At 43.4% G+C, this 288358-nt stretch overlaps 1 long non-coding RNA gene across 1 annotated transcript; it reads right to left on the bottom strand.

Annotated features, from left to right (window-relative positions):
* Positions 1 to 12117: 12117 nt before the first annotated feature.
* On the bottom strand, positions 12118 to 131693 carry LOC137517789 (uncharacterized). Its single transcript, XR_011020667.1, has 3 exons — positions 131622 to 131693; positions 130367 to 130417; positions 12118 to 12138 (listed from the first exon to the last, which is right to left on the bottom strand). It is a non-coding gene; the product is annotated as an uncharacterized lncRNA (long non-coding RNA).
* Positions 131694 to 288358: the final 156665 nt, after the last annotated feature.

Raw genomic sequence — 288358 nt, forward strand, 5'->3', positions numbered from 1 at the left:
ACCATTACAACTCATTCACTGCAAGTCTAAGCGATATATATATATATATATATATATACTGTGTGTCAGTATATATACAATGTGCCATCATTGTCCCCCATGCAGAGTACACACACATACACACACACACACACACACACATACACACACACACACACACACACACACACACACACACACTTTTTTCCTGTAACTTTTATATGGATCTGACTGTAGAAGCCGTGACAAATAGTAGCAGGCTCATCTTGTTTCTTTGATGTCTCGCCAACAATTGATTTTTTGACCTTGGTACCGAGGATCTCAGATGGGTGGCACAGTGGTGTAGTGGATAGCACTTTCACCTTGTAGAGCTAGGGTCCTTGGATCAAATAACACCAGGACACTATCTACATGGAGTTTGTATGTTCCTATATGTTTGTGTGGGTTTTCTCTCACATCCCAAAAACATACAGAAAAAATCAATTGGTTGGTTCCCCTGAAATTGTCCTTAGTATATGAAAGGGACATTAAGCTATGATTATGGTACAGATTAGATAGTGAGCTCTTCTAAGGGACAGTTATTTGTATTCTGTAAAGCACTATGGAAGCTATAAGTGATGTATAAACCCAATACAACAAATACCCAATAATATGTATAACAACCTCCTTGATAACTTATCCTCACACAGGGATTTCCACAACAAAGTTCTTAAGGCGAAGACTGAAATTCTAGATTTTGGTGCCTCCCCTGACCTATTCCTTCACCTAAAACTATACTTAACCTTAACCACTCCCTCTCTACACTTAATTCCTTCCTTAGCACTGCATTATGGTCTTCCAATAGCCTTAAATTGACCAATTCCCTTGACCTCAAACATCTCCTCCCAATTTTCTATAACCTAATTTAACAAACATTTCACTTAAGACCTAGCTAAAAACATACTAATAATAGTGACAGCCTTACTTGATATTTTGTCCTTGCAACAGCCATTCAATCTATCCTTACCAAACCTCACCCTAAACTGACCTAATACCTCCTATCTCCCATATGGCATGACATACTCACAATGAGCTTGTTTCCTGCAGTTTACGTGTCTTATCAAACCCTACTGTTTGCCTGTTTGTTGCAACACCATCAGGGGTGTAACTAGAAATCATCACTGGGTCCCCCTGCAGAACTTTGGATGCCCCCTCCCCCCTGCTTTCTGCACAGGTAAACTGAGAACCAATGTTATTCAATTGGCTAGTGCACACTTGAATGTGTTTTCGCCATGCAGATAAAAACACACAGCAGTGAAGCACTGCATGCATTTTTCTATCAATTACATTAGCTTCTATAATAAAATGTCCATGTTTTCACACATACAGACACACATGGTGTGCAGAAAATGCACAGAAAATTGACAGAGAAGTCTGATCTCTGTCTCTGCTTCTTATTACACTCACTCTGTCCACCTTTGATGGAGCAGAACTGGCTCCTGCAGACTTCTCCAGCATTATTTCAGTACACAGCACTTGGGTAAGAGTAGAGAGATTGAGGGCTAGACGTTGTACACGAGAGAGCCTGCTACACACTGAATAGGGACTGTCTACAAATCTTTGTCTACAAAACTTTGAATGATACTTTATCAGTTCCTGAGCAGATGCCGTCATTGGAACAATTGTACAGAGAGCAGAAAGATTTTCTCTCCATGTCCTTAGTTGTCAGTCTCACGGGACAGGGAAAATACACTTCTCCCCCATGGGGCCCCCTGTGGTGTCCGGGCCCCCCCTGTGGTTGCATCCCTTGCAGGGTCTATTGTTACACCAGCTTGTGCACCTGTCTTTCTATCCTCCCTTATTATAGACACACATATTGTGTGTTCCACTCATACCTTATTCACCTGTCTTAGCAGTCGCCTCTGTGTGCTCCACTTCCCCCTCATCTATCTGTCCCAGTGATGCTCGGATACCACCATTCCCGGATTCAACCTATGCGGCCATTTTTTTTAAAAAATCCGGAAATTCTATGATCAATTTCCGGATTTGAAACAGACTAATGAATTCGACCCGGATAATTCCTGTGAATGAGGCAATCACAGAAAATCACGGCCGTGATTTAGCTAAAATCGTTTTAGCTAATAGCAAGGCCCTCATATATGCTGGATTATAAAGGTGATAAAGGGCTACAACTTAAACAAAAAAAAATACAAAAAGAACTTTTAGTTTTTGAGAAAATCGATTTTAAAGTTAATTCAACAGTTTAAATGCGGCTATTAATTTGTAATAATTGGTTTTAAACAGGGAAATACACTTTAAGCAATCGCAAAGGTGATAGTGAGTCCCAATGGCACCTGGCGGTGATGGTACCACTGGAGGAAGATGAGTGGCCGACAGCACAAAAACACCCAGAGAGGTTTCTGTATTTTTTTCTCCCTGCAGCGATAGCAATGACATGGCAGCAAAGTTGTTCGTGGACCCTGGCGGTGGGAACGCAGACTTAAGTAGTGAAATAGAACATCAGCTGCAGCAGGAGGAGGACTAAGCGGTCAGTGCAGCAGCACAGAACGACCATGGCACCTCACTGGTGGTACCACAGCATGGTAATGCTGCCCAAAAAATTACATGCATCTGTGGCCCCTGGAGGTGAAACTCAGTGGCAGCAGGATGAGGACTAAAGCAGTCAGTGCGGCAGCACAGAAAGACCATGGCACCTCACTGGTGGTACGCCAGCAAAAAATTACATGCATCCCTGGACCCTGGCAGAAGGAATGCAGACTTTAGTAGTAAAATAGAACCTAAGCAGCAGCAGGAGGAGGAAGACTAAGCAGCAGTCAGTATGGCAGCACAAAACGTGGACCCTGGCGGTGGGAACGCAGTCCTAGTAGGGAAATGCCACAGCAGGAGCAGCAGGGTGTGTCAGCAGCCATCAAGACATGCCCAGAACCTGGACTGAGGGACAGAACGTTGTTGTCCAGGGAGGGTTGACCACTGGCTGCTGGGGTGGATGTCACAGCATCTGCAGCTCTTCCATCATCATGTCCATCAATTCCTGTGAGTGACTCTCCTGAATGACCACACGGCGACCCAAGGTGCTGAAAATGGTTGCCACTGGCGTCGGCTGACTCGGCCCAGGCTGTGCTGCTGATATACACCTCTCTGCTGCACCCCCTACAGCTGAGCGCACCCTCTCTGGCAGTCCCAGAAGTGGAGGAGGCAATGGCACTTTCTCTCTTGCCACACCCACGACCCCTGCCAAACATGCACAAAATTTCAAGGCGGAGAAAGTGTGCCGATTTTTACAGTCAATACATTTGTGTGGGCCTGGGGACAGATGGACGGAATATAACAGGGGCTTCTATTGATTTTTTAGAAAAGAAAAGAAAAAAATACTAAATACAGTAATAGAACACAAAAATCATTGGACAGTGCCGTGGTCTGCCTGCACTATGTGCACAGCAAACTAACCAGTTGCACACTAGTAGCAAAGTACAAGGTCACTGACTAAACTTAGTGACCAGTGGCAAAGACCGCAACTAACTGAAGTCGATCAGTGGCTGGCTGGCTTAGCTAGCTAACAAGTATATTGTACAGTAATAGAGTAGTAGAATCAGTGTGGAGTTGAACCTGCCTGCACTAAGCACAGCAAATCAGTACACTGTCACTGACTACTACACTGACTACAGCTAACTTAATTGAATCACTCACTGGCTAGCTAAATACAAGTATACAGTCAGTAATAGAGCAGTAGAATCAGTGAACCTGCCTGCACTAAGCACAGCAATCAGTACACTCTCTCCCACTGACAACGACTCTGACTACAACTAAATTAAGTAATCACTCATTGGCTAGCTAGCTGAACACAAGTATCAGATACAGTATAAGGGAAATGTAATGAGTTCAAACGCTCTTGCTTATGCACCATATGGCCTGGAGATGATCCTCTCAATACCACAGAGTCTAGCAAGGACGGAGCTCTGGAAATGGCCCCCACTTTATATACAGGAGGGGAGGGCAGAACCTCCACTCCTATGATTGATTGCTAGGGCCTGGCTGGGGGCCTCTGATTGGCCAAGGGATGTCAATTCTGCCCATTTCCGCCCATTTCTGCCCAATCACGGATTTCCAGCACGGTCACGACCGTGATCGATTTCCAAATTTTTGCAATCACGGAATTTCCATGGTCGATTTCCGTGATCCAGAATCGTTCACAGATTCGGAAGTCGAATAGTGAAAAAGTGCTCATGAATCACGAGTATTACGTGATCACGGAAATTATCTGCCCAACACTGGGGAAGAGTTTGTGTGCATGGATAGGGAACTGGCTAATGGAGAGAAAACAAAGAGTTGAGGTCAATGGATCGTACTCAAAATGGGAGACTGTTAGCAGTGGGGTCCCACAGGGGTCTGTACTGGGTCCAGTGCTCTTCAATTTATTTATTAATGACCTAGTAGATGCAGTAGTGAGCAATGTTGCTATTTTTGCAGATGATAGAAAATTGTGCAGAATCATCAACTCTCAGGAAGATAGTGTCATATTGCAACAGGATCTGGATAGGATGGCTGTATGGGCACATACATGGCAGATGAAATTCAATGTTGACAAATGTAAAGTCATGCATTTTGGTCGTACCAATAGTCTAGCACCATACAAAATAAATGGGATACAGTTGGGGACATCAAACTTGGAGAAGGACTTAGGAGCACTCATCGACAACAAGTTAAATAATCGTACTCAATGCCAAGCCGCTGCAGCTAAAGCGAACAAAATTTTGGGATGCATTAAAAGGGAAATAAAAACTCGAGATGCTAGCATAATATTGCCCCTGTTTAACTCTCTAGTAAGGCCACATCTGGAATATGGAATTCAGTTCTGGACACCACATTACAAAAAAGATTTTGCAGTTTTAGAGCAGGTGCAGAGACTAGCTACAAAATTGATATGTGGGATGGAAGGTTTCGCTTACCAAGAAAGGTTAGATAAACTGGGTTTATTTAGTCTAGAGAAAAGACGCCTTAGAGGAGATCTAATTAACATGTATAAATACATCAGAGGGCAATATAATAGCTTGGCGGATGAGCTTTTTGTCCCTAGGCCTTCTCAAAGGACTAGAGGACATGATCTGCGCATGGAGGAAAAACGTTTTAGCCATTTATTTAGGAAAGGGTTCTTTACAGTAAGAGTGATTAAGATGTGGTATGCATTGCCACAGGAAGTCGTTGTGGCAAACTCTATACCTGCATTTAAAGGGGGATTAGATGCTTTTCTTGCGTTAAAAGACATCCATGGGTACAATTACTAGGTTATGCCTAATGATGTTGATCCAGGGATTTTATCTGATTGCCATCTGGAGTCGGGAAGGTATTTTTCCCTTTTGGGGTTAATTGGACCATGTCGTGTGGGTTTTTTTTTCGCCTTCCTCTGGATCAACAGGGATATGTGAGGGATCAGGCTGGAGTTGTACTTTGTACTGGTTGAACTCGATGGACGTATGTCTTATTTTAACCAAAATAACTATGTAACTATGTAACACTGATCTGTCCTGCCTACATCAATGCATAATTTTCTCTTTACTTTCTTTCATCTCTCCCACTTTTTCCACTTTTTTTTTCCAATCCACTGGATTTCACTGTTTGGTCCATATCATGCTCCAACTTATGTGTTTGTGCATGTACATCAGCAGCATTTTAGAGTATATATTAGTTATGGATCAGAGTGGTTGGTGGTGACAAATAGGAAATCAGAAGCAGCGTGGGACTGTTTACATCGGAAGCAATGTGACCTAAGGACAGCTCTCAGTTTACCTTTCATTTGGTATTTTACACAAGACTAAACACCCACTCAAGTTGTGTTAAGAAGTTGACCGCCAAAAAAATGTCATTGAAAACAAAGAAGAGGGACGTCCAGCAGGTGCATGTCTACCTACTTTTTTTTATTATTATTTTTTTTAATGGACTAGCCATTTTCTTGTTTATCTAAATAAGCAATACCTGAAATACTTTCTGCAGAATACTTGTATGGTAGGAAAATATTACTCTACTAAATCTTCTGCTTAAGGTATCTATACACAAGAAAAAATGTGCGTGCAATCCAAATTATTTAAGCACTGTCATTCAACTGTCAATGACTGTTGAAACACTTCTGCAGCTGAAAAGTTCAATAGGTCATTGTTTTCTGAGTAGGAGCCGAATAAACAGCAGTGAAAGGTTCAACACGGTTGAAACATCACATCTAGGCTTTATCCCTTAAAACAAAAATAAGAATATGGGGCTCCAGGAAATGCCTACATAGTATTAGTTCTACAGACACAATTAGTTATCATATATAGTATCATTTTGTGAATATATTTACATTTCATTTTTATTATGATGTTTTTGTTTTGTTTTATGGTAAATAAACATATAAAAATAAATAAATAAATTGTTTAACTCATACATAAGCCTTCTTATGAATTTAAAGTCTGCTTTTTATATTGTTGATATATAATGTCTGCTATCAGTAGCCACTTTATTTGTGAATAAATATCCTGTAACTTCACTTGGAAATTTTCTTTTTTATAACTATGGATAATTGCTTCATCGCTGTGAATGTCAGACAAAGCTGTTTCCAACCCATAAATCCATCCTTAAGATACATCTTTATTTATTGTTGTTTTATGCATAGGACAACCTTCTTTAATATTAATCCAAATTACATCTTCCCGAGCCTTTGATTTGTAGCAGATTTTTTTCCCCCTCTGAGATATAATTCACCTGTGAATATAAATGCAAATATAACATTTCATAATTCATTAGAATGTTTAAAATGTACAATATTTAACCCTAATTATTTTACTTTTTTCCGGTTTAATGAAAGAAAAATAAATTGTCCCCGTTACCATAAATAAAATCCCTCCCTCGTGTCAGAATGGCGGGTCGTGGACAGTAAATGATACAGAGATTCCATTTTCTTGGAACAGAATAGCAGGAGAAAATGAAGAAAGATGCTACTGACAGGGTGAGGATGATTTGAGCAGGCTAGCATTATGAATGATATGTTAAGTGATTGCTTCAGATGGAATCCTTGGATTGCTGCATTCTGCAGATGCTGATTTTCATCTATATTGTTTGTCTTTTTCTCAAGAGAGGCCAAGCCATGTGTGGGAGCTTGCATATGTATGAATTTAGGAATCCCTATATGTGTGCTTAACATATAAAATATATATGTTTATATATGCATTATATATAAAATACACTATTACACATGCCTTACAGTTATACATATCCATGTATGTCTGTCTGTATGTATAAGTATATTGCTTCAGTACAGAAATATACATATATATATATATATATATAGAGAGAGAGAGAGAGAGAGAGAGAGAGAGAGAGAGAGAGAGAGAGAGAGAGAGAGAGAGAGAGAGAGAGAGAGAGAGAGAGAGAGTAAATAAGCATATTCCGGGTCTCTCGGTTATGCTTTACTGCAGAGAGGACCTGGGTGCATCATACACACTGTATTTGCATAAAAAAAAAAAATATATATATTTTGTGATTTATTGCGAGTTTAGTTATTATTATTATTTATTATATTATAAACCGTCAACATATTACACAGCGCTGGACAATATGTAGGGATACATTCAATGTAAACAAGTGGTGATGGACACAGAGATAGCAAACGGTTATACAACATAGCACAAGGTTATACATGCAAACAAGGTATAAGATGCATGATCATGTGATTTTACAGAGACCCAGCAATTCAAGTCTGAGTTAGTCAGTGGGAGGAGTGTCATAGCGGGGGTTGCAAGATAAAGAAGGGCAAGCTAAGAGAGGGGAGACCCTGCCAAAGGCTTACAATCTAAAGGGCTTTCACACTTATGGATTGTTATTTTGTCCTACACCAATGTACTAAATGCTGCACTTTGTGTGCTTTGAAATTCCAATATTGTCAACAAAAGCACATAAATTGTGCACTGAGATGTGTACAAACAAACAAACCCTTGCACTGACCAGCATTCTTCCCCTTACAAATCCAAACTCATAACTCCATGAATGCGAATATTCCCTATTTATGATATATATATATATATATATATATATATATACATACATATATATATATACATATATATATATATATATATATATATATATATATATATATATATATATATATATATACAGTATATATACAGTATATATATATATATATATATATATATATATATATGTGTATATAAATAAAAAGACAAGATAATTGCTTAGTATAAAGCCCAATTATTAGAGTTTTATGCACACCATGTCCCTAATGGCAAAATAAAGGCATCTGTATTTGTGGAATCAGCATTTAGGCAATGTGTGCCTATAACTAGAGATGGCCTGAACCTCCGCTTTTCGGTTCGCGAACTGGGTTCGCGAACCTTCCGCGAAACGGTTCACGTGAACTTTCGCGAACCGCAATAGACTTCAATTGGGAGGCGAACTTTGAATACTAGAAAAGTTTATGCTGGCCACAAAAGTGATGGAAAAGATGTTTCAAGGGGTCTAACACCTGGAGGGGGGCATGGCGGAGTGGGATACATGCCAAAAGTCCCGGGGAAAAATCCGGATTGGACGCAAAGCAGCATTTTAAGGGCAGAAATCACATTGAATGCTAAATTGCAGGCCTAAAGTGCTATAAAACATCTTGCATGTGTATACATCAATCAGGGAGTGTAATTAGAGTATTGCTTCAGACTGACAAAGTACAAAGTACAAAGTGCCACCTACAAAGTGCAAAGTGCCACGTGCAAAGTGCCACGTGCAAAGTGCCATGTGCAAAGTGCAAAGTGCCGTGTGCCAAGTGCAAAGTGCCACGTGCAAAGTGCCACATGCCACTGCCAAGTGCCATGTCCGGCATGCTCCTGGCAGACGTTACACCGGCTGCTGCTGCATTGCCCTGCTCCTGCTGCCTGTGCTGCTCACACCGCCATGGTGCCACAGGCCACTGCTGCTGTGCTTATACCACCTATATTTAACCCAAAACACAATTGCTGCGTAATTTATTGGAGGTGTCTGGGCTGAAAACAGTCATGTCCCAGATGTGCGGTTGGACTTTGGGCACAATGTGGGCTGCACGATCGTTGTCTGGAACCTAGTCCTTATGTTAATTGACAGCCATTTTATTTTTTGGGAGGGGGGATTTTAAGTCCCCACATCATCAATTTGTGTTTCCCTTTAAAAAAACATGATGCTACACGCCTCATTTACTCTAAAAACGTTTTGAAAGCAATTTAAAGGCCACTTCCAGTTTCCCTATCCAGATATCCGAATCCGCCCGGATATCCCGGATACTGGGGTCGGATATCCGATTCTATTCGGATACACAAAAGTTCGGATCCAGATATCCGATCCGTATCCGGATATGTGGGTATCCGGATCTGGATCAATTCGGATTTTGAAAAGGGGTATCCAAGCACCCCTGCTGACTTAGTCTTCGCGCAGGCCTGAGCGTGCTTTGCAGACCAGGCATCCGAGGTCAGATGGACCCTTAACCCAATGCTGTGTGCCAGAGATGTCACCACTTGCCTTTCAACATCACGGTACAGTTTAGGTATCGCCTTTTTTGAGAAAAAATTGCGGCCTGATATCTTCCACTGCGGTGTGTGGCTTTGGTTTTGTGTGCTGCTTTTCCTCAGGTGGTCATCCCATTGCAGTTTGTGCTTTGTAATCATGTGCCTTCGTAAGGTAGTCCCTACGCGGGTCTTGGTCTTTCCACGGCTCAATTTTCGGTGGCAGAGAGTACAGATAGCATTGCTCTCATCTGAGGCAGACACACAAAAACATTTCTACACCACTGAGCCCTGGGGTGATGGCACTTTGGTGGTGGCGGCCCACTGAGTGTTAAGTGGGGTGCCAGAATCAGAGCAGGAGGAAGAAGATATGTCACGCTTCTGTGCGGAAACTGAGAAAGATGAGGTGTTCTGTGTTAAATAGTCAACTACGTCCTGACAATATTGGGGGTTGATCGCACGTGCCTTCTTCTGAACACTGTACTTTGGTCGAGGGCCGCATGACACCACAACAGCGCGACCTCGAACAGACCTGCCTTTTGTTTTGTCCATATTGGGGGGGAGGGGGATATGGAGTGAAAGGTATGCACTGACTTGACTAATACAATGTGCAGTCACATAGGTGCAGTTAAAAGGTATGCAAAGAGTGGTATATCACACTGCGTGCACTCACATAGGTAGGTGGGTGCACTGAACACAACAGGTAGGTATATGCAGTAATGAGGTGGGTGCACTGAACACAACAGGTAGGTAGGTATATGCAGTAATGGGTATTACAATGTGCACCTGTCAAAGACAGACAGGTAGCGGACAGGCACAGTGACACTGCGTGCGCTCAGCTCACATAGGTAGGTGGGTGCACTGTGAATAACAGGTAGGTAATTATACGCAGTAATGGGTATTACAATGTGCGCCTGTCACACACACAGGTAGTCACTGAAAGTGCTGGGCCTGGCAGTGGCACACACAGTATGAATTATCAAGGCTGTCTATGCAACACAAGTGTCAGTGGGACACACACAAAAAAAAATAGATCACAAGAATAAGATTAGCTCTCAAAACAGCTGTTGTGGGGTGCTATGTTAGTAATAAGAATCAGCAAGGAGTAAGCTAACAAGCCTACAAGAGCCTAACTAATCTTTCCCTATGAGTCTGCAGCAGCTTTCCCTTCTCTATTTACTGCAGGCACACGAGTGAGTAAAATGGCCAGCGCTGCCTGCTTTTGATAAGGAGGTGTGGGGCTCCAGGAGGGAGTGTAGCCTGATTGACTACAATGTGCCTGCTGACTGTGATGTAGAGGGCCAAAGTTGACCCCAATGGTGCATTATGGGGGCAAACCAAACTTCCGGAAAAGTTCTCCGCGAACGTGAACCACGGAAGTTCACCGGGAACCGTTCACCGGCGAACCGTTCGGGCCATCTCTACCTATAACAATGAAGTTCCTAATGTTCATCAAATACAAAAAAAACTCAAGAGGCCCGGGCACTTATTCAGTTCACTTTTTCTCCTAAGTTTTCTCCTAGGTGATATTTTCACATCTTATCAATAAACAGCATTTTAAGCCACGAACAAGCATGGACGTACGTAGAATCATGCCGATAGTACTTTTTCACCTACTTCTTAGTACTTTTTAAATTGCACAGTGCTAAAAAAAGATTTCAAACGTAAGATGAAAAGTCTCCTAGGAGAAAACTTAGAAGAAAAAGTAAATTGATTGGGGCTCTGGACTTCTTCCTCCTCCACCACCAGGGCCACCTCATGTACTCAACTGCCTGTGATCATTAAAGTGTACCAGAGCTGAACAAAGTAAAAAGATTGATACATGCCTGGGGCTTCCTCCAGCCCCATCCGCTCCGATCGCTTCCACGGCACCATCTTCCTCTGCCCACAGCTTTGGGAACCGGGTCCCGTCACTTGCGTCAGTCAGAGCCAGTCTATTCAGGAGAAGTGCGTTCTTTGCATATCTTTCCAACAGCCGCTGGAAAGATACGTAGAGGGCACACTTCTCTTGTGTAGACTGGACCACACTAATGGAAGTGAGGGGAACCGGTTCCCGCAGCTGTGGGCAGCAGAGGATGGTGGCGTGGTAATGATCCAAGCGGATGGGGCTGGAGGAAGGTATGTATAAATCTTTTTACTTCAGCTCTAAATCCCTGTAAGACCCACAGAGCAACGCTGCAGCAGTGAAGGCCTGGGCTTCCACCATTCCTCCGACACTCCCATTGCAGCCACTAGGTGTCCTCTGGCTTTTGCCTACCACTTGGTTTCAGCTTCTCTACATGTCATGTAAAGTCAGGCAACATGCTGAAGATGGAGAGAAGGGCCGAGGTTACTTAGTGGCTGCACCAGGGAGACAGTAGAAGAGCTAAATACCAACTGTCATTGTTGTCCTGCTGAGCTGTGGGTATGAATGGACACAGCCAGGGGGGCACGGGAGGGGGACCTCCTCCCCACTGGGCCCTGCTACCTCAGTTTTATAGATATATATATAGAGAGAGAGAGAGAGAGAGAGAGAGAGAGAGAGAGAGAGAGAGAGAGAGAGAGTTGTTAGCAATTGCTCTTGTGGTGTGGATTCTGACTGAATTTCCAAACATTTAAAATGATAGTAATAATATGTTTTACCTTTGGCTGTTGATGCTGTATTTTCCTGTAAGTGAAAAAAATACAATGTATGAACTGCAAAAAAAAAAAAAAATCTGTGCCAAGTGAAAAAAAAAAAAAAAAAAGATTAACATATTTTTTACGGTCCAAGCAGCCGCAAGCAGAAAAAAAAGAGAGAGAAAAGACTTTGGTGTTCACCCGTCTCATGGTGTCCCTAGGAGATTGATATGTAGGCCCCAAAGAATCAAACAAACACATTGAAGGCACACTGAGGGTTGTTCAGCAATATTTACAGAATGAATTACTATTAATTTTTTTGTTGAATTCCTTATCATGCAATTTTGCCAATAGTACATCTTATAGAGAAGATCGCTGCAAGCATATTTGCTGATTCCAGTACCTTCTGCTTTCTCTGCATTATTAATGTGAACTCTGACAAATCCTAATGTGGAACCTGACTACATTTGGGAGCTTTCATTTTTTTATATTACATTTTGTAGGGAATTTTTCATAAAGCACACAGGTAACGTAACCATAGCAGCCTGTCTTTAGTTGGAATAAAATGAAATCAAAACTGAAAAAAATAATTGCATGTTAACACCGATCTAAGTCCCGAGAAAACAAAACAGAATACATTTGCTAAAAACATACAGATTTGAATAAAGAAAAAAAAAGTTTAACATTAACATAAATGTTGTTTTCAGCAAAAATTATGCAGTTTAAAGTACCAGCACATAAAATAATTACAAACAATACGGAAACATGTAATATACAATTATTAAAATATTTATCTAGGATATGAAAGCAAAATATATTTATGAAATAATATATACAGTATATATATATATATATATATATATATATATATATATATATATATATATATATATATATAATCATGAATGTGCAATGCAACTTATCTGTATATACTACTGCTTACATCTTTTTGTACATATATTTATTTAACTATTTAACTACAGTACATATATTTCGGAGATGGAATAGAGCCTTTTCCCCACAGCTTGTCCTTTGTGTAGAATGTTTGGTGACAAAGTTATATATTATTGTAAGGGTTTATGAATCACATCCAAGCACTGTCCCATTAATGAGTGATGATGGCTACCACCCTTAGTGAATACCCTAATGTGCTACCGAGGCACTTACAGTGCTTTGTATGGTTTGTGATTTGGAAATTGTCAGCTGGATGAGATAAATAAAGCATTGCTTGATAATGGGTTGTAGCAAGACTTGCATCTTTTTTATATATTTTATAGTGCTGAAAATGCTTTTCCATGTCAAGAGATAAAAAAGGGAAAAATAAAAAAATAAATGTTTTAATGGATCTTCCATTTTCTTTGACATGGAAAAGGATCTCCACTGAATATTGGATGCAGGTTGGGACATAATTGAGTTTTGTTTCCTTAGATGTCAGAAACCAAGCTGGATATGGAAAATATATTTTTTTTCTGTCCTCTAGAATGGTCGGGAGATCTGGTGACACATTTCAAAACACTTTGTAATGGCATGCAGTTTAACTGTTTCATTTTTTTATATTTTTAAGTCCAATGTCAGAAAAAAATGTCAGTTTTATAATTAAAAAGCTTAATGTTATCTGTTGATTTAGAAATTTCATTTTAGCATTGGTGCTTTTCTGTACCAAGAAGATCCTAGGCTGAAATCCATCCAAGGTTATGCTTGGTGTTTGTTTTCCATTTTGGTTTTAGCGAAGGTGTTCTCTAGACTACATACAGTCCAACCCAACTCCTTTTTTTTCTCCTAGGTTTTCTCTTACGTGAAATTTTCACATTATAGATAAAATGCAAGGCAATACTCACATTACTTATGACTGTACTTTTTCACCTACTTCTTGGTACTTTGGAACTTGGTACTAAGGAGATAACTTGGGAGAAAAAGTAAATTGGATCAAGCCCATAGTCTTCTGAGACTACTTTGTTTTCTGGGGCTATAAATTATGAATATTAGTGCCTAATATTGTTTATACGAGAATATAAAATATTAATATGTTAGTACAAATATTCCCCTATTTAATGAATGAGATAGGGACTGTAAATGAGTTCTCATTCCTAATCTGTCCATAAGTAAAAACACTGTGTCATCTCTGTCCCCCGTATGCTCCCATTGGGCCTCCAGTGTCCTCCTCTGTGTCCACTCTGTTCCCCCATACTTTCAGTGCCCCCCTCTGTACCACATCTGCCTTGCTACTGTGTCACCTCTTTCCCACTGTGCTTTCAGTGTACTGCAGCATTTGTTGTTAAGTCAAGTGTTCACATTTCATGTTGTCTTAAGGTTCCAGCACTGTGAGAAAGCATACTCCTCATTTCAGTAATACAGAAAAAAAATGTCATGTTTTAAATCCTTGAGAAGAGAGACTTTAATTTTTCCAAAAAACACTGATTCTGTTTGCACAGTCATAGATGGAGATGTCACTTAGAGATGCTTATTTTGAATAGCCAGTTGTGAAAGGTGCACTCTGGTCCACGCTCTAAACTATTGGCCAATTAAAGTGTGACCCCAAGCAAGCGCCAGCTTTCATATCCAGAGGCACTGTGAACCTACATAAGGATCTTTAGACCCGTGCAGAGGTACTATTTCACAGCAGTATTTTGTTTCTGCAAGTATACTCAAGTACCAAATGTGATCAAAAGGAATATTTTTTTTCTTTCATACTTGCCAAATAACCAGTATCCCTCTTTTTTAAATGCCCTGTGCCCCTTAGGCAATAGTAAAAAAAAAACAAAAACATAAACTAGTGAGTATCCACAGTCACAAGCCTAGCACATTTGCCTTTCAGCACTAGGTTTCAAAGTCCAAACCTCACTGTCTGTATAGAATGTGTATGCTTACATGGCATGGGTTTCCTTACATAGCTCGAACGGTTCGACTGCAAACTTATTCGCGCGAACATCGCTGATTCGCATTCGCGGCGAAACGCGAACTTTATGGCGAGTTTGACCCGCCCCTATACTACATCGTTAGGCTCAACTTTGACCCTCTACATCACAGTCAGCAGACACATGGTAGCCAATCAGGCTACACTCCCTCCTGGAGTCCCTTCCCCCCTTATATAAGGCAGCTGCATCAGCCATTATCCTCACTCGGTGTGGCTGCAGTAATTAGAGAAGGGAGAGTTTGCTGCAGAGACATAGGGAAAGCTTAGTTAGGCTAAAGTTAGGCTTGTTAGCTTGCTCCTTGCTGATAATTATTAGAGATGGCCCGAACCTCGATTTTAGGTTCACGAACCAGGTTCGCGAACCTTTGCCAAACGTTCAATTCGCGTGAAATTTGCGAACTGCAATAGACTTCAATGGGCAGGCAAACTTTGATAACTAGAAACATTTATGCTGGCCACAAAAGTGATGTAAAAGATGTTTCAAGGGGTCTAACACCTGGAGGGGGGCATGGCGGATTGGGATAAATGCCAAAAGTCCCGGGGAAAAATCTGGATTTGACGCAAAGCAGAAATCACATTGAATGCTAAATTGCAGGCCTAAAGTGCTTTAAAACATCTTGCATCTGTATACATCAATAAGGGAGTGTAATTAGAGTACTGCTTCCCATTGACACACCAAACTCACTGTATAACACACCGTCCGCTGTTTGCGTAGTGACGGCCGTGCTGGACTGGTGCGCACCATGGCGAGATTGCTCTTCCTTACTCAGTGATGTAAGGTAATGTCTGACTGCCTTATCAACTTTCAATGGTTCTTTCTCTACCATTGTTAAAGCTTACATCTATTTTTTAAATACTTGTTCTGCTTGCTGTTCAGTACATGCAACTAGAATCTTTTATGGAGGGCAAGTCTGCCATTGTGAGTGACCACGGGTAATGGCCGGGGAATCAAGGTTCGCTTCGGGTCCGGAGTGGAAGCCTGAGAACTGGCTACCACCACCGCACATCCAAGTAAGGATCCATTTGCTGTATAAGTAATGTACCTGCCCTGACCGTGCTTTGCAGACCAGGCATCTGTGGTCAGATGGACCCTTGACCCAGTGCAAGACGAACCAAATTGAAAGCATTTGCCAAGAATGTGTTATGGAGGGCAAGTCTGCCATTCATTCAACTGTGTGAAACTTTCTATCATACTTTCTCAGTAGCATGGGGACCATGGGTAATGGCCGGGGAATCCTGGTTCGATTCTGGCCCGGAGTGGTAGCCTAAGAAACTGCTACCACCACCACACATCCAAGGAAGGAGGCAGGCACACTGTGGGCAAAGTAGCAGGAACGGCTATCACACATCCAAGGAAGACAGTGGGCATGGCATGCATGTCCCGAGGTAGTAGTGACCAAAAGGAGGACTTTAGAGGCCCTGCTGTATATAACACTGATAAACTGTACTACCTGTAACGAGAATCTGTTATGGAAGGCAAGTCTGCCATCCATTCAAGTTAAAGGTATGCACTGAATGCCAGGTATAATACAATGTGTAGTCAAAGATGCAGTGAAAGGTATGCAGTGACTGCAAACAGCTGTTTGTGTAGTGACGGCCGTGCTGGACTGGTGCGCACCATGATGAGAGTGCAGGTGATGGCGGCTTTCCAGCCTATATGGTCGCCGGGCTGAGGTAGCTGACAGGTGACTGTCCAGCTGATCAAATTTGATCTGTCCAACATGAGGCAATGACCTTATTATCTTTGGTGTGCCACCCCCTGAGACACTTATATAGCCGGCGGTCATTGCTTCATTGTGACACGCAAGCCCCTTCACCCCAGCAAGGTAATGATCACGAAGGGGAATGGGCACATGTACATGCCTTTTGTTTTGTTGTTGCAGCTGCAGTGCAGCCAGAAAAATTAGGCAGGCATGTACACGCACCAGAAAAATTATTATAGCGGCCTTTAAAATTCAGGAATCCGCCTGGAGTCCTGGACCCTGTTGGTGGTGGCGGAGAAGGCAGTCAAGCGGCCTGCTGGCAGAGGTGCTGTGTGGGGAGCGACTTAGTCTTCAGACAGGCAGCCAGTCACACAGCGTTCAGACAGAGGTGCTGTGTGTGGGGACTGATTTAGTCTTCGGGCGGGCAGTAGCCCTCCGGGATCCATGCCTCACTCATTTTAATAAAGGTGAGGTACTGAACACTTGTGTGACTTAAGCGAGTGGCGACTTCTCTTCTGAGTGACAATGCTTCCAGCTGCACTGAAGGTCCTTTCTGACAGGATGCTTGAGGCAGGGCAAGAAAGAAGTTGGATGGCAAATTGGGACAGCTCTGGCCACAGGTCAATGCAGGTCAACCCAGTAGTCCAAGTATTCATCGCTGCTCACAGTGTCTACATCCACACTTAAGGCCAGGTAGTCAGCTACCTGCCTGTCCAGGCATTGGTGGAGGTTGGATCCGGAAGCGCTAAGGCGAGGCGTTGGACTAAAGAATGTCCACACATCTGACATCACCATGAGATCGCTGGAGCGTCCTGTCCTTGCCTGCGTTGACATGGTAGAAGGAGTATTGGCAGTGGTACCTTTATTACATTGTGCTGTAACATCACCCTTAAACGCATTGTAAAGCATAGTTGTCAGCTTGTTCTGCATGTGCTGCATCCTTTCTCCCTTCAGGTGAGTTGGTAACATGTCTGCCACTTTGTGCCTATACCGAGGGTCTAGTAGCGTGGCCACCCACTACAGCGCATTCCTCTTGAGTTTTTTTATACGGAGGTCCCTCAACAGGCTGGACAGCATGAAAGACTCCATCTGCACAAAGTTGGATCCATACGTATTATCCATCTCCTCTTGCTCTTCCTCAGTGACGTGAGGTAAGTCCTCCTCCTCCCCCCAGCCACGAACAATACCACGGGAACGTCGAGCAGCACAAGCTCCCTGTGACGCCTTCTGCGGTTGTTCTTCTGCCGCCACCTCCTCCTCCTCCTGTTTCAAAGAAACACCTTCCTCATCATCCGAGTCTGACTCCTCTTCACCACACGACTCTTCCTCCTCCTCCCCCCTCTGTGCTGCCGTAGGTGTTGAGGAAACATCTGGTTCTGATGAAAATTGCTCCCACAACTGTTCCTCCCGTAACTGTTCCTCATCACGCTCCTCCACAGCTTGATCTACCACTCTACGCACGCCACGCTCCAGGTAGTAAGGGTAGGGGATCAATTTGCTGATGGTGCCTTCACTGTGACTCACCAGGTTGGTCACCTCCTCAAATGGCTGCATGAGCCTGCATGCATTTCGCATCAGTGTCCAGTTGTTGGGCCAGAACATCCCCATCTCCCCAGATTGTGTCCTTTTACTGTAATTGTACAGGTACTGGGTGACGGCTTTCTCCTGTTCTAGCAGGCGAGAGAACATGACCAGGGTTGAATTCCAGCGAGTAGGCCATCACATATCAAGCATCTCACCGGCAAGTTGTTTCTTCGCTGAATGTCCGCAAAGCGCGCCATGGCAGTGTAAGACCGCCTGAAATGCCCACACAACTTCCTGGCCTGCTTCAGGATGTCCTCTAAGCCTGGGTACTTTGACACAAATTTTTGAATGACTAGATTCAGCATATGTGCCATACAGGGTACATGTGTCAGTTGGCTGATGGTGTAATGGTTAAGGGCTCTGCCTCTGACACAGGAGACCAGGGTTCGAATCTCAGCTCTGTCTGTTCAGTAAGCCAGCACTAGTTCAATAGGAGACCTTTGGCAAGTCTCCCTTACACTGCTACTGCCAATAGAGCGCGCCCTAGTGGCTGCTGCTCTGCCCTGGCGCTTTGAGTCCGCAAGGAGAAAAGCGCAATATAAATGTTATTTGTCTTGTCTTGTCTTGTCTTTCCCAAATTCAAAGCGGAAAGGAGATTGCTGCCATTGTCACACACCATGTTGCTGATCTCCAGCTGGTGCGGGGTCAGCCACTGATCCACCTGTTTGTTAAGAGCAGCCAGAAGAGCTGGTCCTGTGTGACTCTCTTCTTTGAGGCAAGACAGGTCTAAGATGGCATGACACCGTCGTACCTAGCATGCAGCATAGGCCATGGGGAGATGGGGCTGTGTAGCTGGAGAAGAGATCGCAGCAACAGTAGAGATGAACTGCCATTCAGCCAAGGAGGAGGAGGAGGACGATAGCGAAGAGGATGTAGCAGGAGGAGAAGGAGAGTAGGTGGCAGGAGGACTGTCTGCAAACCGTGGAGGTGTCTCAAGTTGGTCTGCAGCACAGCCACGTACTCCCTGCTTGTCAGCGGTCACCAGGGTGACCCAATAGGCTGTGTAAGTTATGTACCTGCCCTGACCATGCTTGGCAAACCAGGCATCCGTGGTCATGTGGACCCTTGACCCAAGGCTGTGTGCCAGAGATGACACCACTTGCCTCTCAACTTCACGGTACAGTTTGGGTATCGCCTTTTTAGAGAAATAATTGCGGCCTGGTATCTTCCACTGCGGTGTCCCAATGGCCACAATTTTACGGAAGGCCTCAGAGTCCACCAGCTGGTGAGCTAACAGTTCCGCCAAGCCAGCTGTCAGACGGCGGGCAAGGGGATGACTGGCAGAAATTGGCTTCTTCCGCTCAAAGATTTCCTTCACGGACACCTGGCTGCTGTGGGCAGAGGAGCAGGAACCGCTCAAGGGCAGAGGCGGATTGGAGGAGGGTGGCTGTGAAGGTGCAAGGGAGAAAGCGGCTGAAGATGCTGCACCTGAAGGAGGAAGAGGAGAAGGAGGGTGGCTTTGCTTTTGTGTGCTGCTTTTGCTCAGGTGCTCTTCCCATTGCAGTTTGTGCCTTTTCTGCAGGTGCCTCCATAAGGCAGTTGTCCCTAATTGGGTGTTGGCCTTTCAATGGCTCAATTTTTGGAAGCAGAGAGAACAGATGGCATTGCTCTGATCTAGGGACGACACACTAAAACTTTTCCAAACCGCTGAGCCCCCTTGAAGTGACGGCACTATGGTGGCATCAGCAGCTGACGTTGAAGATGCCCTTCAACGTCAGCTGCTGATGCCACCATAGTGCCATCACCCCAGGGGGGCTCAGCGGTTTGGAAAATTTTTAGTGTGTTGGCTGGCGCCGGACACTGCCACCAGCTGTTTCTGACGATGAGCTCTCCCTTCTTCTTTCAGCAACTCGTCTCCTCCTACTCCTCTCTGGCTCCATCTCTGAACTGTCCCCTTGGTCATCTTGTCTCTTAGGATCCCACATGGTATCCGTATCATCGTCATCATCATAATCATCCTGCCCAGCTTCGCTTGCCTCAGACACCTCCAAAACTGCACCAACAGCAGGTACTTCATCATCCTCATCCTCACACGTTACGTCCATAGTGTTGCCGCCTAACTCAGACATATGAGGTGGTGTAACTTGCTTAGCGCCTTCATCTGGTTGTAACAATAATGGCTGTGAATCAGTTAATTCCCCACCAATTAACTCCTGCGAAGTGTCAAATGCAGTGGATGTGGTGCTTGTCATAGCGCTGGTGGCTGTGGAAGATGAGGTGTTCTGTGTTAAATAGTCAACCACGTCCTGACAATCTTGGGAGTTGATGGGACGTGTCTTCTTCTGAGCACTGTACTTTGGGCCAGGGCCACACAAAATCACATGAACACGACCTCTCACAGACCTGCCGGGTGGCCTTCTTCTTGGTCTGCCTCTACCTCTTCCTCTACCTGTTTTGTCCGTTTTGTCCATATCGGGGGGATGAAGTGAAAGGTATGCACTGACTTGACTAATACAATGTACAGTTACACAGGTGCAGTTAACAGGTATGCACGGAATAGTATATCACACTGCGTGCACTCATGTAGGTAGGTGGGTGCACTGTGAACAACAGGTAGGTATATGCAGTGATGGGTATTACAATGTGCACCTGTCACACACAGACAGGTACCGAGAGGCATAGTGACACTATGGGCTCGATTCACCAAGCGGTGCAAAGTGTTAGCACCGTGGTGAAAAGGCCCTTATCACGCCTAAAGTCACTTTAGGCATGATAAGAAGAAACTCGCGCGAAGTTACCGCGCGCAAAGTTTTGCGCGTGCAACCGCGCACGCGCGCGCGCGCAGCGGCCCCCGCTTCGCGCGAAGCTCCCATTAAGCCCTATGGGACTTTGCGTACGCGCGGTAACTTTGCGCGAAGAGCAGGAAAAATCGGTGATAACTCAGTGGTGAAAAGGTTATCACGCCTAAAGTCTTTTAGGCATGATAACTGGGTTATCACCGCTTTGTGAATCGAGCCCAATGTGAGCTCAGCTCACGTAGGTAGGTGGGTGCACTGTGAACAACAGGTAGGCATATGCAATAATGGGTATTACAATGTGCACCTATCACACACAGACAGGTACCGGACAGGCACAGTGACACTGCATGCGCTCATGTAGGTAGGTAGGTGCACTGAAGTGAACAACAGGTAGGTATATGCAGTAATGGGTATTACAATGTGCACCTGTCAGTCACACACAGACAGGTAGCACACAGGCACAGTGACACTGCGTGCGCTCAGCTCACGTGGGTAGGTGGGTGCACTGTGAACAACAGGTAGGTATATACAGTGATGGGTATTACAATGTGCACCTGTCACACACAGACAGGTAGTCACTAAATGTGCTGGGCCTGGCAGTGGCACACAGAGTATGAATTATCAAGGCTGTCTATGCAGCACAAGTGTCAGTGGGACAAAAAAAAAAATAGATCACAAGAATAAGATTAGCTCTCAAAAGAGCTGTTGTTGGGTGCTATTTTAGCAATAAGAATCAGCAAGGAGCAAGCTAAGAAGCCTACAAGAGCCTAACTAATATTTCCCTATGAGAGTCTGCAGCAGCTGTCCTTTCTCTAATTACTGCAGGCACACGAGTGAGTAAAATGGCCCGTGCTGCCTGCCTTTTATAAGGGGGGAGTGGCTCCAGGAGGGAGTGTAGCCTGATAAGCTACAATGTGCCTGCTGACTGTGATGTAGAGGGTCAAAGTTGACCCTAATGGTGCACTATGGGGGCAAATCGAACTTCTGGTAAAGTTTGCGGTTCTCTGCGATCGCGAACCCCGGAAGTTCGCTGGGAACCATTTGCCGGCGAACCGTTCGGGCCATCTCTAATACTTATTGCTAAAAAAAAAACCCACAAGAGCTCTGTTGAGAGCTAATGTTGTTCTTGTGATCTGTTTGTTTGTTTTTTTGTGTGGCCCACTGACACTTGCATATACAGCCCTGTCGGTCAGTCGCAGCTGGCCCTTGCTAATTTCTATACTGCACAAGGCCCAGCACATTCAGTGACTACCTTTTCACTGGACGTGTGTGACAGCTGCACATTTGTAATACCAGTCCGACCGTGTATACCTGTTCACGGTACCTGTGCGCGTGACAGACAGCTGCACATTGTATTGATACCAGTCACTGCATACCTGTTCAGTGCACCTGCGTGACAGCACGCAGTGTTATATTATATAGCAGTCACTGCATACGTGTTCACGGTACCTGTGTGTGACACCTGCACATTCAAGTGGTGTCATCCTCTGGCACACAGCATTGGGTCAAGGGTCCATCTGACCGCAGATGCCTGGTCTGCAAAGCACGATCAGGACAGGTACATTACTTATACAGCACATTTGGGTCCGTCCTTGGATGTGTGGTGGTAGCCATTTCTCAGGCTCCCACTCCGGAGCAGAATCGAACCCTGATTCCCCGGTCATTACCCGTGGTCACCATGGTACTGAGAAAGTAATATGGAAAGTTTATCACACAGTTGACTTGCCCTCCATAACAGATTCTCATTGAAGGTAATGAACTGCCAGCAGAAAAAGTAATTTAAAACAATAGATGTAAGCTTTAACAATGGTAGAGAAAGAACCATCGAAAGTTGATAAGGCAGTCAGACATTACCTGACATCACTGAGGAAGAGCAATCTCGCCATGGTGCTCACCAGTCCAGAACGGCCATCACTACACAAGCAGCTGTTTGCGGTGCGTTACACAGTGATTTTGGTATGTCAGTGTGAAGCAGTACTCTAATTACACTCCCTGATTGATGTATACACATGCAAGATGTTTTAAAGCACTTTAGGCCTCCAATTTAGCATGCAGTGTGATTTCTGCCCTTAAATCGCTGCTGTGCATCAAAACCGGATTTTTCCTAGGGACTTTTGGCATGTATCCCACTCCGCCATGCAAAACTCCAGGCGTTAGACCCCTTGAAACATCTTTTCCATCACTTTTGTGGCCAGCATAAATTTTCAAAGTTCGCCTCCCCATTGAAGTCTATTGCGGTTCGAAAGTTTGCGCGAACTCAAACTTTTTTTTTTTGCATGTTCACGTTCGAGGTTTGCGAACCTAAAATCAGAGGTTCGAGCCATCTCTATTCCTCTACACTCTAATTTAGTCCAACATTCCAAAAATTCCAAAAATATACTAATAAGTACATTGCTTCTCTCCAAAATTGACTTAAGACTATGGCAGTACACTGTGAGCCTTACTGAGGGATGGTTTGTTACAATTGTTAAATGTACCCTATAGCATTGCTAAAATGTCAGTGTGATATTAATGCTAAATAATAATAGAATACGAGCAGAAAAAATCCTAAATTGGTTACACTAACATTTTGTACTGTGAGGCCTGCCGGAATCCCTGCCTTATTTTAGTTCCTATACCCAAATACCTCTTCCACATTCTTCACCTTGTGTAACACATGTCCCTGGTCCACCAAGGGATGACTAGTGGAAAGCAACACAGTCCAGGTTGGCAACGGGTGATTAGAGATGTAACGAATGGTTCGCCGGCGAACGGTTCCAGGCGAACTTTGGGGGTTCGCGTTTGCCTGGACCAAGCGAACTTTTGCGGAAGTTCGATTCGCCCCATAATGCACTATGAGGGGCAACTTTGACCCTCCTCATCACAGTCAGCAGGCACATTGTAGCCATTTAGGCTACACTAAGCCTTGGAGCCCCCCCCCCCCCCCTTATATAAGGCAAGTTTGCCGGCCATCACACCCACTCGTGTGCCTGCTAGAGACAGACTAGGGACAGCTGCTGCAGACTTGTTCTACTAGGGAAAGATTAGTTAGGCTCTTGGCTTGCTCCTGGCTGATTGTTATTGCTAAAATAGCACCCCTCAACAGCTCTTTTGAGAGCTCTAATGTTTTCCTGATGTGTTTTTTTTGTGTGTGTTGCTCACTGAATTATACAGCCCTATCTGTTGCAGCTGGACCTTGGTAATTGTTATTACTGTGCCAGCCAGGCCCTTCCTAACTATCTATACTGGGACACCTATCTATGCCTACCTAACTACCGGGGCACCTACTTACCTATACGGGGACACCTACCTATACTAGGGGACCTACCTATGCCTACCTACCTATACTGGGTCTCCTAACTATGCCTAGCTAAGTACTGGGTCTCCTACCTATGTCTAGCTAACTACTGAGGCACCTACCTATGCCTACCTACCTATACTGGGACTTCTACCTATGCCTACCTACCCATACTCTGTCTCCTACCTATGCCTAGCTAACTACTGGGACACCTACCTATGCCTACCTACCTATACTGGGTCTCCTGCCTAGCTAACTACTGGGACACCTACCTATGCCTACCTACCTATACTGGGACTCCTACCTATGCCTAGCTAACTACTGGGACACCTACCTATGCCTACCTACCTATACTGGGTCTCCTACCTATGCCTAGCTAACTACTGGGACATCTACCTATGCCTACCTACCTATACTGGGTCTCCTACCTATGCCTAGCTAACTACTGGGGCACCTACCTATGCCTACCTACCTATACTGGGACTCCTACCTATGCCGAGCTAACTACTGGGACACCTACCTATGCCTACCTACCTATAGTGGGTCTCCTACCTATGCCAAGCTAACTACTGGGACACCTACCTATGCCTACCTACCTATACTGGGTCTCCTACCTATGCCTAGCTAACTACTGGGACACCTACCTATGCCTACCTACCTATACTGGGACTCCTACCTATGCCTAGCTAACTACTGGGACACCTACCTATGCCTACCTACCTATACTGGGTCTCCTACCTATACCTAGCTAACTACTGGGACACCTACCTATGCCTACCTACCTATACTGGGACTCCTACCTATGCCTAGCTAACTACTGGGACACCTACCTATGCCTACCTACCTATACTGGGTCTCCTACCTATGCCTAGCTAACTACTGGGACACCTACCTATGCCTACCTACCTATACTGGGTCTCCTACCTATGCCTAGCTAACTACTGGGACTCCTACCTATGCCTACCTACATACAAGAAGATAATAAGGTCGTTGCTTCATTGTGGACAGACCAAATTTGATCAGCTGGACAATCACTGTTGTTCTATCATTGAGCTACCACAGCCCGGAGACCATATCGGCTTGAAAACCGCCACGGCCTACACTCTCGTCATGGTGCGCACCAGTCCAGCATGGCCGTCACTACGCAACCGGCTGTTTGCGGTGCGTTACACAGTTAGTTTGGTGCGTCAGTGTGAAGCAGTACTCTAATTACACTCCCTGATTGATGTATACACATGCAAGATGTTTTTAAGCACATTAGGCCTGCAATTTAGCATTCAATGTCATTTCTGCCCTTAAAACGCTGCTTTGCGTCACATCCAGATTTTTCCCCGGGACTTTGGGCATGTATCCCACTCCGCCATGCCCCCCCTCCAGGTGTTAGATCCCTTGAAACATCTTTTCCATCACTTTTGTGGCCAGCATAATTTTTTCTATTTTTCAAAGCTCACATCCCCATTGAAGTCTATTGCGGTTCATGAACTTTTCGGCGAACCGAACCTTCCGCAAAGGTTCGCGAACGGGGTTCGCGAAACGAAAATCGGAGGTTTGCGACATCTCTACGGGTGATCATAGTAACACGGTACAGAATCTCAAAGACAAAGAAATCCACTAACATTCCAGTGGTCATACACGGCAGATCAGAATATATATGGCACTAAGGAATGAGGCAAAATCAGGTCAATACCAGTTCCAAGGTCAGTCCAGGCAGCAATCCAATGAGAGGTCAACAGAACAGGCAAGGTCAGTACACAGTAGGCCAATATGAAAATAGCACATCCAGCATTACCCATAGGTAACAAACGCTATAATGGGTAGTGAATAAATGCCAGAGAACTCCATTTAAATTCAAATGCTCCAATCAATGGCTAGCCAGTGCATACTCCAACATCCAATCACACCTCAGCCCCATTGGAATGACAGCTGCCGGCATTAGACTTGCTGGCGTCTGAGAGAATAAGACAGGCGCATGATCACGTGCGCCTGTCCTCTGCACGAACCAGACTGTGCACGTGTGGCCCCGCTAGGCCAAGCACTGGAGTCACCGCACTCCTGCACAGCCAGCGCAGACCTGGAAGTGCCAGAAACCAGCCCAGTGCCAGTGGAGACAGCCGCACTGCTTGATCAAAGAGGTGAGTTCCTGACATACATTCTTTATTTGTTTCCAATATTTGCTAATAGTTCTTGTCACCAACCATTTATTGTTGGCTTTTTGTCAACCTAGAAATACTGAGAATTTTTTACATGTATGACTTGGGAGAGCCAGCGTTGCTTTCAGACCAGACTTCATGCACATCACCTGAGGGAAATTAAAGGTGAACTTAATGAAGTGTCTTTGGAATGGAAATCCCATAGGAATAACATGTGTGATTCACATCTTTAGAAATATTTTTGTCCTTTCCCCGCTTTGGGACAGTGTGTAGTTAAAACTACGCCACTTGTGGCTGCCTAAGCATGATGTGGTCTAGTTTTAGCACCATCCAATCCCAAGCACGGGATGAATTAACTGTTTTCGTTGGCTCGAGCCAATCATAGTGATCAGGAAGTGTAAAAAAAATAAAGTAAATAAAAAGCGGCTCCTGACTGAGTTATAGAGCTCCGCTGTGTTTAGACAGCAGATATTTGTGCCGACGGGGAATCGGGGACATGCTATTGCATGCCAGCGGGGTATCGTGTAGTGTTAAAACTAAGCTGCATCAGGCTTAGACACCCACAAGTGTGGCGTAGTTTTAACTAGAAGTGGTCCCGAACTGGTTTTAATAAAGCTGTTAATATTATTCTAGTCTGTGGATGGGAATCTGGATGGATCCCCTGATGGTGCGATCAGGCAACCTGATTAGGCAGCTCTTGGAATCTACTGTATAAAAATATAGAAAAAGAAGAGAACTCTAAGATCAATATGTGTAGTAAATGATTGCCCTGTCCAGGACGGGTCTCACCTGAGTTCAAAAGGCTGTCAGGGAGATACAGCCTGTATGCGCTTGTGTCCCTTTAAAATCCAGGGACCAGGCTCTGGGGATGTCCACACGGTGAGTGTCTTTGGGAGGTGCAGTCAGATTCGATGTCTGGATGGCTTCCTCGCATCCTAGATGGTGGATGGGTGACAACCAGTGGCGTAGCAAAAGGGGGTGCAGAGGTTGCAACTGTATCGGGGCCCTTGGACCATCCTAGGTGCCAACTCTCCCCAGCCAGGGCAGCAACAAGAGAGCGAGTCCACGTGACAAGGTGCTGCCCCCCGCTGAGTGCAGAGAAACAGCATCAGCTGGGCAATGCTGCAGCGTCTGTAAAGAGGTGGCAAGATACGTGGGTGGTATAAGGGTATTAATTGGGCTAAAAGACAATGCATTTCCCGGAGGTCCATGCTCTGTTTCTTCAGGCCGGCGGCATCTTATCACGCGGATTCCACTCTCGTGTTGCTGCCCTGGCTGGGGAGAGTTGGCAGTCCTGCTGTGGAGCAAGTGCTGTTGTCACACATCCACCACCTAGGACATGAGAACGCCATCCGGACATTGAATATTATTCTAAGCTTTTTAGAATGTCTGATATGTTAAATAACTATATGCAAAGGCAAAAAAAGAATATATGGCAATTGCTTGCATAATGGCAGTCTCTGGCCAGTTTATGAACTGAACTGAAATAAAAGTTACCTATCTGTAAGGAAAAGGTTGAATCCAGTTGCACTTAGTTTGTAGCCTACAATAACTGTATTATGGCTCAGAGTGAAGCAGATGCGTGTAAAAGATTCCTGCTGAGATCTCTGATGGATACACTTTTTCACACACTGGGTCCCTCAGTGGGCATCCACTAGATCTTGTGTGAAAAAGCCAAACTATACTAAACAGATAGTGGACAAGAAGTTACATTCAAAGCAATACTGTTGAAATGAATGCAGAGGTAATGTGAAATGAAGAAAGTAGCCTAGCATTCATCAATGTCATAGTAGTAAAACATTTTGTATTATTATTTGAAAGTTCTGTCTTTTAAAATAAAAGTTCCATTGGTAGATATGTTTGAAAACTTGCCTATTGGTAGGACAGACAGGCGCTAAATACAATACAATACAATCAGAGCTGTGACAAGGTCCTCCAGCACCCAAGGCTGAGACACCAAAGTGTGCCCCTTCATCCATCCTACCCCCAGCCATCACACACTGATTGCTATTAGACTAAGAGCCGCCACAGGGCCCACAACCATTCCAGCACCTTAATATCTAGTTATCTGGCTTGCAGTCACTGCCATGTATCCCCTTTTCTTATTTCTTTTTGCTTCAAACACAATTAGGAGTGACAGCTGAATGAATTCTGCGCCCCACCTACACTGCGCCCTGAGGCTGGAGCCTCTCCAGCCTATGCCTCGGCCCTGAATACAATACAATACAGGCGCTACTCCAACACAAATAGAAATCCACCAGCAGCTTAGGCTACCACATCCATAGCAGGTATCATCTATAGTAAGTCACAAGGGCCTGTGATATATCATTGTTAACACCAAGCGTTGAGGAATTGTTGATCTACGATGACAATCTCTGTTTATAATCCTGTAATGTAGTCACTCGCTGTTGGTCAGTCAAATATTATATGCTGGCTTTGATTTGGTTAACATTTCTCGCAAGGGGTCATATTCACAAAAGAACAGTAAAGTTGCCATGTGCAGGGATTGCATGACAATTTTACTGTAAATTACAATGACAAAGTAGCGCATGTACAAATTTAGCACGACCCGTATTACCTTCGTAACATAAGAGTATGAGCATGCTAATGTACGTGGATACTCGCCACCTGTCATTTTGGCACAGGGTAAGCCAAATGACAGCTCACCCTGCTGCTGCTGCACAAATGCCGGTTGGCCTTAATTACTATTCCCCCTCAGAGTCATAGCAATTTGGAGGGAGAACTAATTTGGGGTCCGACCGCCAAATCGCCTGGCGCCCAAATTACAAAGCCGCGCGGCCATATACATAATTGCACTAGGTCAGGTGCAGAGCGGGGAAGAGCGCATGCCGAAATTACCAGCTTCAAATGCGCTATGCTAATTGCGCAATGTGTGCTACCTTGTCACTGTAAGTTATGGTAAAATTGCCATGTACTCCCTGCACCTGGCAACTTTACTGTGCTTTTGTGAATATGAGACAAGGGGAGATGATTCACCACAGTTATGTCATCATTTATAATTCCTTATCAGTTTTAACAAGGCATTTATCTCTCCTTTTCTGCCTTAACTTATAATACATCTCTCCTTATTTGTTTATCTCATGAGTTATATCAGAGCCGGAACAAGGTCCTCCATCACTCAAGGGTGAGACACCAAAGTGTGCCCCTCCATCCCTCCCACCCAAGCCGTCACACACTGATTGCTATTAGACTAAGAGGCGCCCCAGGGACCCCAACACCCCCTCCCCCCCAACACTCCCCCCAACACACGCTCTAGTTATCTGACTGGCAGTCACTGCTATGTATCCCCCCTTTTCTTTGTTTCTCTTTGCTTCAAAGACAATAGGGAAATGATAGCTGAGTTGTGCGCCCCCTCCTACACTGCACCCTGAGGTTGGAGCCTCTCTCACCTCTGCCTTGGCGCAGCCCTGATTTCTATCTCCTTATCTGTCTTATCTGTTTATCTCAGAATTACCTCTCTTTATGGTTAAGAGAAAAAAAAGTTTGGCAAGATAGATACATTTCTGAACCAACTTTTAGTTTACTTATATTGTTCTCTCTTTACCCTTATGATAACATTTTACCACCCAGCAAGAAAAAAAACGTGGTGAAAACCAGGTAATACAAATATTAGGCGCAGGGATGGTCGTAGTCAGCCAACTTCGCTACGCTGGAACTACGTGTAGTTATACGCAATTACGCTTCGCCAAACTATGGCTTCGAAATCAAATATTTGCTTCGTATGCATTTCGTAGACTACGCTTTAAAGTAGCACTTTTGCCTTGCAGCGCTGGTCCCTGGTTTGAATCCCAGCCAGGCCACTATCTGCACGGCGTTTGTATGTTCTACCCATATCTGCACGGGTTTCCTCTGGGCACTCAGGTTTCCTCCCACATCCCCAAAACACTGGCTTCCCCTTAAATTAGCCCCTCTGTGCTGTTTCTGCCACTCCCTGTAATTGCCAGTTTTAGGAAGTGTTTACAAACAGAAGACATGGCTGCTAACAGCATGTGATAGGCTGAGAGTAGCTCAGTGTGTGAGTCATACAGAGCTTGGAGGGGGCCTGGAGAGGGTGTTTATAGCTTCTATCCTATCACAAGCAGACCTGCACATTCCAGCCTGAGTGCCTGAGCCCAACAGAGCTGACAGAGGAAAGAAGATTAGATTATATAACAGAGATAACACAGTCACTGTGCAACTAGGAAAGGCTGCAGTGAGCCAGAGCACATAAGAACATGTATGGGAACTTATAGGATAGAAGAAATAAGGCTGAAAATTTTGTTACAGAGTCTCTTTAACTACTTGCAATTTGCAACATACATTTACCAGCATTTTGTGAATCAACTCCTGAGTGTGTCCCTGTTTAGATTTCCTATGCTTTCCTCTACAGTCATGTTATGGAGTGACTACTTCAGTGGCACATCTAAGGAGGTTTACATGGGGCCCCAATCAATGTATTGATGTGGAGCCCCAAAATCTACTAAGGACAGCTGCAGTGCTGGAGAGATGTAATCACAGCAAGGAAGCGGATTGTTAAGGATTACCACTATTCAATGTACATATAAAAGTGTTCATTACCAGCATATCACCAATTAAAGCGGACCTGAATTCTGTAACATCCTCTCTGCTCTAAAAGATACACAACAGCATAATAACCTTTAAACAAAAAACATGTATTTGTTACACCTGATACAAATCCTAAAATAAAAGTGCCCATAGATCTAACAATGTATGGGCAGATTTGACAAAGAGACACATTTATCTCTAATCGAACCTGATTAGAGATAAATGTGTCTTTTTGTTGATTCTGCCCATACACTACAGGCCGATTCCCATCCGATTTCAGCATGAAGTCTACAAGGAATCGGCACCACCGCTACCCCATTGTAAAAATGTTCCCCCCAGTGTGTGCATTTATAATTTACCTGTCCTGCGCGCGGTGTCCGTAACCTCCGGGCGACTCTGTACATGCTACTTGCGCATAGCGTCTGACATCGGCGCATAGCATCTGACGTCAGACATTAAGTGCCAGTAGCGAGTACGGATAGCCGCCCGGAGGTTAGGGGACATCGTGTGGAGGCTGCAACAGGACAGGTTACATATACATGCACACTCGGGGGGCACATTTATACATTGCAGTGGCAGCGGCGGGGTTTCGGTGTCTCGTCACTCAGCCGCACACCCGACCAACCAACTTCGGCTGGACATTTTGCGGCATGCGCGATCGACCATGCGACCAATTTCCATCCCAAAATTGGTCCCTTTGTTGATCAGGCATGCACTTGACAGCACCAATTTTCATCCAATTTGATTATAATAATCGAATTGCAAGTTCGACTGGCTGCCAAGTCGCCTGATGTATGGCCACCTCAAATCTGCACTGTTTCTACTTCCTGATTCATGGAAGCAGACATATTGTTAACATCAAGTGCTTTCAAATGGCCTTATCTGCCATCTCTGCCATAGGCAGTCATGTGACACAGAAGAGATCAGATTACAATTTGTGATTAGTCACAAATGAGAGGGAATTAAACAGGCTAAACTCTCTAAATACATGCAGGGTGCATTTCTCTATGTATTTCTTCAGTCCTGTGCAAGACTTCAGGTCCACTTTAAAGAGAACCTGTAACAAAAAAAAAGTTCCCCTGGGGGTACTCGCCTCGGGAGGGGGAAGCCTCAGGGTTCCAATGAGGCTTCCCCCACTCCTGTAGCTGCAGGCTGTCCAGCGCTGGCTCCCCCGAAGTGTCCCGGAATCCTTCCTTGACAAGCCTAAAAAGCGCTGATAAGCGCTGATTTATTTACCTCTCCTGGCTCCAGCTGGGGCACTGTTGCGGCTCTCCGCACGGAGATAGGTGAAAATAACCAATCTCCGTCGGGTCCACTCTACTGCGCAGGCACAGGAGACTTGTGCCTGCGCAGTAGAGTGGCCTGACGGAGATAGGCTATTTTCGCTTATCTCCTTGCAGAGAGCCGATACTGCACATGCGCTGGAGCCGGGGAGGTAAATATTTACATCGACGCCGTTCCGGGAGGAACGTTCGCCACTGCCGTGGGACCAAGGAGGACGGGGGAAGCCTCAATATGATCCGGAGGCTTCCCCCACTCGAGGTGAGTACCCCCCAGGGAAGATTTTTAAAGTTACAGGTTTTCTTTAAGAGCTAATAAGATGGATGAAGAAGGAGGGCCCCTAGTGGACTCCTCTGGTCCAAGGGCCCCGATGCGGGCGAAACCTCTGCATCCCTTATTGCTACACCACTGGCTACATTCATGTGTCACAGCAAAACAATCTACATGTATACAACATTCATATCATCATGATCTGCTAGGGAATAATCCGTGGAGACTTAAGGTAGCAACATTTGTAACAACGATTTGTTGATGTGCCATCGGCCCTTTCAAGGCTTTCTATATACCTTTCCCCTCGGGGCTACAGTTATGGTACTTCTTTAAACTAATCTTTATATGTTCATAAACAATTTTTACAGCATGACCAGTAAACAATGAATACCTTATAAAAAATGAAAACTAATGAGCACATATGATATTAAAGTCATAATGATAGTTCTGTTAGAGGTATGTAGTAAATCACATAAAGAACATATGTTTAGTACAACTATTTCATGTTTTTGCAATGCTTGTAAAAATTATGAATGTAATTAAATAATACAGAATATTAATACACCATATACATATGCCTAGTATGCCTTGACTTTTATAAAATGGGGAAGGTGAAGCAGGACAGAGTGGCCCATTTGCAATGCAAGTTTTCTCCTAGGTGATATTTTTACAACTTGTCATAAAATGCCTTTGAAGTCACCAGCAAGCAAGAAAATAGTTAAAATAAAATGCTTTTTGATAGTACGTTTTCACCAACTTTTGGGTACATGCAGAAAATTTAGTTTACAGAGAAGATGCAAATTATCTCCTATCAGATAACTCAGGTGAAAAAATTAATTGCATCAGGCCCAGTATCTTACAGGAAAGGAATAGCATAGTGCAACAGTCATGTCAGGTGCTGTATCATGTCTGTATGCCTGTATAGGCTGTGACAATTTATAGTGCCATATACTTAAAGGGGAACTTCAGCCTAAACAAACATACTGTCATCAAGTTACATTAGTTATGTTAATTAGAATACATAGGTAATATAATCTCTTACCCACCCTGTTTTAAAAGAACAGGCAAATGTTTGTGATTAATGGGGGCTGTCATTTTTGTCATGAGGGCAGCCATCTTTTTGGTTGAAAGGAGGTGACAAGGAGCAGGAGACACAGTTCCAACTGTCCTGTGTCCTGATTACCCCTCCCAGCTGCACACGCTAGGCTTCAAATGTCAAATTCAAAATGTAAAAAAAAAATAAAAAATTGCACCAAAACAGCAGAACGAGAACAACAAAATCAGAAATCCCATCATGCTTTGCACAGCATCAAGGGAAAAAAAGCCTGGGCAGTTTTCTTCTGTACAGCTAAAAATGAGGCTTGTATAAGAGAAACAAAGTTCTGATGCTGTGAAACTGTTAAAGAAACACAAAGCCTTTTCAGTGCTGCTGAGTCGATTTTTAGTCCGGAGGATCACTTTAACAGGTGTTCATCATTTTTGTAGCATTTCTACATCTAGCTGCCATTGACGACAGTCACTCCTAAAATATGCAAGTCTGTTGCTATCTACATGTAGTAATCTCTAAAGACTGCCAATTTTTTGAGGAACGAGTGGTCATTTCCCGGATCTAGCAACGTGGGTACAAGCACATGATCACGCAAGCGTCGCTTAGCGTAGTGCAGCGATAACAACCGTCATGGCGGATCAGATCTTTAAGATTCCCGACAACGCCGCACAAAATACCGTGATTGATTGACTTCCCATTCGCACGTTGCGAGCAGAAAGCGTTGTCGTTTAACAGCTGTCATCAAGGAGACTTCCCTGGATCTGTAGGGTGGTGAGTATGTAGTTTTAGAAGCTGCCACAATAGGCAACATCTACTAGCCGATCGCTTTCTGCATTTGCATATATTACCTGCAAGGAGTGTGTATGTTCTCCCTGTGTCTGCGTAGGTTTCCTCTGCGCACTCAGGTTTCCTCCCACACCCCAAACACCTACAGATAAGTTAATTGGCTTCCCCCTAAATTGGCCATAGACTATGTTACATACACTTCACTATACAGACATATGACTATGGTAGGGATTAGATAATGAGCCCCTCTGAGGGACAGTTAAGTGATCAGTCAAGGTACTCTATACAGCGATGCGTAAGATGTCGACGCTATAAAAAATACTAAGTAATAATAATGTTATACCAAATAGGCTACTGTTAATCCGTACTTTTATGGCCTTGGACCTCACAAAAACAAGTGAGTTACAAAGCAAAAAAAAGTGAAGGCATCATTGTTGGAGTGTTTTGCTACTCTCAGTTTTCTTGTCACGTTATTGCCCACAGATGGTTAGCTTTACTTAAAAGTTGAAATTGTAGCTAACAGGAACTATAATAGGTCATGGTTTACATAACCACAATTTATCATTCTTCGCCATACTTCACAGATTGCTGTCGGGGGAAAAAATGTAATTATTTTAGACAATAAATATTGTTAATTAAACTAATGAACTAATTTTTGTTCAGGGCATAAATGAGAAAATGAGCAACGTTCTCATTATTTACATCTATATATACACAGAGACACGTAGGCTCACTCCTATATTTCCCCCTATTACATATTTACTTTGCAAAATGAGCATTGGTAGACCAAGGTAATTAGCATGCCTCCTAAATTGATGATATAGTTATGGACTTGTTAGTATTAAAGATTCCACAAATTTTCATTTACCACAGTTGAGCCCAGCAGGCATCTTCTGCTAAAAGGGGGTGGATTCAAATTCCCAGCCTAGCACTCAGATCCCCCCTAAGGGGAAAAGCGAGTCGCATTCAAATCAAACATTTTCTTATCAAACTCCGTGTTAATGATTTTCCTATGAGACCTAAGCTTGTCATTCACTTGCTGCCTCCTTAGTCACTTCTAAAAACGAACTAGTTGCTGGTTTATTTTCTATCAAACTACTCAGTTTCATCGCTCAAACTGAATTCCTATCTACATTTGGGGGTATCAATATTTTTTTGCTTAACAGTCACAAAGAAAATGGTAAGCAATTCTGTTTTTATGCAGAACTAGCAGTAGTCACAGTCTGCAGGAAAAAAAATGTAAAGACAGAATTTCATGATAAGAGAAATAGAGAATGGCAGATTGCATGACAGCATCTTAAGACCACCTGGTTAGACTGCTCTTAATCTATTAAAAAATTCCTACCTTTGTGGAGAAAAAAAATCAGTTTTGCATTATGTGACTGACGTGTCTTATAAAATAAGGGTTGTACTTCTATAAGGTCATATTTATTATTCCCTTCAAATTTTTTACAGCAAAAATTGCTGCTAAACTTAATGCAAAAAATGCAGCTTGGTTTCTCATATCTACAAAGCATACATTTGGCACATCATATTGAATTGAAAGTAACCATGGTAGCCCCACAGTAACACAATGTGCTTCCCCCCTCCCCCCTTCCTCAAAGTGGGTCATTTTTTCATATATGTTATAGCTGAAGTCATAAACATAGCTGAATACAGTACTATTAACATTTTCTGGTTGGGCGTGCTTTGTTTGGGTGATGGGAGAGCCTAAAGGTGTGTACACACCTTTACTGGATGTCACCCGTCTTTTAGACAACATCACTGGGACATCGGGGGAGCAGCATGAATAATGGGATTGGCGGGGGATTGGCATCACTGGTGGAGAGTACATCCGCCTGACTGGTCACCCGTGGGTTGGGGTCGGGGACCTCCAGCTGCCATACACATGCCTGATTATCGGTTGAGGCGGTCATTATTGGCTGCCTCAGCCAAATTAAGTCAGGCATGTGTACAAGACTTAAGCCTCCACCCATAAGATATATTAACCACTGATGCTTGGTTTCATTGTCAAGGGTTGACAGCAGAAGAAAATTAGTAGGACTATACTGATGAGAATGGTTATGAGATAAGGTAGGGGGGATTAGATGTAGCTATAAGGGTTATAAAGATAAAGTTAGCTATCTAGGAAAGGTTAAAGTTGAGGGATAAGGGTTAGTATAGAAAAGGGTTAACCTTCAGTGTTACGGTTAGATATTAGGATGGTACTAATGTAAAAGTTTAGAGTTAGGCATTAGATAGGGATTAAGAATAGGGTTTTAGGCTATGGTTAGACATCAAGGTGGAGTTGACCTTGCCCTCATCCTCTCACCAGGACATTCTATTTGACTTGTTTTTTATGTGTCAAATAAATATTGTTCCTCTTAATTTGTGGATAGAGGCGCTCTTCCCTCATCTGTTCATCACTGGGATGCTCTATTTGATCTGAAGAAGCAGGTTTGACCCATGAAACAGCACATCAGCACCGCTAACACTCCCGCGATTGACCCGCAGTTGACATTCAGTGGTCGGGTCTGGCAGTTCTTTAGCCAAAGTGACACATGATATCAATTGAAATGTCTGTTGCATCAAGTAAAAAAAAACATATTTCCCTTTATTTGTGATTGACAGACGCACTTTGCTCTTATCTGTTTATTGCTGGGACACTCTCTTTGATCTGGAGAAGCAGTCTTTTCACATGAAAAGCGGTTGTTGCGTGCAAAAAATTCGCATTTAGAGCAAATTTTCACACGTTAACGTTCGTGTTCGCACAATAACGCAATTTTTTGCACGTTAACGTTTGCTTTCGCACAATAATGCAAATGTATCGTGCAAACGCGGAACGTTAATGTGCTACATTTCGCGCGAAGCACTTTTCACAGCGTGATAACAGTTATCACTGCTTTGTGAATCAAGCCCATTGTCTGTTATATGTCTAAAAAAAAATTTTGCCCTTTATTTGTGAGTTGTGATATTCCTTGATGAGAAGGTAAGTGACCACTCCTTCTCATTTTTAACTGTTTTTAATAGTTTTATAACTCGGTTAGTGCTTCCTTACCAACAGGATCGTCTAATTGTGAGTTTTCTACTGAACTGTCTGACTGAAAAGTGGTGATGCAAATTTTGTACATTCAAACTAACAGACACACCTTTCACTGCTGTAGACTTCATATTCATTGCCTTGATCACATGTAATTTTTTTTTTTTAATTCCTACTCTTTGATGCATTTTTATGAAGCTGTTTTCCCATTGCCAGCTTTTCTGCTTTAAGGACACATGAAAATTCTGACTGGCGAGACAGGTGAGTCTGAAGCGAGAGCACTGACAGATTTTTGCGGTTTTCTGATTGTGCAGGCCACATGCAACTTAAAGGATACCCGAGGTGACATGTGACATGATGAGATAAAGATATATACAGTATGTACATTGTACAGTGCCTAGCTCAAAAATACCTATGCTGTGTTCCTTTTTTTCTTTCTCTGCCTGAAAGAGTTAAACATCAGGTATGTAAGTGGCAGTTCCTGTCTGAGTCAGGACTGGGTCAGACTACAGTGTGACCCTCACTGATAAGAAATTACAACTATAAAACACTTTCCTGTCAGTAAATGGCTTCCTGGAGCAGGAAAGAGATAACAATGGTCAATAGTTCATATATTTTAGCTGTGGCTTACTTCAATGTATGTGTCATTGAGCAAAAACAATAAAATATTAAACACTTAAAAAGTAGATTTAAATATAAAATAAAACTGTGGAATATGTTAAAAAGTCCTTCTTAGGAGACGGAGGATAGATACAATTGTTTATTTCATTAGTTTATTTTTTACCTTGGGTGTCCTTTAAAGCAGGCCTCCGGTGTACATTACATATTTAATGGGTCCTCTATGCCTTTTCTCCTATGAAGCTATAATTACCTGCAATGTCTTCTTGCAAATCAGTCCTGGAGCCCCATGTCTGCCAGCTTTTGGTGTGCAGCCCCACCCCCTGCTGAAAAACACCATAATGCTTTCTCTACTCAAGATAAAGAGAAAATCATAGTATTTTTCATCGGGGGTGGGGATTCTTACCGGATGCCATCGGACATGGGTCTCCAGGACTGATTCGCAAGACCCAGCTGGTAATTACAACTTTAAATGAAAAAATGAACCATCGAATATGTGATGCACACTGGAGGTCTGCTTTAAAGAAAAAAAAGACTTAAAGGAAACCTAAAATGAAATATCTATCTATCTATCTATCTATCTATCTATATATAGATAGATATATATAGATATATATATTGATACATGCCTGGGGCTTCCTTCAGCTCCCTTCAGGCCATTCACTTGCTTGCCATGCTCCCAGCCTGTCTCTCAATCCTCCTCTAACCATCCAGGTATATCTGTCAGTCGCTGTGTATGGCCTGGCTGCATGCGCACATCCCCATCGCGCTCCTGTCTCCGGGAGCATTTTGCGCCTGTGCAGTACTACTGCACAGTCCCAGAATGCTCCCAGTGACTGAAGTAGGATGGGGAAGCATGGGCCAGGCCGCGTATATACAGTATGCACCGGCTGACAGCGACTGACAGATTTACCAGGACAGACAGCGGAGGATCGAGTCAGTCCGGGAGGATGGTGAGGGTGCAAATGGCTTGAAGGGGGCTGGAGGAAAACTAAGGAATGTATTAATACTTAGTTTTGACTCAGGTACACTTAAAGGAAACCTGAAAAGGGAGGGAAATGGAGGCTGACATATTAATTTCCGTTTAAACAATACCAGTTGCCTGGAAGCCCTGCTGATCTTTCTGGCATCAGTAGTGTCTGAATCTTACACCTGAAACAAGCATGTGGATAATGTAGTTAACCTTCACTCAGGAGCACCTGATCTGGACACTTGATGTCTATAGCTAATAGTAAAAAAAGTATGCTGACCTCTCTATCCCTCTCACTTCAAGATAACTCTAAAATGAAGAGCTGATCTATATTGCATTATATTTGCATTGCATGTGCACCCCTTTTTAGATAAGGGGATGGGGGATTAGAATCTCAACCCCAGTAAACATTGTTTAAGATGTTATTCTATTTGAAATGGTGATACCATATTTAAACACTGTCTAATGTCTTGTTGAGCTATTTCTGCACTGGGAACAGAAGTAGTAGATAACTTGTATGTTGGAAAAAAAGCAAAATTTGTAGAGCTGTATCCATATTTTATGTTATTTGATGCACACTTGTTTATACAGTATATGCATTACCAATTTAATTTCAGTTTGAACCTGCTCTTCTCCAGATCGTGCTATAGTTGTTCCTAATATTACATCATCAGCACCATTTTTCATGCCCATATTTAGGAGGCACTTCTTGCCACCAGAAAATATCAGAGCAATCAAGAAGACTTGTTTGTGTTAAGGTAAAGCTAATGCTAGGGATAAAAAATGCTAGCCATAGGTTAATGGTTAGATTTAAAGGTTTAGTGAAGGGTTAGTGTAAGGGATCTGGAAATCTAAGCATTCGTGTTTGGCTTTATTTTTAAGGTTAGGTTTAGATAAATTACTTTCACTTCTAATAAATTTCAAAAGGGCATTTATGGCAATAATTCAAATGCATCATGCAGGTGGTCGTTTTACATTAACTGGAGAGTTTCCTACATTTAACATTGTTCAAGTGGAATTTGTGATGTCAAGGGACCTTACACAGGCACACTGCAGACATTTAATATTTACAAACACAGAAATTAGGTTTTTAAAACTAGAATTGTTGACATTCACCCCTCCATCTACCAAAAAGTGCAAACAATAAATAAAATCCCTCCAGGGGGATCCCTCCAAGACAACAATAACTGTTTTAATAGAAGGAGTCATTTGAAGGATAATTAAAATAGCGTTTCCTGAAACAGACATCTTCTAGAACAAAATTTACATTTCTGTGTGTCCATTGTCCCAAAGGAGCATATCCTGAAAACTGTGTTAGGATGATAATATACATACTGTATATAAATAAAGCAGTTGATATTGAAAAGAGCTTCTGTCTTTCATCTTCGGTTATTTCTGTGTTTTATGTCTGTAGTTCAACTTTAAATAAGGAGTACATGGATGGAGGGTGGAAGAAAACTTGCCCAGAGTTAGGCATATTTATTTACTTACAGATTTATTTCTTCATGTATATGAATACTACATGCTAGGCAGTGCATAGATATGTCACTATATCTCGGTAGATTTGAAATGGACCTATAATCAGATGTTCAGCTAAGGATATATCAACAAAAGCCAATCGCAGAAACTGTTACTGAGCTGTTATTGCACTTATGCCTCAGTGACTGTGTTATACTCATACTTGCTGTGTGTAATAGGACTTTAGGCATAGGTCTGCTTTATAGTCAACTAAACTAGAGAACCCGATGTGAAAGGAGGATGACATCTTATAAATCCCTTGTATACAATTCCAGTTGCCTGGCTGTTACGGATGCTCATTTGGATTTCGCAGAATTGAAATTTTCACATTTCTGATCGGAAATCTGTATTTCCAGTTGGAACTCAGAAATCGATAATGTTAGCTATTCACAGAACTCGGAAGTAAATGGACCAATCAGAGGATGCAGAGTCACCTTTGAAGTATTTGGCCAATCAGAGAATGCAAAAAAATGACAAAAAAAAACTTCTCAGAGATTGGAACTCGGAAATCAGAAAATGAAAATTGGAAATTTTCGGAATCAGGAACTTGGCATTGGTGAAAATTGGAATTTCCAAGGAATCGGAAATAGGCATTTCTGAGCATCCCTACTGGCTGTCATGCTGAGCTTAAAGGTCCGTACACACGCCGGACTGAAGGCAACGACGGGTCCGTCGTCACCTCCCGCTGGGTGGGAGTTCCAGTGACAGTACTTCGTGTGTACAGTCTGTCTGCAGACTGATACGGCAGTTTCTGAGCAATCCACCCGGTGGATCGCTCAGAGACAGCCGTATCAGTCCGCCGACAGACTGTACACACGCCGGACTGTCTGCTGAAAACCCGCCCAGCGGGAGGTGACGACAGACCCGTCGTTGCCTGCAGTCTGGCGTGTGTACGGACCTTTAGGCTTCAGCTGTTTTTTGAGTCACACCTCTGCAACCAGCATTCAGTCAGTGGAGTCAGACCAGAGTCAAAGCATCTGATCTGCATGCCTATTATGGACCAGTGTCAAAAAGCCTGAGCTTCTGTTTACTTTTCAGCAACACATTGATGTCACAGAATCTGAAAAGTGGACAGAAGCAGATACGAACCTGTTAGTGTGCTTTGGTGGTACTTAGAGTATTAGAGGCAGAGCATCAGCACAGAAGTCAGGCAACTGGTACTGTTTTATTTAAGCAGCCTCCATATTCCTCTCACTTAAAGCTCCCTTTAAGAAAAGAATGAAGGCTACATTAGGAGGGATCAGTAGTGTAGCAATATAGAATGCAGAGATTGCAATCGCACTAGAGCCTAAAACCTGAGTGACTTTATCAGCCACCATATTAGCTCTTTATTGGTGCAATAATGGCAATGATCACTTGTAAATGTGCATCGATAATCATTAACAAACCATTCCCTTTCATCTGCTTACACCTCTCTCATAAAGTGGCTGTCTTTGGAAAGTGGGTTTTATGCAAATATTATGCATAAAGTGCTGGGGGGAGGTTTTAAAGGATTTAATATCTGTACTAGGTCCATGGCTTTGTAGGTGTGGCAGCATGAGAGGCATTACGTATCCATTGGGGCTGAATTCAAAAATGCATTTTCATTGAGTGCTGATGCAGTAGGATTTATAGGTATGATAACCCTGCTCCACCCCATTTCATTCCTCCCCTCTTCATTCAACTGCACACTAGCCTCTGCATTTGCGAAGCAGACATGGGAGGGTGAAATCAGTAAGGGATACTTCTCACTTCTCAGAAGTGCTGGCAGAAGTAGTGGACTTGCTGAGTGTCAATTAGGGTGATATCGAAAGCAGCTTCAGTAAAGGGATAGTTAACACTGCTGCTACTGTAGCCTAATGCTAAGTTTCCACTAAGGATGCTGTTAATTCAGATTTCATGGAATCCAAATTTTGGTATTCCCGATCGGAACTGGCAAATCAGAATACCGAACTCAAAAATTTAATTTCTGTGAAAATACTGCATTCCCGCAACTCCGTCATTTTAGCCCAGTCACAAAACTTGGAAGCATTGGACCAATCAGAGAATGCAGAGTCAACTCGGGAGTATGTGGCCAATCAGGGAATGAAAAAATGAAAAAAAAAGATTCGGAAAACAGAAATCAGAAAGCGAAAATCGGAAATACATGCAATCGAAATCCAGAATTGGTGGAAATCAAACGTTCTGCAGAATCAGTAATTGGCATTTCTGACTATCCCTAGTTCCAACACACACAATTGCTCACTACCAGTTCAGGTAATTTCCTACCTCTATCTGGCCAGCAGGCGCCAGTCAGCCAATCAGGTGTACGGTCATACACCCTTTGCCTGCCATACCGATCTAGCAGGATCTGAATAAATTAGCATTCAGGTGGGAGGCTTGGTTGGACGTAATCGTTGATTACATCTTTTACAGGGACCGCCGTGTGTAGGCATCTCCCACACAGTCCCCTCCCTAACCACTCACCTGTCAACCGCATCCTGGAAGCTGCAAAACAAAAATTTAAAATCACAAACACTGGTTCACATGACAGCCGGAGGCCCCAGCCTCTCTCATATGCTGGGGCCCCCAAACCACCATGCGATACCCAGAGGGAAATGTGGGCGAGCCCTGGCTCTGTCACCTCCAGGGACTTCATTAGAGGTGATGGGGGTGAAGTCCCTGGAGGTGAGAGAGCCAGGGCTCGCCCACATTTCCCTCTGGGTATCGCATGGTGGTTTGGGAGCCCCAGCAAATGAGAGAGGCTGGGGCACCCGGCTGTCGTGCGAACCAGTGTTTGTGATTTTATCCCTATTTCCACTATTCTTTTTGCTGCACGCAAATTCGGATGCAATATTACACCCTATTGAAATGATTAGGTTGCATCTGTACACACGTACAGGGAAAAAGGATATATATATATATATATATATTATGGATACTTACCCGTAGCTCCTGACGAAGTGGTCATGCGGACCACACCACACGTGGAGTATTCCTGTGCCTCCCTCTGCCCGGATGGATCGCTGCCCTACTCCATCCTACTTGTGTAACGTTGGGTCAGTGTAGTATGTGTGCCACTAACTACTTACCCACTTAGTTTTCATCTTTATGCCTGACTTACCCAATTTGCTCACTTACTGACTTAGTCATTTAGGTATTGGCTATGAGCATAGTTATTCCTTGCATCACTCCATGCTTTATACCTCACTACTCATATGCTTTACCTATTGAGCACTAACACCTTTGCATTGGCACCAGGCATCAGTCACTTTATTTACAATCAGACCCGAGTCTCCACAACCCATTTGGGGTTCTTTTATGAACCCTAAGTGGGGTGACACTGCAGTTTAGGGAAACATTTATTACTCAGAGGTGAAGCACTATTGTTAATCACTTGACATTATCATGTGTCCAATAAGGTTTTTCTATTGGTTTATATACACTTTTTAATTGGTTTTATGTTGATTCTGTTCAATAAAGTTCACAATTTGTATATCAATTAGGTGGTGCAGCTCATATGCACAGGGTCCTTTTTTGCTTGTTTGTTACATGATTTATTTGTCCTGTACTTTGCACACCACATACATTAGGGCTGACAGATGTTCTTCATTCCTTATAAAAGGCTGCATCTGTACACATGTGCAGGGAAAAAAAAACCTGTGTGCCTGCTGCATATTTTGGCTGCATAGCATGGCTAGCGGAAATGAGAAGCAAATTCACAACAGCACAGATGCCGCATCCAATTCAGATACAAATTGCAAATCTTAGTGGAAACATAGCTTTACTGTTTACTCCATTTTTATGTAATACTAGCGGAAGACCCGGCCGCCATCGTATTTGGTTGTTGTTGGGTCCACCCATTTTTTTTAACCTTGACACACAGAAACTCAATGACCAAGTTTGTAAGCTTTGGGGTCCTTGGCATAAATAACATGAGAAATGAAGCGGTTTAAATTTTCCCATTGAAATCAAGCAAACAAATCGATTAGCTGCTTGTGGCTCTGTCCCCTTGTCTGAATTTGAACTGCATTCACCCAATAATGATTGTAGCAGGTTTGGGGCTCTGACATTAACAGTGTAAGGCCTCTTGCACACTGCAAGTGATTCTGATTCAGATTCCGCTTTTTAATTGGTTTTTACATCCGATTCAGATTCAGATTTGCAGTTTTCTCCCTGCACACTGCAAATCGAAATCTGAATCGGATGTAAAATCTGATTAAAAAGCGGAATCTGAATCGGAATCGCTTGCAGTGTGCAAGAGGCCAAAGAATGACAGCAATTTAAATATTCACCTTGAAAATCAATAGGTGAATTTTGATTGGTTGTTGTAGGCTCTACCCACTGAATATAAATCCCACCCACCCAGTGACCAACTGTGCCAAGTTTGAGATCCCTGCGATTAAGAGTCTAAGAATGGCTGCAGTTTACATTTTCCCATTTGGTTGTTGTTTGCTCTGCCCACTTTTTGTAACTTTGACACACAGTCACTCAATGACCAAGTTTGGGGTCCTTGGCATCGATAATGTGAGAATGGAAGCAGTTTATCAATGAAATGATTGGCTGTTTGTGGCTTTGCCCCTTTTAGGAATTCAAACCCCAGTCGCTTAATGACTGATTGTACCAGGTTTGAGTCCTCTGCCATTAACAGTGTAAGAATGGCAGCAATTTAAATATTGCCCTTGAAAACCAATAGGTGAATTTTTATTGGCTGTTGTAGGCTCCCCGACTTTCCTGAATATTAATCCCAATCACCCCGTGACCAACTGTGCCAAGATTGAGAACCTTGCCATTAATAGTGTAAAAATGGCTACAGTTTACCTTTTCCCATGTAAAATGAATGACTGTAATTTCATTGGCGTTTTTATATTCCACACACTTTCCCTGAGTTTTTAACCTTGGACACCAGGTGACCAGCTGTGCCAAATTTGATTACTGAAAAAATTGCAGCCTTTTCAATTTCTCTCATTGATATGAATGGCAGGGGCGTTGCTAGGATCCTAAGAGATCTGGGGCATTTTTGGGCACTCCAGCTGAAATATGAGTGTGGCTAAGCACCAGAATGTGGGTGTGGTCATGGGTGAAACAAAATTATGTGAACTTAACAGTAGTCTAAGTAGGCCTGCACAGCAAGATGTTGGCTAAATTAATACAAAACAAACCATTAATACAAAACAAATGCAGCATATCACATAAATAGACAGTGAGAATCAGATGCTAGGAGCTCTAGCGTCAGATTCATTCTCAGACACTAGGCACAGAAGCCCAGAAAAGAAGATGTCTGCAGAATCTGGAGACCAAGGGGCCAAAGGTGAGTTCTGCCACTCGCTGCCTGACTCTGCCTGGGGGACATGCGGGTCACCCCAGAATAGATCAGTAGCACGTGCCACTGATCTTTGGGGCTATCAATACTCCTGGTGAATGGGTGAAATCTGACTGTTCATGGCTCTGCCAGAGTGTGAAGGGTAGGTAAGGCTTTTTTGAGTGATCGCGACACACATAGAAACACACACACACACACACCTATATATATATATATATGGGCAGCACGGTGGCGTAGTGGTTAGCTCTCTCGCCTTGCAGCGCTGGGTCCCTGGTTCGAATCCCAGCCAGGGCACTATCTGCAAAGAGTTTGTATGTTCTCTCTGTGTCTGCGTGGGTTTCCTCCGGGCACTCCGGTTTCCTCCCACATTCCAAAAACATACAGATAAGTTAATTGGCTCCCCCTCAAAATTGGCCCTAAAACTACAGTACTTACACTACATAATATAGACATATGGCAATGGTAGGGATTAGATTGTGAGCTCCTTTGAGGGACAGTTAGTGACAAGACAATATATATATATATATACACTGTACAGCGCTGCGTAATATGTCGGCGCTATATAAATACTAAATAATAATAATAATATATATATATATATATATATATATATATATATATATATATATATATATGTTAGACTCTCTTTAAAGAGAATCTGTACTCTAAAATTCTTACAATAAAAAGCATACCATTCTATTCATTATGTTCTCCTGGGCCCCTCTGTGCTGTTTCTGCCACCCCCTGCTGTGATCCTGGCTTGTAATTGCCAGTTTTAGGCAGTGTGATAGCTCAGTCTGTGACTCACACAGAGCCTGCAGGGGGCGTGGAGAGGGTGTGTATAGCTTCTATCTATCACAAGCAGAGCAGCACATTCCTGCCTGAGTGCCTGAGTCCAACAAAGCCGTCAGAGGAAAGAAGATTTGATTATATAACAGATATAATACAGGCACTGTGCAACTAGGAAGGGCTGCAGTAAGACAGACCACATTAGAAGTGGTATAGGAACTTATAGGATAGAAGAAATAAAGCTGAAAATGTTGTTACAGAGTCTCTTTAAGAAAGAGAGATCATACTGTACTTCAAACTCCACTAAATAGTAAAGCACCTCATATGACCAGAACGGATATACACACAACTGGGGGGATGACCATTTTGGATCAGTCACGTGTAGAATATAAAATAGTAGTAGCGTTCAGCAAAGCCTACCATGCAAGGTGGAATAAAAGCATATTATATTTCCAGCCATGTCAGCTTTTTAGCAGCTCAAGCTCATTGTAATGATATTAACGGCAGCGTGTCTTTCACTGATCCGGCTTATTTATTCCTTTTTTTATATATATATATCTATTTAGACATCTTGAAAATGACCTTCCTGGAGCTATGTTATGTTTATCATTTGTCATTTGCTATTTAAAAATGCTATTTTTACTTCACTTTAGTAAAAAGCCTCAATGTTGCTTTTACCTTTTTGGTTGCCACTAAATATGGTTATTAAATATTCCATAAAACAAGAACTGTTATGTTTGATATGCACTTCAAAAGCCTAAAAGGCCAAAGAAAGCCCCTTCCTTAATTATTGAAGAAGTGTCTGTAAAGGAAACACGAGCAAATAGCCTTCATGCTTTCATCCTGAGTAACCTTTTATTGTCCTTTTTCTTCAAATGGCCAAGTCAGTATATTTAATAAAAGCAGCAGCAGCCTTCAAAGGAGGCAGGGGTCTAATAAATGGTCCTGATTAAAGGCCTTGACAGGGTATGAACTTTGCATAAATTTCCTTGTGGTGTCAGAGTAGGATACTGATTGAGACCTATTAACATAATCACACATTTAGGGGAGAAAAAAAATGCTCTAATGTATCAGAAACATTTCTCTTAGCCTAATCATTTTAAGGGCATTAGAATGCAAATGGCATTTAGGGACATGCTTTCCTAATGTCCCACCACTTGATTATTCAAATATTTAGTACAAAACATGGGATCTGTAAAGGTTAATTTCCATTAGAATTATCAACAATAAAATGATCAAACGTCCTTTTTTGAATGGTAATGGCGAGCAAAGAGAGGCTGGTGAACAAAAAACATGGATGCACTGTTATTAGTATGTTACTATATTATTATTTTTATTATATTGTACAGCGCCACAGAATATGTTGATGCTCAATAAATAAATAATAATAGTATATATATATATATATATATATATAGAGAGAGAGAGAGAGAGAGAGAGAGAGAGAGAGAGAGAGAGAGAGAGAGAGAGAGAGAGAGAGAGAGAGAGAAACACTTTTTTTTATTTTACAATATTTCTGCCAAATCAGGAGGTGTTTCACATAAGCTATGGTTATTAATTTATTTAAGGGGAAAATGAAGGTGCCCGTTAACAGTACCATAAGTGAGCGATTATATTTTTGATAAGATCATTAAGATTGAAATCCTTATGATCATATCTATGAAAAAATCCTCTAAGCAGAACGATCATTTATTTTAGGGTAGGTTATTTTAGGGTGATCTCCGAAGAAGCACCTAGGAGGGTGCGATATATGTGAGGTCCACACTGCCACTTGGACCAGGGGGTAACAGCGCTACAGTTGGTAAGGCGGCTCTTTTTCCTTTTAGATCTATATATTCATTGTTGCAGTCTTTTGTCCATCACTTTATCCCACAGGTAGATTGCTATTTGTGATATTGACTAGAATCAGGAGACTAATTTTGTGCAAACTAACTGTGATAATGTTATTGTGGCATGGATAATTGTAGCTGGAGCATACTTACCTGCCTGAGCCTATAATATTATTATATGTATACATATTTATGTATTGTGAATCCCTTCAACCCTGTACCAATCTGGCAGTACATTTGTTTTTATAATTTTGGGATACGTCCTTGAATAAATTATCATTTTATCTCATTGGTGTTCAATTGTCATGATATGTAGATCATGGATAAACTTTTTTGTTGATTAGTGCATTTATTTTAGGGTGTCCATTAACAGTACAAGTTTTAGTGATCGGTCATGTTTTTGAAAAGGTTATTTAGATCGTATTGCATGAAAACAGAGAAGCTGATGGGCCAATCGATCTAGAACGATTGCATTATCAATTGTTTTCTTAAAGAAATTATATAATAATTATAATCATTTTCATAGATACATTTATAGTTGGTGGAAATAGGATCGCAAAATTGATTCTTTAGTGGTGATGATCAATACAGTATTTCTTTCCATGTGAATTATCTCATTAAAAACATGATCATTTGCTAAAAATTGTAATGTTAATGTTCACCTTAAAGTGTTCCTGAAAAGTTGTACATCAGCATTTATACTGACCTGGGGCTTCTTCCAGCCCCTTGTACTCACCGCAGATAGTACTTTGCAGGCACAGAGCACTCCAGGAGACTGGAGCATGATGGGTACTCATAGTACCGTGCATGCACAGTGCAGAGGCAGAGCCGGGACAAGGTCCTCCAGCACCTGAGGCTGAGACACCAAAGTGTGCCCCTCCATCCCTGCCTCCCCAGCTGTTACACACTGATTGCTATTAGACTAAGAGGCGCCACAGGGCCCACAACCTCCCCAACACCTTTATATCTAGTTATCTGGCTTGCAGTTACTGCCATGTATCCCCTTTTCTTATTTCTTTCTGCTTCAAACACAATTAGGAATGACAGCTGTATGAATTCTGTGCCCCCTCCTACACTGCGCCCTGAGGCTGGAGCCTCTCCAGCCTTTGCCTCGGCCCGGCCCTGTGCAGAGGGACTGATGTGACTGGACCCTACTACCGGGGAAGATTGTAGTCTAGAATTGCTGTTCGGGAGCATGGCGATGGAGCCCATTTAGTACATGGGGCTGGAGGAAGCCCCAGGTAAGTACAACTTCTCAGGTTTCCTAGGAAACAATCAATAATGTGATTGTTTGGGATCAATTGGGATGATTGAGCTCCTCTGGTTTCATGTAATATTATTTGGTTAATCTTATAGAAAATATGATTGTTCACAAAAAATTGTATAATTATTGGGACCAGTCAGGTGCTCCAATCAATAAGATGATAATCATGTGTGAGTGTGGGGGTCCTGCTTTCATTGAAAAACAAGAAATTGGAATTTTCAATTTCCAAGTCTGATTTTCACAGAAAGTAAATTTCTAAAACGCTCCAAACGATGGAAATTGATGCTCATCAGGCTGTAAAGAGTCATCGAGGCACCATCGTTCCCAGGAATGGTCAACCAATACAGATGACATTAGGAACAAGATATGTAGCACTCCAGTTGATTTGTGTTCATGAGTCTAATTTCAGCATAAGGGGAGCACCGATCCAAAATGGTTTGCATGGCATTGTGACAAGGAGAAAGCATTTACTATCCAAAAATTGCATTACTGGCCCTCTACAGTTTACTATAGACTACAATTATAAGCCATAAAGCTGTTTGATGAATGTGCGCTAGCTAGATAGATGAGACAAATATAGAACTTTTGGAGCTGAATAAAAAGAGTTATGTTTGGCTAAAGGCAGAGGTTATATTTAATCAGTATAAGAAACATGTCCCGTCTGTGAAACATGGTGGTGGCAGTATTACAGTGGGAGCCTGTTTTGCATGTACATTCATTGTCGTTGCTTCTTCCTTTTGGCACAGGATATTCCCAATTTGGTTAGCAATGACTTTCTCTTATTTCCTCTCTTATTCTTACACTAACACTAACCTCCTGTCTCTACTCCTAACACTAACCTTCCCCTCTCCATTTGCAATACTTACCTCTCCTCCCCTCTCCTAACACTAACCTCCCCTTTGCTGTTGCCAAACTCAATATGAATCCTAGCCCTGTCCTGTCCATTTCCCCACTGATCCAACTGCTCGACTACGTCATAGCTGAGCGGGTGTGCCAAACTGATAATTGACTACATGATAGCCAAGTGCTTAGCCAAGTCTCTTATCTGAACACTCTGTGTTCCAAATTGCAGTACCCCATTGCTATGGAGTAGCCAAAAAATGGCCTGCTTTATGTTGTTCTGCCTCTGGACATGAACAGCTTACAAGAAAATACAAGGGTATTCACTCTTTCATATAATACCAGAGAAAATTGATCATGTAACTAAACTGACTAATAGTTATTGTAAGATTAATTTGTAGTGATTTGTATTGTACCTGGTGGAAAGGTGGGGGGGGGGAGGGTATGTCTAAAAGAAATGGTTCACATATTTTGTCACACAGAGATATGTAACCATGAGCCATTTAAAGCACCACTGTATATTGTATTTTCTGTATGAGTACCTCATTGTCTGTAAATTGCATTTACATGCATGTTAGTTCCATTCAATTCTGGGTCTGGTGCTCATCTTAGGAATCAGCCAGGCAAAGGGTGTAGCGAACACCTAAATACAATCCTGATCTCACCTGCAGGGCTGGATTTCTGGAAAGGCCAAAAATGTCCAGGCCTTGGGCGGCTGCAGGCCAAGGGGCACCTGGACATATAGGAGGGGCTGCTACATAGGAAAGAGGAGGGTGAAAATGGGGCACAACACATGGAAAAGGAAACTGATGCTCTAGGGAGTTGTTTATGAAAGAAAGTGGCTGCAGTACATGGAAGATAAACATGAAAAAGGGGGCAGCACATGGAACGGAGGGGCAGTTAGACAGGAGGGAAGGAAGGAAGGAAGGGGAGTCCCAAAATACTTGACCTAGGGGCACAAAAAGTATAAATCCAGCCTTGCTCACCTGCAAAGACACAAAGTCCTAAACAATGAAAGTGCGTTTCACAGACTTGCTTTTAGAAGCTACATAAAAATGTGTGTATTTTAACTACTTTCGGACCGCCATAATTGAAATCTACGCCCTGTTTTGATGGCTATCTGGCTGCCAGGGCGTAGATTTCAATTAACCGCCGCTGCGCGCATTCGCCATTTTCGTCGGTCCCGCCGATCTCGCCACTGCTCACTCACTCTGCCTGTCTCTATGATTGCAGAGCCCTGTGAGCGGGTCAGGAACTGATTTCATTGGCTCCTGACCCTGTCTTTCAATGTAAGCAACTCCCATTGGCTTACATTGAAAGACAGGGCCAGGAGCCAATGAAAACGGCTCCTGGCCAGCTCACAGGAACTCTGCCATCGTAGAGACAGCAGAGTGGGCGGCTCAGGTTCCCGACGTGCGTCAGTGACGGCAGTTGCAGTGGGTATGTGCGGCGATTCGTCAGGGTTCTGTTGTTTCTGTACCAGGGTTTATGGTCCATAAAGGGGCAGAGACCACTGGTACTTAAGTGGTTAAGGCTTGTATAAGAATTTAGGTTAGTGCAAGAATTAGGCTTGGTATAAAATGTGCACATACACTTATTGATTTTTCCTGTTGACTCCCAGCAGATTTGATCACTGAGATTGATGCCCTAACATGTCCCCACTGTGACACCCCATTTTCTTCACACCCATAATGGGTGTGGCCACAAAAATATCTGAAGTATAGTTCCCTGTATTGGAAGCAGGGCAGGTTAGTAGCTGGGACACCCCCAGATCTCTGGGCTGCTCCCCTCTAGTTACACCCCTGACCTCTCTGATCAGTATCATATCAAAAAGGGATTTATCTTCTGGGCACTAACTATCTACTTATCTATCTATTCTATCCTATCCACCTATCCATCTCTCCTCTATCTATCTATCTATCTATCTATCTATCCAGTAGTGTAGCAATAGGGGGTGCAGAAGTTGCAAACACACCGGGGCCCTTGGATGAGAGGAGCCCTCCCTGAACCGCAGTATTAGCTCTCTATTGGTCCTGTGCTAGTAATGATCACTTCTATAGAAGCTTTGAATAGTAGTAATCATTAACAAACTGTTCCCCATCCCCTTTTTGCACCTCAGACATTGTGGCTGTCCTTGGCAGGTTTTGATGTGCAGTATCAATTGTTATGTATAGAGCACTTGGGGGGGACCCAATGTAAAACTTGCACCAGGGCCCATAGCTCCTTAGCTATGCCACTCTATCTATCTATCTATCTATCTATCTATCTATCTATCTATCTATCTATCTATCTATCCATCTATCTATTCTATCCTATCCTATCTGTCTATCTATCTATCTGTCTATACCTATCTGTCTATCTATCTATCTATCTATCTATCTATCTATCTATCTATCTATCTATTTATCTATCTGTCCTCTGTCTGTCCATCCATCTAATATTACTAAGGCTGTACACCAATGTTATTTATAGCAGCTGCATGTTGTAGCATTATGTAAGAGTACTGAGCTAGGTGCTGTACAAAACGCTATTGCTCTATAATAATAACTGATATATACTAAACACAAATCTACTCACGCACTATGTAAAAGTTGATAATATACAATGCCTCTCCGCTGTAAGAAAATGACTGGTTAAAAAAATAAAATAAAGATGCACTAAGAACGGCTTCCGATCTTCAGAAATAGCAATCATGGATCTCAAATTGGCATCTTTGTTCTGCTTTATATGGTTTGCTTTTTTTTTTTTTTTTTTTTTTTTCTTTTTTCTTTTTTAACTCAGCACACAGACCCAAATTCATGAGTAATCAGTTACATGGGGCATTAGCAATTTCTTTTCTTGCCATACCCCTAAACTGAGATGTGTGATCATCATCGTTTATTCATCGTAGATTGGTAAGAGCTAAATAAGCATAACTTTAACTTTCTTCACCATAAAACTCTTTTTCCTCACAATTACATGAGTGTTGCTGAGACAGTTATCTATTTATCCTTCTCATATCACAATCCTATACATTTGCCCCGTCAACATCTTGTATATACTCCTCTCATCTCTCCATCCTCTCTTTTGAAGGGTATCTGTACCCTGTAAATCATCCAACAAACATAGACGTCCCAGACGTATCACTCACGGTCCCCCCATCATCCACTCCTTCCCAGAGGCCCATCATCACACTCTAATGCCGACCATCACCGCCCCCTTCCAGCCCCAACTGCGTTCGCCAGCGATTCCTAATTTTTAACTCAATCCCTCCCCGAATAAATCTAACTGAGGTTAGCTATAAGGCTTCTCCATGTTTCTTCTACTTTATTCGTAGTTCCCAGATCCTTGTTCTTACACAGTTCATCCATCCTAGCAAACCATTCTCCTATATCTAACCTAGACGGATTTTTCCAGTTATTAGCGATCATGCTTTTGGCAACTATCGTGCCATATTCTTTAATCAGAGAGCATCCAAGGTTTTCTTTTTTAGCTGTATAACTAAGGATTGCTTCTTTCGGTGTAAGTTCAAATTTTTCTTTTAGCAATCTCTCGGCCAAGAGGGTGATATCATCCCAAAATTTTCTAACTATCGGGCACTGCCACCACATATGTAAAGTACCACCGTCCCCCTGTCCACACCTCCAACACCTCACCTTGCGGTTCGCAAACTTACCAACACGGGATGGTGTCAAGTACCATCTACCAATTGTTTTAAATTGAGTCAACTGTAACCTTGGATCTTGGATTTTGAAAGTATTTACCCATATTTGTGGCCATAACCCTTCCAGGCTGGACCCCAGGTCAATTTCCCATTTCCTGCAATATGCAGGAAAGTCCTGGTCACAATCTGCTGCGCAGACATCTGAATACAAACTCGAAATAGACCTATTCATTTTTTTTCCCAGATAGAAATGTTTCTCAAAATTATTCAGATCCCTCCTCTGAACCACCCTCGAGGCAAATTTATAAAAGAAACTATGCATCTGGGAGAAACCCCATGAACCAATCTGGTCACTACACTCAAGAATCGGTCTAATTCCCAGCGTGGGGTTTCCCCCAATATTAACAATACGTGTTTCGCGACTTATATTATGTTTACCAAACCAAGCTGGATCAAGACCTGGGGGAAAGTCTGGATTGTCTCGTAGGGTTATCAAGGGGGAAAACCCTGTTTTTTTTGCCATTTTTCAATTATCCAGAGCAGTGATTTCAGGGTTGGTTTAATCAATGGATGGGACGATAAATTATATACTTTATTGATATTTTTAATGATCCAAGTAAAGACAAGATCAAAGTCTGATTCTTCCTCCTCTAGCCGCGGCCATATCCTATTTTCTGCAACAGTGGTGGTCTCTATTTTCCATTCCAGAATTCTTGTCAGATGTACACTTTTGTAATAATTATATAAGTTTGGAGCGGCAAGTCCGCCCTGATCTTTTCTTTTCATAACTAGTTTATAATTTATTCTGTGCTTAACATTGTTCCAGATAAAATTCTGGAATATCTTGTGCCAGTTCTGGAACCATATATTAGGGATGGTTATTGGTAGGCTCTGCAACAGAAAAATAAGTTTAGGGAGGATCAACATTTTAATAATGTTAATCCTACCAATTAGATTGAAGCACGGACGGTCCCAGGATCTCAACTTTTTTTTACATTCACCGACTATTTTTAAAAAGTTATTTTTAAAGAGAGAATCAAGATTGCTGGTAAGGTTAATACCTAAGTATTTAATTGCATGATTATTACACTTAAACTCACTGCTCTGTTTTATCTCTTCCATGAGTTCTACCGAACAGCCTATATTTAAGATCTCAGTTTTTTCTTTGTTCAATTTAAAATTAGAATATGTTGCAAAAAGATTAAGTTTATCTCGACATTTTATAGTTGAATTAAGTGGGTCCGTCAGAATTAGGAGTAAATCGTCGGCATAGGCCAAGATCTTCATTTCGCCTTGCCTAGTTTTTATACCTCTGATTTCATCATCTTGTTGAATAGCTTGAATAATTGTTTCAATGCCAAGATTAAATAGGATGGGGGACAAGGGACATCCTTGCCTAACCCCATTTGAGATAGAAAAAGTATCATCAAGCTGATTGTTTACCTTGACGCCTGCACTTTGGTTTTTATAAAGTTTCTTCAAGTTCCCAATAAATATTGGGCCTAGTCCAAATTCTGCCAGCACTGCAAAGATAAAGCTTCTTGATATACGGTCAAATGCTTTTTCAGCGTCCACTGCAATCATCACTGCAACCTCCCCTCTTTTTCTGCACCTGTGGATCAGATCAATTGCGGTGTATATATTATCCTTAGTTTGTTTATTTTTAATAAAACCTGATTGTTGACTCCCCAAAAGATGACTAATTATTTTATTTAATCTATTTGCTAATATTTTGGCGTAAATTTTTACGTCACAATTTATAAGGGATATAGGTCGAAATTGAGAGCAACTTGGATTTGGTTTATCCCCTTTTGGAATTAAAGTTATGGTAGCTCGGTTTGATTCATTAGAGAAAATTATGGAGTTTTCGTCATTATTCACAAGCTTACAAAAGAGGGGTGCTAAGATGTTCGTAAATGATTGATAGAACTCGGCATTAAAACCGTCAGGACCTGGGCATTTTTTTTTGGGTAATTCCCTTACAGTGCTGAAGAATTCGGCCAGGGATATCGGAGATTCCAGATCTGCTTTATCATTCAAGCTTACCTTTGGGAGGTTTATTTTGTCTAAGAAATTTTTTGGGTTTAGCAGGTTTGATTCATCCATATTATAAAGTTCCTTGTAGAAGTTAGAAAATTCACTTGAGATCTGTTTAGTATCATGGATTATTTTACCTTTTTTATCAGTTATATGGTGAATAAATTTGGATCTTCCTTTATCTTTCAAAAGGGTAGCTAAAACTTTCCCTGATTTGTTTTTCCCCAATGTATATCGTTTTTTTAATTTTTTATGTTCTGATGAACATTTGTTATTCAGGAGATCATTAAGTTCTGTTCTAATTTCAGTCACAATTGATAAAGATGTTATAGTTGAGCATTTTTTATGTTCACTTTCTGCTTGTTGTAAAGATTTTAGTAAGTTATTAATTTTATTATTCCTTTCTTTGTTCACTTTACTTTTAATGCTAATTAGAGTTCCTCTAATAACGCATTTTAAGGTGTCCCACAGGATACCACATGAACTGACAGAGTTTTCATTCAGATCTATAAAATCTTTAATCGCACTTGCAATTTGTTGCCTATAATCAGTGTTGTCCAACAATGAAGCATCCAGTTTCCATTGTTTACCTTCAATGGATTTTTTCCCTAGTAAAATAGATATTATCACCGGTGCGTGGTCGGAGAAGGTAATTTGTCCTATTTTTACATCTGTCACTGACAAAATAGTATCCTGCTGGACTAAAAAATAATCGATTCTTGAATAATTATGATGGACATGTGAGAAGTATGTAAAATCTCTTTCATTAAGATTTTTAATTCTCCAAATATCGACCAATCTATTGTTACCAATTGTTTTTTGAACTTCTGATATTTCATTTTCAGACAGATATGACCTGCCCTTAGAGGTATCTTGTTCAGGATTTAAAGGTAGATTAAAATCACCTCCCAAAACTATCGTCCCTTTAGCTTTAATTTTAACTTTATTAATAAAATTGATCACAGCGGCGGATTGGCCTCTATTCGGGGCATATATATTAGCAAGTGTTACTGGGTCTCCATTTACCCTCCCCAATACAATAAGTTCCCTGGCATCATCATCCTTGTATATTCTATCCACCGAAAAATCGAGACCAGTTCTTATAATAATTGAGACACCACAAGTTTTCTTAACGCGGTTAGGATTATTGATCCACTCTTTATATCTTTTATCAAAGATTATTGGGGTCTTCCCTAATTGGAAGTGTGTCTCTTGAATAAAAGCAATATCAATTTTATTTTTTAACAACAAATCAGTAATTCTTCCTCTCTTGCAGCCTGAATTGGCTCCTTTTACATTCATAGAAAGGATTTTTAATTCACACATCTTTATTTATTTTTTTAAAAGCAATAGGCAAAAGAGATGGTTCGCGGCTAGGGGAGAATAGGGCAGGAGGACGCATGGAAGGAGATGTAGGCTGGGGGAGGGGCTCCAGGGCAAGAAACACACGACCAACCCACCACACTCTCACTTCAATCATACCTAAAATGAGCATCGCACACAATCAAACAACAAACTCTCTCTTTTCTTTTCCTTTCTTTCTTTTTTCTTCCCTCCTCCCCCTCCCGACCTAGTCCGCTCTGTCAACCTTGTTGACTTTTTTTGTCGGACTCTTCTAAACCTGTCAATTAACAAAAATAACAGGAGTAGAGCCCCTGCTGCCCAATCTGACGCATACTCTCCCTCCCCCTCCATCAGTGATCATACTAGAGAAACAGGAGGAAAAAAAAAAAAAAACACTATCCCTACACATCTGCTATGAATCAGGCCTCAGTATCTTCCCAGCCTGGGATATGTATTGTGGGCAGTTTTAGAGCCTTTTGGATATTTATCAGTGGTTCTCCATCTGTCAAATTATATGTTTTCCCATCTATAGTTACTCTTAAAGAGAAGGGGAAGCCCCAGCTATATTGTCCTCCTTTTTTTTTGATCGCCTCCAGTAACGGTTTTAATTGTCTTCTTCGATCGATAGTTCGTTTTGAAAGGTCAGGAAAAAGTTCAATTTTCCAACCCTTAAACTCGATATTGCCCAGGGATCGCGCTTTACCTAGAATTCCTTCCTTTTCATGAAAGAAGTGAATCCTACACAGGATATCGGTACTTTTCCCCTCTTTTTGTGATCTTACTCTACCAATCCTGTGGATTCTGTCAATCACAATTTTATTTTCAGAATCTTTATATAGCAAATCTTTAAAAAGTTCTTGTGCTAGTGATGGGAGTTCTTTGGCCGGAATGTTGGAGGGGACACCCCTAATTTTTATATTATTTCTTCGACTTCGGTTTTCAAGGTCATCTATTTTTAGTGTAATTTCTTTTATCATCTTATTATGTATTGCTAAATCGTTTGATTGCTTATTAGTGGTTTTGACCACTTCCTCCACATTTTTTTCCAGCCTGTCAACTTTGTCCATGAGCTGATGTAGCTCTTCTTTGATAATTTTGAATTCATTACTCACTGCTTCTTTAATAGTAGCTTGCACTGTTTCAACCATAGTTATTTTTATTTTGGCAGAGAATTCTTCCATTAATTCCTTTATGTTTATATCGGCTGTAGGGCCCTTTGGGCAACTGTTCTCACAAAATTCTTGGTCAGCCTCATTCTCCGCTGCCAGTGTGGTTAAATGTTGTAATTCTTGGGGAGTAGCTTGTTGTACCTCTTTAGCATTTTTTTCCCCCCGCCCTTGAGTTTCTTTAACTGATTTTTGGACCACATCACAGAATTCTGAAATTTTTTTGATGTGTTTATTAATATCTTGTGGCGTTACCGATCCGTGGGGGGAAAACATACCCTCTGCTTTTCTATTTGGCGTTGAGGGTTTACTTAAAGGGTCTTCCCCTTGACCTGCTCCCCCTGTACCAAAGCCAAAGTTATGTAGGCCCTTTTCGGGTTGAATTCCCTTATTTTTCCTTGTACCTGTAGCCATTGTAGGAGTTCAATCATACAGTCTTAGTCAACACTATACCGCAGACAGTGCACAGTAGACACACAATACAAAGCCTTTTGTTAAGAGAGGTTGTACTTAACTCTCCTAAAGTCTCCTTGCCGGGTCTTCTGCTATGATAGAAATGTACTTAAATTAGCTGAAACAGGCGTAATAGTTGCATTGCATAGTGTACGGCTTGACAGCTTGACATCTTGATAGGGCACAGGGCACAGGGCACAGCTTAACAGGGCACAGGGCACAGGTAACCTAGAAAACACCTAGGAACAACAATCATAGAACATAGAAGACAACTTAGGACATCCAAGGGCATCCCGGGGTACAGCTGCTCAACTGGCCAACTGCTCTGAGGCTGCGAGGCTACAGAGACAAGCCAAACCGAAGCTGCAACTGCAGACAACACCAGCCATAGGCAGCACCGAGCACCAGAATGCTTAACGGGCCGTCACATACGCAAAAATACTTCCTCTCCCTTCTCCCTTCCCCTACCCTATCACTCCAGCTACAACTATACAACTGTACCTGGCCCGCTGCAAGCACGGACAGCGGGCAGTTATGGATGAGCCTCCACAATGGGGAGCAGGTGCAGGAGCAGGAACTCCGTAGCAGAGTAAACAAGATCCGGGTGACAGGAGTCAGGCATCAGAGGTCAGGCATCAGAGGTCTGCAGCGATGACAGGGAGGGCGAAGGCGACCAAGGCGACCAAGAAGGTGGAGAACGGATGGGGAGACAGTCCATAGGCTAGATACCGCTGGATCCTCCGAGCGCTGTAACATCCGTGGGCGCCAAACAACCTAACAGCTGAGCTGAGCAGCGAAGCCGGGCCGGGCCGAGCAGGCTGGTACGATCCGTGGTGCTACGATGCCTACCAGCTGTATCTGGATCAGCAGCGGGCAGCGGGCAGGCGGGGGATTGCTCAGTAGAGCTGCCTAAACATGCCACCTAAACAGCGCAGGCCGCGCGGCAGGCCATGGAGCCAGGGCTTGAGCTACCCGTAAGGGCGGAAGCAGAGAGGGCGGAAGCGCGTCACAATCAGGAAGCCGGGCAAACAGGTCCTCACATCCTCACGTCCCGGTCACATCCTCACGTCCCGTCACATCCTCACGTCCCGCTTCACATCCCCACATCTCCCTGAACCGCAGTATTAGCTCTCTATTGGTCCTGTGCTAGTAATGATCACTTCTATAGAAGCTTTGAATAGTAGTAATCATTAACAAACTGTTCCCCATCCCCTTTTTGCACCTCAGACATTGTGGCTGTCCTTGGCAGGTTTTGATGTGCAGTATCAATTGTTATGTATAGAGCACTTGGGGGGGACCCAATGTAAAACTTGCACCAGGGCCCATAGCTCCTTAGCTATGCCACTCTATCTATCTATCTATCTATCTATCTATCTATCTATCTATCTATCTATCTATCTATCTATCTATCTATCTATCTATCCATCTATCTATTCTATCCTATCTGTCTATCTATCTATCTGTCTATACCTATCTGTCTATCTATCTATCTATCTATCTATCTATCTATCTATCTATCTATCTATCTATTTATCTATCTGTCCTCTGTCTGTCCATCCATCTAATATTACTAAGGCTGTACACCAATGTTATTTATAGCAGCTGCATGTTGTAGCATTATGTAAGAGTACTGAGCTAGGTGCTGTACAAAACGCTATTGCTCTATAATAATAACTGATATATACTAAACACAAATCTACTCACGCACTATGTAAAAGTTGATAATATACAATGCCTCTCCGCTGTAAGAAAATGACTGGTTAAAAAAATAAAATAAAGATGCACTAAGAACGGCTTCCGATCTTCAGAAATAGCAATCATGGATCTCAAATTGGCATCTTTGTTCTGCTTTATATGGTTTGCTTTTTATTTAAATGCTTCATTTCTTTTTTTGTCTTCTTTTTTTTTTTAAAATCTGCTGCTGGTCTCAGATGCCGACCGATTCTAGTCTTTAATGCAGGTTTCAAACAATAAAAGAAACATTCCCCTTCCCCCCATCACAAATGACCATAATTATGTAAAGAATGACTGCAGCAGACTGATGACTTTCAATATGCTGGAGTCTAGCATACTGGCATAAGAGGCCAGAAAGGTCAACAGTAATTCATAACTGCTATAAAATGGTGTAGCATCCCAGGGTTTCTGCAGAATGCTTACATTATCATGTTCCTTCTGCTGGTTCTGTATATGTAAATGTGTGATAGGAAGTGCCCTGCTTTTGCCATATCACATGCAGAGCATCAATCAGGCAATGGAACACATCAGAGTATTTTCATTATGCCTAGTTATTTACTGCATCACAAGAAATTACCCTGGCAAGTCAAGCAGGCTTCTTGGGTTTGCTGTGATATCAGCCTCCCCGGTCTCAGCTCAGGAGTCTTATTGTAAACATTACAGGATTAATCTCACAATCACAATCATCAATCTTCCCCCAGTGCTGCCAGGGTGGAACGCTGGAAATTGGTAAAGAAGGCGATGTAGATTTTACTTTTTATTTTCAACATCAAGATCCGTTAAGAGCATCTGCTTATCAGATCTGTATACAACCATGTTGTAAGACAATGCATTTTTCATTAAAATTGTTTCCCCCCTGATATGATGGAAACACACTGGGCTGGATATTGAAAACACTGGCTGTCTTTATTATTGTCAATAGTTTAAAGGATGGAAGGGGAATATGTAAATAGTGCGCACTTTGGGATATCGTCTGATGTTAAAGAAAAAAAAAAGGATCTAATCGCTAGCTAAAGCACACAAAGATTAAAAGTTCATATGTAATTGAGTTTACTGCAGTTCATCTAATAAATTGCTCCAAGCTCATTCAATGAGAGTTATTTTCTTTCAGCGACTCTATAGGATGGCTCTATAAAGAATGTCTTTAAAGTACACCAGAGATCACAGCCTTAAAGGACAACTGAAGCCAGAGGGATAGATATGTAGGCTGCCATATTTATTTCCTTTTAAGCAATACTAGTTGCCTGGCAGACCTGCTGATCCTTTGCATCTAATACTTTTATCCATAGACCCTCCCGCGCATGCGCAGAAGATCCAGACTGATGCGACTGAGCCAGGAGAAGGAAAGCGAGGGACTCACGCATGCTTATGGGGCTGGAGAAAACCCTGGGTAAGTATCGCTTCTTTTAAAGGATAACTGTAGTGAGAGGGATATGAAGGCTGTCATATTTATTTCCTTTTAAACGATCCCAGTTTCTTGGCTATTCTGCTGATCTATTTGGCTGCAGTAGTGCCTGAATAACACCAGAAACAAGCATGCAGCTATTCCTGTCAGATCTGACAATAATGTCAGAAACACCTGATCTGCTGCATGTTTGTTCAGGGGCTATGACTAAAAGAATTAGAGGCAGAGGATCAGCAGGACAGCCAGACAACATGCATTGCTTAAAAGGAAATAAACATGTCAGCCTTCATATCGCTCTCACTTCCGGCGTCCTTTAACCACTTGAGGACTGCATTGTTAACCCCCCCTAGTGACCAGGCCATTTATACTTAATTGGCCCACTACAGGTTTAAGGCAAAGCTGCACGGCCGCACAACACAGCACACAAGTGATTCCCCTCATTTTCCCCCCACAAACAGAGCTGTCTGTTGGTGGGGTCTGATCGCCCCCACATTGTTTATTTCTTTTTTTATCAATATTTATATAAACGATTTTTAAATAAATTTAATTTTTTTTATGTCCCCCATTCCCCTCCCTCCCTCCCCCAGTCAGTCAATCACGCGATCGCCTCTCATAGGCTTCAGGCTATGAGAGCCGATCGCTTCCCTGTGTCCCAGGGGGACAGCCGTGTCACACAGCTGTCCCCAGTACAGCGCTGCTGCAGATCGCAGCGCTGTACAAAGTAATTAGACGGCGAAACCGCCATCTAACAGTCTCCGAAGCGGCGATTGCTGCTCGGAGACTGAAGGCGAGGCGGAGCTCCGCCCCCCAAGTAGGAGATGCGCACGCATCCTGCGCGCGATCTCCTGCTAACCCCATAGAAGACCGTTCAAGCCAATGCGCGTGGAGCGGTCCTAGGGCTGCCGCACTGCTCACGCCAATTGGCGTGGAGCAGTCGGCAACAGGTTAAGGCTTTAATCTCTGGTACACTTGAAGCATCGATTTTAAAAAGGACATCCAGACACATCATAAACTTATTTCATGGCTACGTTCACAGAGGTGTGTTGCAGTGTGTCAAAACTGCAGCATTGTAACATGGTCTGCTATGCACCTCTGCGGTCTGCATTGCACCACCTATGCGACATTCACAGTGTCGGCAAGTGTGTTGAGGTATAACGGCATGTGACATGTTAACACACTGCGTGCTTTCATTAGCTGTTTGCACTTCTGCATGCAACACAGCATGCAGATAACGTGTGGTGCTGCTTTCCCAATCCATTGTGTTGCGTTCATACTGTTAAAGAAACTCTGTACTGGAAAAAAACATCCCCTCGGTAGTACTTACCTTGGGAGGGGAAGCATTAGGGTCCCAATGAGGCTTCCCCCTCTCCTGTAGCTGCAGACAATCCAGCGCTGGCTCCCCCGAAGTCTCCCGCCATCCTGGCTCGACTAACCTGACAAGATAGATTTATTTGCCTTCTGTGGCTCCAGCAGGTGGCGCTGTTGCATCTCTCAGCACGGAAATAGCCGATCTCTGTCGGGTCCGCTCTACTACGCAGGCGCAGGAGACATCCCAAGAGACATGCAAAAATGTAATCATTTTTCTATGGGCCCACTGCGTTTTCAAACGACATCTGTGATTCTGCATAGCCTTCCAAAAAGATACAACTTGCACACTACTTGTTGCACAACTCATGTGAAAAAAAAAAGCAAAAAAAGCATGCAATGAAATGCACAAAAAACACACATACCGTGCAGCAAAATGCTGATGGTAAATTGTCTGTAGTTCCTGTAAACACAAATATGATCCCTCTCTTGCTGATAATAATTAAAGGTTATAAAACACTATGTGGCTGAGAAAGGCATATCTGTATGCAGGGAAAAGATAAAAAGTAAAAACATTCAAGATTTTTTCTGTATGGGAGCTGACTAACATTCAAAATATTACACCAATGTATTTGAGACAGGATAACAATACATAACTAAAAATAATGATAATTGATCATATTGCTGCTCATCTTAATGATTCATGTACATTTTAAGAACAGTTTTTTTTTATATATATGTATTAGAAGTAGTAGACAGTCAACACATGGATTCCTGATACATTTAAGGAGAGAATTCACCCAATATGCAAATCTTAATTGACATTGAAGTGGAAGCTGCAATGGGCAAATCAAAGCCACTGACCAAAGGTAAATTAGTCACCAGCTGTTAAAACTCATAATTTGCCAGAACAGCCACTATTGCATTTGATTTGCCTATGGACTCTTTGCCATGGACTTTTCCATGTAAGCTGCTCAGTGGTAGTTTCTGGTTGTACTAGGCCAAGAGAGAGGTTTGACTGGATTCTGAAAGTACAAAGATACCCATAAACCTGTCGTAACAATACTTCAAACTCACTCATTTTATCTGGACTCCAAACACTACAGACCATGTGATCCTGAGAAAAATAACAACTGGACATACAGGTCCTTCTCAAAAAATTAGCATATTGTGATAAAGTTCATTATTTTCTGTAATGTACAGATAAACATTAGACTTTCATATATTTTAGATTCATTACACACAACTGAAGTAGTTCAAGCCTTTTATTGTTTTAATATTGATGATTTTGGCATACAGCTCATGAAAACCCCAAATTCTATCTAAAAAAATTATATCATGAAAAGGTTCTCTAAACGAGCTATGAACCTAATCATCTGAATCAACTAATTAACTCTAAACACCTGCAAAAGATTCCTGAGGCTTTTAAAAACTCCCAGCCTGGTTCATTACTCAAAACCGCAATCATGGGTAAGACTGCTGACCTGACTGCTGTCCAGAAGGCCATCATTGACACCCTCAAGCAAGAGGGTGAGACACAGAAATAAATTTCTGAACGAATAGGCTGTTACCAGAGTGCTGTATCAAGGCACCTCAGTTGGAAGTCTGTGGGAAGGAAAAATGGTGGCAGAAAACGCTGCACAACGAGAAGAAGTGACCGGACCCTGAGGAAGATTGTGGAGAAGGACCGATTCCAGACTTTGGGGGACCTGTGGAAGCAGTGGACTGAGTCTGGAGTAGAAGCCATCATGTACAGGCGTGTGCAGGAAATGGGCTACAGGTGCCGCATTCCCCAGGTCAAGCCACTTTTGAACCAGAAACAAACTTTTGAGATAGAAATTTTGGGTTTTCATGAGCTGTATGCCAAAATCATCAATATTAAAACAATAAAAGGCTTGAACTACTTCAGTTGTGTGTAATGAATCTAAAATATATGAAAGTCTAATGTTTATCAGTACATTAGAGAAAATAATGAACTTCATCACAATATGCTAATTTTTTTTAGAAGGACCTGTATTGTACAACCTCCTTTAGTAACAAATGTTTCCTCCAAAATAATGTTACGTCACAGGGTTCCTCTGTGGCACACATACCCACAGACATAACCAAGAATAGTTGACTCAATTTTACACTGGAAGCTTTGTCTAGAACAAGTACCAAGATGGGCAACTAAATTGAGTCCTATGGGAGAAAAGCGCTATAGAAATGTTATTGTATTGTATAAATTAAACAGAGGGATTGAAGGTCTCGCTTATCAAGAAAAGTTGGACAAATTGATCATATTTAGCTTGAAAAGATGAGAGAAGATCTGATTAACATGTATAAATACATCAAAAGGCAATACAAAAGCTTGGCAGATGAACAATTTTTCCCCACGCTTGTACAAAGGACAAAAGAACATGATCTACACATGTTGGAAAAAATTCTTGAAATCGACCACTAAAATAACTAGGTAAATCCTAGCAGTGTTGATCCAGGGACTTTATCTGACTGACATCTACAGTTGGGAAGGGATTTTTGAATTGTTTTCCCTTTTAAAGGGGAACTGAAGAGAGAGGTATATGGAGGCTGTCATGTTTATTTCCTTTTAATCAATACCAGCTGCCTGGCAGCCCTGCTGGTCTATTTCTCTGCAGTAGTATCTGATTAAAACCAGAAACAAGCATGCAGCTAGTCTTGTCAGATCAGACTTATAAGTCTGAACCACTGAAACACCTGATCTGCTGCATGCTTGTTCAGGGGCTATGGCTAATAGTATTAGAGGCAGAGGATCAGCAGGGCTGCCAGGCAACTGGTATTGTCTAAAAGGAAATAAACATGACAGCCTCCATATACCTCTCTCTTCAGTTCCCCTTTAAGGCTAATTGGTCCAAGCCCTGTAAGAGTTGTTCACTTTTCTTTGGATCAGTTGGGATATGCGCGGTGCAGTTTTGTACCATAGGTTAAATAGGCTGCAGAGTAGAAAAAAAGCCAAAATAATAATTACTTTTCCAAAGCTATCTAGGGCTTCCAGTCCTTTTCACCTGTTGCTGCTGTTGGCCTGTTTATTGATACTAATCTTCTCACTTTCCCCTCGGCTGCTGGAGGTCATTGGTGTGAGATAGTAGACATGCTTACATCAAATCTGAAATACCAGTTTGACCAACAAACTCCAAATTACAACCTTTCAACAACTGACGTTCTGGGCCATACGTGTCAAAATGGTGTGGGGAAATTTGCCCCCCCCTTGGCAAAGCCGAGTGACAGTGCTCATGCTCTAACTGTTCCCCTACCAAAAGTGTTAACTATCTCCTATTGTAAAACCTATTTCCTGTAATATGTAGGCCCTTTCTTTCCATAAGTTGGGCTCCAGCTATTGCTGCAACCCGAATCACACCATTATTATCATAACTCAGGCAAATGCTGAATGGTCTTGTAAAAGTCACCTTGAGCCAACGACCACTATTGTACATTTGCTTATTCCTACAAGATTTTTTTTCAGTAAAGTATAGCAATAAAATGCCATATATTGCATAAATAAATCTCTTAATCTTCTAAAACCAATATTTTTTTTCAAGCGTATGCAGTACTTAAAAGCTCTTTCTAAGCATTCTTCTCCTTTTAAATATTGTGACTCTTAGACTGCTGAGCAGACTGATCACACGTCCGTTCCCCCACTCTTTAGAGAGATTTTCAAAACTGACATAAACATAGCTTTGAGTTGACGTTGGAATAAACCATTTGGAAAACAGAGCACCTATTATATGCACTTCAGTTTTAATGTGGGATACAGCATTACGCAAGGCAAGCATTCTCCACTCATAGCCTTTCCCTGATATATGAAGGTAAGGCAATTTATACCATTCTACCCATTCCTAATTAGTTTGTATTTTGAAGCCCAACTATTCTGCTAAATATATTCCTATTTGTGTCACATAGAAAAGGAGAAGAAAATAAAAATAATGACTGCCTGGGGGAAGTACATTTCTCTACTATATGCGTTTTAAAAAAAAAGACTCATCTCAGCTTAATCTCTTCACCAAACAAACTCTAATGCTCATTTATAAAGCTTCTTACCAGTTAATGATATAGAAATTATATTGTAAAATCTACAGCAAAAAAAGAGAAAAAAAGAATAACAACCGAACATTAATACCTGATCACCAAACATGATATTAAATAGATATGATGCCACGTGACGGTATAGTAATAAATTATTCATATTTTCACTCCCGATGACCCGATTAGCTCTACACTGGATAATGCCAAAGAAAATACAGATTGAAAAATTAATAAAAGGTCAGCTATAATAAGGTGAAAAAGTAAAAATAGATATTCAATTGCTATTGTAACCCACACAGCTAATAGACATAAAAATAAAATATGTTGAAAATGTTTCATTATTTTAGAATTGAAGAGTAATTCACTAAAACAGAGGCAAGTGACCCTGAAAGTAGACTTCTACTTTTAGATCGCCAAAGATTGTAAAGATTCCCCTTATTAATAAGGGTGATGTGTTTTTAGACGTGATTGAGAAAGCAGTATTATTTTTAGTTTTTTTCTTTTGGGAAAGCTCCTTTTTGACAAAAAGGGCAGAAAAAGGCAATCCTTAACAGTACAATCCACTTCACCCTAGTAGAACACTCAGTAACTTAGCAAGGATTATATCTTACTTATCAAAACACATCAGAAATCACATCCCCATGAGATCAATACTACAACAGGTTTTGACTTGGAGTAGTAAAAATGCTTTTCTTGGCTTGGGGTTTTCTTGGCTTTCTTGGCTTTTTCTAGGAAAAGTATCTTTTTCATTACTCCAAGCCCTAATTTGTTTTAGTATGAAGATGTGTTTTCTGATGTGTTTTGACCACACTTGTGACCTTCATGAAGAATTGAAGATTAACCGATTGGGTTGTCTTAATGGTTGTCGACAAGAAATATTTTTTGTATTTTGTGCAAATAAAGATTTGGACTCTTTTTTGAACTGAACGTTGTGGTGTCTTGAAGTTATATATTATCCTTGCTAAATTACTGGATGATAAAGAAAGCAGGCAGAGGTTGTTATTAGTGTTACTGTTTAAGATCAGGTGAATGTAAAACTCTCCTTGAATGTTGTACATCCACATCCAGTTCAAGTTATCTGGAAACAAAAATTGTTTTGATTGTCGATGAGTGACCCCATTTTTCCTAGGTCTCTGCAGAAAAGGATTAAGATGAAATGGAGCCTCAGGCAAGATAGCAGTTTTTGCCCACTGTTGATGATCATCTGGCTTTTTAAGTAAAATTTGGTGGGGGCTAGCATTCACCACGCCCCTAGACTCTCTCAAGGCCTTGTGTATGATTCATCTCTGGGTCTTTGTAACAGCCAGTCAGTAGACAAGGCCAAAGATGAGCAGGGACAGAGAGTCCTATGTAATGAGAAACAGGTCTCTGTACCTGGAATCCAGACACCATATTTGTGGTGACAGACATCCTGTGGAGGCATGTGATCAAATGGTATGTGGCTTGTGTTTTACTAGTCGTTTTCAAGCCACCAGCCCCTGCTGCCTGGTAGTCTCACTGATTAGATCAGGCTCACCTGCATACTCATACAGGGTGAAAAAAAATGTTAAACGATGCAAGTGGATTATCTGAGATGCAGTGCAATATCTGGCAATGAGTAGTAAAATACTGTATGCACAAGGGTGCATAAAAACTGCGTGCATGAAAAAAGGTCAAAGTGAAAAAAGGGCTTGGCTGGATAACGAAATGGCGCGGGTGGATAACGAAATCTCATAATGATAAACATTGTTGTCAAACTTGGTTAACGATAAATACCATTGTAATAACAGATGGGAAATCATAACAAAAAGATATTAACGTTAAAAATCAGTACGTAATTCAACAATACAGCTTAACCCGATCCTACTCTCACACAGAACCCTCCCCTGGTGGTGCCTAAAACTAACCACAACCCCTGGTGGCGCCAAACGCTAAACCCTAATTACCCCACCCCGGTGGTGACTAACCCTAATTACACCCCTGGTGGCACCTAACTCTAAGTAACCCCCCCCCCCCCAGTGGTGTCTAACCCGAAGAGCCTGTTTCCACTACATGCAAATTGGATGCAGAATGGATGCAGAAAAACTGACTCCAATGAATGTGTATGGGCCTGTTTTCACTAAACGCAATTTTTCTAATGCTGATTTTCCCATAGGCATTCATTGGAGTCAGTTTTTCTGCATCCATTCTGCATACAATCTGCGTGTGGTGGAAACAGGCCCTAACCCCCCCCCCCCTTCCCCGGTGATGCCTAACCCTAACCAGCCCCTGGTGGTGCCTAACCCTAACCACCCCCCTGGTGCTGCCTAAAACTAACCGCTGCCCGGGTGGTGGTGCCTAACCCTAAGCACTCTCTCTGAAGAAACACCCTTTTACACATAGAAATGATAATATAAAATCTGTACATAGAAACAAAATAATATGACAAAAACTATAATGTTGCAAGCTTCTAAAACGATAACCACTTCAAAAGCTATAATGTTCTAATTTTGTTAACAATATTTTTCACGGCACCCTTTTTTCTGCTTTTTTCGCCGTATTAACGATAATTGCATTAAAGTCTATGGCGGTGCCCTTTTTTCCTGCTACCTAAAAACCTACTAATTTCAATGAAGAGACAGTTGCAGCTCCTGATGAACAGAGAGGATAGTCTTGAAATGTCGACATTCTCACATCAAAATGTCATTTTCAAGATGTTTGCATAAATATATTTGAAAAATGACAACTTTCATGAATATGTGTTTTCTCATGCCCAATAACTTCATTGCATTTGACGAAATGTGTTCTTCCTGCCCAAATATGTTTGTGCACATGCTAATCTTTTTTTGAAAAAGTTATGGCAAAATTAAAATTAATTTAATTATTTATATATAGAGATGGCCCGAACAGTTCACCGGCGAGCAGTATTCTGCGAACATTGGCTGTTCGCATTCGTGGCGAACTGCAAACATTTGGCGTGTTTGATTCGCCTCCTATACATTATTATTGAGCTAAAACTTTGACCCCTTACCTCACAGTCAGCAGACACATGGCAGCCAATCAGCTAGCACCCCTTTCTGGACCCCCCACCCCCTATCAAAAAGCAGTTACGGTGGCCATATTGGATCAATTCTCTGCTGGCTGCTGACTGTTAGTGAGGGCAGGACCAGAGTTACTGCTGATAGGTAGGGGAAGCATTAGCTAGGCCTGTGTTCTTGTTCCTTTCTTGCTATGAAAGCACTCCAAACAGCCTTTTGAGGGCTAGCACATGGGTCTCTGTGTTTTTTTTGTGTGTGTGCGACACTCCACAACCCACTGACACCCAGAGCGGTGTGTACACACTACTGCTGTTGCCTCATTAAAGGGGAACTGAAGAGAGAGCTATATGGAGGCTGTCATGTTTATTTCCTTTTAATCAATACCAGTTGCCTGGCAGCCCTGCTGGTCTATTTCTCTGCAGTAGTATCTGAATAAAACCAGAAACAAGCTTGCAGCTAGTCTTGTCAGATCTGACTTTAAAGTCTGAACCACTGAAACACCTGATCTGCTGAATGCTTGTTCAGGGGCTACGGTTAATAGTATTAGAGGCAGAGGATCAGCAGGACTGCCAGGCAACTAGTATTGCTTAAAAGGAAATAAACATGACAGCCTCCATATACCTCACTCTTCAGTTCCCCTTTAAGTTACAGGCACAGAACCACTCCAATGCATCATTATGTCCCTGTATTCTGATAGTACTATTGCATTTCTCTGTGTGAGACACTCCACAGCCCACTAACACCCAGAGCTGAAAATAATGTGACTTCTTCCCATTAGGGTTTAAAACCCGACTTTGCATCACCTCAGTAATTTTTGGTGGGACTTTTGGCATGGATTCCCCTCTGGCATGCCACAGTCCATGGTGTTAGACCACTTGAAACAACTTTTTCATCACTTTTGTGGCCAGAAACAGTCTTTGTAGGTTTTAAAATTTGCCTGCCCATTGAAGTTTGTGGTGGTTCGCCAGATTCGCCTGTTCGCAAACATTTTGCGGAAGTTCACATTTGCTGTTTGCGAATGGAAAATTCTATGTTCGTGACATCTCTATAAAGCACTTGCATCTTCCACATTGCTTTACAGAGTACTTAGTCCTATCACTAACTGCCCCATGTAGGGGCTCACAATCTAGTCCCTACCATAGTTAAATGTATATCATAGTTTGGGGACAATTTTAGAGACAAAGCCAATTAACTTCTCTGTGTGTTTTTGGAATGCAGGAGAAAACCCACACAGACATGGGGGTGACATACAAACTCCATGCAGATAGTGCCCTGGCTGGGATTTGAATTGGGGACGCAGCAAGGAGAGAGTGCTATTCACTACACCACTGTGCCACCCAATGGCCACATTCTCTTATCACTAGTTAGCTCACTAGTCTCTGTACATCGCAGTGGCATTATGGGCCAGATCTGCTATGTGATTGCATTCGGATTTTTTGCCTCAAAATTCTTTTTTTGTGATCTACAGGCTTAATAAAATAGAGCCTCATTACCCTCAATTCTACTTGACTCCTACAGTAACTCTTGTTCTTGTTTCCTCTCCATTTCATCAAAGCCAAATAGATTACGCTATCTATTTGATTTAGCGTATTTGGGAGATGCTTTCTATCCCAAAATAGCTTCCCCACAGGTTTTATTTATATGCACCCATAATTTCCGTTTGTCACACTAATCACATTCTGCTCCCCTCTCTCTGTACCATTTCCCTGGATTTAAATAAAAAAAAAGTACCTGGTGGCCACTGAATGTAGGACACAAAAAAAGAGGTTAGGAAACGAATAAGATTTTGGTTGATACTCCCTGACTTTGGGCCTCATAGCAACTGCTAAAGCTGCTATGGCTATACTTACACTCTTGATTGCACAGTCAGCAACTACCTAACCTATCCATTTGTAGTCATTACTAAATTAACCACTAAAGGACCACAGGCTTAAACCCCCCTATAGACTATGCCATTTTTCACAAAATAGGCCACTGCAGGCCTCGTTGCAGGTCCGTGCAACTCAGCACACAAGTGATTCCCCCCCCCCCTTTTCTGCCCATCAACAGAGCTCTCTGTTAGTGGGCAAGAATCGCTCCCAGGATGTTTATTTATTTATTTTTTGTTAAATATTTATGTCATTATTTTTATAATAAAAGTGGCTATTTATTTAATTTTTTTAATCCCCGCCCTCCCTCCCCCCACCAGCCAATCACAGTGATCGGCTGTCATAGGCATTATCACTTCTGAGCCTCTGAAGGGGACAGCCGTGTCACGCCATAGATCGCAGCACTGTACTGTGTTAAAAGACGGCGGTTTCACTGTCTAACAGTCTTCGAGCGGTGATTGCTGTTGGGAGACTGAATGTAGAGCGGAGCTCCATCATCCAAGCGGGGATGCGCACCCATCCTGCAAAACACACCCCAAGGACTTTACATCGATCGGAGTTAGGCAGTCCTGGGGCTGGCGCCGCAACCACGTCCATCGGCGTGACGGGGTCACCTAGAGGTTAAAGGATATCCAAGGTGGGAGGAATTACATATACTTACTTGGGGCTTCTTCCATCCCATAACAGTTTATTAAGTCCCTCACTGTTGTTCTGCTGCCCTCCCTGAAAGACCCCCAACCACAGCTGTGGTCCTGGACTACCGCGCTTGCGTGGGTGGGTCTGCGTGCCTCTCTCAATTACCTTCAGAGCTGGGAGCATTATGTGCTTGCACAGTTTGCAAAGACTTAAACTGTATAAGTACAGAATGCTCCCAGTCATGGCAACACAACTGAGAAAGGCATGTGGACTCGCATGTGCAATAGCCTATAACCACAGCTGTGAATTTTTCAAAGGGGATAGCAGCACCCTGGAGGGCAGCGGAACTACAGTGAGGGACCTGATAGACTGCTGGTGGCTGAAAGAACCCCCAGGTAAGTAAATCTCCATCCCCCACCTTGGATATTCTTTGAGGTTAATTGCACACCAAGGGGTTGATTCACTAACAATAATTGCACGAGTAACTTCCTGCTACCCGTACTATTTAATCAGGCTGCATGATACACATGCTGCTGGCACCGTAGCTTACGTAGTTAACATCAGTGACATGAGCGCATGCTATGCTACTGTAGTGCAGCATAGCGAGCGCAAGTAACTTTACATTGGCTATATGCTAATAGCGGGCTCGCCTTGTCCCACCCTGAGCCCCTTCGGGTCCAGTCACTTTAAAGGACGTGATCCTCGTACTTTGTTTAGCCCAATAGGCTGCCTGTCACTTAGCAAATAATGGGCGTAAAGGTACTAGCACTCGCTATGCATAACGTGTGCTCATGTCACTGATGTTGTTTACGCGCGCTACGATGCCAGTAGCATGCGTGTCATGCAGACTGATTAAATACTGTGAGTAACAGGAGGTTACTCGCTCTATTATTGTTAGTGAATAAACTCCTTGGTGTGGCGCGACTGCCCTGCAACAGGAAAGCCCATTGCAGGACAATCACACTGCACCATTTTGTATTTTAAACACCCTGTGGCAGAGTACGCCAACAGGGTAATGTGCTTAGCTCAGTGACGTGTTTCCCGGCTGGACAGGAAGTACATCACTGGATTTTGTACGATCAGCGTATGTGCCCCACACTGCTGCCACAACAACAGATAAAGATTGTTACAGTACCATTGACTCCAATGCAATCATGCATTGAGCGGTAACACTTCTACCGCTTGACCACGCACTGCAGAGTCTGTAGTCCGAAGCACTTTCATTGCATTGCATCACAATGGGGGTACTGTGGCCAGTCTTATAAAGACTAATCCACAGAGGCGTTTAGCATAGTACCAGACCTTTTTTTGTATACTGTATGATCCATTTTATTGCCTGAGGAAGCGGGTCACTCCCGCGAAACACGTGTTTTAATGGAGTATGGAAAAAAATTGTTTTGCTGAAAATTGATCGACATTTTCTTGTGTCTGCCCGGAGGAGGTAAGTCCACCACTACCTCCTCATTTTAAAAAGTTTTAGGTCTTTTTATCCTTCTGGCGCCTCTGTATCCATACTACGTCATAAAAACTAATGCCCACTGTGGTGGGGGGGCAGCAAGGGAGCGGTAAGGGAGAGGGACATAACACCACAGTGCGAAAGGGGCCTAAAGGTTCCCTTTATAACAATAGAGAATATGTTGCAAAGTGTCAATAGTACCAGTTATATGCATGTTTGAATTATACCATGCTTGTTTTATGTATAAATAAACACTTGAATGAAGCAGTCTGTTTCAATAGTAGCAGATGAATATACCAGCACTGTAAATGATATAGCTGAAATTGTGTCAATCTGGGAATCATGCTATCATTCATTGTTAATAAGAAGGATTCATTTATGTGCTGCACTCATTACAGCATTCACATGATCATCCTGTACAGACATGTCTTACTGTAAATGTAAGTCACCAAAATAAACCTCAGAGGGATTTATCTTCATTTTCCCTGGGCTAGATCTGCTGGTGGTTTTTCATCTCTGAGAAGCAGCTCTCGTGGTGACCAGTTACCGCCGCATAATGTTGATTTTTAATTGACAGGAGTGACAGTGCTTTTGTTTTCCTATTTCTCTCAGTGGCTGGAGAGATTTGTAATGCGACGTTAGCTGATGCCGACGTACATAGGAAATACACATCGAGATTCAATTTAATTTTTAGAATGGATTAGTATAACTCATTAAAAAGAGCTGCACAGCTGAAGAAAACACTTAGGAAGTTGGTGAATTGTTTGCGTGTGCAGCTCAAAGGCTGTCAAGAGAACATAATATACAGTAACGCAAGCGGCTTTACCGCTAAATACAGAAGCTCTTGAAAATAACAATCTTTACCTTGCCGTGTTAAAGCAGAACTCTGGGATGTGTTATATAGAAAGTTCACTTATCTATGGTATGCAGGCTATCTATCTAGGTATGCAGGTGATATCGCAAGCGACAAATACAGACTACAAAGAAAGAATCATTGGTACACCCCTGCCACCATTGGACCTCCTCCACGCATCCAGGCTGAGAACCAGGGCCAATAGGATTGCTCACGACCCCTCTCAACCTGGCAGTCGCTTCTTCCACCGTCTGCCTTAAGGCCGTCGCTACAGAAGTATTCCCACCAAAACCTCCAGGCACAGGAACTCCTTTTTCCCCCAAGCAGTACTCCTTCTAAACCCAAGCCCCTCACACAGCAAAACATCCTAGCATGGTAATGCCCTTGCATTACTGTTACATAGGCCACTATATCCGCATGTTTTTATTCTATGTCTTTCTTTTCTTTTCTATTTCTGGCAATGTATTTTTGCACTATGTCTGTTTTTCACTGTATGTAAATCTGCACTATGCCTTCTGCCGATGTGTACCACAAACAATGCTGGGTGTGGCAACTGCCACATTAGGCAAAATAAATCTGATTCTGATTCTAGCAATGGGCCTCATTCATGAAGCGCCATGTACATTTTACCACTGTTTATGCAAACAACATATTGAGCATTGCACAAATGGTACAACCAGGGCCGGACCTACCATGAAGTCAAGTGAATCACATGATTCAGGGCAGCAGCTGTAGGGGACAGCATCATCTCTACACTGAGCCTATTTGTTTCACTCTCTCCCTCTGCCAGGTCCTGATTTACCTCACAGGAGGCTATAATCACAGATGTCCTGGCATCTTAGACTTTGCGCTCCATGAAGCTAGAAACCCCGCCAAACCACACCTCAAGTGTGCTGACTGTTCCAGCTGTGCTTTCTCCCTTTTTTCCCTTGCCCATCATGCAGGTGACCCTTAGTATTAGGTAGCCAGAAGTACCCTCAATATTAAGTAGCTAGAGGTGCCTGTGACTGAAAGGAGATCTCGTCAGTGGAATGCAAAGAGTTGGGTGAGTAACCTCTCCCTTACACTCTCATCAGGACTCTGCATAGGGAAGGAGGGAGGGAGGCCCACAGGGAGGGGAGTGAGCCGCCTTTCCATCATCAGATGCCTATAGGCATGTGCCTACAGTGCCTTGTGGTAAATCCAGCCATTCCCTCTGCTCTTCTGCTCCTGCCTGGAGCTGGAGCATAGAACTTGTTTGCTGCTAGTATGTGTATGCTGGTGCTGCCCTTTAATTAATATGCACTGCTATGTGCTGGCCCCGCCCCCTCTCCATATGCACTACTGTTTTGACTGCCACTTTGGTTGTCCTGCTGTGGAGGTAAGATGCTGTGTATTACTGTATGTTGTGTGTGCATGCTTGTTTGTACTGTGTCAGTGTTTGCTGTATGGTGTATGTTTGCCTGTTTGTGCAGTGTATGTGTTCGCACTCAGACGTACATTTATCAGCACCCATGCACTTGCCTATCAGTATCCAGATACCCACCTACACATCCACATTCAGCCATACACCCATCAGCACCCCTTTACTCACCCTTCACTGCACATCCGCACTCACCTGTGCACCTATCAGAACGGCTGTGATGCATAGAAGAGGAGAACAGCAGCAGGTAAATATTATATGGTAGGGAGAGGTTTGGATCCCAGGGAACCCCATGACAATATTGCATGGGGGCCTTATGGGCTGTTGTTACGCCCCGGATCTAGAACCTGCCCTGTGTAGGGATGGTCGGAAATGTTGATTTCTGATACCGCAGAAATTCCAATTTCCGCCAATGCTGATCACCGAATCCATGGATTTCCAATCGGTCTCCAATTTCCGAGTTTGGATTCCCGATATTCAAGTAGTGTTTTTTGGGGTCATTTTTTTGCATTCTCTAATTGGCCAAATACTTCCGAGTTCACTCTGCATTCTCTGATTTGTCCACTGATTCCGAGTTCTGTGATTGGGCTAAAATTAGTTGTGGTAATGCAGTATTTCTACAGAAATCCGATTTCCGAGTTTGGATTTCCGAGTAGTGTTTTTTTGTCATTTTTTGCATTCTCTGATTGGCCAAATACTTCCGAGTTGTTTCTGCATTCTCTGATTGGTCCACTGATTTCGAGTTCTGTGATTGGGCTAAAATTACCAAATTGAAGTAATGCAGTATTGCAGAAATCCGATTTCCTAGTTCTGTTTTCCGATTTCTGAGTTCCGATCGGAAATTTTAATTTTGCGAAATCCGAATGAGCATCGCTGCCCCGTGTACAACTAGCATTATGTACACAACACATACACTGCTAGTGTAAAATGCAAATAATGTGATGCGTGTTATACAAAGAAAGCAGGTGGTGTGTACAAAATACAAGTCGGCTAATTGAGAAACACCAGCTAGGCTGCTACATAGATTAAGTAAAAACTGATAACATTTTTGTGATTATTTTTTGAATATTGTTTTACCTTGCCTATAATTTTTGTGTGTGATTATTTATGAATATTGCTTTACCTTGCCTATAAAACATTTTTGTGATAATTTTTTGAATATTGCTTTACCTTGCCTATAATATGCTTTAAACAATAGCCAAAAATAAACTTTTCTGTTTTCAAATGGAGTGTGTGCCACCACAAGATGAGATATGAAGATATGAGTTGCGTAAAAAAAGCTTTATTACCAATATTTTTACCTAACAAGTCAATGTAAAAGCTTAAACTCCCTGGCGGTATGCTCGACAAAGTGTCGGGCAAGCTGCCGCAGGGGATCGCATGGTCCCGGGAGGATTTTTTTAAAATAAAATGTGTTCCATAGTCTTCAGCTAGCACTTAGCTAGCTACCTATGCCCCCTAAGTGCCTCCGCCCTCCCCCAATCGCCCGATCCACGCCGCAGGGATCCCGCGATGGCGCAGCCTCCCGATCAGCTCCAGGCTTCGCTATGGGGAGGATCGGGACTGCGCATGACAACATGACGTCATGTCCGATCGTCGCCACAGTGACGACTGAAGCTAATTGGGAAGCTTCGGCTCTCGCGGGATCGTGGACGGGTGAGTGTTGCCGGCGGCGATCGGGGGGAGAAGATAGGTGCCGGGGGACTTGGGGGCCACAGGTAGCTAGCCTAGTGCTAGCTACGAAGCTTAAAACAAAATGTATTCAAAAAATCCCTCCCGCGGACGCAGCCTCATAAACTGCGTACCGCCAGGGAGGTTAAAACTTTAGTTCCCCGGGATGTGGGGAAACAAAACTTGCAGATCAAAACTTACTTACCAGCCCTTCATCTCATAATTTAACTCTAAAAGCATCCATAAACAAAAAAGTGTTTCCTTAATTAGCATCAAATAATGCATATAGATTAACTTAACCTAACCTTACTTACTGTAAATAAACTTAACCTTAACATTAGTTGCCATAGCAGCTGGTAACTAGAGATAAGGGGGGCATCCATGCTTATAAGATCTCTCTTTGCTTTCCATGCTTGTTACCAGCTCCAATAGCTGAAAGGAGGGGCTAGTATGGCTCTGGGAGGGACATACATGCTGTTTTTCTCCACTTGACCTCCACAGCACTGAACTTATTTAGTACCATGGTAAGTGCAGTAACTGATTCAGAATACTAAAAGTGATTCTGATTCAATTGGCAAAGTGGTCGACTTTATAAAGCCATCAAATTCAGTATGGTTGATCAAAAGTCGATCGACTAGTGGCCCACACACTACAAATGATATCCTATGTGATTCAGGAGGATCCCCATTGGTCTGTTAATAGACCAATGGGAGAGAGACTTGGAGCCAAAATTCTATAATAGAGTATAGCTAGAGCTGTGCTGTGCGTCGGGGAGTGGCAGTGTGAAGTGTCGGGTGCGCGTGTTTGATCTTTTTGGCACAATCAAGCTCACAAGATGAGAGGGTATAAGCGTGGGACATTTCCAAGGATATTGGCATGGGGAAATTTTCTTTAAGGTACAGGTATTTATGGTAACTAAGAAAATAAAGGACTTTTTTGTGGTTGTGTTTTTATTTCATTTAACCATTTGTGGAAATGGGTAAGGGCGGGGTACTTTGTACCCCTATACTCATTTCTCCTGGGAGGGGGCCGGTATCTGGGGGTCCCCTTCTTAAAGGGGAATCCCAGATGCCACCATGAAACCCCCCTCAGGCAGTTGTCACCCCCACATCCTCCTAGGGCACCGGAGGAGGGGAAGAGCACATTCTCCATGGATTTTCCTCTTGTAGCCACTGTCCCCCTCCACATACCCTGAAAATGTGGTGTTTCTAACACGAAAGCGAATATATCGTTTACATGATTGAATGCCCATGTGGCCTAAAATATATCGGCAAAACGACGAGGATGCTTAAAAAAACGCATCTAGGAACACGTTGGTAGCATAAAGGATGGATATGAAATGAGCCCATTACGACTGCATTTTAAATTATTTCATGCGATGAATCCTGATTGCATGAGGTTTAATGGATTAATCAAAATGCAGATTCCTTCAAGAAGTGGAGACTTTAACAGAAAACTCTGCCACATTGAATCAAGCTGGATTTTCAGACTAGGGGCTGTAATTTAAAAGGGATTAATTTCTGATCTTCCATTATCAACCTTTCTACCTACATAGTGAGTGTGTGGTATGTGTATGTCGTTAGAGAAGTGGTTGATATGTCTGTATGCTTCAAATTTTTCATTGGAGTCATAGTATGATCGACTTATGTTGTTGTCAATTGATGATAGCAAATTCCATGCAATATGATCTATATGTATACATGTATACCCTTTAGTCATTTTGATAATAATTAACAATTCCTACCTGTTGAAATCAAGATAGTCCATGGATTGAATCTGGACATTATATGAACAGCTCTAGCTACGCATTGTAATATGTACATGTGGTTCAGTATGACCTTTGAGGTGAATATGTATATATATTGTTTGAAATATATGAAGGAACATACTGTATTTTGAAAGCACAATAGATGACATATAAGAACTACTCGAGAAGTCCACAGCACCACGTCAGTAATGTATAGCTCTTTTATTAAAAGAAATACAAAGAGATAGCCATAACAGCGACAGACGCTGTTTCGGACAAAGTCCTTCCTCAAGCTGTATCAGGCTCTCTCACGAGAGAGCCTGATACAGCTTGAGGAAGGACTTTGTCCGAAACAGCGTCTGTCGCTGTTATGGCTATCTCTTTGTATTTCTTTTAATAAAAGAGCTATACATTACTGACGTGGTGCTGTGGACTTCTCGTGTTGGACTTTGCTGACCCTCTGAGGGCTATTGGGTCTTTCCACTCTAGCACACGTCTGTCCCCATTCGGGTGCTGGTCTATCCAGTTTCTATATAAGAACTACTAACAGGAACACTAATAATAAATATATAAATGAAAAACTGTTTATGAGGAGGAAGGGATTGGATGTGATAGATATCCTACGAGGAATACCCAATGACATGATGTTTTCTGCAAGGCGTGAATATCGGAACTCAGTGGCCAATGATAATCAAGTTGGGCGGTGATATGTAAAAATGGTGTGTGTCACAGGACTTTTTAAAGATGGAGACTGCACTACTCACGTGACCGTCTGAGGAAGCCCGGTGGGCGGCCGATACTAGTAACGGAGCTTGAGCTACGAGGTGACGTCACCCACCACACAGGAGACTGATCTGGATGCTTAGGTGACTTGCGGGGCTAAAGTGCACTAGCGCGCTGAGTAGGAGGAAGCAGTCATTCGCTGCGGAGGCAATGCTGATGAGAAGGGAACTTTGAAGTGTGAACAACGGCATGCTGGAGGAGGTGAGAGCCCTCTGAGGCAAATACACTTGAAACCTTATGTAGCTTGCCTGATCCTCCCCACTGTTTTCCGGCGCAATTGTGCCCCAGTTTGAACTGTATCTGTTATGCTCGAGTGGCATTTAGAGCCGAATAAAACAATGTTGGACAGTGTGTGTACAAGTCAATAGTGTCTGTGTGTGGCATGGGTGACATAGCCAGCTATGGTTGCATAGGCTGTAATACACCTAATGTGGCTCATTTTTTGTGGGTTATGGGAAGTTTGTTCAGCAGTTACAATAAAGACATATGTGTTTTATGAGACTAGTGTGGAATTGAGTATTGCTAGAAGTTTGTCTTAGGCAGCAAAAAGTTTTTAGGACCAGCCCTGTAGATATGTACAGCTAAAGGGATAGAGAAAAGCCTTTTTAAATGTCTCCTTCTCCTGCTTTGCTGCCCAGAAGTCCTGCCTTCCAGAGTATTGGATCAAATGGGGTGAGAAGCAGGGCTGTGTAAGCCGATTGGAGGAAGCATACGGTGGCGGGAAGGGACGCAGGTGGGGAGAGGCGATATGTAGGATGCGTGAGAGCAGTGGGTGAATGGTAGCGCAAAGGTAAACAGCTAGCTAGCGACAAGCTGCATGTCACTAGCGTGCCGGTTTTTATATTGGGGGACAGCAGAGCGCAGGGGGGGGGGGGGGGGGGACTGGGGGCGCACTATACGGAGGCTGGTGATTGTAAGCAGAACCAGCCTCTGTGTCCTAATTTCATGTCAGAAATCCACCCCGGGTTCTCTTTAATTTTGATGAGTTACGATAGCCATAGATGTGTTTGACCGTGTGTACATGTATTTGTGCATGTGTTGGCTGCATGCATGAATGTGTATATATATGTGTGTGTGTGTGTGTGTGTGTGTGTGTGTGTGTGTGTGTGTGTGTGTGTGTGTGTGTGTGTGTGTGTGTCAGAGTGTACATGTTTTATGGGGTCTGCATTCCATATAATAGAACATTGCAGGGATTGCAGTGACAGACAATAATGATCACCAAAGCTGTCATTTATAAAAATCAGTACACTGATCCCATTGTTAATGTGATTGATATAACAGTACATGATAAAATATTGTATGATGTACCGTAAATTATTATGGACAGGTTATTAGCTAGTAACAGCGTACAGAGCACACCGACCAAAATAACAGGTTCCGAGAGCCTGTCCCCTGAGCTCTAACATTCCAGAAGGTTTGAGGTCAGAGGTGACCAAATATGTGGGGGGTGATGGGGAATTTGATGAGTTTGCCAGTTAGCTAGTCCCTTTGGTTTCTTATTAGGTTTAATGAGGAGGTGTAAAGTGGAGCAGCTGATATGATAGATGAGGCATTTGTGTTAATGTACTGTAGGCTGCACTCCTTCCCTGACCACCATTTAGCCGATTCCTGCTAATGCCTATGTAGCACTTACATGATCTGCCACATTGTTTGGACATAGCTTTCTAATATAACGTTAATTATAAGTCTAGAGAGTTGTGCATATTAAAGAGACTCCGTAACAAAAATTGCATCCTGTTTTTTATCATCCTACAAGTTCCAAAAGCTATTCTAATGTGTTCTGGCTAACTGCAGCACTTACTGCTATCACTGTCTCTGTAATAAATCAACTTATCTCTCTCTTGTCAGACTTGTCAGCCTGTGTCTGGAAGGCTGCCAAGTTCTTCAGTGTTGTGGTTCTGTGATGCATCTCCCCCTTCCAGGCCCCTCTCTGCACACTGCTGTGTGTAATTTAGATTAGTGCAGCTTCTCTCTGCTCTATTATCTTTTACAAGCTGGATAAATCCTCCTCTGAGCTGGCTGGGCTTTCACATACTGAGGAATTACATACAGGCAGAGCTGTCTGCACTCTGCAGGAAGAAACAGCCTGACACTTCAGTGCATGAGAGATGCAGGGGGAAAGAAACACACAAATGATCTCTTGAGATTCAAAAGGAAGGCTGTATACAGCCTGCTTGTGTATGGATGTATTTTCTATGTGTGGACATACTGTACATCAACCTACTTCCTGTTTTGGTGGCCATTTTGTTTGTTTATAAACAAACTTTTTAAAACTGTTTTTAACCACTTTTAATGCGGCGAGGAGCGGCGAAATTGTGACAGAGGGTAATAGGAGATGTCCCCTAACGCACTGGTATGTTTACTTTTGTGCGATTTTAACAATACAGATTCTCTTTAAGATCAATTTTGATGCATTACACAAGTGAATGCCTACAGTAGTGTTAGGGATATGGAGGCCAATACAGCTCTATTATAGTTGTGAAAAGTAATGCCCAGACTGAAACATTGATCATTTTAATGCAGTGAATGAGGCATATTGACTAGGAAAGACGTAATAGCTGGTCACAAGGATTATGAAGCAGAATAAGACTAGCTGTCCATGCTAACAGACGTTAATTATGGAGGCTGCATATACCTGCCGTTTGCAGGTCGATGCATAGGGGAAAAAAAATCTTTACATATTGTATGTCGGATAACCAAACACAGCTGATGTCCTAAAGAGACTGACTCTTCTTCATTCTATGAAATTATATTACAAAAGAGCAAAGAGCTTGAATTAGAGAGCTAAAGTGTGTAGCTCAGTGTGCCTGATTCTTCTGTTGTTGGTCAGTTCGTACTATAGGACTGTGAACTGAAATCTGATTCATAGCTATGAATAAATGCACATCACTGCTCTTCACACAGCGACATTAGAAGTTATAGGCTCGTCGTTACATGCCTGCTGTGCTGAAAAGGCTCTGGCTCAGTGGTGCTCAGCAGAGCTCGAATATTCGAGTAGCTCGAATATTCAAGCTCTTTTTCAGCTATTCGAGCTCGGTATTCGAGCTCCGAATAGCTGCAGCTATTCGAATGGGCTATTCGAGTAAACGCGAATAGCCCATTCACTATTCGAGCTATTCGAGCAAACGGCGCTATTCGAGCTCGGGTACCGAGCTCGAATAGCGTCATAGCCCAGATTGATGTCCTTAGAGCCAATCAGAGGGCTCCCAGGCCCTCTGACGGCAGCTAATCACAGAGGGGGACCCTGGCCAGCCCCTACCCTATAAATAGCGGCCGCCATGTTAGGTTTCTCCGTCCTTGCCTGAGACTTGCATAGAGAGAGAGTTGCTCCTTTGTGCTTTGGCTTAGCAAGAGCTCTATTGTGGTCATTTACCTAGCGTTTTTGCTCACATACACCTCCTATACACACCTATATTGTTGTTAGTTAGATAGACATTGTATTTTAGTAAGTAGCTTTTGTGTTACATAGACAGAGACAGCTGCTGCAGGCAAGCTTACAGCTTTAGGCCTCAGGGCCTGCCTGTGTGGGCAGCTGTTCTCTCCTGTCCTCTGTTAGTATATTTCTCTCATCTATACCAGTATTTCTGCTGTCCTTTACTACTGATTGATTCTGTATTTAGTATTGTAGTTATACTGTACTAGGACACTCACTGTCACTGTTCATAGGCTAAGGCTAAGGCTACTAGCTCCTGCGTGTGTGCACTCACTGTCTTGTACACACACACTCTATTTCCTTCTGATTACTGATTGATTATTGTAATTAGTTGTACTTACTGTTACTACTTACTCTTACTGTACTAGGAGTCTAGGACACTCAGTCACTGTTCATAGGCTACTAGCTCCTGCGTGTGTGCACTCACTCACTGTCTGTGTACTGTAGTGTACACACACACTCTATTTCCTGATTACTGATTGATTATTGTAATTAGTTGTACTTACTGTTACTACTTACTCTTACTGTACTAGGAGTCTAGGACACTCAGTCACTGTTCATAGGCTACTAGCTCCTGCGTGTGTGCACTCACTCACTGTCTGTGTACTGTAGTGTACACACACACTCTATTTCCTTCTGATTACCGATTGATTATTGTAATTAGTTGTACTTACTGTTACTACTTACTCTTACTGTACTATAGGAGTCTAGGACACTCAGTCACTGTTCATAGGCTACTAGCTCCTGCGTGTGTGCACTCACTCACTGTCTGTGTACTGTAGTGTACACACACACTCTATTTCCTTCTGATTACTGATTGATTATTGTAATTAGTTGTACTTACTGTTACTACTTACTCTTACTGTACTATAGGAGTCTAGGACACTCAGTCACTGTTCATAGGCTACTAGCTCCTGCGTGTGTGCACTCACTGTCTGTGTACTGTACACACACACTCTATTTCCTTCTGATTACTGATTGATTATTGTAATTAGTTGTACTTACTGTTACTACTTACTCTTACTGTACTATAGGAGTCTAGGACACTCAGTCACTGTTCATAGGCTACTAGCTCCTGCGTGTGTGCACTCACTGTCTGTGTACTGTACACACACACTCTATTTCCTTCTGATTACTGATTGATTATTGTAATTAGTTGTACTTACTGTTACTACTTACTCTTACTGTACTATAGGGGTCTAGGACACTCAGTCACTGTTCATAGGCTACTAGCTCCTGCGTGTGTGCACTCACTGTCTGTGTACAACACACTCTATTTCCTTCTGAAGTTCTGATTACTGATTGATTATTGTAATTAGTTGTACTTACTGTTACTACTTACTCTTACTGTTCTAGGACACTCAGTCACTGTTCATAGGCTAGCTCCTGCGTGTGTGTGTGCACTCACTGTCTGTAGTGTACACACACTAAATTTCCTTGTGATTACTACTGATTATTGTAACTTCTAGTTGTACTTCCTGACTGTTACTACTTACTTACTGTACTAGGGACACTCACTCAGTCACCTCACCCACCAACCCACTCCATTAAAGTACCCCACTTTTAACCCGCCCTTTTAAAAAACTTTTGTCTTTACGCCCAAAACATCGAAGATGTCCGGAAGTGGCAGCCAGCGCGGTTTGGGCAAGGGGAAGGGCAGCAAGGGAATCAGGAGGAGAGGGAGCAGCATTGTGGCAGGCCGCGGCCGCGCCACCATGCACAGTTCCGCAGCAGCAGCAGCAGCAGCAGCGTCAGTGGCTAACATTCCTCCCATAGCCACTGGCCGTGGACGCCTTGGGCGCCGCCCAGCAGGAGCATCTGCAACTCACGCTGCAGAGACACAGCAGCAGCAGCGTGTAGCACCTGCTCCGATTTTCCTCCAGCCGGGTCGGAAACGTCCCATTGAGGAAAAGCATGCAGACACTGTGGTGCAACTCATGACGGAGGATGAGCAGCCCGCCATCAGCTCTGCATCCGAGGCCTCCACCCTCACCGCCACCACCACCACCCCTGTTCGCAGCAGCCGCCCAGCAGGGTCTGGGGAGGAGGCCAGTTCACCGTCACAAGTTGGCGACCTGTCACTCAGCAGTATTTTTACCCCAGGCACCATCAGGGTATTGTCTGCTGTTGTTGGCGATTTGGAGGAGGAGATGCTGATGGGCACTTTGGGGGATGAGGGATTGGACAGCAAGACTGTGGCGACAGTCAAGCAGCCCATCCATGCATCAGGAGAGGAGTTTGGGGGGTCATCATCCCAGCAGGACATGTTTCAGGAGGGGGAGGATGATGATGACCCGGTGACAGACAGAGACTGGGTGCCACCACCTCCAGGGGATGTCGTCCTCAGCAGCTCTGAGGAGGAGGAGGAGGATGCGCTTGTGGGCCTTGCAAGGAGGCGCATCATTGCAAGCATTGGCAGCAGTAGGCAGGTCCCACAGCCTGCTGGTGTCTCAGGCTCAGCAGCAGCAGCAGCAGCATCTGCCAGTACCACCACCAGCCACACCCAAGCCCCCCCCCCAACCACCACAGGGAGACAGGCGGCAGCAGCGCTTCCATGCCGTAGGGGGATGTTTCTGTCACCAATCTGGCGATTTTTCACCATGCCCACTGTGTACAGCAAGTACGCCACTTGCAACCACTGTCAGCGGAAGTTGAGCAGAGGTGCAGACCCCTTAAAGTTCAGCACCAGCTCACTCATCAACCACCTTGCTGCGAAACATTTCCACCAGCATGAGGAGTTCCAGAGGCTGAAGGCATCTGGTGCTGGCAGTGACACCACACCCATCACTGCACAGCCTTCAGCTGCAGCAGCAGCAGCAACAGCAGCCACCCGCCCTCCTGCTCCTCCAGCAGCACCAGCAGGAGTGCGGAAACGCACTGCTCCTCCCCCCTCTGCAACTCCTGCCGCCGACACTGAGGCCTGTTCTGGCAGCCAGTCCTCAGTGGCCTCCTCCGCTGTGTCTGCTGATTCCCGTGCCAGCAAAAGGCCACGCCAGAGCCTTTTGAGCGAGTCCCTCCAGGGGGTGGTTAGGGCTCTGCCTCCCAGCAGCCGTCGCGTGCGGCAGCTGAACGGCTTGCTGGCACGGGCCATGTGCTCCCAACTCCTGCCGTACACGCTCGTGCAGGAGGGGAGCGACATTCGTGCGCTGCTTGCTTGCGCAGCCCCAGACTGGCAGCTCCCCAGCAGACACTTCTTTGCCCACAAGGCCATTCCTGCACTGCACCGCTTTGTGATGGCCAATGTGGAGCGAGGGCTGGAGCACGCGGTTGGTGAAAGGGTCCTCGTCACCATGGACTCCTGAAGCAGCCGCTTCGGGACAGGCCGCTACCTGTCCTTCACTGTCCACTGGGTCAGCTTGGTGGAAGGGGGTGAGGATGGGAGAGCAGCAGCGGGCACAGCAGCAGCAGCAACACAGTGGGTGGTGCCACCCCGCAGGGTCAGGGGAACTGCAGCAGGTTCCTCCGATCCTCTGCCATCCTCCGGCACACCTGGCCAAACCCCCCGCCTCAGCAGCAGCGTAAAGGCCCGCCACTGCCAAGCGCTGCTGCACTTGGTCAGCCTTGGGAAGACCAAGCTGACGGCAACCCATGTGTTGGCCAAACTCCAGGAGCAGGAGATTATTTGGCTGACCCCCAGAGGCCTCAGAGTCGGAGAGGTGGTGGCCGACAATGGGGCCAATCTGGTTGCCGCAATAGACAGGGGAAACCTGACCCACATCCCCTGTCTTGCCCATGTGCTGAACCTGGTGGTGCAGAAGTTCTTGCGCACCTACCAGGGGATGGGCGAACTGCTGGAAACGGCAAGGAACGTTGTGCGTCACTTCCGGCGCTCGGCTGCAGCCTGTGCGAGCCTGGAAGACGTGCAAAAGGAGCTGGATCTGCCACGCCATCGGCTGATCCTTGACGTTCCGACTCGCTGGAACTCCACCCTGGCGATGTTGGAGCGTCTGGTTGAACAGAAGCACGCTGTCAACCAGTACCTTGCCCTGGCCACTGTTTCCGCCGCTCAGAGAAGGGACAAGACCAGCAACATCCCGTCCATCGTCCCCGATGATGACTGGAGGCACATGCAGCAGGTGTGCTTAGTGCTGGCTCCCTTTCTGCAGGCCACTAACATGGTGAGCAGGGACCATGCTATGGTCTGCGAGTGGGTGCCCCTGGTTTGTCTGCTGAACAGGGCCCTCGATGCTTTGCTGGAACAGGGAGCGGCAGCCTTGGACCAGCAGGAGCGGCAAGCAGCTGCACAGTCCACCTCTGAGGGGGAGGAGGAGGAGGACTTGGTGGAGGTCCCTGACCTTGCTGCTGATGAGGGGGAGCAGCACAGTGCAGCTGAGTTGGTGCGGGGGTGGAGAGAGGATGAGGCTGACGAGGCAGAGGAGGAGGATGAGGACAGCAGCACTGCCGTCGATGTGCCAGCAGACGTGGCCCGCCTCTTCCCAATGGCAGCGCACATGCTGACGTGCCTGCGCAGGGACCCCAGGGTGATCCAGATGAAGCAGAGGGAGGACATCTGGATCAGCATGATGTTGGACCCACGCCTCAAGGGGAAGTTGAGCCAGTTCCTGCCGCCTGCAGGAGGAGACCCAGCGCAACAAATAAGGAGCTTGCAGCAGGCCCTTGTTGAGCGCTTGGAGGAAGCCTTCCCCCAGCCTTCCACCCCCACTGTCCAGCAGCCAGCACAGAGGCAGCAGCAGGTGCCTGCATCCAGCAGCAAGCGCCCCACAGATCTGCTGTCTCTCAGCCACGAGCTCTACAGGACTGTAGAGGCTCCGGCAGCAGTGACTAGAGAGGAGGTGCATGCAGCAGCATCCTCCTCCGGTCACAGCCAGCGCCTGACCCGCATGGTGGCTGACTACATGGGGTCCTACAGCGGGCTTGACAGCGATGCCCCTGTTGATCCCATGGAGTATTGGGTCAAGCGCCTGGAGATCTGGAGCGAGCTGGCGCAGTACGCCCTGGAAGTGCTGTCCTGCCCCCCTTCCAGCGTGCTGTCCGAGCGCTGCTTCAGTGCAGCTGGTGGTGTGGTCACCGAGAAACGCTCACGTCTGTCTCACAAGTCTGTGGACAGACTGACATTTCTCAAGATGAACCAGGCGTGGGTGGAAGGCGAGTTCCTGGCCCCTGTTGTCGGCGAGAGGGGGACATGAACTGGCTAAGAACCATCGTTAATGTGCCTTACCACCCTTTACCACCTCCTGGCTCCTGCTCACTAAGCCAGCCTGGTTCACTTTGACTATTACGTCGCCTGCAGCCACACATTTTACACCTACAGTGGGCTGCTGTGTACTGCCCTTCTGCTGTCTGTCTGTGTTTCCCACTGCCAGGGTACACAGATTTACCTTCTGCTGCCACTCTGCCACCAGTTATTACGTCAAACAATAGCAATATATCTGTGTAATTTGTTTTACAAACAAAACCAAAAAACCATAAAAAAAAGGTTTAATTTTTCTGAGGTGCCCGGGTTGAAAACTGTGTTGTCCCAGTTGTGTATTGGACACGATGTGGGCTGCACGACCGCTGTCTGGGACCTCCTGTTGTGTTCATTTACGACCTGGTATCACCGCTAGGTACCAGGGCTATTATGTCACGCTGCCTGCCTGCTGCCACACTCACACTACTCCTCCATTCCTCCTGCTGCTGCTGTCTGTCTGTGTTTCCCACTGCCAGGGTACACAGAATTGCCTTCTGCTGCCACACTGCCACCAGCTATTACATCAAACAATAGCTGCTCACATTACTCCTCCATTCCTCCTGCTGCTGCTGCTGTCGGTCTGTGTTTCCCACTGCCAGGGTACACAGAATTACATTCTGCTGCCACTCTGCCACCAGCTATTACGTCAAAAAATAGCTATATCTGTGTAATTGGTTGTAAAACCAAAACTACAAAACCATTACAAAAAAAAAGGTTTAATTTTTCTGAGGTGCCCGGGTTGAAAACTGTGTTGTCCCAGTTGTGTATTGGACACGATGTGGGCTGCACGACCGCTGTCTGGGACCTCCTGTTGTGTTTATTTACGGCCTGGTATCACCGCTAGGTACCAGGGCTATTATGTCACGCTGCCTGCCTGCTGCCACACTCACACTACTCCTCCATTCCTCCTGCTGCTGCTGTCTATCTGTGTTTCCCACTGCCAGGGTACACAGAATTACCTTCTGCTGCCAGTCTGCCACCAGCTATTACGTCAAACAATAGCTGCACACATAATTACTCCTCCATTCCTCCTGCTGCTGCTGCTGTCTGTCTGTGTTTCCCAACGCCAGGGTACACAGATTTACCTTCTGCTGCCACTCTGCCACCAGCTATTACGTCAAAAAATAGCTATATCTGTGTAATTGGTTGTAAAACCAAAACTACAAAACCATTACAAAAAAAAGGGTTTAATTTTTCTGAGGTGCCCGGGTTGAAAACTGTGTTGTCCCAGTTGTGTATTGGACACGATGTGGGCTGCACGACCGCTGTCTGGGACCTCCTGTTGTGTTTATTTACGGCCTGGTATGACCGCTAGGTACCAGGGCTATTATGTCACGCTGCCTACCTGCTGCCACACTCACACTACTCCTCCATTCCTCCTGCTGATGCTGCTGTCTGTCTGTGTTTCCCACTGCCAGGGTACACAGAATTAGCTTCTGCTGCCACTCTGCCACCAGCTATTACGTCAAACAATAGCTGCTCACATAATTACTCCTCCATTCCTCCTGCTGCTGCTGTCTGTCTGTGTTTCCCAACGCCAGGGTACACAGATTTACCTTCTGCTGCCACTCTGCCACCAGCTATTACGTCAAAAAATAGCTATATCTGTGTAATTGGTTGTAAAACCAAAACTACAAAACCATTACAAAAAAAAAGGTTTAATTTTTCTGAGGTGCCCGGGTTGAAAACTGTGTTGTCCCAGTTGTGTATTGGACACGATGTGGGCTGCACGACCGCTGTCTGGGACCTCCTGTTGTGTTTATTTACGGCCTGGTATCACCGCTAGGTACCAGGGCTATTATGTCACGCTGCCTACCTGCTGCCACACTCACACTACTTCTCCATTCCTCCTGCTGATGCTGCTGTCTGTCTGTGTTTCCCACTGCCAGGGTACACAGAATTAGCTTCTGCTGCCACTCTGCCACCAGCTTTTACGTCAAACAATAGCTGCTCACATAATTACCCCTCCATTCCTCCTGCTGCTGCTGTCTGTCTGTGTTTCCCAACGCCAGGGTACACAGATTTACCTTCTGCTGCCACTCTGCCACCAGCTATTACGTCAAAAAATAGCTATATCTGTGTAATTGGTTGTAAAACCAAAACTACAAAACCATTACAAAAAAAAAGGTTTAATTTTTCTGAGGTGCCCGGGTTGAAAACTGTGTTGTCCCAGTTGTGTATTGGACACAATGTGGGCTGCACGACCGCTGTCTGGGACCTCCTGTTGTGTTTATTTATGGCCTGGTATCACCGCTAGGTACCAGGGCTATTATGTCACGCTGCCTACCTGCTGCCACACTCACACTACTCCTCCATTCCTCCTGCTGATGCTGCTGTCTGTCTGTGTTTCCCACTGCCAGGGTACACAGAATTACCTTCTGCTGCCAGTCTGCCACCAGCTATTACGTCAAACAATAGCTGCTCACATTACTCCTCCATTCCTCCTGCTGCTGCTGCTGTCGGTCTGTGTTTCCCACTGCCAGGGTACACAGAATTACATTCTGCTGCCACTCTGCCACCAGCTATTACGTCAAACAATAGCTATATATCTGTGTAATTTGTTTTACAAACAAAACCAAAAAACCATTAAAAAAAAGGTTTAATTTTTCTGAGGTGCCCGGGTTGAAAACTGTGTTGTCCCAGTTGTGTATTGGACACGATGTGGGCTGCAGGACCGCTGTCTGGGACCTCCTGCCTGCTGTGTTTATTTACAGCCCTGGTATCACCGCTAGGTACCAGGGCTATTATGTCACGCTGCCTGCCTCATTGACTGCCTGCTGCCACACACTCATCCTCCTCCTCCTGCTGCTGAATTTACCTCCTGCTGTCTGTGTGTTTCCACTGCCAGGGAGCACATACAATGGCGCTTCCAACATGCGTGCGCCACCAGCTATTTGTTACGCTCAAAAATAGCTGCATTTCTTTAAAAAAAAAATTGAAAAGAGAAATAAGTGAAGAAGAAGACGATATAGAAGAAGATGAAGAAGATGAAGAAGAAGAAGATGAAGAAGAAGAAGAAGAAGAAGGAGAAGAAGAAGAAGATGAAGATGAAGAAGAAGAAGATGAAGAAGATGAAGGAGATGAAGAAGAAGATGAAGAAGATGAAGAAGATGAAGAAGAAGATGAAGAAGATGAAGAAGAAGATGAAGAAGATGAAGAAGAAGAAGATGAAGAAGAAGAAGATGAAGAAGGAGAAGAAGAAGAAGATGAAGAAGAAGAAGAAGAAGAAGAAGAAGAAGAAGAAGAAGAAGAAGAAGAAGAAGAAGAAGAAGAAGAAGAAGAAGAAGAAGAAGAAGAAGAAGAAGAAGAAAAAGATGAAGAAGAAGATGAAGAAGAAGATGAAGAAGATGAAGAAGAAGAAGATGAAGAAGAAGAAGATGAAGAAGATGAAGATGAAGAAGAAGAAGATGAAGAAGATGAAGAAAAAGAAGATGAAGAAGAAGAAGATGATGATGAAGAAGATGAAGAAGATGAAGAAGAAGAAGAAGACAATATAAAAGAAGAAGAAGAAGATATAGAAGAAGATATAGAAGAAGAAGATATAGAAGAAGAAGATATAGAAGAAGAAGAAGAAGATATAGAAGATAAAGAAGAAGAAGAAGAAGTATATACAGTACTGAACAAAATTCTGGACACAACTTCTCTTTTCACCTTTTTTTTTTAAAGGAACATCCCCACATAATCACTTACTGTTGTTACTTGGAAAAAAAGATGTTTCTTGCATCATTCACCCTCAAAACAAGTGTAGGAAACTATTTAAGGCCAATTCGAATAGTCAGCTCGAATAATGAGCTCGAATACCGACTCGAATAGTGAGCTCGAAGTCCGAGGTCGAATCGAATAGTAAAATTTATTCGACTCGAATATTCGACTGACCTCGAATAATTTACTATTCGAATTCGACCAAACTCGAATTTTGAAAAGGGGTATTTGAGCACCACTGCTCTGGCTACAATATTACAGCTAAACTTTATCATACGGTATAGTGATGATAGCTGTACTTGGTGATGACCTCATGCCTATGAGTGCAACAGATGAGCTCCGGGTGATGGTCATTCTGTCGGGTGTGAAAATCATTTCACATTGCTCTTCTTCTCTGTTGAGATAAGCAATGCAGTCTGTACCCACTGAATGCCTACTTCTCGCATAAGCACAAATACTTAACCAAGCACTGACTTGTGTTTATAGTTGTGCCATCAAGAGCAACCGCCCTGACATCTATAGCCTCGTACATTGGTATGAGGACTTTTGCCCACAGGGATCAGGACTCAATCCCTCCAGCAACAGTGATGCGCTCTGTTGCCTTGGAGGGCTTTGGAAAGAGAACAGTGAGATGCTCAATAGGGGAGGAGAGATAAGAAGTAGAACAATGGCCCCGCCCTGCACTTGGACAAGATGATCCAGCAGTCCAGATCACTAGCCAAAGCACTGGAGGTACCAGACACTTATGTCATGATATGACATAAGGACTGTCCATAAACCCTGAGCAGACATGGAATCCAATGACAAACACTTTATTCCGATTCATACATCAGAGAACTTCCATCGATACAGGAGCATACAGCTTTCACCTAGCTGTCTCACACAAAATTGACTCTCTCTCTTACTCTACAAGACAGTATATCAAGCTTAACAAACAGACATCAAATATTAGCAGATGATAAAAGCAAGGCCAGTCTGCTAACAGACAATAGAACAATGGCAAATGCCCCACCTGACTCCAGTAACTTACAATCAATGCAGAGATGTAGCCTAATCACAGCAAACAAACAATGCAGGAATAAAATACAATTAGTAAAACTACAGTCATTACATATACCATATATCACAACTTACTCGATTTTCAGTAGAGGCAGCCCCAACTGGCCACCACATCTGAGAACCATCTAGCATGTGTATGAAGCTTAAGGCCACCTCAGAATCTATCTGCAGTCACATTGGGCAGTGGGATGTCATAGTGGTTAGCCCTCTAGTATTGCATCGCTGGGTCCCCTGCTTGAAACCCAGCCAAGGCACTATCTGAACGGAGTTTGTATGTTCTCCCTGTGTCTTTGTGGGTTTCCCCTGAACATTCCAGATTCCTCCCACATCCCAAAAACTTACAGATAAGTGCATTGGCTTCCCCCTAAAAAAAAATTGGCCCTAGTCACATACACTACACGATATAGACATATGTCTATGGCAGGGATTAGATTGTGAGCCTGTTTGAGGGACAGTTAAGTGACAAGACAATATACTCTGTACAGCGCTGGGGAAGATGTTTGCACTATATAAATACAAATAATAACATTTTTAACCCTTAGACTGCTGCAGACAACTATAGATGTTTGTGACTTTCATAAGCAATGAACATCTAGGCATCTACTTTTGGCTGCCATGTCTTGATGATGTCTGTAGGAGTTTTGTGTCCCCATACTCCTTTGCCATGGACATCTATAGTCATTTAGTACAAGGTTTTGGCACTGCATCAACTTTTAACTTGACTTGAAATATGCAAATAGATCTAACTTGAGACAAAATTATTCAAATGTTGAAAATGGGCCATTCAAATGTTTTCACTGCAAGATTTGATTACTCTATTTACAGTTTAGATTTTCATAATAATTATCATAATTGTTAACTAGTAATGAATAAAAAAAGTTTTACAAAATAGTTACTCTTTTAAAAATGTAGATCCGCATCTCCACCTTAGCAACACAAACCCCCTTCCCCCTGCATCCTTTGAGGTTTCAGCTGACCGAGCAATCACTCTGAAGAGCGGGCAGCTGTGGGTTCCTGAGGAAGAAGTATGGATATGTGAATGATGCAGCAGGTATGTTTATTTACTTTAAAAAAACTTGAAGGGTAGATGGGAGGGGGAGTACACTCCAATTAATCATATTAGAATTAATTTTATGTAAAAATATAAACTTTATTAATATCATATATACATTAAAAGTGTTGACCAATAAGGCTGCCCACCAACCTCCCACACCATGCCGGCCCAGCACTCACACCTACATCCATGCAGGGACAGAGCTCTTTCATATAGGTGATCACCAAAAAACTAATGAAAATCAAATGTCCATGTATATTGAATGCACTCCGAAAAATAGTGAATCTATGTATAATGCATAGTTCCTTTTGGGTAGTAAGATGCAGAGTAAAGATGTTAGTAGGTAAGGGCACATAACTGAAACTCTTGGCTGGCAAGGCGTACACAGTAGAGCAAAGCAAGATTCATCATCAGCAAACTTTTGCATATATAGCATGAAGCAGCATCAAGCACGTGACTGATAGAAAGAGTAGCAAACAGGTAGTGTGAAGCATATCACATGTAAGCACGTGTGAAGCTATATACTCTACCGATTCCACAGCATCACCATGTATCCAGGTCCCAGATGTCCCATGAAGCAAAATCCATAGATGTCACGAATAGTCCCAGGGCCATGCAGACATTTGTAATCCAAAGTGCGCAGCAAGGTAAAGGCACTGAAGGAACTCCGTGTTTATTTATTTACTTAAAAATCTTTTGCAAAATCAACATTTTTTTTCAATATTTTTTATTCACAGATTACTTGCAGTATTTTCTACAATATGTAGATTCAAAACAAACAAAAACAAACTGTATAAATGGTATCTGAACTGAGGATTTAACATAACATTTTACAGGTACACTGAGTTTAGAAGCCGTTTTTGCTCCCGCACACATTTTTTGTTTACTTTTTTTAAGGTTGGCTTTAGGGTATTTTTTGTATTTGGTAGCTTCTAAATTTTTCCTATACTTGTTTTTTAGATGTAGATTCCAGTGTAATTCATGGCCCCTTATGTCCCTTATACTGTAAACCGGTAGGCATGGCTATAAATGAAGATAAAACTGACTTCTAGAAAATCATCCCTTTCTACATTCAACTTATTTAATTTCCCTCCCTGGACATTTACAATCCTTAAACTGGTCTTGCCAAATACTGAATAATGTATGACGTTGACCTTGGGAGCAATCTCAATATTATCAGTCTAAACAAAGCAAATTATGGCCAAAAAGTGTAAAAGGCTAATTTTCGGGAGAAAGGCAGACTATGCTTACCAATCGTTTACTGCAGATGCCGAGAATTAAAGCAAGGGGTGAAAATAAAGCACTTTTTAAATCAGGACATCTATGAAAAATATATACCTGGGGCCTGAATTATTTGAAATTCATGAATTATTTATGATCACACAGCAATAAAGGAACGGCTTCCTGTATACCTTATGAAAAGGTCTCATGTGGAGAAGAACATTTGAAAATCAAAATGTTCTTCCATGTAAGAAGGACAGTTGTCTCTTTTGAATGGAGATATGTTTATGGAATGCTCTCTAGAAACTAGACTTTTATGAGATGGGCAGCCTTACTCGGCATCACATTACTCAGATGACCAAACCTTCATGTTTGGATGGATTTTTTCCTTTTTTTAATCATACTCTGTATGAATGCTGCGGGTTGTTTTGATTGTTTTTTGAAGCATGCACACTACAGTATATGCCTTCTGTAGCTCTGCTTAAAGAGATACTCATTCTTCCTTTGCAGGACACAGAGTAGATCACAAACGGGCTGGAAGAGGTATGTGATAAAGAAATAAAGTGGTGGAAACAAGGTCAGATTTGCGCACGGTAGCACATGCCTACAGGAAGCTGAGGATAAAAAAGCATCAAAGTATGGCCAGCCCTGGCCCCCTTCTACAGTCTGCTGCCCTCTGGCTTTTAATTCACTCCCAAATTTAGAATTTTCACATTGAAGCACACTGCATTGTACACATTTACTTGCAGTAGGAGGCACATAAATTATCATTTGTGTGGTAGTGTTACCTTGTTTTCTTAAAGAGACTCTGCAACACAATTTTCAGCCTTATGTCTTCTATCCTATAAGTTCCTATACCTGTTATAATGTGGTCTGTCTTACTGCAGCCTTTTCTAGTTGCACAGTGGCTGTATTATCTCTGATAAACAGTATAATGTAATCTTCTTTCCTTTGTCAGCTTTGTCAGCTCAGGCAGGAATGTGCTGCTCTGCTGTGATAGGTAGAAGTTATACACACCCTCTCGATGCCCCCTCCAGGCTCTGTATGAGTCACAGACTGAGCTTCTCTCAGCCTATCACATGCTGGTTAGCAGCCATGTTTTTTGTTTGTTAACACTGCCTAAAACTGGCAATTACAAGCCAGGATTGCAGCACGGAGTGGCAAAAACACCACAGAGGGGCCCAGGAGAACATAATGAATAGAATGGTATGCTTTTTATTGTAAGAATTTTAGAGTACAGATTCTCTTTAAGTTTATTTATTTCTGCATAATTTCTGTCTTTATCGGCATAAAGGAGGCATGGCCTAGGAGGGTGTCTAATCTGATCAGGGGAGGTGTTTTCGTGTCACGTCTTCTGTGCCAATAGGCTTTTGTGATATAAATACCGCCCTGAACGTAAGAGTCAAGTTTATCCAGTGTAGGCAACCAGCGCACAACACAAAAGTAGCCAAAGGACCACTAAAGCAAAAGGATTAACATTCTACTATTATCCCTAAAGTCAATCATTCAATAGTAGAAGAAGAAAATTCTGAATACACTTCATCTTATCATAGGGATCACCCTACTTCCCTTTTGCTAGGTACACACTATGAGATTTTCTGGCAGATTTACTGTCAAATCGATTATTTCCAACATGTCCGATCTGATTTCCGATAGCTTTCCGAGCATTTACCGATCTATTTCTGACTTTTTCCATTCACTTTTATCGGAAATCGATCGGAAAAAGCTCGGAAATCGATCATAAATAAGATCGAACATGTTTGAAATAATTGATCTGACAGAAAATCTGACAGAAAATCTCATAGTGTGTATCTAGCATTAGGCCCTGTTTACACTTAATCAGTTGCTCTCAGTTATAACTGAAAGAAAACTGATTTTCAAAGTAATGCCCATGTTTTCCTATGGCACCTTTCACACTTAACGGGTTTTAACTGAAATCTTTTTCACAATAAACTGCTATGGAAAAAGCGTATACCAACCCCTACTAATGCATACTAACGCACACCAACTGATTAAGTATATATGGGCCCTTAGCCTCTTCTAAATGCTCGTTTCTACCATAGCGAATCCGCATGCGGCGACGAGATGCGGATTCGCTTGGTACATTGAAGTGGCCGGGGCTGTTTCCACCTGTGCGGCGTGCGGGAGCGATTTGGCGGCGGGCCAAATCTGCACGGCGGGACGCACAGAATTCGCCTGCGTCGGGAATCCGTGCGAATCGCCGCTAATGTATTTAATAGTAAAAACGCATGCGTTTGTTACATGCGTTTTTACCCGCGATTTTGTGTGCGATTTCGCACCCTTTTCAATGTTATTTTGCCCTGGCAGTGTCATGGTTAATTTCGCATGGTACCCTGCCATGCGAAATCGCACGCGAAATCGCGGGTAAAAACGCATGCGGAAACGCATCCGCATGCGTTTTTACAAGCGTCGGAATGCGGCCGAAATCGCGTCGCAACAGTGGAAACGAGCCCAAGTGTTCACCAAAGTAATATCTGTTAGAAATCTGGTCAGTCTGAACCGAGGGGTGCGCTGGCCCAGGGAAGTACATCTGCACAAAGGGTTTTCAATTTTTAAAAGTTCAGCTCCAACAATAATGACTGCAACCAGACCCCAGATACTGAGGACCCTTGTGGGGCCATACATCAGCCACTGCTTTGCCTTTTTATTGGTGATAAAGTGGTACCACTAGGTATCCTTTGCAAAGTGATAATCATTCATAAACTGTACTTTACCCCATGCTCAGGCAACTCACACTGAAGCTGTCTCAACAGTGGGTTGAAACTCAGCATTTCGTCTTTGCTGCAAAAGATTATTTACAGCCTTAAACCTGCTACCACAAAAACATTATTGTAAGAGAACAGAGGCGCCAGCAGGATAAAAGGTAATAAAAGTTTTAAAATTTGCTGGGAGGCAGTGGTGGCCTTACCTCCATTAAAGCAGACTCAAAATACTGTCTGAATGAAACAATTACATCTTTTGGGGTACCAATAATAAATTTATATGTTTAATTCAGACCATATTTTGAGTCTGTTTTCCGGAGGTAAGTCCACCACTGCCTCCCAGCAAATTTTAAAACTTTTATTACCCTTTTATCCTGCTGGCGCCTCTGTTCTCTTACAATAATACTGTGTCCACCCCTGGTGGAGGGGTGACCTACTACTACTTTTCTGATCTACAGAGAGCGACATCTTAATCCTGAGTGAGGACAGATCTAGTCTCCTCACCTGCATCTACAGTGGTTGCCTAAGAGGTAGCCCATGTTTGTGAGTATATTCATCTCACACTTACATTTATCCACGGTTTCCAATACATACTACACTATATTGGGCTCTCGGTGTTTCCTATTTACCACAAAAACATGTAGCAGAACAACATTCACAGTTAAACACAGCACTTTGTTTTTCAGTGAAAAGCTCTTTGCTTCAGTGGAAAGCTTCTGCTTGCATCCGAAGAGGTGATAACATTATCTTTTGTTTACATTCCTTTGTCTGCTACATTCCTACCTGTGCTGAAAATGAGCTCTCTCTGCTGAAGAAGCAGAGAGCTGAGAAGTGATCACTAGATTTTAATTTATACAGTCAAGTCCATAAATATTGGGACATCAACACAATTCTAACATTTTTGGCTCTCTACACAACCACAATGGTTTTTAAATGAAACAAACATGCTGTGCTTTAACTGTAGACTGTCAGCTTTAATCTGAGGGTATTTACAGCCAAATCTTTTTTCACTTTTTAATACTTGGTTGCAAAATAGTAGCTATGCAAGAAAATGCAAAGGCAGATTTCAGAGCAGATAAACTGTACTTTGGGAACTTGTAATTTGTAAACAGACAATAATACTTGTGTACAAAAGCAAATATGGAAACGGTATGCTTAATGAAAAGTAGGAAAACACATTTTTATTGAATGTTATGTTATATTCCACTTAAATAAATCGATATTAACCTGCTGGGCGGTCTGGACGAGCTCAGCTCGTCCAGTACCGCCGGAGCCTGCCGCTCAGGCCCTGCTGGGCCGATTTGGCTCAAGTAAAAAGCAGCACACGCAGCCGGCACTTTGCCAGCCGCGTGTGCTGCCTGATCGCCGCCGCTCTGCGGCGATCCGCCGCGAGCAGCGGCGAAAGAGGGTCCCCCCAGCCTCCTGAGCCCAGCGTAGCCGGAACAAAAAGTTCCGGCCAGCGCTAAGGGCTGGATCGGAGGCGGCTGACGTCAGGACGTCGGCTGACGTCCATGACGTCACTCCGCTCGTCGCTATGGCGACGAGGGAAGCAAAACAAGGAAGGCCGCTCATTGCGGCCTTCCTTGTTTATTCTGGGCGCCGGAGGCGATCGGAAGAATGCCTCTGGAGCGCCCTCTAGTGGGCTTTCATGCAGCCAACTTTCAGTTGGCTGCATGAAATAGTTTTTTTTTTATTAAAAAAAACCCCTCCCGCAGCCTCCCTGGCGATCTTAATAGAACGCCAGGCAGGTTAAGGAGTAGGAACTACAATGGAGGAAACCACAAACACACACCAGTGGCATCAGTAGCTTACACTTATTCACGTTGACTATACAGGTTGTCTACAGTAGATTATGTTCACCCCCAAAGAGCTGTAATATTAGCTTATGTGCAGTAAGTAAACCCACTGTTACAACAGAAACCAATAATGTAGGCAAATACTTTACCATAGCTAACTGCAGGGCCTTTTCTGGCCATTTTAGTGCCTCAAGCAAGGCGATTTTTTTTTTTAAAGGGACTCCGAGCAGTGCAGAAACTATGGAAATATGCATACCATTTTGAAGCTCTCTTTCTCCTCTTTCCAACGACACATAAACCGCCACCCTACACTTTTTAATTTTCGTCATTTGCACGATCGAAAACGCATTTGCCGCGATTTCGATCGCGAAAATAGTGAAAACTAAAAGGCGTAGGGCGGCGGATTATATATTGTTGGAAAGAGGAGAAAGAGCGCTTTAAAATGGTATGCATTTTTCCATAGTTTCTGCACTGCTCGGAGTCCCTTTAAATGAAATGTTTATATTCTACATTAATTAGCTTTGCATGCACCAATAACAGATTGATATGTTATATACAAACACAGTGCTGTTTCTCCAAGTCTATAAAAGGTACCCACATTATTATTACCAGGCACGCTATCCCTCACTGGCCCAAACACACTGACCTCACATGATAAACTTTTCCTGTAATTGTTATGGGGAGTGTGCAGCCTCTTTATAACAAAATACATTGTTAATGTACAGCCTGTTTCTCTACAGGTGTGATCATTGTCTTGGACATACAGGAGAGTTGCAACAATCAATACAGACCAAATCTATCACAGCTTAATTAGCACATTCAAATCAACTGTCATATAATTGTTATGCTATTCAAGGCTCATTTGAAATGCTTATTTAGCAGTGCCTATGTAAATGTTAAAACTACCATACATACCTTTCTTAACCCTTAAGCAGGCAATTTATTTAGAGACTTGCAAGTGTTCCAGGCCAATTTATTTTAGCATTTTTTTTTATTTCTTATTTGTTACATTTCCTTGCTATTAATGAATACTGCTGTAAATAAAGCATGTATTCATGGCCACTTGTCACTAGAGGCCGTGTGAGACAATAACAGAGGATTTCTGATTTCAGTTTCTGTATCCTCTGCTAGAAGAGAGACATCAAAGCATTCCAAGAATTTACAGCACAAGTTCTTCCATTTCAAAAGCAGTGCACTTATCTCAAACAAGATGTTTCCTTTGAAGCTGCTTATGGGTTAATGGAACTAGCGGTTGTGTACAAGAATTCCGTAAAGCTCAGTATGGTAAAAACAGGTTTCTGGTGCCTACTCCTGCAAGTGCTATTTCAGGCCTCTGCAAAGTTTGCCTATGCCTAAAACCAGCCCTGGTTCACTGTCATTGGGGCAGCAGTAGCGGGTTAGCGGCCAGCAGCGTGTTTTTTGGGCCACAGCTGTACAAAGTAACTAACACTTTTTTTCCTGATTTATTTTTGTAAAAATCAAGTTAAAAAGCAAATTTTAACTAATTGGCTCACTACTAGCAGTAAGCACAGCAAATTATATTTTTAGTGGCATTTCATATGTTACTAATAGGTTCTAAAATATATAACTATGTTTTAGAAACCAAAGAATGAAAATCACAAATACCGATAATTGCAAGCAAGTACGAACTGGAAAGAGAATCAGCATAGGCTATATGTAGACAAGTTAAATGAAGATAGGTGGAGCCTTTAAGCCATTTAAAAAGGACATTAAAAAGTGTAATTGCAAAATGAAGGCGCCTGAAGCAATCAACAGTTGCAGTGATAAAAAGTGACCTTCTATGGGATAAGTTTGAACATGTATTGCCAAACAAATTAACTCAGAAGGAGGAAAATGTGATGAACAGTTTAGCTTTGCAAGTAGTATCAATGGGAAACAATGTAAATCTATAAGACTCACAGCCTCTTTATGGAAAGCTTAAACAAAGTGAGTGATTTAGTTTCAGAGAAGTTCTAAATTCTATGACATAAATTCCCAAATGATGAGCGCAGGTGAAAAAGAAAAATACACTTAAAAAGACTTAAAAGCGTCCAAATAAAAATTACAATTGTTGTAAACATATTTATATAGTTAGCATAAATAACGCACTGAATTGTATAAGCATACTGTTTATAGCTTTTTGATGTGTTAAATATTATGATGAAAGGAATCTGCTCAAACCAGAACATGAAAGAGTTCAATCTTTATTTAGACAGTCACGGACAAGACATTATTCTCATGCGTATCGGAGCAAACCGTCCTTAGTCATAGCTAACAACGTCCATACAAGAGCAGCAATTTAAAGGTACAGGTTAACGCCCACATGGGCAGTACAAACAATAAAAAATGCGTATGCTAATGCTTAACGGTACAGAGTATCATAAAGGTTCATATGTGATCCTGTTGTGGCTGAAACCTTTTTCTGTTCCTGGACCATATTGGCGGGGTGATGAGCAGTGTTACTCTCTCATTGTTTGTGTTACATATGAAGATATGTTTAACAGTTGTTCCTCCAATATCGTGGGCATTTCTTTTTTTATTTGTAAGTTGCTCTGAAACTGCATTTTCATTCGCACTTGCCGCACGCAATTTTTTATTCTCATTTGCAATTTTTTTTGTTTTGTAGAAAATCACAATAGAATTAGGATCACGTGTGATATGTGGAAAGAAGCAGAAATCTATTCTTTACAGCGGAGAAAACTGCAGGAATGAATTCTAAATAAGTTTGTGCCCTACCTCAAATTAGCCAAAATATAGTAGGAACCCAAACCAAAGTTGCCATCCACTAGCCAAAAATAGGTAAGTACAGTATAGGGACTAATTAAAGACAATGCTCCCAAATTGAAGCTTAGTACAGTGTACATTAAGCAAACCATTAAAAGCTTCACTTCAAATTAATTCGAAAAATTATGATTTTTACTGATTGCTACAAAAGGTCATTTTATCCTCAATTGTTAACCTATTCCATTGACTTGAAACATTCATGCTACGTTTGCACTTATGCAGTTCCAATTCAATATCCTGCATACAAATTCAGATACAATTTTTTAGCCTATTGGATTCAATAGGCTGCATCCAAATTTGCTTGTGGGGAAATAAAAGATGGTCTGAAGTGTAATATTGTGTCACGCATTCGGCATGACTATAGGGATTTGGATGTGATCTTTCATCACTGCAAGTGGTGGCTTCGCACCTCTCAGATGCATGCCGGGTAAGCTGAAAGACAGCTCACCCTGCTGCCGCTTAAATCCTCGGTTGAGTTAAATAATATTCCCCCTCCGAGTCGTAGATACTCAGGGGAGAAGTAATGTGGGGTTCATCGATGGCCGGAACTCCGAATTCCCGTTACGCACCCAGCGCAACATAAAGTTACTGTTATGGCGGCACCTACTGTTGGCGCTCTTCGCCGAGTGCTGTGTGCCAAAAGCCTACGTCATTTATTTTCAACTTGTGTTTCCTATAAGAACACACCCATGCTAACTTTTATCCCATTTTTATCAGATTTTATACATAAAGATTTTATACAGACCTCCAGTCCAACAATGTCCGGGAGGTCTGGAAAGGCCTAAGGGCAGCCACCAACTTCAAGCCCCCCTCTCAACACATACTTCCGAGCACTGCACTAGCTGATGATCTCAACAAATTCTATTGCAGGTTCGAGGCCCAACCCACTCAAATGACCACACCCTCACCCATGCATCCACCCCCCCCTCCCCTCCACACGCTGGTCAAACCCCCCCAACTCAGGTAACAGTCCAGGAGACCGATGTGCTACGGCACCTCCGGAAGCTAAACACTAGGAAGGCCTCAGGTCCGGATGGTATATCCCCATCCTGTCTAAAAACATGTGCGGGCCAGTTAGCCCCGGTCCTATCTTCCATCTTTAACAGATCCCTGGAGCTGGGCAAAGTTCCCTCCTGCTTCAAAAAAGCCGTCATCATCCCGGTCCCCAAGAAGCCAGGAGTCACGGACCTTAACAACTTCAGACCAGTCGCCCTAACCCCGATTATCATGAAGACCTTCGAGAGACTGGTTCTCTCCTACCTGAAGCTTCACACTGCCACCCTATTGGATCCGCTACAATTTGCGGATAGGGCAAACCGGTCTGTGGAAGACGCCATTAATATCTGCCTCGCACATATCACTGAACACCTGGATAAACCGAAGACCTACGCTAGGATCCTCCTCCTAGACTTCAGTTCCGCGTTCAACACCATCTGCCCAAACATCCTGCACGACGACCTGGAACGGCTCGGTGTTGACACAACTCTTTGCACCTGGATCAAGGACTTCCTTACGAACAGGACACAGCTAGTGAGACTCGGAGACTGCTCCTCCAGTGTAAGAACCACAAACACAGGCGCCCCGCAAGGGTGTGTACTGTCACCGATGCTTTTCTCCCTGTATACAAACAGCTGCACCTCCTTCGCGGACACCGTCAAGGTCATCAAGTTTGCGGATGATACCACCATCGTAGGACTCATTGGTGATAAAGCGGAGCTGGAATATCACAGCGAGATCGAGCGGATTCTCAGATGGTGCTCTGACAACAAACTTGTACTAAACACAGCAAAAACGGTGGAACTGATAGTGGACTTCAGAAGGAACGCCCCACCACCCAGCCCGGTCATCATTGACGGTACCGAAGTCACCAGGGTACATAGCGCACGGCTCCTAGGCACCACCATCAAGGAGAACTTGAGATGGGACGGAAATACCTCTACAACCCAAAAGAAGGCCCAGCAGAGACTGTTCTTCCTGAGGCAACTGAGGAAGTTTGGAATGCCCAGGGAGCTACTGACCAGTTTTTATACGGCGACCATTGAATCTGTCCTTTGCTCCTCCATCATTGTCTGGTACTCGGGGGCAAATGCAAAAGACAAGCTCAAACTCCAGAGAGTCATCAATGTGGCTGAGAAGATCATTGGGTCGCCCCTGCCACCCTTGGACCTTCTACACACATCCAGAATGAGGTCCAGAGCAAATAGAATCACACTCGACCCCTCCCACCCTGGCAATCACTTCTTCAGTCCCCTCCGCTCGGGACGCCGCTATAGGTCCATCTACACCAAAACCACCAGGCGTAGGAACACATTCTTCCCGCAAGTGATCACTCTCCTTAACTCAGACCCTCTCCCCAATGTCATCTCCTAAGCCCCTTCAGCACCTCGGGGCACTAGAGTACGAACGCGCGCCCATGGGCCGACATGTTCATCTTTGCATAATATGGGACAACCGCTCTATGTGTCTTTTACTCTGTCTTATAAATTTATAAATTGTACTATGTGTAGTGTTACTCGCACTGTTTGTCACTTGCCAATATGCCTTGTGTCCACAAATAATTCCGGGTGCGGCGCCTGTCGCACTTGGCGAATAAAGTCATTCTGATTCTGATTCTGATTCTGATAAAGACCAACGTCCTGTTATGCAGTACAGACTACAGCCTGACTGTTAGATTTTAAGAGACGTAGAATAAAAAATAACTGTTGGAAGTGCCTAACACCAGTTCCAGTTATAACAGTAACACAACAGACAAAAATCATCTTGATACACTGACAAGAAGCTGACTCAGAATACAAATGGCGTGTGATTTACATTTCTTAAGCAACGCTCCAAATGTGTTCTCGTCCCAGCACTTGCTACATATTCCTCAGGAGTATGCCTGAGCAGCACCGTGGTATTATTTTTATATCCCCTTTTATTGACATGAAAAAATAAAATGATATCTTGCTGCCAAAGGACTAGTAAGAAGCACATTAACAGCGAAAGGAATTCTGTACTTGTAAAGATCCACACAACGGAAGGAGATTGCCAAACGGCCAGTGAATAAATGAACAGCCTGTTAACAAATTAACATTAAACAGTGCAATATTATGTCTGACTGTCAGTTCTCAAAAATAAACAGAGGAGGATATATTGGAGTGGTGCTAGCTTTATGGTCCATTACAACCCTGAGTTGCTAAATACAGAAGACATGAAAGACCTGAAATAGTTCATCTTTTCAAGGGAATGATTGCTAGTTGGACTCTTTGTTCTGCCTGGATGTTAAAAATAATAAATAATAAAACAGTGAAATAGCCAAACTGTGTTTCAGTGTAATGGTGTAAGTAGATAGCTAATGTCCCTGGATATTGTCTTCATTCAGGGTGCATGTTCCTTCTATGTGTCTGTTGGTTTCCTCAAGCACTCCAGTTTCCTCCAATTTCAAAAACTTCTGGCTTATCCCCAGAAAACTGAGCTTGAGGCGTGAGCCCCACTGAGGTACAGTTAGTCATGCGACCTGTCTTTGAGGTTCTTTTTGCAAAGGGCTAGGCACAAAGCACTACGTAAATGTGCAAGATACAAAAGCAGATTTGTCGCAATTGCTACTATAAAAGGCTGGCAACTGGAGTATGATACATACCTCCCAATATTTTGGGATAAGAAACAGGGACGCTTCAAGACAAGCCCCTGCCATACCTCTAACTGTGACCCCCACCACACCCCTTGTCATGCATATCACAATTCAGAAGCAAAAGTTGTTGTTTAAGGCTTTATACTTAAGGTGGCCACACACCATACAATTTTTTAAATATCTGTTCAATTTAAGAATTGCAATCAATTTTTCTGACTGATTGTAACATTTCAAAAAATATGAGCAATGTACCACACACCTATGTTAAATTTCTCCCCAATTATTATTATTATTATTATTATTAGTAGTAGTAGTAGTAGTAGTATTATGATAAAACATGATTGGAAACTCTGAGAAAATTGCTTGGGTGTGTATATTAATACATTGACAATCTAACACACACCATACAATCTTTAGAGAAATTGAAGAAAAATACCTGGCATTCCGGATAGATAAAAATCGAAAAAAACGGGAAATCCGATCGGATTTTTCGAATGAAAAAAAAAGCTTTCATTTTTTTTCGGGAGATCCAATCGTTTTTATCGAATTGCCGTAAAATTGGATGATTTTATTGTATCGTGTGTGGCCACCTTTAGATGCATTGTGTTGAGTTGTGTTGAATTGCGTCACGTTGTGTTGCATCCCATTGAAAAAAGTATGTTGCAACACAACGTAACTCAACACAATGCATCTAAGTGAGAACCCAGCCTTATCATTCAAACCACACTGATTTGTTCTATCATCATTAGCAGTGGCGTAGCAATAGGGGGTGAAGAGGTAGCAACCGCATCGGGGCCCTTGGGGCCCACCCCTCAAACACAGTATTAGCTCTTTATTGGTCCTGTGCTGATAATATTCACTTCTATAGTTGATTTGAATAGCATTGATCATTAACACACAGTTTCCCATCCCCTTCTTGCACCTCTGACACTGTGGTTGTCCTTGATTGGTTTTGGTGTGTTGTATCAATTATTATCTATAGCATACTTGGGGGGCCCCAATGCTAAACTTGCACTGGGGCCCACAGCTTCTTACGCCACTGATCATGTGCTTTCCTTCATTTTAACAGTTGAAAATAAGAGATATATCAATTGAAATGAGAATAACATTTAGAGTCAGTTAAACACATACAGTATCTCAGTAGAAAAATACATATATTTACTTACATCTATACATCAGTATTGAAAGTGAGACTAAAAAAGGAAGAACGAGGGACAGAGGGATTTAGTTCCCAAAGAGGGACTGTCCCTCCTTTCACTATATTTGAGTATTGAGATTTGTCACTGTGCAAAGATCTGGTTCCCAAATAGGAACTAAAAATATGTTTTTGGGGTTGACTTACTGATGGAGAAGAGCAGTAACAGCTGTTAACACTGGGAATCACATAATGAAAAAAGCAGCGGGATCGAATGATTGAATGCATGTTATCTCTTTTGCACCATGTGATTTCTGGTGGTTTTTGTGTGCATGACTGTATGTGTTTGTATTTCTTGTGCATCCAGCTGTGTTTTGCAAATTGATTTGATTGGCTGTTGTAGAATAAAATCACACTGCAAAATGTCATTGCAAAGAATTTGCATGCAATGTCTTTTTTTGTGTGTGCATCCACTGACTTTAAGGCAGGCAACACACTTTTTAGAATTGTGGGCATTTGTTTACTCTCATACAGAAAACTTGCACCATCACACATATAATAAAAGTCAATGGGCCAGTCGAAAATCAGGTTTTTTTTGTGCCTTTATACGCGATCCATGTTTAAGTTTCTCTGCAGTAAAAATTGTACAGCTTTCTACTTTTTTTCCACATATTTTACAAGTTTGTAATTCGATTGTGCTTTGCAGCAAGATAAAGAATCACAAATGAAAGATGAAAAATTGTTTAACCACTTGAGGACCCACCCTTTAAGGACCAGCGCTGTTTTAGCTGATCTGTGCTGGGTGGGCTGTGCAGTCCCCAGCACAGATCAGGGTGCAGGCAGAGCGACCAGATCGCCCCCCTTTTTTCCCCGTCTAGGGGGATGATGTGCTGGGGGGGTCTGATCGCTCCTGCCTGCCTGGGTGTTGCGGGGGGGGGCACCTCAAAGCCCCCCTCCACGGCGAAATTCCCCCCTCCCTCTCATTCCTGTCCCCCCTGGCAAATCTGGGCTGCACAGGACGCTATCCGTCCTGTGCAGCCAGTGACAGGCTGTCCCCTGTCACATGGCGGCGTTCCCCGGCCGCTGATTGGCCGGGGATCGCCGATCTGCCTTACGACGCTGCTGCGCAGCAGCACTGTACAATGTAAACAAAGTGGATTATTTCCGCTTGTGTTTACATTTAGCCTGCGAGCCGCGATCGGCGGTTCGCAGGCTATTCACGGAGCCCCCCGCCGTGAATTGACAGGAAGCAGCCGCTCGCGCGAGCGGCTGCTTCCTGATTAATTAGCCTGCAGCCGGCGACGCAGAACTGCGTCGCTGGTCCTGCAGCTGCCACTTTGCCGACGCGCGGTATGAGTGCGCAGTCGGCAAGTGGTTAAAACATGATCACGGAGCACCAGAAAAAAAAAAAAAACACCCGCAATATCGCAGGGACAAGTGGGAGCCCTGCCATAAGTGTAATCACATCAAAAAGCAACATATACAGTAGACCCATGTGCCATTTACTTTTTCTCCTGAGTTTTCTAAATAGTGATGTTTTCAAACATGCCTCTTCAAGAAGCGAGAGTTGCCGTGTAGTGCACCAAGGCTGTGGCAGTTTGGTGATCCTTGGTCCTACCTTATTCCTCCATTTGCACATTGCACGTAAGCACTTTTCTCTATTGCACTTTATTTTCTAGTGTTCTTGCACTTCTCTATGGACCCTTTATACTGTCTATTGCTTTCCATTAGCGTTCTATATAGATCTTAGGTAATACTTTCTACATATACCTATATTAGTAATTGTACTCAGTGTATTTCTCTATATTATTTATTCACTGTGGATAAACAATTTATGATCAGTACTGTAACCTAATATTAGACTACTGATTTTGGATTGGGAGGATCTTATATGCTTGATAATTATTTTCTATATCATGCTCTTGTGGCCATCATTCCTATCACTGGCTGGTGATTTTATATTGTTTTTAACATTGTGTACTATTTATTTCAATAAAATTCGTATATATTTAGTACTGGATTGTTGCTGTTGTGGGTGCTTTCTCTTGTTCCTATTTATATTTTCAAACTTTTCAATAAAATGCCTTTAAAGCCACTAGCTGTGCAAGAAAATACTTAACGTCATTGGGAACAGCTTGGTACAAAAAGAAACCAGATACTTACCTAAAGAGAGGGAAGGCTCTGGGTCCTAATGAGCCTTCCCTCTCCTCTCCCGGTGCCCGCGGTGCTGCGCTGTCCCCAGGAGCAGTATTTGCCTAAATTGGTCAAACACTGCTCCTTCCGCCGGCGAAGGTGGCTTCGGAAAGTCTTTGGGAGCCTGAGTACTCCCGCAATCGCGCATGCACAGTATGGAGCCGCCTGTCTTTGGGAGGATTCGGCTCCCGAAGAAGACTTCTGAAGTTCCCAGCGGTGGGGGATTTGAATGGGGGAGCCACATTAGGACCCAGCATCTTCCCTCTCCTTAAGTATCTGGTTTCTTTTTTTATTACGCGGATCCCAATGACTTTAAAATAGTTTTGATATTACCCTTTCATGTACTTTTTGGTGCTTTTTTAAGTGCTGAAAAGTTATTCTAAATAGAAGATGAAAAATTATCTCCTAGGAGAAAACTCAAGTAAAAAAGTTAATTTCATATTGGCCCCAGTGTGTTAGCATGTTAGAAAGATTCACATTGCACAAGTGGGAACAGCATACTGATAGTAACATTATAAATAGAATGAGCTTGGGGTTCACAAGTCACATACGTTGTGTTCATTTAAACAACTGATGGCATGTAGTGAAGTTTCTATTTGTTCTAAATCACCTTCACATATTGGATGCTTGAAGCAAGTTAGGTGTGGTTCCATGTTAATCTTAGACTGGATCAGGAAACTGACTTTTTGCCAAGACGACTTAGTTCCAGAAAGCAAACAATAAATCTCCCTCTGTATGTAGACATTGAACTACATTATTAATAGTACATTTTGTTATTTTGACAAAAATTATGTTCTCAGAAGAGTGAAGGTAACACAGTTTTAACTCACTGTCTGCCACCACCCATCTCCTCCAGTAAATCAAATAATTGAGAATTCTGACTTGGAACTTTGTGTAAATATATCCGGTTACACCAATCCACTGAAAGCATCTTTTCTGATCTCTTGTCAGTAACGTCTGCTACGTACACAGGCATGACTAGAGACCGATAACGGCCAACCTCAGCTGATGATCAGGCATGTATACAGTAGCCCCCAAACCCTGACTGCCGTCCTGCAAGTGATCACAGCTGGCCAACTTCATAGTGCATGCTGCTCCCCCTCCCGCCACGTGATGCCATGTACTCCATGCTCCATGCTCCATCGCCCCTCCACCCCACATGGCAACAGAGTGCGTTTCAGCTGCCTTCACATCTGTACAGCCTGGCCAAGTGATGTCTTCCAATGGAATCGGATTCCAATCCCTGGTATGCGACATCAGGTATGTACAAGGTGAAATTGTAGCTTGTAGTCAGATATGTGAGTCCCTCTTCATTTTTGCTCACTAAACTTTGCAATGGAGTCAAGGTGTGTACAAACGCACTATAAATGTTACCCGTAAGAATGAGACTTGATCCCTATGGCAATAGTTCTGGCCACTAGCTAATACAGATGAGTCTCTAAGCTACAGTTGAGTGATGCGTACTGCTGCTAAGGGAAGGTGAGAAGGGAAGACAGCACAGCACATGGCAGAGCAGCATCCATGAGGTGGGGTAAGGAGGGTAACAATGTGCTTAGTCGTCGCTCTTGCATACCAGATGTTTGAGCAACCTTGTAGGACACCAGTACACATGCTAGATTGTCAGCTGAGGTAGCCCCAAATGGCCTAGCATGTGTATGTTTAAGAATACAGAATACTTTATTTTGCCAAGCATGACTGGGTCATGCCCAGAATTTGGTTTGGCACAATTACATAGCTCAAGTAGAAGACAGGTACATAATAAATAGATCAGTACACATACACAAGACATAAGGCATACGCGCAATTATGATTCTGTGGCAGGTTGGCTGACTATCCGAGAGAAACAACCCAGAGCTCAGCTTAGGGTGGTGAGGGGGGGGGGGGAGTATATGTAGAGAGTTGAAGAGGCTGACAGCTGAGGGGAAAAAATAGTTTTTGTGTCTGACAGTCCTGGTTGGTATGGCCCGGAGCCTCCGGCCTAGCGGGAGCAGGCTAAAGAATCAATGGCCTGGATGGGAGGGGTCATTGGCAATCCGCAGCGCTCTAGTGCGCAGTCTGTTGTTGTATAGGTTAGCAAGTGAGGGGAAGGGACTCCCAATGATGCTCTCCGCCGACCTGATTACCCTCTGTAGTTGGTTCCTGTCACTGGCACTGGCGCCAGCATACCAGACCAAAATAGAGGTGTAGAGGATTGATTCAATGGTGGCGGAGTAAAAACTTGTCAGTATCTCGCAGGCCATGCCAAACTTCCTTAGTTGACGCAGGAAGAAAAGCCTCTGCTGGGCTTTCCGCTGGGTGGCAGTGATGTTGGGTTTCCATCTAAGGTTGCTGGAGTTGGTGGGGCCTAGGAGACGGGAATCATTGTTTACCAGTTACTTATCAATACAGATGATCAATGAGATGCAAATAACTTCAGCTTGCATTCAAATATATTACAAACTACATGCTAATTAGTATTGACACAATTGAATGCACTTTCTGCTATATTTAACAACCACGCTGTGTAATCAGGGGGGAACATATAGTCATCACAGCGTATGTATGCTCTATAGTTGAAAAGGGCATACCCTAATTCCCTTCAGTACAGCACATTGAGGCTGCCTTTCCTCACTTTTCTTACACTTCCTTGTTTGGCCTCTTTTTATTTCCAAGTTTATCCACATATCACTTGTGAATGAATAAATCATTTAACCATGAGTTGCACCAACCAACTGAATGACCAACTAATTTGAATACTGAGCATGCAAGTGGAATAATGGACTGCACGTTATGGCCACATTCAAAACAAGTACAAGTCATTTAACTGCACGATATCAGTCCAACAGTCGTGTCATTTGATCCGCTGGATCTGGAAGAACCGCTTCTAATCAGTCGCTTCTCTAGTCACTTTGTCTCTATTGTGCAAATTACAGTATATTTAGACCAGAAGCCTAATTATGTATAATGTTGATGTGCTGACTGTGCAAACTTTGTCATTATGCTTTGTTTTCTTTTCTAAAATATTTTATATATATATATATATATATATATATATATATATATATATATATATATATATATATATATATATATAGTATATATATAGTATATATATATATATATATATATATATATATATATATAGTATATATATATATATATATATATATATATATATATATATATAAATAGCTAGCATTATTTACATTCAGTTATAACTATAATAGTAACTTACCTAATATCATGTTTCTTGCCAGCTCTATAAGTTCATCCCACCACAATGGTTACTGGTTGAGTATGGCAGTGAGGCATTGGAGGTAAAAGTAATATATTACAGACTTTGCTTCTTCTTTTTCATATGGAAGTATAATTGGTAAATATGCTTTTGAACTTCTTTTAGCCCACTGCAAAAAAATCACTTACATGTAAAAATAGGCATCTGATAATTTGAGTGCCGGATGAAACTGATAGTAGAATATCTGTAATGTTGTTGATATTCTACTATAAACTTTATTAATCTATAGCTACCACTATCAATTTCTAACTCTAACCCCCCCCCCCCACCTACACCTGACACTGACCTCCCCCGTACAGTGCAGCTGAGCACCCGGCCCGTTGTAGTCAAAACATCCATGCTAAAGTAGCCCACGGGCCCTCAGCTATACTAGTCGTACCACTGCCCGCTATAGCTGAACTCCCGGTGCTCATCTTTACTGTAGCCTAGTGGACATTGTTACTAACAAACCACTGGAGCCAAATGGTGCTTGGTTATACTATAGCCGAGCACCCACTACCGAACACAATGGAGGAAAGAGGCAACAGTGGCAACTTGGTTTACAGGCTTTGGCCAACTTCCTCAAGCCAATAATCATGCCAAAGTAATAACAAAGCAGAGCTCTTAGCACCACTTTCCCCCACTTTGTTACTCACCCTCATTGGTCACAGCTCCATTCTGATTTCTGCTCATTCTGATTCTGTGATTTCCATTTTTCTGATTTCTGAGAAGTCTTTTTTTTGTAATTTTTTTGTATTCTCTGATTGGCTAAATAGTCCTGAGTTGACTCTGAAGTATTGGACCAATCAGAGAATGCAGAATGTTACCACGGTAATCGGAATACCACTGAAATTTTAGACCAATCTCAAGGCTCGGGAATACTCGGTAGTATCTGAGTCTTATGATTAGTCTAAAATCACTGCAGAGATCTGACTTTTGTTGAAAAATTCCCCATTCCCTGATTGGTCCAAGGCTTTCGAGTTCTGTGATTTGGCTAAAATTACCGAGTTGCGGTAACTCGGATTTCCTTGTATTGCGTACTGTTGTCCGATTTCCGATAAGGAAAATAAAATTTAATTCCACCTAATTTGAATAAGCATCCCTACTAAGGATCACAGTAATGGGTTTATAATCTCCACCTGCCATACTGGTTGGTTGCTCCCATTAGTAACCTCATATTGTGAGTACTCTTCCTTCTCTTCCTGCAACCTTTGGTTTTTACTGTACCATTTGGGCTTCTGTTGTCTCTTTGTCTCTTTTTGTTTTTTTAGGTGCTGTGTCATCTTGTTCTACCCTGCCCAATACCAAAGCACAGAGGGTACATGTTAGCCTCAGTTTACCCAAATTACCAGGTGCCCCTTGTGTCCATTTTACCTGCTTCAAAAAATCCTATGTAACATAGAAGGAAGCACTCTATAGGCTTGACTTGCCGTTTAAATATTGAACCGCAGGTCAAGCCTATAGAGTGCCTTCTTCTATGTCACATAGTTCACAGTGTGGTGACAGGAGTGGAGTATCTGTCTGGAGGAGTGCATCAGCACTAACGCTCCTTACAGTGAACCTCCGGACTAAAAGTCTACTCAGCAGAACTGAAAAGGCTTGGTGTTTCTTTAACAGTTTCACAGCATCAGAACTTTGTTTTTCTTACTAAAGCCTCATTTTTAGCTGCATTTTTAGCTAAACTCCACCCATCAAAGAAAACTGCACGGGCTTTTTTTCCCTGATGCTGTGCAAAGCATGATGGGATTTGCTCAGGGATGAGCAGAAACTACGCCAGTGCGAATTTACGCATTGTAGTTCGCATCTACGCATCGTAGTTCGTAGGTGAAGTTTAAAAACTACACTTACGAATTTACGCGTAGCGGTGTAGCTTATGCCCACTATGCGTAGTTAACATGTGTATTGCGTAGTGAACTACGAATGCTTTACTTGCGTCTAGTTTTCCGCGTGGGATTGTATGCTTACGAATTTACGCATTGGAAAGGGTAATGTACGCATAGAAGAGTTCCCAATACAAGCCTTTAAAGTGGAATTCATGCGTAACGGGCATAAGCATCCGCATACTCTACGCTTCGCATAATGCGTAATTGCGTATTTTAACGCGTGGTCTACGAAATGCATACGAAGTGAATATTTGATTTCAAAGCCGTAGTTTGGCGAAGCGTAATTGCGTAAAACTACACGTAGTTCCAGCGTAGCAAATTTGGCTGACTATGACCATCCCTGGTTTCCTATGTTGTTATTCACGTTGCCTAGCAACTGGGAGGGGTGATCAGCACACAGGACAGTTGGAACTGTGTTTCATGCTCCATGTCACCTCCTTTCAACCAAAAAGATGGCTGCCCTCATGAAATCAAACATTTGCCTGTTCTTTTAAAACAGGGTGGGTAAGAGATTATATTACCTTTCTATTTTGATTAACATAACTAATGTAACTTAATGACAGTATGTTTGTTTAGGCTGAAGTTCCTCTTTAACTTGATGGTGTGATCCAGTCCTGCTTGCTCTAAATTATTTCTATCACGGTTACTGTTTTACTTTATGCAAAACACAGACCCATGCCAATACTTTTGTTCTTTCATCAACTGTAAGGCAAACTATGAATTCCTGCTCTTTCAGGCCATGCCTTATAACAATAATATTCCCATCTGTACAATATTGTTATGTAAGCCTGCATGTTTCTCCAAAATATTCTGTATTTTAACCCTCCCGTTAACTCCTAAAGCTCTTCAGACCTCCACAGGAACCCTCCAACACATTCACCAGCAGCAGAGGTTAAAAGAGAAGTTTACAATAAAATCTACTGTTTTAAATAATAATCCATAAAAACTAATATTTTTTTCATTTCCTGCAGGAAATGAAGTCAAATGCCAATACACTATTAACAAGAGCTAACTTGTTTTTCAGCCAGAAATATAAAACACTTTTTTTTTTTTACAGCAAGAAACCGAGATTTTTTTTCCCTACTTGCTGTTGCTGTTACGGCTAGTTTTTCATTACCGCTAACTGAACGCGGCGCAGCTTAAAAATCCCGACACAACACATCCTGCATTTTAAACACAAACTTACATTCAGCAGCGCGAATGAATAACGTGTATATTTTTCTTCACCATAAATACTTATGAGATGTTAGAATAATATAAATGAAATAATTGCTGCTATCTATGGATCTTTTTTCATATTTTTTTTTCTAGGCATCTCTAACAGCTGGTGCAGCTGCTCAGCTTAATTTGTTTTTATTCTTCACATCCAGTGGGTTTCCTGTAGTTCGGGATTTAGTTAAAAAACTATGACACATTCCACCAGGATGAAATTATACCCGCGTGTAATATGAGTTCTTCCTAAAGATCTCATCAAGCCGGCCGCGTAGAAACTGGCAGCCATTCCATCATCCATCCGTATCTGAGATTAACTGTATAACCATATCTAATCACTGCCCATATTTATCAAGAAGCTAGAGAATATATAGATGAACACACACATAGGCTGCGGACATAAAGCTAGGCATAAAGATAGGCTGCGACCATAAAGGTAGGCTGCAGTCAGAAATTGAACATTTTGGGGTTAATTTGCTAAAGTTGGCCACTAGCAATGCAGTTTACGAACAATCTTTTGCAAATGATTCTTCATATGAATGATTGGAAATTATCATTTTGGACCACTAATAAACAAAAAGCTCCTAACCAATCTGATCCGTTTGATGGGATTGATCCAAAAATCGGATTGATTTTATTAATCTGATCAGGTTGGTTAGATTTTTTTTCCACTAGTGGTCACAAGGGATCATTTCTGATCATTCATATGAAGAACCGTTTGTAAAAGATTGTTCAGTAAATTGTATTGTCAGTGACCGCCTTAAGATTTTAAAAGATTGAAGAACATTATAGATCCTTCAAACCTGGCTTAGATTTACTTCTTCTTACTGGGGGCCAAAAGGGGAATTACTTGAACAATCCTGAAAGGCCAAGCCAGATCATTCACAATGCATTTCTAGGCATTTGCCTAGGGGCTGGAGAGAGTCTAGGAGCCCAGTGGATGCTAGCCCCCACCAAATCTAATTAAAACAGGCAAGTGACCATCAGCACTGGGCAAAAAGTGCTATCTTGCCTAGGGCCCCCTTCATCTTAAAGGGTAACTGAAGCAAGACGTATACTTATGGCTAGCTGCATCCATGTGCTTCAATTTGCATTCAAATTATAGATTAGGACTAGTACATGATTTGCATCTGATTTGCATTCAAGGCATGTATTTAGCCCCTGTGGGTCTCTGAATTCCTTTGTTGGTCTACAATTCAGTTGCAGCCTATGAGAGCGCTGTCATTTGTTTGATGTCTGTTTGAGAGAAATGTGTATAACATATTATGACTAGCAGCATTGGGAAAAAATCGTGTTTTTATCGTTGGACTGGCGGTAGGTCTTCCCCGAGAGGACCCGTCATCGCCGTGCGGAAGTCTAGTAGGGAATGATTTGTGCACATGTTATTTATACTGAGGCTAACGTCCTCCTTTGCTGTACCTGTTTTGAATGCAAGTTGTGTACTTTAGTCCACATAGTGGAGCTCTGCACATCTATTGCAGGTAGTCAATTCGGGAGCAGCCTGTTTGGAAGCGCTGCCAATGTCTCCTGCTGTACAAAACTCGTGTGTAATATGAGTTCTTCCTAAAGATCTCATCAAGCCGGCCGCGTAGAAACTGGCAGCCATTCCATCATCCATCCGTATCTGAGATTAACTGTATAAACATATTTAATCACTGTCCATATTTATCAAGACGCTAGAGAATATATAGATGAACACACACACAGGCTGTGAACATAAAGGTAGGCTGCGGTCAGAACATGAACATTTTGGGGTTCATTTGCTAAAGTTGGCCACCTGCAATGCAGTTTACCGAACAATCTTTTGCAAATGATTCTTAATATGAATGATTGGAAATTATCATTTGTGACCACTAATAGACAAAAAGCTCCCAACCAATCCGATCCGTTTGATGGGATTAATCCAAAAATCGAATTGATTTTATTAATCTGATCAGGTTGGTTAGACTTTTTTTCCATTAGTGGTCACAAGGGATCATTTCTGATCATTCATATGAAGAACCGTTTTTAAAAGATTGTTCAGCAAATTGTATTGTCAGTGACCACCTTAAGATTTTCAAAGATTGGAGAACATTATAGATCCTTCAAACCTGGCTTAGATTTACTTCTTCTTACTGGGGGCTAAAAGGGGAATTACTTGAACAATCCTGAAAGGCCAAGCCAGATCATTCACAATGCAATTCTAGGCATTTGCCTAGGGGCTGGAGTGAGTCTAGGAGCCCAGTGGATGCTAGCCCCCACCAAATCTAGGCTATCTTGCCTAGGGCCCCTTTCATCTTAAAGGGCAATTGAAGCAAGAGGGATATGGAGGTTGCCATATTTATTTCATTTTAATCAATACCAGTTGCCTGGATATTTTGCTAATCCTTCCTCTGCCTCTAATACTTTTAGCTATAAACCATGAACAAGCATGCAGCAGATCAGGTGTTCCTGACATTATTGTCAGATCTGAAAGATTAGTTTCATGCTTGTTTCTGGCATTATTCAGACACTACTGCATTCTAATAGAACAGCAGGACTGCCAGGCAACTGGTATTGTATAAAAGGAAATAAATCTGGCAGCCCCCATGAATTTCTCACTTCAGTTGTTCTTTAATCCTTTTCTGCTGAAAGGACTGCTACACATACGTAGAAGACGTAAATTGGTCTCAGTAAGACATGCACTGTGAATGACTATTTTCCAATGTATCTTTCACTAAGGGTCAGTTCACACTTGTTCTAAAACCGTATCTGTGGCTCTGGTTTTTTGTGCCCTGGAAAAACATGGAGCCACAGATACCAATTAAATATAGCGACCATCTTTACACACTTCAAAAAAAACGGATCCGTGGGCTCCGTTTTAGAAAACTGAGCAGAGAGTCCAGATTTGCCACATTTTAACTGAGCCTGGATACCCAAGGAGGCAACGAAAGGCAACACAAAAACAGATCTCCCTCTACACAGAGAACTTTTGAACACAAAACAGACGCCAAAGCAGATTGCCTACTGCCTGCTCCTCCCCTCAGCGTCATCTTTGCGGACCTTTTTATCCAATAGAAACACACAGGAAGGAAGGGCACATTTTTGACATATGTTTAAAGGACTTCCGAGGCCAAAAATCAAAATTTTGATCAGTACCTGTCTCTTTTTCAAATCCATGGGCAAGTTCCTCCTCGCCCTCCTATCTGTTCCGCCGCAAATGTATTCTTTTCTTTGCCCCCAGGTCGGGGCCCGACCCCACTGCACGGGTCGTCTCGTACTCCACTCACAAGATGGCCGCCGATCAGAGCCGTGGCTGCGCAGTACATATGGAGGCAAGTGCGGCTGCGCAGCTCTCCACTCGCAAGATGGCCACCGATCAGAGCCGCGGCTGTACAGTACATATGGAGGCAAGTGCGGCTGCGCAGCTCTCCACTCGCAAGATGGCCACCGATCAGAGCCGCGGCTGTACAGTACATATGGAGGCAAGTGCGGCTGCGCAGCTCTCCGCCCCCCGTCCAGCCGCGGAGAGCTGCGCAGCTGCCCTTGCCTCCATATGTACTGCACAGCCGCGGCTCTGATCGGCGGCCATCTTGCGAGTGGAGTACGAGACGACCCGTGCAGTTGGGTCGGGCCCCGACCTGGGGGCAAAGAGAAGAATACATTTGCGGCGGAACAGAGCGGAGGGCGAGGAGGAACTTGCCCATGGATTTGAAAAAGAGACAGGTACTGATCAAAATTTTGATTTTTGGCCTCGGAAGTCCTTTAAACGGTCTGAAAACGTATGTTGCAAAAGCACCACATTTTGAAAAACTGATCCGTTTAAAACAAATTCCGATCTGCAACCTGACAAGTGTACATTGCCCCTTACAGAAGGTAGTGTTAACCTGACATCCCTGAACCTTTTTGCAAATAGTTTTATTTTTTCATAAAAAAGGAAAATGTGTCTATAGAAGGTATTTAACTTTCCATGGGCAGGGTTGTAAAATTCCTCTTACAGGGGAAAGCTATAAAACCATTACTTCTTCATAGCAAGCCTTGTTCCTCCATTTAATGAATCCCCACACATTCTTTGATTCTACAACACAGGGTAAAAAATAGCTAGTCAGAAAACAGGACGGTCATAAACTGATAACTGTCAACTAGACATTCCCGATGACCTCTCAGGGGGAGCAGGAATCAAATGTCCTCTAATTAACCTAGAAATAATTAATAGTCATTTTTACATATTTCTATCCTCTCATATCAAAATTAGCTAGATGGTCACTGGACACAACCTGAATGTGTCCAAGCAAGAAGCATTCGTCTACCACTTTCTGTTTTCTCTGACATGCAACATAATAATTAATGAATGTTTGATATCAGTGAACAGCAGAGAGCCTGAGGAACCCACAGGTCTCACCCTCTGAGGGATTTGATGTCAAGGTCCCTCTATGCCAGCACTGGGCAAACTAAGGCCCACGGGCTGGATCCAGCCTGCGTGTGCTGTTACTCCGGCCCGCCGACAGGCGACTGAATTCCTGCAGAGTTGTGTGTGGGGGTTTTGAAACACACCTCAATCACAGAATCCATGGCAACAGGACGTCACAGGAAGTCGGGACGTGCCAGAGTATTACATGCTGGCAGCCAGTGTGTAATACGCTGGCATGTTCCAACATCATGTCATGTGATGTTCTGTCGCCATGGAGACGGGACATGGGAATCAGTGATCGAGGTGAGTTTCAAATCTCCCACCGCCCGCTCACAACTCTGCAGGGAGGGAGGGGGTAGGGGGGTTGGAATATAAGGAATGCGGCCCACAGCATGAGGTCTGGGCCATTTAAAATTTGCCCTGCTCTATGCCAATCCATACCATCAAGTATTTGGCAGCCCAATGGGAAATGGACTTTTATTTTTGGACTATTACCCACAGAACTTTCCATCTTCTGTTTGGACTTACAATTCTATAGACTGCTCAGACTGTATCCAGTTACCATTTTCATTTTTTATCTCTATTTTACTATAGCAATCTGTTCATTGTTAGATACTTTTTGACATGTTTCTGTATTCATTTTTATGCATTTATTTTATTATAAAATATAACAATTAAAAATTGGTTATCTAAGTGCTTGTCCTGAATATCTTCTGTAAACACTCCTGCCTTTTCAAAGGAAATGTTACCATCACTGTTTTATTGATATATATTGTCATAACTAGAGAGGTTGTTGAAATAACCCTTTTTCCTACAGGACTATTCATTTCAGGACAATTGATACGGCGCTCCTAATGGAATCTACAGTGTCAGAGGTGCAGGAAGGGAATGCGGAGAAGTTTGTTAATGACTACTATTCAAAGCATCTATAGAAGTGATTATTATGAGCACAGGACCAATAGAGAGCTAATACTGTGGTTGAGGGAGAGCCCTCCGGGGCCCCTCTGGCCCAAGAGCCCTGATGCAGTCGCAACCTCTGCAACCCCTATTGCTACGCCCCGGGCCAGAGTTAGTATTGTGTATTCGCATGCTAATGCTAATTGGTGGCAGCTTACTCGATCTCTATACAAGATTGCAGATTTTATTGATTGTACATACAATAAAACTTGTATTGTGTGTGGATTTACCAACCAATCCAAAATTCCCTCAGCACCTGAAAACGGAATGGTAATCTGCGGCAAAAGGAACAGGAATCGGAGAGTGACGTCACAGGGAGTGCTTTAGCAAGTATAAAGGGAAGTCTGAAAATCCCTTTTAAGAGATGTGTAGTAGTGGGAAAAATATTGCTGGTAAAAGGTATAGATCTGTGATATAAATAACTCCAGCTCTAAGTGATTGTCAGATAGGAAAATAATAATTACAGCTCATTTTACTTTGGAACAAATATACAACTCATATGTATTTAACATTTGTGATGTTCCTTGCAGTGCTGGGCCGAAATTACGCATTAGCGTAATTACGCATCGTAATTCAATGTAAATTTACGCGTAACTTACGGTCTTACGCGTAATTATTTACACGTAAGCAGTAAAGTGGTATTGTAATTACACTGTCTACCGTAATTGCTAGGTATGCGTAATTTTACGAACACTTACGTGTAATTTTACGCGTAATTACTAACGTAAAAACTCCCCTTTTCTAAGAGTAGCCAATCAGTCAACATCCTAAGCAACCAGTAGTATTTTCTCCCGCCCTTCAGTATAAGCGTACGTTTTGACGCATATGAATGATATGTACGCAATAACTGTCACATTGATGGCTATTGCGTACATATCGTCCGTATGCGTCAAAAAATATGCATTAATGGGTATTACAGCACTACGCGTAACATCGTAGTGTAAGCACCTACATTACGGTATCCTTACGCGTAACTGCTTAAGTTTACGCGTAATTACAGTGATGTACCGTAGATAATTTACTACGCCGTAACCGTAATTGCGTAATGCGTAATAGTAAAATTACGCGTAATGATCCGTAAGCGTAGATTTTTCCATTACGACCAGCACTGGTTCCTTGATGTTCACAGAGTGTCCCCCCCAACCATCCAGTGCAGAAGTAAGAAAGTAGAATGGCTCAGTTTAAATTTCAGCATTTACAGGGCAGTGTTAGTTGTGCAAAAATGGCACACTTTCCTAGACAGTGCATGAAACAATGGGCACAACAATAGGTATAGGTATGGCAGCCATAGCAGCTGCTATGGGACCCGGGAAACAGAGGTTCCTTAACTGATCTAACCTGTTTATGGCCTATTTTAATTGTTGTTTCATCCTGTGACCACCAAACACTTGTGCAAAATCAAGTGTGGGTGGTGGGTGTGAAGATGAATTCATATATGGCAATGTAACTGCACTTTGGGCTTGTTTCACTAAGACAAATAGCTTGCCTTATCAGAGTTAACATGTCTTATCAGAGTCAACGCGCCTTATCAGAGTTAATATGCCTTATCAGCGTAGGATAGCGAGCGCTACGAACGTATGCTAATTGGCAATGACGAGAGCTCCACTCGTACTGCCCTGAGCCGCTGCGGGTCCAATCACTTTAAAGGACATTATCCCAGCACTTTGATTGGCCCAATAGGCTACCTGTCACTTGAAAGGAAACTTGACAGGCAGCCTATTGGGCCAATCAAATACGGGGATAATGGGCCATATGCAATTCATTTTTTCACCCGAGTTTTCTCCTGGGTGATATTTTCAAGCTTGTCAATAAAATGCCTACTAAGCCACCAGAAAGCAAGAAAATACTCAACATAATTTTGATAGTACCTTTTCACCTACTTTTTGGTACTTTTTTTGTTGAAAAGTGATGAAAAGTTATTTTAATTGGAAGATGAAAAATTATCTTCTGGGAGAAAAGTCAGGTGAAAAAGTGAATTGCATATGGGCCAATGTCCTTTAAAGTGATTGGACCCACAGGGGCTCAGGACAGGATGAGTGGAGCTCTTGTCATTGGCAAATAGCAGGCATACGCTCGTTATGCTACTCTGATAAGGTATGTGAACTCTGTTAAGGTGTGTCAACTCTCATAAGGCATGTTAACTCTGATAAGGCATGCTATTTGTCTTAGTGAATTAACCCCAAAATGTCTTATGCATCTTTAGTCGCCATGCTCACTCACATCAATGCTCATGGAGAGAGGGAGGACCTCATTGCTCTATCATGGCTATCGCCAGAGGTCCCACCACAGTATTTTCTGTAGTACTTTTGTAGCTATACATCCAAGTATAATGTTCAGGAAGAAGCAATCAATGGCTGATATTGCCTCCTATTCTTCACAAATCCCCACTCCCACTTTTTTCCTACACATCCCTCAACTCTCCTCCAAATAGGCAGCTGGAGCAAATACCCTTCCTGAATTGCTAAAACTACTGTTAGGTGGCAAAGTTTTGCAATCAGGGATGGTCGCAGTCAGCCAACTTCGCTACGCTGGAAATATGCATAGTTTTACGCAATTACGCTTCGCCAAACTACGGCTTTGAAATCAAATATTCGCTTCATATGCATTTAGTAGACTACGCGTTAAAGTATGCAATTACACGTAGTGTGAAGCGTAGTGTATGTGGATGCTTATGCCCGCATGCAGAAAATGTTACGCATTAATTCCTTTGTAAAATGCTTATACAGGGAACTCTTCTATGCGTACATTCCCCTTTCCAAAGCATGAATTTGTATGCATACAATAGCATGCGGAAAATTAGACGCTACACATGTTAACTACACATAGTGGGCGTAAGGCCCCGTTCACACTTGCGTTTTGGCAAGTAAACGGACCAGATCCTGATCGGATCCTGATCGGATCCTGATCGGATCCTGACCTGATCCTGATCAGAACCATACAGTTCCGATCCGGATCCGGTCTGTTTGTATCAGGCATGCATCAGGCTGCCATCCGGATCCGTGGGCAAAAAATAGTTAAATATAAATAAAAAAATGTTCGGGTCAGCAGAAGGTGCACCTGGTGCACATGTACAATCAGGTTCCTCCGCTGTAGGCCTCACCTCCACCTCCGACATTCTGCCAAACAGCTCCAGCACGTCTGTCACTGCTGCTTCACTCCAGACATGCTTGGACCATGTGTCCCCATCCGAAATGGCCGCTTGGATACGCATAGGAAGTGGGGTAGAACGTCAGGTTTTTGTAGGCAGTGTGTTCTGTGCCTTCCGTTTCCCATTGGATTCTGTGTTCTGGATGGTGCTGTCAGGCTCAGGTCAGGCTCCGGTCCGGGTGCGTGGGCCGGAGATCCGGACCCAAAAAATAGCGCATGTTGGAAAAGAGTCCGGAGTCCGGATCTGGTCCGGCTCTGTACTGTACGGAACGTACGTATGTGAACGTCCGCATAGCCTTTGCATTGCTATGCGGAACGTACGTTCCGTTTGTACAGTATGCGGTCCGGATCAGATCCGGAAAATCCGGATAGCGAACGCTAATGTGAACCGGGCCTTAGCTACGCATAGCGGTACTTCGCTACGCGTAAATTCGTAAGCATAGTTTTGAAACTTCACCTATGAACTACAATGTGTAGATGCGAACTACGATGCGTAAATTCTCACTGGCATAGTTTCTACTCATCCCTGTTTGCAATCCTCCTGGTTCCTATCAAACCATGGTAAGTTAGGAACTGCATAATTGCAGTGGCATGAACAAATTATATTTTTATAACAACATTTTTTTTTTAAATATATTTCTATAAAGTAGAACAGCCTTAATTTATTAAAATGCAATGAGATTTTTTGTTATTGTTGTTCTGTGAACAAAACACATGAAAACAGACTCCAGAAGTCAGAGGAGGCCTTCATTTTAGGAGTGGCCTGGCAGCCCTACTATTTTCTGCCGTGGTTATCTGCAATGCACATCTTGCTATTAAGGACCCTAGAAACGGTTTTGGTTGGGAGGATTCTTGTGTAATGCACTAAAATCTGTCCCTGTAAGTGTGAATTTGAATTACAGTTCATAATAGAAGATTGTAGAGGACAGAATTGCGGGATAGTCTGGGGTGTAACTACAAATCATGGGGCCCCCCAGCAACACATTGATGTGGCCCTCCAATGTTTACATCTGCTCCCCTTGCCTTCCCTTGGTTACTCTCAAAATCTGGGGGCCCATCTTACAGGGATCATAAAACAAGTGTGCCCATCATAATCTTCACACCCGTAACACATGTAGCCAGGACTGGTTTTACATAAGGCACTGTAGGCACAAGCCTACAGGCGCCTGATGGAAAAGCGGCTCACTCCCCTCCTTGAGTGCCACCCTCCCTCCTTCCCCATGCAGAGTCCTGATGAGCATGTAAATGAGAGGTTACTCACCCTGCATTTTGCATTCCACTGATAATATCTCCCTTCAGTCAGGGGCACCAGTAGCTACTTAACCCATTCGCGTTCCGTTGTTTTCACTTGAGAAATGTTCACCTCCCATTTATTACTTATTAGCCTATAACTTATCACAATGAACTGATCTATATCTTGTTTTTTCCGCCACCAATTAGGCTTTCTTTGGGGGGGTACATTTTGCTAAGAGCCACTTTACTGTAAATGCATTTTAACAGGAAGAATACGAAAAAAACTGAAAAAATTCATTATTTCTCAGTTTTCAGCCATTATAGTTTTAAAATAATACATGCCTCTATAATTAAAACTCACGTATTGTATTTGCCCATATGTCCCGGTTATTACACCATTAAAATTATGTCCCTATCACAATGTATGGTGACAATATTTTATTTGGAAATAAAGGTGCATTTTTTCCGTTTTGCATCTATCACTATTTACAAGTTTAAAATAAAAAATATATAAATATTTCATCTTTACATTGATATTTAAAAAGTTTAGACCCTTAGGTAAATATTTACATTTTTTTTTATTATTGTAATGTTTTTTTTTTGTTTTTATATTAAACATTTTATTTGGGTATTTTTGGGAGGGTGGGATGTAAACAATAGTTTTATAATGTAAATGTGTCTTGAGTTTTATTTTTTTTACTTTTAGTTGTAGTTTTACTTTTTGGCCACAAGTTTGTTTACATGACGTCACTCTAAGCGTAACATACACTTAGAGAGACGCATGGGGGAGGTAACAGCCAGAAAAAGCTAAGCTTCTGAGAGAAGCTGTCGCTTTTTCAGCGGGGGAGAGGAATTAGTGATCGGGCACTATAGCCCGATTCACTGATTGCCTGGCTAACGAACCGCGGGCCGGGAGCGCGCATGCAGATCAGCCGTGGGAGTGCGCATGGTTCCTGGACGTAGTTTCTACGTCCAGGAACTAAAACATGTTAAGATTGAGGGTACTTCTAGTTACAATGGGGCACCTGTAGCTATCTATGACGGGCAAGGGGAGTAAGGGAGAAGTGAAAGCTGGGACAGTCAGTACACTTGTAGGTTCATGAAGGGTGAAGTCTAAGGTGCAGGGACATCTGTGCCTATAGGCTCCTGTGAGGTAAATCTGGGCCTGCGCATAGTCACAAAAAAAACCTGATCTTGAGTATCACACGGAGGGAAGGTTAGTAGGTGGAGGCCCCCAATGCCACTCGGCCCTCCTGCTGTCGCAGGGACTGCTCCCCTGTACTGGTGATAGGAGACAGTACTTTCCAGAAGCACTATGAAATGAGTGCTGATTTTTTTTTTTTTTTTTTTTATAAATAGACTATGAAAATTGCATGCTGCAGGAACCTTAGTGCAATTCAGACGGGCTGGCCATTGTAGATTTAGGCAGCGTTTCCTCGCGTTTCCTCGCTCCTCTCATATGCAGCTCTAGCGGAAACAGGCCCTAAGTGTTATGCGTATATAGGTGGGGTTGGTGTTAGGCATAGGTAGAAGGAATTAGTTTTAGGTTTACCACTCTTCACCTACTTTCCATCTCTGCCACTAAAGCCTTTGGGGCTGCATCATATGGGTGCAAGTATATATACAGGTCCTTCTAAAAAAAATTAGCATATTGTGATAAAGTTGATTATTTTCTGTAATGTACTGATAAACATTAGACGTTCATATATTTTAGATTCATTACACACAACTGAAGTAGTTCAAGCCTTTTATTGTTTTAATATTGATGATTTTGGCATACAGCTCATGAAAACCCAAAATTCCTATCTCAAAAAATTAGCATATTTCATCCGGCCAATAAAAGAAAAGTGTTTTTAAAACAAAAAAAGTCAACCTTCAAATAATTATGTTCAGTTATGCACTCAATACTTGGTTGGGAATCCTTTTGCAGAAATGACTGCTTCAATGCGGCGTGGCATGGAGGCAATCAGCCTGTGGCACTGCTCAGGTATTATGGAGGCCCAGGATGCTTCGATAGTGGCCTTAAGCTCATCCAGAGTGTTGGGTCTTGCGTCTCTCAACTTTCTCTTCACAATATCCCACACATTCTCTATGGGGTTCAGGTCAGGAGAGTTGGCAGGCCAATTGAGCTCAGTAATACCATGGTCAGTAAATCATTTACCAGTGGTTTTGGTTTGTGTGTAATGAATCTAAAATATATGAAAGTCTAATGTTTAACATTACATTACAGAAAATAATGAACTTTATCACAATATATATATATAAATACAGAGGGTGCTGCAGCACACAACAGGAAAACAGTGACAGGGGCTCTTGGTTACGCTTTAACGCGTTTAAGCTCACCAACTGCGCCAAAGTGTCCCTGATCTGGTGAGTCCTACTCTAACCAGGCAAAAATGCTAGTTTTTATCAGCGTTCTAGTGGGAACCATGCCAAAAGCCTAGGGGCCAGCTAAATGGGAGAAATGAAATTAAAAACACCTCACCTTCTACTAGCTACTAACTGAACTATGAGCACCGCTCATTTATATGCTTAACTGTGCTAGAGATGGGTGTGGTTATGCACGCTCACAGGGGAAAATAATATATGTCAGGGGATGAGCAGCACAAACCAAATTTTATGCAAAACTATACTTTGGCGCAGTTGGTGAGCTTAAACGCGTTAAAGCGTAACCAAGAGCCCCTGTCACTGTTTTCCTGTTGTGTGCTGCAGCACCCTCTGTATTTCTTATGGAGTCTGGGGACCTCCAGTGCTGCGTGCATGGTAGTTGCATGCTTTGCATAGTATTGCATAAAATTCGGTTTGTGCTGCTCATCCCTTGGCTTATATATATATATATATATATATATATATATATATATATACATATATATACATATATATATATATGTATATATATATATATATATGTATATATATATATATATATATATATATATATATATATATATAGCCTATGGATATACTGTACAGGGGCAACAAGAGAGGTTGGTTAACATCTCATTTGGTGTTTTGCTTTTTTTTCTTGAAGATTTCACTTCTCAGTGGACTGAGCATATACATTTTTCCCGAACAATTTTCAATATTCACCATCATTTGACGGGAGGAAGACTTGTGCAAATGTTAAATATGTACCATAAAGCGCCACAGATTACGTAAGAGCAATGTAAATAGAGGTAATAAAATCATTCCCTGTTTACACAATAGCAATAAAAGAACTCAAGTGTTCAGACTTAAAAACACGCAGCAATAATTTATGTGCACAGTAAAGATATGTAAAACGGTACGCACATCCCTCCGTGACCCTGCAAATGTAACCCGTATTAGCTAAACTTACCCATTGATATTCTTTACCTCAATGTCAGCCAGATCCTAACCTCGTCAGCAGCTGCCAACGTAAAAAAGAAAATAAAACATTTATCTTTTGCAATAATTCACAGAATACCTAAAAGAGTTAATTACAGACTGCTTTCCCTGGCTTGTCAGCTTGATTAAATTTGGAGTTCCAAGATGAATTGGCCCAAATTCATTAGTGTTCCTGGGTGCATACATTGGTCAAGGTCAAGTGAAGCACATTGACTGTGTAGTATTGGGGGAAGGGGCCAAAAAAAAAAAAAAAAAGAGGAGAAGGTGGACTCTGAGATTTCTAGAAACTTTGATAGTTTTTAACTTAATAAATCTTGACAGCCTAATCATGGCTAAGCCTTTGCTGTGATACTTGCTATAGATGGAGATGCTAGACATATTTAAAGAGATCTCAGCATCCAGAAGCAGCGGAGGGCTCAATCCAAACGCACTATTGGGCTGTAGGAGAAAGTGTACAAAGGGAGGGATAAAAAGCTACACAGCATTTCCATCTCTTGACATCTCCAACAGCCTAAGATACAAAATATGATAAGGCTCCCGCTGAGCTAATAAGCCTAACAAATGTCTGTGTCCATGAAGTAGATGAAGTGGAATCAAGAAGTGGGGGCTGTTGTATGAACATAAGACAGCACCCAGGGTATAATGACTCTGCACAAAGCTGCTAGGATGGACCCCTCAAGGTAAAAAGAAAAAAAAAGAGAGAGGCAGAGAGAATAAAAGAGGTTTTCTGTTCCTTACTAGTATGAAAGAAAAAAATAAACCTTGACACAAACTATCACACACCGAAAATAAAATAAAGTTATCTAGAAACAGATTTTGAAGAAAAGTCAGCAGAAGACAATATTTCATATGATTTGCAGAGCTATGACTTTATTAACAGGTTTTTTATGACTATAACATATTTTGGTGCTGGTTAAGTTATGATAAATTGATAAATCTGAAAGTCCCTCATATAAACAGTCGGTAGTGTCTGTCATCTATTATTACCATGGAAAGTGCACAGATATTGTTAGGCAATGCATAATATATACACTATAAGGGGCATGTGATTATATATATATATATATATATATATATATATATATATATATATATAATTTTTTTAACATTCCTGCGTATTTAAAGACATTCCGTGTGATGACAGTGATTCATGGCTGACCTTCATTGCACATCTCTTTTACTCTTTTAGTAAATCACTTCCATGAAGTCGTAATAATAATAATTACTTTTCTATTTTTCAGCATAGCACACAGTAAGACCAGCAGCACCTCTCCCCTTCTTCCTCCTTGTAATGGGTAACATTACTGGTTGCTAGGTGACCAGTCCTGCCACATCAGTCGGAGATCGGTGCTGCTCAGTCTTTATAGCCCATGTCCAGGCACAGCTCTAAAAATACCATTTTATTATTAGGCATTTATATAGCACTGAGACATACACAGGGGTGTGGATCAGGAACCATAGTGTGGCCTCTGGTCTGGAGTAGCCAGCACCTGGTAGAGGACAGTAGGGTAGCACAGATGCTCAGAAGCAGCCTTCATATCAGAACAGCGTTTTTCCTTTATCGTGTTACATTTAGTTTAAAGTGACCCAGGATGAACCTCGGGTTAAAAAGACATACTTACCTAAGAAGAGGGAAGCCTATGAATCCCATGGAGGCTTTTTACACCATTTTCACACCATTTTCCCAACGGCTCACAATGTGATCCCATACATAGGCTGATGCCTATGCATGGGTAGTGTAGTGTATGTATCGCAGTCTAGGGCTACTTTAGCGGGGGAGGGGGGGAATAAAAGAAATATGCTTTTATTTATTTTTTAATCATCTTTTAAATTAATAAAAAAAAATTGCAGCAGCAATCAAATACAACCAAAAGAATGCTCTATTAGTGGGAAGAAAAGGAGGTAAAATTCATTTGGGTGCTAAGTTGTGTGACCGAGCAATAAATGGAATTGTAAAAAAAATCGCCTGGTCACTGGGGGGTGTACACTTGTGGTCCTCAAGTAGTTAAAAAGCTAATATTTGGTTATTATGATTAATAAGATGGAATATATTGCACTTAGTTTTTCACCTTGGTTGGACTATAAAGACTTTGCTGTGTTCACTGCAGTACTGTATAGTACTGTACAGTATTGTATTATACATGCCATACTTTTGTATCAGAACATTCTTCTGAAATTCAAGTCTCCGGCCCTTAACCAACAGCCCATTGCATTATTATTTGTTATCACATATTTCATGAATGTTCAGATTTGTAAATGTTTGTAATTCTGTGAAAGTAATCACAACTTATAGTTTTATTTAATATAAAAAGTATGAAATATTTTTTAAAGCGGACCTAAACTCAGAATTTCCTCTCTGCTCTAAAAAATAAACAGCATAATAACTTTTAAGGAAAAAACATTTCTTTGTTTCAACTTATAGAACTCCAACAAATGTCCTACAGTGTTAACGTCTTGGTTTCCTGGGAGCACAGAAAAGGTTAACCTCCTGTGTTTTCATATTAACCCAGAACAAGGGCACACCTCAGCACAGTGCAGACAGCTGACAGCCTTGATTTACAATTCCTGATTACTTGCAGATAAGGGAGAATTAGACAGGCTGTCCTTGTCTGCTGTGCAAGAGTTTAGGTCCACTTTAAAGCATAACTCTATGAAATATTCCTGAATAGGGCATGCAATGGGAATAGCGTTTGTAATTTAGACTTTTGAAATGTTTTTGTTCTTCAACAATCAGCCAGAGAAATTCTAAGCACTTTTTCTATCATCTGGTCAACTCACCTCTTTGAATGAGTCTGTAGCTAGGCAGAAAAACTGCTTATTTCTATAACAGCTTCAAGAACAAAAGTGGTATCTTTAAAAAAAAAAAATTCTGAGAACAACAGCTTGTTAAAAAACTATTTATTTCACTCTTTGATATCAAGCATTAGAAAATTCAGTCTTTGATCTACAGCACAAAATCTTTAAATACATATTGTAAGCAAATTAAAACACTGTGTAAATATTAATTGCAATGATTGATGTTTTTTTACAAAATCAACCACCTTGAAGACACCTGTTTCAGCCTGTTTTGCCTTTCACCCTTGTTTCACCCTTGTTTGACTCTGAAAATTTGGCAGCTTGCTATTGTTAGTCTCAGCATCCAAATGGTCAGTGCATTCAAGTGAACTTTGTCACTTTAGTAAACATCAACAAATATCTCACCCCTATTATTTTAAATACATTTTCATAATTGCATAAGAAAAGAGGATGAAGTAGAGCTATCACAGTTTATTCTTCACTAGGCCCTCTGTGATGCTCAGTGTAAAGACAGTGACCTCTAGTGGATGGAGGAAGCAGGAGCAAATGAGTATCAGCAGAGTTCTACCTAGATGGTAAGCCATGGGACTGGAGTAGAGCAAAGTCGCATGCATGTGCTGGGGCAATAATACCTACAGGAAGAAAAGGTGGATTGCCAAGTACTATGGTTGACTAAGTCTATCAGTACTGCACTTGCTTTGTCTACTTACATGGTCACTTTAAATAAAACACTGTGACATGCTACTTATTACCATCTGGCACTAGTTATTTTACAACTCCGTGTATTTTAACTTTACAAATTATAATTGACAACATTCATTGTGAAAGTCTTTTATTCAAGACTTCAGTGTTCTAGCCATTGTTTTACTATTTTATTAGTAAAGACTTCTAATTCAGGTTGCGCAAAGTACTCAAAGGCTGGAATTCCTGAAAGAATGAACATAGAAATACGTTAATTAGCTCAAGGTTTAACCAACATAGACAGGAAAAAGTAAATGGAACGAAGGTCTGTAAACATTCTTTGTCTCTGAGCATGGCAGAAAAATAAGAATATGTGGAACGCAAAAAACACACCTCCTCATCTTACATAACTTTAATGTATACATTGGAAAGCCATGGTATAAACAAGCGAATATCTTTTCATTTCTGTGTAAGTCAAGAGAGTTCATTAATATGAACTGTTTATGGAATTGTCCAACAGCTGTATATCAAAGACGTAGAAAATGGAATACACACGAGTTTCAGTCACAACACTTGAGAGTTTGAAGTACAAATATTCTTTTGCAAGTGAATAAAAAAAAAAGTGAATTTTCACCAGAGTCATTTTCACTATGAAAATGCTATTTTCGATTTCGAGAAAATATTTGTGAAAATAAATTGTATTATCGCAATATTGTAAAGTAAACACATTTTTCTTTCTGATGCAGAAATTTGAGAAAAACATGAAAATTATTTTTTCTACGGTGATAATTTGCAAAAAGCATGAAAAAGTGAGCAAGGCGGCAGATCCCGCAGCGTTGCCCGCAGAGACGAAGGCCAATTGGGAAGCAGCTTCCTGTTGACGTCACGTCAGGTGACGCCCCAATGTGGAGCGGGGCGCACTCTCCTGTCAGGTCCGCTCCACATTGGGGCGTCACCTAATGTGACGTCAACAGGAAACTGCCTCCCAATTGGCCGGCGTCTCTGCGGGCAACACTGCGGGATCCGTCCCTTGCAGCGTGTGGTTAGCCGCTCCTACTGCTCACCGATTGGAGCAGCAGCTCTTTGCATAGTAAGTAGTAGTTCCCCATTAGGTCCGCGCGGTGGATGGAAGGGGATTGGTCGCTATAATGCGACTCTGCAGAGCTGATTGGCTATGGTGCAATGAATGTCCTATATAAGCAGTATAACGCTGAGTATGTTTGTAGATACTGACTGAACTTGACAAAGGAGGTTAGTCCTCCGAAACATTGTTGTATAACATGTCAGTTATTCTTCAATAAAGTAAAAGAGCATAACACTGGATGGTGCTGGACTGATCTTCATTTATTTATCACGATCATTCGTGAAAAATTCAGCAAAATACAAACTTATTACCTATAGAAGGAAATCACACTTGGAACACTGCGCTCATATAAGGGACTACTCAATCTTTAAGGAATTTATGCTGTGAATCAACTTAAATTTTCATGCAAAAGTCCATGTACAAGCACCCAATAACCAATAGTGTGCTGCTGTATTCAATATACACAATATAGAATGAAATCACACTTGGAAAACTGCACTCATATAGAGGACTCCTCAATCCTCAAGGAAATTGTACTGTGAGTCAGTTAAGATTTTGTGCAAAAGGACATGTACAAGCACCACATACACACTACAGAGTCCTGTATCATGTAACAGGTGTGGAGCGCTGCTATTCAGTGTGTGTACCACTCATAGACATAAATAGAAGATAATAGCTGTGCTTCTGTTTGTGCTTGTATTTCTTCCGATATAAAACAATCAACGGGTAATACAACACCAACCTTCAGTTGGGGACTCACTGGATGGTGCGGCCTTCAGGGCCCGATGTCGCGTTTGGGGTATTGGCCACCCCACAGCCTCTGTGGCACCTCCCGTCCGGTCCTTCAGGGACTCAAGTTCATCACCAGCTGTTCGTAATAAAAATGGAGACTCCTCATCGCGTAAAAGTCTAATTGTGGCTTTATTTGTTTTAAAATATGTATATATATGCAAGAATGATCAGCAAAAACGTAAACAAGTTCCAGTAATAAGTGTTCCCAACATGGAATAATAACAACTCAATATGAGCAATTAGGGATCACTTAAAGCAAAGTAATGCACTTAGATGGGGTGGGTAGAGCACCCAGGGACCACCTAACAGCCAGCCCGGTGTCCACTGATGTCAATCCCGCTATCAGTGCTAATACTGCTCACTGGAAGGAACAAAAACAGCTCCTACACGAATACCACCAGTCGTGTCCGACCAGACATTCGCGCTTACGCCACGCCGCGACTCCGCTCAACGTTTCATTGCTACGGCAACTCATCGGGGGCTACGGAGCCCTGGCGCGTGATGCCTTAAATAGAGAAACAGCCTATGCGACTGCGCCCAGCTTGTAAGCCTGGGCTGCAGGACCTCTGCAAGATGCATAAGGCTGCTAAGGTCCTCAAGCTGTATTGTAAGGCGAAAAGGCATTATGCTGCCACCGTGGGGCTAAAAGTAAATATCACAGCCTCATGCATAATGCCTAAAGTATTCCCTTTACAGGCATAACATCCCATGGACCAAATAATAGCAATCAAGAGTATGCATATTACACAATCCAAAAACGGGTAACTTAAACTAACTTATACTCAGAGCCACATTAGCAAGTTACTCTGCCAAATCTCATTAACAAACACCTCTAAAACATCCCCAACCACAGCGCATCAAATGGCAGTAAGGAAATAGGCACAAATGTGTGGCCCCCCCACACACGCAGCACCCCATCCCCCCCCCCCCCGAAGGGGCCACACAATGGGGGACCCCAGATGGGTGAACCCCATTCCTCCCACCCAGCACTATTATGAAGTGATCTAACTATTATTAATGAAACAATTCAGGTCAATGTTATGCCCGGCCAGCATAACGTCGACATGTTTCACACTACTGTTATGTTGCTCCACCGTTTCTTTACTGCCATTTGATGCGCTGTGGTTGGGGATGTTTTAGAGGTGTTTGTTAATGAGATTTATCAGAATATTGCAACAGTATTGCCATGCATAGACAGCGCATGGCAATATTACCCTTACTTCCAGCAACAGTACCATGAGTTATGCTATTAGCGCAGCTCACAGTACTCGAGTAGCGTAATGGCTGCTACGGTAATGTGTGTTGCTAACGTTACCATACCATAGCAACGGCTGTGCTAGTCAAGTAACTTGCGTAACTCACAGTACTGCTGGCGAAAGAAGGATAATATTGCCGTGCACCCTCTGTCAATGGCAATATGATGGCTGGCATGTACATAAATCCCCAGGTCCCATATTTAAAGTGAAAGAAATGGAAAGTAAAGAGCGGACATTTTAGAAGCACAGATTTCAAACATCACCACACAATGCAGTTAGCAATCAGCATAGGCTAACAGCTTTTACTTTACATACTAGTAGTAAAAGTATAGTAAAACATAAAATGCACAAAATTGCAGTAATACTGCTGCGTTCAGACAGCGCACTGCAATTTTAGCACTACTTTCGGCAGCAGGTACTGTGAGTTACACTATCAGCGTGACCCGTGGTACTCAAATAGTGCAACCCTTGCTACGGTAATGTGCATTACTATTGAATGTTAACGTTAGTAACGCTTGTTACTGTTTAGCAATGGTCACACTACTTGAGTTCTGTGGTTTGTGCTACATTGGAAAAAGTCATTTACTGTGCATTTTATTCTAGGACAAACTGGGTATGTCTGGGTACATACACAGTATATTTTCAATGCTTTTCATCATAGTGGTCTTTTAAGGGCAACATCCAATATGTTATCAGATGGGGCTCCTTCTAGGCTAAAGGATTTACGTATCACTAATTGGTTATTTACCTGGATACGGCTGTGCACACCCAATATTATATCAGATGTCAGCAGTAGAGATGGTCAATGTGTTGATGCAAATTGTATATAAATGTACACAGCTTGGAATTAAACCAATCAAAATCATCAGCTCTTTCACATGAGTGGTCCAACTAGGCCCATATGCAATTAACTATTTCTCCTAAGATTTCTCCTAGGTGACATTTTTATCCTTGTCAATAAAATGCCTTTTATTTTCCCTGGCTTAGGTAGGTTAAGTAGGGGCAGGTGTCCCCCAGGATAAGCTAGTTAGGTGTAGGTGCTCCCTGGGATAGGCTAGGTAGGTGCAGATGTCCCCCGGTAAAGGCTAGGTAGATGCAGGTGTCCCCCAGGATAGAATAGATAGGTGCAGCTGTCCCCCAGGATAGGCTTGGTAGGTGCAGGTGTCCCCCAGGATAGGCTAGGTAGGTGCAAGTGTCCCACGGGATAGGCTAGGTAGGTGCAGGCGTCCCCTGGGAAAGGCTAGGTAAGTGCAGGTGTCCCCCGGGAAAGGCTAGGTAGGTGCGGGTATCCCCCAGTATAGGCTAGATAGGTGCAGGTATCCCCCAGGATAGGCTGGTTAGGTGCAGGTGTCCCCCAGGATAGGCTAGGTAGGTGCAGGTATCCCTCAGGATAGGCCGGTTAGGTGTCCCCCCAGGATAGGCTGGGTAGGCATCCCCCAAGGATAGGCTAGGTAGGTGTCCCCCAGGATAGGCTAGGTAGGAGCCCCCCAGGATAGGCTGGTTAGGTGCCCCCAGTATAGGCTAGGTAGGTGCCCCCCAGTATAAGCTAGCTAGGCACATGAGCCCCACAGTATAAGTTAGTTAGGTGCAGGGGCTCCTGTACATTATAGGCAGCATCAGTAGTGTTAGGAATATTGACCTCCACCCCGACCCCCCTAATCCCCCCCTAATAGATACATACCGAGCTGCATTCCAGCGAGCGCTCCAGCCTCTCTACACAGCTCCACATATCTTGCGCTATGCGGAGGATCGGGACTAGTGTCATGTGACGTCAGATGTATTGTAGAGTGCTGTGTAATTTGATGGAGCTTGTACATCAAGCTAATAATAAGCTTATAATAACAATAACCTTCCTACTAGCAAGACAATGTAACAATAAGGACCAGTAGTCATATGTGGTAAAATTAATTCTTTAACCACTTCACCCCAAAGGCGTTTTTACCCTAACGGACAAGAGCGATTTTAACCTTTCAGTGCTCATCATCACAATTAAATGATATCTGTATTCAGTAATTACTTTATTTTCTATGCATTTTAGAGGGAAAAACAAGGAAAAAATGAAAAAAATACACTATTTCTCCAATTTCATCCCCTATAGTTTGAATATAAACACTGCTACTGTGCATAAAACCCACACATTTTATCTGCCTATTTGTTCTGGTTATCACAAGATTTTAATTATGTCCCTAGTACAAAGTATGGTGACAATATAATACTTGGAAAAAAAGGTTTTTTTTTCACTATTTTGACATGCAAGTGCACGCGTGCGGGAGCGTGCATGCGCGCACGTGCATGCATGCACGTGCACGCGCACAGTGGCAGCAGCACTGTCTGACTTATAAAAACGTGCTGGAGCCATGAAGAGGCTCTAGTAGGATGTTTTTATAAGTCAGGTTGTCATTAAGTGGTTAAGAAATACTATAAAGCTGATCTAAAGAGGACAAATATATAGGGATGTAGTAGAGTAGTGTTTTTGTCAACTATAAAGGTGTTTCACTTTAAAAAAAAATGTTTTATGTTTTTAAGCTTCCAAAAGATCTCTAAAATTTAAGCAAATAGTTTTTCTTCAAGGCAAATCAAACATATGTGGTAAAAGACTATTTATATAAATGTCCGCGTATATTGTACTTATTGGATCTATTTAAAAACTGTTTACATCAAATGAATAATGAAATGACTTTTCTCCAATATCAGGAGTCTGCTGGCCATAGCTCAGGCTGTTGAGCTGAAAAAATTAGCAAGACTGTGTTGATACTGTATATCTCAGCAGGTCATTTTATGAATGATACTAGCACAGGAGGCAAACAAATTAGGGTTGTCATGGAAACCTGAGTCTGTATAAGAGGAGAAAAAGAAAATGTTGCACCCTGGAAGATTCGCAGCTAAGACAGATTCTTTATTCTTAGGCCTTTGAAATATGGAATGGCTTGAAAGTACAAAGCCAATACATTTACGCACCAAGTGTATTATTGGGCCCTGACACTAGAATCATGCGCCCCGTGTTTATAGTAAGGTTCTTGGGTCTCTAGCTCTTTGACACCATTTTGGTAAGTTTAGGCATGGGGATGCAGTCAATTGACATTTCATTAATAGCCAGGATATAACCAACTCTAGCCTCCACATCTTAGACAGGAAGTCATATGCACATAGAGGTCATGTAAACGCTCAACAGTTCAGAAAGTAGCATCACTTCCTAAAAAAACAAACAAACAAAAACAACCACTCAGAGTCTCTACACAACTGCTGTTTGTGTAAAGCTGAATACTTACCTAAAGATCGATCACATAACCTCATAGCAATGCCTACCGATGAACAAGGTTTCTCAACCCATCTTCCTACCCATGAGAACACACAACAGCACACGATGGGTGCAAACGGGAGGTCAAACAATCACTGTACTTTGCGCGTGAGTCATCTGGGATCTTAAAGATTCCATCCGTTATGATCGTCATTATTGCGATATGTCATCAAATGTCATACTTGTAAAATAGCACCTGAACCCACATCACGAGATTGTGGAAACAATAGCTTGTTGCCCAAAAAAATCACCTTTCTGCATAAAAATCGTCGTAAAAAATTGCTTAGTGGTTACGGGCCACAACACTTAAATTGCATTTACAGGTGTCCACCAACATCGAATAAAATCTGGTATGTTAGGGAGAGCAATGCCGGACCAATGCTTGAGCCCTTTGTTTCCCTCCTCACCCTTCCTGCTGGAAGCTGCCCCATCATGGGTTGTGCCATCATCCCTTCTCACCCTTCATAGCAACATTGTCTGTATAATACTGAGCACAGCATAGCTCAAAGTCCAGTTTTTTTAATGAGCAACTCATGCTATGCAAGTAATGCTATCAAATGTTTTCATTCACCTTCCATGGGAACAACATTTGGCTTAGCATCAAAGATACTTAGAATCCTGCTTTCTGTCACATAGGTCTGCACAGGGCAGGAAGTAATCATTATTGCTTCATTTGCACCCCTAGAGTTTCACTGTATTTACTGCAATTACGCATGCACTCCAGTGATGTTATATTCTGGATCGTTCTATTGATATCTGCATGTAAATCGATTGATCAATTACAAGTGGCCACGCTGATTATTTTTCATTTTTCATTGGCCAGAGAAGAGTAGAATTGTTTGCTGTGCAGTGCTATCATTGTCATATCTGTGCCAAGAAGCACTCAGTGGGCTGAAAAACTAAAAGAAAGTGGTAAAATAGTTTTCTTGTTATTATCATCTCTGGATTGTCGAGTCTTCAGTGAGTTCCTTTGATTATCTGGGATACCTTGTTAATCAATAGACAATCGATTTTTCAGATGAAATGTATACAGTTGGTGGAAGGGAAATTTGTCTGTCAATCTTATAACTTCCCGGCATATAACTACAACATTATAAAACCATAGTGGGAAGGGGAGCGTTGGGAAAGAAACAGGGGAAACTAGCAAAAAAAAAAAGGGGGGGGGGGGGCTTTGTATTGTCTACGTATGTTGCCAATCCAAGTCCTATCATAAAACGTTGCTATAACCCCCCCCCCCCCCTCCCCCCCCTCCCACCACACACACATACGCACGCACCTTCCCTTGTTTCCCTTACCTCCCCCTTCCTCCTTCCTCCCCCTTCCCCCCTTTCCCCCTTTTGTATTTTTCATACTAGCATGAATATGGGATTTATGTTTTATTGATATCTAGATACCTGCCTTTTATTATATTGTAATAAATTCTATGTTTTATGGATACTTGATAGACTCTTTAACTTGCCTGAAAAACCTCAATTTTTGGTTTCATACTGAGTAATATATTTGTATATAGGGGCGGGCCTCATCACTTATTTAGACTTTCATTATATAACTTCCCTGTTTACTGAACATTTTGATTGGCTATTAGGTTTTCATCCAGCATGCATTGAGATCTCTCATTTCTGCCTCTAAACTAGTCAAAAAATATTTACTTTATAAAGTGCCTGGGTGCAAAAGGCTAGGTTCAGCTTGTGATCTATAGCTGGTGGTTGGCAGTGAATTGCTACAAAGAAGAACATAGACGATACCTTTTATTTAAAAAAAATGTAGGTAAAATTTCAGATGGTGCCAGCCAAGCCTTAATGTTCTGTTGTAGCATCTGAGTGAGTTGCCACCCTTGAACTACTGCATATGATGATTTCCAACTGTGAAGCTGCTGAATGCTGAAAACCTGCCAAGCTTGACCAACAATGTATGTGATCTCACCTGGTTACACAAGCATATCGGCAGGTGGCGGCTATTTAGCCAACCACCGCTAACCAACCACCTGGTTCAATAGTCTGTGTAAATTATAACTAACTCCAGAGGCTGAATGCTGGCTTGAAGTGTGTGATCGAAAACTTGTTGAAGCTAATTGATCATCATGAAAGTCAGGCAAGCGCCATTTTTAACAGAGCGTGATAATGTTGTGTTTTTTTTTTTTAGTTTTTATATAGTGCCGACATCTTCCTCAGCGATTTACAGAGTATATATATTCTTTTTCATTAACTGTCCCTCGTAGGCGCTCACAATCAAATCCGTACTATATTCCTATGTCAATATATGTATCGTATAGTGTATGTATCATATATATTGTAGTCTAGGGCCACGTTTAGTGGGAAGCTAATTAACTTTTCTGCATTTTTTTGGGCTGTGGAAGCAAACTTGAGTGCCTGGAGGAAACCCACGCAGGCACTGGGAGAAAATACAAACTCCTTGCAAATGTTGAACTGGCTGGGATTCGAACCAGGGACCCATCACTGCAAGACAAGAGTGCTGACCACTAAACCACCATGCTGTCAGTCTTCAAAAATACCACTCTTGTCAAGTTCTCTTTCAATGTTCACGACGTGCACAAAAATAATGAAATCTTTTAAGCTGGCCTTAGCCTTTGAAAGAGTGGGCGGAGGTAGTCTTTAAATATATAAATCCCATTATTAATAGAGATTTTCTGGGGTATATTATATTTATCGTAAGGCTAAGGAAAAAGGTGCATGAAAATATGGTGAAGAATAAGGCTCACAGTTTTGTTCAGAGATTATTAACACCCAAGAGATCTTGATAAATCGAAACCTATTCATAACATTTTAGATGGACTGCAAATGTTTAGCAGTCTTGCTTCTCATTCTATTGTTTTATTGAAGCTGTGAGATCGGGGCCATGCGTGTTTAAACCCCGCATGATAAAAATCTTACCCTGGCTGCCTCTCCTTTATTACTTCTGATTTATTAAAATGCTAACATTCGGAAGAAATGAAATATAGATTAAGGGTTATTTAACAAGGTGAATGCTGTGCAAATTTGGACTGGAGAATTATACATATCAATGAACTATATAGAGAATTGACAGTGTTATTTATGGAATTAGTGAATTTCTTATAGAAATGAAATGCATACATTATGTATGAGCAATCTTCCCATATAGGCTCAGAGGGAAATGGTCCATGGAATAGAAGATATACACTCATGTAATTGCTAATCCGTAAAAGTAAATGCTAACATACACTCGTGTGTAACAAGCGCATAATGCCAGCACTTTCGGTAAAGTTTTCTCCAAGATATTGTCCACACACATAATAGACTATAGGAAATCTCTTAGAATGGAAATATATAAAAAATGTATACATTATTTTTAATGGAACTCTGATAAGTCTTTTGGCTTGTGCCATAAAGCAGAATTTGCAGAGTAACCATGGTTTCCATAGACTTTAGTAAACAGAGACATACCAAGGATTTTTGGCACTTGGGGTGAGCCAGGCAAAATATGTCCCTTAGTAACTAGCTATATGCTCGGTCTGCTGGCAAATCAAAGTGCAATCAAAGCGGCATGCAATGGCAGATGGATCAATCTGGTCAGATGGCATAGTCCCTTCCATGACCGGAAGTGCACTGCTAGGGATAGTCAGAATGCCAATTTCGAATTCTGTGAAAATTCCGACTGCTGATTATTGAATCAGAAAATTCAAAATTCCGGAATACCTATTTCTGAAGAGTCTATTATTTTTTTTTTACCATTTTTGCTTTCCCTGATTAGGCCAATACTTCCGAATCTGAGGAATCGCAACAATTACTTAACATTTATTAAAATTAATGAGGCATGGATCTCAGAGGGTTACAGCACAGACATGTAATATGAATGTTACGCATTATTGCCCTGGCGCATGCCAGTTACTCCAGAACTCATGTCAGCCCTTACCACGGGCACAGCTCTCCTGTACCACCCCAGTACAACACCCAGTATCTCAATTGGTTCTACTTCAATTGGTTGTACCCAAAGAAAAAATTATATTATTACCCTGGCACATGCCAGTTACTCCAGGTCTCATGTCCACCGTGACCACAGGCACATCTATCCGGGACCACTACCAGCACGAAACCTAGTCCCTTTTTTTCCCCCGGTATTGTCAGGCTTGCGAAGCTTACCTCCGCCACGGCGATCAACAGCGCATATGCGACTTCCGGGTTGCCTGGCCGCGCTGTCATCGATGACGTCAGCGGCTCGTCAGCTGACCTTCTCACGCAGGGACAGATAGAGGGTGGACGCACACACTGTTTGTGTCGCACCTCTTATGCCCTTAGGAAGCGTGTCAGCTGACAGCCGGTCAACTGACACGCAGGGCTCCAGCTTCTGATTGCTGGGTGTTTGGGGGCATGGCTTCCCTGCTGTCTCGGGCTTCTTAAGCCCTGTGTTGCCAGTCTCACATTGTCTGTTGTAGCTAACACTAAGGGTTAAGCTTGGTGTTGAGCACGCATAAATCTTCTTGTAGTAGCTAACACTTCACAGTGAAGGCTTCAGACCTTAGTCAGATCCGTGTGTGCTTGAACCGGCAGGACCCTGGGGATTCGACTTAGCTCAGGAATTGGCGCTTTGAGTCCCCCAGGAGAAAAGCGCGATATAAATGTTCTGTGTTTGTTTGTTTGTTGTTTAAATAAATATATTATTATTATTGTGATTGTATTATTTGACCTTTGCCGTGCCTCTTACTACTCTTTTGCCTAACGATTCTGTTCCTTTGCTTATCTGATCTGTTGCCGAACTCTGCCTGAATATTCACTACTCTTTTGCCTAATGATTCTGTACCTTTGCCTATCTGATCTGTTGCCGACCTCTGTCTGAATACTCACTCTGATTTTGCCTTACGACTTTGTACCTTATCTGTCAGATCTGTTATCGACCCGATTTGTTGACCAATCAATTATTACAGAGACAGTACTGTCTTCTGCTGTCTGCAGGCTATTCCCTTTTGGGAACCTCTGATACCTGTCTGTCTGTCTGCTAGTGCTCTCACTTACACTAGCAGATCATTACAGGTATATGCCAGTTACTCCAGGCTATCCACTTCAAGATGAGAGCAATTTTCACATATCAGCGCTGCTCCCATTGATTCACCAATAACTCTATTACTACTTATCACAGCTAAATGATCTATGTATTGTTTTTTTCAGGAAGAACATATTAATCCGCACAACCTTCAAGGATATATCTTAATTTATTAGGTAAAAAACATACAAAGTTAAAATGAACTGTTAGGCAAGACAGTCCACTGTTTCGGGCTCCTGCCCATTGTACGTTGCCCAGTTCGTGATGATGGGAGGGAGCCCGAAACAGTGGACTGTCTACCTTTTTAACTTTGTATGTTTTTTACCTAATAAATGAAGATATATCCTTGAAGGTGGTGCGGGTTAATAAGTTCTTTCAGAATCAAATATCCTGTGGTGTCCGGTAGAGATGTCGCGAACGGTTCGCCTGCGAACGGTTCCAGGCGAACTTTGGGGGTTCGCGTTCGCCTGCATCAGGCGAACTTTTGCGGAAGTTCGATTCGCCCCATAATGCTCTATTGAGCAAAACTTTGACCCTCCATATCACTGTCAGCAGACATATTATTGCCAAACACACTTCTCTCACTGCTGGAGACCCGCCCACCCTCCCTCCTCTAAGCAAGGTCCTTATATCATTTGACTCAGTTGTCTGCCTACACTAATTAGTTATGGGACAGCTGCTACACACTCTGCTAGGGAGATTTTAATTAGCATCTTGTGGGTCCCCCTCCTCCCACCTCCCCTTCTATCTATTCCCTCCTCCCTCCTACCGGAGGGAGGAGGGTCTCTTCTGCCAGGGAATTATACTATTTTAAAAACCAGTATACATCATACCATGGCTGGGAATCGAACCCAGCTCTCACTGTGTGGTGGGCAAGTCACCCTAACCACTGTACCACTACAGTAGTAAGTGAAGCTGGCCTAAAAATTACCATTTATGCTCAATGCAATAAAAACAGGTTGCTTACAGGGAACCTTAACTGAGAGTGATATGGATGTTTCCTGTAAACAATACCAGTTGCCTGGCAGTCCAGCTGATCTTTGTGACTGCAATAGTGGCTGAATCACACCCTGAAACAAGCATGCAGCTAATCCAGGCTGACTTCGGTCAGAGCACCTGATCTGCATGCTTGTTCAGGGGCTGTGGCTAAAAGTATTAGAGACACAGGATCAGCAGGCGATTCAGGCAACTGGTATTATTTTAAAAGGAAAAATCCATATTCTTCTCCGTTTAGGTTAAGGATTTGTAGCATAAAAGCCAACTCACATTGGCTGGGATTTGAACCTAGGTCTCACTGTGTGGTGGGCATGCACCCTAACCACTGTACCAACCAAAGCTTGCCTAAAAATTACCATTTATGCTCAATACAATAGAAACAGGTTGCTTACAGGGAACCTTAACTGAGAGTGATATGGATATTTCCTGTAAACAATACCAGTTGCGTGGCAGTCCAGCTGATCTTTGTGACTGCAATAGTGGCTGAATCACACCCTGAAACAAGCATGCAGCTAATCCACCACTGTACCAACTGAAGCTGGCCTAAAAATTACCATTTATGCTCAATACAAGAGAAAAAGTAGACAAGACAAACAACATTTATATCACACTTTTCTCCTGGTGGACTCAAAGCGCCAGAGCTGCAGCCACTAGGGCATGCTCTATAGGCAGTAGCAGTGTTAGGAAGACTTGCCTAAGGTCTCCTACTGGTGCTGGCTTACTGAACAGACAGAGCTGAGATTTGAACTCTGGTCTCCTGTGTCAGAGGCAGAGCCCTTAACCATTACACCATGCAGCCACTGCTTACAGATATGTAGCCAGACATGGCCTTCTCTTTTGTGTTCAACAATTGTCCAAAGAGAACCCCAGATAGCCAGGTAGATTCATCTCTCTCTCTCTTCCTAACACTGCTACTGCCTATAGAGCATGCCCTAGTGGCTGCAGCTCTGGTGCTTTGAGTCCGCCAGGAGAAAAGTGTGATATGGATTCTTCCTTTTAAAATAATACCAGTTGCCTGAATCGCCTGCTGATCCTGTGTCTCTAATACTTTTAGCCACAGCCCCTGAACAAGCATGCAGATCAGGTGCTCTGACTGAAGTCAGCCTGGATTAGCTGCATGCTTGTTTCAGGGTGTGATTCAGCCACTATTGCAGTCACAAAGATCAGCTGGACTGCCAGGCAACTGGTATTGTTTACAGGAAACATCCATATCACTCTCAGTTAAGGTTCCCTGTAAGCAACCTGTTTCTATTGCATTGAGCATAAATGGTAATTTTTAGGCCAGCTTCACTTACTACTGTAGTGGTACAGTGGTTAGGGTGACTTGCCCACCACACAGTGAGAGCTGGGTTTGATTCCCAGCCATGGTATGATGTATACTGGTTTTTAAAATAGTGTAATTCCCTGGCAGAAGAGACCCTCCGGTAGGAGGGAGGAGGGAGGAGGGAATAGGTAGAAGGGTAGAAGGGAGGAGGGAGGTGACCGGTGACCCACAAGAGGCTAATTAAAATCTCCCTAGCAGAGTGTGTAGCAGCTGTCCCATAACTAATTAGTGTAGGCAGACAACTGAGTCAAATGATATAAGGACCTTGCTTGGAGGAGGGAGGGTCCTCCAGCAGTGATGTGTATTTCACTCAATCAGGTGTGCCTCCTCCAGGTATTAGAGCTCTTGAAACATGTTTTCTATCATTTTTCTAGCCAGGAGAATTTTTTAAAATTTTCAAAGTTCGCCTCCCCATTGAAGTCTATTGCAGTTCGCAAACTTTTTTGCGAACCGAACATTTCGCGGAGGTTTGCGAACCAAAAATCGGAGGTTCGCGACATCTCTAGTGTCCGGGATACTTTTTCTGCACACCTTATCATCCAGTGTGGATGAATAGCCAGTGAGTGCGACTTCAACCAAAGAGCAAATACTGAAGATTGTTTTTTTCAGGACAAATTAGGCTTTTAGCATGTGATAATATTGTTTAGTAATTACCTTATTTTATATGCATTTTAGAGGGAAAATAAGGGAAAAAATTGAAAAAAACACTATTTCTCCATTTACATTCAGTATAGCTTTACAATAAACAGTGCTAACTATAAATGAAACCCACAAATTGTATTTGCTTATTAATCCTGGTTATTAAAACATTTAGATTTTGTTTCTAGCACAATGTATGGTGACATTATTGTATTTGAAAAGAAAGGTGTCTTTTTCTGTGTTTTTTTTTTCTTTCTCATTATACACTATCGATGATTATAAGACCTTATTTGCAAAAATAATATTAATATACCCTTATGGCATACATATTTAAAAAGCCATGTTCCCACGGTAACAATATATTTGTTTTCTTTTATATTCTGTAACTTTGTTATCATTTTACAAGTCTTTTATTTTGGTACAGAATATGCTTTTATTTCTTTTGATTCAGTTTGTGACTAAAAAGAATACACATGGGCCTCAAGCCTAAAACTTTCTAAACTGTATTCTACTACATTTAACCACGGTTAAAATGTTACCACATATGTCTCTTGTAGTTTTCTTACAACTTTCCCAAGTTTGATCATAATTTTGAAAACGAATTTTTATGTTTTGAGTTTGACCTTACCTATTTTTATGTGACGGGTCCAAGCTGTAAGACACACCAAAATGTATTCTACAACTCGTCATGGTTAAAACGATACCACATGTGCCACATTTAGTAACAAACTGGTGGTGCATTGGCCACAAATACAATGAAGGTATATATACGTCCTTTGTCATGTAGTGGCTAGGGATGGTTGCAAATGCTGGTTTCTGATACCGTGGAAATTCTAATACGCCAATTACCAATTCCAATTCCAATTTCTGAAATCCGAGGAGTCTTTTTTTTCATTCTCTGTTTGGCCAAATATTTCCGAGTTGACTCGGAAGTATTGGATCAATCAGAGAATGCAGAATTTTACTACGGTTATTGGATTACCATGAAAATTGTAGGACAATCACAAGACTCAGGAACAGCCTCAAGACTTTAGACCAGCCACAAGACTAGTATCCAAGTCTTGTGGCTGGTCTAAAATTACTGTGGTAATCTAATTTTTTGCAGAATAGTTCTGCATTCTCTGATTGGTCGAATGTTTCCGAGTTCTGTGATTTGGCTAAAATCACTGAGTTGCGATAATACAGTATTTTTGCAGAAATACTATTTCTGTTTTCTGACATACATTATCATCCTTTGCACTCTCCTGCAGTAAAACCTTACCTCAAGCTGCCTCTCACTGTTTCTCAGCTGTTAAGGCTCTTAAGAAAACAGGACTGAGTTTGACCAAGTTCGTCAGAAAGCTCAAAGAAGCTCTTTTACATAGATAACAACTCAAGTGTTTTAGCTCTTCCTGTACTGAAAAATAATAGGAAACTCTTTTCTTTGTTACTAATGTTCTATTTATTAATCATACTACACATACAATTCATTGTATCATAAGTTTGTTTTTGCTTTAGATTTGCTCTAAAACAAAATAAATATGTCAGCCCCCACATCCTCTCAGGAGTACCTGAATCTGCACAGTGACTTGGATAGTACTATTTGTTCCTAAATAGTTTTCTGCTTAAGTTAATTCCCTGCAGGTATTGTTTTTATTTTTTTCTTCCAATGTTAACAAAACATAATTTTATACGAAAAGTCTCAACAGCTATTCACAACAGTATGCAGAACTCCACTCAGGCAATGGTTTAGAACAGTGTTAAAGCAGAGTAAAGTTCTCCTATGCTTTCTTGACGGCTTCCAGCCATCATCCCAAAGGCTTACAAGTGACCTTAAATCTGCCTTCGGGAAGATCGATATGGCAGCTATTCCTTTTTGTCTGTAGTTTCAGCTATACTTAGGAAGCGAGCTGCAAACTCTGTCGTAAAGACAAAGAACTCCATGGCTTTATAAATATGCCCCAAAGTCAGGAATTTGAAGTTCCGTAGGGGTAAAAACTTTTCACCCATATCGTATATAGGAAAACTGTTAGAATGACTTATGTTTATTTTCTGTTATAATGCTGCACTATTTTTAGTTTACAGATGCCTGCATTAGCATCTGTAAAACCTGCCATGTGTATTTGGCTATACGATTGCTAAGGCCAAGAGACCAAGATTTGCGGACAGGTGTTTGTCTGGATAGCTGTGATTGATATATGGGTTCCTTTTTAATGGAAGATCATCATTAATCAGTGATTTCCAGAGGGCTAATGATGCAGAAGCAGGGTTTCATCATTCACAGTTCCCTTTCTTTCTTATTTTTTTTTCTTTTCCTTTGAGAAATTAGTTTTAACATTCAGCATTCTATGTGTAGCTGGAGAATAAGTCATACCACATACACACACGTAACCTCAGTAACCTCTGACACTTGCCTATCTTTCGTAATGTATAAATAAAAAATAGCTATCATGAATAACTAGAATGACCAAGTTAAATATAGTACTGAAGTACTGGGAAATTATATATGATGAAGAATGCACTGAAAAGGTAGACTAGACACAAAAAGGGTGAATGTCGAATTTTAGTTTATTTTGTTTAAATGTAAAATGGTGAAAGGGGCATTTGGATAGAGACAGGTAATTATGGTGAACATTTGCACTTGGTAATCTTGGCACCAAATACAGGACAATTACATGGCAGCGCCAGCTGTAAAGTTATGGCACTTTGCGTCAAATGTGGTGGAATTTATTGGCATACCAAATTAGCAGTTTAAATTAATGACACTTGTGAGGGTTAGTGTTAGGCATTGGTAGTGGAAGTTAGTGTTTAGTGTAGGTAGGGGAGGGTTAACGTGATAGTTAGGTTAACATAGGCGATAGTATAATATCGGTAACTTTACCGATATTTAACCACATCCAGTGCACAAAATTGAAATTCTGCTTTACTATGGACCAACATTTCCAAATGTGAAACATGTACACATTTAGATACATCCTAATTTATTAAAATCTCAGTACAGTCTAATACAATTTAAAGCAAATCTGTGAGTTTACTTGGGGGGGGGGGGGGGGGGATGAAGAGCCTTGCCAAAATATTCACCCCATTGGAATTTTTCATGTTCTTTTGTTGGCTCACAACCATGGGCGTAACTAGAAGGTTCGCTGGGCCGCTGCCTCCATACACGCAGTTCTGTGCACTAGCCGCACACGTGCGCCAGGGGTAGTGCACAGAACTGCACGGCCCAGCGAACCCTGGCAGTGTTTATGAAGATGGCCCAGCGGACCCCGGCGGCTCTGCACAGCGGTAGGGTGGCCAGTGTCCCTGCCTACTGCTGCCACTGAAGAGGAATGCGCTGCGGGACCCAGGAGGAAAGGAGGATGCTGAAGAGGATCGCTTACAGCCAGGGGGAGGATCGTGGCTGCAGGATCAGGTAATGTATACTGGCGGTTCAGCTTCCCTGCGCACTCTGCATTGATTTTTCTGTATCTTTCGAATATAAGACGCACCCACTTTTCTCCCCAAAATTTGGGGGACAAAAAGTGCGTCTTATATTACGAAAAATACGGTACTTTTGCGCAAGAAAAAATATTTTAAAATACACTTAGAGGGAAGCTAAGTACATTTTCCAGAGAAATCCAAGTGTTAGTCTTTTTCTCTATGGATAGAGTAATTAGAGAACTGTTAAATTGTCCTTCAGAGTAGACTTGCTGGCTCAGCTGATTAGGCATCTATAGTGGATATCAGTGATGAGTAAAATTGCAAGATTTCCCTTGCTACCTATGTGGGGAAAAAAAGTCACCTCTTTTGGTGCACCATAGTCACTCCTCGGGCCATTGGCTCAAAAATTGTGACTCTGCGTACCAAATGCTGAGTACAACTCTAGCAGGAGCTGATCATTGAGTATAAAAGTTTTGTTTATCTATATATAGATTTGGGCAGATAAACACTGATTTCAGCACTATATAATACAAGTAAAGGCTACAAAAAATAGATTTCGATAATCAGAGCAGCACCATTCCAGTCAAGGTTACAATCTATATATTTTGCATGATCTGAGCAAAATAGGTAGACATACAGTATAATAGAACTAATTTTATACTGTAGATTACAAATGTGTTTAAAGCTATTCCAATGCCACACCATCCATGGAATACATGCTAATGGAGTTGCTAAAAGACTAAACAGTACCATAGCTTTGCAACAGAACATTTAGTGAAATAGCATAAGGTCCACACAGCCTGATTTATTTACCAAGAGGATTTTAAAAAAACTTTCAGGCTCCAACACACTGTCGGCACTTTTCTGAGTGCTTTTTACCCATCAGTGCTTTCTAAGAGCATTTTTTAAAAAACGCTCCCATTGACTTATATTAAAATCGCGGTAAAATTGCGTTAAAATTATGATTGCAATTTCACCGTGGTTTTAATGTAAGTCAAGGAGAGAGTTTGTCTGAGCCCTAAGGCCTAGGGCACACCAAGCGGTTTTGGTAGCGTTTTTAAAAACGCTTGGGTAATGTATTTCAATGGGCTGGTGCACACCAGAGCGGTAGGCGTTTTGCAGAAGCGCATACTCCCGGGCTGCAGCATTTTTTGGATTTCGGAGGCGTTTCTGCCTCCAATGTTAAGTATAGGAAAAATGCAAAACGCTTGATAAAACGCCAGATCAGAGCAGTTTTCCAGGCGTTTTTGTTACAGTAGCTGTTCAGTAACAGCTTTACAGTAACATTATCTGTAATCTGCTACACAAAAAAATGCTACACAAAACCGCAAAACGCTAGCAAAACGCTTCATAATAATAAGAAAAAACCCTTCAAAAACCGCTAGCGTTTTGCGGATCTGCTAGCAGTTTTTGGTGTGCACTGGGGCTAACTGTAATCAGGTGCTTTTTTTCTGCAGGATATATATATATATATATATATATATATATATATATATATATATATATATATATATATATATATATCATATGGACTAGTCATCATAACCAGAGGACATATAGTTAATATTATGTTTCTCTCGAGCTATAGTTAATATTATGCTGCACACTTTTCTTACATAGTTCAACTTTGTTATTTGCTTATCAGTGTAAGTAGAAAGTATACAAAAAGACAATTGCTTATCTAATTTTGTAAGCTAACCAGAAGCCAGGATATAATCTCTCATCCCTATTACGCGGGTCCAAAGTGTAAGTGTGACATTGTTCTGACAGGACAGCTGTCAGCTTGCTGCACGATGATTAGTCCCAAAAGATGGGCACTCACGTCAGAGGCAGAGCTACAATTAAATAAAGAATAGCAGGATCACAAAATCAAAGCAGTAACACTATTTAATTAATAAAAGTGGTCACCCACAATTCTGTTTTCTCATTTTTTTTTTTAAATCTATTTCATATAAATAAATGTTTCAACCATGCCATATTAGACATACATCCAATAGTCCTATCGAATTGAAATGTATCAATTAAAATAAACGTTTGATTAGATTTGTTTAATACAATTAACCACTTTTTTTTTCTAACAAACCTAAAAATTAAATATTATCTTTAAACTTCAGCCTACAGATGTTTTTTTTGGCTTGTCCCCGGAATCCATGGTAATAGTGTACGGATTGGTGAAAATAAATACCCTGAATTGTGCATAAAGCAGAATATCACAAATACACCTCAACAGTTTTCTGCAATTAAACATTCATTCCAAAGGGAGAAGTAACCCTATACGACTAGGGTCCATATGCAATTCACTTTTTCTCCTGAGTTTTCTCCTAGGAGATAATTATTCATCTTCTGTTTAAAATGACTTTTTAGCACATTGCAATTGAAAAAGTACTAAAAAGTAGGTGAAAAAGTACAGTCAAGAGTATTTTCTTGCATGTTGGTGGGTTAAGAAGCATTTCATTGATAAGATTTGAAAATATCGCCTAAGGGGAAAAAGTGAATTGCTTATGGCCCTAGATATATGAATGCAGCAGTCGGCAGTTATCACTCCCATCTCATCAGCAGCTAAAAGCAAAAGCAAGGCAGTATTCATAATGAAACATGTAGAGCTTCAGAGTGATGGCCTGAGAAAATACCACAGTCAGGGCTGGTGCACACCGAGCGGCTTTTTCAGCATTTCTGCAGCCGCTTGCGGCTGCGGATCCGCTTGGTCAATGTATCTCAATGGGGTGGTGCACACCAGAGCAGGAGGCGTTTTGCAGAAACGAAAAATGCCGGTGTGAGGCATTTTTTGGATTGCGGGTGCGTTTCTGCCTCAATGTTAAGTATAGGAAAAACGCAAACCGCTCTGAAAAACGCCTGTTCAGAGCGATTTTGCCGGCGTTTTTGTTACAGAAGCTGTTCAGTAACAGCTTTACTGTAACAATATATGAAATCTCCTATACTGAAATCCGCTGCAGCAATCCGCAAAACGCTAGCAAAACGCCATAGAAAAATAACAAAAAGCGTTTCAAAATCTGCTAGCATTTTGCGGATCTGCTAGCGGTTTTTGGTGTGCACCAGGCCTAAGCAAGGATGTCTGAGTAATATAGCTTGTGGTGCTTGAAATATATAGAAGTCATTTGATAATTATTTTTTAATGCCAAAAGTGTATATAAAGCTTACATTTTGACCCTGGCTACTCTATATTTATGAAAGAATTAAAGTAATTATTCAGGAAAGAGCTAGTCCTGTACATGAGATAATATCAAATGAGCATTGCCTGGTACAGAAGCTTTAGTCAGATTAGCTACACTGTTATGTATCCAAGCAGCAGGTGCAGCAGTTAAAGTGTTCTATGGAGGAAAGATCAATAAATCAGAAACAAACGTTCCATTTGCTATTGTACTTCCCATTTTGAAGCATTATTGTATTTATGCACATGCATTCTACCTAGGATGTCTATATCAAATGATCTGGCCACCTGTGTTTCTCCTGCCCTCTCTGATCAGTGTAAGCAATCCCAATGGCATCTACAAAATGCTAGGTCAAGGAGTGAGACTTGAGGTCATGGTAGATGGGGTTCTATAAAAGCTGTGATGCTAGAAGTCATGCCTGGACAAGAAGAAGCACCATCCTTGGCTGTCAGAACTGCCTCCATTTTTATCCAAGCATTTTGTGCAGACAGGTGAGGACCAGTGTTGCTCACAAATTTTCGCCGAAATCAATTTTGCATATTTTATTTTTAGCGCAAAAAATTGTGAAAAATGCAAAAGATCACAAAAATGATTGTTGATGGCATTTTCATTTGAGAGTTGAATTTAACATTATATTCGCAAAAATGAATGCAAAAAGAATACCAGCATTTTTGCTCAGCACTGGTGATGACGCCTCTATTATTTACAGCTGCCAACTCCAAGCATAGTTCTATATAGAATACGATAGCTCAATAAACAGGGTGCTCAAAAGTTACTTTTATTTCTTTCAGTTCTAAAAATGTGATCACATAACCTGAAGTATTCCAATAGAAAGAGTTAACAGCAGGTTCTGAGGTTGGGGCTGCTTCTGTTTAGTCCTGCATCATTTTTGCAGGATAAGTGAATGGGGTTCCACCTGAGTAACCATGGTCATATACAGATCATTTTTGGATCCAAATAATGCTGATAACATTAACCTGCATGAAAAGTACATGGATCTAAGTTACAATCTGTGGGCACTGCATTAATAAAGCACATATTTTATACTTGTACTGTATATGACTGAGCCACAAGCAATTATCACTGTTCCTCATGGTTTACAGAGAAAAATACATGGAGATGAACCTAGAGAGTAATCAAGCCCTAACTGTGGTGGAGCTGCATGGGCACTAGAGGACATGGGGCCCCTGTACGGCTGAATGGCCTGCACGAGCCTATGTCCGCCTCTGACTTGGGAGTCGGGACTACAAGAGGTGTGACACAGACGGAGGTCTCTGAAAAGACTGCAGCTTTAGTTCTAGAAGTCTGTTCTAAATAGAAAAATAAAGATGACCAGCACGTGCCAATTTTCAAAAAGCAGGGTACTTATTCACAAAAAAAGAGTTAATAAAAGTAACCATGACATCCGGACTTCCAGATTGTAACTACAGCATGATGCTTTCCCTTGACAAAGAGCAGTTTATCCGTTTGAAATGGCGACAGTCCGCTGTGACTAGAATCGGGCTGCAATGGAGGCGTAACCTATTCTGGAGGAAGTCCTCCTTTATTTTTATATTTCTATATTTATTATCAAGAGCTATAATTACATTCTGGAAGTCCGGATGTCATGGCTACTTTCATTCACTCTTTTTTGTGAATAAATACCCTGCTTTTTAAGAATTGGCAAGTGCTGGTCATCTTTATTTTTCTATTTACATCAAGTCTGTGTTAGCCACATGGGCTAGACCTGGCACAACCATTGAAGCAAGACAGGTGTGCTGTCCAAGAAGTACGAAACATGGAAGTCTGTTCTAAAGGAATTTTTTTCTGATTCAATGCACAACAGACAATGAAGGGGTTTATCCAGAGGAAAAATAAGAAATGGTTGGTTGCCTAAACTATAACGAGGTAAAAGTATGTGTCAAGAGTCAGGTGTTTCTGATTTTAAAAAAGGTAAAAGTTAGATACCACAGTATAGAGGAGCCTCTGGATCCTCCACTTATCTGATCCTTCTTGTGTCTGCCGTTGGTCGACAGGACCCTCTTCTTCTTTGCACGATGCTCCCATCCATAAACAAGCACACTGATTGCTGACGCCTGTGCAGTAGCACAGAGCCACTTGCGCATGGAGGAAAGAACCATGCATGAGTGGCTCCATGCTACTGTGCAGTATTGGGCCATCTTGCACCTGCACAGAGCGGCAACGCTCATACACAGATGGGAGTACAATAACACAAATATATTAAGCAAGCTCATGCGAAAAGGTTCAGAGGATCCCAGCGCTGGAACCCCGAGCTTGAAGGGGGTGGGAAAAGCCTCTTGATTATCCAAAGACTTCCCTCTGAATATCAAACTTTTGTGCTTTTTTTGCCTTTAGGTACATGTTGAGCTCTGAAAGTGAAGAAAGGACTTAGTTCTAAATTTGGGTTTTTATTGCTGTTCTGTATTTATATCTGGGGATATTATTCTCAACTTGACAGAATATGGATAAATCTCTGCAAAACAACAATAGAAATCTTTCATTTTTGTACAGAGGTTTAGCATCCTTCTTTTCTTGAGCCCTGACCTCCAGGACCCCTCTTCTGACATGATAGGTCTATGTAGGCAAAGAAGCAAAAAAGGGCACAGGAGCCCTTTCGGAAAAAAGCGGTGCAGCAATTGGTACCTATAATAAAAGACACATTTTGCAGCATGAAAGGGAAATTGGCCACACGGCCATCGAATTTTTTTTCTTTGCCGCAAATCACAGTATTTAGAATAGCCGCTATGTATGTGGCTATGAAGGTAAATATTGGCCCTGGAGGCGCCCGATTAGTGGCAAGAGGGGGCAATTTCAGCAGACAGACTTGCAAAAAATAAAATTTGCTTGCAGATGACAAAATTGCTCCACGCTCGCTTTGCAATGCCATAATTTTGTTATCCGCAAGCCAATTTTGTTTTCCGCAAGCCTGTTCTCCGGGCGCCGAAATTTACCTTCATAGCCGCATATTGCAACTTTGCAGAAAAGGGGGGTTAACTTTAGGTGGGGGATTTAGGGTTAGGTGCCACAAAGGGGGGTTTAGGGTTAGGCACCGCCAGGGGGGATTTTGGGTTAGGCACCACCAGGGATGGGGTCTTAAGATTAGGCACCATTGGGGGGGGTCTTAGGGTTAGGCACCACTAGGGAGGGTCTTAGGGTTAGGCACCACCAGGGAAGGTTCTGTGTGAGAGTAGGGTTAGGTTTAGCCATAGTAAAATATCGGTAAATATTACTGATATTATACTATCAAAATCCAGTAGGAGAATATTGCTAACTGTAGCGATATTTTACTAGTGGCAATCCCCTGAGCCCCTTTTTCCACACGTCTTTTTTCATGTATGCCTGTGGAAGTACCAGGGACAGGAAGTGAGCGGTTATCACCCCAATGGGGAAAGAGCTGGCAGCAGTAAAAGCTGTTTTGTATAATAGACACTGGATGGATATGTGGGGGGAGGAATACCCCAGGCTCGGGTGAGTGAAGTCCTGGCTTGTGGTGTAAGTTGCAACTAAAAATTATTGTCGGCAATGTTACGAAAAATGATTGTTAGTTGTGTAGTGTAATAGCATTGTCTGATATACTGTATCTCAAGGCAAAAAAGAAAGTAAAACAAATTATGTACAAAGAGCGACAAAATATTTCAGCAGAGTACTGCATCCTGAAGTCATGAGACATTTACAGGCCTTTAATTTGATCGACATGCTGTGAAATATCTGTCATGCCACCTTTCGGGACAAGCTTAGGTGGTAAACTATTTTATTAGGGAAGTGAAGACTGTAGGATACAGATTAGCAGTGGACGGAAGATCTAAGAGGTTTCTTTTTTTATTCTAGATCCAAAGGGACACCAGCATTTAGAAATGCCAGAAAATATAAGCTTATGTCCAGTCTGCAATAGAGAGATAATAAGGCCAATCTTCACATAAATAGCAATATTGTTGGAAGACAGGATGGGCTTTGTTGCCGAGTTCAGAAGAGGTTCGGTTGTCTTCAGAACCGTGTCATTTGATGAGAGATGACACTAAATTCTGCTGTGTTGATTATTTAAAAGATTGCAAAACTCTGTGTTTGCATGAGATAAAGGACATCTACAGTCAGTCTTCACAAGATATTCACATAAATAGATGGGTATGTAGTCAGACGCATGTCACTCTGTATTAGCAGCTTGTAAAATGTTAAAACGCCAGCTACTAGGGATTTTAATACTTTAATTAGGGGTGGGAGTCGTGTTCAGATCCTTGTAACTAGTGTACTATTGATTCCAACTATACATTTACTTTGTCTCTTTTGTCTTTTCTACAACGACGAAAGGCAAATGGCTCATAATTGACACGTTTTTTAGCACTGTCACATATGCTTGAATTCAGACAAATAAGAAAAAATACAAAAGCCGTTTTAACGGCTTGCTAATGTTGCTAATGGTTTGTGAGTGGCAGCTATAAGACATAGCCTATTTCACCGATATATTTCACAATGTTTTACGGAAGGCATAGGACAAATCAGTTGAATAACAATCCCTAAAGCCCTGTACACACTTACAATTATGATTGGCCAATAACTGACCGATTTTACCACCTGCATGCAGTATGAGGGTTTACCTGCACAATCTATTCATAGTATTCTATATCTGTTGACCTTCGTACTACATGGAGGTGGTACAATTGTTCGGTGATTGGCCAAAAACTATCAATTAAAATTGGCCAATCACTTACCAATTTTACCACCGCCATGTAGTATAAGAGAAACTGGCCAACCCTAGTTGAAATTGAATACCATGCTTAACAATCTAATATCCCTACCCTAAATCCTGGTGCACACTTTCAATTATGATTGGCCAATCACCAATTTTTACCATCCCCATTTGGTATGAAAGCTTACTACACAATCTGCTCATAGTATTTAATATCTGTGGACCCTCATATCACGTGGAGGAGGTAAAAATGTCCAGTAATTGGCCACTCAAAATTGGAAGTGTGTACCAGCCTAATACACACATCCAATTTTGATTGGCCAATAAGTGGGCAATTTTATCAACCACCTCCATATAGTATTAGGGTCAACATATTTTAAAAACTATGAAGATATTGTGAAAGTAAGCCCTCATACCAGAGGTACTAGAATTAGCCAATCATTGGCCAATCAACACAGGATGTGTGTACAAGGCTTTAGATTAATTTGAGAGGAAGACAATTTACCATTCTGCTTGTTGGAGAAAACCCGCACAAACACAGGAACATAGCTATGTCCAGCTGATTTGTTCTCAATAAAGATCGTACTTTTTATTATGCCAGTGCAGCAGATCTTTTCTACTTTCTGCAATATGAAGATGGCATCCTTAGGGCAGTATCACTGGGAATGGGCCGGTGGGTGGAGTCTTTTGTGAAGGAGGAAGTTGCTGGAGTTGCAGTATTCCCGGCGGTGTTTTTGACATTACAAATGTTTAGAGTAGTGGTCCTCAAACTAAGGCCGGTGGGCCGAATGTGGCCCGCCGATGCCTTTTCACTGGCCCCCCAAACACAAAATGCATAACTTATAGATGCAGCCCATTGCATCTTTAAATATCGGCGGCCCACATATAGAATAGTAGTGCTGGCACCACCCATCCACATACTGTAGAAGCCAGAAAGCAGTTATGATCTGGCTTCTAATCCAATTCTGCATCAGGTGACACTGCTGTCCAACTGGACGGCAGGTTGTTACCTGGATATGCTTCACTGTCTGGTGCACAAAGACTTTCATTCAGGCACCTCACGACTGAATGGCTGCTGCTGGGAGTGCTCCTCCAGGCATGACTGGGGGAAGGCAATTAATACCTAGATTCAATGTAATGTTTTTCAACATAATTTTATGTATACTGCGGCCCCCCAGCAGTCTGAAGTATGATGTTCTGGCCCTTGACCGAAAAAGTTTTGGGAACCCTGGTTTAGAGCATGCTCACCTTCCCACGTATTCCAAGAAAAGTGGAAAACGGAGGCAATTGATGAAATGACCGCATGAGCCAGTGTTTAGGCGTGTGAGGAAGTGTAAAAGAAAAGTATAAGTATCCAGCCCATCTGTGCAGACAAGAAGGACATTAATTGGTTAATGTTTGTTGGCATTGACACTGTAATGTGTTAATGTTTTGGGGACATCACTAGTTGCTGGGTAGCATCACAGGCATTGGGCTATGCTATGTCACCTGACACAGGCTGGTACTTCCTGTCTGTAAAAGTTTGTAGACACCCCCACAGCAGACTGATGACTTTCTCAGACTCTTGTTAGCACTAGCAGCCAAGAAAAAGAGTACAATGTAAAAAGTAAGGTCTTCCAAACGCTTTACAGATAGATATAAATGATATATTTGCAGTTGTGAATTTCATGCTTTAAGTATACACACCCTTAAAGTTTATGGACAGCTTCCCAGATTTTTACTGCTGATGTTGTTTTCTTCCTCCCCAACCATCCACCCAACACTAGTTACATCTGTATGGGGTACATAGAATATATTTCAGATTTAAAAAAACGAAACAGATGTAGCTACTTTTTATTCTCATTCAAAAAAGCATTCATGATCTCACAGAAGCTCAGTGTAACTCAGCTTCACTGGAACTGGAACTGCCAGAGCTCTCTTCAGTTTCCCACAACAACTTTATTATGCTTAAGGACTTATTAGACACAGGTCATGGTGAGTTAAGAGAACTGTTTGGACAAGTGACACTGCTTAAAGGATACCTTAGCAGTAACACATTTTAAAAAGGTGGGGGGAGCAGGCATGTGCAAGAAGCGGTCCTCAGGCCTATTGTTCCCCCCTGTTCTCTTTTGTCCCCCTCTGTTTTCTTCTAAAGGACTCATTAAGTTACTTCCTGGTTGGCGAGGATGGTGAATAGTGTGCAGGTGCTGTCCCGGTGAAGCTCATGCACACTACATAGTCGGGATGTAATGCGCATGTGCAGAGCACACCAAGGACGTTTTTAACCACTTCACCACTGAGGGGTTTTACCCCCTGACCACCAGAGCAATTTTCACCTTTCAGCGCTCCTTCCACTCATTCGTCTATAACTTTATTATTACTTATTGCAATGAAATGAACTATATCTTGTTTTTTCCGCCACCAATTAGGCTTTCTTTAGGTGGGACATTATGCCAAGAATTATTTTATTCTAAATGTGTTTTAATGGGAAAATAGGAAAAAAATTTTTTTATTATTTTTCAGTTTTTGGCCATTATAGTTTTTAAATAATGCATGCTACTGTAATTAAAACCCATGAAATGTATTTGCCCTTTTGTCCCGGTTATAAAACCGTTTAAATTATGTCCCTATCACAATGTTTGGCGCCAATATTTTATTTGGAAATAAAGGTGCATTTTTTTCAGTTTTGCGTCCATCCCTAATTACAAGCCCATAGTTTATAAAGTAACAGTGTTGTACCCTCCTTATATAAAAATTTAAAAAGTTCAGTCCCTAAGGTAACTATTTATGTATTTTTTTTTATTGTACATTTTTTATTTTTTTTTTAATTACAAAAAAAAAAAAATTGGGAGTGTGGGAGGTAATGAGTTAATTTTTTGTGTAAAAGTAATTTATTTGTATGTGAAAAATGTGTAGGGTGTAGTTTTACTATTTGGCCACAAGATGGCCACAGTAACTTTTTGTTTTAATGCGACCTCCAAGCGTCCTTCCGGAAGCTTGGAGGAAGTACTTGGAGGCTGGGTAAGTGTGTATCTTTTCACAATGATCGCGCTGCTCATCGGAGAGCAGCGGATCATTGTGGGGCTTAGATCAATGAACGGGAATGGATTTTCCCGTTCTTTGATCTCCGGGCGAGCGGGCGGCGGCGTGTTTACTAGCGGCGGGCGGCGTGTTTACAAGCGGGAGCGCGGACAGCGGTGGGAACGCGGAAAGTACGGATTTCTCCGTCCCTGGGGGTTAAGGGATGGAGAAATCCGTACGGGCGGGGGTAAAGTGGTTAAAATTTGTGACCACTAAGGTATCCTTTAAAGTGAACCTGAGGCAAACCCTGGGTTAAAAAGCACATAGTTATCTAAAAAAAGAGAAGCCTCTGGATCTTGTAGAGGGTTGTAGAGGCTTTCTGTGTCCTCGGGGTCTGGAACCCTTTGGGAGATCCAGGCCACGCTTCATGCATGAGCCCTGCCTGCACAGTAGCACAGTATGGCTGTGCTCATGTTGGATTTCTTTGGGGAGTTCGTGAGTGGCAGAGGTCTGGAGGATGGCATGGGAAGTCTCTACAGGTTCCAGAAACTTCCCTCTTTTTAGTCAAGTATCCACTTTTTGGCCCGAGCTTCACCTCATTTACATCTTAAGGCCCGGTTCACATTAGCGGTTGCTATCCGGAATCGCCGTGCCGGAGCCGTGCCGGAGCCGGACCGCATGCGGACCGGACGAAACGGACGCACGGCATAGCAATGAAAGTCTATGCGACCGTTCACATGCGTCCGTTTCATCCGGACCGGAGCCGGACCGGATCCGGACTCCGGCGTCCGTTCCAAAATGCGCTATTTTTTGGTCCGGCTGGTCCGGCTGACGTATCCGGACCGGAGCCGGAATGTTGCATCCGGCCAATGGAAACCAATGAGAACCGGAGAGCACACAACACACTGGCTATAAAAACCGGATGTTATACCACACTTCCTATGCTGACTCTATGGTATGGTGGCCATTTTGGATGGGGACCACATGGCACCAGCGTTCACAGAGTGGAGCAGCAGTGACTTCATGCTGGAGCTCTTTGGCAGCAATATGGAGCAGGATCTGTCTGATAGCGAGGGGGTGAGGCCCTACACATCAGAAGACCTCATCCTACAGGTGCAGCAGGTACCAGCCCTGTGGGACAAGGGGGATGCGGACCACAGCAACATCAAAAAATGCAGAGGCCTGTGGAAAAAAATTGCCAAGCTGTATGTGGAGGACTTTGAGCACTTGAGCAAGAGACAGCAAGGCACAGAGGGTATGTTGACTAGAAGTTTTTGGGGGGGCTTGTGGTTTAGCTTGTGATGTATTCCACTTTTGCTATGGATTTGTGTCACCCACGTGTTGCCCACCCACCCGTGGCCCACCCACCTGTTCCCCACCCACCTATACCCCACCTGTGATGTATCCCACCCACCTGTGATGTATCCCACCCACCTGTACCCCACCTGTGATGTATCCCACCCACCTGTACCCCACCTGTGATGTATCCCACCCACCTGTACCCCACCTGTGATGTATCCCACCCACCTGTACCCCACCTGTGATGTATCCCACCCACCTGTGATGTATCCCACCCACCTGTACCCCACCTGTGATGTATCCCACCCACCTGTACCCCACCTGTGATGTACCCCACCCACCTGTACCCCACCTGTGATGTATTCCACCCACCTGTGATGTATCCCACCCACCTGTACCCCACCTGTGATGTATCCCACCCACCTTTACCCCACCTGTGCTGTATCCCACCCACCTGTACCCCACCTGTGATGTATCCCACCCACCTGTGATGTCTCCCACCCACCTGTGATGTCTCCCACCCACCTGTGATGTATCCCACCCACCTGTACCGCACCTGTGATGTATCCCACCCACCTGTACCCCACCTGTGATGTATCCCACCCACCTGTGATGTCTCCCACCCACCTGTGATGTCTCCCACCCACCTGTGATGTATCCCACCCACCTGTACCGCACCTGTGATGTATCCCACCCACCTGTACCCCACCTGTGATGTATCCCACCCACCTGTGATGTCTCCCACCCACCTGTGATGTCTCCCACCCACCTGTGATGTATCCCACCCACCTGTACCCCACCTGTGATGTATCCCACCCACCTGTGATGTCTCCCACCCACCTGTGATGTCTCCCACCCACCTGTGATGTATCCCACCCACCTGTACCCCACCTGTGATGTATCCCACCCACCTGTACCCCACCTGTGATGTATCCCACCCACCTGTGATGTATCCCACCCACCTGTACCCCACCTGTGATGTATCCCACCCACCTGTGATGTATCCCACCCACCTGTACCCCACCTGTGATGTATCCCACCCACCTGTACCCCACCTGTGCTGTATCCCACCCACCTGTACCCCACCTGTGATGTATCCCACCCACCTGTACCCCACCTGTGATGTATCCCACCCACCTGTACCCCACCTGTGATGTATCCCACCCACCTGTACCCCACCTGTGATGTATCCCACCCACCTGTACCCCACCTGTGATGTACCCCACCTGTGCTGTATCCCACCCACCTGTGATGTCTCCCACCCACCTGCGATGTACCCCACCTGTGCACATAAAACATACACAATGACCAATTATTAAACATCAATTTATTGTAAAAAATTAAGACATTTAAAATCACTTAAAAACTTGAAACTCCAAAATAAACACATTTCAACAAAACATTAAAAACCAAACATTCACCCTCGTCCTGGTGGTGTGGTAAAATAAAGTCTCAGTTGGTCCCTGTTCCGCAGTGACACTACCCTTGGCCTGGTTGCATACCTCCGCAGGGGCATTAGTGGAAGCACATTCGGGGGTTCCGGAGTCTCTCTTTCCTCCTGCCGCACAAAGTTGTGGAGGATGCATGCTGCCTTCACCACGACAACTGCGTTGCCCGGTTTCAGCAGCATGGGCGTGTGGAACACCCTCCACTTTGACACCAGGATCCCAAATGTGCACTCCACCATTCTCCTTGCACGGCTCAACCGAGCATTGAAGTGTAGCTGGCTGGCATCAAGTCCCCTGTCTGGGCACGGACGCATTACATGGTCGGACAGGGCGAAGGCCTCGTCCCCCACAAACACATAGGGGTAGGCTGGTGCCCTTGTCCCAGGCCAGGGTCTGTCACGGGGGAGACGCAGTCTGCCTTCCTCCATCAGCCGGCAAAGGGTCGTACGCTGGAAAATTCCAGAGTCATTGGAACTACCGTACGACCCCACGTCCACGTACACAAACTTGTAGTCCGCATCTGCCACTGCCATTAGAACAATGCTGAAGTATTTTTTATAGTTGAAATAATGGCTGCCACTCCCCACGGGTTTCTGAATCCGGATGTGTTTCCCATCCAGTGCGCCAACACAATTAGGAAACTTGCACTCGGTCCAGAAGCCCTGGGCGATCTCCTCCCATTTCGTGGTGTCCGGCACAGGCATGTATCTGGCCCTCAGTCGCGTCCAAAGGATCCTCGAAGTCCTCACGACGATGCCTGCCACCGTGCTCTTCCCAATACGAAATGTGACATGTAGCGATGTATATGTTTGTCCAGTTGCGATGTACCTACAAGAGAAATAATCGAAATCAATTTTTCATGTCGTTACAGGAGAAAGGTTCAAGACAAGGTGGCGCAATATACGTGATGCATACGTGAAATGGCTACGGAAGAAAAAACTTGCCGAACGAAGTGGCAGTGGCGGGGGAAGGCGACAAAAAGACTACCAATTTGCCAAGCAATTGTCTTTCATCAATGCAAGCCTGGAACCTAGACTGTAAGTACCACTACTGTGGGCAGGAACTGAGAGCTCATTTACTACCATGACTTCGGCCATGTATTGCTATAAACTGGCCTCAATTCCCATGGCTAGCGAACTTTTCTCACAAGCTTTATCAAATGTTTGGTAGAAACGGTTGATAAAGTGTTTGCTAGTGTTTGCTAGCTCTGTGAATTGACGCCACATGCTGTTTGGCACACCAATAAATATTGTTTTTATCTACAGGACTGAAGACAATTTGGAGCAAGAGGAACCGACCCAGGAGGCACGGTTCAGCAGTGAGGAGAGCTTGGTGGATGATGACGTCGCCGATGTAACCTATGTCCCCGAGGAGAGGAGTAGGAGGAGGGAGTCCCAAGCTCTCTCCTTTGATGATGACTTGGGAGAAGAGAGCTTGGATGTTGAGGTTGCAGGACCGAGTGTGGATGAAGCTGCACCTCCACAATCGACCGCTATGGAAGCTCCCGGGGAACAAGAACAAAGTGAGGAGCACCGAGAGACTGCAGCACAACCAGCGCGCAGGGCAACCCCGACACAGGCCAGAGGACGGGAAGATGCTGCCACACCACCAGTGAGGACCACCACACCAGTGAGGCGTCGAGGTACCCTCCCCCCAACAAGGAGAGAGACAGAGTCCGAGATGTCCGGGGCTGTCTCCGGACTTCTCGAGATTCTTCAGAGCCACCAAACTCTCATAACCCGGCAGTTGCAAGATGAGGACAGGGGCCATATCATGGAGCAGTACAAGTCCCACATTACTTCACTGCAATGTGAGCTCGACGCTGTACATGGGCACTACAGGGACGAGCTTAAAATGATGCATGAGATGCACAGAGGAGAAATCGACCAACTGCGTGCGCAGCATCATCAGTCGGTGGGCCAGCTGCAGAACATGATGCAGCAAATGCATCAACAAAGCAAGGAACTACTGAAATTGCAGGCACACCCGTGTTTTCACACTGTGATGTCTCTAATACCATATTTGGAAAAGGTGCCTTCCCAAAACTTGATGGCGTGCCATTCCACTTTGCTGGAGGTGATCAAACAGCACATGGACACGCCATTATTGCAACCACCAATTTTTAGACCCCCACAACCAACAGCGGTGCCCACCTGGCAATCATCACAGATGTACACCGGCTACAGAGGCAGTCAATATGGGCCACCGCTGTCAGGGTCCAGCTCATCCACGACCAGCACCCAAGAGAGTCCAGATTTCCAGGCAGCAACTCCCACCTTTTCTAGTAGTGGTGCCGATACAATTTGAAAAAAAAAGTCAAATTGTTCCTGGACATGCTCCTCTGAATACCTCCGATCCTCGGAGGAAGGATACCATCACAGGGCTTTTTAGCCCAACCTTTTCCCTGCCCCATCTCCTTCAACCAAGGTTCAGAGGTGTTCAGATGACCATGTCAGGGAACTTTTGGTTTTGCTGGATTTGAACTTTAGGGCCTGGTGTCCCCGAAAGACACTACCTGGGTCACAACCTTGTGCCTTTTGCACTGCACCTGTAGTCATGCACCTGTCCCTTTGATTCCTCTTGTTCCTTACTTTGTTGTTCCTAATCACTTGCACAAGACCCTTGGAGCCATGGGTGAAGGACACCTTGACTGGTCGGTGAGAGGCCTAGCCTTTTCACTGACCTGTGTCCTTCATCCATGGCTCAGAGGGTCATGTGCCAGTGGTTAGGTTTTTAAAGCACTTCAATTTATTAGGGCCTGGTGTCCCCGAAAGACACTACCTGGGTCACAACCTTGTGCCTGTTGCACTGCACCTGTAGTCATGCAGCTCTGCCATCGGTTCCTCTTGCTCCTCACTTTGTTCTTGTTCCTAACCACTTGCACAAGACCCTTTGAACCATGGATGAAGGACACCTTGACTGGTCGGTGAGAGGCCTAGCCTTTTCACTGACCTGTGTCCTTCATCCATGGCTCAGAGGGTCCTGTGCCAGTGGTTAGGTTTTTGAAGCACTAATAATTTAGGGCCTTTTGTCCCCAAAAGACACTACCTGTAGTCATGCTCCTCTGCCATCGGTTCCTCTTGCTCCTCACTTTGTTCTTGTTCCTAACCACTTGCACAAGACCCTTGGAGCCATGGATGAAGGACACCTTGACTGGTCGGTGAGAGGCCTAGCCTTTTCACTGACCTGTGTCCTTCATCCATGGCTCAGAGGGTCCTGTGCCAGTGGTTAGGTTTTTAAAGCACTTCAATTTTAGGGCCTGGTGTCCCCGAAAGACACTACCTGGGTCACAACCTTGTGCCTGTTGCACTGCACCTGTAGTCATTCACCTCTGCCATCGGTTCCTCTTGCTCCTCACTTTGTTCTTGTTCCTAACCACTTGCACAAGACCCTTGGAGCCATGGATGAAGGACACCTTGACTGGTCGGTGAGAGGCCTAGCCTTTTCACTGACCTGTGTCCTTCATCCATGGCTCAGAGGGTCCTGTGCCAGTGGTTAGGTTTTTAAAGCACTTCAATTTTAGGGCCTGGTGTCCCCGAAAGACACTACCTGGGTCACAACCTTGTGCCTGTTGCACTGCACCTGTAGTCATGCACCTCTGCCATCGGTTCCTCTTGCTCCTCACTTTGTTCTTGTTCCTAACCACTTGCACAAGACCCTTAGAGCCATGGATGAAGGACACCTTGACTGGTCGGTGAGAGGCCTAGCCTTTTCACTGACCTGTGTCCTTCATCCATGGCTCAGAGGGTCATGTGCCAGTGGTTAGGTTTTTAAAGCACTTCAATTTTAGGGCCTGGTGTCCCCGAAAGACACTACCTGGGTCACAACCTTGTGCCTGTTGCACTGCACCTGTAGTCATGCACCTCTGCCATCGGTTCCTCTTGCTCCTCACTTTGTTCTTGTTCCTAACCACTTGCACAAGACCCTTTGAACCATGGATGAAGGACACCTTGACTGGTCGGTGAGAGGCCTAGCCTTTTCACTGACCTGTGTCCTTCATCCATGGCTCAGAGGGTCCTGTGCCAGTGGTTAGGTTTTTAAAGCACTTCAATTTTAGGGCCTGGTGTCCCCGAAAGACACTACCTGGGTCACAACCTTGTGCCTGTTGCACTGCACCTGTAGTCATGCACCTCTGCCATCGGTTCCTCTTGCTCCTCACTTTGTTCTTGTTCCTAACCACTTGCACAAGACCCTTGAAACCATGGATGAATAACACCTACACTGGTCGGTGAGAGGCCTAGCCTTTTCACTGACCTGTGTCCTTCATCCATGGCTCAGAGGGTCCTGTGCCAGTGGTTAGGTTTTTGAAGCACTTCAATTTATTAGGGCCTGGTGTCCCCGAAAGACACTTGGGCAGCTATGCCCTGCAACTCTTCCAGCACAAAGTTGGTGGTTGGTGTTCCTTAAAACTGACCGGGCTATACCATAGATATGTTATTTTTTTGTCTTCCATGTTGGAAGAATGTTTCCATGTTGGAAAGTGGTTGTTTTTGCAATAAAAAAATTTGTTTTTACATACCTCAGTGTGATGAGTAGTTGTTCTTGTGGTGTGACTGCTCTCCTGAACGTGGTATCCTTCTTCCTAAGGTCATCCTTCACCATCTCCAAAAGGGTATCAAACCTGTCAGGAGATGTAAAGGAAGAAGCTGTAAAGTATGTTGTGGGACAAGGTGTTGGGTGGAGGATGGGGGAGGTGTGTTTACAGAGGTTTGGGAGTGTTGTGGAGGGTGGGGGTGTAGTGTATAGCTAGGTATACAGGGGTGTGGGGGTCAGGGTGGTGTGTTTAGCTAGGTATACAGGGATGAGGTGTTGTGGGGGTGAGGGTGAGGTGTTTAGGAATGGTGGGGGTTGGTGTATTTAGGCCTATATACTTACAGGGGAATAGACATCCGAGTGTAGCTGTAGAACTTCTGTGGGTGTCGTCTGAGGTCCCGGTAGAGGGCCTGGAACTCTCCCTTCCTCTGCCTCCTGGCTAGTAGAGGGTGCACCCACCATCTCCTGCGAGGAGCACGCCTTCTCCCCACATAGTAGTAGGTAAACAACAGGAAGGAGAGAATTCCCAGGTAATAAGCGTAAAAAATGACTGGATCCATGGTCCCAACTGCTGTCTCTGTATCCAAGGATGGTCTCCACACGTCCAGCTGTCTCCAACAATGACCCCAGAGCTTCTGCTGACCTCCCAGAACCCCAGGTATTTATACAGGTTGTTATCTCTTTAAGAATCCGGATCCGGACCGCAACCGTGTTCATACCGCATGGAAACCGTATGCAACCGGACCGGATCCGGACCGGATCCGGACAGGAACCGTACGGTTCAGGTCCGATCCGGCTCCGGTGCGGTCCGGACATCCGGTGCGGTTTTCGCAAAACCGCAAGTGTGAACGGGGCCTAAAGGTGGCACTAGTGATGCACTTGTCATGGCTTACTCTAAAAAAGGCTACAGAAAAATGAAACCAGGGAGGAGTAGGAGGAGAGGGGATACTCATGCAGTAATTTTATTTGCAACATTTCAGGATTGAAGGAAAATAAATCCGTATGATAACATCCAGTTGGATATCAGGCTGGTCTTATGGTAAACACTACTGTTCTACTGTATATGTAAGATACATTTTAAAATAAACACACACACACGCACGCACGCACGCACGCACGCACACACACACACAAACACACAAACACACACACAAACACACACACACACACACACACACACACAAACACACACACATTCATTAAACATGAAATCTCTGTAGAGATGCAAGGAACACTCCTACATATGGAATCATTCATTGTGGAATGATTCGCACTGGTAAATTATGGTAGCCAACATTTTCTTCTTATCAGAGCTTAGTGAATATAGATTTAGTGTTGTAAGTGTTCAGCATAAAACAATTGTGAACAGATGTACTGCCTAGGGAAATAGACTTGGTGTTTCACACTTATTATTGGAGGCAGTCTTTCTGTAAACCGCAGGCACTGTCCTCAAATACCATGGCAGGAAATCAACACACATTTTCCAAGGAGGACAAAAATTCAGAGCATTGCAGCATATTGTTGTAATATCATTGTTATTATTTTTTACTTGCAGCAGATATGTACAAATTCATTTCAACCTGACCTCTCGGCTTGTCCAATGACTTACAAATATCCTCCTCAATCATATTTTCTTATAGTGGGTTCAAGGCTTCTGTTGTGCAGCCCTCAGACTTTGAAATCCTGTTCTTGGTCTTGTAAGATTTTCGCAGGGCTTTAGCATGTTAAACTGACCCCTGAAACACCAAAGCAGTTCATTTTGGTGCCCAGCGCCGAGGGCCGAAGCTGGGCACCATCATAGCAGCAATGCTATGCTGCGCAACCCCGCAAAATGGTCATTTGGGGATCTGGCAGTTGCCAGACCCCAAATTATATCTCCCTCCAAGTTCCTACAACTTGGCAGGGGAATAGTATTGAACGCCACTGGGGAATTTAGCGGAAGCAGGGAGAGCCGTCATTCATCTCGCCCTGTGCCAAGCTGTCCGGCGCCAAAATAATATACACCCCTGAAACATACCCCTTCAAAATTACCTACCCATCCTCCCAGGGCATTTTTTGGCAGATTTTCAGGAAGTGCCAGCGTTGGATCGCCTCTCCTTATGACGAAGGGGGAGGCCTCTTTAGGATTGGTAGGTCAGTAGTGGGGAAGAGATGACGTTGGGGGACTGTGATGTTGAATAGTGCAAATGTTTTTGGCAGGTGAACTTGCAAACCCCGATGCAAATTTGTGTTGGCGACCCTGTTGGCCCATTGGTACCACCACCTCTATTCATTACTTTATAAGTGGGCTACTTAAAGGGATACTGTAGGGGGGTCGGGGGAAAATGAGCTGAACTTACCCAGGGCTTCTAATGGTCCCCCGCAGACATCCTGTGTTGGCGCAGCCACTCACAGATGCTCCTGCCCCGCCTCCAGTTCACTTCTGGAATTTCTGACTTTAAAGTCAGAAAACCACTGTGCCTGCACGCCCGTGTCCTCGATCCCGCTGATGTCACCAGGAGTGTACTGCGCAGACACAGACCATACTGGGCCTGCGCTGTGCACTCTTAAATGACATCAGCGGGATCGAGGACACAGCAATGCAGGCGCAGTGATTTTCAGACTTTAAAGTCTGAAATTCCAGAAGTGAATCGGAGGCGGGGCCGGAGCATCGGTGAGTGGCTGCGCCAACACAGGATGTCTGCGGGGGACCGTTAGAAGCCCCGGGTAAGTTCAACTCATTTTCTCCTGACCCCCCTACAGTATCCCTTTAAAGTTCTCTTGTTACAAATATAAAGTATCCTTACAGTATGGAGCATATTGTGTAAAAAATACACAATCTTAGGTTCTCTTAAGCGAAACAACATTTCAAAATTTTTCTGTAAAGTTTCACATTTAACCAGACCACGCTATATTAGAAGAAATCTCAAAGTTGCTTCAACTAAGCGACACATCAACAAATTAGTCTTCTTGTAGTGTGTGCTAAAATTAGGAAGGTTACTTAAGATGGCCATATGCTTATTGATGGTCACTAGAGTTAATGGCCATCAGATAGATCCCTGTCAGATTACATCTGGCAGGGATCTCTCTGATCTGTGCCACACATTAGGAATATATTTTTTAATAGATTTCAGTGTGAAATCTATTGCAAGTCTATCAAACTGCAGGCTTGCAATGATCGATCCAGTGCAATGCTATGGACCATTGATCTGCCAACGCTTTTGACCCACTGTCAGTCGATATCTTCGGTCTGGTCTGAATGAGAAACAGGAAAATCAGTAAGTCTATGCCCACCATTAGACATAGCAGTCTAGGGAATGTAAACATACCCAACCACCCCGAGCTGTATGTAATTAAAAATCAATATTACGAGACTAATATGGTAAATACCAGCACAGGCACAAAGAGCAAGGGATACTAAAATCTCAGAGAAGCTTTAATATCTGTGGATACCCAGATGCGGCTTTGTAAGAAAATGCAGACCAAGAAACTGAAGAGAGAATCAGAAAACCTTTAGCCATATACCCTGAACAAGCATGCAGCAGATCAGGTGTTTCTGACATTATTGTCAGATCCGACAAGATTAGCTGCATGCAGGCCCGAAATTACATCACAGAAGCCTATGGGCACAGATGTCCTGGTGCCCACCATGAACCTACAAACGCCCGCCCAACCACACTGCAAGTGTGCTGGCTGGCCCAGCTGTCGCTTCTCCTTTACTTCTCCTGCCCAGCAGAGTTTGCCACAGGTGCCCCTTACTATTGAGGATGCTTCTGGCAACCTAATACTAAGTAGCAAGAGATGCCCCCAAGTGTTATGTAGCTAAAGATGTCCTCAACAGAAGGAAAATCTCGGCAAGAGCCAGTTGAGAGTTACTTCTCATTTACGCTCTTCTGGAGAGTGGGAGGAGGGAGGGAGGGACTAGGGGAGGGGAGTGAGATGCCTTTCCGTCATCAGGCGCCTGTAGGCTTATGCCGACAGTGCCAGATGTTAAATCCTGGCTGCATGCTTGGTTCTGGTACTATTCAGGCACTGCTACAGCCAAATAGATCAGCAGGGATGTCAGGCAATTGGTGTTGTTTAATAGGAAATAAATATGGCAGCCTCCTTCTCATTTTAACTGTTGTCTAGGTTTGTAACAGTTTTGGGACATAACTAGAGCAAGTATAGTATAGTGAGCAACTGAGCTAAGTGTTCTTCTCAATTACCTGTCTTAGATCTAAATTAAAGCCACTTATCAACACGTACCTTTTGGCACGCGGGTCAATCTATATGCGCTCTGTTTAAATTTTTCTTTATTCTTTTTTTTAACACCTCTTTCTTAGAGCGCAGCAAATGATGTATGACGGCTTCTTGGAATGCTGAGAAAGCAAAAGCAATAATGACACTCTAGATATCCTCTTCAGCTCAAAAATCACATCTAGTACATTTGGTCCATTGCACCAAGAATACTATGCACTACTAGCTGTACAATGTCCCGATTTCACTTATCTCTTATATTGAAGCGCTTGACAGAATAGTTAAGCACTTATTATCATGCCACAGGAAAAAAAGGCATTACATTTTGAGGTATAATGATTTGAATTTTCAATCCAGACCATTCATTTAAATGCCCTTTACACCATCTTCACAAAAAGGTGCCCTCCAAACAATGAAGAAATAAGCTGAACCGCAAAATTAAAAAATCTCAATTTGCTTTTGTTTAACTTGTCCTGATCAGTTTCCAAACCGCTATTAAATGGGACTTATCCACATAAAGATAATAGTATGTCAAACAAATCAGGCTCTCAAATTAAACATTGAAGTTGATATATATTTTCATTTTTAAAAATGCTCACATGGACCTACAGTCAAGGTATTTTACACTGGGATCATACAAGTTTACAAACACACACACACAAATCTCATGCTCCTGTTTTTTTTCCCGTTTTATACTCAGAAAAATATGGTAATATTGCTGCTTCAATTTCTTTGTATTTGTTTTCTTGCAAATGTCACCATTTCTGCACCACTCATTCTATCTCCCAAGCATCCCTATTGGTTCTTGGTGTGATGAGTTGCTTTACTATACCAGTTGGAGAGCTCTGTTGTGCAACTCACTTTACATTCATTGTCACTATATTTTAGCAGCAGTAGATCTTGGAAACTTCTAAGTGTGTTTTTTTTAAACACTTTTATTAGCAAAGTAAGTTATTACAAGGCTAAACATTTGCAGATAGATACCAAAATAGAGTATATGAAAAGGTAAGCATCATTCGTCAATCAGGTATGTAGAATAGGATAGTATAGATTACATCCCTCATAATTATATCGTTTTAGTATTTGGATGACAAACAACCTGGAAATATAGTACGGCATCTGCAAAAATTAGCTTATATAACTGTTGCATACTCTAAATTAGTTACAAAAAAAATGGGTAATTTTATATAACTGATTAACCAAAACAGAAAAAACATAGAATGCATAACCACAATGATTCATTATAGCAAAAGTGAGTAGTTTATATATCTCGGTCATAATATAGTTAGGTGTCAGAGCGTTATCATACTTCCCAGCCCAACATGCAATGCAATATTAAACTATTCTACTACAGTCAAATGAGAGGAGGTCCCCTTGCCCCAGACTTTATTGAACTTCCCAGGACAACCTCTGTGTGTATAAACAAGTTTAATAAAGGGCAATATACCATTTACTTGTGATAGCCAGTCAGATATCATCGGAGGTCGCAGGGTAATACAATTCAATCTTATAACTCTGCGCGCATAAAGTAGGGATTCATGAAATAGCTTAGTATCAAATTTGGAGTAGGTATTTGGTGGGAGAAGCCCCAATAGACAAATTTTAGGACACAATATATGGGGGTGATCAGTGATATCTGCTAGTATACGCACAGCATCATTCCAGAATCTTTGAATATGAGTGCAATCCCACATCACATGCCAAAAGTCTGCATTGGGTTGGAAACATTTGGGAAACGAAGACGAATAGTTATGTTTAATTTTTGAAAGGCGCAATGGAGAAAGGTAGGCCTGACGTATTATATAGAATTGAATCAATCTCCCGTTCGCTGAGATAGCGGCATATGTGTGGGATTCTAATGCATCCTTCCATTCTTCTGAATTAAGATCAGGAATGTGAGGAAGCCATTTGAGTTTCAAAGAATCTGTGTCATAGGTAATGCAGTAATTAGAGAAGTGTAAAGGGTTGTAATTAAACCACCCATACCTTGTGTTTTCAAAATACCTATAATGGGGAAATCTGACAGTTCTATAGGTCTAGTACCAAATTGCGCTTGCCAACAGTGCCTAAATTGAAGATTCTTATGAAAGTGTTCGTTAGATAGAGCGTATCGGGCTTTAAAAGATTCAAAAGTAGGGAATAATCCCTGATCCAGGGTATGGGAGAAGTTGGTCACCCCCAACAAACGCCATTCCTCTGCAGCATGAAATGTTGCTAATTGGGGAAATTTAAAGTTGTCCCATAGTGGAGTGTTGGGGAGGTAATGTACTACTTGGTGTACATGTTTGGAGTCTGACCATATTTTGGCTGCTAATTTGTGCAATTTAGTACTAGGTTTAAGAGTTTGAGTTGAGGGGCTTTCTAAGAAGGCTAGGAGATTTCCTGCGTTAACATACGTGGCTAAGAACTGTTCTGAGATGGGCCTATCAATACTTATATGGATCGGAGAGGTAAGATAACGTAGTTGGCCTGCTAGGTAGTATAGATACAAGTCTGGTAGGGCTAGTCCAGCACAATCTTTAGGAGCCTGAAGTGATTTTAATGTAACTCTAGACCAACTGGTTCCCCATATAAAAGACCTGGATCCTGGCCCAACACAGTTCATGTTGAACTGCCCCGACCTGTTCGTACCGGTATTCCTAAAAATTGTTAACTGTTCCTTACAATCAGTGATATTTCCTGCTTTACTGAAGGAAGCAATCATCAGGCCTCTCCTCAAAACACCCTCCCTGGACCCAGATGCAATGACCAGCTACAGACCTGTCTCTAACCTCCCCTTTCTGGGAAAGCTAATTGAAAAAGCTGTTTACCTCCAGCTAGAAGCCAAAATCCTACAAAACAACAGTTATGACCCATTGCAGTCTGGCTTCAGGAAACACCACTGCACTGAAACTGCCCTCATCCAAATATGCAACCACCTGCTCATGGCAAGAGACAGAGGAGAGTGCTCGATCTAGCAGTAGCTAGACCTTTCTGCAGCCTTTGATACAGTTGACCATGACATCTTGATAAACAGGCTACAGGAATACTGCGACATTGATGGCATAGTTCTTCAGTGGTTCCAATCCTTCTTGAGTGGCAGACCCCACAAAGTGTCTATGGGGCCCTTCCTGTCCACCCTTGTATCACTTAAGTATGTGGTGCCCCAGGGCTCAATCCTCTCTCCCCTGCTTTTCACGATTTACATGTTACCGCTGGGAATACTAATCCAAAAACATGGCCTGACATACCCCTGCTATGCAGACGACACCCAACTATATCTTTCCTTCAAGCCTGGTGTGACAGACCCAACTCTAACTATAAACGTCTGCTTACGTGAACTACAGAAATTGATGAATGACAACTGGCTGAAACTAAATGCAGACAAAACTGAAGTCCTTCTGATTGAAGGGCAGAGCATGATAACAAAACAACTTAACTTGCAGTCTTCACCACTGGAAATAGGAGGCACGGATCTACGCAGCTCTAATCATGTGCGTAGCCTGGGAGTTCTAATTGATGGGGATTTAAACTTCGGAACTCAAATCTCTGCTTTGGTGAAATCATCCTATTTTCACCTGAAGAACATTGCAAAAATCAAGCACCTCATATCCCCAGAAGATCTGCCAACCTTAGTCCACGTCTTCATTACATCCCGACTGGACTACTGCAATGCTCTTTACACTGGCCTTCCAAAAAAGGTATTGTACCACCTACAGCAGATACAGAATACTGCTGCCAGACTGCTAACCAACCAACCCCGTCACTGCCACATAACGCCAGTCCTGCACTCCCTTCACTGGCTACCTTTAGAATGGAGGGTCCTATTCAAGATCGGCCTACTGACATTTAAATCCCTGAATAATCTAGGCCCTGGATACATGAAAGATATGCTGCAGCTGCGTAGCAATCCCCGCATTCTCAGATCAACAGGTTCTAATAATCTAGTCATACCCAGAGTCCACTTGGAAACTTTTGGTCCCAGAGCCTTCTGTAATGCTGCCCCTACATTTTGGAACTCCTTACCTCAACAGATCAGGACAGCTCCATCCCTGGATGTGTTTAAATCCAGACTGAAAACCCACCTGTTCAGTCTGGCATTTGCAGAAATATAACTTTTGTTGTGTGAATACTTCATCCTACTAATTACTGAATCTGAGAGAGCCTAAGCGCTTTGAGTCCTATGGGAGAAAAGCGCTATAGAAATGTTATTGTATTGTATTGTATTAAATAGGGAGTTTAGTTCAGTGAAGAACTTTTTGGGGATTGGAGTATGTGCATGCTTTACTATATATAGTATTTTAGGTAGTATAATGATTTTAATCAAATTGATCCTGCCAATAACATTAATAGGGAATTGTGCCCAAGAGGTAAGTTTTTGTTTAACCAAAGGTAGAAGTGGTTCAATATTTAATCTAAAGAATTCTGCACATCCTGGTACTATATGTATTTCAAGATATTTAAAGTGAGAGACAACTTGTGATTTAGATTGCATTGTAGTATTACATATAGAGTTGGTATCTAGAGGAAGGATGACCGACTTCTGCCAATTAATACATAAACCAGAGTATATAGAAAATGTCTGTATAGTATCAAATACCTGGGTCAGCGATTGCCCAGTATCGTGTAGATATAAAATCATATCGTCAGCATAAAGAGCAATGGTGTCCACTAGTTCACCTATTCGTAGACCTTGAATGAGTGCATTGGATCTAATTTTAATAGCGAGTACTTCAATAACCATAGAAAATAAATATTGGGAGAGGGGGCACCCCTGTCTAGTTCCTTGTGATAAGTGTACAGGTGAGCTAATGTGACCATTAGCTAAAATAGAGGCTTCAGGGGCCTGATAGAGAAGTAGTACCCAAGAAAGAAAATTAGACCCAAAGCCAAAATGGGTCATTACCTGCCAAAGCAGCCGCCACTCCACAGTATCAAACGCCTTAGCTGTGTCTAAGGACAGTAAAGCTCTGTCACCTTTAACATCATGGTCAATAAGGAGATGCGTTAGAGTTTTTCTAATGTTAATTTAATTGATGTCGATTTGCCGGGCATAAAGCCACATTGATCTGGGTGAATAATATCTAGAATCACTTGCTGTAGCCTGTTCACCAGAACTTTAGCAAATATTTTATAGTCGTTATTTAATAACGATATAGGTCTATAAGATGAACAGTCCAGGGAGTTTTTGTCTGGCTTTAATAAAAGGATTACCATAGCTTGATTAAAAGTATCTGGCAGGGATTTAGTTTCACAACATTCCTGCAGAGTGGCGAACAACTCGGGGAGGTTGACTTCATCATAATGCTTGTATACCTCTATGGGTATTCCATCTGGTCCGGGGCTTTTATTACTTGATACGGACATTGCTGCTATTTGTATTTCTTCTGCAGTGATATCTTTGTCTAAATTCTGGATTGCTCCTGGGATAGTTGAGGAAAAGTCATAGTATCAAGATATGATTTAACCACTTCACCACTGAGGGGTTTTACCCCCTGACCACCAGAGCAATTTTCACCTTTCAGCGCTCCTTCCATTCATTCGTCTATAACTTTATCATTACTTATCACAATTAAACGATCTATATCTTGTTTTTTCCACCACTAATTAGGCTTTCTTTAGGTGGGACATTATGCCAAGAATTATTTTATTCTAAATGTGTTTTAATAGGAAAATAGGAAAAATATGGGAAAAAAATTAATTATTTTTCAGTTTTCGGCCATTATAGTTGTTAATTAATGCATGCTACTGTAATTAAAACCCATGAAATGCATTTGCCCTTTTGTCCCGGTTATAAAACCGTTTAAATTATGTCCCTATCACAATGTTTGGTGCCAATATTTTATTTGGAAATAAAGGTGCATTTTTTTCAGTTTTGCGTCCATCCCTAATTACAAGCCCATAGTTTATAAAGTAACAGTGTTGTACCCTCCTGACATAAATATTTAAAAAGTTCAGTCCCTAACATAACTATTTATGTATTTTTTTTTATTGTACATTTTTTTTAATTACAAAAAAAATAAAAATTGGGAGTGTGGGAGGTAATGAGTTATTTTTTTGTGTAAAAATAATTTATTTGTATGTGAAAAATGTGTAGGGTGTAGTTTTACTATTTGGCCACAAGATGGCCACAGTAACTTTTTGTTTTAATGCGACCTCCAAGTGTCCTTCCGGAAGCTTGGAGGAAGTACTTGGAGGCTGGGTAAGTGTTTACTTTTCACAATGATCGCGCTGCTCATCGGAGAGCAGCGGATTATTGCGGGGCTGAGATCAACGAACGGGAATGGATTTTCCCGTTCATTGATCTCCGGGCGAGCGGGCGGCGGCGTGTTTACTAGCGGCGGGCGGCGTGTTTACGAGCGGGAGCGCGGACAGCGGCGGGAACGCGGAAAGTACAGATTTCTCCGTCCCTGGGGGTTAAAGGATGGAAAAAGGGACGGAGAAATTCGTACGGGCGGGGGGAAAGTGGTTAATGTCTAAGTCAGAGCAGGTAAGCATGGATTTACTGTATATAATGACTGATAGAAATCCTTAAAACAGTGTATAATCTTCAAGGTATTATGAAACACAGTACCATGGGAGTTTTTGATAGATAAGATTGGTTGGGGGCCTTGACTTGAGTGTGCTAATTGGGCTAAAAGTTTGTCTGATCTATTATCCAACTCAAAATGGCACTGTTTAAAGAAAAATTGTCTGTAACTGATAGTTACATATCAGGCTAGGAACATGACAACAATACAATATTAATATAACCATACACATAAGAATAGTGTAGCATTCCAAAACAGATAAGAACATAAAACCTATAACCCCTACACACAATGCTAAACAGGAACAAAACAACAGAAGCATTGGGGTTTAATACCCAAACATTAATCACAGGACAAGAGATCAGCATTTAGCTGAGCACTCTTATGGAGACCATGTATTCAGCCAGTCTGGGGAATTAAGCAGGTTGTAGGCCGCAGAGCCAATATGAAGGTGGCTTAGTTAAGAAGCATTTAGCAAAGATAGCATAGAGATTATATTAACGAGGCCTGCTGTCCAGTCATTGAACTGCCTCATGCGGTGTTTGAAAAAACAAAGTCTTGTCCGCCTCCACAACACGCAGTTTGGCTGGAAATTGCATGGTTGCAATTTCCAGCAAAATATGATATTTTAGCATCTTTCAGGCGTTTCTTAATGTCAATAAATTAAGCTAGTTTCTTTTGCAATTCAACTGAGTAGTCAGGGAAGATCATAAGCCTGGTGTTATCAATTTTAACTACTTAAGGACCACCTCACGCCAGTGGGAGTGACCGCGGCGGCAGCCCCAGGACCGCCTAAGGCCAATTGGCGTCAAGTCCTGGGGCTGCAGTTTCCCAGGAAACGGCCGCGCGCATGCGCGATCGTTCCCTGCTGCTCCACGGAACGGAGTTCCGTGAATAGCCTGCTAGCCGCCGATCGCGGCTAGCAGGCTGCTTGTAAACGTAAGGGGAAAGAAATCCCCTTTGTTTACAAGCGTACAGCGCTGCCGGGGGCCGCAGCGCTGTACAAGATCGGCGATCCCCGGCCTCTGATTGGCCGGGGAGCGCCCTCCTCTCATAGGCTGATGCCTATGAGAGGCGGAACAGGATGGATTGCCGTCCTGTTCCAAATTACATGATGGAAGGGAGGGAGGAAGGAGAGGGGGACGGGGAGAGAGAGAGCCTCGCTGAGGCATCCTGAAAAAAAAAATAAACAAAGCCTGCAGCAATCGGACCCCTCCGGCGGCATGTCCCCTTAGGGACAAAAAAAAGAGGTGCAGTCGTCAAGTGGTTAAGATCACCCTTAGTACGTGCAAGTCTCAAGATGGTATCACGATCCCTGCAGTTTAGTAACCTGGCTAGGAAAGCATGTGGCTGAGCCCCTGGTGGTGGCCGTTTTGATGGAACTCTGTGTGCACGTTCAACTGCAAAAGTTTTAGATAGGTTTTCAGCTCCAAAGTGTTGTGACAGCCAGGTTTCAATAAAATCTTCCGGGTTAGAACCATCTGCACCCTTAGGGAGACCTACAAACCGCAAATTGTTTCATCGCAAACGGTTTTAGATGTCATTTGTTTTAACATGGTTGCCTTGTGACTGCTGCAGAATGCAGGTCTTTGGTTAAGATAGGTGTCGTATCTTCCAGCTTAGACACCCTGACATCTAGTTCAGATGCGCGTTCACGTAATTTCTGCATGTCTAGACTGATGAGGCCTACATCACATTTAACTTCCTCTATCTTAGTTGTGAGAGCCATGCGACTAGTTTCCATTATTGCAGAAAGAAGTTGCTGATGCATTTTTTTTAGAGTTAGTTCAGGCTCTAGTTCTTCCTCTCCTTCCTCATTAGTGTCCCAGTTTGTCTGCTCTACTGCAGGAGAGGGTGGGGAAGACAGGGCTGAGGACGCTTCACATGGCAGGGTAGAGTCTGCTGCGCTGTGTGCAGGCGGATGGTGAATGTCCGCCACGTGTAGTATTTGCTTACCCTGCGGCGGTTCATGCGGAGGCTCGGTGGAGCTCTGTTCAGCTTCCAGGGAGGATGAGCTGGGAGTCCGCTCAGGCGATGGAGGGCTGTCGGCTCTCTGGGCCCTGGGCTGTGTGGAGCGGTGAAGTGAGCAAGCACGCTGTGGGAGACTGGCGCCATCTTGGTCTACACGCACGAAGTGCTCAATGGAGGCTGTAGCTGCTCCTCCTTTGCTTTTCCCGGCACGGGTCGTGGATGCCATGATGTGCGGCTGACAGTGATCCCAGTAGTGCAGTTTTCAGCGGCTCTGCGGCAAGCTGGTAGGCTGAATAGGAGAGATCTGCCCAGAGCTCCTAAACTATGCATCCAGCTCTGTCGCCATCTTGGCTCCGCCCCTTCTAAGTGTTTTTACTTGCAGTTTTTCAGTCATATTTTTATGATTAGATCTATTTTTAAAGGACAACTGAAATGAGAGGGATATGGAGGCTGCCATATGTATTTCCTCTTAAGCAATACCAGCTGCCTCGCTGCCCTGCTGATTTTCTGCCTCTAAAACTTTTAGCCATAGACCCTGAACAAGCATGAAGCAGATCAGGTGTTTCTGACATTATTGTCAGATCCAACAAGATTAGCTGCTTGCAGGCCCGGATTTACATCACAGGAGCCTATAGGTGCAGATGTCCTTGCACCCTAGACTTCGCCCTCCATAACCCTAAAAACGTCAGCCGAATCGCATTGGCTGGCCCTTCTTTACTTCCCCTGCCCAGAGGAGTTTGTCACAGGTGCCCTTTACTAATGAGGGTGCTCACACAAAAATCTCATCTTCATGCTCCTGGTTTGCCTCCCCCCAAGACCTTTCAACATTCTACATTGGTGGAGAAGACAGGGCGGAACTGCTCAACAGTCCTGGGCCATCCACATACTGTATGCGCCATTCATGATGACATTATGCACCTGGGGCATACACCTGGTAGTGGTGGAAGGCAAAAAAAAAACAAAAAAAACCCACATGATTGAGAATAGGTTTGAGTGGCTAATACATCATGGTGCAGCCATCACGGTGCATCATCAGCAGAAGCAGGCACTAGGGGAATAGTGAAGGAGAGGAGAGGTCTCTAATCATGGCTGGAGCCGTGGATGCGGTAAGCCGCGTTGCTGCTACTTACATTTATGCGTGGGAAGCAGAGGAGATATAGGGGGACCAGAGCAGGACACAGGGGGACAATACAGGGGGTCCCCAACATCGCGGTGGGTCGGCAACTCGTATCGGCGGGTGTTCATAAGCATATAAGATGGAGGAGAAAAAGTACATTGTATATGCTGAAAAAAATGGTAAGCATACGGAAACTACAAAAAAAATAAAAATAAACACTTATTGTAAAATTAATAAGAAGAATCTACAGTGCACCAATTTGGAGCTCATTTTTTTCTTCAGCAATCTCCATCTTTCTGCTCACTCTCACTGCTCTAGTAAAAAGTGCCCATTAATTCAACATGCATGCAGCTGATTTAACCTTTTTTTGGCCCGGCTTTAAATGGCCAATTAATGGTTAAAAAGTTAAACCATTTAAAATATGTATGTTTATTTGTAACAGGCAAAAAGCTAATAATCTAGTTAAAACAAGCAAGTCCTAACAGTGGCCATTGTAACACACTGAAAGAGTCACAAAAATATACAGTTATAATGAATGGGGCTCTCTGTTTTCCTAATTACAATACATGATGTGCTGAAAACTATGTACCAAAATAGGATTGCGGATATAAGCTTCAGATACGGAGGAAGCGAAGGTTGAGAAAACCCCTTTTAAAAATATTATGGGATAGATTCCTCTCGTTTCAAGCTCCCTTTTTGCCAGATGTTGGCTTTTTATATTATAGTATCTGTTACTCTGCATGTCATTTACAAGGGCATTTATGAAATCTTTTGTGCAAGCACTGAGAAATAAAACATTTGTGTAACATTACAAAACTTCAATACAGAGGAAGATTTGTAGGACTGTATTTGTGAGATGTGTATCTTTTTTTTCTTCTGGAAATACTTATGAGCAAATGTTCCCTAAGGACGTAACAGCTGGTAAAGAGGGTCTCTGCTAAGCAATGTTTGTATTTGAAGTACATCTGCACAGAGTTATTTCATTTTTTATCACGTGCTTTTGGTAGGTGCCATAAATAATTAAAAAAAACAGACATGGTAAGTAGCCCAATTTAGTCAGCATTATTTCCGTCCAGAGGCGGTGCTGTAACAAAGCATCACACCATGAGGAAAACCTCTGGGACTTTGCTGCAGATCTGTCTATTTATTGGCTGTGCCATGAGGTCAATGAGTCAGGTGAGTTCACTTTGGCGTGCCTCCCAGTGTCACGTCTCAGCTAAAACAAGAGGGACCATAGACCTTGCACTTATGGGGAGCAGGGATGCTTGTTCTGGGTCCCTGTTATAGGGTGCCCTGGCCCCTTGGTCAGTGATCTGGCTGGTGCATAGCTTCGGCCAAGTGATGGGCAAGAGAATTCTTCCCCCGTTTTTTATGCACATAAAAACGCATATTAGATGTAAACCAGGCCATTGATTTTATTGGGTTGCCTGACCTAATGTGTTTTGCCATGCAAGAAAACCCACACAAAAAAATATTGTGTGCAGTGTGAATATGGCCTTGGGCTTTATGGGGTTTAGTTTTTTTCCTATTGGTGCTGAAACCTCTGTGTCAAGATCACACCAACATGACTCCTGTGCCAAAATCACATCACTAGGACCCCTGTGCCAAGATCACACCACCAGGACTCCTGTGCCAAGATCACACCACCAGGACTCCTGTGCCAAGATCACATCACCAGGACTCCTGTGCCAAGATCACACCACTAGGACCCCTGTGCCAAGATCACACCACCAGGACTCCTGTGCCAAGATCACACCACCAGGACTCCTGTGCCAAGATCACACCACCAGGACTCCTGTGCCAAAATTACACCACCCACCAGGCCCCTTATTCAATTATTCAGTTCACTTATTCAGTTTTCCCCTAGGAGATAATTTTTCAACTTTTTTAATGAATGACTTTTCAACACTTTGCAGTTGCAAACGTACCAAAAAGTAGGTGAAAAAAGTACTATTAAAATTATTTTGAGTATTTTCTTGCTTGCTGGTGGCTTAAAGGGCATTTTATCGACAAGTTGTAATAATATCACCTAGGAGAAATCTTAGGAGAAAAAGTTAATTGTGCCAAAATCACACCACCAGAACTCCTGTGCCAAATGCCTACCATAAATTACAATGTTGGTTTGTTCTTTCCTCAAAAATGTACGTACACATGTACAGAAATTACCCAGTATTCATCTATTTCCAGAAGTGTAACTAAGGAGCTTAGGATCAATGTGCGAGTTTTACATGCGGCCCCAAGCACTCTATTGATATGGAGCCCCAATACCTAGCAAAAACAGCTGCAGTGTCAGAGAGATGTATTTAAAGTAAGGAAACAGTTTGTTAAAGGAGGTGACATGTAACACGATGAGACTGACATGTGTATGTACATTGCCATGTATACAAATAACTAGGCTGTGTTCCTTTTTTACTTTCTCCACCTGAAAGAGTTCAAAATTTTGTATGCAAGTGACAGTTTCTGCCTGGGTCAAGACTGGGTCGAACTGGGTCAGACTATAGTGTGACCCTCACTGATAAGAAATTACAGCCATAAAACAATTTCCTGCAAGAAAATGGCTTTTGGAGAGCAGAAAAGAGATAAAAAGGGGCAATAGTTGATACATTTTAGTTCTGGCATACTTCAACTTCAATGAATGTGTCATTGAGAAGAAACCATAAAACAGTAAAAACTTCAAAATTAGACTTAAATATAAAATAAAACTGTGGGAGGATAGATTCAATTGTTTATCTCAACATATTTTCTTTTTTTTACCCCAAATGTCCTTTAACCACTTAAGCCCAACTGGACGAACATTCTTGTCCAGTTGGGCTGCGCGCATTCCCACGGGCCGCGCGCACTCCCGCGGGGCCCCCATGCATGCTCACGCTGCCAGCCGTTAGCCCAGCGATCAATGAAAGGGATTATAGATCCCTTTCGCTGATCAAAGCCCCCCGCAGAAAAGTCAACAGCGTCTCTTCAGACGCTGCGGTTTACTGAGCTAAAAAAGTTCCCCGTCTTAATTCTTCTTCCTGGGAGCGAGATCGATCGCTCCCAGGACTTTTTGACTGTGACCAACTTGTGGCCAAATAGTAAAACTACACCCACAACATCTTACTATTAAATTAATACATTTTTAACATTTAAAATTAGCTGTTTCCTTCCCACTTCAAAAAATACCCAAATAACATTTTTAATAAAAAAAAAAATACAATAATAAAAAAAAACATAAATAGTTACCTAAGGGTCTGAACGTTTTAAATATGCATGTCAAATTAGTATATTAATATAATTTTTTTTAAATTATCAGCTTGTAAATAGTGATGGACCCAAATTGAAAAAATGCACCTTTATTTCCAAATAAAATATCGGCGCCATACATGGTGATAGGGACATAATTTAAATGATGTAATAAGCGGGACAAATGGGCAAATAAAATACATGGGTTTTAATCATGGTAGCATGTATTATTTTAAACTATAATGGCTGAAAGCCGAGAAATAATGATTTTTTTCAATATCTTTCTTCTATTCCTGTTAAACTGGATTTACAATAAATTAATTCTCAGCAAAATGTATCACCCAAAGAAAGTCTAAATGGTGGCGGAAAAAACAAGATGTAGATCAATTCATTGTGATGAGTAATGATAAAGTTATTGGCTGTAATGATCTGCTCAGCTGTCTGCACGGGCAGACAGCTGTTTGTCCATTCTTTAGGTCTGAAGGCTGCAGGTCTCTGGAAAAGAGACCTGTTTTCGCTTTGCAAGTTTCAGAGTTGCTCTGCGGAGGAATTTGCATACACTTGTCATGCAAATTGCCCAGCTGCCTCCTTTGAAGGCTTGCAGTATAAATACCATGTTCTCCCAGAATCCCTTGCTGGTCATGATGGTTTGTTCCTGCTAACTCTCCTAGAAGTATCAGCCTTGCTATTGTTTGCTAAGATTATTTTAGAGTAATTCCTTGGGACTGCACTAGGCATCCCTTTTGGTGCAGTCAGGTTGTATTATCTGTATTGCCTTGTTCTGTCTCTCTGTCTCGATTGTCTTGTCGCCAGCGGCGGTCGACAGGAAATCGTTCTGTCTGTCTGGGAGTGTGGGCCAGAGCTGCGGTTGCTACTGGCTGCTCCATCTGTCTGTCTTGTCTGGTACGAACGCTTGCTGTAGGCTCGGTGAGGTAACCGTTTAGCAAGCGTTCGCGTTCTCTATTTCGTGTTTGTGTTTCATTGGTTAGTTAGGGTGGCACGCTTATCACTGGGCGCCTAACGCGCGGTGATCGTGTAGTAAACGCGTTCGCTGTTGCGAATGAGTGCGGTGTTCGCGTTTAGCTAGCGTTTGTTATTTTCCTTGATGTTCTGATTGTTCTTGCTTGCTGTGCCTTTTGCTACTCTCGTGTTCTGTCCTGCTCGGTCTTGTGTCTGTTGGCAATAGCCAGTCTTGCGATTGCGTTCTTACTTTGTTTCTGCGGATGTGTGTTCACTGTTGCTGGGTGGCGACTAGATTGGTGGACATACATTTCATTCTGTCTCTGTGCTCTTTCTCTACACTTGTGCTCTGTCTAGTTCGGTCTTGTGTCACTATTGGCAATCACTACACTTGCGATTGCGTGCCCACTTCGTTTCTGTTGTTGTGTGTTCACCGTCGCTGGGTGGCGACTGGATTGGTGGACACACATACATTCTGTCTCTGTGTTCTCTCTCTTTAAGGGCGATCTTGCCCTACATTACTTCTACTCGTACAATTCCCTTCTGGCATCTGTGGCAATGCAGAGGCTGTGTTCGTCTGCACTCCACAGCTCCATCTGCTGGTGGGAATCTCCCTCTACAGGTGCATAGCACTTTAGCTGGGTTCTCTCAAATTACACACTTGTGGAGGATTTCCGTAGTGTCGGCGCGTGTCCTGTGCGCTGACCACGGAAATAATTCCGCAATCGTTACATTGGCAAATGAATGGGAGGTGAAAGTTGCTCAGATGCAAAAAAAAACAAAAACAACCCTTCGGGCTTAAGTGGTTAAGGATTACCACTATGCAATGCACATATAGAGGTGTTCATTACCAGCACAGCACCAATGAAAAGATAATGCCCCAGTGTGGTCCCAGCCTCTGCATCCCCAATTGCTTTGCCACTATTACTTTGCTGTTTCTGTCGGAGGAGGAGCCATAGTGGTTCCTGTATCCATTTTAAATTGTCAAAACTACAAAATTCCAGGTAAATAAAAAGGCTAAATTGAATTGTTCTTAATATGATATGCACACCATTGTCACATGCCGCACAGTATATGTACAATATATGCAGCCTCTATCCATGCTAAGTCTACTTTGGCAGATGATCTGGAAATTCCTCTTATGCAAATGTGCCACAAGTCAGTAAATCATCTTTTCATGAGTAAATATAGCTTATGTGGGCAGTGGGAATAGATGTATTCCGTGAATGGCGGAAGGCAAAAAAGAAAGAGAGCATTGGCTATGATACAGCTTCACAACTGACACTGGCCTCGATTCATCATTGTCTTTACAATAACTTTTTCCAGTTTGTTAAATTACTGAATTCGAAGTTTATCGATTTCTAGTTGTATTCATCAAGGTTTTTCCGCATTCGGCGTGACTTCGATAAAATATTGATAACAATGCGGTAACCTGTCTATATTTCCATTTTACAGCTGTAAATTAACACAAGGCCATAAGATTCCCATGGAATTGTGGGTAAAAAGGCAGTTGAACACTACGTAGCAACATTCTGAATAGGGCTTAACACCTGGACCAGGATTCTGGAAGTGGCTTGGGACAATCCCACAATTTCGCCAGCTACGCTTGATAGGAGCCTTTTCTGAAAAAATGTAGTGCAGCTAGCAATTTAGTTAACCCCGGCACTGCCTGTGTTCTCTGACAAGATGATTCAAGAGAAATGCCGATGTCCTGGTATAGCAAATAAATCCATTCTCTTGCAAATTGATATGGTTCTAGATCTTATTCTTGCCCTTCTGCGCCTTTGAATCACTCTCAGCTGATACATAACCACTTCAAATGGCTCCATCTTCTCTGTCAGCAATGAGCTGACAGGAATAACGACATAGCAGTGAAGGAGATAACTAATCCTAAATGTAACGCTGAACCACGCCCACTTTCATTTTCATGAATTGTACTTTCTTCCGTTTTATCGCATCATTACCGAATGATTACCAAATTACTGAATGCTCGCTAACAGCTGTAGATAACTTTGATGAATCCTGAAATCAACTTATCGAGTTCGTTATTTTACTGAGCTGTCGGTAACTGATTCGATAAGTCTTGATGAATCAAGGCCACTATCTAGACCATGGTGTGCAGCAGAACTCACAGAGCAGCTCTGATTTGCTGTGTTCACTTCTCACTTTAGGATACACAGGAAACAAAAGTAACACATGATCACCAGCATATCAGAGACTTACAAATCTGACAGCTGATCACACACTTTTCCGTGAGTGTAGCTGCACACACAGTAGCAACACACAATGCAATCTCATGTTACACATGATATGGAGCAAGGTTTGCTAGTGGTCTTCAGCATAGGATGTTTTGCTTTTTTTCAGGCTTTCATTTGTCCTGGTGTTCTTTGGAGCTTTAAAGGGCAACTATCGATAATGCTAAGTATTGCTGCAAATCTATCCCTGCTTATGACTGCCTTCCGTGTTATAAAAATGTCATAAGAAAACTCCTTTTCATTTACTGATGGTGTTGGTAGTGAATCAGCTAATTTGCATAAGTGTTTGTAATATCCCCCTCCCTGCATCTACAGTGGCGTGAAAAACTATTTGCCCCCTTCCTGATTTCTTATTCTTTTGCATGTTTGTCACACTTAAATGTTTCTGCTCATCAAAAAACGTTAACTATTAGTCCAAGATAACATAATTGAACACAAAATGCAGTTTTAAATGATGGTTTTTATTATTTAGTGAGAAAAAAAACTCCAAATCTACATGGCCCTGTGTGAAAAAGTGATTGCCCCCCTTGTTAAAAAATAACTTAACTGTGGTTTCTCACACCTGAGTTCAATTTCTGTAGTCACCCCCAGGCCTGATTACTGCCACACCTGTTTCAATCAAGAAATCACTTAAATAGGAGCTATCTGACACAGAGAAGTAGACCAAAAGCACCTCAAAAGCTAGACATCATGCCAAGATCCAAAGAAATTCAGGAACAAATGAGAACAAAAGTACTGTAATTGAGATCTATCAGTCTGGTAAAGGTCATAAAGCCGTTTCTAAAGCTTTGGGACTCCAGCGAACCACAGTGAGAGCCATTATCCACAAATGGCAAAAACATGGAACAGTGATGAACCTTACCAGGAGTGGCCGACCGACCAAAATTACCCCGAGAGCGCAGAGAAAACTCATCCGAGAGGCCACAAAAGACCCCAGGACAACATCTAAAGAACTGCAGGCCTCACTTACCTCAATTAAGGTCAGTGTTCACAACTCCACCATAAGAAAGAGACTGGGCAAAAACGGCCTGCATGGCAGATATCCAAGGCGCAAACCACTTGTAAGCAAAAAGAACATTAAGGCTTGTCTCAATTTTGCTAAAAAACATCTCAATGATTGCCAAGACTTTTGGGAAAATACCTTGTGGACCGATGAGACAAAAGTTGAACTTTTTGGAAGGTGCGTGTCCCGTTACATCTGGCATAAAAGTAACACAGCATTTCAGCAAAAGAACATCATACCAATAGTAAAATATGGTGGTGGTAGTGTGATGGTCTGGGGTTGTTTTGCTGCTTCAGGACCTGGAAGGCTTGCTGTGATAGATGGAACCATGAATTCTACTGTCTACCAAAAAATCCTGAAGGAGAATGTCCGGCCATCTGTTCGTCAACTCAAGCTGAAGCGATCTTGGGTGCTGCAGCAGGACAATGACACAAAACACACCAGCAAATCCACCTCTGAATGGCTGAAGAAAAACAAAATGAAGACTTTGGAGTGGCCTAGTCAAAGTCCTGACCTGAATCCTATTGAGATGCTGTGGCATGACCTTAAAAAGGTGGTTCATGCTAGAAAACCCTCAAATAAAGCTGAATTACAACAATTCTGCAAAGATGAGTGGGCCAAAATTCCTCCAGAGCGCTGTAAAAGACTCGTTGCAAGTTATCGCAAACGCTTGATTGCAGTTATTGCTGCTAAGGGTGGCCCAACCAGTTATTAGGTTCAGGGGGCAATTTCTTTTTCACACAGGGCCATGTAGGTTTTAAGGTTTTTTGCTCACTAAATAATAAAAAACATCACTTAAAACTGCATTTTGTGTTCAATTATGTTATCATGGACTAATAGTTAATGGTTTTTGATGAGCAGGAACATTTAAGTGTGACAAACATGCAAAAGAATAAGAAATCAGGAAGGGGCAAATAGTTTTTCACACCACTGTATTGTCCCGGTGTGTCTACTTAAGCCAGTCAGAGAAAAAGTTATATTTTCTTATTTCTCTTTGCTTCAAACACAATAGGGGAATGATAACTGAGTGAGTTGTGCGCCCCCTCCTACACTGCGCCCTGAGGCTGGAGCCTCTCTTGCCTCTGCCTGGTCACAACCAATCAGAACAAATAAAGAAGATGGCCAATCGCCTCACAGCTTACAAAGGATGGACCTGGTAAGGAACTGGAGTACACATTATTCCTCCCCAAATGAATAAAACATAAGAATCACTCACCACTGACCAAAGTCCATGCCTATGGACACTTGGATACGCCAGTTAACATATAGTAGAACTGACACCTGTAACGGTATCATCAATCCCCCTGCCCAGTCAAAATAGCAGTTTAAGCAGCAGACAGAAAGTAAAACAACTTCTTGCAATGTTTCACATTCCCCCGAAAACTACATAAATGTAAAATGATATTCCCTTTAAGATCATAACATAACATCAAAGTTGCCTAGAGTCAAAAAAAAATGTCTGATTGATTACCATTTTGTTGACTTTGGACAACATATGGATGGAAAGTGTATTTGAGCAAGTGGGGAAAAGAGCACTGGTAAATAAATGGCTGTATGGAGTTCTATTACATTATGCAGCACAATGTTGGTAGTCCAATAGATTCTCAACTCAATTTCTGCTGATTTCTGATCAAGATCAAGTGGGTAACATTGTAGAATTTTTTTTTACTACTCAAATGTTTCCCAAGTTATTGATCAATTACCATGTTGAGTTGGTATTCGCGATGGTCAATGAGATGCAAATAATTTTGAGTTGATGCAAGAGAAGGGCCTGCCCACACTTGTGTGTTAAAAGAAAATCTTCAAACGAATTATAAAAAAACCTCATGCTTTCGAGTGTGTCAGAGTGCCTTTTTAAAGTGCTTCGTATGCCCTTTTTGCTGTCCTTGCATATCACGCACTGCCTTATGCAAATTTTTTATGCAAATGTAGGCAGCTTGAAAATTAACCAATCAAATCCTGGAAATAGTGGATTTTCACTGGTCCATTTTTCAAGCTGCATACATTTGCAAACAAAATTTGCATGATTCTGCAACAACTTATTTGCATGTCATTGACTATGCCTAGTTGTTATCAAACTTTGTACAACTAAAGGTAACCACTTTGGGACCGGCCGTCTAACCCCCCTTAAGGACCAGGGCAATTTGCATGGAGGGAGGGGGGGCGCGTTTGGGGGGTTCAAGTGGCCGGATCCCGTCTGTGGCTGGCTGGGCATGGTGTCCCCCATGGTGGCAGGTGTCCCCCCCGTAGCTGGCAGCTTTCACTCACCTTCCAGGCTCCAGCGATGAGCCGCAGTAGCCACCTCTTCTGCAGCCAGCATCTCCGCTCCAAATGACGCTCAGGTCCGGGTCGCGGCTTGATGACGTCATCAAGCCGGGACCCGGTGCTGACGTCAGACAAAGCAGAGATGCCGGCCAGAGCAGAGGGGGCAGCCAATCGTCGCTGGAACGGCAGGGAGGTGAGTGGATCCTCTTCTTTCCCCCCTGCCGCCGCCACTGTCAAAGTGATCACTACGATCCGCCAGCGATCGTAGTGATCATGTGATCAGCAGCCATACTCGATGGCTGCTGATCACTGAGGGGAGGTGCCAGCTGTCATATGACAGCTTAATCTTCTCCTCCGGGTGCGCACAATCGCGTCGATACTGTTTGCTAGCACGGACGTTGAATCAACGTCCGGTCAGAACGGTAGCACCACCTGCTGGACGTTGATTCAACGTACCTGGTTCACAAGTGGTTAAAGAGAATAGTGCAGGGGCATAACTACAGATGATGCCCCCCCCCCCAGCAAGACGAATGGGGCCCCCCATTGTTCACAACCTTTACCTTGCCTACACCTAGTAAGGCTCACAGTCTGGGGCCCATCTTACAAGCGTCATAAAACAAGTGTGGACATCATAATCTTCACACCCAGAACAAGCGTTACCACAAAACACCTGATCTGAAGGATGGACCTCTTTATCGGAGGGAGTGAAGTAGCAGTTGAAGCCCCCTTACAGCTCTGGGTTCCCCTGCAGTTGCAGGGGACCTTCAAGTGTGTGGGTTTGGTGTAAAAATGATTTTACCAGCAAGCAAATTGGTTCAAATGACCCAGCTATTAGTTCACTGCAAAGAAAATAATTAGTTCAGCCAGTCGTTCAGAAATCCATGAACAGGAGTCCACCTCAATTATACCTGATCAGAGCCCAATCTCAGTTTGGACACACCGATTTGCTGCATTGTATTGGCAACATGTTCACATCACGAGCCTTTTTTTATTTAGTGAGTTTTGATGTACAGCTGGCAATTAATTTCAGCTAACCCCTCCTCTTCACCCTACTTAGGTCATTTGGATGGATGGTTCATTTCTGCTTAGCTTCAAGGAGGCCCATAAATGCTGATTTGGTTTTCAGCTCAGCCTGTCTGTACATTGTCTCTGTAACCGAGAAGACATGCTTGGGATGGAGATATTCATCTCAATGAATTTTTCCCTTCTGGAATATTTTAAATAAATAAAATACATTTGTCGCCATGGACACCTTACGTTATCTGATGTGCGAGGATTTCTCCTTACTTATGAACTCTAAGCAATTCACCGCATGCTACACGGAGAATGGCAAATTTATTGCCAAGCTAGGAAGAGGAGGAGGAAGAGAGAGAGAGAGAAAGAGACAAAATAAATGAAGGTGCACTGTGTTTCCAATTGTAACTGTAAAACTGGAAGCCAATATGTGTAGATGGCAGGCACAGAGCCAGCGGCTTCAAGTTCCGTCATATCAGTCTCCCTGTTCCACATGGAACACATTTTAGGTTAACAATGTGTAGTTTGGCAAGGAGATTGTTTTTCTTTGGCATACAGCAGTTGTCTCATTTAAATAAAAATATTTTCTGTCTGCTTGTATATACAATGCCGAGTGACATTCTTTTATAAGACGTTTGGTAATGAAACATATTTCAATAAGGCTGTTAGGCTTGCCGACATTTCTGCCTAAACACTGCCATACGATCGGATTATCTTGTCAAGTTCGGTGGATGATCGAACGACGGAAGACATACTGATATATACAAAGATAAGCTAGCCATACATAATGCTGTTTCCAGAAATGCCATATCGTATTCAAGCAGCGCATGTTGTAATTGGATGGTGTATGGACAAGGATTTAGACCCACAGGTGGAGCAGTAGTCTATAGTGCTGCTGTTTTAGACAGTTTAGTGGTCTGGTGGTTTGTTTATACAGATCAGAACATCAGACCAAAATTGGAAGAGAAAGAAGGGACAAGAGTGATTACTTCCAAAAGTGGGACAGCTGTGAGTCATGTGTTACATATTAACCACTTGATGACCACAGTGGTAAACCCCCCTAAAGACCAGGCTAATTATTACTAAAATGGCCACTGCAGCTTTAAGGCCAAGCTGCAGGGCCGCACAACACAGCACACAAGTGATTCCCCCCCTCTTTCCCCCCCCACCAACAGAGCTCTCTGTTGCACGCGCACTCCCGGCCACGGATTCGGTAGCCACGGAATCAATGTATCGGGCTATGGTGCCCGATCACTGATTCCTCTCCCCCGCTGAAAAAGCGACAGCTTCTCTCGGAAGCTTCGCTTTTGCTGGCCGTTCCCTCCCCGATGCGTCACTCTAAGCGTGTGTTACGCTTAGAGTGACGTCATGTAAACGAACGCCATCTTGTGGCCAAAAAGTAAAACTACAACAAAAAGTAAAAAAAATTAAAATCAACACACAATTACATTAAAAAACTATGGTTTACATCCCACCCTCCCAAAAATACCCAAATAAAATGTTTAATATAAAAAAAACCCCATTACAATAAAAAAACATGTAAATATTTACCTAAGGGTCTAAACGTTTTAAATATCAATGTAAAGATGAAATATTTCTATATTTTTTTTATTTTAAACTTGTAAATAGTGATAGATGCAAAACGGAAAAAATGCACGTTTATTTCCAAATAAAATATTGTCGGCATACATTGTGATAGGGACATAATTTTAATGGTGTAATAACCGGGACATATGGGCAAATACAATACGTGAGTTTTAATTATGGAGGCATGTATTATTTTAAAACTATAATGGCTGAAAACTGAGAAATAATGAATTTTTTCCGTTTTTTCTTATTCTTCCTGTTAAAATGCATTTACAGTAAAGTGTCTCTTAGCAAAATGTACCCCCCAAAGAAAGCCTAATTGGTGGCGGAAAAAACAAGATATAGATCAGTTCATTGTGATAAGTAGTGATAAAGTTATAGGCTAATCAATGGGAGGTGAACATTGCGCAAGTGAAAACGACGGAACGCGAATGGGTTAAACTTCTCCCCCACATGGCTAACCTTAACCCTCTCCCTCATATGCCTAACCTTAACCTGCTCCCCCCCCCATGGCTAAGCTTAATCCTCTCACCCACATGCCTAACCTTAACCCCCCACCCCCCATGGCTAACGTTAACCTTCTCCCCCACATGGCTAACTTTAACCACCTAGCCCCCATTGCCTAAGCTTAACCTTCTCCCCCACATGGCTACCCTTGACCCTCTCCCCCATATGCCTAACCTTAACCACCCAGCCCCCATGGCTAACCTTAACTCTCCCCTCTTCATGCCTAATTTTAACCGTCCCATGCCAAAAACAATGCAAAACCATACATTTTAAATAGGGGCCCATTCAATGCAAAACCATACATTTTAAGTAGGCAACCATTGAATTATTAAGAATGGTGGTGCCCAAACTTTTGCCACTAGCAGCAGGCACCCAGATTTCCTGGTCCCCATTACATAGCCCTCCTCTGGATTACAGATACCAGAATAAGCAGCATGCAGGGTGAGGGGAAAGCTTATGCCAGAAGAACGACATCTGTAAGAGTGGATGAATGCCCAGGCACTTGGCAGAGAAAGGCAGAGCAATGGTGATCATATGTCATAACATCTACATGGTATATATGCAAAACTGGTCAGTGCTGATTCCAGAGATGTTACATCTACCACAAAAGTGCTACCTTAGTAATTGAATAGGTACACTTAAAGACTTTGATTTAAAACAAACATTTATGTTAACCCTCATCTACTGACATACAGGGTGATGACAGGGGAGGCGCATCTCTCTTTACAGTCACAGGCAAACGCAGCCATGCCCATAAAAGTTCCTCCCATTACCTTAAACTCTTGTGATATCCATAGGTGAGAAGTGATTTGAATATCTGTTTGAAATGGACAATTATGCCTGAGAGGCTCATTCAGGATATGGAATATGGTTAGTAGTAGCTCCTACTAAGCCTTCAATGGAGAGTAGAGAGTGGAGGCAGGGACAGATGGATAACATATTTTTCGGCATATATGACGCTTGTTTTCTCACCAAAAGGAGGAGAGAGGGGGTGCGGAAGACAAGGCGGGAAGCACAAGGCAGATGGAGGAGAGCGCAGGACACACGGGGAATAGAGGAAGACACACATAGGACACACTGGGGACAGAAGGGGACACACTAGGGACAGAAGGGGACACAATAATTGAAGGAAACATGTACAAAACGCTCCTGGACCATGGATGCACCAGGTTTAGTATATTTTTCCCCCTAGTATTTGCCCTCTAAACCTAGGTGTTTCTTATATTCCGGAGCATCTTATACGCCAAAAAATACGGTAATTGCAGATACAATTCTATGTAGTGTTATCGTTTATAGGAACTTTACTGGATGTAACTTAATTATTAAAATTGCTTATATTTTACAATATTGATTTAAACACTATTTAGACAATGTTTGCCCGAAAAATGTTTTCCTCTCCAAGTCCCTGATTTAAATCCTTAAATTTGTCAAAGGTGGCAACATCTCATAGTGCTGGAAAGATGCAGCACTGCGGAATGTTTGTTTGTTGTGTGTTCAGAAGTGAGCAGAACCTACACCTGCTCTCCCAGAGTGCACTGCATTATTATTATTATTATTATTATTAATTGTATTTATAAAGCACCAACATATTATGCAGCGCTGGACAGTAAATAGGGGCAGTGCTGCTCGGATACCCCTTTTCAAAATCCGGATCCGATTCGGATCCGGATACCCCGCTATCCGATCCGGGTCGGATATCCGAATTCAAAATTTTCCGATCCGAATCCGATTCGGATATCCGACCCTAGTATCCGATCGGATTCGGATATCCGTGTTTAATCCCGGAAGTGGCCTTTAAATTGCTTTAAAAAGGTTTTTTAGGGTATATGAGGCATGTAGCATCATAATTTTGAAAATGGAAACACTGATGATGTGGGGAGTGGACTTAAAATCCCCCCCCCCCCCAAAAAAAAATGGCTGTCAATCAACATAAGAGTGGTGTCAGGAAGCAGTCGTACTGACGCAGTTGGGGCCTCCCCACAACTCGGACAGCAGACACCTCCAAAAAAAATTACACAGCTATTGTGTTTAGATAGTTGACCATGGCACTGTTGTAGGTACCACGGCACAGTAAAAAATTAGGAGAGGTTCCAGGAAGCGGTCGGTCGTACTGCCGCAGTTGGGGCCCACAACTCGGACAGCACAGACACCTCCAAAAAAATTACACAGCTATTGTGTTTACATAGTTGACCATGGCACTGTTGTAGGTACCACGGCACAGTAAAAAATTAGGAGAGGTTCCAGGAAGCGGTCGGTCGTACTGCCGCAGTTGGGGCCCCACAACTCGGACAGCACAGACACCTCCAAAAAAATTACACAGCTATTGTGTTTACATATTTGACCATGGCACTGTTGTAGGTACCACGGCACAGTAAAAAATTAGGAGAGGTTCCAGGAAGCGGTCGGTCGTACTGCCACAGTTGGGGCCCCACAACTCGGACAGCACAGACACCTCCAAAAAAATTACACAGCTATTGTGTTTACATATTTGACCATGGCACTGTTGTAGGTACCACGGCACAGTAAAAAATTAGGAGAGGTTCCAGGAAGCGGTCGTACTGACGCAGTTGGGGCCTCCCCACAACTCGCACAGCACAGACACCTCCAAAAAAATTACACAGCTATTGTGTTTACATAGTTGACCATGGCAGGTACCACGGCACAGTTCAAAAAATAAGAACCTGGCTTCATGAAGATGGAGTCAGGAGGTTGTGGTGGTAAAGGGTGGTTAAGCAGGCATAGTGATAACCACTCAGCCACTTCATTTCCCCCTCTTGCCAACAACAGGGGCCAGGAACTCACCAATTGCCCAAGCCTCGTTCATCTTTAAAAAAGTCAGTCTGTCCACAGACTGGCCTGACAGACAAGAGCGCTTCTCAGTGACCACGCCACCGGCCGCACTGAAGCACCTTTCCGACATAATGCTGGAAGGCGGGCAGGACAGCACTTCCAGGGCGTATTGCGCCAGCTCGCCCCAGATATCCAGGTGCTTCACCCAGTACTCCAAGGGGTCCACAGGGGTGTCGGTGTCAAGCCCGCTATAGGACCCCATATAGTCGGCCACCATCTGGGTCAGGTGCTGGTTCTGGCTTTGAGAGCCGGATGCTGCTGCAGGCACCTCCTCTGTAGGCAGCGGTACTGGTGTGGCATAGAGCGCCTTTGTCAGAGACAGCAGGTTTGTTGGGCGCCTGCTGATGCTGGATGCAGGCACCTGCTGCTGTGCTGGCTGGACTGAGACAGCAGGGGGGTGGGAGTCCGGGGGAAGGCTTCCTCCAAGCGCCGAACCAGAATCCGCTGCAAGTCCCTGATTCGGCGCACAGGGTCTCCTCCTACAGGCAGGAACTGAGCCAGCTTCCCCTTCAGCCGTGGGTCCAGCATCAGGGTGATCCAGATGTCCTCCCGAGCACTCATCTCCTTCACCCTTGGGTCTTTGCGCAGGCACTGCAGCATGTGCACTGCCATGGGGAAGAGGGCTGCCATCTCTGCTGACCTATCATCTTCTGCACCGCTGACAGTGCTGTCGTCCTCCTCTGATTCCGGAGCCTCATCTTGCTCTCTCCACCCCCGCACTACTGCAGCTGCACTCCGCTGTGCCCCCTCCTCTTCAAGGTCAGGGACCTCCAACTCCTCCAAGTCCTCCTCCAACTCCTCCGAATCCTCCTCCTGCTGCACAGAGGTGGACTGTGAAGTGTGCTGCTGCTGCTCCTGCTGCTGGATCAAGGCTTCCTCTCCCACTTCCAGCAGAGCATCGAGGGCCTTGTCCAGCATGCACACAATGGTCAACCACTCACACAGCGACGCATGGTCCCGGCTGACCATGTTGGTGGCCTCCAGGAAGGGTGCCAGCACAAAGCACACCAGCTGCATTTTTCCCCACTCAGCAGGGCGGATGATGTCTGGGAGGTGGGTGGTGCCGGTCCCCAACAAGTTGGCATCCATGGTGGCTCTAGCCAGGTACAGGTTGACAGCCCGCCTCTGTTCAACCAGACGTTCCAACATCGCCAGGGTGGAATTCCAGCGTGTTGGAACGTCTATAATGAGGCGGTGCTGTGGGAGGTTCAGCTCCATCTGCACGGCTGTAAGAGTCGCTGTGGCACCACCCGAGCGGCGAAAATGACCCACCGTTTTCCTTGCCGCTCCCAAAAGAGTGTCCATCCCCTGGTAGGTGTGCAGGAATTTCTGCACCACTAGGTTCAGGACGTGGGCCAGACAGGGGATGTGGGTGAGGTTTCCCCGCTGGATGGCGGCAACCAAGTTTGCACCATTGTCGGCCACCACCTCTCCGACTCTGAGGCCTCTGGGGGTCAGCCAACTCCTCTCTTGCTCTCGGAGCTTGGCCAAGACGTGGTCTGCCGTCAGCTTGTTCTTGCCCACCGTGACCATCTGCAGCAGCGCTTGGCAGTGGTGGGCCTTCACGCTGCTGCTGAGGCGGGGTTGTTTGGCGGCGGATGGAACCGGATCAGAGCTGGAAGCTGCTGCACTTCCCCTGACCCTGCTGCGGGGTGGCACCACCCACCGGGGTGATGATGCTGCTGTCTCCTCTTCACCCCCTTCCACCAAACTGACCCAGTGCGCGGTGAAGGACAAATAGCGGCCTGTCCCGAACCGGCTGCTCCATGAGTCCATTGTCACATGGACGCGCGCACCAAGCGCATGATCCAGCCCACGCTCCACGTTGGCCTTTACAAAGCAGTGCAGTGCTGGGATGGCCTTGCGTGCGAAGTAGTGCCGGCTGGGGATTGGCCAATCCGGCGCTGCGCACTGCAGGAGCGCACGCATCCGGCTCCCCTCCTGCACAAACGAGTACGGGAGGAGCTGGGAGGACATGGCCCGTGTAAGCAAGCCGTTCAGCTGGCGTATGCGACGGCTGCCGGGAGGCTGAGCCCTGACCACAAAAGAGTCACTCAGCAGGGTCTGGTGGTGGGGGCGTTTTAGGCTTGCACGGGAAGCTGAGGAGGGAACAGAGGAGACCACTGAGGAGGACTGGCTGCCTGAACAGGCCTCAGTGTCAGCAGGAGTGGCAAAGCTGGTTATAGTGCTCTGACCTCTGCAAGGGCCAGCGCCAGCTTCCTTCAGCAGCTTGAATTCCTGATGCTCAGGTTTGTGCTTATTGCCCAGATGGTTGATGAAGCTGGAGGTGCCATAACTGGAGGGGTGAGACCCTCTGCTCAGCTTCACATGGCATAATTTGCACGTTACAAATTTGCTATCCAGTGAGGGCAGATGGAAAAACTGCCATATTGGGGATTGGAGTTTTCCCTTACGTGGCTCAGAACGGGATGCTGCTGTGGATTTTCTCCCGGTGGTGGTTGGGGCCTGGGGTTGAGTGGTGCGGCTGGTGGTAGTCGTGCCACTGACAGATGGAGCAGCAGCCTGCGGGTCACGTATTCCATGCCCACTGCTGCTCCTGCCAATCCCTGCAATGCTCAACCTGCGTGCCATACACACTGACTCCTCCTCCTCAGAGTCAGAGCTGACATGCCCCTCCGGTCGCTGGTAGTCCGGGTCCTTCACCTCATCATCAAACTCCCCTTCGTAAAACTGCTGGGATGATGAGCCCGCCTCAAACTCCTCTTCTGCTGACACATCATGGACGGGCTCCCCCCCAACAATTACTGTCAGCATCTCAGACTCTTCTGTAAAGCCAATTTTGCTGAGAATATTTTCTCTAGGGCTAGGGCTGGTGGTGGTGGCCTCACTGTCACTGGCTTGCTCCTCGTCATGCGCCATCTGCTGCATCACAGACACGGCGTCCTTCTCCTCCAATCTGCGCCGCTGACCCTTCTTGAAAATTGACGCAACACGCTGCTGCGTCTCTGCAGCGTGACTGCCAGTGGGTAGCGGCGGAATGACTGATGCGGCAGAACTGCTGCCAGAGGCCGCAATGTTGCTCACTCTCCTTCTGGCCTTGCCCCTCCCCCGTCTCACACTGCCAGTGCCAGACATAGTACAAGACTCACTGTCACTGATGAGTCGACGTCACAGATGATGTGTGTGGGGTACTTGGTGCACTTTTATTATTGGCGGCGGGCTTGGAAATGATCAGCAGATTGACAGACAGGAGTACAACAACTCAACACACTGACACTGCTCACTCAGCAGCAGCACAGCAGCAATAATCTGTAGTACTAGCACTGTCTGCAACTACACAATATAAAACCACAGTAGCAGTAGTAATAGCAGCCCAGCCAGCAGCAAGGAGCCTGGAGTGTGTGCACACAGACACAGCACACACAAAGACACAGGACCTAGTAGCAGGCACAGGCAGCTGCTGCAGCTGAAAGACTGACTGACAAGACTGACTGACACTAACAAATTACACAGACTAGCTAAGCTAACTACAACACAGTAAAACAGTAAAACCAGAAGGTGTTTTAGTGTTAAAACGCTGGGTTATCACTGGGATAATGTACTTGCTTCAGCCAAACACACTGGACAAACTATCTCAGTGGCAGTCACAAAGCAAGGACGAGATTCTTAACATGCCCCCCTCCTTATATACAGGAGGGACTGGCCAAGGTTCCCCTCTGTGATTGGGTGCTTGGGCTTAGGCTGGGAGCACTCTGATTGGCTGAATGATGTCATGGACATCATGTCCATGGTTACAGTACCCGGATTCGGATATCCGATCGGTATCCGCGGATATCCGGGTTATGCGACCAACTATCCGCATAGAGCTATCCGGATTTCCGTCCAGCTATCCGGAATCCGGATCCGATCGGATAGGCCTAAAAAGTTCGGATATCCGAGTCTATTCGGATATCCGGTATCCTGATGAGCAGCACTGAATAGGGGTACATACAATGTTAACAAGGGTTGTCAGACAGAGATGTAGCACAAGGTTATACAATATACAACATAGCGCACAATGTTATTGTCATTGGTGGGGTAGCAAAATCAAGAAGGGCACAGGGGTGGGGAGCCTGCCAAAGGCTCACAATCTAAAGGGGAGGGAGAATAGCTTAGGCTAAACATCACTGGCAGGGTGGGGTTACATACCAATATACAGCTCTGTACTCAATATCTAGCACAGGGGGGGATTGCCTGGTGCTGGATATGTGTCCCTGTCAATTGCTCAAAGAGAGCTCAAGGTGGGCACATAAAATAAAATAAAAAACTAGACTACCTGATCTGGGGGCTGGGCAGATCAGGTCGCCTCCATCCACACCACTCTCTGCCGCTTTGTTGGCCCGCATGCAGACACTTTCACTTTTGTGACCACTGGGGTCATAATGCTGGAAAGAGAGAGACATTGGGCTTGATTCACAAAGCGGTGCTAACCTACTTAGCACGCCTAAAGACTTTTGGGCGTGATAACCATTGCATCAAGTAGGTTAGCACCGTTTTGAGGAATAAACTCGCGCACAAAGTCCCACTGAGTTTAGGCGTTATAATGGGCTTTTCACCAGCGTGCTAACTGTTAGCACGCTTTAGTGAATCAAGCCCATTCTCTCTCTCAGCTTGCAGGGAGGTGGGGGAGCAGCAGGAGGCGCGACCAGAAAGAGACAGCTGCCCAATAGCAGCTGGCGAAAGGCGTACGTTAAAAAAGGGCGCCGGGAAAAAAGGGCGCACGGTTTTAAACGATAAGCATGAATAACGTTTAAAAAAAATTGTGCTATATTTCGTTTAAAAATAATGTTTTATAAAGTTATAAATCATTAAATAATGTGTATGAAATCGGCAATTGTAAAAACGTTAATCTTCCCTGTTTAAAAAGTGAAATTTATAATAACGTTTTGTAAAACATTAATAAGAATGTTACTAAAGCTATACCTAACCCTACTCTCACACAGAACCCTCCCTGTACCTAACCCTAACCCCTAGACCCCCCTGGTGGTGCCTAAACCTAAGACCCCCCTGGTGGTGCCTAAACCTAAGACCCCCTGTGATAAGCATTAATAACGTTTTAAAAAATATTGTGCGGTTTTTCGTTTAAAAATAATGTTTTAAAAAAGAAAAAGTTTACAATTTTTCGTTTAAAAATGTTTTAAAAAATATTGTACTGTTTTTCGTTTAAAAATAATGTGTAAAAAATTATAAATCATTAAATAATGTGTAATCATGAGAAGCAGTTATAAAACATTAAAAGTCTCCGGGCGCCGCTTTTAAAACGTTATTTTTCTCCGGCGCCCTTTTTTCCTGTTGCGCGCCGATTAAACGATATTTATTATGGGAGTGAATGGCGGCGCCCTTTTTGTCCACCTGCCTCATGCGCCCAAATTTCCTGCTTCCGGCGAAAGTGGGCATTTTAAGAAGGTAATCCCTCTCCTCCCATTACCCTCCAGAATAGCACGGTGGTGGTGGTGAGGGGGGGGGGTGCAGAGAGCGGCGTGGGTGGGACACAGAGGCATGTCATGAGGCAGGGAACATGCCTTTGTGTCCCATGTGCCCCCCTGCTGCACCGTCTCAGGATCTCTTTAAGCAAGCGACCAAAAATAGCACAAACCTCCCCCCATGCAGAGGAAACGGCTTGCTATTTTCTGCACATCCTGCAGCTCCCAGCGGTTTTCCGACATCCTCTGTGTACGGCTCCCGATGTGTCACCGGAAATTGTGCATGGACACCAGAAAGCTGCTGGGAACTGCAGGATGTGTAGAAGACGGCTCCCGGAGGACCGGTAAGTAGTTTATGCACTGTAATCCCCATTCTGTCCCCATTATCCCCCTCAGGCATGCCGGTTAGTTGAGACTTCTGTTTGCCTGAGTTACGGATAACGGGGCCTTTGCTGTACAGCAACATATAGCTGTGGGAGGTGCCTCTGAAGCTGAAATCAGGATAACTGAGGTAAAACTGGGTATCCTCCTGAATAATGTATTACAGTCTTCATTATGTTGTTGCGGTACCTCATTAGGTTAGTTGTTAAAATGTTCAGCATCCATAGCGAATGCCTGTTGTATTAGCTACAGTTTTTGTTATGTGAGAACCCCATGTGCGACAGTCAGGCTGTCATTTATCAGCATTATCTGACAGTGGATATATGTTATTCCTGGAAGACAGGGGGGGAAAGCCCACACTAAGGAGAAAGGTGCTTCCTGCCTGATTGTCCACCTCGGTCTTGTGCACCTTAACTCTCCGCAAGGTAGGAAAACCATTAAATTATCCTCCAATCGCCTGCACCATTTGACCATATTTGGTCAGTGCTTCTGCCTCTGACAAGATGAAAGATGCAGAAAGGAATGCTAACCTTCTAAACATTAGCAGCTGAATCATCCATTTTCTGAGCTCCTTTCACACAGCCAGGCGGGGAAGGAGAAATGCTAATTTGTAGATATTGGTTCCACGTGAAATGAGGCAAGCCAATGCACCAGCTACTGTTGAGAGACCAGCCATCTAGCGCTGCCTACACATAAAGAGGGCCATTAAGGCGAGCTTGTTTATTTCTGCTTCCCCAGATATCATAAACACCGGCTATGGATTTGACAGTACAAAACCGAGCTGCTGTAAATTCTACCACTTTGCTGGTCAGCCCTGGGTTTTCCCTGTAAAAGTTACTATGGCGAAGGCCCATATACATTTCACGAAGTAATCCTGCGAAGAAGATGGTATCATATTTACGTGCGGCGGGGGTGTGCAAATGCTATAAATCATAAAAGCAGGGATCTGAAATAAAAATCTGTGCAAACAGAACCGTGACCCCGTTGGCAGACAATAGGCCTTCATACGCTCTGCAAGCGAAGGCAGACACGGAGGAATGTTGTTTGGAAGGGATTGCTACTGTCTATGTAACGTTTGGGGGCCTATTCATGGAGTATCTGGCAGAAAATAAAAGAATTTCCTCCTCTCGCATATGCTAAAGAAGGATGTGGTCCCGTGCCTGCCCCTCCTCCCGTTGATTTTTTGCAAATAGGCCGACATAAGAGACAGTTGTTTCTGGCTGTCCTGCTGCCTGTCATGGCTGTCAGGAGGAATCCTGTGAGTTATTGCTTCTCCAGATGTGAGAGATTTCCAAGCTGCCTGAAACTGCCTGCGGTTTTTGTGGCGCTGCTCCGAAGAGCAGGGAGAAAACGAGATTAAACTTCATCTCATCATCAGTGCAATCTGCAAAGATCACATAGAGGACTAATAATCACAGCTTCTTCATTCTGGAGCTGAACTTCAGAGCCCCCGCGTTTGGTTCCAGGGTTATGTCACTTAAAGCTTCGCGGCGCACAGTAATTAAGGTCACACCATGTTTGTGATAGAACAGAAATACAAAGTTTAAACACTCCGCAATATGCCTACATCTGCTTAGTATTTAACAGGGCTAATAGAAGCTTATTCTTACAGCTCCAGTCTGAAGGGGAACAGCCTGTACTTAAAAGCTTTTTCTTTTTTTTGCTTTTGATACAGCAGAGGACAAAGTGAAAGCATTTAACACTTTGTGAGATGAAATAAAGAAATAAATGCTTTTTCTTTTTGAAAAAAAAAATCCAGCACTCGGTTAGCCTGCTAATCATAAATAACCTACGTAAAGCTTGTATGAGTTCGCAGTCCGATAGAGGAGCGTAACTATATGTGACAGGACCCCATAGACAATAATTATAGGACCTACTGGCTCTACAGCCTTCAACCTCAAGGCAATCCCCTCGTACTGATAAATCAATAACTGCACAGTCACACTTTTCCTGGGCAAACCGCAGATCCAGAAGACACATTGGAGTTGATTTACTAATGCTGGAGAACTTTATTAATATTGCTATTCGTTTATATAGTGCTGACATTATCCTCAGCACTTTAAAGAGTATTTCAAATAATACATGTCACTAAGGCTTAGTTCACACCGCAAAATGTAATGGTTAGCGCTTAGCGATTACGATTTAGAAAAGCAATTTTTAGAACAATTTTTGAACGATTGGACATTTTTGCAAATCCATTCAAGCTGAATCGCTCCAAAATATCCTGCAAGCCGCAAGTTAGCGATTTTAACTAAACACACTAATAGGGTGACACTAATCACTAACGATCGGCAGGTGCATAGCAATCATCCCCGGTGTGAATCAGCCCTAAGCTTACAATCTAATCCTAACTATAGTTATAGTCAAGACAAGGCAAACAAATTTATATCACGCTTTTCTCCTGGCAGACTCAAAGCACCAGAGCTGCAGCCACTGGGGCACACTCAAAAGGTAGTAGCAGTGTTAGTAGCAGTGTTAGGGAGTCTAGCCCAAGGACTCCTTACCAAATAGGTGGCGGCTTACGGAACAGAAAGAGCCGAGATTCAAACCCTGCTCTCCTGTGTCAGAGGCAGAGCCCTTAAAGGACCACTATCGCGAAAAAAGTAGACAGTTAAAATCTGACAGAACCGATAGGTTTTGGGCCAGTCCATCTCCTCATGGGGGATTCTTAGGGTTTTCTTTGTTTTCAACAGCATTTCCTGAACATCAGTTGCAAAGTCTAACTGACAACATAGTGTGCAAGTGAGTAGGGAGGCTGGCTGGTATCTTACTATTTTGACAGTTAAACTGCTGTTCAGGAAATATTGTTAAAAACAAAGAAAACACTGGGAATGCCTTATGAGGAGATGGACTAGCCTAAAACCTGTCAGTTGTGTCAGATTTTAACTGCCTACTTTTTCCGTGATAGTGGTCCTTTAATCATTACACTATCCAGTTTATACCATAGGCCAGTGGCGTAGCTATGGAGCTTTGGGCCCCAGTGCAAGTTTTACATGGGGTCCACCAAGCACTCTATACATAACAATTGATATGGCGCACCAAAACATGCTAAGGATTTACACAGTGTCAAAGGTGCAAGAAGGGGATGGGGAACAGTTTGTTAATGATTACTATTTAAAGCATCTATAGAAGTGGCTATTACCAGCATAGGACCAATATAGAGCTAATATTGTGCTTGACAAAGGGCCCCTTGGGGCCCCTCTGGACCAAAGGCCCTGATGTGGTTGCTACCTCTGCACCCCCTATTGCTACGCCACTGCCATAGACTAAAGTCATTTTTTGGGGAGGAGGAGGTGAGATAAAGTACAGTATGTGTAATGGTGGAAACCAGAGTGCCTAGTGGAAACCCATGCAAACACGGGAGGAAAATGCAAGCTCCATGCAGATCATGTCCTGGACAAGCTTCAAACTTGAGACTATGAGATGAGTACTAGCCACTTACACGATGCTGAACAGGGACCACTGAAAAATACTGTGCAGCGTAAAAGATCCAATAAAACTGGACTGTTTCTTTAGTAAGTGAGACAGGTTTCTTTGTGTGAAACAAGTGTCAGCAACGCACACATCACGTCACATGGATTTGCTGATAGGTTAGTATTTGTGTAACTTCAGTATTGCTCAATAAGCATCGTCAGTGAGAATTGTTTTTATTTGTTATAATTCCAAGCAGAAAGGCAAGTTCCTACTCTGTATGGTGCATGACTGCTAAAGCACTAACTCGGTTCACACTTAAAGCATACTTGAAGTCATCTTATTGACTGGTATCTAATGATATAGTTATGTGCCTCTAAGACAGACATTACTCTCCATCTGTTCATTAGAGATGGGCTGAACTATTCGGCCAGAGAATTTTTTGCAGAGAACAAGTTCACGTTTGCCCCCTCACACGGTGTGTTCGACCCGCCCCTATACATCATCAACAGTCAGCAGGCACATGGCAGCCAATCAGCTATCTCTCCCACCTGGACTCCCCCCCCCCCCCCCCCCCCCACACACACACACATACACACACACACACACACACACACACACCTATCAGAAAGCCAGCACAGAAGCCATTTTGCAGTCTGTGTTTGGCTTCTGTGCTAGGCAGATGAGGGACAGTGGGCTTGATTCACAAAAGAGTGCTAACTGTTAGCACGGCTCGCTAATTTTTGCGCGAAACTATAACGTTTTCACGCGCAAACGTGAATTTTACCACGAAATCGATATCGTTTTCGCGCGAAAATTCGCATTTTGCGCGCGAAAACGTTATCGGTTAGCGCAAAAATTCGCGATCGCACGCGATGCGAAAATTCGCGCAAAAACGGCCGTGCTAACAGTTAGCACTCTTTTGTGAATCAAGCCCAGTGTGTTACTGACAGGGAGATAGTTAGGTAGGCCTGTGTTCTGTGTCCTCAGTGCAGATTCTTGCTGCTACCACATTGTCCTGAACAGCTAAGCCCTTCGAAAGCTCAACACACACCATACAATCTTGGTAGTACAGATTTACCAAATCTATGTACTATAAGGGCCAACAGATTGAAAATACCTTGAATGATTGATTGGATACGCTCTTATACTACATGAAAGTGGTAAGATTGAACAACCAAGATTGTATGGTGTGTGTTGACCCTTAGGGCTGATACATTGTTTTTCTTGCTATTGTATTGCTCTTCTGTGGCCAGTGCACAAGTTAGTTGTTGAAGACAGGTCTGCTGGTCCTACTAGTGCACCGACCATAACCCACCTTCACACCACTACTGGCATCTAGTATCCACTGGCAGGGGCGTATCTGGGTAATATAGCGCCTATGGCAAACAATGAAATTGCGCCCCCCCCCCCCCTCAGTCAGAGCCCCCTTCCCCTCTAAAAACGGCATCATTTCTCGTGTATTTGTGTTATGGTTGCTTGTGTGTTTTGGCTCAGGATATTGCTGAGGTTACTTTTTTGGAAATAGCTCTTGTTATTCACTCTCTTTCCTCTGTTCTAACACTAAGCAAAGTACGCCCTACATGCATAGGTTAAGTAGCCATATTCCCCAGATAACAGCATTAATCTGATCTGAGGTCTGAATGACAGGGAGGCATGGAGGCAAGCAGGCTGGTGTAGGGCAGGGGTAGGCATGGCGCCCATTGTGCTGTGGCGCCCGTGGCACAAGCCATGCCTGCACCCCTCTAGATACGCCTCTGTCCACTGGCCCCTGTGTAAAACCTCATTGCTGTAGGAGACAGGTCTGCTGGTCCTAGTAGCAGAGCCGGGACAAGGTCCTCCAGCACCCAAGGCTGAGACACCAAAGTGCGCCCCTCCATCCCTCCCACCCACCCCAGCCTTCACACACGGATTGCAATTAGACTAAAGGCTTGTTCACACCTAGAGCATTTTAGTTTTTTTTTTAAGCGCCGGCGATTTTTAAAATTGCCCTAAAAGCGATTGCGCAATGATTCCCTATGAGAGTGTTCACATCTGCACATTTCGATTGCTTTCCACTGACCAAAGCGCTGCCTGTACCATTTTCTGAGCGTTTTGGCAATAATAGAAGGTATAGGAAAATCGATAAGCGCTTGAAAAAGCGCTTTGTATATTGATTTCCCCAGTGCTTTTCCGGGTCAAAGAGTTCTCAATTGGTCATCGAAAGCACTTAGAAAAGCTCTTACACAAAATCGCGCAATGCTCAGAAAACGTCAGGAATCGCTAAGAAAAAATTGCGCACAAAATCGCTGAGCCCTTGGGATAGCGCTGGGCGATTCATAATGTGAACAAGACCTTAGAGGTGCCCCAGGGCCCCCAACCACCCAACATCTTAATCTCCAGTTATCTGGCTTGCAGTCACTGCCATGTATCCCCTTTTCTTATTCCTCTCTGCTTCAAATACAATAGGGGAATGAAAGATGAGTGAGTTGTGCGCCCCCTCCTACACTGCGCCCTGAGGCTGGAGCCTCTCTTGCCTCTGCCTCGGCCCGGCCCTGCCCAGTAGTGTAATAACCATAACTCGCCATCACATCACTACTGGCATCTAGTATCCACTACTGGCCCCTGTATAAGACCTTAGTGCGGATGGAGACAGGTCTGCTCTGCTGGTCCTAGTAGTGTACCGACACTAACCCAATAATCCATCACCACCACTACTGGCATCTAGTATCCCCTTCTGCCCCCTGTATAAGGCCTCAGTGCATAATCAGTGTTTTTGTGGTCACCTAATTGTCATTGAACTACCTCAGCCTGACCATAGAGGCTTGTAAACTGTGATTGCCTGCACTCCCACGATTGTGAGCACAAGCACGGTGGCCACTACATACCACTACACAAAGGTTGCCGCAGAGAGGACTAACATTTATGTCCTGGAGGTGTCAACTGGTAAAAACAAAGATATGCTCACCTGACGTAATCACTAAAGATCTGTGCGGTTGTTTGCGGACTGCGGTGTGATAAATCCAGTGCTTCGTCTGTCAGTGGGAAGCAGGCATAACCCTTACACTGTTTTAAAGCACTTTATTCCACCAATTTAGGAATGTAATGTGATTTCTGCCCTTTAGCGATTAAAACACCACTCTGTGTCAACTCCAGTGGGACTTTTGGTGGGACTTTTGCCATGGATCCCCCTCCGTTGTGCCCCTGTCCAGGTGTTAGACCTCTTCAAACAACTTTTCCATCACTTTTGTGGCCAAAAACAGTTTTTGTAGATTTTAAAATTCTCCTGCCCATTGAAGTCTATAATGATTCGCAGATTCACCAGTTTCACAAACTTTTGGAGAGATTTGTATTCGATATTCACGAACCTAAAATTTGATGTTAGGCCCATCTATACTAGTCATTTTCATTCTGCAGCCACCGGTGTCCCCCAAATACAGCCCAGTAAATATTCGGCAGCATTGTGGAATAACTTGAAACAGGTAGAACCAGAACTCCTCGGTCTGTTCTTACCTCGTTGCCAACCATTTACGCCAACTCATCCCTCACTGTCGGCCCTCATGTGCACCCTATGGATTCTCTAGTCAATTTAGGAACATGCATCTCCATGTTGTCATGCGTTTTGCTGCTCAATAGGTCCAGTGTGTCCAGGATAACATGTTCTCCAGTGTTCTCTAACCTACGCAAGTCAACCCCATAATTTTAAATGTAAATGCTCTTGGATGAGTGCTTATAACTGCACTCTGCAGAAGCTGCAAGCAAAACAGTGTTATATTTACAAGTGCTAACAATGGAAATGCTAGGTACACACAGTGCAATGTTTTGACAGATTTACTGTCAGAGTGACATGTCCGATCTAAATTTCCGATTGATTTTCCATAGAAGTGAACAGAAAATCAAATTGTTCGGAAATCAGATTGGATATGTTGGAAATAGTCGATCTGACAGTAAATCTGTTACAAAATTGTATCGTATGTAGCTAGCATAAGAACTTTAGGGGTCTATGTAGTGGCTATGGTCAATTTATTTATAATGGACATTCCAAACCTCATCTTTGCACTCTGCTGATTGGTCTGGTCTCCTCATTATGCACAGGACAATGGACATGATGTCTATCAGAGTTTTGTCAACAAAAAATGTCTACTTTTCTTGCTTTTACCACAAGACGGAGCTGAGACCAGAGCAAAGTGATCTTCAAAAGAGAATGGAGCTTGCAGCTAAGTAAGTATTATATATTTCCTGCGCATTATACTACAACCTCTCACATTAGAATTCTATCTACACATGACACTTTAGTCCAGCCAAATGCATTGCATAGCAGCTGTAGAGGAGCAGACAGAGGAAGCTGACTGCTGTGTTTACAGTAGAGTACTGGAGAATTTTACTCAAATCGATGGACATACAGTAAGAGAATGAGGAACCACAATTGATATAACTGTAAGAGACTCTGCATCCTATATTCTTAAAGATAATCTGTACTCTAATATTCTTACACTAAAAAGCATACCATTCTATTCCTTATTTTCTTCTGTGCCCCTCTGTGCTGTTTCTGCCACTCTCTGCTGCAATCCTGGCTTGTAATTAACAGTTTTAGGCAGTGTTTACAAACAAACTAACCAGCTTGTAATTGGATCATATAAGCAGAGTGTGTGAGTCATACAGAGTGTGCAGGGGGCCTGCAGAGGGTGTGTATTCCTTCTAACCAATCACAAGCAGCCCTGCACATTCCACACATTCAAGCATTAGCCCGACAGACACGACAGAGGAAAAGAGATGAGATTTATTACAGAGACAGTGCAATTAGGAAAGGCTGCAGTAAGCCAGAGCACATTAGAACAGGCATAGGAACTTATAGGATAGAAGAACTAAGGCTGACAAATTTGTTACAGAGTCTCTTTAAGAAGATGTCCTTATCCTTTTTGACAGTTAACTGCTGGTAAGGCTAAATACTAAGTGTAAAAACAAAAGGAGGCGAAAGGTTGGCACTACAGCGGTATATCATGCACTGCTCAGCTTCAAAGACATGCAGTATGCACAGGAGGACTACAAATACACCTCTTCTCTGGAACCTCTTCAGCATGCTCAAGCAGAGAAATCAAGCAGCAAACGAATGAAGAAAGCAGAAAAACTGGCACTGCTGCAAGTGTTCAATTTATTGTGGCATTTGTAAAGTGCAAGCGTGCAACATCTTACAAAATTGCATAGAGTAAACACATACCCTTGTGAGAGGAGGCGTGGGTGGTGGTGGGTGCTGGGCACAGGATGCCTGACCGCCGTTTCGCGCTGAACAGCGCTTCTACAATTTTGTAAGATGTTGCACGCTTGCACTTTACAAATGCCACAATAAATTGAACACTTGCAGCAGTGCCAGTTTTCCTGCTTTCTTCATTCGTTTGCTAAATACTAAGTGTACCGTGCAGCCATAGCACCTCAGCAGCTCAGCCATACCACCTCAGTAGCTCTGGCTGCTGTCTCTAACAGAGCACTGCTGACAATGATTCCCTGAATTTGGCTGGACCTCCTAGAATGACGTTTCCATATCAATAGGTAGGTATAATGTTCCTCACTGCTGTCCAACCTCATGCCTCCTCCTACACCATTTTCTGGTTGTGTGCAGAAGGTCCTGCTCAACATTCTCTTCCTCGAGCCTGTGTAATCCACTTCTGTGCATTAGGAACAACTATAAATATGTGGTGGAGCGACCACATGTGCTTATTCCACACCATTAATTAGTCATCTAGGACAGCGTTTTTCAACCACTAGTGTGCCGCGGGATGTTGCCTGGTGTGCCGTACAGGTCTGGCCTCTCGCTCCTCCCCTACCCGCGGCCGCCGCTCCTGTCACCTTATCATGAGCGGGTGGCCGCTTGTCCGATTAGATTCCCCCGTAGTAGCCGCTCTCCTCTGTGGCATCTCCTATTACAGCAGCGCGCCCGGCAGCTGCTGTGATGACCAGGAAGCGGTACAGCGGTTCCCATGGTAACGGTAATGCATATTGCTGCTACAGGAAGCCGCTGTACCGCTTCCTGCTCATCACAGCAGCCGCCGAGCACATGCTGCTGTAATAGGAGATGCCACAGAGGAGAGCGGCTACTACGGGGGAATCTAATCGGACAAGCGGCCGCCCGCTCATGATAAGGTAACAGGAGCGGTGGCCGCGGAGGGGCACACCTACCCATACTAGTAAGCTATATTGGGCACTATACTAGCTATACTGGGCACTATACTGGGGGCACTGCCTACCTATACTGGGCACTATACTAGCTATACTGGGCACTACCTAACTATACTGGGCACTATGCTAGCTATACTTGGCACTATACTAGCTATACTGGGCACCATGCTAGCTATACTGGGCACTATACTGGGCACTATACTAGCTATCTGGGCACTATACTAGCTATACTGGGCACTACCTACCTATACTTGGCACTATACTAGCTATACTGGGCACTTTACTGGCTATACTGGGGCACTACCTACCCATACTGGGCACTATACTGGGGCACTACCTATCCATACTGGGACTATACTAGCCATACTGGGGCAACTATGCTAGCTATGCAGCCGCACCCCAGCCCCCCCCCCCCCCATAGCCTGCTGCGCATGGCACTGTCCACTAGGTCGCGCAAACACCCGCGTCCTCCCCCCCCCCCCCCCTTCCCCCGCCGTTCCCCGGAGAAAAATGTGGTCACAAAGTGTTCCCCAGGCCGGAAAAGGTTGGGAACCACTGATCTAGGAATCAAAAAATGCTGTTTTAACATTTAACTCTCAACAAACGGGACATTCAAATATATTAAATTACTTAGAAATTATTAAACAGGAAATTAAGTATATAGACCTAAGTCCCAGTAGAAGCATCAGGCTCCTATTGGATTGCAAAAGACAAATGGGAATCGGGAGGTTTCTCATTGGTCCACCACTCAGAGTTACCTGGACTACTAGAAGATCTAAACGGTCAATAATTACAGAAATAAGGCCAGAGTGTTCACTATATGGGTTAATACTACAATTAAAACTCAAATACATTGGTCTTATAATAAAATCAGAATCTTGGGAGAAATACTTGATGCTTGGAACAATTGAGGGCACAAAAAGAAGACTAGGACAAAAGAGGCTAAGATGGATATACAGCATATATGAAGCTATGAGCATGCTTATGCAATAGCTGAAAAAGACAGTGATTGACCGACACCTCTAGTGTGCAAAAGTATATATGGTCATGAAGTGTCGGAGCCAACTAAATGAGTAAGGAGGAGGAGGAAACAGGAAATTAAAAATATTTAACAGTCAGAGCTACTTAGTATTGTTTACTATTGCTCACTACATGTTTCCGTAGGAAGTCTATTTCTCTTCCAGACATACATTCCACTAGGCACTAGGACTGCATTGTCACTGCCTAGATAAGGCATGGGGAAACTTGGCCCTCCAGATGTTAAGGAACTACAAGTCCCACAATGCATTGCAGGAGTCTGACAGCCACAGTCATGACTCATAAAGGCACATGCATTGTGGGACTTGTAGTTCCGTAACAGCTGGAGGGCCGAGTTTGCCCATGCCTGGCCTAGATCCTGCAACCTTTTGGCAGTCCTAGCTCACATAAACCGAAATTCAAACTGACACGTCTCAGTCAGGGGCATACATTTGTAAAAGCCGCATGTTTAAAAGGGCGCAGGATAACGGTAGTGAAATATTAGTAGTTTTACCAACTTTCATATAGCAAAACATCGGTAATATTTACCGATATTTTACTATGACCTAACCTCTCCCTCCTCTCACATAGAACCCTCCCCGGTGGTGCCTAACCCCTAACTCCCCCTGGTGGTGCCCAACCCTTAACTCCCCCGCCCCCCATGGTGCCTAATCTTAAACTCCCCTTGGTGGTGCCTAACCCTTCAACCCCCCTGGTGGTGCTTAACACTTAACCTCACCCCTGGTGGTGCTTAACTCTTAACCCCCCAGTGGGCAACTAACGTTAACACCCCCCACTAACCTTAACCCCATCTTGTTTAAAAAGGGTATTTGATTTGTGGCTACAAATAGTGGTGAAAAATAGCAGCTACATATAGAAAATAGCAGCTACAAATAGCAGCTACAAACTGTAGCTGCTGTTATAATGAACGTCAGTTTAATTTTGTCTGTGCCAAGATTTCTGTACAGACGATAAAGTCAATCAATAGTGGAGATAGCCACGCCCTTTTAACCACTTGCTGACCACCTAATGCGAATCGGCTGCAGAGTGGCTTCCTTGTTCCTCCACGACGCCATATCACATAATTTCGCGAGGAGCAAGATTAGACTATAAACAACGGGCACCAGGGATCAGCCTGCCAGTGGCTGATTGGCACAGGCAGGCTGTTTTATTTATTTATTTACACAAGTACATTTATCTAGCACTGACATCTATGCAGCGCTGCACAGAATATAGTCCTGTAACTTAACTGTCCCTCGGAGGGGCTCACAATCTAATCCTTGACCAGCGATGGGCTTCCGACTAATATTGAGTATTAAGCTACTTAGAATTTAAATGCTAATGAAGCTCTGATTAATCAGCGGTGACTGCGGGTGACGGGGGGTTAACTTTCCCAGAAGACTGCGCAATCGTCTGTGCTCCATTACTCATCAATGTAGGAGAACAGTGAGCCGCATTCCACAACTCACTACCGCACTTCCTCCTTCCGGCTTGAAGGAGGAAGCGCAGTAGTGAGTCATGCAACGAGGCTCACTGTTGCCCTATGATGCGTAATGGAGCGTAGACTATCACGCAGACTTCTGGGAAATGTAGCCACCCGCAGTCACAGCTGATTAATCAGCACTTCATTAGCATTTAAATTCCAAGTAGCTTGTTACTCGAAATTAATCGGAAGCCCATTGCTGTCCCTGACATAGCCTTACGTCTAGGTATGTGTAGTGTAGTGTGTATATCGTAGTATAGGGTCAATTTAAGGGGGGAGGGGGTGATAAAAATATACAAAAATGTTGCTCTTTTTCTATAAATTAAAAAAAAAACTAAAAATTTCAGCAGCAATTAGATGCCGCTAAAATAAAGGTCTGTTTGTGAGAAGAAAAGAGGGTGAAATGTATTTGGGTGCTAAGTTGTATGACCGAGCAATAAATCGTTAACGTTGTGAAGTGCTGCATTGTAAAAAAAAAATGGCCCGGTCACTAGGGGGTATAAACCTCTGGTCCTCAAATGGTTAAACTTGCACTGTTTTTAAATGATCCTTCTCTGGGTGCCCACTGTTCTCACTTTGAACTTTAAATAGAACTACTGACATTATAAATCAGGAATACAAAATTGTACAATGCTGTTTTGGTGGATATTCTTTCAGTAATTATAGTACTGTAGACACAATGCTTAGGAGGAGCTCCACGTCAGTCAAAATTCGGTGTGCCTCGGCCTTCACCTCTGTGTCCCTAGAGGTGCTCAATGCATCAAGTCAGGAAGGAGGCCGGCACCACTCCAAAGTAGCAAAAAAAGCTCTTGTAGCTGGTTCAATGGACAATAGATCAATGGACAACTCGCCCTCCTCCCTAGTGTTGGGCGAACATCTAGATGTTCGGGTTCGGGCCGAACAGGCCGAACATGGCCGCGATGTTCGGGTGTTCGACCCGAACTCCGAACATAATGGAAGTCAATGGGGACCCGAACTTTTGTGGTTTGTAAAGCCTCCTTACATGCTACATACCCCAAATTTACAGGGTATGTGCACCTTGGGAGTGGGTACAAGAGGAAAAAAAATTTAGCAAAAAGAGCTTATAGTTTTTGAGAAAATCGATTTTAAAGTTTCAAAGGGAAAACTGTCTTTTAAATGCGGGAAATGTCTGTTTTCTTTGCACAGGTAACATGCTTTTTGTCGGCATGCAGTCATAAATGTAATACATATAAGAGGTTCCAGGAAAAGGGACCGGTAATGCTAACCCAGCAGCAGCACACGTGATGGAACAGGAGGAGGGTGGCGCAGGAGGAGAAGGCCACGCTTTGAGACACAACAACCCAGGCCTTGCATGAGGACAAGAAGCGTGCGGATAGCATGCTTTGTACCACCATGCAGTCATAAATGTAATAAAGATAAGTGGTTCAATAAACAGGGACCACGCGGCAACGCTAACCCAGCAGCAGCACACGTGATGGAACAGGAGGAGGCGCAGGAGGAGAAGGCCACGCTTTGTGAGACACAACAACCCAGGCCTTGCATGAGGACAAAAAGCGTGCGGATAGCATGCTTTGTACCGCCATGTAGTCATAAATGTAATAAAGATAAGAGGTTCAATAAACAGGGACCACGCGGCAACGCTAACCCAGCAGCAGCAGCAGCAGCAGCACACGTGATGGAACAGGAGGAGGCGCAGGAGGAGAAGGCCACGCTTTGTGAGACACAACAACCCAGGCCTTGCATGAGGACAAAAAGCGTGCGGATAGCATGCTTTGTACCGCCATGTAGTCATAAATGTAATAAAGATAAGAGGTTCCATAAACAGGGACCGGCAACGGTAACCCAGCAGCAGCAGCAGCAGCAGCAGCACACGTGATGGAACAGGAGGAGGCGCAGGAGGAGAAGGCCACGCTTTGTGAGACACAACAACCCAGGCCTTGCATGAGGACAAAAAGCGTGCGGATAGCATGCTTTGTACCGCCATGTAGTCATAAATGTAATAAAGATAAGAGGTTCCATAAACAGGGACCGGCAACGGTAACCCAGCAGCAGCAGCAGCAGCAGCAGCACACGTGATGGAACAGGAGGAGGCGCAGGAGGAGAAGGCCACGCTTTGTGAGACACAACAACCCAGGCCTTGCATGAGGACAAAAAGCGTGCGGATAGCATGCTTTGTACCGCCATGTAGTCATAAATGTAATAAAGATAAGAGGTTCCATAAACAGGGACCGGCAACGGTAACCCAGCAGCAGCAGCAGCAGCAGCAGCACACGTGATGGAACAGGAGGAGGCGCAGGAGGAGAAGGCCACGCTTTGTGAGACACAACAACCCAGGCCTTGCATGAGGACAAAAAGCGTGCGGATAGCATGCTTTGTACCGCCATGTAGTCATAAATGTAATAAAGATAAGAGGTTCCATAAACAGGGACCGGCAACGGTAACCCAGCAGCAGCAGCAGCAGCACACGTGATGGAACAGGAGGAGGCGCAGGAGGAGAAGGCCACGCTTTGTGAGACACAACAACCCAGGCCTTGCATGAGGACAAAAAGCGTGCGGATATAGCAGCAATGCTTTTTGCCGCCATGCAGTCATAAATGTAATACAGATGAGAGGTTCAATAAACAGGGACCGGAAACGCTAAACCATCCCAGATGTTCATCGGTCATGTTACTTGGTTGGGGTCCAGGAGTGTTGCGTAGTCGTTTCCAATCCAGGATTGATTCATTTTAATTTGAGTCAGACGGTCTGCATTTTCTGTGGAGAGGCGGATACGCCGATCTGTGATGATGCCTCCGGCAGCACTGAAACAGCGTTCCGACATAACGCTGGCTGCCGGGCAAGCCAGCACCTCTATTGCGTACATTGCCAGTTCGTGCCAGGTGTCTAGCTTCATGCCCGGTTTCAGGTCCAGCGGTGCCAGCCACAAATCCGTCTGTTCCTTTATTCCCCTCCAAATTTCCTCCCCTGTGTGCTGCTTATCCCCAAGGCAGATCAGCTTCAGCAACGCTTGCTGACGCATGCCAACAGCTGTGCTGCACTGCTTCCACGATCCTACTGCTGCTGGTGCTGGGTTAGCATTTCCGGATGAGGTACAGCTTTGAGATGCGTTGGAGGAGAAGGAGTCAGAGAGGTAGGTGCTGCTGTTGTTATCCAGCTGTTTGCGGCGTGGGCAACACCCGCGCCGTAGCAGGTGAGGAATCGCTGCCAGGCTCCACAAGGTTCACCCAGTGCGCGGTAAGGGAGATGTATCGACCCTGGCCGAACGCACTCGTCCAGGTGTCAGTGGTGAGGTGAACCTTGCAGGCAACGGCATTCTTCAAGCTTCGGGTTATTTAGCTGACCACGTGCTCATGCAACTCAGGCACTGCAGAGCGCGCAAAGTGGTAGCGGCTGGGAACCACGTAACGTGGGATGGCCACTGACATCATGCCCTTGAAGCTGTTTGTCTCCACCACTCGATATGGCAGCATTTCGCAGGCCAGAAGCTTGGCTATGCTGGCTGGCTGTTACTGCCACGGCCCGGGGGTCATTTGCTGGCAATTTCCTCTTGTGCTCAAACATCTCAGAGACAGACAACTCAACCGTAGCGCTGCACACCGAAGGGCTGTTGGTTGTTGTGTTTGATGAACACTGGGAGACCTCAAGAGCACTAGTCCGGAAAGTGACAGTGTCAGCATCGTCTGATGTTTGTGAATGTTGTGAACCACGCAATGGCTGGGCTACTGCTGCTGCTGAGGCGGGTCTGGTGGTGAGTCTGGTGAACCCAAGGGAGGCAGTGTTGCTGGTGGTACCCTGTCCTGCCGCGTTTGCCCACAGAGTGGGATGTTTGGATAGAATGTGGCGGCTCATGCTGGTGGTGGAGAGGTTGTTAATACTTTTCCCCCTGCTCAGGCGGGTCTTGCACACCTTGCAAATCGCCATGGTAACATCCTCAGTGCAGTCTTCAAAGAAAGCCCAGACTTTAACTGGCTGAGGACTCGGACCTCGTGCGTGATGTGCTGGTGCTGCTTAACCCACTGCTGGACGCTTGAGAGGTCATCCAAGTAATTATCTGGTCCTGTTCTTTTGGATCTGTGAGGGTTGTTGTCCTGGACAACATGGGCAGTATTGAGTGGGTTTTCTTGGGTGCTCCCCTGTGGCCTGTACGTGAACCGTCAGGGGAAACACCTCTTCCCTTGCCCCTCCCTCTTTCACCGGATTTCTTCCTCATTTCACTTATCCTTAAAGTACACGCTGACTGGCAGCAGTACAGTGGCAGTACAGAAATGCTATACAGTGGTGGGTGAGCGGTGTACCACTATTGTCAGCAGTGACACAGAGCACAATGCTATACAGTGGCGGGTGAGCGGTGTACTACTGTTCCCAGCAGACACAGAGTGGAAGTAAACACAATGCTATATAGTGTGGCTGAGCCGTGTACACAGAGTGGCATTAAACACAATGCTATATAGTCTGCTATATAGTCACCCCGAACAGGGTGATGTTCTGCAGAACCCAAACAGTGGCAAACACTGTTCGCCCAACACTACTGGGAGGGAACGCAGATTTTAGTACCTAAACACACGATACAACATGTTTTCCGGGGTCGGACTCTGAGGCACATACAGATGGTCCCGATCATCATCCTCATCATACAACTCTTCTCCTGAGTCTGACCCACCCACCACCTCTGCCACCCCAACATCCCCAGACACAGACCCCTCATCGTCCTCAACATTAACTTGGGATGCTGGCCTGAGCCAGACCTCCTCCTCCACATCAGGCCCCATCATCTCCTCAATGGCAGCCCTCATTAATCGCTCTGGCGACGGACTGATGGACACAACGTTCTCCTCCGGGGAGGGCTGCTGCTGACCACTGGCTGCTGGGGTGGATGTTATAGCTTGCGTGGGGCGTTGGCTGTTGCTGTTGTTGGGAGTGCTGCTCACAGCGGAGGTCTCTGGGGAACTCATGTTGAGCTCATATAGTGGTTGACGGTGAGTGGAGTATTACTGATCCCAGCAATATACACACTGACTGGCAGAGTACGCAATGCTATATAGTGTGGCTGAGCGGTGTACACAGAGTGGCAGTAAACACAATGCTATATAGTCTGGCTGAGCGAGCGGTGTACTACTGTTCCCAGCAGAATCAGAGTGGCAGTAAACAATGGTATATAGTCTGGCTGAGCGGTGTACACAGAGTGTCAGTAAACAATGGTATATAGTCTGGCTGAGCGAGCGGTGTACTACTGTTCCCAGCAGAATCAGAGTGGCAGTAAACAATGGTATATAGTCTGGCTGAGCGAGCGGTGTACTACTGTTCCCAGCAGAATCAGAGTGGCAGTAAACAATGGTATATAGTCTGGCTGAGCGGTGTACACAGAGTGTCAGTAAACAATGGTATATAGTCTGGCTGAGCGAGCGGTGTACTACTGTTCCCAGCAGAATCAGAGTGGCAGTAAACAATGGTATATAGTCTGGCTGAGCGGTGTACACAGAGTGTCAGTAAACAATGGTATATAGTCTGGCTGAGCGGTGTACACACAATGCTATATAGTCTGCTATATAGTGTCAGTAAACAATGGTATATAGTCTGGCTGAGCGAGCGGTGTACTACTGTTCCCAGCAGAATCAGAGTGGCAGTAAACAATGGTATATAGTCTGGCTGAGCGGTGTACACAGAGTTTCAGTAAACAATGGTATATAGTCTGGCTGAGCGGTGTACACAGAGTGTCAGTAAACAATGGTAAATAGTCTGGCTGAGCGGTGTACACAGAGTGGCAGTAAACACAATGCTATATAGTCTGGCTGAGCGAGCGGTGTACTACTGTTCCCAGCAGAATCAGAGTGGCAGTAAACAATGGTATATAGTCTGGCTGAGCGGTGTACACAGAGTGTCAGTAAACAATGGTATATAGTCTGGCTGAGCGGTGTACACAGAGTGTCAGTAAACAATGGTATATAGTCTGGCTGAGCGGTGTACACAGAGTGGCAGTAAACACAATGCTATATACTCTGGCTGAGCGAGCGGTGTACTACTGTTCCCAGCAGACACAGAACAGTAAACAGAATGCTATATAGTGTGGCTGAGCGAGCGGTGTACCACTATTCCCAGCAGACACAGAACAGTAAACAGAATGCTATATAGTGTGGCTGAGCGAGCGGTGTACCACTATTCCCAGCAGACACAGAACAGTAAACAGAATGCTATATAGTGTGGCTGAGCGAGCGGTGTACCACTATTCCAAACAGACACAGAACAGTGAACAGAATGCTATATAGTGTGGCTGAGCGAGCGGTGTACCACTATTCCCAGCAGACACAGAGTGGCAGTAAACAGAATGCTATATAGTGTGGCTGAGCGAGGTACACAGAGTGGCAGTAAACAGAATGCTATATAGTGTGGCTGAGCAAGCGGTGTACTACTATTCCCAGCAGACACAGAGTGGCAGTAAACAGAATGCTATATAGTGTGGCTGAGCGAGGTACACAGAGTGGCAGTAAACAGAATGCTATATAGTGTGGCTGAGCAAGCGGTGTACTACTGTTCCCAGCAGTGACACAATGACAGGGGGGACCCTGGCTAGCGTGGCTGGAGCGCGAACTACCCTGCCTGCCTACCCAAAGCTAAACCCACAGACAAATGGCGGAGATATGACGTGGTTCGGGTATTTATTTACCCGAACCACGTGACCGTTCGGCCAATCAGAGCGCGTTCGGGTCCAAACCACGTGACCCGTTCGGCCAATCACAGCGCTAGCCGAACGTTCGGGGAACGTTCGGCCATGCGCTCTTAGTTCGGCCATGTGGCCGAACGGTTTGGCCGAGCACCGTCAGGTGTTCGGCCGAACTCGAACATCACCCGAACAGGGTGATGTTCTGCAGAACCCGAACACTGTTCGCCCAACACTACTCCTCCCCCCTGGTAATCAAAGTATCAAGAAAAGATATAGAACTCGCATCACTATGGGAAGTCAATCTAATATATGGGCAGCAACCATGCAGCTGGGATATAAATTCCAGCAGGGTCTCCTGTGGCCCCCTCCATATGCAGAAAATGTCATCTATGAAGCACCACCAGCACACCGCGTGCCGGTGGAATAACGCATTATTGTAAACAAAGGCCTCTTCATAGAGGCTCATGTACAGATTCGCATAGGGGGGGCCAGTTTAGAACCCATAGCTGTACCCCGTCGCTGCATGTAAACTGCCCCTTAAATTCAAAGTAATTGAAACACAAAGCTATCCCTAATAATGTCAAACAGAACCTCCTTTGTTCCAAGGAAAGATCAGTGCAAGTCATTAAAAACAAATCGACAGCCTCTACAGGGATTTGGATACGCCACCCTTGCACACCATACGCCTGTGGAATGCAACGTAATGCGTACATACATGTACGCCACTCTTGTACGCCATGCGCCTGTGGAACGCAACGTAATGCGTACATACATGTCCGTAGGCGTACTTTTTGACCCGTCGACTCCGCAATGTGACGTTGAGCACCCTGATTGGTCGCAGTGTGGCCAGGAAGTGACGTGTACGTCATGTTGCCGGTGTGTGCGATCGGTGATGCGCTGGGAGACCCTACATTTGGCTTGAATGAGAAGAAGCAGGTGAATGGTTACATTTTATTTGCATATTGCCTTGGCAGTTTCCCATCAGGTCCGCCATGTGCTCCTGCCCAGTAGGTCACCGATTGGTGGTATTATTGGGGGTGGAGTATTTAAGGCACTACTGTTTGTATGTTGTATATGGCTACTGCAATTTGAGAAAGGGCTATGCCCGAAACAACGTTTCTCATTGTTTATACCACGATGGTGATGCAATAAAAGAGCTTTTTTTGCTACTTTGGAGTGGTGCCAGCCTCCTTCCTGACTTGAGTAATTATAGTACCAAGAGTTCCCCTCACCAACTTTATATAGCAGATTTGATGCCTTTACTCAGGTCAGGTATCCAACTTTCTAATTAATAATAGTATATCAAAGGTGCTTAACATAAATGTGCCTTTAGAATCTGCCTCTATTATCAGTTTCAAATGGAAAGAGAGATCTTTAGATTATTAACAGGTAATTAACTGGCAGGACCAGCCCCGGATTTACATCACAGGAGCCTATAGGCACAGATTTCCTGGCACCCCAGACTCCGCCCTCCATGAACCAGCTACACCACAACTGTGCCAGCTGTCACTTCTTCCGGTAGCTACAGGTACCCCTTAGTATTAGGTAGCAAGAAGTATCTCAGTTGCCCCTGACTGAAGGGAGATATGGTCAGTGGAATGCACAGAGCAGGGTAAGTTACCTCTCATTTACACTCTGCTCAGCACTCTGCATAGGGAAGGTGGGAGGGAGGCGCTTGGGGGACAGGAGCGAGTCGCCCCTCCACCATCAGGCGCCTCTAGGCACGTGCCTACCATGCCTTATGGTAAATCTGGCCCAGGGCAAAACAAACAAACAAACACAGACCATTTATATCGCACTTTTCTCCTGGCGGACTCAAAGCGCCAGAGCTGCAGCCACTAGGACGCACTCTATAGGCAGTAGCAGTGTTAGGGAGACTTGCCCAAGATCTCCTACTGAATAGGTGCAGGCTTACTGAACATGCAAGAGCTGAGATTCGAACCCAGGTCTCATGTGTCAGAGGCAGAGCCCTTAACCATTACACTATCCAGCCACTAGGCAGGACATTTATTAATCTAATCACATTGTACATTTTAAATATTTCAGGGACTTGGAAAGGAAAAAGATAAGAATTTCATGGTTTAGAAAAATGTATTTTCTTAAATGATTGAATTACCATTCACGTTTAATTTATTTTGTTTTTTACAAGTTCTTCAAGTGAGAGTTGTTGGTAGTTAAATATTTATCTGTGTACAGGTCATGTTAAAAGATTATTCCACAAGAGGACCACAGAATCACTCCCGAATTTTGAAAAGTTGTAGAGAGACGTGGAGAGATACCCTGGCACCTAATTACCTTTATATAAACTCTTAAAGTGTCTTTAATATGACAAGACAAGCATATATATATATATATTTATATATATATATGATTATATATATATATTAGATTGTGAAGTCGCAGTGGCAGGGCTCTCTAAATCCTTTGTGTTGGATTTTGTTGTTCATTTTATAGCTTGCTCTCTGTTATGCATTTTATTTATCATGTTACATTTGTCATCACCGGTTCTGTATTTTGTACCAGTGTCCACATTTTGATGTATATCTTTGTCTGTATCATTATGTACCCCTTGTAGTTTTCCTACTTTGTACAGCATCACGGAATATGTTGGCTCTATATTGTAGATGATGTTATAAACCAAGAATGTTAAATAATAGTCAATTACATTTGAAATAAGTAGGTGGCACAGGCCTTCTGAAAGACCATCAAATGTTTCAAATTATTATTCTATTTCAGAATATTCACCATTATGTTGTAAACATTTTGAAAGTGGTCAAATATACACCGTAAGAGTGTACAAAGGCCCAGGCCTACTAGTCTATGTTCCATGATCTGATCCTTAAAATACTTACTAGCACATTCTCACTGGAGTAATATATTTGCCAGAGCTAATACTTTCTAGTTGGCCAGAGCTTTACCAAACATCGATGTTGTATATTTCGGTAGAGCCAAGGGGACTTTCGGTATTAGGGAAAGAGTAGCCAATCCTCTCCTTTGTACAACTCATCAGTTAAATTAACTTATCCGAATGATTTTGGAATGTGAGAGGAATTGCCATTTGCCAACAGGTTTTGGACTGAAACATTTCCTCATGGGAGAGTCTCATGGTTTCCACAATTTTTTTTAAGTCACACTATTCTGAAAGTTGGACTGTGTCATTGCCATGCAGGGAATGCTTTGGACATAGTAAAGGAAATCTAGAAATGGATTAGTCCAAAGCCTGGCGGTAAGAGTTTCAGAGCCATCTGATTAAAATACCTACCATAAGTGAAGGCTACATGAAAATAAGGATGTGTAGTACATTAAATTTAGCACAAATGTACCTCTTATATTTGCACAGGAACATCTATTTTAAGGTTTACAGCTTCGTTGCCACTTTAATCCTTTAACAATAATATTTGATAAAATACTTGTTTTGTATGGTGAGTATTTATTTTTCATGAAATATTATTCACATTAGTCACACAAAGCTGGCCATACAAATGTGGTTGCTGTGGGGTATCTAGCAGTAATTTGTCTTATGTTATTTTGTCCTTGCAAGATATATAGAAATGCACTCAAGCCTGTGTGAATGTGAACTACTACAGCAAGTTTACTTTGTTTAAGCTCTTGAGGACCGCAGTGTTAAACCCCCCTAAAGCAGTTTTGGAGGTGTCTGAGGCAAGCGAAGCTGGGCAGGATGATTATGATGATGACGATGATATGGATACCACGTGGAATCCTAAGAGACAAGATGACCAAGGAGACAGTTCAGAGGGGGAGCCAGAGAGGAGAAGGAGGAGACGAGTTGCTGATAGAATCAGGGGGAGCTTGTCAGAAACAGCTGGTGGCAGTGTCCAGCGCCAGCCAACATGCCCTTCAACATCAGCTGCTGATGCCACCATAGTGCCATCACCCCAGGGGGGCTCAGTGGTTTGGAAATGTGTGTCGTCCATAGATCAGAGCAATGCCATCTGTTCTCTCTGCCTCCAAAAATTGAGCTGTGGAAAGGCCAACACCCACGTAGGGACAACTGCCTTACGAAGGCACCTGCAGAAAAGGCACAAACTGCAATGGGGAGAGCACCTGAGCTAAAGCAGCACACAAAAGCAAAGCCACCCTCCTTCTCCTCTTCCTCCTTCAGGTGCAGTATCTTCAGCCACTTTCTCCCTTGCACCTTCACAGCCACTCTCCTCCACTCCGCCTCTGCCCTTGAGCGGTTCCTGCTCCTCTGCCCACAGCAGCCAGGTGTCCGTGAAGGAAATCTTTGAGCAAAAAAAGCCAATTTCTGCCAGTCACCCCCTTGCCCGGCATCTGACAGCTGGCGTGGCGGAACTGTTAGCTCACCAGCTGTTACCATACCAGCTGGAGGGCTCTGAGGCCTTCCGTAAATTTGTGGCCATTGGGACACTGCAGTGGAAGATACCAGGCCACAATTATTTCTCTAAAAAGACGATACCCAAACTGTACCGTCAAGTTGAGAGGCAAGTGGTGTCATCTCTGGCACACAGTGTTGGATCAAGGGTCCACCTGACCACGGATGCCTGGTCTGCTAAGCACGGTCAGGGCAGGTACATTACTTACACAGCCCATTGGGTCAACCTGGTGACCTATGGCAAGCAGGGAGTACGTGGCTGTGCAGCGGACCAACTTGTGACACCTCCACGGCTTGCAGGCAGGCCTCCTGCCACCTCCTCTCCTTCTACTCCTACTCCTCCTGCTACATCCTCTTCACTATCCTCCTCCTCCTTGGCTGAGTGGCAGTTCAACTCTACTGGTGCTGCGATGTCCTCTCCAGCTACACAGCCCCATCTCCCCGGGACCTATGCTGCATGCCAGGTATGACGGTGTTACACCATCTTAGACATGTCTTGCCTCAAAGCGGAGAGTCACACTGGACCAGCTCTCCTGGCTGCTCTTAACAAACAGGTGGATCAGTGGCTGACCACGCACCAGCTGGAGATCGGCAACGTGGTGTGTGACAACGGCGGCAATCTCCTTTCCGCTTTGAATTTTGGAAAGCTGACACATGTACCTTGCATGGCACTTGTGGTGAATCTAGTCATTCAAAGATTTGTGTCAAAGTACCCAGGCTTAGAGGATGTCCTGAAGCAGGCCAGGAAGTTGTGTGGGCATTTCAGGCGATCTTACACGGCCATGGCACGCTTTGAGGGACATTCAGCGGAGAAACAACTTGCCGGTGACCTGCGTGATATGTGATAGCCCGACTCGCTGGAATTCGACCCTGGTCATGTTCTCTCGCCTGCTAGAACAGGAGAAAGCCGTCACCCAGTACCTGTACAATTACAATAAAAGGACACAATCTGGGGAGATGGGGATGTTCTGGCCCAACAACTGGACACTGATGCGAAATGCATGTAGACTCGTGTGGCTGTTTGAGGAGGTGACCAACCTGGTGAGTCGCAGTGAAGGCACCATCAGTGACTTAATCCCGCTTACTTCCTGGATCATGCCATGCGTAGAGTGGTGGATCAAGCTGTGAAGGAGCGTGAACAGGAACAGTTACGGGAGGAACAGTTGTGGGAGCAATTTTCATCAAAACCAGATATTTCCTCAACACCTGCGGCAGCACAGAGAGGGAGGAGAAAGAGTCGTGTGGGGTAGAGGAGTCAGACTCGGATGATGAGGAAGGTGTTTCTTTGGAGGAGGAGGAGGAGGCGGCAGCAGAAGAACAACCGCAGCAGACGTCGCAGGGGGCTTGTGCTGCTCAACGTTCCCGTGGTATTGTTCGTGGCTGGGGGGAGGAGGAGGACTTACCTGACGTCACTAAGGAAGAGCAAGAGGAGATGGATAGTACGTATGGATCCAACTTTGTGCAGATGGCATCTTTCATGCTGTGCAGCCTGTTGAGGGACTCCCGTATAAATAAACATAAGGGGAATGAGCTGTACTGGGTGGCCACACTACTAGACCCTCGGTATAGGCACAAAGTGATGAAGATGTTTCCAAATTACCAGAAGGCGGAAAGGATGCAGCACTTGCAGAACAAGCTGGCAACTATAACGTAACGAGAACAGAGGCGCCAAAAGAGTAAAAACAGTAATTAAACGTTTTTAAAAAATTGCTTAGGAGGCAGTGGTGGACTTACCTCCCACAAGCAGACACAACAAGCTGTGTATTCAGAAGTAAAAAGATTTATTGGTACACTCCGGGGGGTAGTCGCAACGCGTTTCGCAGGTAAAACCCGCTTCCTCAGGCAATAGCAAACGGAGTACATACAACAGCAATACGTCCGGGTAACACCTGGCGCCAGGTGTTACCCGGACGTATTGCTGTTGTATGTACTCCGTTTGTATCCACCCTCCACCAACGCCTTCTGTATCCACCCTCCACCAACGCCTGGACCAGCAGGTAGCCGACTACCTGGCCTTAAGTTTGGATGTAGACACTGTGAGCAGCGATGAACCCTTGGACTACTGGGTGCACAGGCTTGACCTGTGGCCAGAGCTGTCCCAATTTGCCATCCAACTTCTGTCTTGCCCTGCCTCAAGCGTCCTGTCACAAAGGACCTTAAGCGCAGCTGGAGGCATTGTCACTGAGAAGAGAAGTTGCCTAAGTCACAAAAGTGTTCAGTACCTCACCTTTATCAAAATGAATGAGGCATGGATCCCGGAGTCAGTCAGTCCCCACACACAGCATCTCTGCCTGCCCGCCGTGTGAATGGCTGCCTGCCCCAAGTCTAAGTTGCTCCCCACACAGCACCTCTGCCCGCAGGCCGCTTGAGTGCCTTCTCCGCCACCACCAACAGGGTCCAGGACTCCAGACGGATTCCTGAATTCTTAAGGCCGCTGCTAGCAGTGGCCGCTATACTCCTTTTTGTGGTGCGTGTACATGCCTGCCTATTTTTTCTGGCTGCACTGCAGCTGCAACAACAAAACAAAAGGCATGTACATGTGCCAATTCCCCTTCGTGATCATTACCTTGCCGCAGTGAAGGGGCTTGCGTATCACAATGAAGCAATGACTGCCACCTATATGAGTGTCTCGGGGGGGGGGGGGGGGTACACCAAAGATAATAAGGTCGTTGCTTCATTGTGGTCAGACCAAATTTGATCAGCTGGACAGTCACTGTTCTGTCATTCAGCTACCTCAGCCCAGCGACCATATGGGCTGGAAAGCCGCCATCACCTGCACTCGTCATGGTGCGCATCAGTCCAGCACTGCCGTCACTACACAAACAGTTGTTTGCAGTCACTGCATACCTTTCACTGCATCCGTGACTGCACATTGTATTATACCTGGCAGTCAGTGCATACCTTTCACTTGAATGGATGGCTGTTTTGCCCTCCATAACATATTCTCGTTAAAGGTAGTACAGTCTATCAGTGTCATATACAGCAGGGCCTCGAAAGTCCTCTCGTATTGTTATTTTTGGTCACTACCTCGGGATGTGCATGCCCTGCCTGCTGCCTTCCTTGGATGTGTGGTGGCCGTTCCTGCTCCTTTGCCCACAGCGTGCCTGCTGCCTTCCTTGGATGTGTGGTGGTGGTAGCTGTTTCATAGGCTCCCACTCTGGACCAGAATCGAACCAGGATTCCCCGGCCATTACCTGTGGTCACCATGCTACTGAGAAAGTACCATAGAAAGTTTCACACAGTTGAATGAATGGCAGACTTGCCCTCCATAACACATTCTTGGCAAATGCTTTCGATTTGGTTTGTCTTGCGCTGGGTGAAGGGTCCATCTGACCACAGATGCCTGGTCTGCAAAGCACGGTCAGGGCAGGTACATTACTTATACAGCAAATGGGTCCTTACTTGGATGTGCGGTGCTGGTAGCTAGTGTTGGGCGAACATCTAGATGTTCGGGTTCGGGCCGAACAGGCCGAACATGGCCGCGATGTTCGGGTGTTCGCGCCGAACTCCGCACATAATGGAAGTCAATGGGGACCCGAACTTTCGTGCTTTGTAAGGCCTCCTACCCCAAATTTACAGGGTATGTGCATCTTGGGAGTGGGTACAAGAGAAATTTTTTTTTAGCAAAAAGAGCTTATAGTTTTTGAGAAAATCGATTTTAAAGTTTCAAAGGGAAAACTGTCTTTTAAATGCGGGAAATGTCTGTTTTCTTTGCACAGGTAACATGCTTTTTGTAGGCATGCAGTAATAAATGTAATACAGATAAGAGGTTCCAGGAAAAGGGACCGGTAACGCTAACCCAGCAGTAGCACACGTGATGGAACAGGAGAAGGCGCAGGAGGAGAAGGCCACGCTTTGAGACACAACAACCCAGGCCTTGCATGAGGACAAGAAGCGTGCGGATAACATGCATTTTGCCGCCATGCAGTCATAAATGTAATACAGATAAGAGGTTCCAGGAAAAGGGACCGGTAACGCTAACTCAGCAGCAGCACACGTGATGGAACAGGAGGAGGGCGGCGCAGGAGGAGAAGGCCACGCTTTGAGACACAACAACCCAGGCCTTGCATGAGGACAAGAAGCGTGCGGATAGCATGCATTTTGCCGCCATGCAGTCATAAATGTAATACAGATAAGAGGTTCCAGGAAAAGGGACCGGCAACGCTAACCCAGCAGCAGCACACGTGATGGAACAGGAGGAGGCGCAGGAGGAGAAGGCCACGCTTTGAGACACAACAACCCAGGCCTTGCATGAGGACAAGAAGCGTGCGGATAGCATGCATTTTGCCGCCGTGCAGTCATAAATGTAATACAGATAAGAGGTTCCAGGAAAAGGGACCGGTAACGCTAACCCAGCAGCAGCACACGTAATGGAACAGGAGGAAGCGCATGAGGCTCCTGAATGCTATACGGTGGTTGGTGAGCGGTGTACTACTGTTCCCAGCAGCGACACAGAGCACAATGCTATACAGTGGTGGGTGAGCGGTGTACTACTGTTCCCAGCAGCGACACAGAGCACAATACTATACAGTGGTGGGTGAGCGGTGTACTACTGTTCCCAGCAGCGACACAGAGCACAATACTATACAGTGGTGGGTGAGCAGTGTACTACTGTTCCCAGCAGCGACACAGAGCACAATGCTATACAGTGGTTGGTGAGCGGTGTACTACTGTTCCCAGCAGCGACACAGAGCACAATGCTATACAGTGGTTGGTGAGCGGTGTACTACTGTTCCCAGCAGCGACACAGAGCACAATGCTATACAGTGGTTGGTGAACGGTGTACTACTGTTCCCAGCAGCGACACAGAGCACAATGCTATACAGTGGTTGGTGAGCGGTGTACTACTGTTCCCAGCAACGACACAGAGCACAATGCTATACAGTGGTGGGTGAGCGGTGTACTACTGTTCCCAGCAGCGACACAGAGCACAATGCTATACAGTGGTTGGTGACCGGTGTACTACTGTTCCCATCAGAGACACAGAGCACAATGCTATACAGTGGTGGTTGAGCGGTGTACTACTGTTCCCAGCAGCGACACAGAGCACAATGCTATACAGTGGTTGGTGAGCGGTGTACTACTGTTCCCAGCAGAGACACAGAGCACAATGCTATACAGTGGTGGTTGAGCGGTGTACTACTGTTCCCAGCAGAGACACAGAGTGGCAGTAAACACAATGCTATACAGTGGTGGGTGAGCGGTGTACACAGAGTGGCAGTAAACACAATGCTATATAGTGTGGGTGAGCGGTGTACTACTGTTCCCAGCAGCGACACAATGACTGGGGGGACCTTGGCTAGCCTGGCTGGAGAGAGAACTACCCTACCTGCCTACCCAAAGCTAAACCCACAGACAAATGGCAGAGAAATGACGTGGATCGGGTATTTATTTACCCGAACCATGTGACCCGTTCGGCCAATCAGAGCGCGTTCGGGTCCGAACCACGTGACCCGTTCGGCCAATCACAGCGCTAGCCGAATGTTCGGGGAACGTTCGGCCATGCGCTCTTAGTTCGGCCATATGGCCGAACTCGAACATCACCCGAACAGGGTGATGTTTTGCAGAACCCGAACAGTGGCGAACACTGTTCGCCCAACTCTACTGGTAGCCAGTTCTCAGGCTCCCACTCCGGACCGGAATCGAACCCTGATTCCCCGGCCATTACCCGTGGTCACTCACAATGGCAGACTTGCCCTTCATAAAAGATTCTCGTTGCAGGTACTGAACAGCAAGCAGAACAAGTATTTTAAAAAATAGATGTAAGCTTTAACAATGGTAGAGAAAGAACCATTGAAAGTTGATAAGGCAGTCAGACATTACCTGACATCACTGAGTGAGGAAGAGCAATCTCGCCATGGTGCGCACCAGTCCAGCATGGCCATCACCACACAAACAGCTGTTTGCGGTGCGTTACACAGTGAGTTTGGTGTGTCAGTGTGAAGCAGTACTCTAATTACACTCCCTGATTGATGTATACACATGCAAGATGTTTTAAAGCACTTTAGGCCTGCAATTTAGCATTCAATGTGATTTCTGCCCTTAAAAAACGCTGCTTTGCGTCCTTCTCTCCTGTAGAAGTATAAAAATGCTGTGACGTAGCAATAGTGGATGCAGAGGTTCTCACTGCACCGGGGCCCCTGGACCAGAGGGCCCAGTAGAGACCCTCCGTCATCCAACTTATTAGTTTTTTATTGGCCCTATCCTCAGGGCATTTTCTAGACTTTTTGCTGCCTGAGGTAAACTTGCGAGGATGTGCCCCCTCCCCTGATTTGGAATGATCGCACAGCACCCGACAATTTACTCTGCTTCACTTAATGTTCTCACATGACATGCTGCAGAGTCTGTGACAAACAAACTGCTCACCCTCAGCCAGTCCATTCCTCCTTAGGAAGGTACACACAGTACAAAAATGCTGCCTCTGAAATATCTGTGCCTGATGCAAATGTTTCACCTTGCTTCATGAAAGAACTGGCCCTGCCTATGTAATGCGCACCTCTATATATGCAGTGCATAGTGGTAATCCTTAACAAACTGTTTCCTTAGTCTGATTACACCTCTTGGACACTGCAGCTGTACTTGGTAGGTTTTGGAGCTCCATATCAACACAGTGGTTGGGACCCCATGTAAAACTCACACTGGGGCCCCGAGCTCCTTTGTTACGCTACTGTAAAAATGTATCTACAAATCAGGAAAACTAGATGTTGATGACAAGTACGTTCATAGCAATAGGAGAAAGCGCTCCCATCATACAATATGACACTGGTGTAGGGGAAATGTGTAGACAAGAGCAGTGGGTGAGGGTTAGAATACTACATCGTGTCAGGTTAGCAATGCTACATAAGCCTACTTAGAAGATGTAGGTGTTGGGTTTAAGATCATGAAATTTTTGTCAATGACTTTTCTCGTTCTATATTTAGTCTGAAAATATAAAAATACATCAAAAAATTCTGTTCTTTTCTGATGAGCTCCCGAATGCGACGTATCTCTCATTCTGTAGAAATTATTTCTGTAGCTCTGGTCCATGCTTTGAAGAATCAGATAGTAATGCATTGACTCAAAGGTCTGTGGTACAAATGACATTTCCCAGAAGTGGATTCTCCTTGAATAGGAGAGTGCCATTTGCCTATTCAACTCTGATCATCAGACCTTGCAAGGTGGAAATTAAAGCACCTCTCCAGTTATACCTCCTATAGAGTCGCTTCCAACGCTATCACCGTGTCTCGGCTCCTCTCTTTTCACTCCCTGTATTTACGTCTCTATGCAACCTATTTATACCGGCACAAAAGGTTCACTTATCTCATAAACATTTACCATTTACCTGACAATTCTCAGCAAATTGTGGCAGATGAAGATATATCTACCTCATCAGCATTTCTGCTGAATTTTTACTTTTAAATTCAATACTATATTATTACTTGCAGGAGTTTCGGAGGATTTATTTATATTCCGCAAATAATTAGACAGAGCCATAGAAATCTTCATGCGGCCGGCGCAAATTGCTGATTTATATCCCTCCCTATCAGAATGTATTCCCTGTGTGTGTTATTGCATTGTGTTTCCGAGGACACTGAATACAGTTACTGATCGCTCTCTGTGTGCTGTAGTAATCTCACATTTCACCAGTCTTCTCCCCGCTGCTCAATAACCCACAATTTTCTACAACTTAATGTAAATTTCTGCAAAAGCATATGCAATTACTTTTAATAAAATGCAATATAGAAGAAGTTCTGAAGAAGATGCTGGACTGTGCAAAAAAAAATGGAAGAGGAAAAATTATAAATGTTTCTTAGCCTTATGCTATGTGCTAGATGAAGCTTAAAGTGTACCCGAGCTGAAGCTCAGGATCCGATACTTACCTAAAGAGAGGGAGGCCTCAGAATCCTATTGAGGCATCCCTCGCTATTACTTGGTCCCCCATTGCTGAGCGCGGGCCTCCCAGAAAATTAGCGACAATGCCTTGTCGATAGTCACATCGGTACCGCGCAGCTCCTCTTCCTGGTTGATGTGCACGCAATAGCCGACTGAGTCCGTTGGCGCATTGGCAGTACTGCGCATGCTTGGGCATACTCGCTCGGCCATAGTGCGCACATCAACCAGGAAGAGCAGCTGCACAGTTCATCAATGGGGGCCTTGTCAGAACCGAGGGAAGCCTCATTAGGATCCCTCTCAACATGGTAAGTGCAGATTTTGAGCCCAAGCTTTGGCAAATTTTTAACCAGTTCAAACAATGCTATGCCCTTCTATATTAAAATGTACCCGGGCGAGCCTTGGATACAAAAACACATACTTACCTAGGGAAAGGTAAGCCTCTGGATCCTATAGAGGGTTCCCACACTGTCTTCTGATCCCCCGTTGCTGAGCATGGAGCACCCAGAGAATTCCCCACCTTAGGTATTTGATTTTTCACCTAAGGTTCACCTCAGGTTTGCTTTAAAAGAAGAACTCCACACTTGGCCAGATTGTAGGAGATTGTAGGCTCTACTACTATGTTCAGTGACTTCTGGTTCTTCTGAGGAATCTTCCTTCCAGTGGTCTTCTTCATTTATGACAGAGTGAGGGATTTGCTTTCCCTTCACAGTGCTGTCACTTATAAGATACTAGTAATAAGCCTGCCCGGGCTAGGGCTATGCCGTGACCCCCCTCACCCCCTTCTCTCTCTCTCCCCCTCCCCCCGAATGGCCGTGCTCCAGCACAGCCATGCGCGCACACACCCATCCCCCTGCACCTGTCCTCCTGCTGTCCCAAGTTTGCCCGCGTGCCGTGCATTCGCGCTAGTCTAAACGCACAGACACAGGGACACACAGGAGGATGCAGGGACAAAAGGGTTTTATTATATATGATGATGTAAACAAGAATGTAGAACTTTCAAGTATCATGTGACCTAAATATGTCATAGGCAAAATTCCAGAAGTTGGTTAGCACACCATTTTTTGCAGTTTAATTATTTATTCTTCAATGCATGTGTCAGCATCAAAATTGTGTGTTGACACATGCATTGAAAAATATATTGATTGAACTGCAAAAAAAGTGTGTGCTAACCAACTTCTGGACCATTTGCTTGTCGCAGTGGGTGTTGCTTCTCACCCAGGCTATGCATTTAACCTATGGTAAGGTGTACCACTCTGAAAACCCTCTTCATGTCATATGGGACACACACAGATAACGTAGCATTTTAAGCCAGATCTGAATCTGCAAGAGTCTTCTGGCATTTACCTTCTTCCTCTAGTTAGTTGACTTGAGGTGTGGTTTGAAATTTTAACTGAGGTTAAAAAAAGTTTGTATTGAAGGTTCGCCTGCCCATTGAAGTCTATGGTGGTTCGAAAGTTTGCAGGTTCGCGAACTTTTTTCGTGTGTTCAAGTTCAGGGTTCGCGAACCAAAATCCGCAGTTCGCAACAACTCTAGCCCTGACCTGCATACTCACATTTAAATAAAATGGCATTTTCTTTTTCAGCATCAGAATGATAAGTGCTCTACACCAGGGGCCTAGTAAATAGTTCCTCTAATTTTTCACCCAAGTGCCACGTCTGGCCAAGGTCCCCCAGAATCTTTCCAGCTACCACATTGATCTCAAAGAAGAATTGCCTTGGCTCAACAATGTTTGATCAACAAAATGATTGAACAACTGAACATCGAACAAGAAGACTTTTGTTTTTCAAAGATTTGTTTTACTGAATCTAACATATAATCTGTTGAAGATGGCTAATGTATGCCTAGGTTTCAACATTATTCCTCAGTGAGGTATGCCTTTGATTTCTTCAGAATCTTACTTTGAATGTTTATGTATACTGAGAGGCACATGCTCTATGAGGTTCATTGAGGCAAAGCTCAGAAAAATAGCCAGTTTACATTTCACATATATAAAAGTTACCCTATGAAACATATAAATATTCCACCTAAGTGTCCAGACAGACTCACACACGTGGTAAGAGTAGCAATCCAAGAGAAGCTATCACATAAATAAATAAACAAAATAAAACCATAGGTTGTTCCTTTACTGTTACAAACTAAATAAATAAGAAAATGCAGACAACATGTAAAGTAAGCAAGAACAGAAACATACAGATCAAAATCATTGTAAATCCCTGAGGCTTAAAGTCTGTTACTCATTACTAATTAATCTAAAATAATTCATGTCTCTGGAGTTACTTAACCCTATTCCCCCTTTCCCATGGAATTCCCAGTGTAAATGCACCATTTTAGACCTGGATTGACATGCAGGAAGCAGCTCAACATACCATGATATTTTAGTTATCAACAAATGCTGGTGGGTTTAATGACCCATTGACTTCTCCTGTCTTTTACAGCACCAATAAGATTGTCCTACAACTACAAGAGAACTGCTTACCATATGCATGGGTTCTCACTCCTTACAGCAGCAAGAGAGGTCTTCTCTTCTGGTGCCATTGGGCAGCTTCCTTATGCCCGTGGATTCTTCAGTGGATTCTGCAGACACATCTGACAGAGGAATGTCCCGGATAGTGATGCTTTATCATATTGGTGTTTTTTTTTCCACAGCACCAAGGTGCAGTTCAAAAGCCAAATAACGTAAATGTCCTTGTTTGTGGAGCTGGTGACACGTGGTATGCAAGGGGATAAAAAAGCTGCTCAAAGAGATGTTGAACAAAGAAGAAGAACCATGAAAGAACTGAGAAGTCGAGCTTCATCTACAGCAGCTATTAGGAATCTCTGACCCAATACAGTAGATTCAAGATTCAAGCACTTTGTTGTCATTTGTGTAACACAACAAAATTAATTACAGTGACAGTAACGAAGGTAGAAATAGAGTAAATATACAAGTATTACAAGTATTTCAAATATTTAAACAATTTTTTACACTATGTTAATTATTTTATAGAAGATACAGATTTTAACAAGTTTATGGAAAAAGTTGGTTTTCAGTCTGTTTGTGTGTATGCGGATTGACCTCAAGCATCTAGGAGCTCAAACAAGGCATTTCTAGGGAGAGTGTTATCCTTGTTAATGAATGTTTCATACAGCGAGTCTTATACAAGAGTTCAAGTGATAGTAGTTACGAGCTCATAATGACCTCTGCTGTTTTTACAACTCATTTCAGGACTTCTCTACCAGCTCTGGTGCAGCTGTTGTATCAGACCGTCATGCAGTTGGTCAAGACGCTTTGTCTAGCGCATCTTTAGAAATTAACCAGCAGCTTCTGTGGAAGGTTAGTGCTTCGTAGCTTTCTCAAAAGTAGAGGTACTGTTGTGATTACCCAAGTACAACTAAAGTGGTATTCATTTTATTTATTTATTTAAGTATTTATATAGTGCCAACATACTACACATAGCTGTACAGAGTATATTGTCTTGTCACTTAACTGTCCCTCAAGGGGCCCACAATCTAGTCCCTACCATAGTCATATGTCTATGTATGTATCATGTATTGTATGTATCATAGTCTAGGGCTAATTTTTTAGGGGGAATCTAATTAACTTATTTGTATGTTTTGGAATGTGGGAGGAAACCTGTGTGCCCAGAGGAAACCCACACAGACACAGGGAGAACATACAAACTCTTGTAGATGTTGACCTGGCTGGAATTTGAACCAGGGATCCAGCGATGCAAGGCAAGAGTGCTAATCACTATGCCATCGTGCTGCCCGGAGCATCAGCCCAGGACAGGTCCTCTTTTATGGTAGCTCCATGATCATCATTCATTATCAGTATGTGATTGGTCTTTTGGGTGGTCCTTAAGTCCAGAATACAGTAATCCTTGGTCTTTTTTTGTATTTAAAAAACAGGTTGTAAATGTCACAGCAGGCAGTCAGGTTCCTATCTTCTTCCCTGTATACAGCTTTCACGTTGTCTCATTTATAAGCCCAATGACATCTGCAGATTTAACTATTATGTTTGATTTATGGATCGGTTGGCAGTCATGGGTGAAACATGCGTAGAGGAGAGGACTGAATTTACAGCCCTGTGGCATACCAATGTTCAGGGTAAGGGTGGAGGATGTGTGTATTCCTAAACTGACAGCTGAAGGATGATTTGTAAGAAAGTCCAATAACCAGTTACATAAGGAGGGAGCAAGACAGATGCACAGAATTCTTTGATCAGCTGACTAGGTGTGATGGTGTTAAACACCAAGATGTAGTCAATTAAGATCATCCTAACATAGGTGTTGGGCTTTGTTAGGTGTGAGAGAGCAGTATGGAGAGCTACACAGATAGATATAGATGGATATAGTTTGAAACGGCTGCTAAAGTAAACCCAAGCAGTGGTGGAAAAGCTGAAACACAGAGTGGTAAACACCTCTCTGCTACCCATTTAAGTTAGCCTCTTGTGACTCCTAACCTTAAAATTCCTTCATAGTGTTAACCCAGGGCCGGGCAAACTTTTTTTTAAGTGGGTCGCATTTCTCTTAAATGTGACCCGCTGCATTAGTCCATGTCTTCCTCCTTACTACCCTCCATCGAGTCTTCTGCGGCCAGCAAAGATTGGGTGTAACTCACTCAATCGCTTTTTAACAAATGGTGGGAGGGAAAAGAGAAAGGCTTTCATAGCACCCGGGGGCTGGACATTGGGCTGTAGTTTGCCTAGGCCTGTGTTAACCTCTTCCTGAAGCCTGCAATATTTTAGCTTAAAGGGATACTGTAGGGGGGTCGGGGGAAAATGAGTTGAACTTACCCGGGGCTTCTAATGGTCCCCCGCAGGCATCCTGTGCCCGCGCAGCCACTCACTGATGCCCCGGCCCCGCCTCCGGTTCACTTCTGTAATTTCTGACTTTAAAGTCAGAAAACCCCTGCGCCTGCGTTGCCGTGTCCTCGCTTCCCCTGATGTCACCAGGAGCGTACTGCGCAGGCACAGACCATACTGAGCTTGTGCTATACACTCCTGGTGACATCAGCGTGAACGAGGACACGGCAACGCAGGCGCAGGGGTTTTCTGACTTTAAAGTCGGAAATTCCAGAAGTGAGCCAGAGGCGGGGCCGGAGCATCGGCGAGTGGCTGCGTGGGCACAGGATGTCTGCGGGGGACCATTACAAGCCACGGGTAAGTTCAACTCATTTTCCCCCGACCCCCCTACAGTATTCCTTTAAGCTAATGAAACTGACCTCTTCCTAAGCTATCTCTTAACCCTACCCCCACAATGGATGGCAATTTTAGTAGCTAAGCACCCAACACCCAATCCCCTTCAGTGTTATTTTTTTCACTATTTAATCAAGTTCTGTGGACATAAGCTAATGCTGGGTACACACGTTACGTTTTTTCGTGCGATAGATGGATCAGATAGATAAAATCCGTCATGTCCGGAGGATCGGGGGTCACCATACACATTCTAGTATTTCAACAATGATGCTGCGCCACCCAAACAAATCAATCCTTCCCACTGTTATCTGTTATACCACAATAGTCAATAGCAAACAGTCCTGTTTGTGCGCTGTGGTAAGTCCGTTTTGGCTGTAACTTTAAATGCAATGCAATCCACTGCGCGCTTCCAGTCCTGAATCCTAAAAAGACAACTTTACATAGCATAATACTGTTTCAACAATTTATCTTGCATGCTCCACCACTCAACCGTGCAAGTGATATGTAGTGCTCACTCATGGTGCCCACCACCACATAAACTGAGAGGCTCACCAGATATAAACCACCATGTACAGGTCTCGCTTATTATATGTGTCACTCAGAACATCAGTGATCATATCCAGATCCAGATAGTAAAAAATGGCCTTTAATAAAACACATAAAAAATGTCCACAGCGCAATGTGTTAGCTCCAGATAAAGCACAACTGCTCCTCTCCTGCACTCCAGCAACTTACAAGCTCCCTGTGGGAAGAAATGGCATGTCACAACGGCAAGTCTCTTGGGTCCAGTGCTCTTTGCATCAGCAGCCGTCCGCGGCGTTCCGCTCTTCTGTATTGCGTACGATCACGTGTCCTGCGTCAGGCTTACTGGCTCTGCCCTACACATTTCATTACAAGGACTCATCGGGGGCACATGCTAGATTCTTAGCAAATCCGATTGGCTGTCACGCCTGAGAACTTTCTATACAATAAAAACTTTCTAAAAGGTTAAACTATGTTAGTGCAGGTACACTTTAAAGCAATGACAGTTGCCTGGCTGTGGTGCTGAACTTTTGTCTTCTGTAACTTCTACATCTTGCTCATGAAACTAGCATGCAAGCAAATGATTTGCACACGCATATACAGGGGTTGGACAAAAAAATGGAAACACCTAACATTTTGGCATCATAATCTTTGAACATGTTTTAAACAAAATCAAAACTTGACATATGTTAATTTTTTTTGTTTATTATTTTTGTTATTTGATATGTTTAATCAAAATAATTGTTTTTTACAGATATTTAAACAAAAGTTGGTTATAATTTATAAAAATGGCAGATCTCTCAGACTTTCAAAGAGGCCAAATTGTTGGTGCTCGTATGGCAGACGCTACTGTAACAGAAACTGCCCGAATGCTTGGCATTTCAAGAGGTACTGTCTCAAAAGTAATGACTGCCTTTGAAAGAGAAGGAAAAACGTCCTCAGCAAAGCACAGTTGTGGCTAAAAGTCGAAGTTGTCTGAGAGAGACTTTCGGACTCTAAACCTAAATCGAATTGTTAGAAAAGCTCGCAGGACCATGGCTTCTAAAATCACTGCAGAGCTGAATGAACACCTACAATACCTATATACCTGTATAGTATATACCTGCCCATCCCCTTCAGTCCTCCAATGATCTCCGCCTGACCTCGCCACGTATTTCTCATTCCCATGCACGCTTACAAGACTTCTCAAGAGCTGCCCCCACCCTATGGAACTCCCTTCCACTCCCCCTCAGACTCGCTCCTTCCTTCAACACCTTCAAGCAAGCCTTCAAAACACATTTCTTTAATCTACCACACTCTAACTCTCTCAGTCAACCACCTTTTCCACAGTCCTACCTTATGTCCCCCCCCACCCTTTAAATTGTAAGCCTTGGCAGGGCCGCCCCCGTCCCTTAGTGTGTTCTTCTTAATTTTACTACCCCAGCAATGACACCCTTCTCATGGACTAACTCGTACTTGTTTTGCCGGGTCTCTGTAAAACGCATTTTATACCCTGATTGTATGTATAACCTTGTGCTATGTTGTATCCCCGTTTGCTACCTCTCTGTCTGTCTTCCCTTGTTGCAATGTACTAATTACTGAATCTGAGAGAGCCTAAGCGCTTTGAGTCCTATGGGAGAAAAGCGCTATAGAAATGTTATTGTATTGTATTGTATTATGTATCCCTATTTATTGTCCAGCGCTGCGTAATGTGTTGGCGCTTTATAAATACAATAAAAAATTATATATATATATATATATATATACATACATACACAGTATATATATATATATATATATATATACAGGGAGTGCAGAATTATTAGGCAAGTGGTATTTTTGAGGAATAATTTTATTATTGAACAACAACCATGTTCTCAATGAACCCAAAAAACTCATTAATATCACAGCTGAATATTTTTGAAAGTAGTTTTTAGATTGTTTTTAGCTTTAGCTATTTAGGGGGATATCTGTGTGTGCAGGTGACTATTACTGTGCATAATTATTAGGCAACTTAACAAAAAACAAATATATACCCATTTCAATTATTTATTTTTACCAGTGAAACCAATATAACATCTCAACATTCACAAATATACATTTCTGACATTCAAAAACAAAACAAAAACAAATCGGTGACCAATATAGCCACCTTTCTTTGCAAGGACACTCAAAAGCCTGCCATCCATAAAACCTTAGAAAAATCAGTCTTGAGATATTTCTTGGCACAGTCTTGACGTTTCAGCTTGTGTGTCTTGTTCAGTGGTGGTCGTCTTTCAGCCTTTCTTACCTTGGCCATGTCTCTGAGTATTGCACACCTTGTGCTTTTGGGCACTCCAGTGTTGTTGCAGCTCTGAAATATGGCCAAACTGGTTGCAAGTGGCATCTTGGCAGCTGCACGCTTGACTTTTCTCAGTTCATGGGCAGTTATTTTGCGCCTTGGTTTTTCCACATGCTTCTTGCAACCCTGTTGACTATTTTGAATGAAACGCTTGATTGTTCGATGATCACGCTTCAGAAGCTTTGCAATTTTAAGAGTGCTGCATCCCTTTGCAAGATATCTCACTATTTTTGACTTTTCTGAGCCTGTCAAGTCCTTCTTTTGACCCATTTTGCCAAAGGAAAGGAAGTTGTCTAATAATTATGCACACCTGACATAGGGTGTTGATGTCATTAGACCACACCCCTTCTCATTACAGAGATGCACATCACCTAATATGTTTAATTGGTAGTAGGCTTTCGAGCCTATACAGCTTGGAGTAAGACAACATGCATAAAGAGGATACAATAATAATACAATACAATAACATTTCTATAGCGCTTTTCTCCCATAGGACTCAAAGCGCTTAGGCTCTCTCAGATTCAGTAATTGGTAGTAGGATGAAGTATTCACACAACAAAAGTTATATTTCTGCAAATGCCAAACTGAACAGGTGGGTTTTCAGTCTGGATTTAAACACATCCAGGGATGGAGCTGTCCTGATCTGTTGAAGTAAGGAGTTCCAAAACGTAGGGGCAGCATGACAGAAGGCTCTGGGACCAAAAGTTTCCAAGTGGACTCTGGGTATGACTAGATTATTAGAACCTGTGGATCTGAGAATGCGGGGATTGCTACGTAGCTGCAACATATCTTTCATGTATCCAGGGCCTAGATTATTCAGGGATTTAAATGTCAGTAGGCCGATCTTGAATAGGACCCTCCATTCTATAGGTAGCCAGTGAAGGGAGTGCAGGACTGGCGTTAAGTGGCAGTGACGGGGGTTGGTTGGTTAGCAGTCTGGCAGCAGTATTCTGTATCAGCTGTAGGTGGTACAAGACCTTTTTTGGAAGGCCAGTGTAGAGAGCATTACAGTAGTCCAAATTTAAAAACAATAATGGTGCACAAGCCAGCCCGGGGCCCCAGGAACTCTCACTGCCCGGGGCCCCAGAACCAGCATGCAACACCATATGTGAGCGCAGCCAAGCCCTGGATCTGCCACACCCAGGAGCTTGTCCCCAACTGCTCTGAAACTTACCAAACACACAGGAGATACTTCCCAAACAGTTCTCTGCGGCTTATATAAAGCCTGCAGGCTGCTTGTAAGCCAATCAAGAAGTGCACATACACATGACACCTAGTCTGCAGTGATTAATTCAAACAGAAGCTGAGCTACTCAGCTAGTCATGGGAGAGGGTTTCAGTTGCATATAGACAATGGCTATATGGCCAGCAGGGGGCACCAGCGTGCAGGATATACCCTCTCATCTGCCCCCCTCCTAACTAAGCTGCATGGGAATCTACATTAAAATTTAAAAACAATAATGGTGCACAAGCCAGCCCGGGGCCCCAGGAACTCTCACTGCCCGGGGCCCCAGAACCAGCATGCAACACCATATGTGAGCGCAGCCAAGCCCTGGATCTGCCACACCCAGGAGCTTGTCCCCAACTGCTCTGAAACTTACCAAACACACAGGAGATACTTCCCAAACAGTTCTCTGCTGCTTATATAAAGCCTGCAGGCTGCTTGTAAGCCAATCAAGAAGTGCACATACACATGACACCTAGTCTGCAGTGATTAATTCAAACAGAAGCTGAGCTACTCGGCTAGTCATGGGAGAGGGTTTCAGTGCACTTCTTGATTGGCTTACAAGCAGCCTGCAGGCTTTATATAAGCAGCAGAGAACTGTTTGGGAAGTATCTCCTGTGTGTTTGGTAAGTTTCAGAGCAGTTGGGGACAAGCTCCTGGGTGTGGCAGATCCAGGGCTTGGCTGCGCTCACATATGGTGTTGCATGCTGGTTCTGGGGCCCCGGGCAGTGAGAGTTCCTGGGGCCCCGGGCTGGCTTGTGCACCATTATTGTTTTTAAATTTTAATGTAGATTCCCATGCAGCTTAGTTAGGAGGGGGGCAGATGAGAGGGTATATCCTGCACGCTGGTGCCCCCTGCTGGCCATATAGCCATTGTCTATATGCAACTGAAACCCTCTCCCATGACTAGCTGAGTAGCTCAGCTTCTGTTTGAATTAATCACTGCAGACCAGGTGTCATGTGTATGTGCACTTCTTGATTGGCTTACAAGCAGCCTGCAGGCTTTATATAAGCAGCAGAGAACTGTTTGGGAAGTATCTCCTGTGTGTTTGGTAAGCATTACAGTAGTCCAGTCGGGATGTGATGAAGGCATGGACTAAGGTTGGCAGATCTTCTGGGGGGATGAGGTGCTTGATTTTTGCAATGTTCTTCAGGTGAAAATAGGATGATTTTACCACAGCAGAGATTTGAGTTCTGAAGTTTAAATCCCCATCAATTAGAACTCCCAGGCTACGCACATGATCAGAGCTGCGTAGATCCGTGCCTCCTATTCCCAGTGATGAAGACTGCAAGTTAAGTTGTTTTGTTATCATGCTCTGCCCTCCAATCAGAAAGACTTCAGTTTTGTCTGCATTTAGTTTCAGCCAGTTGTCATTCATCCATTGCTGTAGTTCACGTAAGCAGGCGTTTATAGTTGGAGTTGGGTCTGTCACACCAGGCTTGAAGGAGAGATATAGTTGGGTGTCGTCTGCATAGCAGTGGTATGTCAGGCCATGTTTTTGGATTAGTTTTCCAAGCGGTAACATGTAAATCGTGAAAAGGAGGGGAGAGAGGATTGAGTCCTGGGGCACCCCATACTTAAGTGATACAGGGGTGGACAGGAAGGGCCCCATAGGATGATGTGGTCAAAATACTCATTTGCCTAATAATTCTACACTCCCTATTCTACACAGTATATATATATATATATACATATATATATATATATATATATATATATATATATATATATATATATATATGTGTGTGTGTGTATATATATATATATATATATATATATATATATATATATATATATATATATCACTGTAAACAATGTGTGTGCACAGCAGCCAGACACAAGCTAAAAGGGTTTTTAAAGGGCAACTGAAGTAAGAGGTATACGGAGGCTGCCATATTTATTTCATTTTAATCAATACCAGTTGCTTGGCAGCCTTGCTGGTCTATTTCTCTGCAGTAGTATCTGAATAACACCAGAAACAAGCATGCAGCTAGTCTTGTCAGATCTGACTTTAAAGTCTGAAACACCTGATCTGCTGCATGCTTGTTCAGGGGCTATGGCTAATAGTATCAGAATCAGAATCAGAATCAGAATCAATTTATTTTTCGCCAAGTAAGTTTGCACCTACAAGGAATTTGTCTTGGCAGTTGCTTAACAAACACAAACAAAAACAATACAAGGACAGACAGTGTGAATATTACAAGTTAAGGACATTATAAGTATAGTGGCAGTAAGCAATGTGAGAATTGTTCATGTTTAGTTCTGTGCTGATTACTTTCAGTCCTAGCAGCTCTAACCTGGTTCAGCATTAAGTATGGCTACCGCTTGAGGAAAAAAACTGTTCCTGTGTCTAGAGGTTTTGGTAGCGATTGACCGGAATCTTACTCCTGAAGGCATGCGCTGGAAGATGGAGTGAGCTGGGTGAGAGGGGTCAGAGGCAATTTTGGTTGCTCTCTTTCTGCACCTGCTAGCGTAAAGATCCTGCAGGGAAGGTAAGCTACAGCCAATTATCCTTTCCGCTGATCGGATGATGCGCTGCAGCCTCCCCTTTTCTAATGCTGAGCAGGAGCCGAACCATACATTTATAGATGATGTTATGGTGGATTCGATGATTGCAGTGTAGAACTGCACCATTAGATTTTGAGGTAGGCCAAACTTTTTCAGCTGCCGTAGATGGTACATTCTCTGTTGTGCTTTCTTGACAATAGTGGCAGTGTTGTTGTCCCATTTTAAGTCGTTTGAGATCGTGGACCCAAGAAACTTGAATGACTCTACTTGGGTTATTGTGGATCCATTTATGGTTAAGGGGAGGTGCTGGGGGGCTGGTGCTGGGGGGGCTGGTATTAGAGGCAGAGGATCAGCAGGGCTGCCAGGCAACTAGTATTGCTTAAAAGGAAATAAACATGGCAGCCTCCATATAACTCTCTCTTCAGTTCCCCTTTAAAGGGGACCTGAAGCGAGAGGTGTATAGAGGCTGCCATATTTATTTCCTTTGAAGCAATACCAGTTGCCTGCTGATCCTGCTGATCCTCTGCCTCTGATACGTTCAGCCAGAGACACTGAACAAGCATGCAGCGTTATAGAGCGTGTAACTTTTTTCACACACAAACGCAAATTTTCGTGCAAAAACGGACTTGATTCCGCGCGCAAATGCCCGTTTGCGCACAAAAATGTTACGTGTGCAACCCGCTGGCACGACTGTGATACGAGTTAGCTTTGTGAATCAAGCCCCTGGTGTTTCTGACATTCCTTCTGACAAGATTAGCTGCATGCTTGTTTCAGGTGTGTGATTAGGACACTAATGCAGCCAAATATACCAGCAGGAATTGTTTAAAAGGAAATAAATATGGCAGCCTCCATATACCTCTCATTTCAGCTTCCTTTCAAAGGGAAACTTTTAAATGGAGACACCTTCCATATTTTATATTGAAAAAGTGTTTCCCAAATATATCTTTACTAAATATATCTTAAGCTTATCTGGGGATTATCTTAAGACAACTTCTCATTTTACAAGCTCAGTCCTTTTACCTTATTTTCCATTTTCTTTCACCGGAATAATAAGGCTGCATACATTATCCTCGTGTTTATTATTATGCATCCTTTATTGCCCAAAATCAATGGAAAGAATGATCCTCCCATAATCCAGACAATTCACTTAACTGCGTCCCTTTCAGATAATATTGAATGCGGAATTGACAGACTGGTAAAAATGTTGCAAGCCGAATCAATGCAATTAATCAACACGCAATTTGTTAATTTTCCCTCATCACAAGTTTCACAATCAGTCATAGCTCATTAATGCTCCCTCATTTCAATAGTGGAATGAGTGAATTTCATTAGCGCAGCCACTCAATAAACATTTATTCAGGGGAGCCAATAAAGTTACGCTGCCATTACGTCCGATCATGGAGCCTAAATCTTTGGCTAAATGTGTAAGATATTGAAATCATTGATGAAGAGTAAAACACAAGTCAATAGCTTTACAGGGAATGCTCCTGGCTACAGCTTAATGTAATTCTCCGGTGGGATTTCTGGAAGTCACACAATTAGCCTCATAGGAAGGACCACTGACTACACCTCAAACATTTGTTAAGTTAAGCGGTTTATAGCTGATAAAGATAGATTTAACAAATAAAAAATTGAGCACTAGAGCTATGTCTATAGCTTAATCAAGGAGACAACTACATATTACATTTTGCAAACCAAGAATCACTTGTTTTATTTAAAGCAGACCTGAACTCAGAACTTCATTTAATAATAATCCTAACATGGTCTCCCATGTCAAAGGCAGAGCCGTTAAAGCAGTAATGTAACCTTAAGGGCATATTCACAGTGGGACATTCCGTTTTAATGTGACGTTGCAAGCAGTGAGTTACCACAACGCTACATTTTTCAACGCGACGTTAACGTCACACTGTGAACCGCACACTGCTCCACAATGGTGGCAAGCCACGGTAGGGATCAGATGATTGTTTTGTCCCAGGATGTCTGTGGGGGGGGGGGGGGGGGGGAGGTGGGGCAGGGCAGTAGAATCCCCAGGTAAATTGAACTTTTTTTTTTTTAAGGTCACAGTATTCCTTTAACCAGTACACTATCCAGCCACTAGACAAGTCAAGACAAGACAAATAACATTTATATCGCGCTTTTCTCCTGGCGGACTCAAAGCGCCAGAGCAGCAGCCACTAGGGCATGCTCTATAGGCCGTAGCAGTGTTAGAGAGACTTGCCAAAGGTCTCCTACTGAATTAGTGCTGGCTTACTGAACAGGCAGAGCCGAGATTCGAACCCTGGTCTCCTGCGTCAGAGGCAGAGCCCTTAACCATTACACCATCCAGCCACGCAAATGTCACTAAATTTCAGCTCTCTTCAACTTGTCTGCAGCTCTACAAGATAAGCAACAGTATAATAACCTTTAGGCTAGGTTCACAGTAGGCCGTTGCAGAGCTGTGTTTTAAAGTCTTATAACGCATCATCTTACCGCAATGCAATTTAAAGTCTATGCGATGATAGCGTTGCATTGTAATGTATAGCGTTATGGTAAAACATTGCTGCAGTGTGTTATCTCTAAACGCACACGTTACCAGGTACAGAAAATAATACTTTTCATTGACTGTATGCTTTACTGTATCTACTTTATGCGACGGTTACGCAGTGTTAATCTGAGTTACCACTTTTTTGTTGCGTCGCGTTGTAATGTTGTGTTGTAACTTTACAAAGCAACGTCCTACTGTAAACCTAGCCTGTAAGAAAACATTTCTTTGTTACAGTTGATACAAAATCCTGCAATAAACCTGCAGTTTGTCTACTTCCTGCTTTCATGGAAGCAGACATATTGTTAACAACATTCTGTGTTTACAAATGAGCTCTCTGCCTTGGCAGTCAGCTGACACAGCTAAGGGATTAAATTGCAACTTACACTTAGTCACAGATAAGGGCGAATTAGACAGGCTAAACTCTCTAAGTACATAAGGGTGCATTTCTCCATGTTAGTGATGAGGTAGTCCCCGCCCAATTATGCATTGTGCCCACCTAACGCAGGCTTCATCAGGATGTGCTTGGCGGGTCATTCATGCTAGGCTGACTTTACCACCAAGAAAGCATAGAAAGTTGGATGGGAGATGGGATAGGCAGTGTGTAAGATAGCAGCCCTTTAACTAGCTGTAATTCAGGCAATCAGAGGGAAGCGCTTCTACACACCACCCATCCAGTCATCCCATCCAACTCTTTATCAGTGAATAAGAAAATCAGGCATGTGAAGCAGCAGAGATGTGTGTGAGGATAGAGCAAATGTTGTATGCTGCGGTTTGGAAGCTGAACTTCAAACGTGATATTTCGGAGACACACAAATCTAATGCAAATCTCAACACAAACATGGATTTGTGAACCTGTTCACCGCAGCGAACTACCAACACTACAGTTAAGTGTTCCTCAATGAAATACTGATCTTACTTAATTATGATCCCCATACACAAGAATTCCACAGTCCAACCTCACACTCTCCAAATCTAGCTGATGAACTTGAAGTTTGCTAGTGCCACCTTACTTGATTCCAGAATGTAGGAAAGCTCAGTGGTGCCTGTTGTCTGGTCAAGTCTGGGAGTTTTACTGTTCATCTCTTCCCAACTGGCTGCTAGACAACTGGTCACATGTGTGCCAGCAAGATATGTGGGAGTCAAGTAAGCATGGCCTGCCCAGAGCTGTTCACTCCATTCAGCTTTCATTGTGGGCAGGAGGAAATTCAGTAGCCTGTTGTCAAAGCCGGATTTATACTTTTTGTGCACCTAGGTGTAACGATTCGTGTCAGCACACAGAGAGTATCTGATCATTGATGATCTGCAGAATCATCAACAATACAGATGTATACCTGATTATGGATGATCTGCAGAATCACCAATAATACAAGTATGACTAACCTCTGGACACCTAAAGAAGTGTAAGTGCTTGGTGCAACTGTAAGGCTATCTCCCGTGGAGCGAAAGACACAGATATTCAGATATTACTGCAGCCAGTGACCACCTGAGGGGCAGGCGGCCTCTGGCTGTGCAGGGACTATCTCCTTGAGAGGAGGAGATAATCTTGCAGTCAGTGATTCCCTGATGGGCTGGAAATCAGACTGTACTGCAGCCAAGGATTCCCAGATGGATTGGGAATCAGACTGTACTGCAGCCAGTGGACTCCTATGGAGTAGAGGCCACTGGCTGAACTGCAGGAAGGACTCTCTGAGGAGCAGGGGGTCCTTGCAGCTAACTGACACCTGGTGGATTAGTGTTACGGGTAGTACAGACAGACTGATCACTCGAGGGATGAATGACAGTCAGAAGGGTCAGACAGGCCAGGTCGGCAACACACGAGCAGATAAGGTACAGAGACAGAAGGCTGATTCGGTAACAGATAGGCAGAGGTACCGAATCAGAAAGCGAGAGAGAGGTCAACAGAGCCAAAGGTCATAACAGATATCAAGCACAATCCTAGTCTGAGGTGTGAGGTCCTTGGTCTCGACACCCGGGAACTAGTCTATAGAATAACACAGTATCCTAAGCTTGGGTGTGAGGTCCTTGGTCTCAACACCCTAGAACTGGTCTAAAGTATAACACAGTAATGACACAGTAATCCTATGCTTGGGTGTGAGGTCCTTGGTCTCAACACCCTGGAACTGGTCTAAAGTATAACGCAGTAATAACACAGTAATCCTATGCTTGGGTGTGAGGTCCTTGGTCTCAACACCCTGGAACTGGTCTAAAGTATAACACAGTAATAACAAAGTAAATGACAAGAGCGGAATCTGGCTAAGTGTGAATTCCCAGTTCCAACTGGTTCTAACACACTGTAGGATCTGACTGAGGTCTGAGTGCTCACACGTAAGTATTCGCAACGGCAGACAACCAGCAACTGACAAGCAAGATCTATATATACTACAGCACTCCGCAGCGCCGCCCCCAGCCACTCAGCCAATCAGGAGTTCCGCTGGGATCAGCTGATCGTCCTGATCAGCTGATACTTCTCCTGCTGGCATAAAGGTCCTGTCTTCTGGTGCGCGCGCGCGTAGCTCTCCATCCGTGTGCACCAGAAGGCCCAGGCAAACCAGACACATGCTGCTGTGCAGAAACCGCCGGTCTGAACGCGGAGACAGCTGCACCGCCGCCAGACCGCGCGGCGGCATCTCCGCTATTCATTACACTAGGCCAAGTATGTTGTGGCACCCCTTTTATGTGCATCAGCATCTCTCCAATTGCACATGCAGCCCTCTCTTCCATGTGTATGTGTGTACTGTATGTAAGAAAAGCATCACAGCATATTTATTTGTGTGCTATGCACTGTACGTACACATGTCTATCTCATCATGTCACACGTCACTTAAAGGACAATTTTCTTGAAAATTTTTACAATTTAGAATACATGTAAACACATACAAATAAGAAGTATGTTTTTTCCAGAGTAAAATGAGGCATACATTACTTTTCTCCTATGTTGCTATCACTTACAGTAGGTAATAGAATGTTAATACCAACAGGTTTTGGACTAGTTTATATCTGCATGGGGGATTCTCAGTATGACCTTTATACTTTATAAAGACATTCCCTGAAAAAGGATTTAAACAATGATGCTGGCCAGCCTCCCTGCCCAATGCACACTTTTTTGGCAGTTGATGGTGCAACTGTCATTCACTATGTGCTTTTGAAAATACATTAAGAAACAAAAATCCTGAGAATCACCTATAAGGAGATGGCATAGTCCAAAACCTGTCGCTTCTGTCAGATTTCTCCAAAACCTGTTGGTATTAGCTTTCTATGGTAGTGACAGCATCATAGTGGAAAGGTCATTTATTGCTCATTTTACTCTGGAAGAAACATACTTTTTGTTTGTATGTAATTACATGTATTTAAAATATTGTGATTTTGCTATAGTGGTCCTTTAAGGTTTTCTTCAAGGCCTCTGGCTGAGCATTACTGAGAAACACTCCTCTTTTTGAGCTCATTTGATTGTGTTTACATAATCCCCTCATTAAGAGGGCTGAACTTGCTTTCACCACCCCTGATGCACCAAGAAATGAAAACATAGGCGGAATGATGTTGAAGTCCACAAGACTGATTGACAGAATGAATACGTCACACATCAGTACGACAATGAAAGTAGGGATGGGGCTTTCTTGTAATATTTCTTTGTGTGCTATGACAATGAGGACAATGCTTACCAGCAATTTATACATTTTTTTAAAGCTTCCACTGCTATTTTTGCAGAAGAAAACATGTTTGGGCTTTGTTTTGTGTTTATGCATTATTTACCTAGGACCGGGGGAGGCACTTGTGAATAATTCTGGAGATTGTCAAGCATGAGTGATGCAGAAATGTGTCAGGGCTATATACTGTTAAGTGTGTGCACATGTGTATCACTATAGTGAGGACATTAAATTGCCAGCTCCTTCGGGAAAGAGACTGATGAGAACGGTTTAGAGTTTTAGATCTTCTAGTTTCTAGAATTACCCATAGTCCTCCTGTCAAAACACAAATGTGCTTTGGGTACTAATGACCACTCAGCTTTGAAACCATGGTGCAAGAGGGTCATGGAAAACAATACATCACTTTCTCTATGTATTGTATTAATTGACACTGGTCTGTCTTAAAGGGAGAACGAAAACCATGAGATGCAAGGAGAAGGTTACAGCTGAAAAAATCATCATACTTGAGTAAGGCTTGCGGAGTCTTTCTTGTGTTCTGTGTGAAGTTGTCTTGAATTGAAACCTCTGCTCCTTAAGGATTAAGGGATTGAAAAGAAAAGGAAGAAGCTGCTGTAATTTAAACCTAGTGATTCTTCGACACAAAGGTGCAAGAAAAAAAATAGACTACATAAATCTGCTGCTTTACCAGTTCGGTTAAGAAATAATTTTACCTTTTGGAAGTTTTGTGCTATTAACATTCCAAAGGTGTCATTATCTTTGCAGCAATTTCTCTCTCTGTTGGCTTTTAACATGAGATCAGAGCTGGGAGAGCGGCAAGACATTGAATAGGTGGACATGGTTTTAAATTGCAGTTTACCACATCTCGGAAAAATTCCAGCAATGCGATAAGCAGATAAATCAAAGATACATTTCCTTATGAGCGGTGTCACAAGGGCCAATGCTCCCGTTTACCAACCGATCATTTTCATAGGCCTACATGGCTTTAATTGACTCCAATTCCATTTGATCAAGGGGTGAATGTACAGTCTTTTTGTGTGCTGTTTAGTATAATAAAGCATATAAAAACTGTGTTTAAAGTTCTTCATGAATATTTAGAACTTCCTGATCAGAAGACTTTTTCACACCTTTGAGCGATGTTGGTTAAAGAGGATGAAAATGTTTTAAGCACAATAGGCTGTAGTCTGTATGTATTTATTTTTACAACCACAATAAAGAAAACTGGGCTCTTCTTATCACAGACTTATACACGCACTGGTGGCCAAAGCAGGTCATTTGAGAGTGCCAAAGCTGGCCGCCGTCATAGCACTAGTGCAATGCTGTGCCCACTGTGCAAGAGTAATTCGGGGATCACCAGACCTGGAATTACATCAGGGGGAATAGTATGTAGTGCCGCCAGGAATTTGAGCGGCAGCAGGGTGAGTGATCATTTGGCTTGCCCTGCGCCCAGCTCACTGGCAGCACCATAATACATTTGAAAGGCCATACCACTGGGAGTAGGGTAGATGTTTGCAAAAAAAAAAAACTCCTCTAGGTTACAAAGTTTGGTTCTGTAGTGCTGGTGCCATGGAAGTAGCCAATCAAGAATTGCCATTCAACCCCAACTCCAATCCCTATATGGCCACATCCCTTTCTCCCACATTACTGCAGAGGGAGAGTATGAAATATATGACAATGTGGTAGTCCTAGCTCAGCCCCTGAAATCCTTGGTCTATGTATGCAAAGGCATGCATACACAGGTGTACATATATGTACGCCACTGGTGAGTTGGGCACCTGGTGAGCCAAATGATGTCTCACCCTGCTGCCACTCAAGCTCCCAGTGGCGTTAAATACTATTCCCCTTCCGAGTCATAGCAACTCTGAGGAAGAAGTAATTTTGGGGTCCACAGTCCAGAATAACCTGTGCATGGACCACAGACTATAGCATTACCCAACTCAGGTGCTACGCAGCTGGCCCAAGGCACCGAAAACACCTGCTTCACAAGCCAGGACACCGTTGGTCTGTTGGGAGATTTGCATCTTCCTGGGAGCGCTCTGAGTGTGGTAGCTCACAATTTTATCACATTTTGCCTTCCTGTTTCCAAGGGAGGCCGGTCCGAACAGAGGTTAGGACAGAGACAAAAGAGAGATGGAAATACATTTTTTTCCCCTGCTATGATTGCGTTGGGGACAATTTCACAATGTTTAACTGGTTGACTAGCCCTGCCCCACAGCCATCAATGGTCATATATGTTTAGCTTGAGTGGATTGCCATTTCCTTGTAATGTTGTAATAGTTTCTTGCAGCTGAAGTAGAGTGGTGGATGATGCCTATTATTATATATTTATATAGCGCTAACATCTTCCGCAGCGCTGTACACAGTATACAGTCTTATCACTTAACTGTGTTAAGGAGCTCATAATCTAATTCTTACCATAGTCATGTGCCCATCATAGTCTATGGCCAATTTTTTAAGGGGAAGCTGATTAACTTATCTGTATGTGTTTTGGATGTGGGATGTGTTTGGTGGACTAGGGGCTCTGCATGCTGTTGCTTTCCATCCATCCACCAGCGCCTGAGGCTCTTTGCTTAACATGCATTTCTGCTATGATTGTAGTGGATACAATTTCACATGCTACCTTTTGAATTGGCTGACCAGCAGTGGCGTACCTACCATAAGGCAGCAGGTGTTCACAGCACAGGGTGTAGCCATGGCTAAGGGTGCTGCTGTGGTATTCAGCCACTGTGTTCTTCCACCTGTTCTTCCAAGGTTGTGCTTCCTAGCCCCCTAGAGTTGTTAAGTAGTTTGAAGGTCTGCATGTTTCAGACTTCCAACTAGTAACATCCCTCACCCCATTTCTGAGATCTGTATGCCATTCTGGTGAGCTAGTTCCCATTCTAGTCGGCACTTAATCCACATAATGTGCCTCAGGGAGTCATACCAGTAAGCTCCATATTCCTGATGAACCAAAGTACTACTCCACATAAAGAAAGAACTGGGACTTCACCTGCATAAGTTGTGAGTTGATTTTACTTTATATCATATCAAAGTAGCAGTATGCACAACATTTCAGTCATCAAGACTTTCATCAAATGCTCAAGTAGACGAAACAACTGAAACACATACCCCCGGCTGCGTGGACAATGAATGTCTATGAGACGGTTTATATCAGCGTGGGTCGTGCGCTGTCCATTCAGTAAAGCGGTGCGTGTACCATTTCTGAGGCGATTCCGCCACAGTGGAAAGTATAGGAGAACACAAAACGCTCACAAAATTGATTTGTGTAGCGATTGCATTTGTGTTTTTACGAATAAAGTAAATACATTGTATTTATTCTTTTCCGGGTCAAAGAGTTCACTTCCTGAGTGACTTGCGTCAGTCAGGGAGTGAATTACAAAATCGCTCAGAAAAAAACGCTTAGAAAACCTATAATCACAAAAACGAATCACCCACCCAAGCACCTGGGATCGAGAAAAAAGACGCCTCAAAAAAAGCCCACCGTGGACGGACACGCAAGCTGAACGCAATGTGAACAAGGCCTCAATGAAGGTTAAAACAGGGACAAAAAGAGGCAGCCTTAGTAAAACGTACCTGTTTAGCATGTGTGTAAATGTGTGGTACCAATGTCTTTTTTCAGCTTAAAGTTAGGAATGTGGGGGTTTGTGGTGAGGTACAGTTTGAAATGTTGTGTTTTCAAATGGCTTGACTCATAAGGGGCACTTTTTTTCCCTACAGGTATACTTTACATTGAGGCATTGTTGAATGTTAACTGGTTCTGAGATTTGACAGACTCCTTACTAATTCAAGTTACAACTCTTACTGAAGGATGAAGATTATGGGCCCTTTCACACTATGGTCATTGCATCATATCGCATTGGAAAAACAAATGCAATGATAATCCTATAGGGCTGTCACACTGATCGTGGTGCAGTGCGGCGCAGATGGGTTCTGACACGGTAACCCACTGCAGGCAGCGCGTCAACAGGATGACGTGCGTGTTAACATTTGAAGTGAGGCATCTTCCTGTATGCCGCAATATATTGGCACACCACACGGTTAAGATGCGGTTCGATTTTGGCAATGTTGCAGTGCGATTGAGGAGTAATCACAATGCAACAGAGCCTTGTGATTGAAAATTTTTTCGCTCGTCCCCAAATACATTACCCAGAAGCAGCCTCTGAACTTCGAGCGGACGTACATTCAAGTGTGCCTTCATCAGTAGCACGCCATCACTGAGATCATTTACATAACGAGATACTGCGGCTAATTCCGTAGTGTCATCACCTATACTGGAGATAAACCTCCCATGGTTCTAATCTAGCAGACAACAAAACCCGAGAGCGTCTTGAAATCCAAGAAAATAATTATTCTAAATTAATCATTTCTAATGTTGACAAGTGTCACAGAAAAACTCCGAACCAGCATCCTGGGAAAAGCGAAAACCATGGATACATTATTATACAGCCGTGTAGATAATGCAGTGCAATTGTACCTAAATAGAACATAATAACAATAGCTCCACTCTCTCTCTTCAGATGGGAATTTGCTACTCAGGAAATTGAGATAATGGCTTTTCAATTCATCACATGCAGCAATTCTTGCATAATTCAATTATCAATTAAGTTTGTATCAGAAGTTAGAGAGGCAGGATCATCCCCTTTTATAATTAAATAGGAGCAGGATGGGAAAAAAGCAGAAAATACAGCTGTGCTGAAGTTACGGGATGAACATGGAAAAGTCATTTAACTTGGCTGTACTTGATTACAACTATGCCTTTCATAATGGACTATTAACAAGTACAATTGCTGAATATTGAAAATATGTCATGAACAATTACTCAACACAAAGAACATACTGTGGGCAATATGAGATAAATAGGTGAATCTGGATGAAGTTAGAACATAATTTCTTATGCTACAGATTAAAGGAGAAATATGTAGTATGTAGGCGGAACGAGTGATTAAAATAATGATATTGCTGTAAGAAAAAAAACCTTCCCATCATTAAGTCGAGTTTTGGGTAACTTTTTTTTTTATTATCTCTATGGCCATATTAATGCTTCCTGTTGTCTTACGGAAACTGCATTGCACCATCCCACTCTTGACAAACAACATTTGAGACTGTAGCAGCAAATTTAAATTGATGTTCTCCACCACCTCTTTTGTTGTCTCCCTCTAACTGGTCCCATTTTCAGTGCTTACAATGCATGATTGCTGCTGCTAACTTTTTTGTGTCTGATCAGGGCCACCTTCAGTGCATCACAGGTAGGACTGCAGTACGGGGCCCGAGTGAGTCTGGGGCCCGGCGAACAATGCCACAAAAATGGGCCCAAGTTGCAAGTCTGTCACAGAAAGTACATGAAAGTCAGTGAGTGGCTGTCACAGAGGTGCCTGGCACTTCTACTGACCACATATGCTATTGCTTCGTTGTTATTGCCTGATGAAGCGGGATCAAACCTGTGAAACGCGTTGCATATTTGGAGTTCATAAATAAAATATATTGACTGTCTTTACTACAGTCGTTGTGTGTCTACTTGGAGGAGGTAAGTCCACCACTACCTTCTCTATTTACCAAGAATTTGGTTTTTAAGCTCATTTAGCTTCCTTTTATCCTTTTGGCGCCTCTGTTCTCTTGCATAATAGTGAGTGGCTGTGTTCACCTCAGCTGGCTGATTTTGCATTGCGATTTTTTGTGATATTGCTATGCTTGTGCTTTGCCATTCTCATTTCATTGAGCGAGAAACACATCACAATCAAGCAGGCAGCTCATCTGCGATGTTTTGCAAATTGCAAGCTCCGCTCAAGCACTGCAGTGAGTAATCCTATAGGATCACATGTGACACAGCACTGTGCTGATCGCCAGCAATCACCTTAAATATAAATAGTTCACCCTAAATGTGTGGAGATGGAAATGAGGGAGCCCAGAAGGTTTTCCCAATATGGGGCCCAGAAATTTCTGATGGCAGCCCTGTGTATGATTAAAGGAGGGACAGGAAGCATCCTGATGAGGAACGCCAAATAGACAACAAGCAAACATGAAGGACACATTTGAGGAACTTTTGGAGGTACTGACTGTTTATATGATGCTGCATGTGGCACTTTTATTGCCCTGGCACCAACCAAATGCCAATAACTATAGTTCATGTTTAACCACCATGGCGTTCTATTCAATGCGCCAAGGTGGATGCGCAGCACTATTTTTTGTATTTGTTTTTTCTATCATGTAGCTAGCCTAGCGCTAGCTACATTATTCCCCCCTCCCTGCGGCGTTCGCCCAGGCCCTCCGATCGCCGCCGGCACATCTTCCCCTAAGGAAATCCTGTTCTGAACGGGATTTCCTTTAGGGCTTCCCCCGTCGCCATGCCGACGATCGTGATTACGTCATCGACGTCGTGATGTCATCGGGAGTCCCGATCCACCCCTCAACGCTGCCTGGCACTCCGGCGGTAATGGACGAGCTGAGCTCATTATTACCGTCAAGGAGGTTAATACGATGCTCCTTCGCTATCATTTTTATTAGTGGAAGCTGACAATGGGTTCAGTTCCCAAATATGTCTCCTCCTCTTTCCCATTGTTTATTATTATTATTATATTTATTCATGCTATTTTTATTATGGTTATGTATTTATATAGTGCAACATCTTTTGCAGCGATTTTATATAGTGTCACTAATGCCCGGTTCAGAAGGGTGTCACACGGCATCTCACTCTTTTCTACTAGTGAGCAGAAACTTATTTGGCATCTTCCGGTGGTGCTTCTTGTCATTCATCTTTTTCGACCCCCACAGGATGAAACGAGACAACTACTAACAACTATTTCCAGCACCCAGATTTGTCAGCACCCTTTTTGCATGTATGCGTTAACAGGGCTCAGCATGATGTCTTAAAAAATAGAAATAAAAAAAACATATTGCATAGACTAGTAAGTAATAATCCACATTTGAAGCTGAAGGCGGAACCCCATGGTCTCATGTGAGCAGGACCATGCTCAGACTCAACATGTCATGCATTTTTGCTGCCAGGTAATGCCACTGCATGTCAAAACATGACACACATGGTGTGACAGACGCTACCATTTGGCTGCATTTTAATTGCACCCAAATGGCGCTTATGGCCAACAGACGGCATGCTGAACTGCCCGACAAGTATGCAGTTAAGCTGTCCATCTGAAAGAGGCCTTACTGCTTTTCCTTACCAGGGTTAGTCATTGTTAGGGTAGGCTAGGGCTTAGAATTTTAGTAATAATTAATGGTTATAAATATTTTTAGGCTGTGATTATTACAAAACAACATTTTCTATTGTGCTTATTGCTAGCATCAAAGCCAGGAGAAAATGACCAATGCCAAAGTGAATGTGAAGTGACTGTGACAGGCTAAATACAGAACTGTAGCCTGGCTGTGACTTTACCTGACAGTGAGTGACAGTATAAAACCAACAGTTAACGGAGACTATACAGGTGTTGAGACAGAAACCAAAATCATTTTCAGTTGTTTTATTTCTGCTAGCAATTCAAAATATTCCTAAAGAAGGTGCAGGCAGGGAAGACATTAGCTGTAATTGTGCGTGTTTTGCTACGGACGGCAAAATGCGCACGATTCCACAGGCTATTGAGGTCAATAGCTTCGCTAAGGAAATTCTCATCATGACCATTATGGTTTTGTGTTTGCAATTTTGTGCGCATTTTTAAATCACACAGCTTTCTGCTTTTTCCCACATGACGCATGCAATTGCAATTACAGTATTTGCTTTGCAATCAATTGCAGCAAAATATTTGTAGAAAACATGATGGCAAAAGCCATAGACCTGGGAATCGCAGGGGAAAACAGTCCTGCAAGTGTATTCCCTCCTTTACAGAACCCAGTCCTATATGAGACCAGGGCCGTTTCTTGGGCAGTGCGTGCAGGGTGACCGCCCTGGGTGCACACTGGCAAGTAGAAGAAGGTGGGCGCAGGCAGAAGGACATAACCGATAGGAAGCTGGTGACGCGCATTGCAGCCAAATGGAAGAAGAAGATTACCAGCTCAATAACCTTCCTTGACTCCTCCTGGGCTGCCTGCATCAGGCGTCAAGTCATCATCACGTCACCACCGCGTGATGACACCTGATGTCCTGTAGCGGTACTGCAGGCTGTCAGCGCGCAGCGCCCATGGAGGAGTCAGCTTTCCGGGCTCTCTTCGTCCTGTGTGTTTTCCTGGTCCCTGAATCCTCCTGGATCAGCGGCTGGTCACTAGTAAGTCAGATCTACTTGTGACCTGTGGCTGTGTGACTGTCCCTTAAGAGTAAGGGTTCGCGAGTCCACGGGGGGTGGGGGAACGAAGGGGGTGCAATTTTTACACCCTTGTCCTGGGTGCAATTTAGCCTAGAAACTGCCCTGTATGAGACATATTTTTGCATCCTGATTCCTTCCACCTGCATTATTCAGGCTTCTCAATAGACCAATGCATTCCAGAAGCTACCTCATCTTCTCCCTTTCACTGTTATAATGCCACTGGCTTACCAAGCCTAAAGGGGCTATATAAATACTAAATCCTAAAGATATGACCCAAACAAAGGTTGCAAACTGTTGAACCAAACTGCAGATGCTGAAAAAGCAGTTCAAGATTACTGGATAAAGTTTTGTTGTGCAGTGTATGCCACATACACTGCACAACAAAACTTTATCAAGTAATCTTGAGCTGCTTTTTCAGCATCTGCAGTTTGGTTCAACAGTTTGCAACCTTTGTTTGGGTCATATCTTTAGGATTTAGTATTTATATAGCGCCGATGTCTTCCGCAGCACTTTTACACATTACAAATTAATGTCACTAACTGTCCCTCAGAGGAGCTCACAATCTAATCCCAGAACATAATAAATTGCTGAAATGTTATTTAGTAGGTGTTTGTGCTATTTAGCTGCATTAATGTACTGTACGCACAGCCCATCTAAATAGCCCCAAAAATTTATCACAGACCAAAAATGATCTAAGTTGTCGTTGCTAAGTCTGAAAGATTTTCAACAAACTTCCAATTGTTCCGTGAGTATCTCACAAATTGGTTTTGCAAAACTGGAACATTCGAAAGACAAAACATACATCAAAGTGTTATTATAAACACAACGTCCTTCGATCGATATTAAGGGCTACTATAATATAAAAGATCAATAATTTTTTCAACGATCGTAAAATAACGTTAATAAAGTGGTAATTTATGATTGTTTACATGGAAAATCCTCTTTCTCATCTAATGTGGCCACATGGCAAACTTGACTGATGATTTTGCAAGAATCTTGTTAAGGGAGATTGGGGCAGATTCACTGCATATCCAAACTTTTTGCTTGTTCTTCCTTTTCAGGGACATCTGATATACAGCAGAACCTTGGTTTGCGAGCATAATTTGCTCAGGAAGCATGCTTGTAATCCAAAGCACTCTTATATCAAAGCGAACTTCCCCATAAGAATTAATGAAAACCCAGGGGATTCGTTCCACAAGCCAAAAACAAAGTCAAAAACAGTTATAGTAAAATAGGATGTCGCTGTAAAATAATATAAAATAAAAATGTAAACAAGACTTTCACTATAACTGTTAATTATTACCATCTGTTGGCTTGCCCTAACCATTTTTTTGTGTGGCTTTAACAGGGAACCTATCTAGTGGCAGTTACTTTTGTCAACTTTTGGACATTTCATGGAAATGTGACTTTGCACAGTCTCTACACTCTGGCGAAAAAAAATGTAACCTTTAAAATATGTGCAAACATATACAAATAAGAACTACGTAAAGTGAGCCATAAATTACTTTTCTCCTATGTTGCTGTCACTTACAGTAGGTAGTAGAAATCTGACAGAAGCGACAGGTTTTGGACTAGTCCATCTCTTCATAGGGGATTCTCAGGGATTTATTTATTTTCAAAAGCACTAATGCCACATTAACACTTAGAAACGCAAAGCGCCGGAGATTTTTTCCGGCGTTTTGCAGGAGTGATTTTTCCGTGATTTCACACGGAAAAATCACTGAACACTGCGGCGATTTTGCCGTGATCGCGTTTAGAGCTTCTATAGCACTGAAACGCGATAGCCGGGAAATCACCTGAAAATGGTGCAGGCGACGCGTTTGCGTTTCACGTTTTTGCCCATTTTTGGGTGATTTGCGGCGATTAGCGCAAATCGCCCAAGAAAGAATGGGCCCATAGGGTTTTGAGCGTTTTGCCAAAATCGTGGCAAAACACTCTAGTGTAAATGGGCCCTAAGTGAATGACAGATGCTCTGTCCAACTGCCAAAAAACTGTGTAGCAAGCAGGGAGGCTGGCCAGCATCATTGTTTTTTAATCCTTTTTAGGGAATATCTTTATAATGATAAAAGCCTTGCTAAGAATCCCCTATGAAGAGATGGACTAGTCCAAAACCTGTCACTTCTGTCAGATTTCTATTACCTACTGAAAGTGACAGCAACGTAGGAGAAAAATAATTTATGGCTCATTTTATTCTGGAAAAAAACGTACTTCTTATATGTCTATGTTTGCATATATTTTACATTTTACAGTTTTTCGCCATAGTACCCCTTTAAGTACAATTAAGTACAATCCTGCAACGCCAAAGGGAGAAGAACTATCGGCTCAGTCGTGATGATGTGACCCATGTATACTTTTTTTTGCTTGTATATCAAGACGTTGCTTGTATATCAAGTCATAATTTCACTAAAATGTTTGCTTGTATTGCAAAGCGCTGTTACAAGATTTACTGACTTGCTGTATAGACAGAGAGAATCTCTAAAGCTTTATAGTCACTTATGCAGAAAACACATACATTTAGTACAGTTTCTGCATCTCTGCTAAACACAGGAAGTGGATCCTATTCAGTGGCGTAGCTAAGAAGCTGTGGGCCCCGATGCAAGTTTTACAATGACGCCCCCCAAGCACTCTATACATAACAATGGATACGGTGCACCAAAACTTGCCAATGGCGACTACAGTGTCAGAGGTGCAAGAAGGGGATGGAGGAACAGTTTGTTAATGATTACCATATTCAAAGTATCTATAGAAGTGATTATTATGAGCACAGGACCAATAGAGAAATAATACTGTAGCTGAGGCAGGGCCCTTTGGGGCCCCTCTGGCCCAAGGACCCCGATGCGGTCGCAACCTCCGCAACACCTATTGCTATGCCCCTGATCCCATTGATAAAAATAGGATCCACTTCTAATTGAAAAAAAAATTCCAAAACTGGCACATTTTTCTGGAATGGAACGCAAAACATCAGGTGCAGGGATGCAATCAAAGCCTATGAGCATAAACAGTGTTCTTTCTCACTAGGCTGATCATTGTGTCCGCTCCATCCATCCTGACTGCCATGTTCCCCACCTCGCAAATACTCACATGTTCCCCAGTTCTGCTGCTGCTTTCTCCTCCTCTCCATCCCATAAAACAGATCAGTGCCTGGCAGAAGCATGGGGATTCCCACGGGATTGCAAAAGACCAATGGGAATCCTCAGCAGCAAGGAGGAAACTTATATGTTCATGGTAAACCAATGAAAATTCTACCTGTTACTAGGAAGAATCGGTGTATTGTAATCCAATGGGGAGCTCCATGCCCCTGTTCTATGAGCTTTGAGACCGAGTGTAGGAGTCAGCAGCAGTGGAACCAGGGGACACGTGAGTATACCAGCGATCAAAAACAGTGATTGATGCAGATGGAGCATATGGATGGATGGATGCAGTGGATGCAAACATGCGATGGTTACGCTTACCATGCCGTTTTGCATCCAATCTAAGTGGGAACCGAGCCTCACCCTTTCTCACTCTAATAAAGTCATGACTTTATTGTTGTTAGTGTACCTGTTTGGAGAGAATTGCTGGCTAGGCTTGCTCCTACCGAGTAGCTACGAATCGAAATTTAAATTAGCTAGAACTAAATGGGGGAGAGGGGAGGTGAACTTACCAATGTTGCCGCCTAGATCTAAAGTATTCCACGTCGCATTCCTCATCACTTCCACGCTTCTTCCTTCCAGTTGAAGGAGGAAGCATGGGAGTGACGTGGATCGCGAGTGAGTGACGTGGATTGCAGTGTGGAAAGCAAATGGAGCGTATCAGATCCAGGCGGCAGCATGTGTAAGTTAATCCCCCCATGGTCAATATTTAAATATTTAAATATCAATTATGAGTCGCTACGTACTCATACATACTTGGTATGAGCAAGCCTATTGCTGACTTCTCGTCCCATGACAAAACAGGAAATAAGGGGAAAATTCAACAGTGAAGCAGACAGCAATAAAAGCTTGACAGAGCTTCTAATGCTCCACACCCTATCCAAAATCTGGGCTAGTGTTTCACTTTATAATGTAGAAAAAAAATCTCTGCATTCTCTTAAAGAGAATCTGTATTGTTAAAATCGCACAAAAGTAAACATACCAGTGCGTTAGGGGACATCTCCTATTACCCTCTGACACAATTTCACCGCTCCTCGCCGCATTAAAAGTGGTTAAAAACAGTTTTAAAAAGTTTGTTTATAAACAAACAAAATGGCCACCAAAACAGGAAGTAGGTTGATGTACAGTATGTCCACACATAGAAAATACATCCATACACAAGCAGGCTGTATACAGCATTCCTTTTGAATCTCAAGAGATTATTTGTGTGTTTCTTTCCCCCTGTTCTCATGCACTGAAGTTTCAGGCTGCTTGTTTCTTCCTGCAAACAGCTTTGCCCTTGTCTGTAATTCCTAAGTATGTGAAAGCCCAGCCAGCTCAGAGGACGATTTATCCAGCTTGTAAAAGATAAGAGAGAAGAGAGAAGCTGCTCTAATCCTAAATAACACACAGGCAGTGTGCATACAGGGGCCTGGAAGGGGGAGTTCATAGCAGAACAACAACACTGAAGAACTTGGCAGCCTTCCAGACACAGGCTGACAAGTCTGACAAGAGAGAGATAAGTTGATTTATTACAGAGACAGTGATAGTATAAAGTGCTGCAGTAAGCTAGAACACATTAGAATAGCTTTTTGAACTTGTAGGATGATAAAAAACAGGATGCAATTTTTGTTACGGAGTCTCTTTAAAGGGGAACTGAAGTAAGAGGTATACGGAGGCTGCCATATTTATTTCCTTTTAATAAATACCAGTTGCCTGACAGCCCTGCTGGTCTATTTCTCTGCAGTAGTATCTGAATAACATCAGACAAAAGCATGCAGCTAGTCTTGTCTGAAACACCTGATCTGCTGCATGCTTGTTTAGGGGCTATGGCTATTAGTATTAGAGGCAGAGGATCAGCAGGGCTGCCAGGCAACTGGTATTGTTTAAAAGGAAATAAACATGGCGGCCTCCATATATCTCTCTCTTCAGTTCCCCTTTAACAAGTGAAATCCAAAATGGCAGAATATGTTGCCCATCTACATACCCAGCAAGCATGTTTGGCTGTAACTGTGATATGATTACACAGAATTTTTATCTAATTGCGATGGCTGCTATGATGAGTGAGAGGATTAGTCTCTTTTGCTTGCTTGCTTCAGCTCCCATATTCTAGTAGCAGACAACACAGCCTGAAATCAGTCCAGACTGTTGACTTGTACATTCAAGATAGACGTCTCTTTGTTTCTCCTACATTAGGCTGAACACAGGTATCCGCACAATGATTGTCTTTTTCTCCGGGCTTCTGAAAATCTGAGAAATTCTGCAGTGCTGTTGAATGATGCGGCTTGTGCCTTAGTCAAAAGGCCAGGCTGGACACAATGGCTTTTTTCATATGTAATTTCTGACAGACCTGTACCAAGTTCAAGTATGAAGGTGCAGATCGCTATCCGCTGCCTCAGCATTTAAACAATGTAACAGCCATAGAAAACATAACAGATCAAATACAGAAAGAATCTCTTATCTAGGTCATAAAGGATAAAACATAAATGCCAAAATGTAGACAGAGATGTTAAACATCGTTTCGTTTGGTCTTCAAGAGATAAAGATGAACACAATCACCCTATAACATACCCCATAACCGGGATCAGCGGCTTTGATCTCAGTGCTAGTGTTACTGTTAGGCATGGTATAGGGGTTACTTTTTTAGGTTAGAAGACATAGGGCTTGATTCACAAAGCGGTGCTAACTGTTAGCACGCCTGTGAAAATCCCCTTAGCACGTCTAAACGAGCTTTTCGCACGCAAAACTTTACGCGCACAAAACTTTATGCGCATAAAACTTTATGCACGCACTGCACAGGGTGCAGGACACTCTGCGCGAAGTGCCCATTGAAGACTATGGGACTTAGCACGTGCATAGGTACTTAGCGCGCGATGTGATTGAGAAAACCGGTGCTAACCTACTTAGCACCCTGGTTAGCGCGCCTAAAGACTTTAGACGTGCTAAGTAGGTTAGCACCGCATAGTGAATCAAGCCCCTAGGGGGCAATATGGTTTACTAAGCAAACTTTCCACAATAGTGAATCTCCACCGGAATTAATAGCTTTGCAGGCAGGGGCATTCCTCGAACTTTACAGGCCCATCATCAAACTGTGCCGGCCAGGCCCCTGCCGAACCTTGATAAATTCTTAAACATAGCGTTTCATGGGAATCCATGTCATCTGGTATGTGAAGCAGGTTGTGGTGTGTGATGCAGGAGGTGGGCCTTTGGTGTTTTATGTGAGGGGAATGTCAGGATGTTAGGCAAAGACATACATGGAAAATGGTGCATGAGAAAGGCCGCAGGATTTTTGCAATTGCTGAAGGTCAGGCCATAGTGTTTATTGCAAAGAGTATGCCAGGATGTTTGGTAAGAGGCACAGGTCAAAATGTTTAGTTCTAACTGCAAGCCATGGTGTTTTATGTGTTAGGTAACACCAAATCAAGGTCAGGTTTATACTCTTTGTGCCCCTAGGCCAAGTATGTTGTTGCTCCCCTTTCTTGTGCAGCAGCTCCCCTCCCATTCCATGTGTAGCCCCTTTTTCCATGCGTAACATCCATGTACTGTAGCCCCTCTCTTTTATGTACAGCATCCTTGAGCATCAGTTTCCTTTTTTTCATGTGCTGTACCCCATTTATATGTGCCTCTTTCATATGTAGCAACTCCTCTTTCATGGCCAGGTGCCCCCTTGGGATGTAGCCGAGTAGTTGACCAAGGCCTGGGCTTTTGTGGCCTTTCCAGAAATCAAAGCAAACCAAAGTGTTTTGTGTGAGAGGGAAAGCATGGTGTTAAAGAGACACTGAAGCCTCAAAAATGACCTGTTTTTATTAGCCAGTCCTTTTCAGCATTAAAGGCATAGATTAAACGCCACATTCCCGCAGCTAAACAAGGGCTTAATCACCCTGAAATCCCTGGGGCAAATTGCGGGGCTCCTTCCTGTTAGAGGCAGAGCTTTGTGCAGTAGCTCTGCCCCGATTCATGTAAATCCCCGCGGATCGCTGCCTCCTCCCGCCCCTGTCAGAGTCAGAGCTACAGCCCAAAGCTCTGCCTCCCCGGGCAGCAAAATCCACGACTTTTTGCCCCAGGATTTTGGGGTGATAAAGGCCTTGTTTAGCCGCGGGAATGCTGCGTTTCATATATGCCATTAATGTTGAAAAGGACTGGCTAATAAAAACAGGTAATTTACAAGGCTCTAGTGTCTCTGTAAGTCCATGCAGACTGGCATCAAGTGAAAGTGTACAAATGAGTGGAATTGTCCAAAAACAAGCTCGGCATTACATATGTAAAATAACACTGCAGCAGAGTCTGGCTTTGCTACATAAACTATTATCAATGAAATAAACAGCAAAAGAGAAACACATAAAAGAGTTAAATGGCATTCTGGAAATGTGAGTCTGGAAAAACTTCCATGTGTAAGAAGATTCAACTCATTTCTTTCTCTCTGTACTTTTTTTTAGTAATCCCAATGCTCTATTTTTTTTATTTTTTTTGAACTGAGCTATAACTTCTAAGGCGTCTTAGAAAAGTTGTGTTATTGTTATTACCACCAGCTATGATGTCTGTCGGCTTGTTGTCTGCTGTGTTCAAAGATACAACGTGTAGCCTGTAGCCTGGAACTATCTAAATCCAACAGTCGTAGCATGTTTTCATTAAGTCAGTGGCACCACATACCAGCTCTGGAAATTAAAAAGCTTTGATACATTTAGAATGATGTGAGGCTGGCAAAAGCTGAACCCCATGCAAGCTTTATGGACCAGTTAAATAAACTACTATAAAAAACAATAAAGTACACGTTACTTATGGTTAAAAAATATGTAAAATGATCTGTTTTACTAAAAGCTACCAGTACCAGCTTATTTCACATGAATGATTGTGTCGAGCACATGTTACCATGATTTTCAAGGAGCAAAAAACTTAGCAACACTTTTATGATGCTCGTTAATAAAGTGAGCATAAGTTAAAATATAAATATGATGTCAGGGATCACGCTTTATGTGCCAACCTCATGGAGCCTGCTTCACTAAAGTTAAAGTGGATCCGAGATGAACTTTTACTCATTGCATAATTGTGTTCCTTTCCTATTGTTTGTAGGGCATTCCTCAAGCCAAATACTTTTTTGTTTTTGTTTTAATACTCTAATTCCCTATAAACTAAACAAGCTTCACCCACAGCTTTTCAGAGAGCCTTGGCATTTTCAGACAGTAGCAAGGGCTCATGGGAGCTCAGTCTGGGCAGGAGAAGGGGGAGGTATTACTACCTAGAGATTTCAGAGGCAGAGGGGAGGAGAGGGGATTAGGTTTTTTTCACAGGCTGCAGATAAGCTTGACTGTGTAATGTTTCCAAACAACATGGCAGCTGTCATTGTATCACAGGAAGAAATAATCATATTCTATTGAAGCTGTTTGCAGCTAGATTTGCTGTGTAAACTATCTAAACTTTAGATAAGATATATAGACAAGTTACTTGTTATAGTTAGTTTTTCATCTCGGATCCGCTTTAAGATGCAGCAGTGTAACTGCAATTCATGTGGTCCCCAGGAGAACTTTGATGGGGCCCCCAATGTTCACACCCCTTCCCTTGCGTCCCCTTGGAGGCCCATTCCACAAGGGTCATAAAACCAATGTGGCCATCATGATCTTCACACCCATAATAAGCGTAGCCACAAAAACAACTGATCTGAAAGGATACCCGAACTGACATGTGACATGATGAGATAGACATGTGTATGTACCGTGCCTAGCACACAAATAACTATGCTGTGTTCCTTTTTTCTTTCTCTGCCTGAAAAAGTTAAATATCAGGTATGTAAGTGGCTGACTCAGACAGGAAGTGACTACAGTATGACCTTCACTGATAAGAAATTCCCCTTTTTACCTCTTTCTTGCTCTCAGAACCTTTTTCTGCTAGGAAAGTGTTTTATAGTTTGAATTTCTTATCAAATAGGACTGAGTCAGCCACTTACATACCTGATATTTAACTCTTTCAGGCAGAGAAAGAAAAAAAGGAGCACAGCATAGTTATTTGTGTGCTAGGCACTGTGCATACACATGTCTATCTCATCATGTAACATGCCACTTCGGGTATCCATGAAGTGTAGTCCCCTGTATAGGAGAAAGGGAAGGTTAGTAGTTGGGGCCCCCCCAATTTTGATGTGCGTTTTTGTGCGTTTTTTTTTGTGTTTGCGTTTTCCGTTCTTCTGATTGGCAAGTGGCAAGCATTGTCTTGAAAATAGATACTAGTGGTTAAATCAATACTAAATGCATTTCTATGCATTTTTCATGCGTTTTTCATGCATTCCTAAACTTTACATTGAAATGCAAAACGCATCATAATCGCACAGACATGCGTTGCGTTTTAAAAAAAATCGAAACGCAGCAGTGGAAAAGGCCACCAAAGATTCTTATTTTAAACAGGCTGCACTTCAGAATCAGCAAACGCATGCGTTTTGCGTTTTTGGCAGCGAGTGAAAAAAGGGCCCTCAATGCTTATGGAAGTAAGTAAAATTGTGAGAATGCCCAATGAGGAGATAGACTAGTCAGATCTGTTAGGGATTTACTATATAAATTGACGGCAACATAAGAAAAAAAAGTAATAGATATGCATACACATGTATTTTATGTTTTACATCTTTTTTCATGATTGTACTGCTTTAATAGGCACTTAAAGGACCAAGATTGCCAAAAATTGCAAAATGTAAAATATTTGTGTACACATACTTATAAAGAAGTACATTTCTCGCAGATTAAGATCCACTATACATTACTTTTCTCCTATGATTTTGTCAATTATGTTAGGCAGTAAAAAACTGACAGGTCCAACAGATTTTGGACTAGTCCATCTCCTCATTGGGGATTTTCAGTATTTTTTATTTTTTTATTTTCTACTAAAGCCCCTCCTGGAATGGATCTATGCACAGATGCCAGCCAACCTTCCCTACTTGCTTACATGCTTTTCTGTCAGTTGGAGTGAGCAACTAAGGGCCCTAAGTAGGATTAGTAGTGCATGTACCTATGTTTATCTCATCATTGGGCAATATTCACTTAATATTATTATTATTATTTAGTATTTATATAGCGCCGACATATTACGCAGCGCTGTACAGTGTATATATATATATATATATATATATATCCTGTCACTAACTGTCTCAAAGGAGCTCAAAATCTAATCCCTACCATTGCCATATGTCTATATTATGTAGTGTAAGTACTGTAGTCTAGGGCCAATTTTTTAGAAGGAGCCAATTAACTTATCCGTATGTTTTTGGAATGTGGGAGGAAACCGGAGTGCCCGGATGAAACCCACGCAGACACGGAGAGAATATACAAACTCTTTGCAGATAGTGCCCTGGCTGGGATTCGAACCAGGGACCCGCGCTGCAAGGCGAGAGAGCTAACCACTACGCCACCGTGCTGCCCACTTAACCACTTGCCGCCCGCCCACAGCCGATGGGCGGCGGCAAAGTGGATCCCTAAAGGACCGCAATACGCCCAAGGGCGTTGCGTCCTTTTCGCATGCCGGGGAAGCGAGAGCGTCATTGATGACGCGCGCTTCCCCAGCAACTGGCTCCGCCCACCCGCCGCAACATCCCGCCGGCCATACGGAAGCGCCGGCGGGATGTTAACCCCACGATCACCGCTGCAAAGTGTATAATACACTTTGTAATGTATACAAAGTGTATTATACAAGCTGCCTCCTGCCCTGGTGGTCCCAGTGTCCGAGGGACCACCAGGGCAGGCTGCAGCCACCCTAGTCTGCACCCAAACACACTGATCTGCCCCCCCCCTGCCCCCTGATTGCCCACAGCACCCCTCAGACCCCCCCCTGCCTAGCCCCCAGACCACTGTTTGCACCCAATCACCCCCCTAATAACCCATCAATCACTCCCTGTCACTATCTGTCAACGCTATTTTTTTTTATCCCCCCCCCCGCCCCCTGCTCCCTCCTGATCCACCCCTCAGATTCTCCCCAGACACCCCCCCCCCCCCTCTGTGTACTGTATGCATTTATCCCCCCTGATCACCTGTCAATCACCTGTCAATCACCCATCAATCACCCATCAATCACCCATCAATCACCCCCTGTCACTGCCACCCAACAATTAGCCCCTAACCTGCCCCTTGCGGGCAATCTGATCACCCACCCACACCAATCAGTGCTGGGCCGAAATTACGCATGAGCGTAATTACGCATCGTAATTCAATGTAAATTTACGCGTAAGCGTTACGCGTAACTTACGGTCTTACGCGTAATTATTTACGCGTAAGACCGTAAGTGGTATCGTAATTACCCTGTCTACCGTAATTGCTAGGCATGCGTAATTTTACGAACACTTACGCGTAATTTTACGCGTAATTACTAACGTAAAATCTCCCATTTTCTAAGAGTAGCCAATCAGTCAACATCCTAAGCAACCAATAGTATCTTCTCCCGCCCTTCAGTATAAGCGTACGTTTTGACGCATACGAATGATATGCACGCAATAACTGTCACATTGACGGCTATTGCGTACATATCGTCCGAATGCGTAAAAAAATACGCATTAATGGGTATTACGGCACTACGCGTAACATCGTAGTGTAAGCGCCTTCATTACGGTATCCTTACGCGTAATTGCGTAAGTTTACGCGTAATTACAGTGATGTACCGTAGATAATTTCCTACGCCGTAACCGTAATTGCGTAATGCGTAATAGCGTAAAATTACGCGTAATGATCCGTAAGCGTAGATTTTTCCATTACGAGCAGCACTGACACCAATAGATCGCCCGCAGATCCGACATCAGATCACCTCCCAAGTGCAGTGTTTACATCTGTTCTCTACCCTAAACACCCACTAATTACCCATCAATCACCCATCAATCACCCCCTATCACCACCTGTCACTGTTACCTATCAGATCAGACCCTAATCTGCCCCTTGCGGGCACCCAATCACCCGCCCACACGCTCAGATTGCCCTCAGACCCCCCCCCCTTATCAATTCACCAGTGCATTTATTACATCTGTTCCTCCCTGTAATAACCCACTGATCACCTGTCAATCACCTGCCAATCACCCATCAATCACCCCCTATAACCCCCTGTCACTGCCACTCATCAATCAGCCCCTAACCTGCCCCTTGCGGGAAATCTGATCACCCACCCACACTATTAGATCGCGCGCAAACCCGCCGTCAGATTACCTCCCAAATGTATTGTTTACATCTGTTATCTTCTCTAAACACCCACTAATTACCCATCAATCACCCCCTATCACCCCCTATCACCACCTGTCACTGTTACCTATCAGATCACACCCTAATCTGCCCCTTGCGGGCACCTGATCACCCGCCCACACGCTCAGATTGCCCTCAGACCCCCCCTTATCAATTCACCAGTGCATTTATTACATCTGTTCTTCCCTGTAATAACCCACTGATCACCTGTCAATCACCTGCCAATCACCTATCACCCATCAATCACCCCCTGTCACCCCCTGTCACTGCCACCCATCAATCAGCCCCCAACCTGCCCCTTGCGGGCAATCTGATCACCCACCCACACCATTAGATCGCGCCAGGGGCGTAGCAATAGGGGTTGCAGAGGTTGCGACCGCATCGGGGCCCTTGGGCAGGAGGGGCCCCGAAGGGTGCTCCCTCAACTACAATATCGGCTCTCTATTGGTCCTGTGCTCATAATAATCACTTCTATAGATACTTTGAATAGTAGTGATCATTAACAAACCGTTTCCCATCCCCTTCTTGCACCTCTGACACTGTGGTTGCCATTGGCAGATTTTGGTGCGCCGTATCCATGTTATGTATAACATGCTTGGGGGGCCCCATTGTAAAACTTGCATCGGGGCCCACAGCTCCATCGCTACGCCACTGGATCGCGCGCAAACCCGCCGTCAGATTACCTCCCAAATGTATTGTTTACATCTGTTATCTTCTCTAAACACCCACTAATTACCCATCAATCACCCCCTATCACCCCCTATCACCACCTGTCACTGTTACCTATCAGATCAGACCCTAATCTGCCCCTTGCGGGCACCCAATCACCCACCCACACGCTCAGATTGCCCTCTGACTCCCCCTTATCAATTCACCAGTGCATTAATTACATCTGTTCTTCCCTGTAATAACCCACTGACAACCTGTCAATCACCTGCCAATCACCTATCACCCATCAATCACCCCCTGTCACTGCCACCCATCAATCAGCCCCTAACCTGCCCCTTGCGGGCAATCTGATCACCCACCCACACCATTAGATCGCCTGCAAACCCGCCGTCAGATTACCTCCCAAATGTATTGTTTACATCTGTTATCTTCTCTAAACATCCACTAATTACCTATCAATCACCCCCTATCACCACTTGTCACTGTTACCTATCAGATCAGACCCTAATCTGCCCCTTGCGGGCACCCAATCACCCGCCCACACGCTCAGATTGCCCTCAGACCCCCCCCCCCCCCCCCTTATCAATTCGCCAGTGCATTAAATTACATCTGTTCTTCCCTGTAATAACCCACTGATCACCTGTCAATCACCTGCCAATCACCTATCACCCATCAATCACCCCCTGTCACCCCCTGTCACTGCCACCCATCAATCAGCCCCTGTCACTGCCACCCATCAATCACCCACTGTCACTGCCACCCATCAATCAGCCCCTAACCTGCCCCTTGCGGGCAATCTGATCACCCACCCACACCATCCGATCGCCTGCAGACCCGCAGTCAGATCGCCTCCCAAGTGCATTGCATCTGTTCTCTCCTCTAAACACCCACTAATTATCCATCAATCACCACCTGTCACTGCTACCCATCAGATTAGACCCCTATCTGCCCCTAGGGCACCCAATCACCCGCCCACACCCTCAGACCCCAGCCCTGATCACCTCGCCAGTGCATTACTTGCATCTATCCCCCCACTAATCACACCTTGAGACACCCATCAATCACCTCCTGTCACCACCTGTCACCCCCTAGCACATCTACCCATCAGATCAGGCCCTAATTTGCCCCGTGTGGGCTCCTGATCACTCGGCCAAACCCTCAGATCCCCCTCAGACGGCCTTCCGATCACCTCCCCAGTGCATTGAGTGCATCTATTTTCCCCTCTAATCACCCCCTGAGACCCATCAATCACCTCCTGTCACCCCCCTAGCACTCCTATCCATCAGATCAGGCCCAATACAACCTGTCATCTAAAAGGCCACCCTGCTTATGACTGGTTCCACAAAATTCGCCCCCTCATAGACCACCTGTCATCAAAATTTGCAGATGCTTATACCCCTGAACAGTCATTTTGAGACATTTGGTTTCCAGACTACTCACGGTTTTGGGCCCGTAAAATGCCAGGGCGGTATAGGAACCCCACAAGTGACCCCATTTTAGAAAAAAGACACCCCAAGGTATTCTGTTAGGTGTATGATGAGTTTATAGAAGATTTTATCTTTTGTCAAAAGTTAGCGGAAATTGATTTTTATTGTTTTTTTTTCACAAAGTGTCATTTTTCACTAACTTGTGACAAAAAATAAAATTTCTATGAACTCGCCATACACCTAACGGAATACCTTGGGGTGTCTTCTTTCTAAAATGGGGTCACTTGTGGGGTTCCTATACTGCCCTGGCATTTTAGGGGCCCTAAACCGTGAGGAGTAGTCTAGAAAACAAATGCCTCAAAATGACCTGTGAATAGGACGTTGGGCCCCTGAGCGCACCTAGGCTGCAGAAAAGTGTCACACATGTGGTATCGCCGTACTCAGGAGAAGTAGTATAATGTGTTTTGGGGTGTATTTTTACACATACCCATGCTGAGTGGGAGAAATATCTCTGTAAATGGACAATTGTGTGTAAAACAAAACAAACAATTGTCATTTACAGAGATATTTCTCCCACCCAGCATGGGTATATGTAAAAATACACCCCAAAACACATTATACTACTTCTCCTGAGTACGGCGGTACCACATGTGTGGCATTTTTTTGCACCGTAAGTGTGCTAAGGGGCCCAAAGTCCAATGAGTACCTTTAGGATTTCAAGGGTCATTTTGAGACATTTGTTTTTAAGACTACTCCTCACAGTTTAAGGCCCCTAAAATGCCAGGGCAGTATAGGAACCCCACAAATGACCCCATTTTAGAAAGAAGACACCCCAAGGTATTCCGTTAGGAGTATGGTAAGTTCATAGAAGATTTTATTTTTTGTCACAAATTAGCGGAAAATGACACTTTGTGAAAAAAATCACTTAAAATCAATTTCCGCTAACTTGTGACAAAAAATAAAATCTTCTATGAACTCACCATACTCCTAACGGAATACCTTGGGGTGTCTTCTTTCTAAAATGGGGTCATTTGTGGGGTTCCTATACTGCCCTGGCATTTTAGGGGCCCTAAACTGTGAGGAGTAGTCTTAAAAACAAATGTCTCAAAATGACCTGTGAAATCCTAAAGGTACTCATTGGACTTTGGGCCCCTTAGCGCAGTTAGGGTGCAAAAAAGTGCCACACATGTGGTATCACCATACTCAGGAGAAGTAGTATAATGTGTTTTGGGGTGTATTTTTACACATACCCATGCTGAGTGGGAGAAATATCTCTGTAAATGGACAATTGTGTGTAAAAAAAATCAAACAATTGTCATTAACAGAGATATTTCTCCCACCCAGCATGGGTATGTGTAAAAATACACCCCAAAACACATTATACTACTTCTCCTGAGTACGGCAATACCACATGTGTGGCACTTTTTTGCAGCCTAAGTGCGCTAAGGGGCTCAAAGTCCAATGAGTACCTTTAGGCTTTACAGGGGTGCTTACAATTTAGCACCCCCCAAAATGCCAGGACAGTAAACACACCCCACAAATGACCCCATTTTGGAAAGTAGACCCTTCAAGGTATTCAGAGAGGAGCATAGTGAGTCCGTGGAAGATTTCATTTTTTTTTTGTCGCAAGTTAGAAAAAATTGAAACTTTTTTTTTTTTGTCACAAAGTGTCATTTTCCGCTAACTTGTGACAAAAAATAAAATCGTCTATGAACTCACCATGCCTCTCAGTGAATACTTTGGGATGTCTTCTTTCCAAAATGGGGTCATTTGGGGGGTATTTATACTATCCTGGAATTTTAGCACCTCATGAAACATGACAGGTGGGCAGAAAAGTCAGAGATGCTTGAAAATGGGAAAATTCACTTTTGGCACCATAGTTTGTAAACGCTATAACTTTTACCCAATTCAATAAATATACACTGAATGTTTTTTTTTATCAAAGACATGTAGCAGAATAACTTTCGCGCTCAAATGTATAGGAAATTTTACTTTATTTGAAAAATGTCAGCACAGAAAGTTAAAAAAGTCATTTTTTTTGACAAAATTCATGTCTTTTTTGATGAATATAATACAAACTAAAACTCGCAGCAGCAATCAAATAGCACCAAAAGAAAGCTGTATTAGTGAGAAGAAAAGGAGGTAAAATTCATTTAGGTGGTAGGTTGTATGACCGAGCAATAAACCGTGAAAGCTGCAGTGGTCTGAATGGAGAAAAAGGCTCTGGTCCTTAAAGAGTAACTGTCAGGCTGCAGAAGCTAATTTAAACCTCTATTCTCCTGTGTTAAACAGTTTAGAAGGAAGCCCAAAAGCCATTAGTGAAGATAAAAATCTCAGTTACCTTTGATGTGTGCTTATCAGCAAGTCTGTTATAGACCCATAAGGACGCAAGCCGCATACTAAACTGCAAAGCATTCTGAGGCCCTCCCCTCGGCTGCTAATGAGACGTTACAGAAGCTTGTAATCAGTCCAGCGTGTAGCACTGATAAATCTCGGGGCAGAGTACTCTGCAGGAGTCAGCTATTGTTCCTAGCCACATGGCTCATTAATATTCACTGCACACTGTGTTGTTCAAGTAGGAGCTTATCTGTGATCAGGAAGCAGGCAGGACATGACGACACATTTGACAGAAAAACATGGAGCCTGCCATGAGCTGTCAGGAGCATCTATCTCTGCATATACTATATACAAATTCTGTGAAATCCAAACGTGGACAGTGAAATGCATATGTAATGTAAGTACAGCCAATCTTTAGCTACTGATATATGTGTTTATTTTCTCTGAGACCTTATACCTAACAGCTCCTCTTTAAAGAGACACTGAAGCGAAATTTTTTTTATGATATTATGATTTGTATGTGTAGCACAGCTAAGAAAAAAACATTAAGATCAGATACATCAGTGTAATTGTTTCCAGTACAGGGAGAGTTAAGAAACTCCAGTTGTTATCTCTATGCAAAAAAGCCATTAATCTCTATGACTTTCAAAGTCGTGGAGAGGGCTGTCTTCTGACTTTTATTATCTCAACTGTAAGTGAACAGTTTTCTTTTTATCTGCCAGAGGAGAGGTCATTAGTTCACAGACTGCTCTGAAAGAATCATTTTGAATGCAGAGTGTTGTGTAATCTGCACATATTAGATAATGATGCAATGTTAGAAAACACACTATATACCTGAAATTTAAAATATGAGAGTATTGTCTTTGCTGCTAATCTTCTAGTAATTATTCATAGTACACAACCAATTCATTATATCATATATTTTTTTTCGCTTCAGTGTCTCTTTAAGGGGTAGAAAGACTGTGGTCCTCAAGTGGTTAATATCAATAAAGTTGCTGTGTGCAGGGAGTTCATGGCAATTTTACCATCACTTACGCCAACCACATAGCGAGTTTTGTGGAAATGGAGCCACCCATGTTACCTAGGTAACGCAAGTGTTGCTAGGGTAACACACACTATTCAAGTAGTAGCTCTAGGAAAGCTCATGCTACCTAGATAACATGGGCTGGTCTTATTGCACAATATGCATTACATAGTAACAGTAAAACTGCAACGCAAAGGGAATGAATAAGCTGTGCGCAAGGAGTGAATTTACCTATATTTAGTAAATGTGGCCTCATTTCACAGGTACCCTTTAACAAACCATTCCTTTTCCTTTGCTCACACCTCCCTCACACAGTGGCGGCCCTCGGAAGCTGGGTTTGGTGGTCTGTATCTTGCGATTTTTTTACATACAGTGCTGGAGGGGGGCTCTGTAGCGATGCTACTGGCAATCTACCAACCTGAATATAAGCCGGACAAAATAAAAACAGCAAAACGAAGCAGATATATGTCTAGTTCTTCAGCAGCGCAATTGATTGTACTAAATCATGTATGCAGCGACCGTAAATACAAAAGTAAAAAAAAATCGTTACAGTGAGTAAATCCAGAATAACAAAATGCAGTTTTTATGTGTGTATCATTTATATGTTTTATACCTTTATCCGTTTACTGCTCTGTTTTTCCAAAACTGTTTTTATATATATACAGTATATATATACTGTATTATAATTGTACTTATTTCCAGTACTGGTCAATTTAAAAATAAAACATAACATTCTACACCACAAGCCTGTCCTCGTCGAAGCACTTTAGAGGTTATATAGCAGAACTTATGTGACTAGAATCCTGAAAGCCTCTCAGATAGTGAGAAATATGACAAAGAAGAAGGGTATATTATTGCAAATCGCAGGTCTATAAACTGTCAACGAAGCTCACAAAAATGCACATGGAAACCTGCATTCACTTTACTGTCAATTGAGCATGCAATGTGCTTGCTTTAATGAATCTATGGAGGTATCTGTTGACTGTCTGCTTGACGTTCCTGGGCATTATGTTCAAAGACTGTACATATTGGAAAAGACTGCTAGGGTTTCAGTGTGGTAGATGGAGCCAGCAGCTTAATGAAAAATTATGTTTATTCCTTACAATGTAATGCACAGAAAACATTTCAACATCACAACATGGCTTCTCCCGGGGGTTTCACACAGCTTTCCTCTGGAGCTGTGCATGTGGTGAATACGTTTTGCTATATTGAATTATGTGTCTAAAAAGATTTGGGGGGAAATGTCTAGATATTTATTTGTGTACGCCGGGAAAAAAAAAGACAGCCAGCTTCTTTATTTTTCATAAAGACCACCACCGAATCCTATCCGATATCTCGTGGAATAACGTTATGTCAAAGACAGTAGATTAATTAATTTACACAACGCACAGATATTATAACGCATAGAATATTAGGATGCAGTCAAGTCTGTTATTTTGATTACAACTAATTTGTATAGTGTCATCATCTTTGGCAGTGTATAGAGCAATGAATATTTCTGCATGGGCACTGACATGTAGATAGGTAAAGAATGCACCCTGCTGTGGCAAAATATACATGAACTAGTAAAAAGGCCGGTTGGAAAAAGCTGTTATTTCCCACAATGCAATAAGGTTCACAGAGAACAAACTGTCAGGTCTGGAAGCATGGACACAAGGACAGGAGGGTGACGCAGGGACAGAGGGGTTTTATTATATAGGATGATGCGTGATAATGTTTGGTGTGGCAGGGAGGACTCTTCCCTTTATTGTTGTTCTGCTGCTACTTTAAGACATGACTGAACCAAATAGCCACATTGCTTTTAGGAATATTTGATGGGCAACCGCATGAAGTCCTAGGTCTGGACAGCCAACAATCATCAGCTAGGACAGTGGTTTTTAACCTTGTAGGAGGTACGGAACCCCACAAGTTTTATAAACACATCCACCAAACTGTTCTTAATCCGAAACCTTCTTACCTATTGAATTATAAAGTGTCAATATATTCCGTAGCGCTGTACAATGTAGGAAACAAACACAGGGTACGTAATAATACAGAGAATGGTAAAAACCAATATACAAAATACAGTATTAGTACAAAATACAGACTTCTTACAAAATACAGAATCGGTAATTACAGTGACAAAAGTAAAATGATGAATAAAATGTACACCAAATTCCAAGACACAAAAGGGTGAGAGAGCACTGCACTTGTGTTGCTTACAATGTAAAGAAATGGGGGGGGGGGGGACAACAAGGGGTGGGGTAGTATAGAGTAATCATACCTAAAGGCAGTGTGTTTTTAGTATATCTAGTAGGAGTGCAACTTGGCCTTAGGTCAAAGGGGGAATGGCTTTGAGTATGTATGTGGGAGTGTATGCTTTTGGGAAAAATTAGTTTTGAGAGAGAGTTTAATGACATCAAAGGTTGGAGAGTGACAGATGTGTTGTGGAAGGGCATTGCGGAGGAGGTGAGAAGCACGTGCAAAAACTTGTATACGTGAATATAAGGAGGTGATTAGAAAAATCTACTGTATTCAAACAACAAAACCAATAAAACATGAATGCCACACAAAAACATAACTGAACAGTAAATGAACAGAACAGACACAAACACACCTCTGCTGAACCCCCAAAGATTGACTCGCTAGCATAGCACGTCATCGGTAAAGGCAGTGTGATGGCTTGACAGGCATGGCTGCCGGTGCACACTCTGTATTTACTTTAAAGGGATACTGTAGGGGGGTCGAGGGAAAATGAGATGAACTTACCCGGGGCTTCTAATGGTCCCCCGCAGACATCCTGTGTTGGCGCAGCCACTCACCGATGCTCCGGCCCCGCCTCGAGTTCACTTCTGGAATTTCTGACTTTAAAGTCAGAAAACCACTGCGCCTGCACGCCCGTGTCCTCGCTCCCGCTGATGTCACCAGGAGTGTACTGCGCAGACACAGACCATACTGGGCCTGCGCTGTGCGCTCTTGATGACATCAGCGGGATCGAGGACACGGCAACGCAGGCGCAGTGGTTTTCAGACTTTAAAGTCTGAAATTCCAGAAGTGAACCGGAGGCGGGGCCGGAGCATCGGTGAGTGGCTGCGCCAACACAGGATGTCTGCGGGGGACCGTTAGAAGCCCCGGGTAAGTTCAACTCATTTTCCCCTGACCCCCCTACAGTATCCCTTTAATGAAGTCTTCTCTTTATGGTAGGCTTGGATATCAGTATGCCTGCCCCCTGGAGAGCGTTGTTCACTTGGTTGGCTGTTGTGAAAGGGTTTCTCTTTACCATGGAAATGATTCTGCCATCATCTACCACTGTTTTCGTCCATAGACATCCAAGTCTTTTTGTGTTGCTGAGTTCACCAGTGCTCTCTTTCTTTCTTTCTCAGGATGTACCTAAGTGTTGATTTTGCTACTCGTAATATTGTAGCAATTTCTCAAAAGGTTTTTTTTTTCCTGTTTTTGCAGCTTAAAGGGACACTGTAATAAACACAACAGCCCCTGGGGGTTCTTACCTCAGGAGGGGGAACCCTCTGGATACTAATGAGGCTTCCCCTATCCTATTCACCCTTTGGGATCCAGCACTGGCAGCCCCTGGGAGCAAGTCGCCTGCGCAGTACAGCAGACACCATCAGGCTCGGCTATTTCCACTAGCATCCAGCGGAAAGCTGCTGCTGCGCCTGCGCTGGGGGCTGGGAGGTAAATATTTGCATGGCTGGTCTTCATGGGCCAGATTCCAGAGGGTGAAGAGGGCGGGGGAAGGTCCAGTAGGATCCAGACAGTTTCCTCTAACAAGGTAAGTACCCCCCAGGGTCTGTTTTTTTTTTTGTTTTGTTTTTTACAGATTCTCTTTAAAGGAACACTATCGACTAACATGTTTTTTTTTTTTAAACTGGGATTGAGAGAGTTCCGGAAGTGCTGCTTATGTATACATTTTGCTTGCTTATCTCTTTTGTTTACTCTTCACTGACGCCAAATCTGATGGGCCAGTGAACCATACGGGGAGGGGGATTCCCTCATATTACAACTGTTAACCCTGTGTGTGAGACAGGTCTTACTAGCTGAAGTGCAGCTGCTTGTGTCTCTGACTGAGCTGTCTGCAGGAGAGCAGTGGAATGTATCTTGTCATAAACATTTGTAATAGTGTGTGAAACCTGATACCACAGCTTTTCATACTTTGCTTGCTTTCAGAGAAAAATACTCTGTAGTCTGACTGGATGTGCATTGAAGCAGACACCCCTTCGGTGAATGATTTGTTCCAATACAGCTAAATCCTACACACAATGAATTAAAGGGGTTCTGTGGGGGTTTCTGAGGAGAAAAACTGCCACTTACCTGGGGCTTCTATCAGCCCCCTTCAGCGGTAATGTCCCACGCCGTCCTGCTCCCATCCGCCGTTCCCCGCAGCCGGCACCGGGCTATTATTCGTCTGTCACACAGACAACTAATGCGCGCCGCCGCTCCTCCGCTCGCGTCATCTGAGGCTTACTGCGCAGGCGCAGTACAACTGTTTCTTGTACTGCGCTTGCGCAGTAAGCTTCCGATGACGCAGGCGGAAGCGAGCGGGTGCGCGGCCACTGTAGCGCAGCCGCAGTTGGATCCCATGCCGCGCTAGACCGGGCCGGCGGCGGAGAACGGCAGATGGGAGGAGGACGGCGTGGGACATTACCGCTGCAGAAGGCTGATAGAAGCCCAAGAAGTCTGTTTTTCTCCTAAGAATCCCCCCACAGAACTCCTTTAAAGCTTTTGCCTCTGATATTTAACATGAAAAGTAGAAAAATGTTTACACAGATACTTAGACATTATTTTTGCATTGTCATTTTAGGGAGAGCTCCTTTGACTGCATGTTGTCTGTTAACAGCAAACTCTTCCACATACAAGCACCACACCTCAAATCAACTCCAGGCCTTTTATCTGCTTAATTGATAATGACATAACAACGGACTTGCCAAACCTGCCCATAAAATATCTTTTGAGTCAATTGTCCAATTGCTTTTGAGCCCCTGAAATAAAGAGCTGGTGTTAAAAAAAATGCTTTTGTTCCCTCACATTTGTTTGCAATCGTTTTGTTCATCCCACTGAATTAAAGCTGAAAGACTGCACTGGCTCAAAGAATCTATTTTGCATAAATAACAACTGACATTTCTTAACTCTTCCTGTACTGTAAACAATAGGAAACTGGTTTCTGTTCTACTAATGTTCTATTTCTTAGCTGTACTATACATGCAATTCATTTCTTCCCATTTCTTTTCAGACAGTCTTGCCTGTGTGCTGCTCAATATGATGATGCCAAGCAGCCCTGTAACACAGCTTAACCTTTATTCTGGACTGCTTTAGCTCACATGTACGGATTTTCAAAAAAGTACTTAGATTGCACAAACCCACATTGGCACAACAGGAGAAACATTTGGGCACTCAGCATACTAAGTGTTTAAATGATATGCTTAAAACTGAGTTTGGAGTTACGCTTATGCTATCAATTATACATAGGTCAATGATAACCCTTCAGTGAGGCATTCTTGGACGACAATGAACAAGAAAAAGTCCAAGCAGCCTTTTAGTGTAAGCTTTTAACAATACAGGGCACAGTGAGCGCTAACAATGTTAAAATAAATGTTGCCACATGTCATCTGTTTATTGTATCTTCCCCTTTGGTTATGTATTACAAGGCTTGTGTTGGTGAATTCAAAAAGCAGGCATACGGCACCCAGACACAATGTTGACAACCACAGCTGGCAATTGAGTTTGGCATGTTTTTGTAGCATTACCGCAAGAGAAATGATGTGGAAACATGCTTTACATTGATGTCACAAAACCTCATGCGTGCAACCCAATACCCTTTAATGTCACTGATTGGCTATAACTGTGAGTTAACACATTTATAATCACTTAAGCACAGGAGCCACAGTTTGCTGGATGGAAACCATGTAAATTAAGTGAGGTTTTTTTTCTTTTTTTTATGTTACATGCACTCTTTTCTTTTGCCTTTTCCTAATTATTTTTTTTTATTTTATGTTACATTCTATAAATGTTTTTGCTAAACAAGATTAGGGAACTGTCAAATAAGTGCAAAGCATGATTATATGTCAGTTTAACAACAATGTACTACTTCTTTGTAGTTTTAAACACCTTTTTAACTTTTGTTTGCGTTGAATTTTCACACTATTAACATATTTTGGTCATTTGCTTCTGAATTTTAAGAAGATAGAAAATCAATGCATCATATTTATAACAAAGAAAAGGAAGGAGAAGGTGTTAAAAGTACTTATCTCGAGTTCTCCACAGTGTTGAACATCAGAAAAGGTGCATCATTATTATTATTATTATTATTATTATTATTATTATTACACCAACATCTTCTGTAGTGCAGTACAAATACATATTTTTTAGACAATTTACATGGGCAGCCAAAGGCAATGCGGCTGTTTAGCACACCTTGTACTAAGTACAAATAAATGTGACAGTCAGCAAATACCACAATACCAAGATAAAGAACACTGCTGAGAACTATTGTGGAATGCAAACATCATGTTATAGATGCTATCAGCACATTTCATAATGATATGCATTTTATTACTTTTATTATACAGTATATATATATATATATATATATATATATATATATATATATATATATATATACACACATTTTTTTCTAAAATTAAAATATTATTTCATTCATTGTATTATTTATACTATTATATTACTTTATTTTTTATTTACCACTATATTAGTATTCAATTACTTTTTAGTTTACATTATTTTATTGCTTTGTGGCCTCCGACTCCTTATAGATTTGGAAAACAATCTATCTTCTATGCTCTACAGGAATAGTAACACTAACATAAACTACCTACCACTCAGTAATGGGCTATGATTAAGGACCTACGGTCCGAAACATGTCAGCAGTGTGTTTTTTACTGTATTGGAATATATCCTAAATAAATGTATCGAGTGTTGAGACATTGGTGCGGACCATCCTTCCTTTGTTCTGACTTCGCTGGGCCTGGCTGCCAGTGATCCGGCACAGCGGCACTGTCTCACAGCGTACAGTGAAGCCGTAACTCCTGTTTCTCACCACTCAGTATTGGTGTTGTAGCTTAAACCCCTCTGTCATCATAATGGTGCCACCTCCCACAGTCACATGCTCTTGATAGAGCATTCTGACCATTAGCGTGGACATGGAAGTGGAACTGATAACACAACAGAAGAAACACAGCACCATGGGATAGGCACTAAGGTTTCTGGGATGCAGTATGGGTAATGGAGGAAGGAGCAAAGCCAAACTATCACTCAACCTAACTACTGTTCTTCCCTATGTGAAGAGCTAAAATTCAGCAACAGTACCAGGAAGGGCCAGACAGTCTACTTAGGGAGTGATCATCATATGACCTCATAAGTTGAGGACAGGATACTTGTACTGTAGATAAGTATGTAGGGGATTCCTAAGACTGGGGGTTTGTCCTTAAAGTGAAAACAAAGTGAAGATTACTCCATAAAATGACGTTTAGATATCCCACAATTTTATGTTATGTTAAAAAAATACAAAAAGCAGATTTATTGTTCTCCCTCAGCTAAATGAAATAGCCTTTGTGTCTCAGAGTGCTCAAATACAATATATGAACCTTTTTTAATCTACCCCCCCCCCCTCCTGGCAGAGAACTGGGCTTCCTAGAACAAAGTATTTTATGGCTGTAATTCCTATAAGTAGTCCTACTGGGTCCCAACTGGAGAAAAACTGTCTGGAGCAAAGCTGAATATTAACTCTTTCAGGCAAAGAAAGAAGAAAAGAAGCACATCATACGGTATATTTTTGTGTGCTTGGCACTGTCTATCTCATCATGTCACAGGTCACTTAAGGTTCCTTTTAAGTAAGGGAGGTGGGTAAGAGGGAGAAAATGGAGCACATGGCGTCCCGGCACCAGTCAGTTTGGTGCAGGGAGAGCCGAATGGCGGCTCTCCCTGCTGCCGCTAAATTTGATGGGTGTGGAGTTAAATACGATTGCCCCTCCGAGTTGTCGCAATTCGGAGGAAGATGTAATTTGGGATCTGGAAGCCGCCGGAGCCCTGAATTACCGATATGAGGGGTGCGCACAAAAGCATTGCTACTATGACGGCACCCAGTTTCGGCGCAAGGCAATCAGCGCCGCACGCTTAAATAACCTGATTCGAGAAAAATGTATATCTACAACTGGATTTTAAAGTGAATCTCCAGACTAAAAATATACTCAGCAGCACTGAAAAGGCTTTGGTGTTTCTTTAACAGTTTCACAGCATCAGAACTTTGTTTTTCCCCTGATGCTGTGCAAAGCATGATGGGATTTCTGATGTTCTCGATCTGCTATTTTGATGCAATTTTTTAAAAAATTTTGAATTTGAGATTTTAAACCTAGAGCGTGCAGCTGGGAGGGGTGATGAGGACACAGGACCCTTGGAACT

Source organism: Hyperolius riggenbachi, chromosome 5, assembly GCF_040937935.1.
Source record: "Hyperolius riggenbachi isolate aHypRig1 chromosome 5, aHypRig1.pri, whole genome shotgun sequence".
Classification (NCBI taxonomy): Eukaryota; Metazoa; Chordata; class Amphibia; order Anura; family Hyperoliidae; genus Hyperolius; species Hyperolius riggenbachi.